Source organism: Magallana gigas, chromosome 2 (genome assembly GCF_963853765.1).
Source record: "Magallana gigas chromosome 2, xbMagGiga1.1, whole genome shotgun sequence".
Lineage (NCBI taxonomy): Eukaryota > Metazoa > Mollusca > Bivalvia > Ostreida > Ostreidae > Magallana > Magallana gigas.
In genome coordinates this window covers 16,907,734-17,163,962 of record NC_088854.1, presented here as the reverse complement: position 1 = coordinate 17,163,962, position 256,229 = coordinate 16,907,734, and the positions used below count along the sequence as shown (strand labels likewise).

Below are 256,229 nucleotides of genomic sequence, written 5' to 3'. Positions count from 1 at the left end.
AAAAAGAAACTCTTTAAAGATATTTTGCAACACATGTACGTTATGTTTGTAAAGACTAATAAGCTGTCTTTTTTCTTTAGATTTTTCCCCTTTAAATTTCAATTCATAAGTTAAATATCAAATATATCTTTTCCCTTCGCTAAAAAAGCTATACAATGGTCTTAATATAATTAAGACATTACAATTCATGATTGCCAAACGGCGTTTTGCATCTGATTTTTTAATGTAAAATCTAAAAAAAGGTCTTATGAGTTTGCAGACGATTGATCATTCCAATGATAGCTGAGCTCAGTGTCCTTTCCTTAACTCACTGATGCAAAAACGATGGTCTCTTACAGGAGACATTTATCCCATTCTCAAGAGACGGTCTTTTGCCGATGTGTTGCAACCTCATATTTCATCGTCTACAGTTTTCCCTCTCAATTTTCACTGTCTGTCGCGTCAAATAAGCTTGCTAATCTTCTTTGGCAGAATAATAATCAGATTGGAATGGTGTGGAACAATGAATTTTGTCCTAAAATGTGAGTTATTTACATATTGTTTGGCGATGTCGTCACTTATACATAAACGAAATCCTAGTCTTGTGAACCGGAAGTAAGGTTTCCCAACTGCAAATGCCAGGTCTTTTATAGGGATCAAGCTACATGCAATGTGGCTTCACTGTAAAACAAGAAAAAATCCATCGCCAAAAGATCTCGACTTTCAATTAGAAGGCCTCCAACTTCCGATACAGATTGTTTGCCTTAGATTTTACATTTCTTTAGAGCATCAATATTACATATTGTAGGTGGTGGTTTCTAAATATAGAAACTATTCATTTCATTCTTTTTATATCTACACAGGTATATTGAATAACCTCTTATGTCATTCTTATGACGATAAAAAAATTAAGACTATTCTAAAAGTGGCATTTGAAATCAATAATATTTAGCGCCCCGCCATGATCAGACGTAACCGTTCTTGTGTCGCGGGGGCACCTGCCTAGTTATTAGGTTTTCCTCTTGATTCAATTAGCCAATTTTCGCATTTGTTGTCATTGGTATCCAAAATAGGACCAATATCGACTTCCTGGGGAGTTCGATCTCAGCGCGGATTTGGATACAAATAGATGCTCATAGTTTTTGTGTCACAAAATGTGCTCACTAGTTTGTCATTAATAACTCCAGGCCCTGCAGTCCCCAATTTTCCTCAAGTCAATACACAACCTCAATCTGAATATTGACATCAAAATGTACTTTTCGTTTCTTTTACTTTTCTTTTGAGAATTTGAGCTGAGGACTGAGTTGAGATATGGAAAATGTTAGTGCTGATGAGGCTAGATCATTATTTCATGTTTTGTTCGAGGTTTTATTTTATACAACAATGTTTCCGCATGAACAGTGGCCATCTAAATTTTCTGTAATTTTCCTTGACAATTCAGAGTAATCATTAAAAGATATATTGTGGTATTGTTCATATAAATGTACTACCGGTAACTGTTGTAGAAAGTTTATATGCTGTATATTTTCATTTCCTACGTATAGTTTATGCACGTTTGAATGAATACTAAGTAACTATTTGAAAACAAAGACTTCTCAAAAGTCATCGTTTTTGAAGAAACACAAATTCTGAAATTGTTGTTATGCAGATGTAAATAAGACCAGTATTAAAAGAAATGCATCATCAAGAAAACCAATTGTAACTATTAATAAATAGCCAAACTTCTCTTTGCTAAACGCAAAGCTTATATTTCTTTGTGATTGGGTTTGGCAATGTCTTCCATCGTTTACCCTTAAGGGAATTAAATAGAACGCGTTTGTGTTACGATAATGTGACAAACCGCATCGGGATCGGAAGAAGTAACACAAATTATGTTTTCTTGTTAGTGGAATAATTTGGTTCCAGGTCCCTTAGGGGTATTGACAGCGTCAACAGATTCTTTAACTGATGATACAAGTGCTCGCCTTGGAAAGGTGATTCAAGACTTGTCCATAATTAGTAAACTTGAGCAATTAATTTTGTTTTCAATTCCAAAAAAAATTAAAAAGTAATTTTTCCCATTGGTCACAAAAGAAAAAAAAATGTTAGGTCCATTCTTGTACTAAGATTGGGGGATAACTTCTATATATCATCATTCTCAATTAGTTTGGTTGCAAACTGTTACTGTATTGGTGTTACCTGCAATATGAGCATAGTGTAAAATATATGTGAAGAACAGATATTCACATGAATGTTAATCCTTAGTGTACCAGATTCCTGGTTAACAGATTAAAATGGATATGATTGGCAAACACCCGATCATATAACCAAATGTTGCCAGTTTTGCCTGAAAACACCATGATTACGTACAACCGATACTGCAAATAATATTGTTATTTTCTTATCAAGATTAGATTAAAGGGTATCATGTGGTTATAATTTGATATAGAATTTCTTTGAAAACCTTCATTCTGAGAGGGGGGGGTGAGATATTTTTAATTAATTAACGAGAGCAGACGAATCAGTCACAGGTTATCGTCGGTGCCGTGTGAGGAAAATTGTATCGTTCCATCAAGCAGACGATAGCCTCGTCACCACGCGGCAGACATCACAGTCAGTTACTATTAAAACGGCATTGACATCAGTCCTCAGCCCGATGAAATCTTATGCCAATAAGGCTCTTCCAAGTCCAGAAGAAACGTGCTTGTTCCATCAAATACTGATTGAAGAGCTATTCATTTCTTTTTGTAGAAGACATTTGGAATAGGATTGTCTAACAATAACAGTGTATAGCCCCCCATTCACTGAAAGGGGGAAAAATGAATTTCTCTCTCATGTTACAAAATATTGATAGGCGGCAGAGATTTGATTTAAATTTTGTTCTAAGGATGAAAGTTTTCATTTTGTTAAGGATTATAATAAACTATCTTTTTCTGAATAAATATATAGATAGAAGGCAGACAACTGATTTTAACTTTGTTTCAAAGATGAAGATTTTCATGTTGTTGAAGATTATAATATACTTTATATATTACTTTTTCCCTGCACTTTAAGCACATATTTTTACCCATTTATGATATACGGAACAAGTTTAGATGAAGCATGGATGTTAGATTTTATCAAGCTCATGATCAGACAATAGGTTGCTCATTTCCTCGATCGAAATTTCCATTGCAATAAACAGACAATAGGAATATAATACCCGGAAAGGATCGTATGAAAATGTGAAATGAGCAAAATTTCACATTGCATTGTGTGGAAAATACATGTAGTTTGAATAATTTACTTTGTACATGAATTGACAGATTTAAGTAAACTACATTATTATTATTATTAGGGTGTCAAAATTGTGCGGATAAGAAGGGAATTGGCAACGCTTTCTTAAGCTTAATAATAGTTCATATGTAATTTGTCCAGATTTATCTGTCTAAGCTACCAAAAGGACACGTGACCTTTACTCATAAAATGTAAATGTATTCTTGTAAAATTTCCAAATAATGCCTTGAGGACTACTTTGGTACCAACACGCAAAGGTCTGGCAGGTGATATTGTAGAATAGTGACTTTATATGCTAAAACACCTACAAAACATTGGCCCAGAACTACGTAATGGTGTTATCGTCATCTTCATACGTATTTGCAAAACGAGTTTTGTCAACGTAAATGTATGACGTCATTGATACCCCTTCAAGAGTATTTTAATGAACAACAGGGCTTTTATTGAGTTTAATTATAAAGAGTTTGACAATAGTGCAAACGTATATTGTCGTTATCTTATACAAGTTTGACAATTCATTAATGTACATTCGCAGAACATAACATATTACGTCACAATCAGATTTGATAAATGGAGAAAATCTTTATCGCCGAACTTGAAAGAGAAATGTCAATACGCATAGTATGTTTTCGTGATAATGCATTATAGTAAATAACATGTATTTTTTTTTCAAGTAGATTCATAATGGAATAAGAAACATTTAAAATGAGTAAGGCATGGCAATCATGAACTACTGAGTAGAAAATATATCAAATGAGCGTATGTCAAAAACATGTCTCCTTAAATTAAGCAAATTAGATTAACAACCTGTTATTTACTAGCACTATATCCGTTTGTGCAATGCTCAAACATAGTCTTGACAGTTTTGAAAGTTGAGGTTTGGCGTTACTAGGGACAGAAATCCGACTTTAAAGGTAAAAATTCGGTACCGAACTACAGGTATAGTCCACTGTACTCTAAACCTATGTTAGACTATATACCCTTTGCCAGGTGCAGAATATGCAATCGAAAATTAACCATTTCCATTTCTTCGCTATAGATCAATCTATTCCAAAAAAGAAAAAAGAAAATTAGGTCATTTCCGTCGAGATTATTTCCTTTTGGTATATCTAAGATGGTCTCTTTGAATTGTAAAGATGAAAGTTCAAACTTTGACGTCATGGGTTCAAGGTCTCGCGACAAGCCAAATGAAACGATTGCCATGCATGAAAAATAACAAGTAAGCTTAGTGTATTGCCTTTTTGGATTTTCTTGAACAGTCACTTAGCGATAAAGAGAAATTGAAGTTGCTTTCAGTACAGTATTTCTATCTTCCTCCCACACTTTGCCTGAAGACAAAGGTTTTCCTCAAATATAGGTTACTTTTAAATTATTCATTAAAAGCGTTCCGTTCTGCCATGAAAGTGAAGGATTTTTCAGCTTTGAAATCATATTACATAGGATTAACTTTGGGCGTTGAAAAACTAGGTTGCAAGAACTAAACGCAGTAGAATATCAACGAGAATGATCTTTTTTGTCTCGAGGAATTCAGTAAGTTTTCACCAAGGCAAATTACATATAAAAGAAAAATAACACAAAACGACCAAGTGAAAGTCCTCTTCCAGATATAAACAAACAGAACACATTTGCGAGCAAATATTTATGTTATATATATATATATATATCTAAGCACGATGGTTAAAATGAGCAATAATCACAATAAGAGATGGTAAGGGTTTTAAGGAAATGCTTTACTGTAAATTGATCAATATGTATTGAAGATATAATTCATAGATAATAAGATATCTGAACATTGAATGTTCTATTTTAAATATTACACGATACCGGAATTAAGAATTGGGTTTCTTTTTTTCCCTTAAACAGTTAAGTGATGTAATCTTTAAAAAAAAACTACTTCATTGTCAGCACCATATTCTGTTAAACCTGTCAGCTAAAAAAGGGCTATCAATAATTTACATTCCTATGAGAACACACAATATGTGGAAGAGTTTGCATGCTCAGTGTATTCTACCGCCTACTTCGACATGCATGAACCCATCTCATAGGTATTCCCTAGTGAAACAAAATTCATAGAGTCAATTCGAAACGCTGAATTAATATTATTTCCATTGGGTTTTTTTCTGGTATAATCCGACAAATTTCTACAAATAAGTTATGTTGCCTTTTTATAGTTTTAAATATAACACGTCTAGATAGTTTAAAATGCCAATGTGCAATTGGATGAAAAGTATATGGCTAACATGACATTGTCCCGAGAGAAGAAATAACTGTTGCATACTGTAATTGAGACTTTTTGCTGAGAACCATTTTGACAAGATCTTGGACTTTTGGTTGGACGTAGCTATCTATTTCTTGTGTCCTAGCAGGTTAAAAATGACGCGGTTTCAAGCGAAATATGAACCGATTACGTAGTCTTATATGGACTTCATTATATGATACTTTATCATTACATGCTGATACTTCAACTTTACATGCTGATACTTTAACATTACATGCTGATATTTCATAAAATGATGGTATTTCAGTATGCGGTGGTTCTTAATTAGCTATAAGCACCAGGATCGTGATTCCGTATTACGAGGAAAGTATAGGACTTAAGTCAAGCTTAAATGAATAAATAAGAATAATAAATGAATAGATAAATGAAGCATGTTTGAATTGTTGTGTAAACAATTCAAACATGCTTCATTTATTACTTCCTTTATTTCCTTTCATAAAAATGGATACTTTTCGAACCCAAGTGGTTATTATTAAATACGTATTGCCAAAACTAGAGCTTGTGCCACTCAGGTGAAACTGGATTCTGGAGGGAAGTGGGGCACGGTCGCCTTCATTATATTTGTAAGAACCACTCAATCACGACAATTAAATTAAAAAATTTATACATATCCTACAGGTCTGCATATGTATAACAAACACTTTAATATAATCATATTCATACAAAAAATCAACAAAGATAATCAACTGGAGTATGTTATGAAAGATATTTTTTTATTCAATTCTGTAAAAAATCTCAAAATGTGCACACAAAAAATGTCATGAGCACTCTTTCCTCATGGACGCAATCATATATGTATTCAACTATTCAACATATAATGATAAAGTATCATAAAATGAAGAAGTATCAGCCTGTAATGTTAAAGTATCAGCACGTAATGTTAAAGTAACATCATGTAATGTTAAAGTATCAGCACGTAATGTTAAAGTACCATCATGTAATGTTGAAGTATCAGCACGTAATGTTAAAGTATCATCATGCAATGTTGAAGTATCAGCATGTAATGTTAAAGTACCATCAAGTAATGTTGAAGTATCAGCACGTAATGTTAAAGTACCATCATGCAATGTTGAAGTATCAGCTGTAATGTTAAAGTACCATCATGTAATGTTGAAGTATCAGCATGTAATGTTAAAGTATCATCATATTATGAAGATTATCTACATAAGGCAGTTGAGGCGTTCCATAGTCTTACCTCAAAAGCCAGACAAATCTTGTTGATTTCAAAAAGCAATGGCTGAGTGGCCAGCAATGAAATAGACAGGCCATCATCACATTGCTGTTTGGCTCAACTACCCAAAGTCTAAGCTCTTGTTAAAATGGTTCTAATAAAGAGATAAGATATAAGATTCTCATATGTTTGGAACCTCGAAATTATTTTCGAATGTTCACATTTTCATTTTTCCAGTTGACTGTACTAAGTTCGATTAATGGACAAACCAATTATTCGTGTAAATGTCAACACTCATATTTCAAGAAATTATATAACACGGATATATTGGTAATGCTTTTAATATTGTCGTTACTATGAAAATTGAAAATCACAGAACTTTGACATGTAAACTTTATTTAGTCACTCAAGCCGGAGAAAACCTAGCAGAGATAATCTATCTGATTTTCATGGGGTCATATTTCAAAGAACAGTTGTCGTCTTTGCAAGCACAATGATTTTTGCGGTTTTCATTGGCAGAATGGTTTTCATTTCAGTACATGTAAATGTACTCTTTGAAATATGTATTTCAACATTACATCTCAACAGTGAATTCTTTTTTATCGTTGAAATCATTAATTGAAATCACAAAAAATGACTATCGCATAATACTGTCGATTTTTATCTGATATCACATCAGATTTTTATCTGATATAACAGAATAGGATTTTGAAAAGTGCACTTTTTTGCTTTTACCAAATAACCTTTGATTTTCCAGCAGCTATTAATTTTACTATGGACTTATAATTTATTCATAGCCTGAATAGCTTTGTTAATATAAATGTGATAATTTTTATGATCGAATTTTACCACGCACGCATATGTGATAAAACCTTTGAGATTATTTCAAATAAATGAAATTTTTATGAAGGTCATGCGTCAGTGCATAAGTATTGTTATACTTATTGTTGAAATTGTAAAAGGAAATGGTTTTTATTTCTATTTTTGATTTTAATTCGATTTTTTGCATTTGTCTGTGTGTGTGTGTGTGTGTGTGTTTTAAATAGTTTTTTAGTTTGTTGTAAAAAAATTTTTTATTGTTTTATTAATTTTACAAAATCACACGTTTATACATGTATTGTTGATGTAAGCTGATAAGGTGATGCCGAGATTCACGTTCATATGTTGCTTTCTAGTCATGTATAAATCACCACAGTGACTTTGCTAATTATTGCCGGAAACTGTTGTGTTTGAGACTGAGCAATCAATAAAGGAATACCTATTGATTGAGGACCATAATTATGTATTATTATAAAGCTTTTGCTAGAAAATCTACGTAAATGTTCCAGACCTTTGGTTTTGAACCCTTAAGTAAAATTAAGCTGGGCGACATTTGCTATGATGTTTCCGTTTGATCTGAAGAAAAACATAATAAAGCGTGTCTTTTCAAGAAATGATTTTGAATTCGCTCAACTGATTTTGGAGATATCGCTGCATTTTCAGCCCCCATACTTAAACTACTGTAACGAAACAAAACGCTTAATATGCCCCAAATAATCACAATACATGTGATATGATTAAAACAAAACAAAACCTTAGATTTTTTCATTTTTTTTTTGGTTTGATTTGTTTTGGCGAGGCGACATTGCTTTGTTTCCATAGCAACGAACACAACAGTAATTATAAGTTAGAAAATCTTGACAGAAATCGATGGTAGGCTGAAGGTAATCCAATTTTCTATTTTGTGTCGAGTGGTTTGGACACATCATCTGCTGTCAATGGTTGATTGGTTCTCTCTGGCCATAAGACATCCGAAATGAGTCTTTTACTCTAGATCTCACTTACACCCTTCTCGCGTCGTGTCTTAGTTAAATACAGTTAGTTCTCCTCCGCCATCAATATCTCGTGACAAAACTTCATCGTTGCTTTGATTTGATAATGCCAAAAGAATCGATTTTTTTATGATAAGATTAGTGATGCACCGTGAAAGTCAATTTTTGGCAGGATAAATGTTTAATGAAAATCTAAATGCTTCCCGTTTAGTTTGTTGTAGATTGGATCTTGTTCTTTACACAAAGATCAACCACCGGGATTCACGATTTCTCTCCTCTACATAATGTAATTCAATTACTTCCGAGCACTCTCGATGTTCCAGGAGTTCAAGATTTAGGCGAAATTTCTATTTTCGCATATCTCACTGATCATTCATGTATAAATCCGCCAAAAACCCTACATCAAGAAGCAGTAAAAAGGGTTTACATAAGTCCTCCCTAATGCTTTTTATTTTATATCCGCTGTGGGGATATGACTTAGCTTTTTATGTATACAGCTAAACTCCTAAGCATCGAGAATTACAAGGGACGAGAGTATTTGAAGACTTCAGTGCATTACAGTTGATTTTCGTGGATTAAGATCATTACTATCTGGTCAATAAAAAGATTCTGTTTTCGTACATTTCTTGAGCCAGGCTTATGGGACCTTTTGGAATCAATATCAATTTTGTCATCGGATGTGGCCTGTTGTCTGTATTGTGTACGCTCACGATTTTGCCTCAGAATTTCATTTCCATTAATACTTGATGCAATTTACACTGAATATAAAGTAAATTAAAGTTTATCAATTTTATTTCAATATCAATATAATCGGATGATTGTGTGACATTTTTTGTTTCATTAAAACTGCAAAGAGTGCCAACGAACAAAGAAAGAATGGTTGAGAGCAAACACTATTATTGAACCCTCCGACAATGTTACAGATTGGTTTTAAAGATTTTATTGACGAAAGTATCCTCTCTTTAGAACCTAGACCATTCATAAAACTTTTAAATATTTAACGGAAATTTTTTATCATCAATGGAAAGGCAACCAATATGAGGTGTGTGAGAATGTCTTGTTATTTAGTTTGATTTTCGTCGGAGACACAATTTCAATTGGGCTCTACACTGTATGTATTGTAGATATGTATGATAATGTCTATATCTTATCTCTATCCCTCATATCAGATAGAGATCAAAGCCTCTGGGGAGACTGGATGGTCAAGAAACTGGTCATCAAATCTATCAGAACAATCTAAGATATGATTCGGTTAGCTACATGTATAAACTATTGTTTAGTTAAAAAAATCCATAAATTTCCCTTTTTATTTTGGTATTTTCCTATATTTTTATAAAGAGATCTCCTTTAAAAGGAGATCAATAAATCCCGAGTTCGAATCAAGCAGAGGCTTTTGTTATTACCTACTGAATTGAATTTTTCAAATCTTCATTTTTTCCCCTTGAACTGCATTTTTTTGCTTATTTGACACACCTACAGTTTATTTATCATTATATCTTTCATATAAAATGATTGAGTGTTGATTTAATTTTGTCGGAAAATATGTAGCGCTGAAGATCATTTATTTCTTATCTACTAATCTACAGTGTAATCGGAGCTTGTAGATCTTGGTCTAAGCGGAAGTTATTTGAATTCTGATTATAGAAAAACCTTTTTTTATACTCGTGGTCGACTGATTAAGAGCATCTTGGCACTCACATAATGCTTATGTTTACTTATGGAGATCATGCGCCGCATTATTCAGCCAAGGTATTTTTCAGATATAATAACCAAAATTGGCCTCTTTCATAGAAGTACAAAACAGCCCCAGATAATTGGATATACATGTAATTAAGTGTGGAAGGGGGGTGTTTGATTGGTTTAAAACGTATTAAGTTTGCATTTTTAAAAAAGACAACTTTTTACAATTTCATTCAAAAATTAAATGCTCAAATATCAGGTCATGGATGTTTTGTATAAAGGTCCCTAGTTTAATGTGTTAAACCTTCAGTTAGCCAGGATGTCACACACAAAGTCTCAAGATCTTACAAAAAACCCTATTTTATCGGGTATCAATGATCTATCAAATGATTTTCACAAAAAATCGGTTACATGAATACACTTCTTTTAAACACAGTCAATCCAAAAAAAAAAATAATAATGAAAATTCTTCAATAGAAGCCGACGACCTTTTCAATTCGTGTAAAAAAGTCAGTTTCATTAAGTATTCGGTTATCACTTAGATTTATCGAATAACCTAATTTCATTTGCCTAATCCAATTCATACCATTAAGATAATTCTGTATATAATGAATTCGAAATAATTTCTCTCGACTTGTCAGTAAATCGAAGTCCTGCTAAATCTACAGGAGCTAGACGGGGCGTTTATCTGGCTCTGTGTTTGTATCTTATTGTGAAGCTTTATCGGATTTTTGTTTCTTTTTCATGGTCGTCATATCTGACGTATGTTTTGTGTTCAATCCTAGATTGGACTATTTTGGGATTCTCTGCTGCCTATTTCTGTCATATAATTTAATCGATGTTCCGGACGATTGTTTCATAGACTTAAATGACGTCATATGGAAATCATATGGAAGTTTTTGAGTTTTATTGAAAATTCATTTATCCAACCGTTAGTGTTTTTTAACACAGCAAACGCAATATGTCCAACATATGAAGTCGATAAAAATGTAAAAATTTGCCCATGCGATAAAAGCTCTGTCTATGTCTGTCTATAATTGTAAGAATGTTTTATGTAAAGCTAGGGCTAAAATTTTGTTTAAGGAGGCTGGATGGTCAATAAATTAACTCTCTACAATAGATTTTTTTTAACAAAGAATAATCAGACAACTTATCGCATGTGCAAAATTTACATTATTTTAAGTTATATTTTCATCTATGGATCCCTTAGCCATATAATTTTATTAAGTAAAGAAAAATTCCAAATATTTTTGGTTTAAATTTGAGTATTTTCTTTTATCTTTATACAGGGCTTTTCTTCTTTTTACCAAAGAGATTGATGTAGTTTTAAAGTTTGTCGGCCACCCAGCCCTGTCCATTAGTTTAAAATTTTCATATCATTGTGAAATGATTAAAGAAAGATAACTCGCACAACTCCTTCTGTTTTAACCGCATTCGAGTAAACATAAGAGTTGACCTAAAGAAAATTTTTATAATAAGAAAAGTTTATTCATAAAGAAATATTCTCATAAAAATGTTATCTTACCTTTCGGAATGAACCAACGAAAGATTGGGCCATCGTAATAATCCGAATAATCTGAAGAAAAAAAAGCAAATTTGATTTACCGTACATGTATTTTGAACAAGAGAGGATAACTCCTCCGACATCTTTCATTAACATAACTTGGCACGTAGCATTTCCCGAGTCTTCAAAATCTTTATTCGGTGGGGAGGGTTAGGAACTTGTGTATTTAAATCTGTTTTGATATGGCTCCTTGAAGAAAGATTATTTGGCAATTGCCGTGTTTGTACATGTTTAGGAGAGGAACACGTAAATTGTAAGAACTTGTTTTCAATCCTCTTGTGTAATTACACACTAAAATATTTTTAAATACATGTATTTCGAATCTTGCATGTTAATGGGTGCGTTCAGTGTACTACTGTACAAGTGGTATCGATAGAGAGCTCCCCATAAACACTTAAACACTCGTCTTATACTAATGAACTCTAAACAGTTGTATATTATCTGCAGTTTTACCAATTTCAAACTAATGGTTATGAAAAAAACTTTTAGAGACAATTAAAAAGATTCTACAATTACAAAAAACCCAAGATTAGCATTAGTTCTGTTTATGCAATGTTTTTTCTGTCCTTGCATCAATGATTATTCAATTTCATTTAAAAGTATACGTGTAGAAAAATATTGAAAGTTTTGCAAGTAAGATCAAGGATGAAACTGTATTGTTATACCCCTGTAAAACAGTTACTATATAACTCTATACGAAAAAAAGTCCAGCATTTTGACTGTTGGACTGGAACTGTTAGATTAGAACTGTTAAAATCGACTGTTAAAAAAGACTGTTGACCGATGACGTCACATTCCGGGAAAACGTGTTATTGATTAGAAGGGATATAACAAAACAGTTGTTGACTGTGTCTCGGGCAACAGTTGATCTGTCGGACCGGCTCGCAAACTGTTGCCCGCGGCCTTCGGCCTTGGGCAACAGTTTGCGAGCTGGTCCGACAGATCAACTGTTGCCCTCGACCCCAGTCAACAACTGTATACTGTTGCAATAAGCACGTATTTCCGTTTGAATGACGTCATAGAAAGTGGATTGCTTGCAGAACATTTTCTTATTGGCAAAAACGTTGGTCAAAAACTACATGTATGTCAAAGAAAAAGGAGTGGTACCTATAAATGTAGAAACTATAAAAGAATAAAATTATACCATTTATTACTATCACTAATTATATATAATTAGGAATATATAGCTATGAAGTAAAGGCTTTGAACGTAAGTTTGTTAAATTGTAATTTTTTTTTGTAAATACATTTTTGATGAATAAAAATATTAGAATTTTTTAAATCAGAATTTGTCTAGAAATTATTTCAAGAACAATAACTCTATCGGGCATAATAATCTAAACGTATTGATTGCTAATTAATGATTGTTGTAATGGAATCGCCCTTCTCAATAGAAATATATTTACAATCACCCTTATTTAAATAGTGTAAAGGGGAGATTGTGTGTGTCTTCCCTATTCTGTGTAAATACTTTTTTATGGTAGAAAGGAGCTTCGTGTGTACATCAATGATTAGATCTATAAAAACGAAGCGATAAAAATCCAATATATTTCTCGGTGATGACATCTGTTGGCGCCATAATTATTATCTTTTGCTCGACCAACGCATCGTAAAATATAAAAAAAAAATCTTCATCGAATATTTTGCTGAGTGTATTTCTCTTACAGGACGCAAAATTAATACAAGTAATAAATCACAAAAATCATATCGCGTTTCGAATCTGAAGGACTTTTTTCATAAGCAACCCTGAGAATTCAGACCTAACGATTTTAGCCTCAATTTTTTTTGCTACAAATTACAGAGGAGATCGAAGTTTCCCTGAAACCATTCCGGGTGCGTGCGTTATAAACGCACTTAATTGGAAATCTGGGTATAGAGTTGAAGAGCTGATAAAAAAAACCCCACCAAAATCGATGTTAACGTGTATCTACTTCATGAACAGAATATGTTGACAGTATTGATTGGATTGCCGTGCCTGTACCCAGGAACTGAAAGAATAACATTAGTAACGTTTCACTGTTTTATTACTTTTTCATGCCCTAGAACTTGGGAGAATGTTATCGATTGAAATCAAATCACAATTAACGATGACGTGAAAAAAAAGATAATCCCGCCATGCATATTTTGTCCAGGTAAGATACGTATTGGCATTTTCCATCCTTAACTTCACTTAACGACCAACCTCTCTTCCTTCAAAATCCCAACAACATATAAAATTAGAAATGGAATTTTATTAGATTGTTTGTTTGAACCTTACTTTCTGCTGATTTTACATATGTAACGCCTCTATTGAAAACAACATAGGGACAAGGTGATAACCAATGCTCTTGTGGGTCTATGTTATATGGTTCATTGTCATCCTTTGACCCTGTCTTACTAATGCCTCGCATGAAACCGTCATGATTCTCATTACCAATATCAGCAGCCAGTCCATCCATTATCTCCCCTGTTTTCATCCTAACAACTCGCGGCAAAGCATGCGACTTCTCCCGTTACCTGTAATTAGAGTAGATAATTGAAAGTACCATAGCATAATAATCATAAACATTCTATTATAAAGACGAAATGTGAGAACAAAAGTGAGTTTTGAACAATAGGGGTTTCTTTTTCCGTTTTCTAATGAAAACGAATGTGTAAAAAGAGCAGCGGATGATCGTATACCTAATTATGAGAAATATCGGGGCATAAAATGAAGGGCGCTATGTCGTCAACCTTTGTAGGGTGGTGTGTTGACAGCATGGCAATGGAGTGAAACGTATTCTTGTATGTCAAGAAACAAATATCTCTCCTTGCTTTAAGATACATAATAAGAGTGTAACAAAACTAAATCAACATTTGTTTTTTACATATTTTCCAATAAAATATTCAAACTTTAAAAAGATAATTACATAATTAAGGTTTTGCTGCTGTGAAAGGGGATGCTACATGTATTCAAAGTGAAAGGATACACCAAAGTCTTATTCAATTTAAGGGACACCCTTTTAGTATAATAAGGTGGTCAAATAGGGTCGGGGTGTTCAAATCTAACAAAGCCCGAAGGGCTTTACGATAAAGAACACGCCCGACCGTATTTGATCACTCATAATATTCAAAAAATGACTCATTATTTAATTTGATATGATTTTCAGCATATGTACGATTAAATATAAGAATAGTTATCATATAATGAAATGTATTGAAATATACATTACAAAATCTATTCGTAGTGTTGTCTTTGACTAATACAATGGAGAATGTAAATATAGATTGTTAAAAAATTTCTTCTGAAATATAATTTCATTGTTAAAAAACAGATATACGCTCTGGAAGTTAATACTTGGTGAAAAGAAGTATGCAACAATTATTGAAATGAAATGGAAATATATTTTTACAATTTCATAGCAACACCAAATTGCTTAATTCTAATATGGTTTGTAAACAGATTTACATGTAACTTATTTAAAAATTTAGCTCTTGCAATTGGTGACAACTGCAGCAATTTTGTTACTTTTGGATATTTTAACGCTTTTGATCGGAATCAATTATGATTCAATCGGAATCGGTTCAATCTTTTGAATTAAATATTTTTCTTAAATTTCGCCATTTCTTTTCGATATTTTAATGCTTTTGATCGTAATCAATTCTGATTCAAATGGGATCGGCTCAATATTCTGAATTAAGATTTTTTCTTATTTAGCCATTTCTTCTCGATGTCCTTTTACGATATGGGTGTTATATACTTCTTTTCTCCAAGTAAAATGTTTTCAATCTTTTGAAAACAGTCAACAAAATATTTTTCCTATTTTATTTTACTTTTTGTTAAAAGGAAGGGGAATACGGCGTGTAAAATGCCTTTATTAGGACAAATAAAATATTGAAAATAAAGTATAAAAAAATCTGATAATTCTTTTTTTTTTTAAATCGTTCAAAGCAATGTATATTTAACATAACATCGACTTGTAACAATAACCCTTAAATTAGGTTCAAAACTTGGAATATGTTGAATTAAACTAGTGTATGCGTATCAAAACCTCCTAAGAGGAACAATTTAAGAACTTCAATGTCCTTTGTTTAACAAAGTGGGTTTGTGCTCCATATTTTTTGTCATTGTCTAATTAAGGTCTAATGGAAAACTAACCTATTTCAATTAACAAAAACATAAAGAGATGATCCACTACACAATGAAAATATTATTTTGCTTCCCAACAATTGAACGTTTTAGGAAAATAATGTAAGTCTGTAAATTCGTGGCAAAAATCGCACACAACATTGAAATAACGCACTTGGTTGTGACTGAAATAGCTCAGTAGTTAGAGCACCAGACCCTAGGCAACCTTACGGAACCATATAGGTTTTTTATAGGTTTAGAGGGTTCAATACCACCAAAATTTGAAGCAATTTTTCTCTTAACGTTTGTTAGAATATTCAAAACTGAATATATTTAGAAATTGTGCTTTTGCAAACTCGCATTATAACATCATGATTTGAATGGAAATCAAAGTACTGAAGTACTGTCGGGAGTTGATTTTATTGATTATTATCAATTTTAAAATAAACGATATGCAAGCAATTTTTTATAATATGAATTCTCGAACTTTTCCGACAAGAATTTCGATAAAACCCCATATGAATCATGTTGTGTAATATTTAAAGATAGAATTAATTCCATCAAACTGTATATCAGAAATCGAAATGTTTCTAAAAATTGTACACGTCTGGATCCAAGCAATATTGAACTCTAGTCTCATTCAACCAGACGCTCGGCTGTCTCCGTTAATCTCCGACTACCAAGAGAGACTCTCTGCTTGTCGGAGATTTACGGAGACAGCCGAGCGTCTGGTTGAACGAGAACATATTGAACTCTAGCGTAGGAATACATGCAACTACAAAAAACAATTGAATTGTTCGTACTATATAAAATCTGACTATTTTCAAGGTATTTATAGATACTTTTCTTCTGAAAAACAATGGTACAGCATACAGTACACTGAATTTATCTATTATTTTCAAGATCTACGTCTTGTCAGCGGTGATGATTTGTGCTTAGGTCCAAACACTGTTTCACTTTCGGTTTGCCAGAGTAACTGCATAGGAGAGTTGATTAAACTCAACTCCCAAAAATTAAACTTAAAAGCGTATTTTACGATTAAACCAATCTGCATTTGCTCAATCGTATTCTTCCGGTTTTAAAAGTTTTTCCTGTTTTTATCTTCACATGTTCTAATAAATATTTTTATATTCAGCAAATTCTAAATTTTAAATTTTTCATATCTTTATATCTTAATCAAACGAATTTTTCCATTTTCTATGGAAATATACAAAATAAAATATAAAATAGATAAGAACTCATGTTTGTCTTTAAACAATGAAATTGTAATTAAAACAAGTGCCTTAACGATACATTAGATAAAGTTTTGGTGTATCAATCCACCTTAGTTCATTAAAAATTTATTCAGAGCCCAGTAAAATCAATAAAAATTGTGGATTTATTACATATATTAATTGTGTTGTTATGAATCAACTCACAAATCTAGCGATCGCAGGTCCCTTTCCCAAATATAAATGAATAAATTACATTGAATTCAGTCTTTTTATTTGTAACTTTTAAAATCAAAGGTTGTTTGCTTACGGTTCTTTTTAATCCGATCGTTTAGACTCAACTCAACTACTAAGCAAGTACCATAACAAAATTGTTCTTTGCAAAAAGGATACTTAAAGGTATATGTGGCGTATTTGGAGTAAAATTTTTGACATGAATTTTAGTAAAAATATACATCATGCTTCTTATAATTAGACGTTTTACAGACTCTAACCCCGTAAAACATGTTCTTTCTTTAGTTATTTGTCTCTAAACTTTGCTACACGTCTGATGAATATTAATGTGATCGGCCATTTGTAACGCCACTGCGCATGAGTGCGGGAAAACCTAGTATTGGAAACATGATGGAAGAACAGTTTGTTTACAAATTAAAATCACGTTTTTCATGTCTTAAATTAGATAATTCTTATATCAGATGATACCCGAAGCATTAGTATTCCCTTATTCATTAATTTAGAACGATATAAATTGCTAATTATGTGTAATAAAGTTGAAACACTATTTTAGCATCAACGACACGGTAAAATGAGTGAATACCCCCCCCCCCCCCCCCTCTCCTGAGGGATGCATGTACCTAGAGTGTTTATTAATTCTTTCAAAAATTTCTCTAAACGAAAATCCACTTGTGGTTCATAACTTATAAAGACATGGAACACGTACGAACCTGACTACCAAAACCTCTACAACTTCATGATAAAAACTTATTAAACTTAAGTTTAATTCGGCTTTAATTCCTATTCCATCAATCTACATGGTCTCCGATGACAATCTTCCCTTTGCTCCTATCCTTGTCGGTCTACAGGTCTTTATTTTCTTTCTTGGCCAAGTCTGTCAAGTTTAACGGTATTACGGGTATACCTATCTTTCTCGTCGTCGCCATATTGTTGTTGTGATAGACTGAGCGTGGTATCACGTGGCCGATTTAAGGCGGGGTTTATTCAAATGCTGCATTTATTGTGGACGCGAAAATAATTATAAAAATTAGTTATTAATTTCTATATCTTTTTAACCCGATTGATATGAACTGCGTAATTTATTGTAAAGATATATCTTTATATAACATATTTAAATAAATCAATCAATCAAATATTTCTTAGCATAAAAAAATACGCCACTTATACCTTTAAGGGGGCTGGATGGTCGTGGCCATTTTTTTTAACCATATCAGCCTTCTAAGAAGAAGAGTTTTGTATACAGAGATAGGAAAATATTCAAATTAGAAATATGAAATATTAGGATTTTTTTCTTTACAAAATAATAATCAATGGCTAAAGAAATAATGTCTAAAAATTTTCAGGTAGATCTGATGGTTGAATTGTTGACCACCCAGCTTCGTTAATCTGGTTTTCTCAAGGATCAATTTTTGGGAGAAAATATTTCATATACGTGAATATGAAGTGATCATTTTTTTGGAATGCATGTGCTTTTAGATAAATGGATATGCCTTTGCTATGATATTAAAATTAACCTCTGACATGTTTTTCTCACATCTTTTATGTATGGCTCACAAACATCTATCTACAGCCATTTTATCAATATATTTGAATAGACCAGCTATTGATAACTATCCTGTTATAAAAGATACCAAAAGGAACAACTGGCTAGATTCTTTTTTATATCTGCTGGGAAATTGATGAAATAAAAATAATAGATTCCTATGCGATTTATTTCACTGAGTACCAATAGATGTATAGACTATTTTGCAAACGAGATAAATCTATTACACTCTCACATTGAGGCATTAGTATAATGAAGAATCTTTTTGGACGAGAGGCCTATTTTATGGCCTTCATTCCATAAAGTGGGCAGAATAATTACTATCTTATAAATCCCTAATGTTAAATCTATAACATGGTCCAAATTCCTGTATAGTAATGGGCAGTTCATAATCTTTTCAGGAAGCAAAATGGTCTCTATATTCGTTGCAATTGCTGGTGTTCTTAAGTTATATGCACAAATAGAAATAATTCAGACAATATTGCATCATCCTTTTACATGTACGTATTATTTCATCCTTAGCATATTCTTAGTCGCTGAACCTTAAAAAGAAATTTGCATAACAAAACATATTTATAAAACAAAAAATCTTTTGTATTGAAAACTAAAATGGCATACAATGGTGCTGTCTTTAAGTTCGATTATAATTTATTTTTTAGAACAAAAAAATAAATTTAGAATAAGCGTATGTTAAATGCCATTTCAATCCCTTTTAATTTGAGAAATAAGGAACAAATTTGACAGTTGTTTGATAAAAATGATTTGTTAAAACTTGAGGTCAACTTTAACAAATAACTGAATATTTGAAATTATTTTTAGTAAGGAATACTAAAAAGGATGTAAAATTCAATGAAACCTCGTTAAGTCAGTTGAAAGGCCCGTTACTTTAATTGTGTAATATTTCATTTTGGAATTGTGTGTGCTGCAACACATCTAAAATCTAAACATTTAAAACATGAGCTACAAACACCGTGTATATAATATAATTTGCACTATTTTGCGAATATTCTAATATCGCAAATTTGAAACACGTTGAAATTATGTCATTTATTGTTTTCTCTACAAAACAAACTTTCAAAATTGCAAAATTATAAATTATAAAATAAGTATTTTTTACAGATTGACTTCATTTTCGCAAATTTATACCACGTAGAAAAGTTTATAGATATACAGTGTTCAGGGTCAGCACACGTGGACATTGACCTTATAAACATGAAAGTTCACAAAAAATGGTTTGCAGCCGTTTCCTTGTCATGAAAGTGTTAGACATAAGATGTGAAAGTCACGTGTTTTTTACTATAAGATCACGTGTTGCGGTAGGTACTGGCACGATAGACCCTTCGTTCTCTATGGGTCCTCGGGTGTCAGACATAGACATATACTATATGTTAAACATTGTTGCAACTGCCTGCTGACACCTTTTTAAGGAAAATGTTTTGAATATAATTAAGATATAACTCATGTAACGGCTGATCAACGTAGAGAAATTTGAAACATAAATTGATACATTTTTTAAAAACTTATTATATATTGAATTAAGATGTACTTAACTTTTCCAAACTATAAACTATAACAGGTGTAAACACGACCAATGAAAGCGGAGACCCTAAATTGACTTTAATGTTCAAAAGTACGGTTACATCATTTTCCTGTTAAGTGTTGGTTTTCAAATTAACTTCATGACTTGGTCTATGTTGAGATAACAGGTACTTGAGTGCTGGCATAGGAAGATGATACCATTGTTCGCTTTTAATATTTAATACACTTGACTGCAAATTAAGATATACCACGAAAACTAGAAACCAATTTTCATATAGAAGTGAAAATGAGAGGACTGTACATTTTACAAAGCACTGAATAATTCAGCTTCAGGGGACCCTTACAGGCAACTAAGGACAGCATGTGGTCTTCATTCCTTTCCTAATATTAGATTTAGACCAGCATGGAATGAAATGTAATGATTGGATTGTATAATTTTTATTTTAACAGCATGATATATTATATACTTTGTTATGTTGCAACTGTGATTTTTTCATGGAATCCAGTACAAATATTTATGGACTTTTTCACTTATTGACATTAAAGTCAATGAAAATTAGCTTAAAAATTTACCACGTGACTACCAATTCCTATGCAAACAATATTATCATTTTTCGAATAAAATCTTTATTGAAAGTACACTAATATACTTTCTAAGCGCAATCAAAGTAAACAATAAACTGATGATGGTATTATGAAATCAATGCTGTCTGAGCACTTATTCGCCAGATAGTTAGATAAAAGAGTATAGCGGGTTTTGTGATTTTCTCCTCTACATTTTATTGTTAATATTTACATCTTTTTTTAATAATATCAGGTACATGAAAGTATCTATTTTTTTGGGGGGGGGGGGTGTTCTCTGTCAATTTTTTTTTTGGTTGGCAAGTCCATTGATTTGTGAAAAAGAGAGATTTCATTATTTCATACATGTAATTAGTAAAACTTAGAAAATAGATGAGAATTTACCCAGTGAAGGTAAATTTACTCATATAATTTATAGCTATAGGAACTGGGGAGCTTCATGTATTAAGATAATTTCTTTATTAAGTTTATGATTGTTTCTGACAGCATTTTGCTATACGCATAGTAACCCAAACGATTTAACCTTCATACAACTAGAACTTATGTAAGGTTTGTTGAATGAATGAATTATTTACCTTTTGTGAACATTCAATTTACAATGAACAAGATATTAATCGTTGAATTTAATTTATTTGCATTCATACCGACATGCTTCAATGTCCTTGTAACGAGTATTATCCCCAACACAACTGCTTTTTGACTATTTTTGGGAGTTGATTTTAATCAACTCTCCAATGCAGTTACTCAGTCAAACTGAAAGTGAAACAGTGTTTGGACCTCAGCAAAAATCATTGCTGCTGACAAGACTTAGTTCTTGAAAATAATTGATAAATTCGATGTAATTTATGCTAAAGCATTGTTTTTCAAGGAAACTTATTTATAAATACCTTGAAAATAGTCAGATTTTAAATGGTACGAACAATTTAAATTTTTTTTGTAGTATGTATTCCTACGCCAGAGTTTCAATATAGTCTCGTTCAACTCGACGCTCGCCTGTCTCCGTAAATCCTTATCGGAGATTTACGGTGTCAGCCGAGCGTTTGGTTGAACGAGACTAGAATTCAATATTGCTTGGATCCATACAATTTTCGAGAAATATTTCTATTACTGATACATAGTTTGATTAAATTAATTTTATCTTCAAATATTATTTAACGTGATTCATATGGGTGTTTCTCGACATTCTTGTCGGAAAAAGTCCAAAAGTTCATATAATAAAAATGTGCGTAATTCAAATAAGAAACTACATGTACTTGTCATGCAAAATAACATATCATTGATTTTAAAATAAATAAACATCGACAAAATCAACTCCCGTCAGTTCTTCAGTACTTTGATTCATACGTGTACATTGGATCCGCTCGTGCGTGTTCTTTTACTGACCGTGGTCCAAGTCATAGAAGTTTTCTCCTAACCATGATTTTTTATTTTTCCCAGACAACCAATAAGAAAGCGAATCGTTATTATTTTTAATAGTTATGAAGTAGAATTGACTCGTTGTGTATAGATGCATGTACAAGCATAAACGCAATGAGTAAGATTTCTTTCGAAAAGTTTGAAGGAACCAATCAGAATAAAGCATGAATTATTCATAGGAAAGAGAAAAAATCAGCGAGTTGGCCCACGGTTAGTTAACGTATGGGAGACTTCCCGTGTGTTTCCGACGATGTGCAGGTATCGGCAAAAGTTGTTGTCATACGTCGTAGTGCGACAGCCGCTTAAGTTGTCGATGAATTGTATTGTGTATCATACACATGTGGCAGAAAAAAACTTAAAAAATGTTTTGAACTGATGGAAATAAAACCTGTGCTATCTAGAAAGTCATTTCGCCAGCAAACACGTTACTGGTCTAAACGTTGCAGATGTTATATATATCCTGCCGATTGTAATTAAATTCACACCAGTCAACATACAGAAACACGAACGCGTGTTCCAAAAACGTCAATTCATCAAACTTGTCTAAAAATTATGGGAATAGTATGACGTGAAATATTTCGAGTTTCCTTTCTCATGAAATTGATAAATGATTTAGGGTTCCTTCATTTATGATACATTGAGCTACAAAGTAGAGTATTCATTTTGTTTTACTTTTCGTTTGTTTTAGTATTTCATTCATTAATTTTTATAGCGTCCAGATTTATACACCCTAATTTAAATTCAACAAAGAGACATTTTCTGGACTGAAGCATAACATAGTTTCGTCATTATGACATCATTATAATTGTAACAACTATATATAGTTCGTTGGCACCTCAACAGGCTTCCTCACATGGAATACCCGATCCCCTGCGGCATTAAAATAAAAGAATTACAAACTACATCACAATTCAGCATGTTGTTAATGATGAGATTTGTACTATTAGATACTGTTAATTCTTCTCACCCCGAGAGCCGAGTTGGCCCCTTGGGCCTCACTAGTTATCTTAATTACATCAAGTCGATGAAGTATGTGTCGTTTTTCCAGGAGCCCCATCCTCGATAATCTATGTTCTAATGGTATCGATCTTCTCAGAATTTACTTTAGTTATGATCAGCCAATTAAAAAGTAATCTCGTCAATAACCGAAAGAAAAATGAAGTTGTCACTCTATAAAACTTTCACAAGGCTGCAGATAGTTTGATGTAACTCTGGTACAGAAATATACATTCTGGTCATCCTCGGGAACCGCCAATTATTGATCTTCCAATATAAGATTTATACTGTGTATTTTATTCGGTGTATGAGATTCCCCTTGAAAATTGGGTAGACAGGAAAGTCTAGGAAATCGCTGTGTTATCCATCAAGATCAATACATATATGTATGCAAGTGTGGGCTACCTGGACGAGCACTTTTTAACGATATATATATATATATATCATGGAAGGCTTTGTCACATCACTGATAATGCGTTTAATGCCAAACTATGTGAAAAATAACATCATGAATATATTGAGTGGCAACGGACTCGATCAGCTTTAGTCGCGGCGTTGATGGCATGCCGTTGAACAACATTCTACGTCAGGTTGTAAGTCTGGAGATTAACACGAATTCCCTCTATGTATTGGTAAGTCTGAATGCTCAAAAATTGGGGAAACCATATAGCGCACCTGTGCATTGATTTCCCAGCAATTTGTAACGTCTATTTTTGATGTTTTTGAAATCTGGGGGTCCGTAGTGATTTGTTGGGAGTGTTAGAGTTGGCAATAGTTCAGAGTGTGTCTCAGAGTCAAAATTAGTCAGACAACCTCCTATTGAACCCCATAAACAGATTCGGGTAATGAGGATTCTAGAAAATGGCAGTCGTGGGTGAAAATGACAATAGAACTTATTGAGGGATATTATCTTAGAATACTTATTATGCCATATATATTTAACATGATGATATGGATTTTTTTTACAACGGGCATGTTGAGCATAAACTCAATTTTGTTTTATACCTAAACGTTTGATTCTAAATTATTTTATTCTTAAGTTATCACACATGTGCTAAAAACTACAGTAAGTTGATAAGGTTGCAAAATTCCTCAAGCGTGTCTGATGCCACTAGGAATGGTTTAGTGCCAACACCACAGTACCAAAGTCGGAGGAATCGCATTGATCTTAGATTAACTTCATACCCTTAATTCTAATCCGAAATCGTTAAATTCAGTAAAAGAGAACCAGAACCCACATATTTGGTTGCAAGTTTGTAGATTGGTCAACACCCAGCCTCAAATAGAGAGAACTGGTGTATTGATTTAAACCACGTCTGATGAGAAAATTAAAAAAAATAATCAATTAGTCTTATAATTCGTAGCAATAGAACGGAAAACTAATCTTGTTCTTTTCTTTTCATCTAAAATACTAAGTCTAAAACCACAGAAAATAATGTATGGGTCAACTGTTACATTTTACAATTCACATTTCATATTTGACTTGAAGCTTCTGAAATCTACATTTTCTTCATACTGAAAAATTATTAGTTTTGTAAAAAGTCAAGAAAGTCAACTAGAAATGTTTAAATTAAAAAAAAATCTAGATTTTATTAAAAGATATATAAGTTCAAAGCAATGGTCAACTAACAAGTTTTCTGGAGAAGTTTTTGTTCACTCCACTCCACTAAATTAGAGAACAAAAACAGTAAAGCCTTAATCCAAGATGAGTAGTAAAAATATGTTTTTTGGGAAATATTGTGTAAAATTTGCATGTTAAAGTCAGTTCTCGAATCATATTTATGTAAGAACAATCATGAATGAAACTTTACATGCAAAGAAACCATGTGTTTCGCTTATTAAATCGCGTAAAATACCAAATAACAGTGCGTGATGGGGCAAAAACGTCTAGACCAAAACACAATGTTAAATTAAGACAGAGTACTACGCTACAGAATATGAATTATAAGAGCGAGGGTTCTATCAATATGAATTATATACAAGGATAATTTGTATGCCATTTACAATACAAAGAAAGAAGATTGATGATGATGATAACGATGACGATGCATTTCATGAGAATGATGCAGAGGCAGGGTTAGACTATTTGGTATTTTCAACAGAATTTCAAAAATATTTTACTCTATAGCGCAACCGACTTGGAATTTTTTTTTTAAATTTAGAATATCACAAGTAAAACTACAGGCAAATCTCTGTTTTTGAGCGTCCTAGAATTTTTTTTAATAAAAATGTCCACGGGTTATTTAGTGTTTGCTTTGACATTAATTCAATAGGCTAGTTCAATAGTAGAAAACGGGGAAAAAAGCTGACTTCACTCTAAATCTATCAATATTTTGCCTTGGTGCCCAATTATCGAATTTTGCCCGAGTCTTTTGTGGCAGAGCTATTCCGATGATGCTGGGGTATAGGTTTTTACCTATCATTAACAAAGCGCGTATTTTATCCAGCGGACCTTTAATGAGGCTTGTGTATACCTAGACTCATCAAGGGTGTTTATTCTTATTCAGTCGACGTGTACAAATCAACAATGGTTATCATTAACATGGACAAACAGACAAAATTTGTCGATATTTTCTTTCTTTCGTTAGCGTTTATATAAGTAAATATCTAATAACATTAACTTGCCATGGAGTACGAATTTTTATCATCTGCCAAATGAAAATGCCTCAGTGCTCAACGAACTCACAAGGGTTTCAATAATTTCATTTACTTGTTCCAAAGAGGTTTTCGTGCCACAGTTTTTGAAGATAAATTTGTGTTTTATGAAACGTTTCACCAGTCTGGATGTTGTTAGCGGAAGACCTTTGTCCAGGAAATGACACGTGCTGAAGAGAGGATATAAAGACTTTCGGATCCTTTCGCTGTTTGCCCTCCTTAGGGGTGTCTGTTTGTGGCCTATTATGCATATATCGGCTATGCACAATTTATGAAAATGTATAAATTAAGTTAGGCAGTAAAAGAAACATCATTTGTGACTTTGATGTCCGGCTAATATTGAGTTTGCGTGTGAGAGTTCCCATTTGGTCACCTTTGGATAGTGTTACCGAGAGTTTGGATATGTAATTGAAAACATTCATCAAATAAGGAATTCAGAGGAGTTCTGTTATAAATATTTAACCACTTTATACCGTCCTCAAGAAAGTTGTTTGTCTTTGTTTGGTGTATTGACTACGCTCTATTCATTGCGATCTACATTTTATATGGGACTATACTCACCGATCGTTCCAATGGAATCGTCTCTTAAAAAGTCGATGAATCCTGTTTTGTCATGCAAAAATACAACCTCGACATGATCGACTCTTGAAAGAAGTGAACCTGATATTATTGACATTTATAGAAAATTGATGGAATGACAGTTATAGCATTCATTCGGTGGTTTTATGGGTGGCAAATCAAAATCAGGAGGATCGAAGGGTTCCAAGGCGTCCAAAGGAAGTAAAGGAAGTAAAAGTGGAGCAAAGACCCGCAAACATCACCATCACCACCACAACCACCACCTTAATCATCATGGCGGGCACCACAAAGATCAAAATGCGCATGCGCCACAAGAGGGATCTCTAAATGCGCCTGGTAGTAGCAATGACGATGAAGAGAATACTGAAGGATTCGAATTATTAACTTCTCTGGGAGAATATGTTCTCCCGGAAGGGTAAGAGCTTTAAATGCAGTGTGATTTGGTTTGATTTGAGTTCGGTTTTCTAGTTGGATAAACAAGAAAGCACGGATAGTGTGATGTAAACTCCACTGTAATTTGGGTTACTCGGATTTCCTTTGTTTTCTGTGTTGAAAAACATAAAATTAATTATTCTCTTTGAGAGTTTACTGTTTCCTTTTATGTTTGACGACTTTCTCGACTGATATGGGGAGATCAGCGTCGTTAATATTTACTATCAGCGATTTTATTGATGGTTGGGTGCAAGATAAAAAAGGAACGGGACCTCATTAATCTCTGGTTGTTTCAGATAACTGAGCTGAAGTTGAAAAAAATTGAACTATTACTTTTTTACTTCATTTATTTTATTTTCCATTTATTTTGTTTGAAATTCAGAAAACTGTGTCCCTATATTCGTCATACATATTTTCACCATTCCGTATAACTGTTGCCTTTTGTTGTAGTATAAATCACTGAATTTTCTCCCCTTCCAATTATGTAAGTGAATTTTATATCACATAGATGTTCTTCTCACATATTCATTTTCTCTGGCCTGCTTGATTGTTTGTGGATCTGAGGCTACACTTAGTTGAAGTAAAATGAGAATATACGGCTCAAGAAAAAATAATAACCTAATGTACTCACGATACCATTACTGACCTAGCAGACCAATATCTTATCATTTGCCATAGTCCTGTTATCCTCGTAGTAACTAATATATTTCAATTTTGGATTAATATCTCAAGTTAGAGCAAGCAAACTAACAACTGTTTTAGTTTGCATGGTATAATAACTCACTTCTTGTACTATACTAATAAGATAAATGTCAATGTCTCAAGCACTAACAAATGTCTAATCAACTTCATAACGAAATTTTAAGATTGCATGAACTCTTAATATACTAGTGTATATATATTAAAATCTTATTCATTCATCAAAATTGTTCAAAATTTAGACATCCTGAAGATTCGCTGATATCGGTATAAATTTTCCACTTCATTGCCCGAAACACTTTGAAGTCAGACTTTTAAAAATAATTCTGCTATCCTTATGAATATTTGATCATTGTAATTTCATTCCTGAAATTCGCACTAAGTTATAAAATCAATTTGGATACTATGAGCGAAATTTGAAGAAAGAAAATGAACTTATCTAATTGCTACGATAATTTAAAACAAGCATAAATCACACAAATATGCAGGAGAATTTGTAAAAAATTGACTTTTCATTTTTATTGCTTAAAACCATATAACTTTGTTGAATTGTTGATGGAAGGAGAGGAAAGTAGGATTGCAGGGGAAAACTTTTTTTTTTATAAAAATCCTTCAAAACATTAGTTCATATGATGAAACTGAAAAATTGATGGCCTGAAGTTCAAAGTCTTCACATAAAATTATAAACGGAAATTTGATGTGACTGACTTAAGATATAATATGCATATTTTGCGAATACACATACTTTCATGTGGGGAATACACCTGGAAAAATCTATATTTTAAATATCTGCGTCCCTATGAAGTTCAGATTTCCGGAAATTGATGAATTAATTATTCATCCACCCTTACTTATCTGATTGAAATTATAGATTTTTATTTTATACACTTTAATTGCTTTCCACCAATAAACGTAATTAAATACAACAATCATATGCTCGGCCAATAAAGAGAACAAATTTTACAAACTCTAATTAAACCATCTCTCTAGTATATTAATTATAATCATTAAATTGAAAGCTTTTAGTAAAAATTCACCTTCACGATTGAAGTCGAGATTGTAACTTAATCCTTTTTAGCGTAAGTTTAAAGAATTTGCAATTAGTTACAATAAAAAGAAAAAATCCCGAACCAATCCTATGTTCTTCAAAGCAAATAAAAAATCCAATTCTTTTACCTTTTGGTCTGAACATTTCGTTAAATTGCGTAAACTAAATAACGTGCGCTGCATTTTCTAGCAGATAAGAACAAAAGAGAATTGTTTTCACCCGAATAAAACTGTTGATAATTACAATCTCATTTGCTAAACAGCTAACCAATACCTGGTTGGTGCGTTATCTCGGACTTTCAAGATGAACTGTTGGTAATTGCTTGTTGAACAGCAAAACAAACTAAAGATTGTGATTATTTCTTCAATCTACCCACAACAAGAGTTTGTTCAGTAGCGGAAGATACCTCCTAAGCCCCATATTTTTCTCTTTACCTTTTTGCCGCTGAAAACACAAAATTTTAGGATGCAGCTGCAGAGAAAATGCAAAGGGTACTTGTTTGGAAAAATTGGGTCAAAGAAGCTTATTGCACCAGTTTAAAATTTGGCTTAGAAACACAGCGCTGGCTATTAAACCTTTATTTGTTAACCTTGTCGGATTAATTTTATGACTTGTCCTAAATTTTACATTACTTAACATCTCATAAAAACAGATTAACACTGATAAGGAATAATTGCTTTTCCAAAATAAGATAGCGGGCCTTTGGTTATTTCCTCCCTGTATTTCCCTTTTAGCCTTGGCAAGAATAATTTCCGTCATTTTGCAAAATAATTTTTGTCAAAACCGACCAAATGTACTGATAACGAATGATATTGAAATAAAGTTTCCTCCAGGTATAATCATTCATCTTACTGAAAGTCTAGAAAAAATGGCAAAACAGAGTATGGTGTCATTGACGTATTGCCGGGGATATGCTAGGCTGGGCAAGTCTCTAAACAACAGTGTACATTGGCAATTAGAAAGCATCCCACATTTCCTACAGCAAAACACAGAAGTCAACATATAAATTGATAGCTTATTATAATTTGCTAGCTAGATTTCATCGCTAACGGAAGCTTCAAATCTGATTAGAATAACACAGACTGTTTCGTGGTAACTGTAACATTAAAAGTTAAAAATTACAGAATTGTAAACTTATTACTATAACAATCAGTTTAAAATCAAAGAACTTTAATCTAAATATGACAATTAAGGTTGTTATGTAAGTTTAAAATTATGTGAGATATAACTTTTAATGTAGAATAACTACACAACTGGCTACTTGACGGGGCATTTTGGATATTAAAGTAGGTTGGTAAATCATGACGAAATTGTTAAAAAAAACTTTCATATACTTCTTGTAATTGTCTAACAAATAGAATTTGGCCAAACTATTTTATTTTTTTTTAAAAAGAGCAAAACCGCAGCAATGGTAAAGGGGTTTATGCACTTAAAAATGTTCTGGTAGCTTTGCCGTATACATAGAGATAAATATATACAATATAATTTATACATGTATAAAAGTCGCTGCTGATTTTGAATATAATTCAAATGTCCTAAATTTTTTAATTTGACATCATATTTAACATTTTCTTACGATTTTTGCAGAAAACTGTAATTGACAATCCATTTTCTTCAAGAAATCAGATAAATGTGATAAACGAATGCAAAAAACATCTATTTTATTCATGAACTCTTTGACATACATGTATATACCTGAAACCAATTTTAAACAATAAGCCACAAGAATGGACCGGGTCGGAGAGTGAGGTTTATCACATATACCGACCACCATGCTTCATCGTCAGTTCTAAAAAAGGTGTTTTTATCGACATTTTCTCTTGAAATTGAATACTTTTGATGAGTTCACGATTTACGTATGATTTTAGTCGATCTTATATGATCCTATATGAAATATAAAGACAACATTTTGTGCACACTTCTTTGTCTTTGGTCAAGTTTGATTTTTTCATGCGACTATTCAATATTATGTCCACTCAATGCTCATCCGATGGCGTTTGGAATGCGATTTTATTATAAATTTATGAATTAAATGTTATACAATATTCAGAAAGAGTACACGTACTAGTTTTTTGTGTCTTTCAACCCTCGATGGAATATAAGGCAAAAACTCTGAAAGGGCCTACAGTTTTTGCTTCAACACACCCATTTTATGAAAAACCACTTAACATCTTATAGCAAATTAATGTACTAGTATTCATGGAAAAGAATTACCGTGACAGGGTTACAGAAATACATGTTGATCAGTTAATCAAAAGGTGCCAAAATATTTCACTGATACTACAATACCTGGTCAGTATACTTAGGAGACCGAGGAAAAGATGTTAAACAAACACACAATCCTGTAAGGAGCATACATATGTGACGATCTAAAGTTCGAATTATTTTTGAAATAATTTTAAGGGATAATACATAGTCAATAAATAACCAATCCATCTATATAAAAATGTTAAACACTGATCTCCAGCCAAAAAAAAAGATTTCATAAGTTGTACGTGTATCATCTCTTTTGAAGTTTATAATTAACCATCTGTTTCAATACCAAATTTCAATATCGTTTTTAAACTGATTCAAAACGCGAAGAAACCGGCTGTCTTCTATATATTGACATATACAAAAGAAAAGTATATTGCCAAATAAGTGGAAGCCACCCTTCTGGCACGACTGTCTCTCAACTACTTTTAAAAGGATTGTAGAAGTTCCTTCCTCTCACTCTTTATTGAATTAGAAATTTTTTTAAAGGATTAAAAATCGAAAAAATACTATTTGTCTATTTATGAGAGTATAGTTTATATTGTTTAAGCCTATCCCCGAGGTTAACAGTCAGAATTATTTCAAAAAGAATATAAATAATAAAATTTGTACAGGATTAAACATGAGATGAATTAATGATGACGATGGAATTAAAAAGGAGAAAGAAAGATAACTCGAACTAAATTTATGATTGCTTAATATACCAGAGGCATGAAGTGGACAATATTTATTTTTTTTTTAGTTTTTGACTATATTGATATCAAGTAAAATGTTACTAATAAAACCAACATTTCGTTAGCCGTTTACTTTGTTTAAATAGTTGTATTGAAACAGTGAGTATTTTTCATCGATTACCATTTCGTCAGTCAAAATAACGTTGGTTAAACAAACTAATCATTAATCTTTCCGATACCACCCACCTATGCTATCCTTTGGGCTGACCAATTAATAGTACGATGAAAGAAAGTGAATGCACACACATAATGCCCCCAGAAACACCAATATATAATGATTTATCTAACTGATATTTCGGTAACATTTTTGAGAGAAAAAAAATCAATTTCTTTATCACATTCAAGTGTTAGGTAATTATATGAGACGTTTGATTAAATACTAGTGTCAAGAAAAGTGTTATACTAGGAGACGGACGCGAATCATAACGCTACTAATCTGCAATCATCAACAGTAAAAATGTAATTGAAAAAAAGAGGGATTTATATGTATTTGTGCATGAAATGATGAATAATGCGTGATTAAATCAACACTTTGAGATGTATATAGAAAATTATTTCATATAAATGTATTATGTACACAATCATCCCCGAGTTATGACTTAAACGAAATCAACTTAGAATAAGCAAGCCTCTATAGATCTTACATGTTTTTATGTCCATTGTTTTAATATTTATGAAACATTATTGATATGCATAAAAATATCCTTCACTGGAGAGCATGTTTCATTTATTTATTCTATTATTATTATTATTTTTTGACAACCCAAATGATGACATTAAAACGCATTATTTACGATCTGATAAGATATTAGTATCAATGTATCACAAAAAGCATGTACAGTTCTGTTGATTATTGCAGTACAGTAACAATGTCACCTATCTAGGAATGATTTAGAATCAAATCCAGTTCTTTTGCATGACAGTGAACACGTAGAGTGATTTGACCTATTTTGCAGTGAATTGGGTTGCAGTGTACACGAACTTGTAGTTAGGAGGGATGGATGGTTGCGTCCATTTTTAGAATATGTTTATCTCCTTGAGAAGAAGAAGAGTTATGTATAAAGATACAACGAGTGTTTTAATTCAAACTTCAGTGAATTTTTCTACATTTTTGGTTAATAGCTTCAAAATTAATATTTGTTGTTCACCCATCTTCCTTATACAATTTTTAAAATCTCTCATTACACTATAATTTTCATCAAGCTGGACCTTAAAATGAATTAAAATCATAGCTGTTAAACCAGAGTTTCTTCTCTTTAGGTTAATTATATTTAGGAGTTAAGTTTTTCTTTAAGCAAAGTCCCTTTTATGGAGTTGTCAAATAAGTGGCAATTCTTTGTTTGAAATTGTTGGAAGCACTGCATTAGTGAAATGTGGACAGCATTATTTAGTCTGCTTTCACGGAATATTATATTCCGATAAAAAAATTAATTTTATGCATGGCGGACATCAGTTGAACGTCACCTTTTAAAGGTACTAAATAACCGTTATAAAAGTATAAGTTTCACGACTTTATCCATATAAAAAAAAGCTTGGTATATTCCAAGTAACACTCTTTCGTAAAAAGTCGTATATAAAAAGAATATTTCAAATCAATAAGCATGGAAATCTGCAAGGGACAATTGTTTTCTTGATATAACATTTTAGAGTAAAGAGGTTTTTGGATTGATTGCCTTTGAGATTGGTTTATTGCACTATTCTGTCAAAAGTTCAAACGACATGTTAAATAGTTCCAAGAAGCTATTCCATCTATTTTGAGAGCTACTTTTGTGTGTGGGCGAGACTCTGTTAGTCTGCCGTCTTGGTCAGCGTTCCTTTATACAAAAACCCTTTGTATAAGTCTCACTCCTTTCTTTGTTTAACAGTCATTTATTTGTCTTTCTATTTAGACGCAATGGATATAAATGACTGATATTTGATTTTGGTGTGAGGAATAGGCAAATTAAATTAACTCCCTATTTGTAATTTGCAATTGAACCTTTTGTAGAATGGTTCCAGGCTAGGAGAGAAGAAATTTATTGACGGTTAAAATTGGTGCTATTTACTTGTTTTTCTCCCTAGATATAGAACTAACGTACTTTTAAAGTCTACACGGTATAGAAAACAATTGTAAATATTTCCCGTGTTAATAACCATTATTTATATCAAATATTTATTTTACGTACACTTTAAAGAGTCGCAAAATCACCTCAATTATTTTCAGTGTGTATTTTAATTTGCATATATGATGGAGAAACTCAATCATATCAAGGATGCAGTTTCCCTTTTGTCTTTGTCATAAATAATGATGAAAATAGATCAGTATACTAGTATGTCTGCTTCAGAATAGTCTCAATATTTGAAATGCTTAAGTTTTGTAGATATAAACGAAGTTGTTCTATCCAACTGTGTATTAATTTTGTCAAGTTGATTGTATTTGGGGTTCTTGATTTCTGTTTTTTGTTGGGATTTTTTTTAAATCAGGAGTTTGAAAATGAATTTGAGTTTCAAAATAAATGTTGTTAACATCATGCAGTTTTTTTCTTGGTTGATATAATCTTTCGACATCTACCCAAAGTACCAAATCGATGCTGACCGTGGTGTTTTGTTGAGATAAATAAAAGTTAGCTTTTGTTGTTGCCGAAACTCTGAAAAACTGGCGCCTCAGTCAAATAAATTGTCCATAAAACAAAAAAAGTCCTTGAAACACTGTTATAATTTGTATTCAGTTTGTCTTAAATTGCCATTAGCCGACAAGTGCAAGTTCTCATGATGAAATTCAAATGAAGATAACACAATATTTGTATTGGTCGGTGTCACTTACACCAAGGACTAAGATTGCTCTGTCGTCATAACTCAGTTATGTCATATTACCGTCTCTTTAGTCGATACTTTAGATAGTACTCACTCCAAGATGTACTTAAGAACCCTAAATAGAAATATCATTTGTATATTAAAAAACCAGAACAGCCAAAACATGACAAACGTGTTAGAAATATATTGTAGCAATGTGACAGTAACTTCTTTGGAAGCTATTATGTCAAGCTTACGCTGTAACTAATTGGGTTGAGCCCAAAGTTAGTTATAACTTGGTTATGTGCATGTGAATATGGCATTCTGAATAATTGATAAATACTTAAAATGAAACCAGTATTAGCATAATAGTAGTCAAACAATTCCCTGTGTTAAGTATACTAGAAGTAAAAAAAGTAGCTTAACTCATTCTGTGAATTATTAGCACGGTTACGACATTTTCTGTCTTGTAAGGGTTATGCCATTTGAACAGTCAGTGTCTATATTGCTGGATAACATTAAAGTCAGTTTTAACCTATTACAATAAAAGACAATATTCGAATGCATTGAAAACAACCTAAAGAAAATAAATACCACCACTTCTATTAGAAGCGCAAGGCTGTCTATACACCCACTTTACAACTTAATCAACTGATAAAAAACGATTCCCTATGCAATAGCAATGAATGTCACTTTTAAAATTACATAGCCGGAATAAAACCCCTTTTGCACACTGCGAATGCACTTGGTAAGCTATTAATATGTTTGTTGCATTGAAAATTGAATTTTACACGAGACGCGCGAAATGAAAATTGTTTTTACCACCCAGATTAAATGGCGTGTCGGGAAAAGAACCATGGCGGAGATGGCCGTATCAATTAGACCTGACGTCGACTGATTTCCGATCCCGACTTATGTAAATTTGATCCGAACAAAGTGATTTAAGTGGCAAGCACCATATTATTAAGCAGGGGACACGATTTATTATGGCCGATGTTTATTTATACCAATTTACTCCCATGAATAATTGCACCGAGCGTGGTTTTAGGGGATTAAAACAGTCCTCTCGATGATGTTAACAAAGTTTCTGATTCGGCTGCAGAAACCTTCAGTGGGAACGAAACAAGTCCTTTGGTAGATATGGAAGTTATCCTTTTGATATCGCCTGTTTAGTCACCATGAGCAGATAATTGCTGGGAATGTGTCGGGGGATGGTGATGTCCCGGTCGGTTTCACTGGTCGATATTATTCATACGACAGAACCTGAAAAGTGTCAATTGACAGATGCATGTGATTTGCGACGAAACAATCACTACACAAGATAGCGCCAGATATACAGTAAATAACAAATGTATTTTACACAACATTATCAAGCCTGGTTCTTCTGCAGTAATTGTAGCTCCCAGAACGCCGTAATCAATACTCATTTCCCCAGCGTTCACCTGAAAGCATCTTGTCGTTTTGGCCGCGCGTCTTTGTTGCTACGAGTTTGAAAACTTGGTCCGTTGCGCAGCTTCCCGACGCGAGGTAGTATATTGCCGGAATAACCTACATTGACATCTTTCTGAGAGAAGCAATCAAAATCTATTTCTTTAATTCATGCGATATGAATCAATGGCCGATCGATGTTTTGCACAGATATGCAAACGCGTTTTCATGAAGTAAGACGTATTGATATTTCACTCATTTAAACATTGCGATACTAAACTGAGCTCGCTTCAGATCCGATACATTAACTGGAGTAATCGAATAAACAATTTATTGACTCTTCCTCTATGGTTTTTACCGATCCAGGACCATCAGCATTCAGCAACGAAGTTTCTGAGCGGTTTTTGTTCAATTTCAATAGACATATGGATCTGACATTGTTTAAGCGAATCGTTAAAGTTTGTCCTGGTGAGAATGTGTAAAATATTGATGTGTTTCGGGTATACATCCACAATTTACTAAGATCCATTGTTGCATTCGCCTGGACGTGTACGACCTATTTGGATATAATTGATTAACTTACCAATGTGACACGTGAGAGATCGAGATGCTGCATTAATACAGCTTTAGTGGTTTTTAGTCATTAGTCATATACCTTTTTCCCTTGGTGCCATAGTCGCAATCTTGACTAGTAAAGGTTATTGTTGATAGTCAGTCCAAGTGATCCCGACATATTCAAACATGTTTCCGAGATTTTAAAACATCGATAGTCGAGGAGTTAGTGTGGATGTGATTCCCTACTGTGTACTTTGTTTTATTGGTGGCTAGTTAAATGCGCCAACAAAACCAATATTTTTCATCAGAATCCATTACGGGAGGCAAAACTTGCAAGATTTTGTTGGACAGTTTTGCAGTGATGTGTAAAAAGTGAATTTAAATGGGCTTTTTTCTTAACACAACGAGAAGAAAGTAGATTCTTTGTGACGGTTTTCATCCAGCCGGATGAGAAATCGCACATGAAAAGCCATCCCATCGGGAGTCTTTGTAGCCAAGGAATTAGCATCTTGTAGGAGAAAATCTTCACCAATTTATTGATCATATTTAGGGATTAAACAGAAAATGTCGAAGAAAAGCTTTAGTGGTTGACCCGAGAAATAGTTTGAATCAAACGTCTTTCCATTCCATTTCCTTCGCCATCACGGGCTCTGTACTTATGTTAAGGACTGACTCTCGGGGCTGAATCAGAATGTGCCCGCTCTCTAGTCAGGCTTTTCCTGTTGTTGATACGGGCCAACGATGAAATGCACCTTCTTTGGAAAGAAATCTGTGTCCAAAGAAGATTTATACGTAAAAAAAGAAGAAATGATGTAAGTAAAATTAGCACAACATTACCAAATGATCACATTTATTAAATTGACGGGCTTTGCAAGAGTCTTGATTTCTTAAAGCATCCAACATTGCCTCGCTCTAGCCATTTGTTCATTAACTACAACGTAGTGCTTGTTTGCATATACACTGCACACATGCAACATGTGTCAGTTTAGTGATTTTAGGTGTGCGCAGTTTTCTTGCATTGTTTGTCAGAAATCCCGTTTAAGGTACAATGAGAAGGAGTAATCCTTTAAAAGAGAGACTGGGGGCAATCGTTCTCCGATCTACCAGCAGGTTTGCGAGGGGGGTCTCACCTTATTATACTTTGTTGAATATTGACTTCACACAGAAAATGATGAAGGAAGTAACCTTCACTGTTTTGTGGTTTTCTACAGTTTTATTTGTTCAGGTCTTTGTATTCAAGATGAAACATTGTGTTTGATCAGTTCTATAGGAAGGATACTTGTGGTTTGGCTTTTAGGAATGCAAAATCAAAATGAATATTCAAGGTGAAAACCTGTATTGTGAATGATAAAGAGTCCCACAATTCAAAGTACACAGAATCGAGACCCGTTTAATTAATCAGCGATGATCATTTGTAGAAAAGAAATGAAACTTCATTCGTTCACATGAAATCGTTGTGCCTGCAGGGTAACAGTATCATAAATGACAAATTAATCAGCAGGCATGTTAATTGATTAATGCCGTTGCCGTTGCCCTTCCCTCAATCGCAAATCCGAAAATAGGGAGTTCATAGGTATCGCTTTTCTTTGAAGCAGCAGGTCTCTGAACGTTACACTTGAAAAATCGGGACATTTCCGTGTCCATATCTTCCATTTTAATCACTATCGGAAGGTCGTTGCAGCTACCCACTCGGAAACATTACTCGAGTCAACGTGGAATTTGGTCTGGCTGCCATGTGTAAATGGACCAATCCCGTAACGCCCATACCTGTCTTGAAATATTGATGTCCCTGTACTTTCTGGTGTGTCATTCTAGGCCATACCACGTGACTACCCTTAAACCAGTGCTCCGGATTTTTTCCCTTTTTATCGGAAAGACATGGAAGCTTTCCCGAATAGGATTATGCTGGTTCAAGTATTAATAGCCTTCTGCATGAAAGGCGAGTATAGTACCATTTGGTGAAAGGGTACAAGGGATGCGTGTACTTAATATTCGACTTTTTACAGAACAGTCTAATTGAAGCTGATTTAGCCATCGCTAGCATTGTGCATGTGCGGGTTGGTGAGGAAAAGTGATTTTGTATAATGTGTCACACTCATCCATTAGCTGATTAAGCCTTAATTTACCTAATTATGAGTCTCTCATGATCAGTAGTGACTTTATTTCCAATTCTTTTCTTCAAATACCTAGGCCTGACATACACTAGGTCCCACGTGGGCTTTTTTTGTCCCTTAGTCTATGGGTTATGTTCCCACCTCTTTTTAATCATTTGTTCTTTACTAGAACAAATATTTTCTTTATAAGGTCATCATCCTAATGAACGAATTATAGAAATCAGAAGTATGGATTTTCTCGCAATATCAATAAATAGCAAAGGAGTGTTATGCACCATATGTAAGGAAAACCTGCAGACAGTTTTTTCATTGTTTCATTAGATCAATGAAAAATAACAAAGTCTTAATGTTTCTAAAAAAAATTGGGACTTCTCTTGAGGCCATGTTCTTTATCAGCAATTGATTTTTGACTACAAGGTGTGGTTCTCTAATTTTTACGAAAAGAAAAGCTGCAAGAGAACAAAAACGATGCGCATTCTAATCCGTCTTTATTTTTTCTTATTCAATTATGCCCACATTTCTCAAGGATTGTATCAAGAAGGACCATTTTTTTGCATTTGTAATTGAAGTTAATTTGATATCATTGAATTAACGCTTTGTTCAATGGAGAGTATAGTTAAATCATACCAGATCAACAACTTATCTTAAATTTATCCAGTAAAGTGTGAACTATATTACAACATCAGCAGATCTTAATATTTTGAAGCTTTTTTGGCCAACACAGAAACGGATTCAAAATTCTGTTCTAAATGTTGTAGTCTAATTTTATTTTTTATGACCTTTTGAATTCTTCCTCAAGCCTCTAAAACCCTGACCATTAGAAGGAACTGTGTTGAGAGACGTCCTCTAATAACCCTCAAAGAAGAAAAACGCCACATACAGAGATGCTACGTAGCCCCTTGATGTAGAAAAAATAAACTTTGAAGGGTTAACATAATGTGATTACTTTCGCTGTGTAGAGCTCTCAGTAGTTTCTGACATCAGCTTTCCCGAGCGCTTAATATCTCAGCCGCGATGAATACACTTTTCTCTAAGTGTTTCATAAATATTCCCTCGTGTTCGATAGGGAATCCTTGGATAGGATTTCGCGTGTATTCTAAACGCAATCTTGATTCCTATTTTCCTTTATTGTTTTTAACATCATAGGATTTCCCTTGGCTTCCAATAATAAATTCATAGGGTAGAATGAATTAATTGGCAAATCTCCACTGTAAATTTCAAAACAGTGAAATATCTCCAAACAATATCGGTTTATTTAACTCTAACTTCATGATGAGTCAACATTTCCTGACGTCACATTTCGAGCCTCGTTAGCTCCATTCTTCTATCGTCTTGGTATAACAGGTTATGTTAAAAAATCTATTATCTTATGTTTGTTTTAAATACCCTTTAAACTGAAGTTATAATTTCTTTAGACCCCAGAACGCTTAATTTCTTCGTTAACAGAAATTATTTGGGATTTTACACTGTCTGATATCTGTACCTGTAACTTTTTTTTCTTTTTCAAAAAGGTGCGAAAAAAATATGAAAGAGTTTGAACGTGACTAGCTTCTTGTCAATATTTTTAGAGTATGTTTTTAGAGCAATTAACGCAACCCGAAACCAAAAATATGTGAATATAGGTGCAAGGTGTTAAATATGCATACATCTAAGTGCTAATTAATATTTCCCTCAAACAAGACAAAGTAATTCGTGTTCTAGTCCAATTCCTTTTCATTGTATGGCAGGCCAATTAATCATTCTAAAATTGGACATATTTTATCATCTATAAATAAAATATAACCTTCTAAAATGAAACCTTTGCAATGTCCATGAAACCGTGTGTCAGTTTCTCTCGGGGCAAAATCTTCATTTCGTTGCGAAAATCAATTTCTTTCTTCTTTGGTCGGGTACTGAATATGGATATCTCGTGGCTGAAATATTCATTACTTACACATATGGCATCTAATACATTTTCGTCATCAAACAATTAAGAGGCGTCTGCTAACTGTTTGGGTGATTTATTGAAGTTGTGAATTATTAATGACTTGATACATTTCTTCCATGATTCCCACCAATTAAAACAAGACGCCCGGTAAAATGTACCCGAGTTTCCATGGTTACATGAGCTACAAAGGAATATACTGAGTGTACCTTGATAAACTTTTTTTGTTTAATTTTGAATTTATTTTCACTTTTGTAATATTTTATCATACATAAGGTAGAAAATACCAAATGCACAAATCTTCAGAATAAATGCTATCACGAATTTTTTACTCTAAATTTTCTTGCATATATGTTAAAAGAAGTAAGATGATAGATGTGTTTCTGACCCAATGCAAACCATTGAGATTTTAACCTATAAAATAAATTATAAATCTTCTCGTTCGGTCAAAAATGACATCAGGGTATTTAAAATGTTTAAGTCATTCTATAAGAGGTTTTGATACTGTATGTAAGACTGATTGAAAATTTTAATATGTTTATTATTTTACTCTTTTCTTTCTCGAATTTATGTCATAATTTAGAAGTCTGAATTTCAAGAATGCAGAAATGTTTCTGTTTATACCGTTCAAACTTATTCACACATATAGTCTGTTACATTGTGCATTCCATAAGTGTCGGACTGGTATTTACGTGGACTATGTTGTAGCTCTATCTGGTTTGAGATTTTTAAATTGTTCAACAACCCCATTAGAGTGTTGACACAAAATCAGAATACCGAGCTTTGGTTTGTTTTTCTCCTAAAACTTTCAAAGTGGTCTTTGGATATTTGCCTAAAAAGGGAAAAAAACGGAGTGCATTTTTATAGTAGTGGAAAGATGAAGGAAAGGAATTGATAATCAATATTATACGCTCACCCCATTTTGTTCGAAGAGGTAAAGAAAGAAAAATGAGTAGGGCTTGGAAAAAGAAATAAATTGATTATCACCCTTGCCTGTTCAAACATGCCATCATCTAAATCATTTGCATATTTATGCACATTTCTCATTTTATCACAATCGAAAACGCAATGTCTTATGCTTCATAATAATAAAATCGGTTGGTAATTATTTGGCAAACCTTTCCCCAATGCAAGTCGGGATTTGCCATTTCTCACGTGTAATACGTCTGCCTCAAACTTTTGGAAAAAAAATTCATTTGAGAAAAATCATATTTTTATACTATTGTTAAGTTACAATCCAAATTTTATTTTTTAAGTTCATTTTGAGGTCCATTATCTAATATGCAGACAATGTAACCATTGGTTCATTTATATATGAACAAGTTCTTACTACATAATAACCTCCATAACAGATATGTCTGGAAAAATCTATACAAGTCAGTGAATTAGCGTCAAAAAAGTATTTCTTTCTTAATTTTGAACAGTACTTTAGATATGATTGAATTGAATAAAGAGAATGAAAAGGAATAAATTATGACATTTAAAGATTTTATTTGCAATAGATTAAATATCTTTTATGCCTTATTGCTCGATAACCTTGCTTCTTATCATTTACTATGCATACCTGTAATTATATTGATTCTGAGAAGATTTTACTTTTTAATGTTTTTAAGAAATACTGATCACAACTATTCAAAGATTATCAAATCATAGATTTTCAAAACATTTCATCCTATAATTATCAACACATTATATTGAAATCAATGTCTTTTAAATACTTGTTAATTAAAATGTCATCTAAATGTTGAGTTATTGGAATAAGTTGTTTTGCTTTGTAAGCAAGCGTATGTTGATGAGAAAAGTTATAACCTACAAAGTTATTACCCTCATTTGTTCCCTTTAATGATTCTCTAGATGTAACGCCTGCCATTGTTAATTATTCTTTCAGGTTTGATTTACGCTATGTTATTGGTTATGGTATACTTTTAAGTCCTTGTTGTTGCACCCCCCCCCCCTTCCTTCTTTTTTCTTTCAACCAAATACAAAAGATATTACAAATGATAAACTTTAAGGGTTCTTGGCATACATTTTGATAGATGTGTTATCAATGATATGTTCAAATAAGATTAAAATAACGAAACAAAAACATGCAGTGATAATTTCTGTAAAATCAGTTCCATTAGAAATCCGAAAGTAAGAAATTTGATGTTAAATAACGAAGGTACAAGTATTTTGATTGAAATTATTTTTTTTTTAAATATCAGTATCAACATTATAGGTGTGAAATGTAAACAATAGTTAAGCGGTGATTACTAAATCAAAAGATCAGTGAAACATGAAGTGATTATCAAAAAGTTTTAAAAGCTACAGCAAACAGATTTCTCGAATCCTATTTATTTCTAGAATATATTATAAAAGCCTACTCGAACACACTTGTCTTTGCTCTAAATTGATTTGCAGTCTGTCTGTTAAGTGGTTTTTGATTGGCTAGTGTGAAAGCAGCGACGTCTTGTTTCGGATTTTAGTTAAATTAACACCCGTGAATTCCTGGGTAGAGAAACAAAACCTAAAAACTGTTTAATTATACTTCGTGTAAACCTCCCTTTTGTGTATTTATCCTGTGGGCGCCAAGTATTCAATTTATAAAACTTGACACTACTTTGAAATACTTTAAAACGGAAAAGAGAATCTGCAGTCTGATTAAATTCAAGACGGATTCCATTATAATTCAAGCGATCGATGGCATTTCTAAATTGATTGGCTGATGGTTAACCAAGCTCAGGTCCGATCGATGCCTACCTGGGTTCTGCAACACAATGCACAAATTTACAACAAAAAAACATGTGCTGAAATGGACCTGGTTTGTTCCATTACACATACTCTATGCTAATGGTACACGTCATATATCGATTTCGTTGGGTAATTTTTGTGTAAAATGAGTTGGAATTTGATGAAATAGAAATATCAATACTACAAAGACTCATAGAAAAATCAAACGCGCCATCATTCAGGTTGAAAAATAACATTATGCAAACAATAATGGGGTCCTGATGAGCCATATTGGTGATGTTAAGATTTTAGTACTTTTAAACACATGACTGATTGCTGATTGATTTTAAAGTCACGAGGAAAAGTGACTAATATTTTGGATAATAATCAAAGAATCCTGGAATTTATTAATATTTTGCATAATTGATGTCGGTTTTGTTTAGCATCCATAGGAATTTGTAAGCGTATTATTACTTTTTTCATTAACTGGTAAACAATGTTGAAATTGTATAACATATCATACCGATTGCGTTTGGAAAAATCAGGTCTAGAAAGCGAAAACACTGCAATAAAATTCACTTATCAGACTTATATTACACACTAATTCTTGTCATCACCTTTGTATAGATCTAAAAAGTCTTCCTGATAACTGGCTCTTAACGCTGGCCACGTAATGCTCTTACAAGAGATGTGCCAGTGCTAACACTAACATCTTTTATAAAACACTTAACTACGCAGAATTAACAAAGCTTGATCCACAAGATTCACTCTAAATAAGAATTTCTGTTAAATTTTAGAAATTAAACAACTTTGTTTTACTTGATTTCCAGAGTGAATTGTGCTTAATAACATGAATCTGTCTGAATTCAGTGATTGTTTTTCAACCTGAGAAACCATAAACCGAGTTAACTCTTTTTCATTGCAGGCTTGATAGTGTCCTAGGAAGCTTCGCCACGTACGCCCGGCTCAAAGGCCGGTATGACGACGATTGGATAGATAGACTTAATCATCTATACACCACCATCATCTTCATTATCTTTACAATCGTCGTCAGCACCAAGCAGTATGTCGGAGAACCAATTCATTGCTGGTGCCCAGCAGAATTCATGGAATCGATGGTGGACTATACGAACAATGTCTGTTGGATCCAAAACACGTACTACGTGCACGTGGATGACGACATTCCGAAGACGCAGCTCGCACGAGAGGATCGCCAAATTAAGTATTACCAGTGGGTACCGATGATACTGCTATTCCAAGCTTTACTGTTTAAAGTCCCTTGTATCTTATGGCGCATCTTGACCGCTTCCGCGGGGGTCAATTTGGATAAGATTGTGACGTTGGCGGCAGAGACCCAGTACATATCACCAGAGGATCGAGAAAAGACGATTAAACACATCGTGCGGTACATGGACCGATGGTTAGAGAACGCTAGAGAGTACCGATCAGGGTGTTTTATACGCTTGCGACAAACGATTTCCAAATACTGTTGTATTGTCTGTGGTAAAAGATATGGGAATTATCTGGTGACTATATATATGATCATCAAATTACTGTATATGACAAATGCAATCGGTCAACTGTTTATCCTGAATGAATTTCTGGGTACAAACTACAATGCATACGGTTTGGAGGTGATGCAGCATTTGGCCGAAGGCATCGAAATGGTGGATTCCATCCGATTTCCTCGAGTAACCCTGTGTGATTTTAAAATTCGAAAACTCGCAACCGTGCAACAGTACACCGTCCAGTGTGTGTTGCCTATTAATCTTTTTAATGAAAAGATATTCATTTTCATTTGGTTTTGGCTAGTGTTTGTTGCTGTATTAAGTTCGGCTAATTTCTTAGTATGGTGTTACACTATGATATTCAGACAGCATCGGGTACGCTACTTAAAGAAATTCTTACGCATTAATGATTGCTATAAGTCAGAACTTGACAAAAAGATGGCTGTTAAGTTTGCTGAGCAATATCTGAGACAGGATGGCATATTTGTTCTCAGACTTGTAGGGAAAAATGCCAATGACGTATTAGTTAGCGAAATAATACTTCAACTATGGACACACTATAGAGGCAAACCTTTGTTTAAACATGCCAACCAAATGAGTGATGACAACAGCAATGTCTGACTAACCGCGCATAAACTGCTTAAATTGGTGAAGAGTCAGTATTTGATGTATCCCTGCCAAGATGGTACTCCGAACTGTGACGTCATAAAGATGGACACGTCATCAAACGGGTACCTGCGAAACGAACAGTTTGAGACAGAAGTCTAAGACTTGTTAAGTTTCATAAAAACGTCCATGATTCCTATTGTAGTCTACAATTGTTTCGATAGGTTGATATATATGCAAAATAATATGCATCTGTATTATATTGTAGCAATAATAATTTTTTTTTCAGATAAATTGCAAATGATTTCGCAGTGGATTTCAAGAATTTTTTTTCTTGAAAATGTAGTTTCTTTAGATTTTTTTTCGAAACTGTCAACAATTTTACGTAAAATTTGTTATATTTTTTTTTAAATCATTCGAAAACCACTAATTTCATAACGTCTGGTAGTCTACAGTTTATAATACATGTACATTCAGATTCATCCAGGCGTTAAAATGCCCATTTTCTGGGCAATTTTATTTGAAAGAAGTAATATTCAGAATAATCATTAGAAAAAAAAATTTACATTTAATATTTTGATCTGAAAATGAGTAAACATATCTGTAAAATGTGGCTATATTGCCTTGTCACTGGACGGAAATGTTTGTGGACTAAATTGCCCGTGTTAAGCCAAATATCTGACAAGTTTGCAATGTTCGATCAGCCATCTACTTTATCACTCATTTAACGATTATCTAATGATAACCATTAACGTTGCAGGCAATCTCAAAAAGAGTCCATACTCAATGATCATTTACAAGTCAAAATATCAAAGTAGCCAGGTCTACTAGATATTGCCAAAATTGCCCCACTGCCAATTGATCTCGAATTACTGTCTCAGAAAACCATGTTATAATAAAATCCAAAGGCAGTCATTTTTATGTTTATTTACATTTTTAACACGACCCTTAATGCCTTAGCTTGCTTTTATTGTTCAAGAAACTGTGATTTAGATATTGCCAAGGCATCTTGACATGCAATATATAGAATTCATGACAGGCAGATTTTACAAAACTTTCAATTAAAAAAAAAAATGCAGAAGATAGAAACGTTTTCAATAAAAAATATTAGCATGGATTGATACGAGATTTTAAGCGAGATGAAATGCACAAAGCAGTTTTTGTTAGTCCGGAGTCGTGAAGTCTCCTATCATCTGTCAAAACGGAAAAATTTTATCGTTAGCTGTTATTAACAGATATCTCTGGTTTGTTCATATAAGGTTTGTCATTTCATGATTTGGGTATAAAATCAATTATTGTAATATATTGCTCTGTTGCTGCAAGGCTTTTTGGTACATTATCACAGTGAATGATTTTACTTCCTTGCAGAAATAATCTTTTCGTTTTGTCTTTTTGCAACAAGTCAAATTGTAATTTTGACGACCTGGCAGGTATAGATTGTTATTTTTTGGACTCCTGAGACTAAAGAGTTCACATCCCAGTTACAGTTCACTTGCCTTTGATCCTGTCTTTCTTCAAATTTGAATTCACTCCTCCTCAGGTTTGCACACGTAAGCAGAGAAATCAATATGCTCCTTAGATATTGATTATGTCTTTTCGACTTATTTAGTTTGCCGATCTATGATGATTAAATGGTTAGAATCAATCGATTATTTTTGTTTTATTGTCAATGCATGCTACATTCTAACACAGCCAATGTTTGTATGATATTTTACGTGGGTTTGATACTTGCATATTTATTGACACACTATGAAAAATACATTGTTAGTCTCCCCTTGAAGTCCATAATACTCTAATTCGCTACCGTATAGCATATCTGTTAAAGTCTTTAAGAGACAATCGGCTTCTATATATAAACATCTTCTTTATTACATAGTTCAATGATTCTTCTGAGAAAATCTATAGAAGAAAACAATTTTCTTGGTTTGGGCTTAAAAAATGTCCATGTACTTAGATGTCGGTGTACTCTTTCTGACAGTTGGTAGCTATTGTATAATTTTCAGCCAAGAGTTAAAAAACAGTTGTATCCAGATACAGTATTAAAAACAGTTTAGACTGATTAGAAATGTAGAAATATTTGTTAAGAGTGTATCATTACTTCTCTTTCTTACATGATCTAGAGACTTCATGATGTATTTATCTAAAATTCCCCAAATCCGGGAAAAGATAAATACAGATATACATCTCTTGTATCATCCGGAGGAGTAGTGGTACCAAATGGAAAGTTTATATCTAGTGTTAATCAAATCAACAGATTAATTTATTGGTTTCCAGGTCTTCGGAGACTTTAGCCACACCGATGTCTGGGTTGCAAACTTCCGTTCGTTGCATAATACTGTATGAAATTGTTAAGATTTTAAAAACTTATGTCTTGTTGTACATATGTGGTTGTGAATACACCATACTTGTTGGGAGTGTTTGAACAAGTTTTCGGGTTTTGATCATTATTTAGATAATAGATTAGACAATATATGTATACCCAGAATTAGCTTGTGATGTTGTATAGTTGAGGGCCAATTGTTACAAAGTCCTCAATTGAAATATGAAAATTATGTTTTGTGAAATAAAAAATTTCAATGTAAAAGTGCAATAATGATTAAGTATAAGGCTTCATCAGTTGTCAATTTCATACAAACGATTTCGATTGCTAAGACGTATATTTTCAAAGTAACGAATTTACGATGATTTATTCGAAAAATATGCTTTTTTTTAACAAACATAATTAATTAGTTACCAAATCACGCATAATCAAAGGACATCAACATTTGAAAAAATTGAAATTATTTATTATTATTATTATATTTATTATTTTAAATTTATTTTGTGAAGATTAAAGAATGACTTATCATAAAGAAACAATGATAGATTAATTAAAATTGAAATTTATTGAACAAAACAAAATCATAATTGATGTGGACTTGAATAATTAATAAGTTTCCTCTTTCATATGCATTAACTCGTCATTTCCCAAGTTTTTTCACTCTTTATTTTGAATTGCAATTTCTTTCAATCTATGCAATATTAGCATATTGCATATTCAGCCATGTGACATGAAAGTTTGCGTTATTTTAGTGATTCATAAGAAATTCATAACTTCTCAGATCTTTTTTTATCGTTGATATCATCATGCTATAGAAATTCTTTGCCCAGCTTTATTCTTCTGTTTCATATACTACCATCAGAGCGTTTTCCATGTAAGAACGAGAAAGTCGTTTGTAGCAGAGTGGTTTGCACAACCATTGATTAAATGTGGCATGACTGTTCTCATTTTTTTGTATCTAAAGAAAATCATTGAAATTAAGATGTACGGCTTGCAACTGTTCCCAGGGGCGTAATGAATTGTTTTCTCCGGACAGGCCATTCCGTTCCACTCTCTGAAGCGATGCTATTTATGTTGATATCCCTCAATCACGTGTACTTCGTGACAATAAATTATTTACTGTATGGGGTAAGCTTACCAGTCATTGGGATAGATAGGCCATGTTGAGAACGCAATTTTCCTCTATCACGTAATGCCTAGTCTTAGTTTTTTTAATGAGCAGACATTTGCCTTTCTTTCTGTGTAGCGTTATGACATTCTGTTGATCATGCTGCCTCAGTTCCACCTGATGATATGTGATGCTTTAGATGAACCCATTAAGTTTGACGTGCAATGTTGAATTTTGTGTACATATAGTGCATTGCAAATATCTTTCTTTGAAGTCATTTGTTCCAGTGTTTTTTTTACCATGAATAAACATGACCAAAAGTGGTACTTTGAGTTTATCATTTACTTTACTCTTTCTAAAGTCAATAACTTTGTTCTTGAACGGGAGTTGCCGTATGTTTTTCCATTCAGCAATCTCAACCAATATAACCTGGCCAAATGAACATCTATCTAATGTGAATACAATTACATTTATACAAGAGAAACTTTCAAGTATTATGGCTTAAAGAATCTGCCTTCAAAACGATTATGATTTTTAATTATAGTATTTTTGTCAATTTGTGCCATCTGTGGGTTACTTTATTGTAAGTCGCAAGTTTTCAACAACAAAAAGAGAGAAATAAATTCTTGTGTCTATTCGGCAAGTAATCATACAAAACAAGAACTTGTATTGACAAATTGCGTATTTATCTTGATTATGTCTAGACAGTACAAAATTGAACCTGGATGTGCGTAAATGAGTTACGGGTACTCTGTCATCATTACGTCATTATACGGATATATCTAAATCAGCTCAATTTAAATTCTCCTGAGATCTATTTTCTACGATCATGTGGAATTTAAAAAAAACCTTCAACTTTTTTTCATTTTCGGGAGGAATAAATATTAGGTAATCGTTTAAGAGGAGACTTTCATGATGTTTGTGAAGAAACATTTTTTAATATGATCTAATAACATTATGTTCGTGAATTAAGAACTGCGTTGCGTTAAGACATAACATCTTGCAAAGAGACAACGCTTATACATCGCGTCCGTATAATCGTGTCTGTGGTATAGAAGATGTCTTAACTACAAACAGACTTAAATGAAACCTTCCAACACCAAAGGCCTCTCAATCCTCTATTTTTCTCTTTACAAGGAGTGGCATACGAAATCCAAAACGGATGGACTAAGGATGCTTCTGTAAGAAAAACAACCAAGGTCATCTTGATTCTAATTGCAGTGCATTTTTAAACTCATTACCAAATCTATAGGCTGTGATTTAGAAACGTTTTTGAACATGCACCGATTAAGTTCGTGTAACATTCGCATGTTTAGTTTATATAACGACGTGTTTTGCTTTGATTGAAGTTAAGATGATATAGTTTTCAATTAAGTCTAGACAGATAAGACTAAAGGTAGGTCTGTAACAAGCACACTTCTGTGAAATTCTTTAATCTGTGAAATGCGTAGAAGACAACGCCGTTTGTCGACAAAAAGGGATTTCACAGCAAATCCCCTCTCAACTCGAGCTTGCAATATCATCACGTCATTTATTAAATACCTGGCAGATTTAAAAAAAATTGGTTTACACTTTATCATATTCTATGTTAAGTACGTATATGATTGCAACACTTTTGTTTGGAAACAATTTCAGACTTTGAGGTAATGCATGGATGTTGCCGATAAGGAAGACAACTTCACATATGGTAATCTTGCTTGTTACTGAAGCCATGCCAAAATCCCATAGTATGTAAAAAGTTAAGATTCTTTCCAATGTTTTTCAAGCTATTTTCGATATAAAAGAACGTTGAACCAATCAGCTATAACTGAAACTTAAAAGGCAGACCAAAATTCCAGAAACCTCTTACATCTCTCGCGAAGCGTCTTTTAACGGTTGCTTAGACCGACTCTACGAGGCAGTGCCCCTCTAAATCATGACCAAACAAACCGAGATTGGCCTATAATTGCGTTTTAAGGGCCGCTGACCGTGTGTAGCCCTCATTTTCTCAGACTACCACAGACTTTACACTTAGCCCGTGGTATATATTACTATTACAGTAAATTCTTAGATAGTCTTCTGCATCTTTCCAACTTTGGTGAGCTCCTGTAATTGATTCCGTCCTCACGGACATGCGATCTATTTCTTTCAAAGATACCGTGCTAATTAGGTCTGTTCGGGCCATTTTGCTTCTTCCAAGACTCCCCTCCATCCAATTGAACTAGTTCTCGGTGTAAAGCAAAACTTCCCTCTTGAATACCTAGAGAATAATTAAATTTTGTGGGCTTGGTGCCGTTTTTGTGGTTGCCTGATGATAAATAGAAGGAAAAAATATTTAATCGCTAAATGGCATTCATGTGCATGTTTTTCATTTCTTCCATATGGGCTTAAGCAATGAAAATTAGAAAACTGAAGGCTTATAATGTACTCTATCATTTTTCAGTACCCACAGGAATCAGCCGAGTGCCGTTTACGTAATTTAGTAATTTAAGGTTCATCACGGAATTATTTTCATGGAAATATCATTAGATTACATGGGGAACCTAGGTTTTCTGTCGCAGACAAAAATGTTCAGCCTACTCTTTTTTCCATTTTCAATTATTCTCAAATTTCATAATTTTATCTCTTTTCTATGTGTTGACCCATTTACACATGCGCATTCGATTCTGGGCGAGTTGGGTTCTCGGCAGATAGAGAAATTACATTCTTGGTAACCTTAGTTTCTATCAATAAATGAAAAAATAATTGACAAAACCATTCACTTATTTTATGACATAAACAATGAAGCCACTCAACCTCCTATATGACACGACGTCTCTCCGAGGTATAGTTATAGATCCGGAAAATGAACAGTGCACGGATCAGTTTTCTTTTCAAGTCACATTCAGAATCGATATCTCTTTGGTTCTTAAAGCTACCTTAATGAATGACATTATAACTAGAACTGCTCATCGTCGAGAGCAACTTTGCCTCAAATCAGCCCATCCTATGAAATGAGTTGATGCATCAAACACAGAAAAACAAAGAACATACATAATTCATCAGTGAACGTGTGTGTTATTGTTCTTAGAACAATAATGGAATATTGATGAGCTGGATACTTTAAGGTAACAAATGGAGTGACCTCTCAACTAACGAGCCAAAATCTTGTGAAGCAAATTAAATCTTCTACATTTAAAAAAAAAATGTATGTACAGAAATTCAATGTTATATACAAAACAGTATTCCTTCTACTTTCCTACCTTTATGCAGATCAAGACCCCATGGACCACATTGCACACCTGAGCAACGATTCAAGTAACTGTATAGCTTAGCTACGTATAGGTATAGTAAAAGTTTGATTAAACTCAAACGATGCCATGACAAGCAATTTTTTTACAGATTAAATATCAATTCTGTGTTAGAATTAAATTTTATACAGGGGTCTATGAGCGCCAAATTCACAAAAATGAGCTAAACATAGTATCACATTTGATAAATTAGGTTTATCGACTGGTAACAATAGTTTACGAACCGGAAACTATAGTTAACGGTTCGTTAACTATAGTTTTCATCTGTAAAACTATATTTAACGGTTGTAAACTATAGTTAACTAATGATATTCTAAGTTTATCTATCTGCAAATAAAGTTATCAATAGATTTTGCTGATAAAAGTAAACTATAATTTACATTCGTTAAATATAGTTAAGTGTTTTTAATCGTGAAACTTTATTTATCAGATAAATCATGTTTTGCAATCGCAAATGGTTGTTTTCAGTGTTAATTATATTTTGTCTTACACTTCTGAAACATACGTAGATGATCGCGTTAACAGATGTGAAATATAGATTATCGTCGTAACTGAAGTTTATTGTCCGTTAACTTTAGTTTACAACCGTTAAACCTAGTTTATCGACTGTGAAGCTATGATTAGCTCATTTTTGTTAATTTGGCGTGTCATAGGGGTCTGGTTATGCATAGACACCAATATTCTTTATATTTTATAAATTGATACATCTAGGAGTAAAAAAAACCGAATACACTTTATAATTGGTTGCAATTACAATTGCAACTAGAACTGTCCTAATGGGACTAATACCCCCGCAAGGCTAATTTCCAATGGGACATCTAATTGAATTGAATAATAAAGGTTTGGAACACATACAAAAAAATTCTAGACTTGTAAAAAAAAAATTAGTTAACAAAGAAAAATTAAGATCAAAATTGTCAGAATTTCACTGTAAATACATATCTATAACAGTAATACATTTACAAATGTATGTATCTGATGATATTTTTTTTAATTTAATTGATTTAAAGAAAAACCAACAAAATGACAATAACCCTCCCTTTGCAGTAAATGGAAATACCGGTAGCCAAGCAATGTTCTTCTGTTGATAAAACTTTCAATATCTTTCTAATAAGAGTCTTGACAGATGCAATTAGTTGTTTCAAATTTTCCTCACTTTCTCCTATGGCACAATGGAACTCCATATCAGAAAATTGATCCCATAGGACTATGATTTTCTTTGATGAGCTTGTTAAATTTAGTTAACTCCCAAAACATTCCCATAATTACCATACTAAGTATAAATATGTAAAAAAGAAAATTTAATATTACAAACAATTTTAAAATTGACAAAACACTACAATCATATCAGTAATTTTGAATTTCATTTAAATTAATGCCCAATAGGGTCACTTCATCAATTTACTTTACTAATAAATTTAAACAACAATAAAAATAGTTTAACTTCTTTATTAATAATGATATTATTTATTTCCTTATAATGATAGAAACTTTTGGTTTACATGAAACAGTTTTAAAATAGCCCCAAAACCATCACCCATTTTACAGATTATCAATTTCCCCTAACACATGCTCTATCTGAACCATGGCTCAGATAATGGCTCCCTTGGGACAAATGAATTCAGTCACATTTGTCTTTGATGTTCTTATTAGCTCCTAAGAATTTATCATTGACAAACAAACACTTTGCATTGTCAGTTGATAGAATACTTATAAAAAATAAAAAAAATTATTAATTAAGACATAAAGACAAAAAACCTCCATCTGGATGTATTCATATAAATATATTTTAGAGTGTTTTAATACTATTAATTAATTAATAAAATCTGTAAGGATTACCTCCTTAACTTTTCAACATTAGTGTACAATATATAGAATAAGGAAAATGAAAACTGTCATAAAATCATTATATCTTGTCTGATCTTAAAAAAAATTGCATGTGCACATCTTCAGATGGTGTTCAACATATGTACAAATTTTCAAACTGTTCCATGCAGTATTAAAAAATTCTCTAGGGAGGACAAAGTTGCGTCTACAGACAGGCGGACAGACAGACAGACGGACAGGGTGAAACCAATATACCCCCCTAAACTTCGTTTGCAGGGGTATAATGATAACCGTGGCTAATGATGGAAAAATTGTCTACTGTGGAGCCATATACATGTACATGTAATAAGGTTTTGACCAATAATATAAGCTGTAAAAGATGTAAACTAGGGTTACTATAAAAATTTCACATCACTGTCAACGTCCACACGACATACATAGAATATGGAAATCGACACCCGTTGCCATGGTAACAAAGCCAAGAAATAGAAAAAATGGAACATTAAAAGCAATTCTTTTCTACCATAGTTATTTTATTAAATCGTGGCAAAATTCAAAATTCTTACTTTTTTTTAAAATCCTAAGCAACGGCATGCAATTAATTAGAAATAAACTAGACCTAAACCTACCTCCATCTCCATTTTGTTTTCATAACGTTCCCGAGTGGCATGATGTGGATGGACATGAAAATTCCGTATACATATGTACTAGTTTGCTTCCATATTAACTTGACAAATAAAAAAGCTTCATTTCTTAAGAATAATTTTTCAACATAACAATAAAACTCGGTTATAGCGAAGTCGTAGGGACCAGTAGATTTACTCTCTGTTTTCGTAATTTGTTATATCTGTATAACGATTAAGTAATATTACGTATGTCAAATGCCATATACAAGTCTTCTTCCACAGTTCTATCATTTGTGCTTATTGAGGCAATATTTAGCAATGACGTCTTTGGAAACGCAAAATAATCGTATTGTAAATTGAAGGATTTATGGGGAAATAAATTGATTCAAATATGTCTTTTATAGTGTTGCAGCCGAAGGGCTTTATAATGTATTTTATCACGCCCCACTGTATTTGATCATTTTATAATATTCAAGGAATGACTTCATTTATATAATTTTCAGCAACTGCACGATTAAATAGTCATTGATGAACTTTATTGGACTATACGTTACAAAACCAATTCATAGTGTTAACACAGACAAAGACGTTGGAAAATGTAAATATAACTTATTACAAATTAAGTAATCATGTATACGTAATTTGTAGAAAAAGATGTAAATTTCGTTATATTTCAACTCCATCGTCTCTCATAATCAATTTGCTATATCTGTAAAATTGTTCTAATCGAGTTTGATATACATGTAAACATAAAATTTTACAAAGATTTGTTGGGAATTTTGCCTGGAACTCTACAAAACTTCACTTTATCCAAGATTTCACTATATCTATGTTCGCTCTAAACGAGTTTTACTGTACTTCTATGTAAATAGGCCCTCCATCCCCATCCCCATTGATTCACCATACATGTATCTTGTGGACTATTTTTGATGAAATTTTGTCTGTCCCTCCTTTTGTTTCTCTTTGTAATGCTTTAAACCATGATACCAATACCAACCTGGTATATATTTTCAAACTACTTTTCACTTCCCCCTAACAAATTTTAATGTAATCAGAAATTTTGGGAACTTGAACTTTTAAATTCACTTAAGCCTGCGTATTGTAAAGCCAAAATCAACTAGATGCACTGATTAATCTTGGCAGGTATGGAGCATCTGCTACCAGTGGTATTAAGACAGATGTCATTTCAGGGTCTTCTGTCATCCCCACTCCAAGGTTTCAGTGTTTGTTAATTCTGCAACAGTGTCTATGATTCAGAGCCCGGCAATCTGGATGAGCCCTATCCATCATCACCTATCTGGCAGCCATACAGGTGAAATAATTGCAAATTACTGGCAAAACAAATATAAATCCAGACATTTATTATCACAAGCTCTACATTTATGGTTTCTGTTACATTATAACTTGTCCAATCAATCTCCCTCTCCAAATTCAATGTTTTCACTCAGTGTTTGGACCGTGTCCTTGTCTTTCAGTCATTGTACAATAAATAATGGAAAAGGTAACAGGGTGATCACAAATAAAAATGTCAAATAATTGACCAAGTTTTTACATGTTCTCTCATTGTAGCTTAGAGATGGTTGCAATAGCTTCAGTGATTTTCTCCACTTCAATATTGATTTCATTCATCTGCAATCAAAAACTCTTAATATAAAATCTGTTATATACATGTAAATTGATTCATAAACTGAATGACCACAGATTTCTTTTATATCTATTTCTGACATGTCATTCTTTAATACCTTCTCTGTGTTTTGTGTGCGGACTTTTTCTGGCACTTTTTCCTCATACCCTGGAACAGCAGTGGAATCTTGAAGTTTGGTCAACTGTGCCACTAACTTTTCTTTTTTACCCTCCAACTTCACCTTCTCTTTTTCAAAATCAATCAATCCCTAATAAAAAAAAATCAGAGTTCATAAAATAAAAAGCAGGATTTGATTACCTATTGTTTATCTGCATCCTTTGTGCATAGTATGATTTAATTTTTTTTAATAAAATTCATTCAGTCTCTGCATATACATAACAATTCCATATCAGGTAATTGCATTTCCCAATATCCAAGTTGTAAAACAACTATTGTTACAACCTCATTTAACAAGAACCTTCTAATATATCTTCAAATGGTAGTGCACTTTATTGAATATCAATGTTGCACTGGTAAAACCCAAGTCAAACTGAAAGAACTATGCATTGTTTACCAGTAATAGGGAAATTAAACCTGATATCTAATACTCTGCAGCTGATGAGGCATTTTGCTGTGTCATGGCTGCATGAATCGGCAGAAATGGAGAATGGTCTCCTACCTTCAGCATGAGATAGGTTTGACAGTTGATGGACACACTCTGAATGGCACAGCCCTCTGGTGGTTCCTGGGTGGTGACTACATGGACAGCACTGGAACTGGTGGTGGCCTGTATCAGAGTCTCGTGGGGCCGTACTATATCTGCTGTCTGGTCATCTGCACACTTGATGTACACTGTAAAAAGATTTATCATTACTATACAATATAGTTTATACCATATTATCTGCAAACAAATTAGTCAATACTGCACCACTGTGATAAACCAAAAACAAATCAATCTTTAAAACACATATTTGAAGCCTGTACAAATTACTATATTATTGACCACAAACAAATCGGTCTATACAATGAGACTGTGATAGACGACAAACAAAAAAATCACACAGTACATGTACCAATGCAATACACTTCAAAAAATTAAATCAGTCCAGTTCCACAGCAATACACCACAAACAAATAAGAAAGTCCCATACCACAGCAATACACCACAAACAAATAAGAAAGTCCCATACCACAGCAATACACCACAAACAAATAAGAAAGTCCCATACCACAGCAATACACCACAAACAAAAAATCAGTCCAGTACCACAACAATACACCGCATAAATGTACCAATCAATGAGTAGTGCACTAATGTAAATAACCACATACATGGAACAATCAAAGAGTAGAGTACCACTGTTATACACCACATACATGTACCAATCAAAGAGTTGAGTACCACTGTTATAAACCACATACATGTACCAATCAATGAGTAGAGAACCACTGTTATACACCACATACATGTACCAATCAATGAGTAGAGGACCAGTGTTATACACCACATACATGTACCAATCAATGAGTAAAGCACAACTGTTATACACCACATACATGTACCAATCAAAAAGTAGATCACCACTGTTATACACTACACCACACCACATTTACAAATACTATCGCTTTGGAGCCCAAAATATGGTAAACACTACTGTAATACACCACATACATGTACCAATCAAAGAATAGAGCACCACTTTTTTACACTATGGTGATACACTGCATACATGTACCAATCAATGATTAGGGCCCCACTGTTAAACACCAAATACATGAACCAATCAAAGAGTAGAGCACCACTGTTATACATCAAATACATGTACCAATCAAGGACTAGAGCACCACTGTTTTACACCACATACATGTACCAATCAACGAGTAGAGCACCACTGTTTTACACCACATACATGAGACAATTAATAAGTAAAGCACAACTGTTATAAACCACATACATGTACCAATCAAGAAGTAGAGGACCACTGTTATAAACCACATACATGTACCAATCAATGAGTAGAGCACCACTATTTTACACTATGGTGATACACTGCATACATGTACCAATCAATGAGTAGGGCCCCACTGTTAAACACCAAATACATGAACCAATCAAAGAGTAGAGCACCACTGTTTTACACCACATACATGTACCAATCAATGAGTAGAGCACCACTGTTTTACACCACATACATGTACCAATCAATGAGTAGAGCACCACTGTTATACACCACATACATATACCAATCAATGAGTAAAGCACAACTGTTATAAATCACATACATGTACCAATCAATGAGTAGAGCACCACTGTTATAAACCACATACATGTACCAATCAATGAGTAGAGCACCACTATTATACACCACAGACATGTACCAATCAATGAGTAGAGCACTACTATTATACACCACATACATGTACCAATCAATGAGTAGAGCACCACTGTTATACACCACATACATGTACCAATCAATGAGTAGAGGACCACTGTTATACACCACATACATGTACCAATCAATGAGTAGAGGACCACTGTTATACACCACATACATGTACCAATCAATGAGTAGAGCACCACTGTTTTACAGTACACTGTACATACATGTACCAATCAATGAGTAGAGAACCACTGTTATACACCACATACATGTACCAATCAATGAGTAGAGCACCACTGTTATACACCACATACATGTACCAATCAATGAGTAGAGGACCACTGTTATACACCACATACATGTACCAATCAATGAGTAGAGGACCACTGTTATACACCACATACATGTACCAATCAATGAGTAGAGCACCACTGTTTTACAGTACACTGTACATACATGTACCAATCAATGAGTAGAGCACCACTGTTTTACACCACATACATGTACCAATCAATGAGTAGAGCACCACTGTTATACACCACATACATGTACCAATCAATGAGTAGAGCACCACTATTATACACCACATACATGTACCAATCAATGAGTAGAGGACCACTGTTATACACCACATACATGTACCAATCAATGAGTAAAGCATCATTGTTATACATTACAAACAATTCAATACTAGTAGTACAACACCACTGTAATAAATCACATATACATGTATATTAATCAGTTCAGTGATACACCTTATTTACAATTCTGTTTACATGGTTATATTTGGTCAGCATTATTTGAATTAGTTTCATGAGTTTAATTGACCATCAGAAATTTACAAATAATATTGCAAAATATGGTAAATAATAGATTATTAATAATTTGTGAATATTGAAACCAATTTTCACATCATTTTGCAAGAAACATTTTAAACAAACTTGAAAACTTCTTTTAAATTTTTGAAGTATGAGCTTATCATACATCTACATAAATGCTTTGTTCAGATAACCATCATAATTTAAAATTTTCTGTCTAGATGCCAAGTTGTCATTTGCAATTATCATTTTCAATAAAAAAAAAATTGAAATGCAAGATATTAAAATTTTATCAATAAAAAGTTAAAACTGTGTTCACGCTGAAAAAGTTTTACTTTGCCACAAGTCATTGAACATGTACTCTACAATTGTGTGTAAACATTACAATCCCATTATTCTCCCCAACAGCATTTATTATTAAACATGTACTGTAAACACGAACTATACAAAGACATAAAAACCTTACAGTACTTCTGTAAGTCATTAAACATGTACATCAACCAACAAATATTACAAACACATTATATCATCCTCAACTGTGCAAACATGAATTTGTAATGCAACTTAACATTTTTCAAAAACATTTTTAACTGGGATTTAACTAGCTCTATAATTCCATAATGATAATAGCTGCAGTAAATTCTTCTCATTTATTTATCTTCTAAACCTGTGAAAATTGTGCAGCATTGTTTGATGAATTTTTAAGACAAGACACAATGGGACTATAAGGCAGGTTGTATATAATTTATGTTATTTATCAATGCTACTCAAACATGTGTTAGTGTTTGTTCATTAGTGTCATCCCCTGGCTGTCAGGATTTTTGTCTAGTCAGTTGACATCAATATTAACAGCACAGGCTTTTAGTGATCATGAAAGATACTGTATACAAGTAACGTAATTCAAAGGCTCTGTTTCATGTAGTCTTACACGTTCCACCCATCCAACAATTGCTTTGTATTGTGTATTGTAGATAAATCAACTGTCTAAAATTCATAGTTTTTATTTGCAGACCTGGAGCATGTAGTTGGAGAGAAATAGATCATTCATAAATGTTAAATAATGAAAGAAAGAGTGAGCAAGCTCACATACCCCACCCTTCCCTGTCACTTGACAATGATACACATAATGAATGGCAGGGTATGCATTAAATACATAAAATAATTTGATAATAGCATAACATGTTCATTACTATATTTCACAGGGCCAAATTCTAAGTTTAAAAGGGCTGTAAAAAGGAATTGTAAATACCTGAAAAATGTACATCTGCACAGTGTGTTCTATGTGCCTTCAAAATTTCTCAAAATTCCTTGCAGCAGTTTAAGAGGAATTGAGCTAATGAAAAACAGGACTGACTGACTGATGAACCAGTCAAAAACATTATACCCTAGGCAACTTCATTGCATGGTGCATAATTAAACTGTACTTTTAGTGCTTCACATCCTATTTCATAAGTTTTATCTGTATTTCATAATTTTTTTATGTTTGTTTGGAGAAATGGTTAAGAACATAAATGATATTGACAAATTATTTGAACAAACCACATATTGCATTTCCAAAGGTTTTTAGAAAGACTTTTACCCCCTGCAGGACCTTTTTTCTAATAAATGCCATTTTGCTTCACCTAAGTCAAAGGATAAGGCTCATGAGCATCATATGTGCCTGGAATGAGTGCATGAAAATTCTTTAGTTTAGTTATGAATTGATAGTTCCATTTCCATAATGATATGATGTGGACCTAGGTCAAGCAACTTTTTGTTAGGATATGGATACACATACAAGTTGTGAGCCGCCTTTGATACAGAGATGCTATATCTTAGTTAAAAATTGGACAAAACAATATCTTCATGATAATGAGGTGACCTTGACCTTTGTCAGACTTACAATCTATATATTTTTAAGGTTATAAGTGATTGAAAATGTACAATATGTTACACATATGTGCATAAAAAAGCATTATCTTACCCTCTGCTTTGTCTTTTCCAGTAAGTAAATAGTCAGATCTAGTAGAACGTAGAGACTTCACAATGTTTTGTACAAACTCCACCTCCCCTTCAACTTTTGTATTTCTGAAGGAGTACTGTAACAAAATGTTCATGAATCTAAATCAAATGCACATTAAAATGAATAATTTTATATTTGGAGAACATATAGACAAGCCATGTGTGGATCTAGAGAGGGTCCCCAGAAAATTTGAACTTAGTGAATTCCCTTATCAAATTATTAACATTACTGAAAATAGGCCTTGGAACACCCGTCCCCCCTGCCCCCCCCCCCCCCCCCCCCCCCCCCCCCCACACACACACCACCACCACCCCCTTGAAAAAATTTCTGGATTTGCACATGCAAGCATTGTTGCCTATTAAATGTACTCACATTCTTCGCCTCAGGGTAGGAGGTTACACACAGGCTGGGTGGGCAGCCCTCTGTTTTCCGTGGTAACCGCTGGTAGAGCTCTTCTGTAATGAAGGGCATGAAAGGATGCAGCAGTCTTAAGCCTCCATCAAGACATGTGTACAAAATATTTCTGGTGACTTTCTTGGCTTCTTCATCTGATCCATAGATCACAGGCTTCATGTACTCCTGTAAAATAAATATATTAGACTGTTATCATGTACTCTCAGCAATATTCAAATCTTCCTAAAAAAATTCTTTGCATCCTTATTGTGTATCACCATCATTACTCGTGTCCCAAATATAAACCATTATTATGAGATATTTTGCTCATATAAATGTAGTGTTTTTTTATATGATTTTTTAAGTATGTTTATATATTATTTATATTGATGATGCATATATTGTATAAATTCTAAATGTAATACATGTACCAGTTATTCAAAGAAAATATATAAAATGTGTTTTTAATTAAGAAATTATTCCCAGTGAGTACTCACCAGATACCAGTCACAGAGTTCATACAACCAGAAGTTATAGCATGCTGTAGTGGCTGATTGGAAGTCATAATTCTCAAATCCTGTGTTTGATAATTCTACAGCAAGGCTGAGACGGCTCACGATCCAAACATCCATTTCCTTCTCTTTGCCACTAAACTGTAACAGAATATAACTACATCTGATATTGTTCTTTAAATTTTAGTGCATTAGCACCTGTATGTACTAAATAATCTATAACTGTATGAACAACTTCATACATTTCCCCATTATGGTTTCCCACAAAAATTGAGATTGAGAAAAAACTGATAAAAAACAATGTTAATGTAAGTCCTCACCTGAAAAGAGCTGTCAGGTTTGAAATCCTGACCTAATGCTGTCAATGCAAACTTTGTTGCATTCCAAAGTTTATTGCAAAAAAATCTGTAACCCTGTACTCGAAGCACATCCAGATTTATATCCCGACCTAAACCAAACAAAAAATATACAATGTACTTCAGTAGATTTAACACTTTGAAATAAACTCATCATGCTTTCCAAATTATAAGTAGTTTGTAAGTTTATACCTTGTGAAGTATAAGCCACCAAGGCAAAGCGGAGGGCATCTGTTCCACATTCTGGTATTCCTTGTGGATAATCTGCTTTCTGGGAAATATACAGTTTCTTCGTTATTTGATAATAAATGTAACATTGAATCAAACTTATATCAATTGTAACATGTAAATTTTATCATAAATAAGAAAATTAGAATTTCAATCAATCTGCCTTACATACTACATTTGTATTATTGAACCGAAAGATTAAAAATAATTCCTAAAATCCTTATCTAAAACTGATTTCTAATCTACAGTTGATTTCCTCAAATCCACACCTTTTCTCCAAATTAATTCTATTCTTTAATTGATTTCTCCCATCTCTCAAAAACTGAGTCTCTTATACTCCTTGTCTTACATCTCAAGTTCCTTTTTCTATAGGTGATTTCATTCCTCAATTTCTCATCTACAACTCTATCTGTTTAGTCCTATCCACAACTCTATTTGTTTAGTCCTATATCCACAACTAATTCCTCTCAACTTTAACTATTTGTTTAGTCCTATCTACAACTGAATTATCCAATTTATCTCTCTATTTTAATCTATAAATTTTACCTGTCCTGCCTTGGCTTTTTCAACCTCCTTTCCTTCCAAATTCCCATCCAGTAAACGCTCATGCAATTCCTTCAATCAAAATTTTTTCTTGCATTTATAAAAACATATTTTTAAACCTAAAAATAAAATTAATTTTTTACAATAAGATTATTGCAATTATAAATTTGTACAAATATTTTGACAATTACATCCAAAAATAATTTCCACTGGTATTCTTTAGCAAATGTAATTAAGTATTCATAAATGTCCACCAATCTCATACCTCCAGTGTTATGCCATAGATGACATCCAGGGGGTCTATAACATTACCAAGGGACTTTGACATCTTCCTTCCATGAGCATCTCTGACCATGGCATGTAAGTACACCTACAACACATTACCAATTTCTCTTATTTCACTCCAAACTTTGATGATTGCAGTTTTCTTATTTGAAACCAGGGTTGTATGCTATGTGAAATGAGACTCACCTCTTGGAATGGGAGTTTTCCCATCAGCTGCTGTCCCATCATCACCATCCTGGCCACCCAGAAGAAGAGAATATCATGCCCCGTCTCCAACAGAGTTCCAGGGTAGAAGGCTTCCAACTCTACTGTCTAAAGAGTGTAGGAATAACAAGTGTGAGAATTATGGGAGAGTACCCTAGAAAAAACATTTATTAACCAGGAGATAGTTTTTTTAAATAGGAGAATTTCAAGAACTTGTACATTGTCAGGCCATCCAAATATGGAGAAAGGAAATATGCCAGAGGAAAACCATGTGTCCAGTACATCCTCGTCTGCAACAAAAAGAGAAATATTCATAGGGGTTTTTTTGTGGGTTTTTTTTTTAAATCAACTTTACATCTTAATATGCATGTAAAGCAATGAATAATACAGATCTTCTTCCAAAGGTTTTCTACTGACCTTGTTTTAGAGATATTTTGTCCTTGGGGACGTTGAATCTGGCTGCAGCTTTTTCCCTTGCTTCCTCTTCATCTCTCCCTGACACCCAATACTTGTCATCTGTATCCTAGCAAATAAGGTAAAAACACACAATATTGCAGCCAAACACTGTCAACAATTGTTGATTATACATGCTTGACATAGTGAAATCTATTAGTAAGGGAGATCACTTTAACATTTAAAATGAAAAATACTGCAATCCATCTCCTAGATCTTTCGGCTACAACACAGTATATACAAAATATTGAAATATTCTAGGATGCTTTTTATTCCTTAATACCTGTACATGGTGATTGTACGTACCTCTCCTGATGGTACAGAGGGATCCTCCACTTTCACAAAATAGGCCGGAATTCTGTGTCCCCACCACAGCTGTCGAGATATACACCAATCTCTATAAGGTAACAAATATTATATCAAAATGTGTTACGGTAAATAAGATACAAGAAGAGGTAAAACAAAACAGCTTACCAAGGTTTTTTTTCCTCTTTCAAATTTATGATTTTCATTTTCATGCAGCATCTCTAATCTTATCTTACCTATTGTTTTCCAACCAGTTGTACCATGTTTTCTTGTGCATCTCTGGTATAATTTTGAGTTCTCCATTTCTCACAACCTACAAGAAATATAAGGGTACTTAAAATTTGTCAAATATAAAAATATATAATCCCTTTATTTGCTTTTATTTAGAATGCTTTAAAGGACTATATATGATAAGGGCCTAAAATGGCCCCCTAAAATGAACATCATCATTTTACTATTATTCTTTGTTTTCTTAGTACAGATATGTATGTGATGTGTTTACATAATATTCATTTTGATTCAAGTGCCCACAATTTAGAAATATGACATTGTAAAAACAACCTTTTCCCGCCATTTTTGCATTTTCAGCGTAAAACAGCTTGTTTTCAAGCAGTTTTTCCTTCCGAAAACATAGAGCGCATTCTTGAACAAATAAAATATTTTAATCAGAGATATATCTAGCCAAGACTAATAAGTGACAAAAACTTTTTCCTTGTTCAAGCATGCGCTCTATATTTTCCATTCGTAAATAGATAAGAAAAATGTCAATTTTTGGCTGATTTTGATTGAATTATAGAAATGGCGTCACTTCTGATGTCATATACTGCCAGTGAGTGCAAATAAATCAATATAAATAGATGAAAAATATATTTTATATCAACTCTTCTAAAAAATTAGTTAACATTTTATTGTACCCGAAACACTTAAAAAATGGTGAATTATGGGGGCCAAATTTAACTCTTATCATATATAGTTCTTTCCTTATGTTTATCATTCAGACTTTCGTCGCATGTTTTTAACTCCCTATCCCCAGAAAAAGATTGTGTCTTTCACCTTTACTGCATCTTCAGACATCTTCTCCATCTTCACATACCACTGGGGCTTCAATAAGGGCTCAATGATGTCTTTAGATCGACTGAAATAAAAAGGGACCAAATCATATCATTTAGTTTTTTTCTCCTGTATATGCAATAATCTTTAAGAAAAAAACCAAAAAACTAATCCTTCTTATAGAGTGTTATGATAAATATAACTTTTTTATAAAGCCTATGAGGATTCTGACCTGCAGGTTGGTACCACCATAGGATTGTCCTTTGTTTCTATGTAGAGACCCTTCTGTTTCAGAGCCTGTAGGACAGCCTTTCTGGCCTGGAACCTCTTCATTCCCTGTAGATAAAACAACAATATTGAATCTTAATGACATCAAGTTCATTTATTTTCTTCCAAAGTTATTAAACCACTATCCTACTTATTAAATAATAAATTTTCACTGTTGTTTAATGATCAGTTACAAGAAATTAGTATTCATTCAAATTTGTTTCTTAATAAAACAACTAAAGATTGCTTCTTAATTCATAATGGAAGAATTTGTTGTTCGTATAATGTGTATTTTTATGACTTAAGCTTACAGAAAATTCTCCACAGTCATTTGTAATGTTTCCATTGTCATCAATAATGGTAATAAATGGCAAGTTATGTCTCACACCGACTTCATAATCATTCACATCATGGGCGGGTGTGATTTTTACAGCACCTTAAAATGAAACATTTATTTGTTAATTTACAAACCCTAAGTCACAGCGATCTGTATTTCAAATTACAAGGTTATGTATTAATGAAGAATACAATGTTCATTATCAAACTTCAAACTTCTTCAGATGAAAGAATCATAAATAATCACTTCAACTGTCTGAAATGATGACTTTCTTTACCTGTTCCGAACGCCATGTCCACAAAGCTATCCGCCACAATCGGGAGAACTCTGTCCACCAGTGGGTGTCGCACTGTCTTTCCGTGTAGATGTTTATAACGATCATCGTCTGGATGTACCGCCACAGCTGTGTCTCCCAACATGGTCTCAATACGAGTGGTGGCTACAATGATCTTCTCATCTGCCAATGAAATAATAACACCAATAATCCACTGCTGTTACTGGTATAAAACTACATGTATCTATAAGCAAAACCATGACATCATGACAGCATTCATAATATAAGGTTTAAAGTCAATTTAACTGTAAAATTTCTGCTTATTTTCAAAACAATGGATATTCTGTATGACATGTATGTATATCATTATGTTGTATCCTACATTTTACTGCATTACCTAATCCTTCCACAGGATAAGCGAAGGACACCAGCACTCCAAACTCTACTTTCTCTTTGTAGCCGGGTACAGCAAGCATGGTTTTGCCATTTAATTCTTTCTTCTCCACCTACACGTACAGATATCAATTGGTTTTCATCAGTAACAAAATAAACATTTCTTCAATATTACATCCACCTATTTTGCAATTCCAAGAAAACATCAAGTTACAAGAATAATGATTATGTTTATGATAATTTTGAATACAGTTTGAGATTTTCTTTAAAATGATTATTATGCATATTTACCTCAATATCAGATATGGCAGAATTCAGAGCACACGACCAGTTGACGAGTCGTACACTTCTGTAGATGAATTCATCATCGTGTAATCGGACAAATGATTCAGTTACAGCACGATACAATTTCTACAATGTGATATAAGTCAAAATTTAAAGTTATTCACCATTAATAATAGGTAAATTTTGAAAAATATACTTGATAAATTCAACACTTACTGGGTCCATTGTAAAGCAAGCTCTATCCCAGTCATAAGATCCTCCCAACTTTTTAAGCTGATGATAAATTCTATCTCCTTTTCTGAAACATTGAAAACACACATTCAGAAAATGCATTGTCAAATTTATAACTTGTAATTATTGACAAAAATTGTTTTTAAACCTATTTCTTTGATTGTGAAACAAAAATCTAATTTGAGTCTTGGGTAAATCTAATTAGAGACATAATCCCTGGGTACGATTTTGTTATCACCCAGCATGGACCTACTCATTTTTCCACTTCCACACATGCTCCACAAATGCCTCCCTCCCGAGGTCATGTCTAGACTTTCCCATCTCTCGCTTCAGCTTTTTCTCCACCACGACTTGTGTGGCAATACCAGCGTGGTCACAACCTGGGTTCCACAAAACAACCTTTCCTTTCATTCTCTGCCTGCAAGGTTATACATATTATCAGGAGTTATTTTAGATCTTAAAATTAAATTTTGAACTTCATAGATGGAAAAAATATCTTGAATTATTACTGTATGACAGTGTTACAACTCTGAATCATTGATTAAGTTTTCATATGATTGAGATTGAGATTATATTAGACAGAAAATGTAAACTTTCAGTCATAGCTAGACTCCTGGGCTGCGTTTTACAAAAGAACTCACGACTTACGACCAAATTAATGAATGTTAATTAATCACAAACTAATCAATGTTTTATTCTCATGGCTGTAAAGTATGATTATGGATATTGGAATGGTTGTTTATAATTGGTTTTGTTTAAGTTTTATTCATTAAAGATTATTCCATGAGACTTAAAATATTTCCGACTTTGTCGCAAGATCTTTTGTAAAACGCAGCCCAGATTGTAACAAGTTACTATTTGGTGGTTTTTTGGTTTGTTTGGGTTTTTTTTTTTTTTTTACCATCGAGCAATACAATCCTCCACAGCATTAGTAAGGGCATGACCTAAATGCAGGGACCCAGTCACATTAGGAGGTGGAATAACCATCATAAACTTCTCTTCAGGCTTCAACTTTGTCAGGTCTCTGCCCTGAATATAAACAACAAAATACCATAATCATACATGTACCAAAACTGTGGCCATATTTACATGTGTACACTATAGAAATCCTTAATATAATTTCAAGGCTAAAGATTGACTGGTTCCTATTTCTGGCTGGTACCTTACCCCATACTCTGGTTTGAAGAACCCAGACTGGACCCACCAGTCATACCAAGCTGCCTCCACATACTGGGGACTGTAGGCGTCTGGCATGGAAGCTTTGACATCTGAAACATAAATCAGAAAATTGCTATTTTAGGAAAGAATAAATATGAAATTATGATTTGTCTTATCGGTAATAAAATCCTTCAAACCAAGATTAAATTTCCTGTTACATGTAACTGCTTTTCTGAGTGATAATTATTGTAACATAGACTTAAGGCAAAAATAGATCTACATGTAATATTTAGATTCTCTATAATAAAATACCTGCACACCACATTATTCATGTATTTTTTAGCTTGAAAGCTTTATGATTTATTTATTTTAGCCCTTAAGTAACATCACATTTGCCTTTTTCATGTACAAATTTACAGTGATGTCCTTAATTAAAACATACCCTTCTTTTCTCCAGGCTTTGTAGGAATATCATAAGTCACTTTTACTTTTTCTTTTCCTGTGTCTTTCTTTTTCTGCTTGATTAAAAAAAATACAATGAATTTAAAAAGACAGTTTTTTTTAAAATCAAATTTGTAAAAAATTAATCAGTACCGGTAAATTGATTAAATGTTATTTTATAAATGTACAATATCATATACAATATTCATCATGTATATGGCATATATGGTTACAAAACTCACCTATAAAACTACAAGTAATTTCATTCAAAAAATAAAATAAGATATTTCTTACAACTAAAAGTATATATAACGTACTGCATTGATAACTATAATAATAAAACAAATTACTTGTAGGTAATTTATATTTAAAGTCCAAGCCCTGATTGACTTTGATATGAAGAGCTATAAAAAGAAACTATGAATTAAAAAAATAAAATTGAACTTACTCATTAGAGAGAAATTACCCCTTATCAAAAATGCTTTAATTATATGTAAATAGCATGCAAGGACATTTATTGTGGTTCATTAGAACCTTACTGTCCCGAATTTTTATCTTTGAGGTGAGCTAATCGCAACTTGAAGACTTTTTAAACACAGGCATGTCACATTTATTTAATAGTTTATTTAGTTTGCTTGATATTCATCTCTTCTAATTCATCATGGAGATACCTTAGTCAAATAATGATGCCAGGCTAGCTGTCTTTAATATATTCTCGTTATCAGTGACAGAAAAAAATCAACCAATTTTTTCTTTAAATCCCACCGATACACAATATATTTTTGTCTTCCTTTTAAAATCTTGCGATGGTGTTTAGCTATACAGGAATTCCTGCATGGTTTGGACTGAGAAATCAATAAATCCAATCATAAAAAGACATTGATTATGTAATAGCAAATCATGTGACATAACCATGCAAATGTATACTGTCTGCAAACAGCTTATTATTTAATTTAACACCAACCCGCCGGGCCTATATGCCACTGTATATACCCATGTACAAAATGAAAGTAGCCATAATTATAATTCTTTGGTGATTATGTTGGCATTATTATCTAACTACAATGTATACCTTACACAGAATCAAAAGGATAGAGAACAAACAATTTAACACATTGGAAATAAATCACATCAATCCTGTGAGATCCTATATATATAATTACGTATATGAAAAACATTTTTATTATTAATAATCCAATATCTATCATGAAATTTGAATAATCTGATATGAATTAAATTCGACATTAGATTTTTAAAGTCTTACCAACTGGATTGATATTAATTTATAGCAAACTTATGTCATGTTTAAAATCCTCCATGTGCACCTACGATATTTAAGCCATCAGAACTCTCCTGTGATTTGCATTGATTAATAATTTTTCACAGGCTGGGGATGTAACTGATTGATTTGATATTATAAATAATGATTGCATTAAGATAACATTTTATAATACATATATAATGTAAATTCTTTAGTAAGAAACACCCACGAAAACCATAAAAATCACAATTTTTATTGATTCTATTCTATTGAACATATCAAGCATACGTATCTTCCAGGTTATGAAATTCTACATGTTAATAGTAATTAATGCATGAGAGGTCATCAATAATCATAAATACCATTTGCCTAAACTACATCTATTCACTAGTAGGAAAAAATCCAGATTATCTGTTCTGAAATGCCCCCTCCCATACCGCTTCAGGTTTCAATACAGAACCAAAAATAGAAAGTCTACGGGGATTTTGCATTTCAAACAATATGAAATACATTAAAAAATTATTCTTAGAACTTCTGAATGCAGAAAAGATGTAAACATTTCCCATTTTGAATCTCTTTACGGTGTTTGTTTTTGTTCTGGTTAAACAAATCATGTTTCAATTAAGAAATGTTGAATTTTTTTCCTTATATTAACGATTTGGATTCTACCTCATTAACAGTTGTGTTTATTTCAATTAAAAATCAACTAAAAGTGATGGAAGCAATAACTTGGAACAGACGATAAATAGCACAATCAATTGAACACTCATCTGTTGACCATTTTACTGTCTTTTAAACAACTTGACAGCTGTCAATTTTTCTTACTGGATTAAATGAAATTAAACAATTTGATTATCGTACTAAGTATACCTCTCCCTCCTTTTTCGTCTGTTGTTTCTGAGCTGCTAGTTTCTCTTGCTTGGCTTGAAACTTTGCCAGCTTTTCTTGCTTTGCTTTCTCTTTCTTCAGTTCCTTCTCACTCTTGACACGTGGTAGCGAGTCACCACCCGCCTCCTGGGGTGAGCTGCTATCCCCGGTCTTGTCACTGTCAGCCATTGGGTTGTAATCAAACTCTAGATATGACAGAAAAATTCACATATAATTATGAGGAATCAAATATCATTACATATGATTGCATCAACCACCCCGGCTTTCCCAGATGCCCGAAAGTATTTTTGGAATGTAGAGCCCGATCAAAAATATAATTTTTTTTTTGGCTCGCCAGGATCACCTTGAAAGGACCCCCCCCCCCCCTTTCCTCTGGGACAAAATAATATATTTTCGATATCAGAAATTCCAATTCTGATTTTAAAAAGAGGCATTTTCCAAGCTAATATCAAAAATAGATTTGATACCGAGAAAATCATTTTCTTATATCAAAAATTCGATTTTCTGATACAATAATTTTTTATATTAGAAATTCAAACTGATTTTTCATATCATAAGATATATTTTCTACAAAAAAAATCTTAAAATGGCGAAGAATCTTCTCATTATTAATTGATACTCCTTAATTAACCCCAAGAATTTTTTCTTAAAGGGCATTTGAGGCATTTTCTGAAATTAAAAAAATAATTTTTAGATATAAGTAATTCAAACCGATTTTTTGTGATCTCAAAATATATTTTTATGAAAACAGGAATTCAAATAAAATATGGCAAATGAATGTCACATAACTAATGAATACTCTCTTGATCCAAAATAGAAACGCTGAACAACAGAGCCCGATTTGAGGTCTAAAGGTAGAATTTTTTATTTGAACTTTGTGATTTATCTAATGTAAGAAAGTTATAAGTGTTCTTTATAATTCTGGTGTTATTCATTGAAAGCATTAACTGTTCCCCTGTTTAATGCCATCATTTTCCTTACGATCATCTCAATTCACAGCGAATTGCAGAGAAAGCAGTGCTAATCATTCTACATGCGGACGAACTTGCCTACGAAAGACGAATAGGGCCACATAAAAAAAATATTTTTATCTCGTAATTACGAAAAAAGATCTCGTTATTACGAGTTAACTATCTCGTAATTACGAGAAAAGATCTCGTTATAACGAGAAAAGATCTCGTAATTACGAGTTAATTATCTCGTTATTAAGAATTAATTATCTCGGTATTACGAGTTGATTATCTCGTAATTACGAGAAAAGATCTCGTAATAACGAGAAAAGATATCGTTATAACGAGTTAAGTATCTTGTTATTACGAGAAAAGATCTCGTTATTACGAGTTAATTATCTCGTAATTACGAGAAAAGATCTCGTTATTACGGGTAAAAAGAAAGTGGGCACTTAAGGATGACGTTTACTCAGAAGGAAAAAAAATTCCACTGATGATAATGAAAAACCAACTACTGTGTGTTATAGACCTTATATGGTAGTGTTATTCTTCACTTTCAAATAAATAGGTCAATGACCTACTTTTTGAGTTAATGGCCATTGAATATTTTGTGAAAATTTAAGAAAAATCCATAAAAAATTTACACTATAATTGAGATTTTCTGAATTGTGAAAATAATACAAATTGCTTAACTCTTTGACAAATGAAATACAGTTTATGAATGGTAGTGACATTAAATAGATACAAAGAATTATGTTTTCATTTACAATTTTTTGGGGTATTCTAGTCCGAATTTCCTCTATCAGTTTTCAAATTACTACCCATTTTGATTCAATATAACAAAAAACTGAATGATGATAATGCCAAAACATTTATAGTATTAAACTAAGTATAATAACCTTTTTCTCCTGGCATAAAATTTATATGAGGCCAATGATCAAAATTTTGAGATGTGTCTTTTATCATTTTTAAGCATTTTCAATATTTTTGTAGTGTGTGCCATACGATTATCTAAACGAAAAAGCAAGATAAAACCAACAGAAAATATGCAAAATTATGTTGACTAACAAATAAAATCTTAACTTTAAATATTATAGTACTATCAAAAATATTTCAGTGGAAAACAAAATCTGAAAAATTTAATCCGAATTTCCTCTGCTTTGCTAAATGTCAAACTTTGTCAGAGCCTAATTCCATAATTTAGTAAAAATATCGATTGTTATGTCAATAATAGTTCATTTCATAAATACTTTTTGTATTTAAAACAAATTTTACTCATTAAATTGAACTTTTTAACAATCCGGATTTGAGAACTTAAACCCTGAGTAATATGGAATGCCATAGCTGCCTTAAGGTCAATTTCATGTTATATGAATTGGTATATTTTTTATATGCAATAGTAATATCATTATATGCAGTGCTAACATCATTATATACTATTATTTCACCATTATATTCAGGGGTACAATCTTTATATGAAGAGGTAACATTATTACGTTATGTCGTAAGATCATTATGTGCAGTAGTTTATTCATTATATGCTATGAATAAATCTTTATATGATATGATAAACTCATTTCACACAGAGCTAAACTCATAATGAACTATTGTTCAATCGTTATGTTATATGGTACACTCTTCATGTGCAGTTGCAAAATCCTTTTATGCAGTGCAACTTCTTGACATTAGGTGATAAGTTCATTATATGCAGTACTAACATCATGTTATGGTGTATTAAAACCATTATGTATGGTGGTAAAACCTTTATGTATTGTGGTGAAAGCTTTACATGCAATTGTAAATCCTTTATATGATGTGACAATTTTATAACATGCCGTTGTTGAGTCATTATATTATGAGGTCAGTTCTTTACATGATGTGATCATTTCATTATATTGAGTGGTAACTTCTTTATATGCAGTCGTAACTCTTTATGATGAGGTTGTAAACTGGTTCTCGCTGAAAAGTTTTAATGGGGAGGAGGTCCAGTTTTATTTTTAAAAAGATGCCGCGTTCGTTGTGACGATGCACATTTCCTGGTCAACTTGTCGTTTGTTTTGAAGAGAGAGAGAGAGAGAGAGAGAGAGAGAGAGAGAGAGAAAGAGAGAGAGAGAGAGATACTCTGTTCTTGATACATCGATGTATGATAAATCGAATGAATTTTTAGAAGAGTACGCGTTTAATTTTAAAAGTAAAATAAATTTCAAAAAATGATTGAATTTTGTAGAAATTTAATACCCCCCTCTGCTTCTAGATCCGCGCATACAGTTAGGAAGATCACTTTATGTATCTTGATATTAGCATAGAACAATTTGATTTCTACTTGCTATCGTGTTTTAAATATAAATAATATATGTAATTCTTTGGAGCTTTTTGAATTAATAAATCTAATTCTGTCTCTTCAAAAACGTTTAAATTGAGGAGTTACTTTGCTCTTGATTGTTATGTAAAATAATTTTAATAGCATCCATATAAATCGTGGTGCTTGGAACAAACTTATCCGTATTTTGCTGATTCATACATTATTGCAGGGCTTGCTTTTAACGATGTCGAACAATGTGTATATATATTTTGAAAACGACATATTTTACCAAAAAAAAAAAATACATTAACTTTATCGATTAATGCGTTACTTCCTCGTTCAGCAGCAAATGTTTTAGCTGCAGACCTGTAGCTCTCTGGTTGAAAAAATTCGGATAGACAATTTGTCTATCCGAATTTTTTCAACCAGAGAGCTACAGATCTGCAGCTAAAAATGTTTATAATGTGAACAAAGTCGGTAACGTTGAAAAAATCAGCACACATATAAAATATTACAATGACAAGCGTTTTTAAAACTTATTTATCCCGATATCATTTATTTTCAAAACCATCGGAATAGGGGTATTACCTTTTCAAAACTTATTTTGAAAAATACCAAGCAGTTAGTCTCAGTGATTATTCGGACATCCTGCGTAACCACTCGGCTATACTAGACACGATGAAGTTTGCTAAGATTAAAAACACCGTTTTTTAACTTCGGAGGTTTTTTTTTCGAAGTTTAATCTTTAAAAACATGCCTCTTTGAAACAAAAATCGGATATGCCATGAAACCAGGCACATTTTTCAGTGAAACCATTTTTACAATTTGTTTAATGCATGGGGGTCTTGAACGGGGGGGGGGGGGGGGGTGGGTCGCGGGGAGGACCCCGCCCCAGAAAAATTAAAATTTCTTAAAATTTCCATGAAATTACCAAAAATTTGCCTCGGACCCACCTCCCCCCACCCCTTCGGCATATTTCAGTATTCATCGCACCCCCCCCCCCCCCGAAAATTTTGTATTGATCCGCGTATAAAATGCTCCTATAAAAATGATATGACGATATCTGCAACAGCTTTATGGAAAATAGCACAGGAACTGCAACACCTTCTTTGTAGGATTTTAAATACAAAAATACATGCCCGGTGAGCTTAAATTTTATACAGTGGATGAAACAACCATAAAAAGAGGTTAAGACTAACCAATTTCTATATTATTTCTTGAAAATCAAATTAATTTTAAGAAAAATGAAAAATAATTTTTATTTATGTCTATGAATAAAAATCTGTCTATTCCATTTGCGTTGGAGGCATTAATCAGCGAGGAGTAGCATCTACCTGGTACATTGGAACAAAGGTCTTTCGACTTTGATTTTGAAACGCTTGCTTCATTTTTTGTAATTTCTTTTACTCTTAAATTAAAAGCATAATCTACTAATAATAAATAAGATTGTTCACACAAAATGGGTTCAATGATTGATATTATGATATCGATGTTAAAGGACAGATAATCTCTCTCTCTCTCTCTCTCTCTCTCTCTCTCTCTCTCTCTCTCTCTCTCTCTCTCTCTCTCTCTCTCTTCAAAACAAACGACAAGTTGACCAGGAAATGTGCATCGTCACAACGAACGCGGCATCTTTTTAAAAATAAAACTGGACCTCTTCTCCATTAAAACTTTTCAGCGAGAACCAGTTTACAACCTCATCATAAAGAGTTACGACTGCATATAAAGAAGTTACCACTCAATATAATGAAATGATCACATCATGTAAAGAACTGACCTCATAATATAATGACTCAACAACGGCATATTATAAAATTGTCACATCATATAAAGGATTTACAATTGCATGTAAAGCTTTCACCACAATACATAAAGGTTTTACCACCATATATGGAACGCCATGGCTGCCTTATGTTAGATGATTTTATTATATGCTGTGGGTCTATTATTATATGCTGTGGTTCTATAATTATATGCTGTGGGTCTATAATTATATGCTGTGGGTCTATTATTATATGCTGTGGGTCTATTATTATATGCTGTGGTTCAATAATTATATGCTGTGGGTCTATTATTATATGCTGTGGTTTTATAATTATATGCTGTGGTTCTATAATTATATGCTGTGGTTCTATAATTATATGCTGTGGGTCTATTATTATATGCTGTGGGTTCAATTATATGCTGTGGGTTCATAATTATATGCTGTGGGTCTATTATTATATGCTGTGGGTCTATTATTATATGCTGTGGGTTCATAATTATATGCTGTGGTTTCATTATCATATGCTGTGGTTTCATAATTATATGATGTGGGTTCATTATTATATGCTGTGGTTTCATTATTATATGCTGTGGTTTCATTATTATATGCTGTGGGTTCATAATTATATGCTGTGGTTTCATTATTATATGCTGTGGTTTCATTATTATATGCTGTGGGTTCATAATTATATGCTGTGGGTTCATTATTATATGCTGTGGGTTCATAATTATATGCTGTGGGTTCATAATTATATATGCTGTCGTGTATTCGAAACTAGCTATTCGAATTCGGATTTCTCGTTTTGGAGTTTACATTTACAAGCACTTTCAGCTGACACCAAGGACAATGGTCGTGTGACCTTGACTGAGACCCATATGCTAAAAATTGCTTTTCAGAACTTTGTTGTCACCGGGCGCATAGTGTTTCACAAACACATCTTGTTTCAATTTATCAATATTATACTTTCAGACAAAGCAGAAAATCTGTTTGTGTTTTAAATCTTTTATACAATAAAAAATGATTAAAATACTGAGTATGCAAAATTGATTTCTTGTTTTATTTACTATTATCAACTATAATAATTTAAGCTTTACTATTAATCGTTGATGTTTTAAAAGATTCTTTAAAGGGAGTGTGCTATTAAAAATCAAGTACAAGCTTGAGAATCTATACTGTCATTTGAGAGTACGTTACTGAAAGTCCAAGTAGCTCAAAAAATTCTATGTCTCGGCATCTCTCTTAGCGCAGCCGTACGTGTTTGCTCACGAATTCTATCAGGACACATTTTTATGCGTCCGAATCGTATATTGTTTTTGTCCTGTTTGTCTGTCTGTTGTCAACTTTAACCTTCGCCATAACTTTTGAACCACAGGAGAAAGAGACTTCGTATTTAGTATGCATACTTCACTAATTAGGTGCTTTTAAATGACACCTAGGATAATGAGTTTGTGACCTTAACTGTGACCTATATGCTAAAAAATTGCTTTTTTGAAATTTGTTGCCGCCGGGCGCATAGTGTTTCACAAACGCATCTGATTTTAATTTGATAATTTGTTTGCCCCCCAAATGCACCGTTACTGTATTTCTTTTATGGACCCGCCATCATAAATTTATTAAGAGAGTGAGAAAATTCTGATCTTAAATTCATGTCATTTAATGAATTATGAGTATTTTTTCAAAGGGAAAAAAGCCAAGTTAACCAAAATAAATACAAGATGTGTTTGTGAAAAACTATGTACCCCCAAATCTTCGATGACAGTGGCATAAAATACCGCAAAATTGAATCTGTGTTGGATTTCCGGGCATTGGGCGAGGCTGAATGCACATCTCTACTTCAGTTCCTCAGACAAATAAAAGATAGTGTTTTCAACATTGCGTACATGTATAGAAAAGGTAACGCACTATAAAAATGTGTCCTGATAGAATTCGTGAGCAAACACGTACGGCTGCGCTAAGAGAGATGCCGAGACATAGAATTTTTTGAGCTACTTGGACTTTCAGTAACGTACTCTCAAATGACAGTATAGATTCTCAAGCTTGTACTTGATTTTTAATAGCACACTCCCTTTAAAGAATCTTTTAAAACATCAACGATTAATAGTAAAGCTTAAATTATTATAGTTGATAATAGTAAATAAAACAAGAAATCAATTTTGCATACTCAGTATTTTAATCATTTTTTATTGTATAAAAGATTTAAAACACAAACAGATTTTCTGCTTTGTCTGAAAGTATAATATTGATAAATTGAAACAAGATGTGTTTGTGAAACACTATGCGCCCGGCGACAACAAAGTTCTGAAAAGCAATTTTTAGCATATGGGTCTCAGTCAAAGTCACACGACCATTGTCCTTGGTGTCAGCTGAAAGTGCTTGTAAATGTAAACTCCAAAACGAGAAATCCGAATTCGAATAGCTAGTTTCGAATAAACGACAGCATATATAATTATGAACCCACAGCATATAATTATGAACCCACAGCATATAATAATGAACCCACAGCATATAATTATGAACCCACAGCATATAATAATGAAACCACAGCATATAATAATGAAACCACAGCATATAATTATGAACCCACAGCATATGATAATGAAACCACAGCATATAATAATGAAACCACAGCATATAATAATGAACCCACAGCATATAATTATGAAACCACAGCATATAATAATGAAACCACAGCATATAATTATGAACCCACAGCATATAATAATAGACCCACAGCATATAATAATAGACCCACAGCATATAATTATGAACCCACAGCATATAATTGAACCCACAGCATATAATAATAGACCCACAGCATATAATTATAGAACCACAGCATATAATTATAGAACCACAGCATATAATTATAAAACCACAGCATATAATAATAGACCCACAGCATATAATTATAGAACCACAGCATATAATAATAGACCCACAGCATATAATTATAGAACCACAGCATATAATAATAGAACCACAGCATATAATTATAGAACCACAGCATATAATTATAAAACCACAGCATATAATAATAGACCCACAGCATATAATTATAGAACCACAGCATATAATAATAGACCCACAGCATATAATAATAGACCCACAGCATATTATTATAGACCCACAGCATATAATTATAGAACCACAGCATATAATAATAGACCCACAGCATATAATAAAATCATCTAACATAAGGCAGCCATGGCGTTCCATAACCATACATAATGGTTTTAATACACCATAACATGATGTTAGTACTGCATATAATGAACTTATCACCTAATGTCAAGAAGTTGCACTGCATAAAAGGATTTTGCAACTGCACATGAAGAGTGTACCATATAACATAACGATTGAACAATAGTTCATTATGAGTTTAGCTCTGTATGAAATGAGTTTATCATATCATATAAAGATTTATTCATAGCATATAATGAATAAACTACTGCACATTATGATCTTACGACATAACGTAATAATGTTACCACTTCATATAAAGATTTTACCCCTGAATATAATGGTGAAATAAAAGTATATAATGATGTTAGCACTGCATATCATGATGTTACCACTGCATATAATGAAGTTACCACTGCATATAATGATATTACTATTGCATATGAATGAAATACCAGTTCATATAATATGAAATTGACCTTAAGGCAGCTATTGCGTTCCATAGAGTAAACAACGTCCTTAAGATGTACATTCGGCAGGAATCTGGGCGCACAAGGAAAGTGAAAATTTCATCAATTAATTTTAAACATTTTTAGAATTATAACCGTTATTTGGTTTCTGTTGGATGTGGAATGAGTGGAAAAATATTTGTAATGCAAAAGGTTTTATCATAATATGGGTCTAAATATAGCAACACGATGCAATTTATGCAAAATCCTACTTATTTACAACTGTTTTTAAATGATTTTGTTGTCTCTGGGTCTTCTCTCCACAAATTTGAAACGTGTAAAGATAACACATTTCAACATTAAAAAGGTCGCTTTTTAAAAAAAGATGGAGAGATGACCCAGAGATGACTAATTATGTACTTTTTAAAATTATTTTTTGAAGGATAGAAAACAAAGTCCATTGATATGACAGTGTTGTTCCAAACAGTACTTTACATTGCATATTGACAAGTCTCGCATGGCTCAGTGGTTTCGTACTGGATTAGTGAATACAAACATGCAGTGTTTTGGGTTCAAATCCAACTGGTGGTCTTTTTTAAATGTTTGTTATTATAACATAATGTTGAAATATAATATACCGGTATATTTTAATTTGTCGTTATTGATTTCTAGATCTGCTGTATGAACACTTTTTTCTTTTCTTATTACTAGTTTTTTAGGATATACATGATATAACTTCATTAAAATATGTTTGAATTAACATTTCCAATATAACTAGTTATCGGTTTACCTCTCATTGTCATTTTTGAAAGCTTGTGAGTTTTTTAATAACCGGAATAGCCATGTACTTCGACTCTCAACATAATATATTATTACATAGCCTTTCGAGGTTATAGACATTTAAATCACAATTGATTCGTGTCGAGAATTCCTGCAAATTTACAATCTTGTGCGCTCACTTTCTTTATATAAAATGATGTGTTTCTGAAAAGACCTCCTAGTCGACTGGATCACCCTTTCAGCTTATCTTTTTCTTTCTAGAAACGTTGATTTAATTTCGATTAATTTTTTAATAACAACGATCATTATTTCTTCAATTTCTACATAAAATGATCGGATTTGACATTTTATGTTATATGATTAAGTGGAAAAAAGTTTTCAACTTATATATTATAATCCCACTCCGAAGTAAATACCAGGTAGTCCCACAGTCGTAAAAACACAATTCTGTTAGTTACAGATGACTTTAATGACTATATACTTTCAATCATGGATATATAGGATTTACCCGAATTGTGTTTTATATGTTCATACACAACCTACATGTATATTGAAAATAATTGATTTTGTATATTATCATTTTGAGTCTAAAAGCAAATTACAAGTATCCTTTTTATTAATAAACAGTTCAATGAATCTATTAATAAATTATGGAGGGTAATCGTGTTCAAAAATCCAGACATGTAAACTTGTAAATCCGAATATGCAATCGTGTTGATGTGTGAGCCTGAGCATGAATATGTGTAATTCTGATCGTGTAACCTATAAAACTCGGGCATAAACACGTGTAAGATTTGACTCAGCTCCTTCGCATGATGCACATTTTGCAACTTTATTGTTTACATTAGTTAATTAAACCTTCAACTTTGCACACTTTCAATCCGTAGTTTCTGCGTTTGTAACTTCAGGCTCGGCAATAGCACATCTGACATGATAAAAATTGACAAAGGTAAAGTCTACAAGTTTGTCGAATTTTGACATGACCTTATATGGCAACTGCCTTGCTGCGGGAAAAGGCATGCCGTAACCGCCGGACCGGAATGAACGAAAAATAACTATAATATTCAGCTAAACTGTTGCAATAAGCTTTTAATGAACGACACCCTTTCTATCGAAAACACCGGTATTATTTTTAGAAAAAAAAATTGAGGTATGATTGAAACTGGACCAAACAGGAATATGGAGGGTAATCGTGTTCAAAAATCCAGACATGTAAACTTGTTAATCCGAATATGTAATCGTGTTGATGTGTGAGCCTGAGCATGAATATGTGTAATTCTGATCGTGTAACCTATAAAACTCGGGCATAAACATGTGTAAGATTTGACTCGTTCCTTCGCATGATGCACATTTTGCAACTTTATTGTTTACATTAGTTAATTAAACCTTCAACTTTGCACACTTTCAATCCGTAGTTTCTGCGTTTGTAACTTCAGGTTCGGCAATAGCACATCTGACATGATACAAATTGACAAATGTAAAGTCTACAAGTTTGTCGAATTTTGACATGACCTTATATGGCAACTGCCTTGCTGAGGGAAAAGGCATGCCGTAACCGCCGGACCGGAATGAACGAAAAATAAACATAATATTCAGCTAAACTGTTGCAATAAGCTTTTAATGAACGACACCTTTTCTATCGAAAACACCGGTATTCTTTTTAGAAAAAAAAAATTGAGGTATGATTGAAAGTGGACCAAACAGGAAGAGGTTCATGTAGAAAAAAAATCGTTGCCGATGTGACGAATGCGCTAATTTCCGTAATATAATTCTTATGGTATTATAAAAGGAAATGCCTATTGCCTAATATCTTATATCTCTAAAAAAAAGTTGACATGTAATTTAAACTGGAATATAAGTAAATGCGTACTCTTTTCTAGAAATGAGACGGATCAAGAAATTTCCTAAGGGGGTAAATATATTTAGAGCGGCATGGGGTTCGAAGACCGCCGTGAGGTCCCATGTAACTCCATTGCTTCTGAATTCTAAGAATTTCGAGAGTGAAATTTTAACCGGGTTTCCGATTATTGAAATAGTAAAAATTGCAGACGGGCGAGTGGCTGTCAAAAAGGTACCCTTATTAATTGTACCGATAACTCCTCGAACAGATCATTTATACATATATTTCAGAAGTATGCAAATTGCTAGGATTTTGATTTCTGATAATTTATAAAAATATCAGCTGTTGAACTTAGTCATTTTTGGGCAAAAACATTGCATATAGAGTACCCTATTTTTACTCTTGTTATTTTTCTGAATTAGTTAGAATAAACGAAGGATTTGGTAATTTTTCGCGGAAAAATTTGTTACTTTACGTGTATTTATACTTTTTGTTGTTGTGTAAGTGAAAGATAAATAATAACACAATCTTCAATAATGATAAAAAAAAAACTAGCGCATAATTTTTGTGCGCCGTAAATTGAAGTTTTACTATGGGAGGCACTGTAGCTCAAAGATCGTCCATCTGTATTTTTAAACGGGGAGCTACAGACCTGCAGCTTGTTCACAAGTGGCTGTAAAGCTGTATTATACTAGCTCTCTAGAAAATTTTTATCAGCCAACTTCACAAAGTGAGTCTGTATTGAACCGACATTCAGGACGTCATACTCAATCCCGTAATAATTGCTTAAAATTTTTTTAAAAATGTCAATTTTTACCTTCATGGTAGGCATGTTTTCCTATATATTGCCGACAATGCAAAGAAACAATTCTTAAAATAATTTATACACATTTTAATTTCACGATAACTTTGCAACTCAGCTGACGGACCCCGTGTAATTTTTCGCGTGGGGGGGGGGGGGGGGGGGGTCTTGTCACAACTTTTTGGTAGCGATAAGGATGCATTTGGAGATATTTTCTTAATTCAGCCGAGGCCTATACTTTAACAATTTGTTGCATGTACTCTAATGACAGTGGCGTCGGAAGCAAATTGAAGTTGGGGGGGGGGGGGGGCTAAACTAATCATGAAAAATATTGACAAGAATTCCCATAATCATGAAAATTCTAATCCGTGGGGGAGGGTATACCAATAACTCCAATCTTACCTGTCCAATTTCCCCCCCCCCCCCCAAATCATGAAATTCCTAATCCGTGGTGGTGGTGGTGGGGGGGGGGGAGGACTAGTATACCTACTATGACTCTAATTTTCAATAAACTATTAATAATTCATTCTCTTTAAGGTCTTTTAAGGAACAATTTTGTTTGTTGCGAGGAAAAAGTAGGGGGGGGGGGGGGGGGGTCTTTTATACATTATCTTGATTAAATGTACACCAATCTCATAATTTAATTTTCCGAAAAATTTTAAAATAATACTCTATTAAATGTTGTTATCCAGAGATAATATGATTATAGGCTTACCTAATATTTTTTTTTTATTTATTCCGTCCCTATTCCGGCGATTACGGCATGCCTTTACCTGCAGCTAGCCTTTTTCTATCAGTGACGTCACTGTTTCCATATAAGGTCATGTCAAAATTCGACAAACTTGTAGACTTTACATTTGTCAATTTGTATCATGTCAGATGTGCTATTGCCGAGCCTGAATTACTAATGCAGAAACTACGGATTGAAAGTGTGCAAAGTTGAAGGTTTAATTAACTAATGTAAACAATAAAGTTGCAAAATGTGCATCATGTGAAGGAACTGAGTCAAATCTTACACGTGTTTATGCCCGAGTTTTATAGGTTACACGATCAGAATTACACATATTCATGCTCAGGCTCACACATCAACACGATTGCATATTCGGATTTACAAGTTTACATGTCTGGATTTTTGAACACGATTACCCTCCATACAGGAAGAGGTTCATGTAGAAAAAAAAATCGTTGCCGATGTGACGAATGCGCTAATTTTTGAAATGCGTACTCTTTTCTAGAAATGAGACGGATCAAGAAATTTCTTAAGGGGGTAAATATATTTTGAGCGGCATGGGGTTCGAAGACCGCCGTGAGGTCCCATGTAACTCCATTGCTTCTGAATTCTAAGAATTTTGAGAGTGAATTTTTAACCGGGTTTCCGATTATTGAAATAGTAAAAATTGCAGACGGCCGAGTGGCTGTCAAAAAGGTACCCTTATTGTACCGATAACTCCTCGAACAGTTTTCAAGATAGGAATTAAGTTGTTCTTTTGCAGATCATTTATACATATATATCAGAAGTATGCAAATTGCTAGGATTTTGATTTCTGATAATTTATAAAAATATCAGCTGTTGAACTTAGTCATTTTTGGGCAAAAAACATTGCATATAGAGTACCCCATTTTTACTCTTGTTATTTTTCTGAATTAGTTAGAATAAACGACCTGCAAGGATTTGGTAATTTTTCGCGGAAAAATTTATGTTAATTTACATGTATCTATACTTTTTGTTGTTGTGTAAGTGAAAGATAAATAATAACACAATCTTCAATAATAATAAAAAAAACTAGCGCATATTTTTTGTGCGCCGTAAATTGAAGTTTTACTATGGGAGGCACTGTAGCTCAAAGATCGTCCATCTGTATTTTTAGACAGGGAGCTACAGACCTGCAGCTAGTTCACAAGTGACTGTAAAGCTGTATTATTCTAGCTCTCCAGAACATTTTTATCAGACAACTTCACAAAGTGAGTCAGTATTGAACCGACATTCAGGACGTCATACTCAATCCCGTAATAATTGCTTAAAATAATTTTTAAAAATGTCAATTTTTACCTGCACGATAGGCTTTTTTCCCTATATATTGCCGACAATACAAAGAAACATTTCTTAAAATAATTTATACACATTTTAATTTCACGACAGTTAACCTTATCTTTGGAATTTTTATTCATTTTTTTTAAAGAGGGTGTCGCTTCTTATGTCTCATATTACCGGGTAATCACAATCTCAAAACCAATGTCTTTAAATAGTTTGTTTTTCTTATCGATAACTTTGCAACTCAGCTGACGGACCCCGTGTAATTTTTCGCGTGGGGGGGGGGGGGGTCTTGTCACAACTTTGTGGTAGCGATAAGGATGCATTTGGAGATATTTTCTTATTTCAGCCGAGGCCTATACTTTAACAATTTGTTGCATGTACTCTAATAACAGTGGCGTCGGAAGCAAATTGAAAGGGTGTGTGGGGGGGCTAAACTAATCATGAAAAATATTGACAAGAATTCCCATAATCATGAAAATTCTAATCCGTGGGGGAGGGTATACCAATAACTCCAATCTTACCTGCCCAATCCCCCCCCCCCCCAAATCATGAAATTCCTAATCCGTGGTGGTGGTGGTGGGGGGGGGGTGCTAGTATACCTACTATGACTCTAATTTTCAATATCACTATTAATATTTCATTCTCTTTAAGGTCTTTTAGGGAACAATTTTGTTTGTTGCGAGGAAAAAGTAGGGGGGGGGGGGGGGGTTAATCCTCCCTGTTGCTATGTTCCTAATGGTTAGGTCTAACTTGGCAAAAAAGTGGGGGGGGGGGGCTAAGTCCCCCCCCCCCAAGCCCCCCCCCCCCCCCGGTTCAGACGCCTATGAATAAAAATGCGTATATATCTTTATACACGTGTATTCAAACAAAGTCATTAAATGTAATTTTTTTTCAGTTCTAAGAGGATATCTGAAGCCGATCGAATTCTTAACTCGCATCTTTTATACATTCTCTTGATAAAATGTACACCAATCTCATAATTTAATTTTCCGAAAAATAATACTCTATGAAATTTTGTTATCCAGAGATAATATGATTATAGGCTTACCTAATATTTTTTTTTTATTTATTCCGTCCCTATTCCGGCGATTACGGCATGCCTTTACCTGCAGCTAGCGTTTTTCTATCAGTGACGTCACTGTTTCCATATAAGGTCATGTCAAAATTCGACAAACTTGTAGACTTTATATTTGTCAATTTGTATCATGTCAGATGTTCTATTGCCGAGCCTGAAGTTACAAATGCAGAAACTACGGATTGAAAGTGTGCAAAGTTGAAGGTTTAATTAACTAATGTAAACAATAAAGTTGCAAAATGTGCATCATGCGAAGGAGCTGAGTCAAATCTTACACGTGTTTATGCCCGAGTTTTATAGGTTACACGATCAGAATTACACATATTCATGCTCAGGCTCACACATCAACACGATTGCATATTCGGATTTACAAGTTTACATGTCTGGATTTTTGAACACGATTACCCTCCATAATAAATATGCCTGGCTTCTTCTTCTGAAATTTCTTTAAAACTGTTTGGTCCGATTTTATATCAAATTATATGTGCACGCTTTTAAACGATGCTAAGGATGTGTATAATAATAAACATTGCAGTAGTTCATACACTTAACATGAAGGGAATAGAACAATGAAACACACCATTTTAAATAGATCTTTTCTCGTAATAACGAGATAATTATCTTGTTATAACGAGATCTTTTCTCGTAATTACAAGATAATTAACTCGTAATAACGAGATCTTTTTCGTAATAACGAGATTTTTTCTCGTAATTACGAGATTTTTTCTCGTAATTACGAGATAATTATATCGTAATAACGAGATCTTTTCTCGTAATAGCGAGATGATTCACTCGTAATAACGAGATCTTTTCTCGTAATTTCGAGATAAAAATATTTGTTTATGTGGCCCTATTCGGTTTTCGTACTTGCCAGAATGAAATCTGATTAAAATCATTAGTGTACTATGTTAGTCTTTATATGCACCTACGGGTTTGAAACACAAAGCCTTGCATGACGTTGTGAAGATGCTTTTGAAATGCCTCCTCCATCTTATTATTTTGTATGCTTCAATGCAAAGCTAAATATATATATGGCATGCATTGCAAAATATATTCAGAGTACCCGTATAATACATGTAACGTTGAAAATTTCGTAGAAGTATTCCGGATGACTTCATATGGAAAGAGATGTCAACGTTTGCGTACGTCAGAAATATGTTTTCGATCCAGAAAAATGACAATGACAAATGATAATTTGTCAATGAAGATATCTTGGATATTTCCTTGCCATCGATTTCAATTGTACTTCTTTTTACAGGTGCGTGTAATTTTATTTAAAATCATCCAAATGTAACAGTACACCCAGTGGGCACACAACGTTGTTTCAACGTTGAGAAATGGTTGAAATCAAGTTGCAACGTTGATCAACCATTATTCAACATTGAATCAACGTTGAGGTTTAAACGTTGAAACCCAAACCATAACTCAACGTTGATTCCACGTTGAAGACCCAACTTATTTTCAACGTTGAAGACATCAACCACTTTTCAACGTTGAAGCAACGTTTTAATATATTAATGAAACTGAACACATATTTTCAAATTTAAACCTCTTTATCATTTGTTTAATTTAGGTTTTACTTATATTTTGAAAAGTGGAAGCATTAAATGACGTGTTTTTACAAATATTAAATGTTAATTTGAATACAATTTTATCTTATATATATTCCAATAAAATTAACATTTTATTGTCTTATCCAATTAAAATATCAATTTTCTTTTAAATGAAAATTTAAATTAATATTTCACATTTCATTTTTAGACGGTGGCTGTTCAACAGACTCCGTATATTGTGATTGTCTTGTCCGTGACGTCAAATAATGAGGATTCCTTAAGCACCATCTAGCGGTGGTCGAAATAATGAATAATTATGAGATTCAATGAATAAACATGGTGTGCTTCTTTGTCTCTGTCGTATATCGTTCGCATATTATCAATTAATCTCCCGCGGAGACGTATCTCTCTTTACAGCTGCCCCCTCCCCGCAAGTGATTTGGGAAGTCGGTGTATTTAAAAAAAAAAATATATATATATATATATATATATATATATATATATATATATATATATATATATATATATATATATATATATATATATATATATATCATTAAAACTGGAACCATACTACTGAACTTGAGTTCTCTGCAAATTCAAAATAAATAGCAAAATTAAGTTCATGTGTTTATTGTGTCCATAGGCTTAATGAGAGAGAGAGAGAGAGAGAGAGAGAGAGAGAGAGAGAGAGAGAGAGATTTCTTTTGAGAAAAAAGAAGTATACGAATTAAACTTCACAAACACTGTCACAGTATATCATTCTTTAAATTAAACATCACAAACAGTGTATAATACTTCATTGTTAAGTATGCTTCCTTTCTCTTTACTTAAAATCACACATCACAAACAGTGTAGAATACATGTACTTCATTGTTAGACATATTTTTTTTCTCTTTACTAGAAATCAAAACATCACAAACAGTGTATAATACTTCATTGTTAAGTATGCTTCCTTTCTCTTTCCTTGAAATCAAACATCACAAACAGTGTAAAATACATGTACTTCTTTGTTAGACATACTTTTTTTCTCTTAGCTAGAAATCAAAACATCACAAACAGTGTAGAATACTTTATTGTTAGGCATAATTCAGTTCTCCTCACTTGAAACGAAACGTTTTTCCTTTATCTTGGAAGGAGCACGTGGTGACCTCGCGCGTTGATTTGATTAACAGGGGTAACACGTGGACTTTGACTGAAAATGCATGCTGGATTCAATCACAATGTACTATATTCTTTTGTGGATACTAATTTTATAAATATATAATATTAGTATATATTTTAAATGAATGTACGGAAAATTACGCCTAAAACGCTCTCTCTCTCTCTCTCTCTCTCTCTCTCTCTCTCTCTCTCTCTCTCTCTCTCTCTCTCTCCGATCGTAATACGAGAATATCTGGATCGACGACACTCATTAATGAAGAAACTCCTTTTGCAAGATAGAAAGGGGGGGGGGGGGGGTGTTGTACAGTTAGACAAAGTAGTTTGCAATTTAGAGGTTATCTTTTGTCTTGAGCAGGTGTGGAAACCTCTAAAATATACCGTTTTCAACCTTTCGTTTGCAAATCACTATACACAGGAAATAATATCAACTTAAACTAAATATACACAAGAAAAGAAATGTGTACATAAATAGTTTGCGTTGTATTTTTTGAGTTCGAGTTGTATGCATTTAATAACATGTACAGTAAAATGAGTTTCCAATGTTGTTTTGTGATGCAAAATAATTTCCTCCTTCCTTTTTTGTAAAGATTAAACACATTTAAGTAGTAATATATTAGCAAGCTTATAAGGTTAAGATAAGAGAACAACACAATTTTTTTTAATATTATCTACCTAACTCTGATGTCAACCTGAAAAATATCCTCGCGACCTTAAAATGCCATAATAATAAACCGCTTTGCGATTATCCTAACATGATAAGGGTAAGCGCGCTGTTTTTCCTTAAATAAAAAAAATCATATATTGTCATTAGTATAATTTCCTCCGAAATGATGCCTCCGTCTATCAGTACTTTCAGTATTTTGAATATAAAAAAGATTGTTTTCATACAAGAAATTTGAGATTGAGCTGTGAGCACTGCAAGTGGCTAATTGCATTTTAACTGGGTCAGTGAGAAGGGGATGCGCGGACCTATCACTACTGCAAGCACTGCTGATCAAGGGAGTTATGCAATTTACCAGGCTGCTCTATGTCAGCTTGACCGCTAAAGACGCTATTGGTGAACAAAGTCAGTTCTTAGGTACACCTCGTGCAGTCACTACACATATTTTATGTACAGTAAAATGCCGGGATTTTAGCTTTTGGACGATTAATTTGTGACTATTTTATATTTTACTCTGGAGTATCTTGGGAGTTATTTTTTAAATCAGTCTGCAGAATGCATATGATGAACTGACTATTGTGGATTCTACGTTTTTGTGTTGACATCCTTTGTTTCATGTCATGGAAAACAAGCATGGCTACCATTTGGCGGAATGTACGTGGTTTCTCCTACAGCCTTATTTAAAACATTTTGAAATGCCAAGTTCAACTTTTTAACGAGGACTTAATACACAAGTTGTTTAGCAAAGGATATACTCAAATACTTCTAGGATTTAAATAAAGGTCGACTTTATACATTTGGATTTTTTAAATAAATTGTCAAAACACATAAAACAGCACAACGTATTAAAAGACGATATGTTTATAAACAACTTTTTACATAAATCACTTAATTTTAACTTTTTTTCATTGTCATATCTATATATTTTAAACCAGATTTCAACACATTTTCTACGTTGAATCAACGTTGAATTTTGACGTTGAAACAACGTTACATTTTCAACGTTGCCTCAACTTTCATATGCAACCTTATTTCAACGTTGATTCAACGTTGATACCTGACGTTGAAACAACGTTGTTTCAACGTTGAAATGCCCGCTGGGCAAGAACTTTGGACGGACTATATGTCTTATTTTATATAGTTATATATACATGTGTATAAAAATCGATTCTCTGATATCGGAAAATATATTTTCGATATCCGAAAAAGAGTTTTTGATATTAATAATTTAATTTTGATATAAAAAATTATTTTCTTAGATCTATATCAAGAATTCAATTTTTTTATATCAATTAATCATTTTTTGTTCCTGATATAAAACTCTCAGAGTACTCAGAATTAATGGCGAGTAGTAGCGAAAGATAGATAAATACTAGTATCAAAAAATAGATTTTCTAACAACGGCATTAAAAAATCATCATTTTTTGGTATAAAAAATTCGAATTTCTGATATCAAAAAATGATTTCCGATTTCAACAAATGATTTTCTGATATCGGAATAGAATTCGAATTATTGATATGTAGAATTTATGTTATGATATTAAGAAACACGGTAGTCCGAAATATCTGACGTTTTCTAGTGCGAAATATCTGACGTTTTCCTGGGTTTTTTTTTTTAACGATTTTGATATTTACTTGCCAGGAAACTGGACTGGCAAGTGAATATCAAAATCGTTAAAAAAGCCAGGAAAACGTCAGATATTTCGCACTAGAAACACGGATGCTTGAGGACAGGATCGACCGACACCCCCCCCCCCCCCCCCCAGGTCTTTCCTTATTTTCCAATAAATTATCCTCTTATGATATATTTCTAAACTAATTTCATAATAGAATATATAGGGACCTTACATATTTGTACTCTCTCCGAGAGGCTCTCTCTCTCTCTCTCTCTCTCTCTCTCTCTGAGTTTATCCTTAGTTGTTGACTGCTAAATGTAGTTCAAAATGCATGATTCATTGATGTATATGCTGCTATCGTTCTCTACTACGTACGTGCATAACCTTCTCTGCACATGTGCTACAATATTGATTCCACTGTAATAAAGTGTGAAAACAGACGTGGAGCGAAAACCCTTGTTACCGATTGCCCCGTTACCTATCTCGCGAGATTACACGCGTGCACCGACTGTATTCACTTCCGGTGAATATACTGGGTGATTGTTTGCTTGTAAATATGTTCCAACAACACCCAAAACGGCAGGTTTTCGGACCTATACACATATTTTTAACGGTAAGAGGAAACTACCTTCTCACCAAGTAGTTTTTGCGTGTTCTTTTGAAAAGGAAACACTCATTTTTTATAAAATTGGTTGATCACATATGTTATGATGACATCTATAGGGACAGAAATGGACTAATGCCTACTCATTTTTATTTTGCATATATCATCGTATAACCATGATAACACGTACCTTATGTATGTTTCCTCAATTGTCTAAAACTCTTTACTTAGAATATGTTACCTTGTTCTTGCTTAAATTGTGATATGATGTACATTTTCCATCTATGAACACTAATGAATTATCAACTTCTCTTGCTAATTCTTTTCTAATTCTCTCTTATTTGACAGTCTTTCTAGCTTTACTAGCATCAATCTAAAGCATACTTGAATTTCGTAGTGAGATATTTTAAAATTAATATCACACAACCTTTTGCTTGCATTAAAAATTCTTGCCCCCAGAAACTGTTCAAACTGCCAAAGTAGGAATGATTTGTATATTGACAGTTGTAGGCTTTGGCATTTAAAGAAACATGCATCAATAGAATATGCATTATAAAATGTTTTACGTAGAGACCATTGGGACAAGTGCAGCAAAAGTCATTAGGATTAAAAAATTTAAATACATTGTACATCGACATGATTCTAACAACAGAAAATTCAGTGCGTCAAAGGGAGCAGTAGTTAAATTTTCTCTTCGCTCCAGCAGGCTTTATTGCAAGAGCTTACAGTGCTTGCTGGCTCTGTCCTCGCTAAAAATTACCAGTACAATATGTACCCTCAAAAATTTTTATTCTTGAATACTAGTAAACAATCATTATTTAAAAATCCAAGTACCAGGTAGATATTAAAAAAATGTGATGTTATGTATGTACAGGTAGATAATTGACTCTCTTTGACTCTCTCTCTCTCTCTGTTTTTATTGACTTTCTTTGTTTTGAAAACATTCCACCAATGAGGGTGACCTGATATTAAAATAATATCTGTCAAAAAGTAACAAAAAATAACCGTGATAAATTGTAATTTTTTGATTTTCATGGAATGTCATATTAGCATATGTTGAGAAGAAAATCTCAGTCAGATAAGAGACTTGCTAACACTACATTTACATGACTGACACAATGCCTTAAGGCTATGGAATAAAGGATTTTATGCTTTCAATAAATATATGCTTTATTACAGCTATCAAAAATTCAGTAGAATAGGAGAATGATTAGCACAAGACAGTGAACAAAGAAGGATACCTGGGTTTTTTTTTAAAATGCACCTTGATTGAGTTTATTAACTGTTGTTGCAACACTGGTATCTACCACAATCATTCATTTGAATATTGATCATACAACATGTCAAGTAGGATGTTAATATGTAGCAATCTGATGAATGGATAATAATAATGACTAATGGAATATGTTTGCTTTTCTCCCTAGATTACCTTATTGATAAAAGGATCATTCAGTGAAGTTATAACTCTTAATGGTGCAAACATTGGAAGTGTTATAGGTAAAACAAAATCATTCAATTATCACTTACATCTTACTGAAAATTAAAAGCTGTTGGTTTTTGTTTAATATTAATGAAAGATGAATGTTACCCAGTATTTGAAAATTGATTGTTATAATGATTTTATGAATTTTCTGGTACAAATTTCAGGTTCCAATGAGGTGCTGTTTATTAATTTTTATGCTGATTGGTAAGTATTTCACTTGTTATAATCAGTAGAAGATATTATTTCATGGGTAGACCATCAACTGCTTTCTTCATGGAATACATTTAGATATTATGCGAAATCAATGAATGTGTTGCAGTTAGCAGATCTATTGATGTAAAGCACATTTTGGAAGGCCTTTTACTAGGATGATACATATCACATCATTGTATTGTCAGTTTGATAAATGTATGATAATATTATCTAGGACAATTTAAGTCAGATATATGTATTACATTCAAATTTTTATTGCGTTGCATTGTAACATCTTATAAATGCAAATAAATAGCTTTTACATGGCTTCTATTTATAAATTAAAACCCTTTAATTCTATTTCAGGTGTAGATTTAGTCAAATTTTAACACCTGTATTTGAAGAAGCATCAAATAAAATTAAAGAAGAATTTCCTGTAAGTATAAATATGGTACATATGTGTGTTTTTCAATACAAATCTATGGTTTCATTATACACAATGAATGCTTTGGGTTTATTGACTTTATTCCATTTCAGGCTCCAGGAAAAATTGCGTTTGGAAAAGTTGATTGTGATTCAGAATGTGAGTAGAAAATTACAAACATTTAAAACTGGGATAAACAATTTTTTTTTCATTTGAATAACTTTTTTGATATATTTTATTATTCTCTGTACTGGTAATTTCAATTCAGATCAATATTGCCAATTTGCCAAAGCTTTAAATGTAACAGCTGTGAAGTAACAGTTGCTATACTGACATTTATTGTTGATTTACTGTACAGAGAATATCATGCGTGCATACTGCATTACATTATAACACATTTGAAAAATTTATTGATATTTTAACTATAAATCATCATGATAAACTGATTGCTTTATTAAAAGAAAAGAAAATTTTTATTGCAATATCATACATTCATCTTTTGCAGCTGACATAGCCAGCCAGTACCATATATCAAAATACCCAACTCTAAAGTTGGTTCGTAATGGACAACTCATCAAAAAAGAATACAGGGGACAAAGATCAGTGGATGCTCTGGTTCAGTTCGTCAAAGATCAAGTCAGAGATTCTGTACAACAGCACAATACACTGGAGTCCATGGATGAATTGAATGTATGTACTGCTGTGAATTAATTTCAATTTAGATCAATTAATTATTTAAAGTTTGTTGTGTTGAGAATAAAATATTTGCAGTCATCAGCCAAACTTTTCCAGTTAGAAGCATATGACGCTAGACTTGAGTTTAGCATTTAATGTATCTTAACTTGTATTAAACCTGTATTTGTAGGAAAAGAAGAGACATATTATCGGATATTTTGCGGATGTAAATTCAGATGCTTACAGATTATTTGCTAAAGCAGCAAGTACACTGAGAGAGGACTGTGAATTCCACTCAGCTGTTGGGTAATGATTTGTTTCTTTTTTTATTAAAGGGGGGGGGGGTGTCTCACAGTGTAATTTTGTGTATGTGATCATATTTGTACAGTAATTACATATAATATGTAATATGATTACAGGCCAGTAGCAGAGCCAGAGAGGTCCATGGGAGACAGAGTTGTCTACAGAGCACCACAGGTAAATAGTCACTGCTGCAGCTGATTGGGAGAAATCTCCCATTATGTTGTTGTTGAGAGTAGGTGTGCGTAGAGTGAATCAATTACAAATATTGGCAAAAGTTATAGTTTGGTATCATCTTTTCATGCATCAAATCACTGCTTTTCAATAGCATTACTTTTAGCCACCTGGTAGGTGTATGTGTGCATTCCTCTGGGGATTTTTGGTATACTTCACAGTGAACTGTTTTTTTTTACACAGACTTCGCATCAGGATGTTGCATACATTGGCAGCCTGACAGACTTTGATGGCCTCTTACGCTGGGCTCAGCAGAGTTGTGTCCCCTTGGTCAGAGAGATCACCTTTGATAATGCTGAGGTTAGTGTATAAGCATACTAAAACTGCAGTGTGTATGTTCTGATGGGTTTTATACAGCTTAATGTTATGGAAATTCAGTAGACATAAACATATAATAGAGAGATGTCATATCTCATCTAATGTCATCAAATAAATGTCTGGTCTGTTTTGTCTCCAGGAACTGACAGAGGAAGGGTTGCCATTTTTGATCCTGTTTCATCATCCAGATGACAAAGATATCACCCAGAGGTTCGCCACTGTAGTACAGCAACAGTTGATGTCAGAAAAATGTAAGCTTTGGCACCCTGTCTAATTCAAGTTTCTGTTTAAAAATATCTATGGCAGTCTATTGAAACTGATGTTAGATCAGCTTGCAGACTTGTTTGTGAAGAGATATCTTTTTGTACTGTCTCATATAATGGATTTCCATTGTACTTTTTCATACACTTAACATTTAATCCCATATACATTTAGTGGATATCAAAATTTCTATTCCGAAATGAGTAAAATTGAAATGCTTCATGCATGTATATTTTGTGTAATTTCAGCTTCTGTGAACTTCCTCACTGCAGATGGGTTGAAGTTCAAGCACCCATTGCACCATCTTGGTAAATCTGAGAACGACCTGCCTGTCTTAGCCATTGACAGTTTCCGTCACATGTATTTGTTTCCTCACAATGTTAAAACAGACTTGGAGTAAGTCTCTAATTCAAAGTTTTATAGATTGAGAATGTACCAGTATTTTAAATTATATGTAATTATCATATCATAGATAACTGTTGCGAGGAGAAGAACTCATAAGTTGTTTGTACTTTTTCTAATCCTTTTGTATATGATGTATACAATAAAATATGTTCAATTTAAAAAAATATGTTTGCTCTTTGTTTAGAATTCTGCTTCGAATTCTGCATACAATGTGTCAGACAAATAATTCAATGTATGAATGAAAGAAAAATTTAAGAATTTTTTTCAAACTTCTTTCAGGACACCTGGATTATTATCTCAGTTCATAGCTGACCTACATTCCGGAAAACTGCACAGAGAATTTCATCATGGGCCTGACCCGACAACCACTCCTCCAGCCCCTGGGGTATGTATCAATTACAGCAATGATTTAACATTAAGATAGTTTGAATTACAAATACAAGACCTTAGTCAGGTTTTCTATATAAAACTATACAAATTTTGCACACATTTTCTAACATCATCACAAAATCTTGCATGTTTGGCTTTTTTCGCAATCACTTTTATATCGTAATTTATTGAATATGTAGAAAGTGTATCCCGTATAACTTTCTATATGAAACTATTTCAATCGCAAAAAATGACTGACACAAATTTAAAATGTTCCTCATTTTCTTCATTTTCACAAATTTTGTGGCATGCGAAAAAACCCCAGATATACGGTATTTACATTCATAAGAACATAAATCTTTGAAACAAAAGCTTATTTTTAGTGTAGAAAGTGCCCATAACATTACTCTTGACCTTTTAGTCTGATAATGCTGATCAAAAACCTGAAGAGAAGACGGACCACATCCCCCATGATGTGAACCAGGACAACGCCCCCAAACAGCCCACCTCACCCCCTGAGTCCACCTTCAGAAAACTGGCCCCCTCCCGAAACAGATACACCATCCTGAGGGACGAGTTATGATGACTCTTAGAGACTCATAGAGAACTGAAATTATTTATTTTTTTAAACATGGGGTCAGTTAGGTAAATACTTGGTTATTTTTATAACTAAACAAGTAATTTGTTCACCAAAGGGAATTCAGATAGAGGATCAGAATGGAGACAAGTCTCTGAACATGCAAAGTTAAGCAAACATGTTTGATGTTTATCGGGAACGGGCAAAATAATGAAGTTTTTTTCCTGCTGTATAGTAGCTAATGCTTTTCATGTTTAATTATAAGTCTGAACATATTTTTTTTTTCAAACTTTTATTTCGGAATTCGTATTTACTCTGCTGTAAGCAGATCAAGAAGTTCTGAGAAATATTTTGTTGATTTTTTTTTATACATGTATAACATATGGAATTTTTGTTAACTGTTAAGAGAGTTATATAAGCACCATTGTTTTGAGGTTTCCAGTTTATTGTATCACAAAACAGTTCTGTTTCATGTTAATGCTGGAACTAAATCCAACATTCTATGTCCAGTTAGTTACATGTGTTCTAACATTTACCAGTAGATTTAGAGGTTTTTAAAAATAATGTTTGAATTTATGTACTTTGATTTATCTGATGCTTGGAAGGATGTTGCTTTGATTTTATTTGTGGATATACCGTGTAAATGTTTTTTCATATAATTCTACTTTATCAGTTAAATTCAAATCGGATGTGACTCAAAATGGTGGTTATTTTTAAGTTGTACTAGTAGCTAGTTGTTTAAATCTCAAAATAATGCACAGGTCATCTTCACAATCACAGGAGCTAGCCTGATTTTGACCACAAACTCACTGTATCGTTAACTATTATACCCCCGCTCCGAAGGAGAGGGGGTATACTGTTTTACCCTTGTGTGTCTGTCTGTCCGTCCGTCTGTCCGTCCGTCTGTCTGTCCGTCTGTCTGTCCGTCCGTAACAAAAATTTCTGTCGCATTTATCTCAGCAACTATTTATCGCAGATGCTTGAAATTTTAACACAGTGTTTGTTAAGGCATGCCATATCGTGGGATATATTTTTGTACCAATCGGACGCCAACTTCCTGTTAAATGACGACTTTGCTTATTTTTTAACCAAAATTTTCAAACAAATTTTCGTCAAAGAATTCTCAGCAACTGTTTATCGCAGATGCTTGAAATTTTAACACAGTGTTTGTTAAGGCATGCCATATCGTGGGATATATTTTTGTACCAATTGGACGACAACTTCCTGTTAAATGACGACTTTGTTTATTTTTAGGAAAAATTTTATAACAAATTTTTGTCAAAGAATTCTAAGCAACTGTTTATCGCAGATGCTTGAAATTTTAACACAGTGTTTGTTAAGGCATGCCATATCGTGGGATATATTTTTGTACCAATCGGACGCCAACTTCCTGTTAAATGACGACTTTGCTTATTTTTTAACCAAAATTTTCAAACAAATTTTCGTCAAAGAATTCTCAGCAACTGTTTATCGCAGATGCTTGAAATTTTTACACAGTATTTGTATAGGCATGCCATATCGTGGGATATATTTTTGTACCAATTGGACGACAACTTCCTGTTAAATGACGACTTTGTTTATTTTTAGGAAAAATTTTATAACAAATTTTTGTCAAAGAATTCTCAGCAACTGTTTATCGCAGATGCTTGAAATTTTTACACAGTATTTGTATAGGCATGCTATATAGTGGGATGTATTTTTGTACCAATCGGACGTCAACTTCCTGTTAAATGACGACTTTGCTTATTTTTTAACCAAAATTTTCAAACAAATTTTTGTCAAAGAATTCTCAGCAACTGTTTTTTGCAGATGCTTGAAATTTTTACACAGTATTTTGTATAGGCATGCTATATAGTTGGATGTATTTTTGTACCAATCGGACGTCAACTTCCTGTTTAATGAGTACTTTGTTTATTTTTAGCCAAAATTTTCAAACAAATTTCCATCAAAGGTTTCTCAGCAACTATTTATCGCAGATGCTTGAAATTTAAACACACTATTTGTATAGGCATGCCATATCATGGGATATATTTTTGTATTAATCGGACGTCAACTTCCTGTTAAATGACGACTTTGCTTATATTTTAACCAAAATTTTCAAACAAATTTTCCTCAAAGATTTCTCAGCAGCTATTTATCGCAGATGCTTGAAATTTTTACACAGTGTTTGTTAAGGCATGCCATATCGTTGAATATATTTTTGTATCAATCGGACGTCAACTTCCTGTTAAATGACAACTTTGTTTATTTTTAGCCAAAATTTTCAAACAAATTTCCGTCAAAGATTTCTCAGCATCTATTTATCGCAGATGCTTGAAATTTTTACACACTATTTGTATAGGCATGCCATATTGTGGGATACATTTTTGTACCAATTGGACGTCAACTTCCTGTTAAATGAGTACTTTGTTTATTTTAGCCAAAATTTTCAAACAAATTTTCCTCAAAGATTTCTCAGCAACTGTTTATCGCAGATGCTTGAAATTTTAACACATTATTTGTTTAGGCATGCCATATTGTGGGATATATTTCTGTACCAATCAGATGCCAGCTTTCTGTTAAATGTCGACTTTGCTTATTTTGCATATTCACATCAGAGCGGGGGTATCACTAGTGAGCATTGGCTCACAGATATCTTGTTGATACACATTAAATTTATTTTCAAAATTGGCCAAGCACCTTTGATCATAGTCAGATTTTGTAAGGTACCAATTTACAAGTATCTTGCTTTAATGACTTCCGTTTCTCATTCATGTTCTTCATATTTTGTTTGGGTTCAGAGTTTAAACATTTTGTTAATTGTTATTTGTATAAAAGGCCATATAAACTGTATGATGGTGAATTGTCCAACTTGGATCAACTTTTTAGCTCACCTGAGCTGAAAGCTCAAGTGAGCTATTCTGATCACATTTTGTCCGTCGTCCGTCTGTCCGTCTGTCCGTCTGTCTGTCTGTCCGTCTGTAAACTTTTTACATTTTGAACTTCTTCTCTAAAACTGCTTATCCAATTTCAACCAAATTTGGCACAAAGCATCCTTATGGGAGGGCAAATATAAATTGCAAAAATAAAAGTCCGATCTGTATTCAAAGCGGAGAAAACCTTGAAACTGTAGAAAAAGGGGGGTGCATTTTTAAAAATCTTCTTCTCAAGAACTACCGAGGCAAATTCAACGTAGTTTGGCATAAATTATCCTTATGGGAAGGAAAATATAAATTGCAAAAATTAAGGGGTAATTTTGTTTCAAATCTAAGTTATTACGAAAATAATAATAAAGGAAAGGCGTGTTTCAATCAGTTTAATAGCATCGGGCTCGGCATCCGATTAAATGGGTAGGCAAGACTTGGCCTGGGCAAAACAAAAGATTGGCAGTTATTAATCTGCCAATCTCATTAAAATTTCAGGATATTTGATGGACTAGTATATTTGTATTCGCTGTAGATATTGCTGCAAAATAATGCGTATTTGGAATTGACGATTGCCGATCTGCCCCGGCATTTATTTTGCCACGGCCCGGGTTTGCATACCCATTTTACCCAGACTCGTATTCCATACTTCTAAAACGAGCTTCTTTGTTTAAAGCAGCCATGACATTATACGAAAAAGGGTCGATCTGACTATGATGAATTTGCTTGTTGTGCAACAGTTCGCGTATGAAGGGAAATTTTGAAACATGAAAAATATATTGGTGCCGATTTTGTGAAGTAAATTGAGGCTAAATATTTCAATGCGTTGACAGTTTTCACACATGACGTTGGTGTTAGCTTGTTCTGATTTTCGTTTCGTTTTCATTATTTATGCTTTGTAACCAGGAAACTATCGTCTGTATTTCGTGATTTTTACGTATCAAATCAAACAGAGACTTCGGTAAATCAAACAGTTACGTTAACTGTTTACCTGCGCAAATTAAGCAAAATCTGATGTAGGGGTACTGAAATACAATTCATTCTATCGGTAATTCGGCATTATCTTTTGCGTAATGGTAGATTAATGCAATAGGTTTTGTTGAGATGCTCGACATTTTCTCTAGTTTATTCAGTTTAAATAGAGTTTGATATCGCTTACGGAAATATGTAGGTATATACATGTATATATATAATTCATTATACATGTAGTGCATGTTTCTTGTGTTTAATTGTTTACATTTTCTATTTACTAACCATATTTGAGTGTTAAGCTTCGAATTATAAGCAAGATACAGAGATTTGCTCACAGTTCTATGTTTGTACACAGATCTTAAAAGCTAAAGATTAAAAAAGTAAAAAAAAAAATTGTCAATATTTATTACGAAAATTTTCAAAATCTGTTCTTCCAGAAACCAACTTATTGAATTGTTAACTTAACCTTTTTAGCTCACCTGAGGATGGGGCCACAATGGGGGGGTCGAAGTTTAACAAGTGAATATATAGATTAAATCTTTAGAAATCTTCTTCTCAGAAACTAATCGGCCAGGAAAGCTGAAACTTGTGTGGAAGCATCCTCAGGTAGTGTAGATTCAAAGATGTGAAAAACATGACCCCTGGGGGTAGGGTGGGGCCACAATGGAGGGTCGAAGTTTAACATATGAATATAAAAAGTAAATCTTTAAAAATCTTCTTCTCAGAAACTAATCGGCCAGGAAAGCTGACACTTGTGTGGATGCATTCTTAGGTAGTGAAGATTCAAATTTGTGAAAATCATGACCCCCAGGGGTAGGGTGGGGCCACAATGGGGGATCGACGTTTTACATAGGAATCCACAGTAAATCTTTAAAAATCTTCTTCTCAGAAACTATTCAGCCAGGAAAGCTGACACTTGTGTGGATGCATCCTCAGGTAGTGTAAATTCAAAGATGTGAAAATCATGACCCCCGGGGGTAGGGTGGGGCCACAATGGGGGATCGAATTTTAACATATGATTATATACAGTAAATCTTTAAAAATCTTCTTCTCAGAAACTAATTAGCCAGGAAAGCTAAAACTTGTGTGGAAGCATCCTCAGGTAGTGTTGATTCAAATTTGTGAAAATCATGACCCCTGGGGGTAAGTTTGGGCCACAATGGGAGGTCGATGTTTTACATAGGAATAAACAGAGTTATTCTTTAAAAATCTTCTTCTCAGAAACTAATCAGCCAGGAAAGCTGAAACTTGTGTGAAAGCATCCTCAGGTAGTGTAGATTCAAAGTTGTGAAAATAATGATCCCCAGGGGTAGGGTGGGGCCACAATGGGGGGGGGGGTGTCAAAGTTTAACAAAGGAATATATAGGGCAAATCTTTAAAAACTAATCAGCCAGATGATTCTTTATAATTGTTAAGATTTTGGCCCCAGGACAATTCTTTGGCCTCACGAGAAGGTTCAGAGTTTGATGTACGTTTATATCCCATATATAAAATATTGTTACTGATCTTTTTTAGAACTGCAATACTCAACATATGATATGGCTATAAAATCATCCTGTTAGAAAAAGGACTAATGATTATAAACATAAGAATATCCAGGGGAAAATGGATTTTATTTATACAGGATTTACATGAATTATTGTACATTGTCCAGATAGTTTGTATTATGACTCCATTGAGCTGATTTTATCATACCTATTGTTCCTCAGGTGAGCGATGTGGCCCATGGGCCTCTTGTTATAAAAGACTTGTACATATGTATAATGTAAAACTTGTAACAGCTGTAAGAACTTTTCTTTGTCTGAAACACCCCATATATTTCATTACCAAAACAATTTCTTTGTTGAGCTCATCAGTCCATGTATCTTTAATCATTAACTTTAAGACTGAGTTTAAAAAAGCCAAATGATATACATACGTACCTGTGTGTATAACAAGTTTCAAAGTGTTCATACGTACTAATTATTAAAGGGTTGTACGTGTATTTCTAATCATTTTCTATACATGGAAGAAAAATCAAACTCAAGTTTTAAATGTATTCTCCGAAGAGATGAAACACCCTGCCATCAGTTGTTAAATATATTTAATTTGACATGGTTAATTTTTTTTAATACACATGTATGTGTATCTATTCATTGCAGTGATGTACAATTTAATCTTAATTCATGCACAAATGTGTCTAAATGCAGCGTGAAAGTTATAGGATGTCTTTGGTAATTAAAAGCATTTATAATGGAAAAAATTGGTTGCTCTTTTTTTTTGTACGAATAAAATAGACAAAAGATTATAGTGAAGTTTGAGTCCTGTAGTGAGATCAAGATCTCTTGCTAGAGCTTGTAAGGAAGGTGTAGCTAGATGTGACTATACATTAAGTAGCTCTTTTCCTTGGATGTTAACTAAGCCCTGTCTTCAAGATTACCTTGATCATCTTTGACAAAAAGAGATGTCAACCCATGATCATAGTGTTAAGTCTGTCACCAACCTTTAAAATATCTTGATGCAAATGAATAATCGCAAAGACAGGATGTAAGATAACTGTATACACAATCTTATATGGCCCCCTTTGACTTTGAAGAGGAGGATGTACTCTTTAGAATGATGATAAGTTGCACAATATATATTACCTAACAGATGTATTTGATACCTGTTTGATAAAGTAACATCAAACTTTAGATTGGTCATTACAAGTAAATGATACATTATGATTTTCATGTCAAAAGGTCTAAGGTCACCATTTTAACAGTCAGACCAATACCTTGTTACATGCTGTACATTGAAAGTATACCCATAGTTCATAGATTACACAGAATAACAATGACATATCCTTATGACATCACCCCTATTGAAATTCAGTTCAGAAAATCAGCAAGTTTACTGGTATGCCTATTTTAAGTACCATTACTGCCTGCTTGAAAAATAACATGACATCCCATAATGACTGACAATGAACTCTATATATTGATTTTAACTGTGAAAGGTCACACCAGGTTTGGTTCAAACATATTTTACTGTACTAGTATACTACATTTTAGTTTATACATGTAATATAAAATGGGTTTGAAACCAAGTTCTAGCAACTTACTAGGTCCTCACCAAGTTTATAGCTACATGTACTTCCTTTTCAAAAATTGTTACGGAAATTTCTTGTGATATCTTTGTCTAAAATCATCTCTCATGTACAGGTTGGCCAATGCATGAATTTTAGGTCAAAAGGTGAAGGATTACTGACTACAGAAAAATAAATTAACAATTCGGTCTTATTAAACTTTGAGATGCCAGTGTCATGTAATATTCTGATACCACGAAGTATTGTATCTGGGTTCAAAATATTATGCAATATTCAATTTGCTTGATGGTGAATATCCATAACTAAATATCAAGGGGAAAATGGCATATACCGGTAAATACTTTCCTTCAAGCATATCAGTTGTAAATGATTAGAATGTAACCACATTATTAAATGTTTTGATGCTGATTTGCAGAGATACAGATGACACATGTATACAATATACATCTGTTCATGATTACAAATAAGCAGTTACATAATCTGCATCTTTTAATACAGTATATACCAGTTACTTCTTCTTCATGTTAAATTAATTAAGACAATATGGAGATGGTGACTATCTCAAAGGATCCCGCTTTAATAATGGACAATAAGATAAAAAGAATTTCAGAGAATTTTGCTTTGACCTTGACCTATATATGTAACTTAGAAATTTTCCAGCTGGCATAGAACTTCTAATTCAATCTCATTACCCCTTACATACAGGCATATTTGTTCAATCTGAGCAAGATTGAGCAAACAGGAAATAATCTACGGTCTAAAACTGATTATAAAGAGATCTGCTATAACCTTCACATTGACTTGGTTCAAGGTCACTGCAAGCCATTAACCAAAAAGCTTTGTTTAAGTAAATTACTAGCCAGAGAGCTAAATAAAGATTATATATATGATAAAAAGAATTTTTGTGTGATCCAATATGACATTGACACTTGACCTATAAACATCATTCAAGGTCACAACATATCCTTTGCTCAAAAACACCATGTGGGTGAAGTATGAGCCCGATTGGAACAAAGGGAGGGAAAGTATGCTCCGGATAAGGATTTTTCATATAAATCTGCATTGACCTTCACAATTGACCTTGAAAATTGGTTCAAGGTCACTACACACCCTTTACTCAAAAGCTCTGTTATTTGAAGTATGAGCCAAATAGGGCTAAGTGGAAAGTATATATGCTCTGAGAAAGGATTTTTGCTTCAACCAATATGGCCTTGACCCTTGACCTACAAACTTCATTCAGGTCACTGCTTATCCTTTGACCATAAACACTCTATAAGTGAAGTATGAGCCAGATTGGACTAAACAGAGAGAAGATATGCCCCAGACAAGGTTTTTATATATAATTCTGATATGACCTTAACCTTAGACCTACAAACATTGTTCAAGGTCACTGTACACCCTTTACCAAAACGCACTCTGTGGGAGACGGATGAGCCAGATTGGGCTAGGGAGAGAGAAAATAAATATGCTCTGGACAATCGATTTTGGAAGGACAGACGAACGGAAGGATGGATGGATGCACAAACAGACAGAATGATCACTTTATGGCTGGTGCAGAGCAGGGTCCTAATAAAAAATAATAATACTTCACTATTATTTGATTATTTATTGCATACTTTTGCTCTACTACTCTACTCTTCAAGACATTGTGTATAAAACTATCAAATTTCTCACTTATGAACAAAAAGGTACATGTACAAATGATTTCTCTTTGTGAAAAACAAAATGGCACCTTCAACCTTTCAATGAGATCTGGTGCCTTCCTGAATTGACAAAGCTCTGCATTCAAAAACTCATAACCTCTCACAGTAACAACGTATATGAAACAAGACAATATGCATAAAGAACATGATGAAAGTCAGATGGACATGTAATCAGATCATAACAATATATTCAATAACAAATAACATTGTTTTCAGTTTGCAAATATCATTACAGTCGTAAAAATATGTTCATCAAATTAATGGCAATTTCTAAGCTCTTCACTGGACATGCTGTGACCCCCCATCCCTAAGGTTATGTCACTGCACTGGACATGCTGTGACCCCCCATCCCTAAGGTTTGGTCACTGCTATCTGTTTGAGGTGGCCAGTCTGTGGGTCAGCCGCTGCTCCTGGAGGTGAATCATTTCCTGGTCGATGTTTTCGTGGGAGGGATGAAACAGCTGATGGATGGCCCTCTGAACAGCAGCCTCATATACAGGGTGGGAGGGGAGGACACTAGGATGGCTCTGTAGAGAAATCAACAAATATTGTTATATGAACATGGATATTGAAACGATATAAGGGATATCATTAATATTTAGGAAACATACACACCAAGATTTTCTAGCATAATTTTTGGGGTAAAGATCCAAAAAGTCTGTTTGCGTGCCTACTATTATTGATAAATGCTGGTAAATGTAATAAAATGTTTAGCAAGATCATTAGGCAGCCCAAAATGAATTTTGCTTTTAACACTTCAAAATAACAAACCTACAAGGGAGGGCAATAAATTTAAAACAAATTTTTTTCGAACAAATGATTTTCATTCATCTACATTAATACAAATACAGTGAGTATTCAAACTACATACAGTTTACCTCTTTTATAGTGATATGTGCTGATAAACCCATTGAGTATCTGATTTATAGTCCATAATGTGCTCTAAAGATTTCAAATTTCTACAGATTACAGTATTTAGTATAATCAAACTGGAAAATATCAAATCAAAATAGGGATTTGGTTTTTTTTCAAAACCCAATTTATCTTACACCTGGGTTACTTTAAACATAGAATTAACTTTTGGCAGCCTTAGAAGAGTTTTATGGTACCCATCCCTAAATCCAAGTTGGCAGCTATCAACTTGTAAGGATATTGTTATTTGCAAGGGATTTAAAGCAACTTATTTGATTGCTATTACAGACCAATGAACACTATGCAAAATGTGAATTGAAATGGCTATTTTTACAGGATCAACCCAAATGTCAAAAGGAAGAAAAACAACATTCCCCTTTTTTTGTGCTACCAAGTATTTGTGCATCCTGTGATGAAATCTCTTTGAGATTGTCATATTCCTTCAGTGTATGGGTAGCCCAATACTGGGGCAATAAAAAATAGAAGAAGGAAATTGTTTTTTAACATCAAATGAAAGTTACATACCTCTACACTACAAGGGCTACTGTAGGAAATCTATGGTTTATTCCCCAAAAATGGCAACCAAAGGACATAGCTTTTGTAAAGAGTGGATTCAAATATTTTAAGCGACTTACTTGTAAGGCATGAAACAGGTCAAACATGGAGACTGGTGGATTGGGGGGGACGGGTTGAGACAAGGCCAGCTGGTACACACCCTCCTCTTCCCCTAGTTCAGTAGTGTGCTTCAGGCAGGGTACATGTGACCCATTGCTAGTTATGGTTGTTGCTTCACTGTGGAATAAAAAATATATATATGAATTCAATTTTTATATTTCAGTTCACTCACATGAAAATTATTCATTTGGCAATAACAAAATCAAAAAGGAACACTATGCATTTATAAGAGTGTAATGCATGATTATCTGACCTTTCAGTTCTGCTGTCATGTTTGATGTACGATTGTCTTTGGTAAGGATTCTTGGTAGAGGACCCCATTGCAAATCTCATTTTCTTTTCACGAAGTTTGTATCCATTTCTTTGTGACAATATAAGGCTCAGCAAATTCTTTAAAACATTCTGCAAAAAGAATTAATACCTTGATGCTGATAAATAGGCTGTCACTAACTATATCAATACACTGTACTGGTCAATCTGATTAAAATCAGATCCTCAATTTGCTCCTTATTTTTTAGAATCGCTACTCAACAATTTTATTGTCGCTCATTTCGCTTACTTAACATACCTGTACTTAACAGCTGGTTGCTGACCGGAAGCTAAATTGTGTCTTATCCAAAAATAATATGTCTCACCTCAACGGTCTGCATGACCAGTTTGACAGCTGAGTCTGCCACCTCTTCCAGTCCCACCTCCCAGGCACACACCAGCATTCTCCCGTGGACCATCGTAATGTCCGGCAGTACCATGTCACGGGACGCAAACTCTGGAAATCACCACATGCTTATTGATACCTTTCTTTGACATTCAATAAATGAAAGTTTAATGTGATTTAATGCAAGAATTATTTATAACACCATAAATGAATTTCTTTTGTACTTGCAATTAAAAGAGCAATAAACACCAAAAATAAAATACAAAATTTATTTTTTGCATTTGCGTTCTTGCATTACAGAAAGTCACTCCCACACAATCTGCAATATTCAACATCAATATTCTGCAATCAACTACATTTGAAAACTTCTGAAGTTTTCATTTGACAAGCAGCTTGTCATATATGCTCAAGAGCACATTACCATTAAACCGGTATACTCAATAAGAACCTTATCAAGTACTGATTACCACAACCATACACTTTAAGCTTTCTCGTGCAAAGTTTGAAAGCCAGAATAAATACATATCGAACACAACTTACCTATAAAACCTTAAGCCCCGACCCTATCTCTTATTGGCGTTTCCACAAAAGAAAATAATTTTATTCTAATTCACCGAGTTCAACCGAAATAAATTATATTGACTATAACGTATAAATATTTCATGCACCACGGTAAATATTCATGTACGTACCTGCATCCTCAGCTCCTTTTAATGAGGCTAATGGGAATTTACTTAGTGGATTGGCTACTAGGAACCTCTGGAAAAAAAAGCAGAGTACAATGTACAAATGTACATCTTGGTGTAAACTTTTCGAGCATTCTTTGATGAAGTTGAATTCAGCTTATATCAGTTTTAAATTTGTGTACTGTAAATTCCTTATTTTATGCGAGTACTTAATTACGCGATTCAATGGTTTTCCATCAAATCGCGAGAACATAAAATTGCAAATGCCGAAATATTATCATAGTGTTTACATATGTCCGAAAATTAAAAGCGAGATTTTAAAATTCGCGAGACAGACTTCTTGCGATTTTACGCGAATATTCATTTCTCACGTTTAATAAGGAATTTACAGTATATAGTGTAATTAGGCTATTTTTAGTATAACTATTTTGGTCACTTTAAGAGAGTCCTGGCGGTGCAGTCACATTGCTGAAATTGTCCTACACATTGGCAAATTCCAGAGGTTAGTCTGGTAAACTGGTAGCCAGAAATACCGTAAATCTGCTTGGGCATTTGTTTTCTCCAGCCGTTAAGTTTTTTGTATATTTTGTAAGTTTCAAGGTACCTATATTTATTGGGTAGTGGCTTGCTATTATTTTCATTGAATCAGTGAATATGTCTATATGTTTTAGACTAGGTATTATTGTTTCGGTGAAGTAAGGGTTATATCTATAAGCTCGGTGTGTACCGGTATACAAGCTACTGTAAACCAACTTTTATTTGCGGCGACTTCGTGATTAACTGGGGATTAATTGGTTTGTGATGACTAATTTTCTTGACTAAGCCTTATCCAGACCCGTGTTGTTATAACAACCAAACAACAAGGACTGGTTTCACAGCAAGAAAAATTGAGACAACGAGGCTCTAGTGGACCTCACGAAAAAATTTTGCACACAATAAAAGTCCCTTTTTAGTACATGTATACAAATGTGCATCAGATCACATAAAAAAGTGAACTAATTGTATATGCAATGAAAACCTAAAATATCATTGCACATTGTTCGCATTACAGCAAACAGAGACTGAATACATGTACAAGCTCAACTCCCAAAATCAAAATAAACTTCTACATTTCAGGTGACACAATCAATTAGTTGTGTGAATTATACCCATTAAATATTGGTGATGGTTACTATGGGTAAATGAATGTATATATGATTCTCACCTGGGGTCCTTTGGATGCTTGTGATTTCCTCCTGAGTTTGTTCAGTTTAGACTTGACATGTTTAGCCAGTTCTCCTGGCTTTGAGTTCTTGGAGAGTTCGGATGACTTGCCAGTAATACTGTTTTCTCTGGGCACTGTTAAATGACAGTATGGTATAACATAGAAAGAATTGTCTGGGTTCTTAAATTTGTAACCCGGTAGATTTTACAGCTCATAGCAATAATAAGTCATTTTATGTACTAGTCAAATTCAAAATTTCAAATTCAAAATTAATCTGTGTTACACCTACTTTTATATGTATATATATTTTATGTGCAATCTAACTTTTTTGTCCCAGATTTTATTTGTAAAAATTGCATTTTTCTTGCAATCTTAGCAGTATCTCTGAACACCCTGAACTGCATAATAATGCAAATTATGCAATGTTCTTTGATAGTGGAGTAATGAGCAGTATTAATACATACCCAATGAAGAGCTAAGTGTCTGACATCTGGATATGATTGCCAAAAGGAATTCATTGTGTAGATTAACTGAAATCAAATTCAAAAGATAGTTGATTTGAACATATTTTATTGTATACATATATATAAGATACATATACAAATGGTTTGGACACAAGTTCTGACAACTTTCTAGGTCTTTACCATTAAATAGAAAAATTATACAAAACTTACAACTGTTATTGCATGATATAGAATTATTATTACAATAAATGAAAATAAGTGATAAATACGAAAATAAGAAACATGCACATAAACTATATTAAAAGATAGTTTAACATGTTTTAAAAAATCAAATCATTCAAATATGTTCATAGAAACTTTTATTTCTAAGTTGACTGAAATTTGGAAAATTGCAAAAGCTTTTACAGAGTGAAAACTATTACGCTCGTTTGTTAGATTCAGTATCTGGTATATGGTTATATCAATATAAGTGTATAGATATATACAAAACAGGTTTAAATTAAATCATTCTTTGGGTGGAAATGGTATCCATTTACCTGAACTTTCTGGTATAAGTTTTCTGGCTTCAATGTCAAATTCTTCCTTAGTAATCTAATAAAACAATAGATGCTTTACTTTCTTTTGTCTATAGATATAAGTATGTGTACTTAGAGTTAAACGAAATTGATGGAAAATTAGGGCTTGCTTTACAGTAATACCTTTTGTTTGAACCAAGATTTTAAGTTCTGTAAATACCTACAAAAAAAAGAGAACTTTTCTGATACTAGCAGACATACCTAATTGGTAGAACATGTATTTGTCCTTGCTTTGAAGTCAAATAGACGAATAAAATCAATACATGCATTGAAGAATATAATGTAGACTACCTCAGATAATGCTGATAAAGTAGTTAGCTTAAATTCATTCAAAGAAATCAATATGATATGTAGCTGATCAATTGATGATGGTAAAAGGTTCGTAAATTGGTCTAAAAGACTGAGTAACGTTTGAATTTTGTTAATAAAGAAAATTCCAACAATTTTGTTACACCTGTTTTAAATTATAGGTCATTACTAAAAGGAAGTGTTTAGAACCACATAGAGACCTCATATATTTCTAAGATTAAACTACCAGTAATATACTGGTATATTAATTATTGATAAATATTAATCTCTGTATAATGGTTTCTCTGCTTCATGTTCAAATGTGATACATAAAAATAGATAAGTAATCCTAAAAATTCAATACAAAAAGAAAAATTTGAGGTGGCCCAAATTTGAACCAAGGACTCCTTTAATTCTAATGAGGAGCTCGATTGATTTTGAAATTCAGACAAATACTGTATACAGGGAAATATTCACCCTGTTTTATTTTCGTCTCCCTTTCGCCCTCGATGTCAGTGGGCGAATTTAAGACTTGGCAAATGTCAAGGTCTTGAATTATCTCTCTTTAAACAAACCTATGTATGGGCGAATTCAAGACAGGGTGAAAGTAAAACCATTTGCAAGTGAAGAAGAACGAAAATAACACGGGGCAAAAATAACCCTATATACAGTATTCACAATCAATATGGCCTTATCTACCACAAATCTCACTCCTCAAACGCTTTCAACCCTCAAGACAACACAATCTAGGTTCTATACCCTAGGCAGGACATTCAAGTGTTATTCTATGGGCTTGCAAAAACCATAAATGTAACAGGAGTGGAAAAGTTAGTGACTGGACTTGAAATCAAACATAGTGCCACTGTTAAATTTGTCAGGAGCTCTACAACTGCAGTAAACATGTGGATATCCACAGTCAATATAGCCTCAATTACAACAGTAAAATTCTGCACTGTTTCCTTAATATAGTCATTTACATACTTTCCAAGCATTTTATTTACATAACTAAGATACATTTGTATATTGGGATAAAGTTAAGTGGTAACTAAAATTGGTTGATGGCAAAACAAAAATTCAGAGACAAAATATATACTTGATGTGAATCCTCTAACATAATCACTGTCGCTCAAACATAAAGGATGACAAATTAAACAGGTAAGAGAGCAGAATTGATAAATACATCACACTTTAGATTTAGCTTCAATTTCATAAATAAGCAATTCAACGTGGATAAATATTGAGAGTGTATGATGATAGCTATTATTAAAGGCAAATGGAAACGACTAAGAGTATTAATTGTCAACAAAACATGGAATGTTTACAACATTTCTTCTACTTGTTCCACTTCAAAAGCTATTTTCAAACTTATTGAACATTTGATTGCAACAATCTTTATTTGGCTGTGTATATGTTTAATCACATAAGATATTGAAATAAGTAAACATTACATACAGTTTCATTTTATCGCCTAAACAGTCCTGTAAATTTTTCTTTGCAACATTCAAGTCTATGGAAGCTGCCATTTTGAATGAGCATAAATGCAAGACTTCGAATAGACGGATATTTTAATTCCGGTTCAGATTCCCGGTTAAGCCTTTGGAAATTTTCTCTAATTCTAAAATCAGAATGATCTTCTTATTTCAAAATGTATTTTTTTTTTGGGTAAGTGTATAAAATTGAAACGAAAAAATTGCAACTTGGAAAAAATAACATTTTGCTTTTATTTTTTGCCCTGTCTTTTGTAAAAAAGTTCCGATCATTATTTTTTAGATGGTGAAATTTATATAAAACATTTACTCAATTAATTTTATTTCATAAAAAGAGATATATTCTGAACGGCAATGTCATTCACAAATACATGGATATTGTCAACCATGCACGAACAATGTCAGAGGATAATCTATTTTAATAATAAATAAGATAGCTAGCTTAAAATAATTAATGTATGACTATTGGAGATTAATAAGTGATCTTGATGAAGCAAAAGAAGCAAATTCTAAATGTTGAAAGAACTGCGTAGTTATTACAAAATTGTCTATTTTACAAATTTAAGCAGCTGTGGTAGCTTTTTATTTACATTTATTTTTCAGTAAATTCGTACAAACACATCCCTTTCACGACTTTCAATTCTACGCAATTTGATATCGTAAAAAAAGCATAACGAAAAAAACCCAAACAAACAAAATGAAAAAAAAAACCCACAAATCAAACAAACAAAAATCAAAAATAGTATACAATTAAATCAGTTGTGAACAGATAGATCGTGCAGAATAATATAAATGATGATAAAATTTGTGTTTTAAAATTTAATGATGAGTTACTTATAAGTGCATTACATAATATGACAATTCATCATGTTAAGTTTCTTGTGTAATAGGGTTTTTGTGGGGTTTTTTTTGTTTTTTTTTTTGGTTTTTTAAAATCATCATTATAACTATTATCTTTTAGGCAATGGTGAGTTTCTTAAAGAACATGATTAACTGCTAACAGATTACACGTTCATTTTTAATATAGAACAAAAAATTGTAAAATTTTCAGATTTATTACATGTTAAAAAAAATTATTTCATGTACATGATTGATATATTTTAAAAAATTATACAGTATATATAGTTATCCCCTTATTTTTGATAGTATTTAGGCAATCAAATCCATGATATTTTCAATCATTTCTGAAGTTATTCTTATCTTATATAAAGGCAATGGTTTCAGGGAATATATGCAAGTTTCACAACTTTTTGGATTTGAAAGCTTAAAAGATCTGTAAAATAAACCAAAAAAAACACATTCTAATTATTTTTTGTAAATTTTGTAAGGACTAACGTCCATTTCATCAAGTAATTCCGACATGTATGTATATACAAATAAAACAATTTTCGTAAAAAAACAAAAAGCATCAGCAGTTCAAGTGCTCGGGTTCGAAATCCCCTGGATTAACGTGGCGGCTGTTCTGTCAATTTTACTTACTCCTTATAAATATTGCATTTAAGCTCGATTTGGCTGCTCTGTTGGCTTAAGATATAATTTTGAGATTTAAAAATTCACTAATAATTGTTATACATTTTTTATTGGTATAACAGTCATATAATTTGACAAATTTCAATGTATATAAAATCTGTACACGTCACAGGATTTTTCAACTTTTGGTTCACACTTTACATTTTTACATTTCCGGTTTCTCATGGGGGTACGTGGCCTGTGAGAGCAGAACACACATTACCAAGATTAAATACCGACAATGGCACAAAGAAATGAACTTATCGATAAAGCGGAGGATATAGCAGACCAGGTATTGTATTTTATGCTATTGTTTACTCCATTTGTTTCTAAACCAACAAAAATAAACTGTAGAACATGTATACAGGTTATCATATGTGATGAAATTAACATCTGTAACTGATCCTTATGTCATATGTAACGGTGTTGATTTCGTATGAGTGACATGAAACAGGAACAGTGAAATTCAGTAAAGATTTTGTTTATCAAATATTATTCTGAGAAGGTAATATACATAGTGATACTAGTCTCAGTTAGGTAATGTGAAAACATCATAATTTGCTAAGTATAAGGCAATTACTGTGCAATTTAAACGAATTATGTACAGTAATATTAAAATCCACTGTAAAGTACTTATATCATAAACAAATTTTTAAAATAAGTAAACAACAAGACAGAAATCCAACAAATTGAAAATTACTCGCTTGACAAATATCAACAAAAGTATGAGCAGATTTATTTGCATATAAAGGTCAATTAATGAATAAATTAAAAACACCATTCTTCATGTTTCTCATAGGTTCTTCGAAAAAGCAAGCATGTTCTGCCACATGTAGCTAGATTCTGTCTGATCAGCACCTTTTTGGAAGATGGACTCCGAATGTGGAATCAGTGGGGGGAGCAGCGAGACTATATGAACCACACCTGGGGGTGTGGCTATTTCCTTGCCACCCTGTTTGTAATTGTCAATCTGATTGGTCAGTTAGGAGGCTGTGTGATGGTTCTTAGCAGATTTAAAGTTACCATTGCATGTGGAGTTTTGGTTGGAATCATAGTTTTACAAGTAAGTACGCTTAGCAATTTTAAAGACTCTTCAAATAGTCTTATCATGTACTTCAATATTCTTATCATGTACTTTAATATGGTTGAGCACTTTATCTAAAACAAATTCTTTTGTGTAAATTGAGTTAAAAAATTTGTATGTACAGGCTCATTATCAAACAAGGGAAATGTGAACAAACAGATGTTCAAATAATGAACTGAACAGATGCTGTTCAGTGTTGACAGCAAAAGTCATAAATATTTTTGACCTCAAGTCATACACACCATGATGGACATTATGGGAGTAATATTTCATATTTCTTCAACAGAATGTTGTACGAAATTGATGACGTGTACAATTTTAATTTTCAGACAGTTGCATACAGCATTTTATGGGATGTGAAGTTTCTCTTAAGGTAAAAGTCACTTGATTTATACTGTACAATGTTTTAAAGACATCCAACTTGAATCTACCAGGAATATCAAATTCAATGTTTTATGCTAACGTAAAATTTCTCTGCAAAATTCATCAAGATCTGTTCCCATAAAAAAAGGCTGCAAGAAGTTAGGGTAGTTATTCGTTAAGAAATGAATGAGAAGTACATGCAACATAGAGAATAATTTTGTAAAAATATGTTTTGTCTGTGAATATGACACTGCATTTAGTTTCTTTGTAAAATTTTAAATGATGGAGAACCCTAACTTTCGATGTAGAATCAATAAATTTTGTAGGGGACCAATTTTCATGGATGGTCAATTTATCCCAGGTTCATGAGGATGTAAAGTTTTTAAATTACTTGTAATTTATGAGTTACAAATTGATACTAAAAATTCGAAATTCGTTGATGATGTAAATTCATTGGTAAAAACCCCCACAAAATCATAGAAAATTGAGCAAGCAACCACAAATTCTAATGGGTCAACAGTTATTTAATGATATAACCAATATTGAATTATAGGTAGATATTGCATGAGCTATATAAGTTTCCACCTGTTATTCCAAAAATCTTTTGACTGTTATGCATAATACTGGTGTATAATTTCTATAATGATATTGTATGAATATCTTGATCTTAACACTAGACCTTTTCCACAGAAATTTGGCATTAGCTGGTGGCGTGTTGCTGCTTTTGGCAGAGGATAGAGCAGAAGGGAAGAGTTTATTTGCCGGACTTCCCTCCCTTGGAGAGAACAACCCCAAACAGTACATGCAGTTGAGCGGCCGAATTCTTCTGGTTTTGATGTTTCTGACCCTGCTTAGATTTGAAATGGACTTTTTCCAGATGGTCCAGAATTTGGTGGGCACAGCACTTATTATTCTTATCGCCATTGGATACAAAACAAAGTTATCAGCATTAGTACTTGTCGTTTGGTTATCCCTTCTCAATGTGTACTTCAACGCTTTCTGGAGTATCCCAGCATACAAGCCGATGAGAGATTTCCTGAAGTATGACTTTTTCCAGACCCTTTCTGTCATTGGTGGGTTGTTGCTTGTTGTAGCTTATGGACCCGGTGGTGTTAGTATGGATGAACACAAAAAGAAATGGTAGTCTAGATTTGTTAAATTTTAGGTATATATATTTTGAACTTGGAGTAGAAAATTGGCTCTACGGCAAATATTTTCCGTATGCATGTACGATTTCTATTGTTCAGAAGGAAGAAAGCTACCCATGTACACATGTATTACAACTGCATTGTATGTTTCATTGTTTGTAATGTGTTATTTATGTGGTTTGGTTTTGTTGAATGATACTTGATAATGCAGGTTGGGTATTGGTTAAATGAATTCATTATTAAAAAATTTCAATTAATTATTAGATATGTATCTTTAAGTTTTAATGTGTCAAAAATGAACTGAGGGGTATTTCTATCCATATGTATATATATATATATAGAAAACATATACAGTGTATATGTTTTTTGTTAGAGCATGTATATTTTATCAAATTATTTCTTGATTATCTTTTGACTTAAATTGTTGATATCTTATGATTTTACAATCTAAAAATATATATTTCTCAATTTCCCAATTGCTAGAGTTTTCGTATACCATGAAATATATGTTTAATTATTGAATAGTAGAGACTATACTAGTCATTAAAACTTGGGGAAAAACTAAGCTACAGTATAATAAAGAATTGCCAGTACATGTATCTAACTTGTATATAAAGGTTGTTATTGATTTTTCATATGTTTATCAGATATATAAATTGATTAGTAAACTGTTTAACAGAATTTATTGCCAAAGATGAGCAGGGATACAAGTAGTAGTTAATGGTGCTTATAGATGTTAAAATGCACTGAAAGTTTAAGAATCATTTTTTGTTTTTCACATTTTTAACAGTGAAATAAGAATGAAATGCACCAACATGCACAGTCATGAACATTTGTACAATTTCTGATTTTCTGCTGAGCAGTAGCATGACTGTGTGTAACATTATACTATTACTCGTGTAAATATAGAATTTAATTGTAATGCAGACATACAATACATGTATATGTATTTGTTTAAATGAACACATGACAGCTTTCTAGAATTTTAGAGACTTAAAGCCGGGAATAATCTGAATACCGAGATGCTTCGCGGTGGTTATAGATTCAAATCTTCAAAAAATGCAGTAACTAGTACAAGCAGTAAAACATGACTAAACATTCAAATGTGAAATTAGAAGTGATGACAAAATTGATTCCACACAAAAAGAAGCTCAAAAACAAATCTACTATGTTGATATTTATTATTTCCGCTGTCCAGAATTTTTGTCTTGCATGAGGACAGTATATGTGCATGTGTAGCATACTACATGTATATGCTACATGTATATTGAATGTGCTAATTATTGTATCTTCCATTAGCGATGACCCTCTTTTGTTAAGCTTTATCATTAGTAGATGCCCGTGAATATGGTAGAGAAGTATGCTAGTGTAAATGTTGTCTTGTTTTACATTGTCATAAACTGCCACAGAAAACATCAATAAAAACAAGTCTGTTTTACCCATTTTTTTCTGTTATTAGTTTAGCATTTATATATAAGAGTACTTGTAGATATTAAAGAGTTTTGTGTTTAATATCTTCCTAACCTGTTACAAGGCAAAAAAAATGTTTGCAATGAATTATCTTAGCATGACTTACCTGGTATGCAATCCCTTTGTTCACTTGAACAAACTTTCCTCATGGAATACGTGGACTTTATCTACCTAACAAGTTTAAAATGTTTGAATATGGACTGGTTAGCTCAGTAGAAGTGATTTTAGAAAACCCATAGCCTTGGTTTTGTTACCATAGTTAAACACAAGTCTCTATACTAATACATTGTACATGTATTTTTGTTCCATTTGCAAGCTGCTCGATAATGGCTGCAGACCTGAAGCTCTAAAGGAAATTCGGTCCGTCGGCCTGAATTTTATGTAAAGCTATATTATTGCAGCTAGCTCAACATGCAGTTGAGAAACAGGCGTAAGAATCACATTTTATTCAATGTTTCTGAATATGCGTTTGAAAGCCCTCTGTTATTGTTGGAATTGATGATCTGTAAACAAATCCACAGCTATACTGGAAAATATTCAACTCCATTGGCAGTGAAGATTCTGTATGATTCCATGATCATTGCCATTATGTGGGGTAACATTGTGATATCAGGAAAATCATGGTCTCATGGAAACAGTAATCAGTCATGGAGTATGATATATTTAAGAAGAATGTGTGGGAAATTTGATATGATGAAACAAAATCAATCTGTCAAGTCTGCATTAGAAAATTTATTTAAAAATCAGAATGTGTAAATAGGGCTTCAGGTTTTATGTGCAGAAAGGCCTTGTGCATGTATTGCCACTTGACAAATGAACATATTGGATACAGGCATACAATGTATATCTTTCTTTTAAAAAGAAACCTCATGTTTCAATCTGAGTTTCTAGCTTTCATTTAGGAAATTGAACATTTGTCCCAGTCATTTGAAATGAACTCTCTAAGAGTTTTCATCCACAATAATGCAGAAATAGCCAAATATACTAGCATTTCACAGTCCCTGTTTCATTTTCTTGATGTCAGAGAGTGCTAAGGTACGACATGTACATTTAGTTCTAATAAGGTTTGAAACAAATCTTAATGGAATAATTAATTTATGGACTACACTTTGTATCGATATCTTTACTGATAGTGAATTGATGATGAATTATAAGCATCACTCTTTCATAGTATATTTGCATACATGTACAACATTATTATTGCAAGGAACATATAACAAATCAAAATGCAATTTCATTCATGTGTATGCAATACATGTATTAGAATAAATGTCAAAATATTAACATGAAAAGGACATGTATAACATCAACTTCATAAATTAATATTAAAACAATCTTTACAAATTTCAAAAAAGTCACTGGAGTACAGTCTAACAAGTCTATGTAAATTACGTAGAGAACCGTTTTGGCAGTGGATTTACAATCATACTCTCAATACATTCAAACACGGTATGAGGATCTTGATCAGCGTTTACGTGTTGGCCTTCGGTATAGTAATCGGCAAGTTCTTCTACATAAGCAGAATATTCTGCTAGTCTTCGGCGGACTGCGTCCTCGCTGTCCTTGGGGTGCTTCTGAAGCCTCTCTTTGATTTCTTGAGTCCGTGGGGGGTTGTATAGCATGTGATATCGCTCGCCTGTGATTGGATCAGTGGCTCGTAATGTTAACCGCTCAATCACAGAATCATTTGGAACGTCCAAGAAGAAGATTCTGCAAAAATTGTGATGTTAGTGTAAATTTGTAAATAAACCCGAAAATTTTTCACTGAATGATTTATTTATGATTTCAAATAGAGCAGCCAAAATAGGCCTTAAAATAATGAAATGACAAGAGACTGATATAATGATAAAGATTTAGACATATGTCTGTAGAGGAGCCAGTATTACCTGTTGGGGACAAAGCCATCTTTAGCGAGGGCCTCCGCTTGTTCTCTGGTACGTGGGTAGCCATGGAGGACCCACCCTCTACTGACACAGTCCAACTGAGCCAGGCGCTCCCTCATAATGTCCAGGATAATGTTGTCAGGCACTGACCAGGAAAATAAATCAAAGGTTATTGCAAAACAAAGTTTGAGTTTATTGGTAGTCTGATAAATATTAAATGTATCAGTGCCATTAAGTTATCCCCCCTTCACCTTTTATTGAAGCCTAATGTATTACAGAGTTTGATGGGAAATTTTTTCACCAAAATGGAAATGAAATCCTGATTGTAAATGTATCTCTTAAACTATAGATAATTAAAATGCTTTTATAAAAAAAAGTGTTATTGTTTTCTTATTATTACAATATTGGAATGAATAAATTAAGAGGGGAGAATAATTAATTGCATATACAGAACAATAGCTTGATCAGGAATTATGGTATTTATATTGCCTATCACTGAGTCACTTCTAAATTGGAAATAGAGGAAAGAGCTGATTGGATATGTATAATTAAGATTTATATTTCATTTAAAGCTGCATGAGAGAAACACTTTCCAATGCAGGCCGGGTCATATGAGGCGCCGTTTTAATATTTTTGAGGTATTTTCTGATATCAAAAAATAAATATTTGATATCAATAATTCGAATTTTTGATATCAAAAAATAATTCTTGATATCAAAAATTAATTCTTGATATCAAAAAATCTATTTTGTGATATCAGAAAATCATTTTTTGATATCACAAATTCGAATTCTTGATATCAAAAAATGATTTTCTGATATCACAAAATAGATTTTTTGATATCAAGAATTAAAGTTAATTTTTTGATATCAAAAAATTGAATTCTTGATATCACAAAATCATTTTTTGATATCAAAAAATCGAATTCTTGATATCACAAAATCATTTTTTGATATCAAAAAATCATTTACATTTTCTGATATCACAAAATCTATTTTTTGATATCAGAAAATAAGACTTACATAAAATTACTATCAACTTAATGAATGCTCCCTGTAATGCAACTTTTGTAATTTGTAAGAAAATGTGTTTCAAGACTGTAGATGTCTCTTAAGAATGATAATGAATGCCTTATTTTAAACCTGGTTTCATTCTGGCAAGTTTTGCCACATATACAATGATCAACACTGCTTTCTTTGCGATTTGCTGTGAATATTGAAAAATGATGGCCTCGCATAATATAAAGAGTTATACAGGCGTCCAGTTAGCGCTTTTAATACATAAGACCAGAATTATCAAGAACACTTATTAAATTTTACATTAAAATAAATAAAAGACAACAAATATTTAAATGCAAATCTGGCTCTGTAGTTCGGCAATTTAATTTTGGGTCAAGGGAGTATTCATTAAATAGGTGAAATTTATTCGCCATTTTCTTTGAATTTCTGATATCAGAAAATATAATTCTTGATATCAAATAATCAGTTTCAATTTCTGATATCAAAAAATCATTTTCTGATATCAAAAAATCGAATTTCTGATATCAGAAAATGATTTTTTGATATCAGAAAATCGATTTTTTGATATCAGAAAATGGATCGTATTTTCTGATATCAAGAATTCGAATTTCTGATATCAAAAAATCATTTCCTGATATCAGAAATTCGAATTCTTGATATCAAAAAATCATTTTCTGATATCAGAAAATACCTCAAAAATATTAAAACGGCGCCCCATAGGGTCAAGCAAGGAAAATGTAATAGATTTAATTATAGAAAAAGCTGAAAGAGAGTTTAAAGATTCAAAGGTTTTCAAATAAAATAATACACAAGTTTTAAATTAACACTCTGTTCACAAGAAGAAGATGACAAACAAAATAAACAAAGTTCACTCCCTTTAAACACAATCACTGCGGGTAAATAAAATGCTAGGGAAACTCTAGAGTCTAAATCTACCTTACAACTGCAATTGAATATGTGGGTTTGCAGATTTTTGCATGTTTATAAATACATATACATATATGTACATTTATACTGTTAGAATATGTGCAATTAATCTCTAAATATGATTAATTTGATTATAAATATAATTGTGAATTAAACTTGCATGCATTTTAATAAATTTATACATTATTTGGCATTTCTTTTCTAATCTCTTCTAATAAAATAATTAATTCTAAAATAGTGTCTAATATTTTTGATTTCAACTAAACATGTTGACCAAGGCATTTTTTTTTTGCCTTTGGTTTAATGGTCTTTTCTTTCTAAAAAATTGTCAGAACATGTGATTCTCATGCACAATTGTTACAATCTTTTGTGAGGTTTAAGACTGTAGAATACAATATTTTGTATATAAAATGTATGTTCTCTGAAACAGTCCGCTAGGTTAGAGGGGTTACTGAGTATAGAGTTACTGATGTTGATGTCATCTAAGAAAGCGGAACTCACTCAGGAGTTGCCTTGTCTAATTACTTACATTTAACCACCTGTTCATTTCCAAACACGCCTTTGAAAAACACATTTGTGCATAGTAATAAAAAAAAAATGTGAGAATATAAGGTTCATGAATTAACTGATGGAATAAATGATATGGTTGGGAGCATGAAATTCTTCAGACAACAGAGTATCGATCTACAACACTGTTACAAAATTTGACTTATAAGCTATATTTATAGCAATCTCAATTTGCTATCATCGAATATTCTACATGAATATCAGTATTTATTACTGTACATTGGGGTATTCACTATTGAAGGTTTTAGATTAAACATCAAACATTAACACTTTTAGTCAAGTCAACACAGAACATGTATTACTAAAGTCAGGAGATAACAGTATTATAATATGATATGTACATGGGTATACCTACAAAGCTAGATATCATGCTGAACAACATTTAGCTATACACAACATTTGGATCCATATGGGCTACATGGGATGGCATTAAATTCATGTAAATAAAAACATGATTAATACAGAGGTATGTTTATGCCTAACTGATTCAGAAACCTTACCCATCATAGATTTCTCAATGTAAGCCTTGGCAGCTTGTCCTGCCTTTGTTTCATCAGCGATGGATTGTTTTACTAACGAACCAGAGGAGACTGTAACAAAGTAAAACAACGCATTGAAAATCAGTTTACAAGTATATAGTCTGTGATTTTTCTAAGGTTGCTGAAGGTTTCGACCAATCAATAAACTGATTAGAACTGGATCATGTAGATTTCAGTCCTGTCAGTTTCTATAGAGCTATGTAAATAAAATCAATTTCAGTAAGAAATAGGGGGAATCATATTTAGTGGGTGTAAATATATATTTGAATATATAAAAACTTTAAAATTATTATTGCTGTCTTGATTTTTCAAAACTGGGAGCAATTGCGTTTACGCAGTTTTTAATGCAACTGAAGGTTGCTTGTATTCATGACGAAAAACCTTCACAAACGTTCACTGTTTCCAGTAATCTGTACACTTTTGGGAAAATCTTGCACATTCATTCTTCTACAATAATACACAGTATATAAATATGGACTCCATACCGTTGACAATGTTGTACTTGTTAGCCAGAAGAGCGGCCTGTACACCTTTCCCTGAGCCTGTGGGTCCCAGAAGTACAATCCTGGGGGTATGGGGAGCATTGGACCTGGGCTGGCCACACAGATAGGAGTACACTATGGAAAAGGATGAAAATGTGAAATAAAAAATCTACTGGGATAGTCAACAATACATCTTATAAAATACTGACTAAAATTCTTCTCAATTTTGTTTATTAATATTACCTTGTGAGAAAACATCTGCCTTTGGCTGATCAGCATTGACCTTCTTGATGACCTTTCTATAGCACTCTTCAATTTCGTCAATATGTCTGTGGTATTCAATCAGTTTGTTGACCATGTCTTCCTCCGTGTAACCTGGAGTCTCCTCCAGACGCGTCTGGATCTCAGCATTTGGAGGCCAGTCAAAAGTTGTGTGGTAAATGTCTGAAAAGAATGTGGATTTTACAGTCTAAAATCATACTGTTTTTATATTCCATCAATTTGCATCAATTACCCAAAAAATTTCTGTGCATGTACATTCACTTCCACTTTGTTTACAAGCACCCAAGTTGCATGAATTAAGTCCAATTAGTCAAATATTAAACTGTGTATACTATAGGTGTATGCTCTTAAGCCATTATCTGCTGTAAAATTATGAAAAGACTCTGACATAAGGAAAAGATGTTTTTCAAATTTTAAGTGCAATGCATATGCATTGATCCAATATGTGAAAAGAATAGCTTCTAATTGATACTCACCTCCAGTTTTCGGATCCACCCTTCTTCCTTGTGCCCTTTCAATAAGAACTGTGTCTGGTGCATCAAGTATAACTAGAAACAAAATATGTTTTCATTAATACCAATAATATATGCATTTACAGTTCTCATATAATCATACCAGATTGACATTTGACAAAATTTTCAGCAGATATTTAAATATTGGTAATTCAAACTTGATTTGATCATTGCAAAAACATTCTCCCTACCACAATGTTTTGGGTGGATTCCCACTGACTGTAATGCAAGTGCTTGTTCTCTGGTCTGGGGGAACCCCTCCAACACATATCCTTTTTTAACACAGTCCATCAACTTCAGTCTCTCTGTCAAGATTTGCACCCATATTTCTGTTGGCACAGTCTGCAATACACACCATACATGTCTAGGTGAACATATCAGAAATTTATATCCATATAAACAATACTGTGAATAAATCATATTTTCGGAATCTGTACAATTAAATAATAAAATCTTATACATTGTATTGATTTTTCTTATATAGATAATTAAAACATGAAATTTATGTACAGGCCTGTATATGTACGGAATTTATACTATATATAAGCACATATTATAGAAAAGAATTTTTGTGCAATTTCTATGAAAATGCGTGCATGTATTACGTATACAAAACTATTGAAGTATCTATTTCTACAGTACCTCTTTTTTCTTGATTAGGTCCATGACTTTCATCTTGATGTCAGTCTCTGACTCCTGAATAAGGTTCTCTGTGGTCAGGTGGGCAGTGCGCAGCTTGTTGGCACACAGTTTACTGATGCTCTTCTTCCCTGAGGCCGGGGGTCCCAGGATAATAACCTGCGGTACTGGAGAGAAAAAGCATCCAATGTACTTTTAAATCATTTGCAGAAACACAATTCAATACTTATATTATAGCACATCATCCATACAGCTGCATGAATGTAGCAGTGACAATTTATCAGGGAGTTTTCTCCTGCTTTATATAATTAGCATCTTCTCCACCCTATACTTGTACATGAACCTGACTTCCATTGTTATATGTTTATTGACAAATATAGCATTCCACTAAATGGAATTAATTTAAAAGCACATATGCAAATACATTTGTGTTTGTTATTGAAATATACAGTACTTACCATCGTCATTTTCTTTTTTCAGCTGTTCCACAAGAAATGCCAAAGGGTCGCTTGGTTTGCTTACAATTAATTGCTCCATCAACCTCTATAAATCAATCATACTTTGAGTTTTAATAAACGTGTACATGTTCAACATTTGTGTAAAAGTTTAAGTCACTTTTCATTATTATATGATTAAATACACTGCTTTCAAGAAGGCAGTGCATATACAAGTATACATGTAATGATTAGTCACTTTATTATTATATACATACTTATATGAAGCTATAGTGAAAAACTGCACCAAAATTATATTACATTAATTTTAAGATTTATGATGTATATATATAATACATACAATATATACTGTAAAACAAAACAATAGATGGACTATTTGCATTTAGCTCATAACATTTGTACACAATAAATACTGGTACGATGATTTGTGTGACATAATAAAACACTTACAACACGTTAGGTGCGTGGTCGGTGCTTGTTTGATTTGTGTGCACGTCGTTTTTACAGATTTTAGTTGTGACAGAGAATGTGACCTACAGACCTTGTACATATCGAAAATTCCATGTTCCTCGGCGTATGTACTGAATTCCGGGGGAATTAGAAGCGGCCTTTTAGTTTGGTCCATTTTTCAATGCAACGGTTCCTTCTTCAAGTTCTTGGTGTTGACAGCGTTGCTATGCCAGTGAATACCGAACCCGATTGAATTATTTTTCTGTTCGCACTAATACATTTACAGTTCTTTTCCTAGTAATATTATTGAATATAATAGAATGGCAAATAATGTATACGCCAGTAAACTACTAAGCATTTATTGCTAATTGGTTTACTAACGTGTGAGCTAACATCAGAGACATAAATAACAGTATCTCTGGCTAACACAATTTGTTCATCAATGTGTGACAATTTTGAATGCATCAGGCCAAGTAGTAGTAGATAATTTCAACTTGCAGTTGCAAAAATTACTTTATGTTTCAAAATAACGGGTTTTAAACCTTTAACAATGTTGGACATTTTTCTTAATGATGGGTTGGTATCTCCCGTAAGATTTACGTCATATGTCAGTTGTAGTTCTGTGCGGAAAGTATTATACTCGAATTTAAATTGCCGATTACACAGTATTTACGCTTTTATAAAATTTTTATACCATGATTGTTTGCTGATTCTCTAATAAATAATTTTTGGGTCGTTTTTTTTAGGGGGCTTGTTGTTGCGTTAAGCCCCTCCTCCTTCCTCCAACACAAAACAAACACGTTTTAAATTATACAGCGATGTACAATACAATAATTAATCATCGGTAACAGTAAAATAACCACACTTATAAATTAAAAAATGCGTCCAAGCTTCGGGATGTATTAAATAATTGATCTCTGTGGGTGATCAATATACCCCCCCCCCCCCACACACTATTTGGGTTTGAAAAAAAGCCACTGCGCCCTAATCCAGTCCTTGGCTTTTGTTTGCAATTCCTTTTATTTTGCCTATACCATTACATTCTTGTGAAACGCAAATCTTTTGATTTTCGTTTGTACTTCCATTCATTCATTGAGATTGAGGTTTTTATAGTTTTACTTTTCAAAAAAAATTTAAAACATTTTCGTCAAATTTTGTAAAGGACTATATATGATAAGGGCCTAAAATGGCCCCCAAAAATGAACATCATCATTTTCCTATCATTCTTTGTTTTCTTAGTACAGATATGTATGTGATGTGTTTACATAATATTCATTTTGGTTCAAGTGCCCACAATTTAGAAATATGACATTGTAAAGACAACCTTTTCCCGCCATTTTGGCATTTTTAGCGTAAAACAGCTTGTTTTCAAGCAGTTTTTCCTTCCGAAAACATAGAGCGCATTCTTGAACAAATAAAATATTTTAATCAGAGATGTATCTAGCCAAGACTAATAAGTGACAAAAATATTTTCCTTGTTCAAGCATGCGCTCTATATTTCCCATTCGTAAATAGATAAGAAAAATGTCAATTTTTGGCTGATTTTGATTGAATTATAGAAATGGCGTCATTTCTGACGTCATATACTACCAGTGAGTGCAAATAAATCAAATAAAAAGATGAAAAATATTTTTTATATCAACTCTTCTAAAAAATTAGTTAACATTTTATTGTACCCGAAACACTTCAAATCAAAGTACTGAAAGTACTGTTAGACGGTGGCGTCGTTTGAAAGTGGCATATTACATGTAACAATGAGTGATGTATGATAATTATTTTTGTAGAAAACCGCGGCCAGTATCGCATTCATGTACTAATACTTAACGCTTACTCGCACAACTAGTCGTGAGTTTCCTACATGGATAACTCTGTGGAAATCGTAGCTGTGATCTCACTCTACACTTTACAAATGCTGTGTCTCTTGGTCGTCATCTTTTGGGAAAGACCCAAAGATTTATCACAGTAGTCTTTGTCGTATAGAAGTTTGTATCTATATTTTGTATCAATATGTTTGTATATATATCAGTTGACATTAAAACCCCGTTTGAATGGTTGCCACCACATATTGAATGAATAAATCAAATCCAAAGCGATTTCATCACAGTACGCCCAAATATTTGATTGTTTGAAGAAGGGGAATTTTGGTTTTTTCCTTTTTGACCTTTGGGTTGACCCCGCAAATGGGAACAACTTTTGAAAAGTGTGGATTGGACTATTGTGCTTTAAATATATTGTGGATTTCTCAAAGTAACGAGAACAAATAAAGCTTTGGTATGATAAAATACTTATTTTTACTAACTATTTGGGCATACATATAGTATGTTAATTGTCCCTCTCGACAGCATTTTCCCTCATTTTTTTCACGGGGAAAAAGTTGCAGTGTTGTGGATCATCACATTTGCTTTTTTTCCCCTCATAGTCAGTTAATACATTAAGGTGTAAAGAAAATGGAATGGGTTTACAAGAACCTGTCTGATAAAACTGGTATTGCTTTTGGAGTGCACGTCATCATGAAACAGAAGAGTAAATCAATATTTTATCTTCGACTTTAGGGGATTATTTCCATTTGCTCACAACGAAAGTGAATGAAAATTTTAAAAAATATCATACAGCATTCGGTCGCGGCAGTTTCATTAATCAACGTTTTAAACATTTGTTCTATTGTATTTAGCTAGAGATTTATTCAAACCATTTGAATGAATTCGGGAAAGTCACATGTATATTTTATCGCTTCTCAGTACACTTTAACACGCATAAATTACTTGCTACATTAAACTTTTCTAGTCAACTTACAACAAATATTGATTAATTATACAAAATAAGTTTTTAAAAACAACAAACAAACAAAATTCAAGCTGAACGCACGTTTTTCTGACCGTACAGCTGTGTATATAAAGAAGATGGGGAGGGGGGGGGGGGTAAGATGGCGCAACTGCCCTTTTGGTTTAGTTGTAAAATACAATTTCAAATTTAGCATTTTTTCAATTAAATATATTTGATATGTTATTATACAAGTTTACAAAATGGTAATTTCTAACTATATTCAGTTTGAAATATTTCAAAAAGATAAGAAAAAAATAATAAATTTTTAAGTTTTGGTGGTATCGAACCCAAGTTCTATAAAGTTTCCTAATGGCTGGTGCTCTAACCACTGAGCCATTTCATTCACAACAAAGTGCGTTGTTTAAATGCTATTTGAGACAATGACCACGAATTTTCGGACTTGTATTATATTTCTAAAACTTTCAATTGTTGAGCTACAAAATGACATTTTTGAACTGTAGTGGGTCATCTCTCCACATTTTTGTTGAGTCCAATCGGTTTATTAAATTTCATTAAACCACATTTAGACTGTAAAAAAAAAAATATTGAGCTCAGACCCACTCTATGAAAGAAAATGAATTGAAGTTAATCTGATCTATCTAATCAGTCCTCATATGGTCATTTTACACGCCTTATTCGCCGGGTTCGCAAATCCCGGCAATATTTTCGGAAAGCTTTATTTCTGTAGCTCAGCAGAATTCTACAGTCATCTATGAAGCACATTTTTTTGCCTTCATGTTTCATTATTTATCGCAAATATAGCATGAATGTATACGCTACGGCCGATGTAGCATTGTGTTAAGTGATGACACTTTCTAACCGGTGTGTATTTCAATTGCGAGTCGCAACAAACTGGCGCATTTATATAGGCCGCCTATTTGTAAATGCATGTTGACAAAATGATGCTAACACTTGGAAACAAATGTCGAAGAAAGTTCATAATAGAGTTGTACTCGCGAATTAAGAATCATTTGAGAACAAACGGGGCGATGTTTACGTACATATGTAAATAATGTTATCTGTTAGTGAAAAAATGCCCCCAAACCAAAGAAAAGATGCTCTCTTACATTACCGTTCATTATGTACCATAAATGTATATGGAATATCGCATGTTTTTTCTCACAAAAAAGCTAGCGTTTGCTGCAAATTAGAGATACATGAGCTGACACGCCGTGAAATCCATTAGACGTTTTACAGCATATGTAAAAAAAAAAATCTGAACTAAAAATCTTTGAAACATCGTAAAATGTAGTTTATAAACATTTAAAATGGCGACTCGATTTGCACGTGAATTTTACAATCCGACGTCGATTAGCGTGTTTGAGAGAAAGTCAGCAGCAAGTAAAGCGTCAACATCTGCAGTAAATATTGTCTGATGAATATTGAGGTGCCTGTAATAAAATTTATGTTTCTACAGACTGAGTGAGGTACAAAATAAGGTACATTGTAAATCACAGGTCAGTCGAAAATTTAACACATTTGTATCGTAAATTTAAAGTTTTTGTGTGTTTGAAAACACATGCACACTTGTAGAAGAAACTGTGCCATTGATCGGTTGAAGTTCAATAAAATGTAATTTATGTAATATTCATTGTCAGTATCTGTTGTGAATTCTTTGGAATAAGCTACAACAACAAAAAATATACTGCTCAACTAAAACTAATGCGTTGAAAATGGCTGAATTTATCGATGAAGCATAATTGCTGAAATATGAAATGGCAAACCAGTTTAAATAGTGTGTTTCTGACAATTATTTATATCATAAAAAACAAGAAGCAATTATTGTGAGATCTCTTGACCAATTATCGCAGTGATATAGTTTATATGCAGTCCTGATACAGAGTTAAACGTCAAAACTGGCAGTTTGAGCCTTATATTATTAATACCGCGTAAGCAGATAGGGTAACGGCTCATTTAAAATAAAACACAATTTCATACATTATTTAAATGTATGTACAAAATAATTAGCAGCTATAATGCTTAAAATATCTGATAAGATTAAAATGAGTTCTCATACTGAAATCGACACGTAGATAACAAACTGGCGCATTTATATAGGCCGCCTATTTGTAAATGCATGTTGACAAAATGATGCTAACACTTGGAAACAAATGTCGAAGAAAGTTCATAATAGAGTTGTACTCGCGAATTAAGAATCATTTGAGAACAAACGGGGCGATGTTTACGTACATATGTAAATAATGTTATCTGTTAGTGAAAAAATGCCCCCAAACCAAAGAAAAGATGCTCTCTTACATTACCGTTCATTATGTACCATAAATGTATATGGAATATCGCATGTTTTTTCTCACAAAAAAGCTAGCGTTTGCTGCAAATTAGAGATACATGAGCTGACACGCCGTGAAATCCATTAGACGTTTTACAGCATATGTAAAAAAAAAAATCTGAACTAAAAATCTTTGAAACATCGTAAAATGTAGTTTATAAACATTTAAAATGGCGACTCGATTTGCACGTGAATTTTACAATCCGACGTCGATTAGCGTGTTTGAGAGAAAGTCAGCAGCAAGTAAAGCGTCAACATCTGCAGTAAATATTGTCTGATGAATATTGAGGTGCCTGTAATAAAATTTATGTTTCTACAGACTGAGTGAGGTACAAAATAAGGTACATTGTAAATCACAGGTCAGTCGAAAATTTAACACATTTGTATCGTAAATTTAAAGTTTTTGTGTGTTTGAAAACACATGCACACTTGTAGAAGAAACTGTGCCATTGATCGGTTGAAGTTCAATAAAATGTAATTTATGTAATATTCATTGTCAGTATCTGTTGTGAATTCTTTGGAATAAGCTACAACAAAAAATATACTGCTCAACTAAAACTAATGCGTTGAAAATGGCTGAATTTATCGATGAAGCATAATTGCTGAAATATGAAATGGCAAACCAGTTTAAATAGTGTGTTTCTGACAATTATTTATATCATAAAAAACAAGAAGCAATTATTGTGAGATCTCTTGACCAATTATCGCAGTGATATAGTTTATATGCAGTCCTGATACAGAGTTAAACGTCAAAACTGGCAGTTTGAGCCTTATATTATTAATACCGCGTAAGCAGATAGGGTAACGGCTCATTTAAAATAAAACACAATTTCATACATTATTTAAATGTATGTACAAAATAATTAGCAGCTATAATGCTTAAAATATCTGATAAGATTAAAATGAGTTCTCATACTGAAATCGACACGTAGATAAAACACTGCATACATGTACCTAACAGAGTTATCGTTCGTTATCCGCTAGGGTCCCCGTGAGAAATACCCTTCCGGTCAGGACCGTAGCAATAGACAGTGGCTATAAATAGCCACCGTCTAAAAATGGCGAATTATGGGGGCCAAATTTAACTCTTATCATATATAGTTCTTTTGAAACTTTTAAAATGGTTAAAGTTTTTAGTTATAATGTACCTCTATCCTTGATAGGTATCCCATACCATCTTAATGATAATTACATTGTCAATATACTGGTACATTTTCTTTATGCTTTATTCCATCTGAACTCTAGTATTCAGAATAGTTGTTGATTACCAAATATTAACACAACTTATTGAATTTACAATATCAACAACGAGACACCACAACTCTTGATCTTGTTTTTATATGCATTTACTTTTTTCTAATAAATTTACAAAAAGTTTCTATTCTAATCGTCTAATAGGTCTAAAAAAAAATAAATACTACAAAGTTCAGAGGACAGAAAAAAAGGAGGAAAAGTGGGTCCACAAACGTGGAAGGAGGTATGACAAAGTGAAAGGATTTCCGAAGTTTTAACGTAACATAAATTCCAAATATAAAATACAATAGCACTTTCGTGTCAGAAAAAAACAAATATAAAACAGATAAAAATATCTCAAAAAGTGTATTAAAAAGTACAACACAAAACTACAAGTAATTAGTTTACTTTTACATGTCTTGTCTTTTAATTGAACACAATTCAAGGAATATCTTCCTCATCAACTCATAAGTACAATCTATTTGAAACACACTCCCATCTCTTGTTTACTATGTTATCCATACTAGTCATACTTCATCTAAAAATACAATCACTACATCCCATTCCATGTAATGTAAAATCCAATAAAATATATCACTGAGAATACAATGGTGGTTAAAAATATCACTGAGTATTGAAATGCTCTGAATAAACATAGTAGCTAAACATTAAGAAACAAATGTTTACATACTGCTATATGGATAAAAACCTACAAATAGTACTGCAAGTCATCTGGACTAATAACTTACTATTTATTTGACTAGCTATGTTTGTTACATAGTTCCTGTACACACAAGAGAATCTGTACTCCCAAAATAATGAATCTAGGTCATTAAAATAACGTAACAAGCAATATTCTGCAATCAACAAATACATAAAAATTTTACAGCTACAGAACAGCTACTGAACACAAAGATTTATTTGATAGTACACTGACAGTGTATAATATCTTTAAAAGGCCATGACATCAAAGTTCTTACAAACTCAACTCAGACTTGAGTCTCCATTACAAATTCACATCAGATTAACTGTTTCGGATTAGAGATGAAGCACTACTATTCAGTCGGTAGCCATTCACGGCTATGACTTCATATGATGACCGCGGACCCCGAGCAGTCACTGAGGCTGTAGTAGTCTGTGGTCGACGTCCCCCGAACGTTGTGTACCTTCTGTTCCAGCAGGGACTTCCATGTGTACTTCAACTCTGTTGTTGGGGCCCGGAAAAGCATCTTGTGGGTAATGGGTATTCCTTGAGGGGTTGTGTTGGAGGCATGGTGAATGACAAGTTCTGTGGCTGAAAGATAAATAAGATTATTTACATAAGCTATATCCAAGCCTTACAATGTCATTTGAACCTAAAGTACAAATTTTTACTATTCTAGTCACAAGTACCACTATACATAAAGTAGAGCTTTTTGTTACTGATATTCTATTTTGTATGTACACTAAGGGAGACAATACATACTGTGATTTCTCTGTCCATCCACCTGTGTGATGTGCTTCAGGTACACAGGTTCATACATCACATGTAACTGGTCACTTCTGTCCTGTTCTGTTTGGACCAGGATGTCAGAGAACAGCAGTACAAACAGCTGTAAAGAGAGGGAAAACAATCAGCAACGTTTTCTATGCACACCAATTCACTACTTTTTACAACTCATATCAGTGGAATACTGAGTAACACTTTACTGGTAATTTTCATATAAATTTTAAGAGAATTCTCACCTTCTTCCAAGTTGTTCCTTCCCATCTGAACATGTCCCCAGCATAGATCAGATGTCTGTCCTCAGTACAAAGCTGGAACTTCTGAAAAGGTACAAAAGACTTCTTCATTAAAGACTACCTATCAAAAATCATTATATCTCATGGTGCTGCTACTCTCATACACACTGATTCGTATAGTTTTGGTAATTACTAGTTTCAATAAAGTTTTGTGCCCTATCAAACTGTATAAGAAAATCTTAAAATCAGGTTTATCTTACCAACACTTTAGATGAGAACACCAGCCTATCCTGTATTCTGGCTACTTCTGAGTCGATGGACCGCACTGTATTCATGGAACAGGACGGGGCCAGGACGCCTTTCCCTGACACAGAGCCCGCCTCTGTCTTGGAGTGACCAGTGCTCCCTGTTGAGGAGGCCAGGGAGGAGATACTGGGAACTCTGTCCACGCAGCTGTAGTTTGAGATGTTCCCCACACACTCATTTAAACCTGTAACAGTAAATTAAACAGTTATTAAAAAATTTATAAGCACAGGGTATCTGATCATAATTAAAGACATGCAACAGCTTTGACTGAATTAATGAGAGGAACATGCATTTCCATGACTGCAAACACTTTGTACATTATGTGAAAATTTTGCTTAAAAACAGTTAAAACATCCATTAATTCATCCCATATTCAATGAATGGTCCTTACTTTCTACAACTTGTTTGAGGCCTCTGAAGTCACCCTCTTCATTCGAGGTGTTCATGAAGATATCTTGTAGTACTTGGTAAAGTTCTCGAATGTGATGAACTGGTCTGGTTAAAAATGTGCTGATGGAGGGTTGCTGAGGCTCCAAAGGGGGTTCCTGTAAATAATTATAAAATTTCAATCAATGTTTTATTAATCATTTATATTTAGTTAAGGTAAGTTTGTCTATATATTTTGAAGATCTTATAAATAACTTACCCGAACAAATTTGACAAATTCTGTTGATCTTCGTAGATCAGATAGGAGGTCATTGGCCTCTCCCAATCCTTTTGAATACAAGTCATAGGCCTGGGAAAGCATATGTACCTACAAGAAACAGTTAAAAATTAAGTAAACTATCAATGGTGAAAAAGTTCTTAAAATATTTTCATGGTTTTTAACTGGTGAAAATATTATGCTTGGGAATTATTGGAGATAATTACCTTTGATTGATAGATCATTCCAATGGAGAAGTTGTGTCCTCCTTCACTGGATGTAAAAGATCCTTCAGTGTCCGAACAGAAGGAGGGCATGTTGTCATTGATCTGCTTGAGATGGTACTCAGAAATGGTAACCAACTGCAAATAATGAAAAAGATCTGATTAAACTTTGTGTAACAATTAATGTGCTTGCATTCCCCATCAAGTTATGTCTTTAAAGCATTTTTATGATAACTGGTAATGACTAAAATACATGTAGCAAAAGAATTTCAAAACTACCTTTTCAATGTTTTGGAAGAGTGTAAAATGTTGTCTTGGGTTTAAAATGCAATGACGAAGTGGTCTGGAGTAGCGCTGCATTCCAGCATGCATGACATCAATGAAATCCATCTCTATGCTCATCAACCTGTGGATGGCTTCTTGTTTCCTCTTGTCAGGAGTTGGCACAGTCTTTAAGAAAAAAATCAGTGTTATTAAATTTATCAAATTATCAGCAAGTTTTGTATGTACAAGTTATCAACCAGTATTGCAAGGATAAATTATCATATATGTCATTCTGTGATTAAACAAGCACCTGGTGTCCATTCAAGAAGAGAGGGAGTGGGGTGCTGGTGATGAGATGGCTGGGCAGGGAGAAGATGCCCTCATCCACGGATCCGTCAGTCCTGTGACTGTCATCAGAAAGCTCTCCCGAGTTGTTGTCATCCTGGCCTCGCCTCAGCTCCATCTGTTCTATGGAGGAGTTGGGAGGGAGCACCTGCTGCCATGATGCGGAGTCCAGGATCTCGTAAGCCTTGGAACGCTGGATGTCAATTGTCAAGGTTGGACCAGCACTCCTACAACACAAAGCAAAGACATATAAATAAAAACCTCAACTCTCAATTAAGCCAACTGGAGGAAAATACACTTTATATGTCTTAGTTTCTAAAAATTTAGACATTTGACTTACTTGACTAGCTTGGCTACACTTGCTGACTGGGATCGTGACACGTTCTGATTGTTGACTCTGATGATACAGTCTCCTGGACAAAGCCCAGCATGGTCTGCAGGGGACCCTGAAAAATAATCATAAAACGTAAGAATTTGACTTGTCTTTAAGATATTTCTTTATCTTAACAAAACAAAGCAAGTCTTTAGTATCTGTTGTTGTTGTTTATAAAAAGCATACCTCTATCAACTCGGCCAACTTTGACAGGACAGCTCTCTACCACAGAGAATCCATAACCATGCTCTCCCCTGTGTACTGTCACTGTGAGCGACTCCATTCCCCAAATGTCCTTGTTAATGGGGGGCACATTTTCTCTCTGATCTGCAATAAAAGAAGGATAATGAATATTTTAATTAACCTATGTTTTCATCACTTATTTTCTTCCGCATTATTATGTGTATCGGTAGTTGTATTAAAGGCAGGTTCTTGCAATAAATAGTCCATGTCATCAACAAGTATCAAATAAGATACAATCTTTTGCTACAATATTTTTACAGTCTTTTACTACAATGTATATCTTGCTGATTTAAACTTTTTGGTTCTATCTTATCAGTAATATCCCAGTAACTCTTAACTACAAATGCTTTTCAAATAAAATCCCTCATGACAGAATAAATATAAACTTAAATCTGGTTTCCTGTTAAACATTATTGAACAATAAAAGGAAGAGTAAAGAAGAGACTTACTTCTGACTTGCAGTTTGGGTTGGTTTTTACTGGACAACTTCAAGTGCTTCTTACGACCTACTTCCTCGGTCAGCAGATAGTACCATCCATCTGTGTCCTTCCTGGGGTTAATCAGGTGACGAATGCCAAAAGAGGTACATCCCAAAAACTCACTGGAATTAAATAACATCTTATGTACTGTTGTCCAACTTGGGTCCTATCATTTACAGTAATGAATTTGATCTGGTCTGATCAAGTCCAAGCTACATGCCAGAATGATTGAATTACCAACAACAGGGAATTTGTAATTTGCTTTTTTCCTCAAAATATAGAAATATCTTAACTATCTTAAGTAGAAGAAGCCCCCCACTTAATGATAGGTAATTATCAAATCAAGAACATAACACTATTGTTAGGTCAACCTGTAGATCACAAATCAATCAGTAATGGAAACCCCACTGAGTTAAAGTCTGGTTCTACTATCAGTAAACAAACAACTATTTTAATGGGTAATTAGTTTGACTATAAACATCAAATTATTGTCTTTATTACATAATGAAAATATTTACTACTAGAGTAATACAACTACTGAATTCAAATACTTTTACTTTATTTACTTAAAAGATTAATCAAATATAATAAAATAAAAAAATATATCAACAGAAGATATATTAAAAAAAAAATGAATAAAAATATGTTTATCATACTGATTTTAAAAATATATATATTTTCATCAAATGAAAAATATCAATTTTTACCTGTTTCCAGATTCTTTGTTCCAAACAGAAATTAGCAGCCGTTTGTTGTTGTCTTCTTCTAGAAGCTCACTGCGGAAACATACATCCATATTTATATTCTCATTTATCAACATCCTGTATTTTCAAACTTATCAATATTGATAATTCATGCATTCCAATAAAGAAATATAGTTTAACTTGTAGAGACAAGTCTTGATATCCTAACACATGCTGGGGATGAAACAATAAGACTTGACAGTGAGAACAGTGGGAGAAATCTGGGATTTATTGGTTGACAATAGCAGATTACAGCAGGGGGACTGCTAATAATTCAGGGGAGTGACAGATAAGAGACTACCATCCCAGGAAACATGGAGAGATCCTTTAATCTTTTGTCTAGACCTGCTTAATTAAGGGAGTTTCCTGCATTCTTAGCAATGATCCTATTTTTCCTAAGAATTTATTTTTTTATTATATTGGCCTGCAGAAGTTTTGTTAATTTAGTTTCCACAGCTCCTGGTCAAGGATGCACAGTGGTTGCTATACACAGATGACACCTTCACAATAGTTGTCAGGAAAATTCTTGCAAATAGCAATTACACAATGACACTATGCAAGGGGAGGAGTGATATTATCTGAACAGTATCTTGACATGTCAGATAGAGGGGCACTTGCCACATGTTAGTTGGAACATATCTCCAGATCACATGTCTAAAAGGGCCCCCAAGGCATGAAAGATGCAGTCTAATTAACAAACCACCAAACAATTTCCAAATGAACAATGCTTGTTAGGCAAGACTGATCAAGTTATGGGAAAACAAAATTAAAAGTCACAAACTGAGAGTTTTGATTTAATAAGTGTCAAAAATTAATATTTTAAATGTTTTATTCAAATGTCAATTTAAGAGTGTTAGGTTTTAAAAACTAATTAATTAGAAGACTAAAAGGAATTACATTACTAACACTCCAATGTATTAAGTGAGATTTTAATTTGATAGTAAAAAAAATTCTCATATACACACATAAAATTGTGTACTCACAAGGAGAATTTCTCATCAAAAAGTGGGTTATTGGATCCATTCACAACTTCTGTTCTGCATCTTGATTTTCTTGTTTCATCCGGCACTAGTGACATCTGGAGAAAAAAAACAACACAACATTAAATCACTAATTTCAAAATAAGTTGTCTATATCTAGAAAGGAATTTATAAAATACATGTAAAACTAAACACATTAAAAATTTTTTTATTTGTAGTTCAAAATGAAAAGAGAGCTACTAACTGACAAATGAAACAACTTTTAATTAATAAATATGAAAAACCTAAAGTAGATTCATCGAAATGCACTGAATTTAATTTTTATTTTTATAGTAAATATTTACCTTTACAATTGCATTACATAATGGTGAGAACTTTGAAGTTAGGTGTCTGGCTTGAATAACTAAAAAGAGACAAGATTTTAAATATTAGTTACTGTAATTCACATAATAATTCAAAATTTCAAAATAGGTGAATAGAAAAGAAGTTCAATATAACATTCTTACCATGAACTGTCAGTAATCCAAAATTCATATAAGCTGACAATCTTATTTGACCTGAAAGAGAACAAGAAATATTTATGATTCAGTCTGAAATAGCCTATTTTTCAACTCAAAATAGTAATATATATTTTTTTTTCCTTAAGGAAAATTCATTTTTAGATTTATACCTCTGGTACCCATTATTTTCCGTTCGTAATTCCCACCAGAATCTAAGTGTTGAAACACCATGGTGAACAATTCAATATTCAATTCACAACAGTTTGTAAGGACACACAGATGTATTAAATTATTCCCAAATCCAATAAACCTCCACTTGAACACAAGAAATATGACAAATTCACATGCTACAGACAAAACCAGTCTGGTTGGTAATTTTGACACTATATCTAAAGGCACCCAGGAAAACAAGGCTGTGATTGGCTGATTGTGGTCAATTTGGTGGTTAGACTCAATGTCTACAGAAGCAGGTGTGAAAGTTTACCTGGGTAACTGAATGGCTTCTAAGCAGACAGGGAACCCAAGCTGTGAAAAGTACAGTTTACTCTCCACACCATATTCCAAATTCATAGACCACTGAATAGAAGCTTATTTGGACTGAACAAACAAAACTATATTGTAAAATATATCCAGGTCTAATCCTGATAAATATTCAAAAGTTGCAAAAACTTATAACTGATAGGAGACTGTCACTCATTTCTGATATATCATTACCTCTTGCTGTGCTGAGAAAAATCTTTCACTTTAATGTACCCAAGACCTTCAACATTACTTATTCCAAATGACCTGTTACATTTTATGTAAATAATGTAATGCTTTCTAACATTGATCAAAGGAGCAGGAGTAAAGAAGTTCATTATATAATGGACTATAATCTAAGAATAATGCACATACATTATATAAGAAATAACACATTAGGTTACAAACTAAACACTCAATATTACACAACCCTTGACTTTGAAGATGTTTGCTCATAGTCAATGATCTTCTAAGCTACTATCCCTTAGGACAAGAAATTTGATACTCATTAAACATTCAACACTACAAATACCCACTCATCAGAAACACCATTCAAATCAAGAAAGGGAAACAATAGATCTTATATATCATTTTTTTTCAGACTTCTTAAAAAGTATATTAAAAACGAAACATATTTAATCTTTTTTCAAAATATCATTACTTCAAAAGCCGAACTGCAAATCATGAAAGCACATCTAACACCTGCTTATCTTTCTTTGCATTCAAGAAATTGAGAACCAGCATAGAATTTTTTTTATTGCTTGTGACAAAACAATTTTCCACCAAGATGATCACCTAATACTGACGGTGGACAATAAAAGGGTGTACTTCAAGATGACATACATCATATCAGATTAATGTTCACGGTCTGAAGCAGCAGGTGTAGAGCGGGGGTGACCAATAAGATACAGGTAGAAATCTGTCACATTGCTGTGTATCACCTGCTGAAAGCACGCCTCACCACGTGCCAAATTAATTTTAAAATTTCAAATGACAAGTTTAACTCTATAATTTGTCATTCCCAAGTGAAGACACTTGATATTCAGAATACCATTAAGCTAATTCAATACTGTCCCGATTCAGGTTTAATGAAGTCTCTTCAAATCAATACAACCCCAAAAGGCAATACTAGTATCAAATTTTCAATGTCATAGTTCTTACAATTAGATTTGATTAATCTTGAAGATGGAAAAATGAATTTCCATAATATCTGTTGCTGGATTATTTAAACATAAACAACAATTAAGGACCAATATATTTCTTACCCAGTACTTGTCCTAGTGGATCCATCAACATCCTCTTTAAACTGCTGTATTTTTATCAGCACGTGTATATTGGTTACACTGGAACCACAGGGGGTCAGAACCACTCACCATGCGGCCAATTACACAGAAAATCTTTGGACATAAACACAGGACCTTTTCACATTAATCTTTAGCAGCATGTGGAGCGCATCAACCCCAAACTGACTGAACCACTTACAGAAGGGCGAGAGTCTCCCATAGAGGGTGTCCTATGAGACCATCAATCCCCTATTCATCTGATTAAAACTTTCTTTTGTGGGAAAACAATTTTGCCTAACTAAAATGATTAATTAGGGAATTCAGTAAATCATGTGGCTCCAATAACAAGCCCATGAAAACCAACCGTAATTAACTAAGGAAAATATTCACTAAATTTCATTCTGTCTTTGGGTCATACACATTGTTTTCTTTAGATTACACTTGCTGGTATTTAAAGTCAACTCAATTTCTTATCCCTAAATAGATGATCTCTAATTATACAGGATCATGATTAAAAACTTCTAAAAATCTGCAAATTTTCTATTGCCTGTGAAACCAATTACAAGTAGTTGCAACCAAAAAAATTCAAACTTTCAAAGTTTGGACTACTATGTTTAGACTACATTAAGTGGTAGCCCTGTCGCAGACATCTTACAGATAACTGATTTCTATTGATCTATACAGCTATGGTATCTCCAGATATGAGAGCAAGTGATTCTCCAAACAATGACCTAACACAGGCCTTATCTAGAAGCACCTCAATCTGGGTAAGGGAGGAAATAAACCTGTGGTGATCTAGTCATTAGATGACATCACAATGGATCCTCCTACCCATGGACAATACCCTCCCTGTGAGAGCCTGGCAATAAACAGCCATGTGTCAATCAGAATGGTCATTACAAAGTTAAAGTTCCTTACAACCACCTTGGAAATTATCACACTGCTGGTGATGATGAAGTATCCATAAAAACGACATTAAAAGGTCATTCAAATTTAGGCAGGCCCTATCAATGGGGACAGTATTATGATGCCATGCCATTGCTAACTGATAAAAAAGAAAACTGAAACCATTTTTTGAAAGAAAATTCAAAACCAAGGGCACAAGCTACTAAAGGTCATTCATAAACTACTTCAAAAATGAATCTTCCTTTTCTGTCTTCAGAATTTGTATTTCAAACAGCCAAACATCAGAGAAAGGGGCGTCAGAATGCAACACGAATTAGACATACCTGTGGATTCAATCCACTTGTAAATGGAGGCATTCTTCATTTACCATTCTTTTCAAGTATGAACTGATACAAAGTCAAAAGGATCAGACACAAGTTCTAAGACTTAAATAATCTTCTCCTTATACAAAAGAATAGTAGAAATATACTGACCTTCATTCTGTAGGACTTTGAGAGGTCGGGTTTTCTTGTCTTCAGAGGACATGACTGATGGAGGGGGAGCATGGTAACCCTTCAGTGGGGGGTTGGGATGATGAAGACCATCTGGTAGCACATTGCTGGACACTTTCAATCTCTTACATGGGCTCAAGATTTCTTCATAGATATGTTCCATTGCAGCAGTGTTAGCACGTTTTAAAAGATACTCTGGAAACAAAATTAATAGAGAACGTATAATACACTTTACACATTCAGTGTAATAGTAATAAAGTACTTTAAATGTGAAATTCAATGCTGCAGCAGTATTAAGCATACAGTACCAGTGCATTATGTACTTTTAGACCACATTTCAGTGTTGTTGTTTGACTTAGTTTAGCGAGTACATGCATGACTATTAGCACCTCCTCAATCACTTTAATAACTTCTTACACAGATACATGCCTCACAGTGTAAATTGGAACATAAAACTGAGATTGAAACATGTTCCCCTCTAACATGTGTTATGTCTAACTGGTAAGAGTCAAAAACATGCAAAATCTAGTTCTTTGTTTTTTTATGATCCTGTACAAAGAGTATTAAGGGGCCATAAATTTGTTCATAACAGTTTACTTATGCAAAATACACTATAAATACACTAAAAGTAAAATATTGTCAACCAAATTTAATTGTTGCTTTACATGTAACATACAGAATACACAGATAGTTAGGCATTGTAGCAATCATAACCTTACCAACCCACTTTATCGTATAAATAAAAAATATTACCGTAGATAAATGAACATACACCCACACTATATATACCAGTGCACACAAATAATTAAAAACAAAACTGAACAAACTCTTGACACTCACTTGAATAAAAATATGGGTCATCCTCAGCCTCACTATGAGGTGGTATGTCAAATTTTTCATATAAGTTGCTCATATCAACTTTTCAAACACTTAATTTAAGTCCAAGAGATATATTAGATAAACTTGTTCATTCCCAACACACAGGATAAAACTAAGGAAATGTCATAAACACAATTCAAGATTCCATTTCCTTCTCTGTAATCTAAATGTCCAGTGAAAATGAAGATAATCCTTTGAGCTTTCTACCACTTCCTTCCACTTACACTCTGGACATAATGATTTCTAGAAACAATGCACTCATGCAATGATATTGTCAAATAAAACAGTCTTGCTGCTTCACTGGATTTTTAGAGTTAAGAAATAACTTGATGACATTTTATGACCACAGGTTAAACACTCTAACAATATTTGTACTAATGGCATTAGGAGATAAGCATCATGAGATTTGATTTTTTAAATATTTGCTTAAAGTTTTAACTTCTGTTCATTAATGTTTTATTATAGAATTAACAGAAGTACATAATCTCTTACCCTAATCTTATTTACATTTAGAATATCCAACTACAGAAGTTTTATTCATATAATTTATCCCATTCAATAAGATTAAAATATATAACTTTAGCATTTATAGTTTCAGGCTATTTTGTTTATCTTTTAAATCTGGTCTGTCATTTGTAAAAACTGCAAAAGTATCCAACAGTAATTAGTACAGGAACATGTAGCTACCAGTGTTATGTGTCAGGGGGACAAGACAGGTGTAAAGATAATCCCTGTATATTTCTCTGGAAGGCAAACCTTAAACATGTTAAACTACTGACAGCAGTAGGCATCAAAACTTAGAACGTTCATATTTGAGCTCTATGTCATCAAGCTAACGTGCACTTGTTTGATATTTAGATGAAGGCTTTACTTCTACAGAATGAATTAAAATAGAGTCTATAGAAAGCTGTGATCACACAACGCCAAACAAAATACAACATCACTACTCGAATAAATAAGCTACATTACGATACAGTGATGATATTTAGCATGCACTTTGAGTGAACAAGAAATCAAGCTCGATAACATAATATATATCTTTTTTTTATCCGATTTACAAAATAAACAAACCCCATTGCGTACCCCACGGCTAACATCTGCCACTTCTCTCGCGAAACAAAAGACGATTTAGTCTGCAAGATTTATATGAAATAGATATGCTTTTACATACTTATTGCAATTACTTACCAAAATGAACAGTTTACACATGCTGCCAAGGTAATATCACACAATAAAAGCTGAAGTCGACTTTAAAAACGGGTTTGTTTATGTTCTTTTCATCCTCTTCTGTGTTGAATCTCGTGCCTTTCCGTGACGTATATGAAAGCGCCACCTATCGGAATAGGCTATTAATACGGAGGATAAATCTAGACAACGTTCGATGAAATAAAAATTATTAGACAAACGGCAGATTTTTTACACTCTCCCATAAGAAATCCGTTTTTACATAATAGGTCCGTAGACATTTATAAAACAAATTATATTAAAAAAACCCGAATCGATTAATGAAGTAACTAACGATTTTTTTTAATTTCTTTATATTTATTTATTTTTATTTATTTCGTACTTTTGAAGTAACTTTTTTTCTTTATCTTATTTGAATTTACACAATTCGGAAAAACACAACAATCATGTCCATTTAATTAAGCCAAATTAGGCAGACCCCCATGAAGCCCCCCCCCCCCAAAAAAAACAAAAAAACAAAAACAAAATAATAAAGTAAAGGAAAAAAAACAGAAGGAAAGAAGAAAGTCGATTAAACAATAATTGAAGCCAACACCACTGAAAATGAATAACAAAACAAATAACAAAACTAAAATAAATCGATGAACAAAATGAAAAAATGATTAAATGATGTAAATAAATAAAATACAAGACAACTCGTTCAAAACAATGAAAATTAAAATAATATAAAAACTATAACACACCATTTTTGTAAAAGACATTGTTGTTAGCTTGGTCGCTATATATTTATTCAGTATTGTTTGTTACAAGTTATAATTCACTACCAAGACTGGGCCAAGAGAAATAGATTATCCAAAAAAAGTTCAAGAATAAAACCATGAAATTCGATGAATGAGATTCTACTTCATATGAACTATACTTAACAAAAATTAATTTTTCTTTGCAACTGAATACTTTCAATAAATCTGGGCTCTTTTTCTAAACATCTTCATCGTTTTATAAGCATCCCATTAAAAGCTTTGCATCTTACTGAGCTCTAGTTTGTTGGATAAGTATAAAAAAAAAATTAGAGGAAGATACTATATCGCGATTGTTTTTAATTTTCGTATCTTTATTTTGTTTTATAAACAGACCAAATAAAACATTAAAAACTGACACAAAGCAAATGAAGTTTTTAAAATGGACAACACCAACTTCCAACATGGCTAAGATCAAATGTTTGTCCATTAATATTTATTGTACTTCCGCTGGTACCAGAACTGAGCGTTTTGCTAAGTGACGTCATATAATGAAGTAGTTCCGATGGAGACATGGTCGATAGACGGCGCTCCTCTCGCTGATAAATTTGGTCTAGGGACTCTTTGTTGGTTACATTAAGATATTCTGCATATCCTAAGAACTGCATCAAGTACTCTTTCGTTTCATTTCTCAAATATTCTTGGGCTATGACTTCAAAATCTATGGGTGGTTTTAGGTCCCTTTTCTCCCGTCGACTATCTTTTTCAGAATCTTCGTCAACATCGTTTATGACATTATTGGTGAATTTGGCAAACCATTCCCGCAGAAAACTCTTAACTTCTCCTGAAAAACATGAAGAATTTAATGCTGTCACAATAATATGAAATTTCATAGACAGCCAACTGTCAGCTGCATTCCAGGTTCTGCCTGCTTTCTACCAGCTAGCTGCTTAATAGAACCATTTTAACAAGAGCTTGGACTTTAGGTCAAACGACAATGTGACGTAGGTCTGTCTGTTTCATTGTAGGCCACTCAGCCATGGCTCTTTGAAATATACAGGATTTGTCTGGCTGAAGACTATTTGATTTCAATGAGCTTTCACTGAGTGGGAAGCAATGAAATAGACAGGCATACGTCACATTGCTGTTTGACACAACTACCTAAAGTCCAAGCTCCTGTTATAATGGTTCTACTAGTATTGCTTAATGCTAACTGCTTACCGCGCTCTTGCTTCTGCGAGTATGCATGTGCAAAGGCGATATAAGCAGTGATATTGTGCATTCAAAACGCTATTGAAGTTATTGTGATGTACCGAAGATATTTCAGCCTTCTTGGCATATTTTATTTTTGAGCTGCCTGTTACGGAACATTTCAAAATAAGCGTTTAGTGAAAATGTTTTCACTATATAGAATGCAACGACATGCAGAAAAAATGAAACTGTTTATTGATGAGCAAAAAACCAAGGAGAATAGAGGTTGATTCGGTTATTATCTATACATAACTTAGAATGATGTTTGGATAACACTATACCGTTTATTTGAGTAAAGAAACGGATGTGGATTAGAAATATCTATTGAATATTTTGTTTCACTTTCATACGGGTTAGGACCCGAAAATGGATGCTCCAGGAATGTTCAGTAAACACAACAGTGTTGTCCAGCTCAAAAAATGTAACCTTTCCCAAAATATATTAAATATTTAAGTATGACATCTTTTTAGTCATATTTGCCCGCGTGCAGAACAAATCAAAAGGCAATGCGGTAATCTGTAAACAATAACAAAAAGCAGTTGACACCGACATTTGACTGTCGTACATGCATATGAAATTCAATGTCAGTGTTAAATACGGGGGACTATTTGAAAAATAAATGTTGATTAATTCGGGTACTAATTATTACAATGTTTTCTATATAACCTTTATTTTCTTTCCAAATCGAAGGCACTTGATGATAAAATAGTATCATTATATCACTTAATCACATTTTCACTAGAAATTAAGAATGATAAAAACGAACAGAAATCGTTTAACTTTTTATATAACATACGCAGTTTAATTAATCTCTTGAATAGCTGTAACTATAACTTTTCGGAAGAATCTTTTTAGAAGAAATTAATGTTCTCTCCGGACAGCTATACAGTTCTCCAATATTACCTACAAACAACACCTTATTCACAATATGATCTGTATAGGATCGGCCAAGTTCTGCAACTGATAAGCCAGGTAGTATGAACGCAATAACGAAATATCCATAATTAATATACGGCATATATTACAAGCGTACTATGTAAACAGAATCATGTAAAAAAAGACTCGATTAAAAATAAGAATTTCAGAAATTATAAAGATTGTTGTGTATATCAATACTTTAGGGCATGTAAGATTAAAACGAATCATAAAACCAATAAAACAATGTTACCAAAGGAGCTGAAGACCGACTCCTGCAGTCGCAGCCTTTGATCGGTGGGGCTGGCACCACTAGTGGTCAGCGACAGAGTGAGGGCCACCAGGAACGAGAGCCACGCACGATTCATGATCGTTGTTTGTTTTGGGTTTCTCTGTGTCATTCGGTAGCACTGACATTGATAACCCGTATCTCGGTTGATATAATACTAAGTATACTTCATTGTATATATGTGGGTATATAGGACAGTGTTAAAACTATTATGATATAGAGTTTTATCGAACACTGTACTTATTTACATACACATTTATAAATAAACAACAATTAACAACTAAATTGTCGGGAATTAAGAAATCTATAACGCTTAACAATACATATAATGTGTATACATATTCTTAAAGGGGTATGTTCACGATTTTGGTCAAATTCTATTTATCTCTTTTTATTATTTACAATGCTTTAGGAATGCATATCTATAAATGATCTATAAATGATCAAATAAGATTTGAGACTCAGTCGTAGAGGTATTTAAGCGAGATACAAAGCTCATAAATCTTTGTCATGTAAACAAGGGTCGTGTCCTGTTTTGGTTTACGTAGGTTCAATATACCAGTAAAAAATCTTTTTCAAGCTGATAGGTCTATCTTCCCATTCGTTTAAGCATCAAAAAATATTCTAACGTTTAGGGCAGGCAGTTATTTTAGGTCTAAAACTGGAATGTTCACTTCAACATTCTTTGTTTACGTAGCCAATAATTGTAAGCTATGTGACTCGCTTATAACTCAACGTATGACACTCAAATATTGGTTGCCTATTAAAAATGCTCTTCTAAAGCATTGTAAACATTAAATAATTTTTGACCAAAATCGTGGCCATGCCCCTTTAAACGTAACTTGGATGTTAAAGGGGCATGGTCACGATTTTGGTCAAAAATTATTTTTTCGATTTTAATTTTTACAATGCTTCAGAAAGACAATTTTAAAAGGCAACAGAATTTTGAGTGTCATTTGTTGAGTTATAAGCGAGTTACAGGGCTTGAAATTCTTCGCTGTGTATACAAAGCGTTTGTTTAAATTTTGAACGTTGAAGTAAGAATTCTAGTTTTAAACCTAAAACGAATGTTTTAAATGTTAAGAACTGTTTATCTATGATTAAAATAAATAATAGGATGAACAAATAAGCTGGAAAAAAGATTTTTTACTGGTATATTGAACCTATGTAAACAAAAACAGGGCACGAGCCTTGTTTACATGACAAAGAATTGTGAGCCCTCTATCTTGCTTATATAACTCTACGAATGACTCTCAATTTTATTTGATCATTAGAAATGCATTTCACAAGCATTGTAAATAATAAAAACATAAAAATAGAATTTGACCAAAATCGTGACCATGACCTTTTAAGAATATATATATATATATATATATATATATATATATATATATATATATATATATATACACACACACACACACACACACCCACACACACACACACACACACACACACACACACCCACACACACACACACACACACACACACACACTCACTTGGCTCAGTTAAAAATAGATCTATTAAAATATGAAAATTTCAACAACAACAAATTACCGTTGCAGTTATTGACCAATCTGTATTACCACAAAGATAATTCAAACCTTTATATACAGTGATCTCAAAATCAATTTCAATTAAATTGACAGAATGCAAAAATTAAGCACGTTTTGCTTGGCCCTAATTGGTCAAGAGTTCACGGAAGGTCGAAGTTAAGGATCACGAACCTGTCGACATTTTTAGCCGGTCTATGTATTTATAAATCCGTGAGATGAATGATCCGGTGTAGGATTTATCCTAATCTAGCTATAGTTTAGGATTTTATCCCGGAAACTGGCATATAATTTCCCAGCACGGAATTTTCATTTCTCCAAAGCCGGTACACCCATTAACAGTCATTTTACATGACGTATGAAGAATCAATGAACACATCCTCCCTTATGCGAAAGACTCATGGTGAAATCGGAACATGAAATGTTCACAGAATTTAAAACAAAAGAAATATTACTTCACATAATGTATGTGTACTCCGTTATCAAATCCTATACTCACGTGATTAAATTCGTTATATAAGTTATTTTATTTTTTGAAGTTATTCAATGACATATAAAGTTAGCATGAAAATATCAAATTTGGTTCTGTTAGTTCTATATACAATAATAATTTTCCTATAAAGGAAATAAACTACTATAGTCTACTTACTAGTACTTCGCAAGATTGTCAATTGATTATATGGTGTTTTTTTTTCTGCTCTCTTTGGTTTGAAAATAGGAAAAAAGTTACACTGGTCAATGTGGGTCATTTAAATCATAATATCATAATGACATAGTTGAGCCCCCCCCCCCCCACCCTCAATATCTTACCATTGACCATTTCATCAGATGAAATCAGCATCTACCCCTTGGCTACATCTGTTAAATATTTGAATAATCAAAAATTCCTTAATTTGTGCCCAATCTACATTCATCCACTAAAATGACAAAATTCCAGTTTTTTATTTTAAAATGCGCCCTCTATCGCACAACAAACAACAATCAACAACCAAAAATAATTTAAGGTTTATAAGAAAAGAATTTCTGAATGGATTAAAGCTGGTAGATTTTCCCTAATATGAATCATGCATTTTCGTTCCTGTGTATTTCTCCAGGTATAAAGAGGGCAATCTTACAATGTTTGACATATTATATTTGATTCAATTCTTTTTTACGTACAGGTATGTGTATTTATTAAGAAAATCAGCAAAAACGGTAACCTTGGACAGACTATAATAATAATACTGCTAAGTCTAGTTTTACGCCCTTTATTGTAAAACCGATATATGTGAATATAATTTTTGTATTCTATTAAATTGATACATATATACTAATAATTATTTCAAGAGGTCGTTTTCTCTATAGTTGATGTGACGTGATGTTCAGCTAATCGCACTCACCATTGACATATTTCTGGTATATTTTATGTATTTCATAGTCTCTTTATACCATTGTAAAGTGGTTTTGAGACTGAAATAGAACCATTTTAACAAGACCTTGGACTTTCAGTAGGACGTAGCTACCTATTTCTTGCGTCAAAACAAGTTTAAAATGACGGTTTCAACGAAATATGCACCGATTGCGTAGTCTTATCTCAAAAGCCAGACAAATCTTGTTGATTTCAGAGAACCATGGCTGAGTGGCTGACAAAAAAAAAAACAGACAGGCCTACGTCACATTGCTGTTTAACACAACTACCCAAAGTCCAAGCTCTTGTTAAAATGGTTCTAAATGAATCTGAATCTGAATATGGTACTACTGGAGTTGCAAAGCGTTGAGTTTCATATCAATTTAAATTTTCAACCATTGAATACATTAACTCGTAATTTACGGAGCCTTGAGGTTTGAATACACGTTTTGATTACCACACTAGCTGCAGGTCTGTAGCTCCCGGTCTGAAAAAATTCGGATGGACGACCTGGGAGCTACAGTGCCTCCCATAGTAAAAAACTGCAATTTACGGCGCACAAAAAATTGCGCTAGTTTTGGACTGATTAACCTTATTTTCACACAAATTCTGTGAAAACAATTAGTACCATTAAATTCTTCAGTCAATTTACTACTGATATTGTTACTTTATTTGCGTCAGACTTTCTTTGAAACATGCTAACCGACCTCGGAAATAAAGTATATTAATTCACGTCGAGATCGAGAGTCGCCATTTTTTACATGTAAACAAACTGCACCACTTCGCTTTACAGGGCTGGTGATCGTGTCTAAAAGAATATCAGGGGCAAGTAAAGTGACGATATCTGTAGTAAATTGTCCGACGAATTTTTTGGAATCAAATATTTGTACAGAATATGTTCGGAAATGATATTAATCAGTCCAAAACTAGCGCAATTTTTTGTGCGCCGTAAATTGCAGTTTTTTACTATGGGAGGCACTGTAGCTCCCAGGTCGTCCATCCGAATTTTTTCAGACCGGGAGCTACAGACCTGCAGCTATTACCACACAAGCTTTGGTGAGACCCGAGATTTATTTTTTTTCACGTTTCCATTCCATATATATCAAATATGTTAAAAACAGTTGTCAGTGGAAATCATTCCTACCCAATACATGTATATTTGTACTGCTCAAGTCGAGATGTGTTGAACATGCCTGGCAGTTATATGGCCCTGGTTATCCCCACCTTTTCTTCTAATCTTATAATTGGTCAAATACCTTAACAATGATTGAAACCGTCATCCCTACAGCATGTACAATGTACATGCATATATTTGTTGCTCATTTCCGGCTGCATTGACTATTATGACGGGCAAGTTTACATAAAGGCGTGTTTTTATTCAATCGAGGAGGGGGGGGGGGTCTTTAACAAAAGAAAAAAAAACCCAGCAACGACCCACCGTAAAGTGTATCTCAGGTAACTGGCCTCGTGTATTTTTTCCAAACCAAATGCAAAAGTTCTTTTTTGCTTAATTTATCCAAGCTTTTATTGTTAATTTGCATATCTAGCTTTGGGAACATACTCAGGTGAGCAGAAAGGCCCATGAGTCATTATTTTGGATGTGACAATTTATTGACGTATAAAGCGATTACCTGATTTTTCGCATCACTTTGCCAATTTTATTCTAATCTACACGACTTTAATTTTTGAATCACCGTGACCTTGAAATTGTATATTACAACTATTATTATAGACACAACACGACTGATGGCGAACTTTCTTCTCAAAGACTCGGATAATTATGATTTTATTAGATTTTAGACCTACTTCTATGTGTACAATCAATGTCAACTGAATCAGGTGATGCTGCAATTATGACCATACGTCATAAAGATCGGTTTTATATTCTAAAAATAACTTAAAATTCGACATTCTGGCAATGAAATTTGACTATAATATCTGGATCACGAATTTTTGTTGCCGTTTCATTTTGCAATACAAGAAAGTTTTATGAAAGATGAATTCCAGATATAAAAAAGCCGTCACATATATAATTCATCATTTAATTTGCTAGTGTCCATAACGATAAAAACAGTTTAATATGTTTATATTTTTATTAAACATCTGAAAATGACACTTTATCAAACAAAATATAAACCACCACTCTCTTAAAGCATTTCTAGTATTCTTTTCGAAGTTTCAGTGTATACAGATGCAAAAAAAAATAGAGTTACTTTTTTCTCTTTTTAATAAACAAAGAGATAAAATAAATCTCTACACCACTCTATTCTGTCTATGGACGTCCTCAGCCAAATCGCAGACTGGGCATTCTGACCTGGGGGCTCTTTGTTGGCCTCATCTTGATTCTCAGCAAAGCGGCTACCTTGTCCACCAAGGAATCTCCATAACGAAATGAGTCGGGGACTCTCTTAACTAAAAAAAAAAAAATAAATATGAATATGAACAATAATTATTTTTTAAGTGGATTTTATTTTTGGACACTACTACAATAGGGATTTCAAAGCTCAATAAATAATTTCGCCTGATTAACCTTATAAAACATGGAAGCTATAAACTTGCAGAGACTGAATGGCCATCAATTTCTAAACCATCAGATCTACCTCAAAAATTAAATTCGATATTGTTGGACCTACGGTTAATGTATTACATTTGAATGTTCAGCGTTCTTGGAGTGGAGCAGTTTCAGCTAAAGTACGCCGCTTACAGTGCTTAAATATTGCCTTGCATTCATGTATACGAATAGGTACTTTCAGATTTTTATAACTCAAATCCACGCTTACTTTATTGCCATACATCGTGCACCTAAAAGTGATAAACATATACAGAAAAAACCCTTCATAGTTTAGCCTAGATTTTAAAATAACTTTATTTCTTTATATATAGCCCTTTGTTTCATGAAGATTAATACATGCATACAGTAATCTAAAAATGCGCACGACCATCAACCCCTGAGCTCTTAATGTTCAATAAGTTATGCAAATATTTTAATAACTATTCCTATCATATTCAAAGTAAGAACTTAAACGTTTACAGTTAGCAATATTTCATGCATAAATTTACCAAAAGCAAGATTCTAAAATGCTGGAATACAACACACCGGTAATGTTGTATTCGAAGACGCCGAATTGATTCAAAATTTTCAGAACTGGAATCATATATTTTAGCCTCACAACTTATACGATATACCACATGCCATCGACTGCATATATTTATGCTACATTAGATATACATGTACCATTTTTGCGGCATTGTGCGTAAATTCATTATTTGAATTTAGAAAAATTCTCGTATCATTGAGCAATATTCATAACATATTTTTATATTCACGTATAACAATCTATGTTAAAGAAGGATTCAAGGAAAGTAAACGTTGACTTGCTTTCAGTTTTTATAACGCAAATAAACATACCTAAACTGTTGAGCACCTCGGATGAAGAATCATTTGGTAGTTCTCGAAATCGTAGCTTCTTTAAAATAAGCTTCTTCAGGTCTGAAAATATAATATAACACAAAAATTAGAATTAATCACGAGCAATATGGCAACAACTTACTTGTTTAATATTTAAATTACCTTTTGCTATCTCCCATTATCAATTTCATCTATTTAATAAACAGCGAATTCAATATACAAAAAACTGCAATTATATTTTCAAAAATTGTTCAAGATTGACGCTTTTTTTTAACTTTGTAAAACTGAATAAAGTTTACGTTCCAAATAAATAAACATAACACTTTGACAATAATCGTTAAAGATGTAGCTCCAAATCAAAAACAAAACACAACACAATTCTATACAGTATATCAAGTCTGTCGGCAAATGGTAATTTCATATATGGGGAATTTAATAGTATAACCTTTTAAAAGTCCTGAAAAAGTACAAATTCAAAACTGATTTCCTTCTATGCTGGTAGTGTATTTGTATCAATGAAAGTCATCAGTTTCAACACTTTTCCTGATGAAAATGTAAGAACACACACACACAGAAACAATAACTATAATAACCTAACTATCCCCTACTTATTAGGTAAACAAAATTCTCGAAGCGATTTTTAACAGTACACGTACTTTTGTGGGAGCTTTGATGCTAAGTGAGTAAGTTTTCATTAAGATTTTTTCCACTACGATTTACAATATCATTTTCGGAATAATTCAGCCAGAAACCATAATTGGACAGATTTTGAACATGCTGAAAAGACCATTAAGCTTTGTATATATAGACAGAACGAATTAAGATTGGAGTAATATTAAACATTAGTTCCCACCTTCTTCCCTTGTTCTCTGGTCCAAGACGGAATCATCATCGACATCCCTCAAATAATCGTCTTTGGTTTCCTCTGCTAGAATGTTTTCTAGTGCAGTTAGTCCGTTTGTATTTTGACACAGGATTGCTATTGCCCAGAGGGCGACCACGAAAACACGCAGCATGGCGGCGCTACAAGCGAAACAGTAATCGTATATACCTATTAGTGTAGGAAATGGCGTAACTGATGTTTAAATGCAATTAATCTAACATATAAAATTAGTTATAAGAATTAATATCATCAGATTTATTTAATATAGATCGATTTATGGGGTAACTTTCTCAGTATGTCATAATTTAGTTCTGCACAGTTTGAAACGCTGCTACCATATGAGTTTAGCATCCGAAATAATATCATATTTCTTTCATGATTTTTATGAAAAATACATGCTTTAAAAGGCATATTTATGAAAATGATAAATTTAAAAATTCTGATAAAAAAAAGGTTGCCTAATATTAGTAAATATATGAATTTCTTCTAAAAATTAACATAAATTTTGCTAGAAGTAGTTAAAACAGTCTAGATTATTATTTTATCATAACCATAAAATGAAACATTTCAAGTTTAACATGTACATTTCTTGCATCACCATGATGCAATTTTTGTCAAGTTTAAGAAAAAAAATATGATAAACTTACCTGGAAATATTCATCTTAATTCTAGTCGAATTTCAAATTCAAAATGGACAGGTCTATCCGGGAAGAATAGTTTTATAGACGCTCAGCCAATCAGATAGCAGTGGGAGTTAGTTTGTCAAGAAGAAGATGACGTGTTGGAGAGATGTGTCTTGTGTCCGACAAATAGGAAATTTACAGATTATAATATTGTAAAAACGAATACAACAAAAGATTATCGGAACATCGTCAGACAGCTAACACGCTCGCTTGTTTCCGCCAGCAACCATTAGTGTTGGTGCGAAATTCGACCTCGCAGCTTCTATTCAAATGGTGCGCTGAATCTGTGAAGGAAGTACTGTAAATTGCTAATTACCAATGAGCATTAGTTGTCCAGTCTTTCACGACTTTTTGACAGCAATTAACAGAGTGGATTCATACCGCAATATGTTATTTTTTTCGACGATTCTTTTCTGATTTTCGTGGGCGCTGGAAAATGTGACACGCGCAATCTCCTCCGTGAACCAGGGTCATTAATTATGAAGATGGTCCATATTGAATTTCAGTTTATCTTGCGCATCTTAATGACGACCTTTAGTTCAAATGTTTGGGTTTTAATCAGAAAGTAAACAAACGTTTCGGATTGTCATACAATGCAATAGAGTATAAATATGAAGAATTTAAGCATATTGCTTTGTTGAGTCAAAAAATGGAAATTGGACTCAAACAATTCCACAATGAAACCGTTAATGGCGCCTTTCTCGTTACAATTAAAAGAACGTAGAATTGCGCCACTAGTCATTAGGGGTAATAGGTAGGTGAGTCGACAAGCCTTGCACTTCTAGATTTTACAAATGGTTTTTCTACGCAAATTTACGTAAATAAGTTATTGGTATGAGAATGCATTCCCTTTGTTGAATGAGAATTCGTGAGAGATCTACAGTCAGTAGAAAATAATAGTATTACAGTCAACAGATATATGAAGTATAAACATGATCATTCTCAAGTTCAAAGAGAACTTCTAAAACAATGAAGTCATGATAAGAATGGGTTTATCATGTCAACTATAATATCAAATGAACAGCTTGGTCACTCAAAGGGACCTGATTATATATGTAACTTTCTGATTTTTATTTCCAATTATGTCGATCTTACCTGTTTTAAGTCTGTTTTATTGATTTTTGTTTGGGTTTTGTAAGCCTTTTGCTTTTTGCATTTACTTACGAAATATAATATAAAGTGTTTGTTTGATCTTTTTCAGTTCTCATAATCTAGTCTTCTAGCACTTCTTCTATTGTCGCCCTAGGACAAACCTATATAACTTGGAATTATGTAAACCTTTCAGGTTACCCTTTTGGGAGTTGATTTTTTCTCTCTCAGTCCTTTAGTCTACACCTGGAAGGTATATCAAACAGATTTGATGTCGTCGTTCCCAAGGTACCCGATAACAACTATATAATTTAGTATTTGATAAATTGCTTCATTGACTAATTAATAGTATCACAATCATTTGGGAAAGGAAAATAAGACTAAATCAACTAATCAACTAAGACTAGATAATGTCCTTTCCGATATATTTCATTTTATCAAATAAAATATACAACACGACTATTTCATTTTATCAAATAAAATATGCAACATGACTACGTCATGTTGTATATTTTATTTGATAAAATGAAATATATCGGAAAGGACAATAAGAGTACTAAACCAACGGGATACGTTTTGTATTTTCAATATACATGTACTGAGTATATATACAAACTCATCTGACCCAGTTTACAAATTCAACGTTTTCCATTTTTAGTCGGATATTATAAATGAAGATGAACAAGCTCAACTGTACAGATGAAAATGTTTGGCACATTGAATATTAGTTAGAATAGAACTAGTTTATTTGCTATGACATTATGAATTATAAATGACAACAAATGATAAATATGCATATTGGTAAAAGCAACTAATGATAAATGTGCTCTTAAAATGCATGCTACATAGTAGTGCATTAGATAGGTTTATTTATACAAACGATATTGCATTATACAGTTTTAAACGAAGAAACACAATCTAAATTGCAAACATCCTAAAATATATAATCGAATTATTTGTTATCCTCAGAAATTGAGCAACAAAATGTTTTACACGCATTTTATCTGCTTCGCGAAGATTATGAGGAAACATAAGTTACATCGCTTTGAACATTGAAGGTTTGGAACAGAAATAATTGTTTATATATATATATATATATATATATATATATATATATATATATATATATATATATATATATATATATATATATATATATATATATATATATATATATATATATATATATATATATATATATATATATCTGAGCAAGGGACATATAAGGATAAAATGGTATACTCGTCTTCAAATTCAATTCTTCAAAATCTACAAATGCATCCAACATTGACAATTGCTCTATCACTAACTCGTAGAATGATAGTGTATACTTGACAGGAAACATGTTATCGAGAATGTCAGGTTAGCGAGAAGGAAATAGTCTATAAGAATTTGTACAATAAATATTTTGATGAAGTTTCTTAATCCGTTAGCTTTAGGTGACGTCACAGTAATTTTTGTACATGCCTTCATTTTTAAGTTAACGATTAAACTTGGGTCCACAACGAAGACAAAATTGTATAACTATTCAAGGTTTCAAGTTATACTGTTTTATACCAATCAAATTTCAACATGTGTATTGGAAGTGCGTGAAAACGTCCAATTTCAATAATTCATAACACAATCTGTTAAAGCAGCAGTCGTGGAATTCGGATCAGTGATCGCTTCAAACACCAAGGAAGAACTCAATCTGTGAAGTGCGGTATTACTGCAATGACAGCCATCGTGCATGGGGGATGTATATTATAAGGCTAGCATCCGCGGGATTAGGACCAGCATATTAAGTAGCGATCAGTTTTTAGCTTTCAAGACCTGTGTCTCTTGGTAGTCAATGCGAGATGACAACTCATACATGCCTCCAACATGATGTTTCAGAGATCGGATGCATTGCTAATAAATCACAGGTTTATAGGAGGAATATACAAAAAGTTTTTTGATAAAAATCAGTTCATATGCATGGTTTAAAATTGTAAAAATTTCACAGAGAATGCACGCCACAGTCAAATTCTTTGTAAACTTAACTGAGATACAATAATTCTAATAATTTTTGTGGATTTGCTAAATTTGTATTTTGGCAAAATAGGGGATAAGGACAGAATTTCATAAATCAAGTGCAATTCGAGAGAAAATTTTCTGATATAATCATATATTCAATGCAACTTGTTATACTAGTACCTTGATAAGTTCTACCAACATCATTATATAAGAACCCATAGCTACATGTATAACCTTGATAAATCAAATTGAATGGATGTTTATATCTTATAAGACCGCGGAATATTAATTGGCAAGATTGGAAATTGGAAGTATACAGCGTACGTCAATTTCACTTGCATTTGAAATGGGCGGGAACGAATTGACACGGACGTCTGAGAAAACATCGGATTGAAACTGTACATGTAGTTATGTAGGAAATGTATTTTGAATCCAACTCGGCATTTCTAACTTGCTATATACATGTCAGCAAAGTGATTGAAAATAAAAATTATTCCACCAAATAAGTATATAATCAGCAAATATAATACGCAAGGCAAGGCATTGTCCGATGACTTCAGAGAATCAGTCGTCACAAGTCTGAAATCAAGTGGGGCCATACTGGCCATAGTTGAAACGGGGTTTATTCACAGAGAACAATCAAAGTTCCCATTTATAAGATTAAAATTATATCCAATAATAGAATATATAAAATGTTTCATATAAGAAGTCATCGGACAATGCTTTGACCTTCGATCGTATAATATCTCCAAATTGGTATATTTTCACATTTGCTGATTATTTACTTACTGATGAAATAAAATGTTTTTCAACCGCTTTTCTGATACTAATTAAAATGTTTTTCGATCGCTTTAAATTATTTAGCAAGTTAGAAATGCTGAGGTGGATTGAAAATACATTTCCTATAACTACAGTATCGATGCTATGTTTTCTCAGACGTCCGTGTCAATTTGTTCCCGCCCATTTCAAATGTTTTGTCTGTAACAAGTGAAAATGACGTAAGCTGTATATTTCCAATCTTGCCAGTTAATGTTCCGCGGTCTTATCGGGGCGGCCAGTTTATTTTTATTATGATAGAGCAGAAGAGTTTATAAAGATTCAAGCAGAGGCGGCATACAGGTTCTTTGCAATGTCCTTTATATTAATTGGCCTGTTGATATATAATTCACCAAACTTTTTTGGTAGAATTGTTCGTAAACTTACTGAATAATAAATGCTGTGCCATTTTCGAATAATATTCTCGCATATCAAATATTCAATTAGTAAATGACAGTGATGTATGATGCCATTTATTTAAAAAAAACATTTTTCATTTTCATCTTCATCAATTTAACATTTTCCTTGAAATGGTGTAAATGAAATGAAGTTCAGTCGATCTCAAAGCACTCTCTTGAGGCTCAAGCCTTCGCTTGCTTGAATTTGTACCTTAAGGATATGGACTTTGGCAAATGCCTGCATGAGAGAGAGAGAGAGAGAGAGAGAGAGAGAGAGAGAGAGATTTTTTACTTTTTAAAAAAGTTGAGTAAAAAATCCACATAAGCTTAGCGCAATCAACCCCTCCTATAACCACCTGCCGTATTTTGATACCCTTTAACTGATATTATACATTACGGAGAGTACAGATGTATTGATTATTTCTTGAAACTCAAAACCATTAATTTTAACTTTTGTTGTTGTTAAGAAGTACTGATCGACTTTAATTCATGGCACGTTTTGACGTAATTTATAAAGAAAAAAAAAAACAAGCGGTGGTGTTATACCTTTGAAACTGCGATCCTGTCAGAGATACATGCAAGCTTCCTTTTACGTCAGTATTTATTATGATTGCTGATACTTTTCAAAGATGAATTCAAACAATTGTAAACTTTATAACCATTGTTGTGGTGTGACATCGCGTGCGGTACCTGTTTTTTTTTTCTTTTCTTTTCTTTTTTTTTCTTTTTCTTTTTCTTTTTTTTTTGACACAAGAAAGTTCCATTTACATGTACGTTCACTAATAACCGTTTGAATTTGCTCGTAACTTTTTTTTATTTTATTCACAATCTATGCATGTACAAGTTTGTATTTCTTCCATTAATTTCTTTTACATAATATAAAAAAAATGAAACTTATCAGGTAAACTATATATTTGAGATGATCTGCGAGCTCTCTTTTATATCATTTTCTTTTCGCATGCCCAATGAATGGGAGGAGTAGATGTCAATATGTCTAAAACATTTAGTTATGAGTATTCAAACGCTTATTCGTTTTTGTGGATATCAAAATATATCGAATCTGTGAATATAAATAAAAACTTTTGCTATGTATATCACAGAATATAATGATATCATCCAAGGTTAGTAATATCCCTTTTTTGATCCAGTATAATCTACAAACACGTTCGATTGCATTGTTTATTAAAAATTAATATTTCAAATATATTTAATATATTTTAAATTTATTTTGCAATAATACTTATTGAAATTTTTTTTTGATTCGTCCGAACTTTCCTAAGAGATTGGTTTTAATACAAGATATTTAAGGGTTTGGTTTTTTTTTTAAGCCATTTTATCCAGGAATACCACCCTTCGTTTACAAAATGACACGGAACACACACAAGTCAGACTGAATTTATGGATAGCTTATTTAAAATCTTTTCAATGATATAATCATATATCCCTTTTATCTTGATCGCACTTGTTCAATATGATAATCAAGAAGTTGTTTTTAATTTATGTCAATGATGTTGCACAAAATATGTTGTCCTTTTTTAGATTATACGCAGATGATAATTCTATCCAGTATGCGAATAAAAACTTAAGAAATTTAGAAAATGTGTTAAATCATGACCTTAGAATATTATAGGAAAATGGGACAATGATTGGTTACTTAAATTTAATCCTAATAAAACCAAAGTTGTATTTTTTAGCAAATCAAAACGTAATGTAACCCAAGAACTGTTTTTTCAAGATTGTCAGTTAGATATTGTTTCTTGTCATAAACATCTAGGCCTAACGCTCTCTGATGATTTGAAGTGGTCTCTGTACATCAATGATATAGTGAACATCGCTTGTAAAAAAAAAAAAAATAGGACTACTTAAGAAACTTAAATTTACTTTAGCCAGAGACAAACTATCAAAATTATATATAACTTTTGTAAGGCCAATATTAGAATATGCTTCTGTTGTATGGGATGGTTGTTCTTCCGCAGAAATTGAAAAGTTAGAAAAAGTACAACTACACGCTGCAAGAATTGTCACGGGACTTCCAATTTTGGCCTCAAGGAATTCATTGTACTTCGAAACGAGTTGGGACTCTCTATCTAAAAGAAGGGAAATAGCTAAGCTAACGATTATGTACAAAATTCATTACAATCTTGTACCACAATATCTTGGTGATATTGCTAACATTTAAAGGAAAGACAATTCTCGCTACAATACTCGTTATGAAGACAATTATATACCTCCTAGAGTTAAGTATGATACATATAAAATATCATTTATTCCAGATGCTATAGGCAAATGGAATTCACTAAATTCGGATATTGAAACATCAACATCCATCCGCCAGTTTCAAAGAAGCATCTCTAAAAATAGCAGTGATTCAAAAGTTCCTAAATATTTTCTTCATGGTAAAAGAGTAGCTAACATTATTCATACAAAATTAAGACACAATTGTTTACTAAATTATGATTTACACAGAAGAAATATTGTTGATTCTCCAAATTGCATATGTGGAAAGAAAGAAGATGTATATCATTTTTTATTTGTTTGCCGAAACTATTTTCTAATGCAAGGAATACCTTATTTAATGAACTATTCCAAATACAAAATTTAGGTATTATAGATTCGCATACTTTACTATGGGGTAATGGCAACCTAGATTATAAAACTAATGTTAGAATTTTCGCAGCTGTGCAGAACTTTATAATCAATTCTCGCAGATTTTTATAAGTAAACTATATTGTTCTTTACCATTTTTTCAATAAATGTGTATATACTTGTACCATGTTTTATGACAATTGCAAATTACTTGTAATTGGGTGAGAACCTAGTAAGTTGCAAGAACTTGTGTTCGAACCCTTTGTATTTTATATATACAATAAAATATGTTCAAACCAGAAATTTCTTAACCCGGAAAATAATTCTTTCAGTTCTCATTTCATTTTCTCTGTTATTGTTGACATTGTTGTTCCGGTGACTTGTTTTGCCTTGACTTTGGAGTGTAAATAATGAAATTCTCATTATTCTGTGTATATTTCTGCTCTACATAAACGTTAACAATGTCACCGGTATACTTACAATGATGAGGAATTTGCAGTTATTTAAGATTTTTGTTTATCAAACATAAGGATGTCGCTATGCGAAGTCACGGAACTACGTGGTGAATAACAAGTCGTCAATGTCCTTTTAGGTATTTATATTTGTAATAAAGATAAAATGAATTCTAAATCTCTTTTGGTAATTCTTGGTTGAAATTCTTTGATGAAGTGATATATACATATATCATAAATTGAATGCATTATAGTCATCAATATTATAATTATAAACAGTGAAGATGATATAAAAATTTACCATAAGTAACACTGATTGAGATAATGTAGGGCTATATTTTGAATTACATTTTATCCAGAGACATAAAATAATGTTACTTATGTCTCAGATTTTATCTAAATTTTGAAATTTATATGATTGTATTTTAAAAGTAATGGTCATGTGTTAAGAAGAAATTTGTGATTACACTGTATCATATTGCTAAGTGTCACATATTAATTTTGTAAATTCAAGAGATTCAGTTATATTATTACAGGTGAAAAAAATTATAGGGCACAATGTCATATGCAAATTGGAAAATACCACCAATTCCCAAACTGAAGGTAATATGGCCATCTAGAATAACAACATTAAGTGTAACCCTGGGAATGGCCATAATGGGGATGTTGACATTTTACTTCCGTTATCAAAGAAAGATGAAGAAGAAAGAATTAAAAGCACGTTCAGAACAATCATCCAGAAGAAACAACTTACAATTGCCAAATGGAGGTTTGTATTCAAACACTATCGAAGTATATGTTTGGTGACTTTTACTTGCACAACTTTTTTAAAATGTGTGCTTAAAAAATTATTTTTGCTGAAATTTTAGATATTCATGGACAACCTGTTGGTAGATACACAGAGAGTCCATCATCTCTTTTGAATTCCTTGAAACAGAAATCTTTATCAGGGTCTGTTTCAAGTTTTGGTGGGGTCTCCTCAGCCTCTACAATTACTCATCAACTTATGGACACAAGTCACATGTCACCTACCCAGCTGTGCAAGCTAGGTAACTTTGTGCACTTAAATAACATTATCTCTTGAAAAGTTGTAAAAATTATTCTTTTGCAAATGATACTTCCTTAAAAATTATTTTAAAAACCTTTTTTTGCAGGCTATGAAACTCTACAACAAGCTGTGATATACTGGGAAGATGGTTTAATGAAGTTGTCTTTCAATGAGGATAGATCAAAACCAGCAATACTGGTCAGTTAACTGATAAAAATTCAAGATATGAAACACTCTCAAAAGATTTTTTATTAATATTTGAAATATTTAACTTATCATTCAAGTTATCTAAAACAAAAAATAATATTAGTTTAAAGACTGCGATTGGAATGTGTTTATCAAATTATTTCTTCAGGACCCCGAGACGGCAGAACTGCAGCACCAGATGGACCAACTTCTAGATGCAGCATACAGAATGATTGACACTTATGAAAGACAGGCAGAGAGACAGGCTGACCATATAGCCCTGGAATCTGCCATGGCTGCCTTCACTGAGACTGATCTTCAGTCCGAGAGAACTCGGAGCTTTGACGCTGGCTCCCTGAGTGACCAGGATTCCTTTGTCTCCGCTACTGATGTAGGCATAGTTCGCTTTATTTATGGAATATAAAATCCGCATTTACCATTATAATTAAAGAAGTATTCAATTTTATCTGAGCAAATGTATAGAAATGATTTAACAGCAGGGGATACACTTATATAATTCTCTTTTAGAAAATTTACACACATTTTATTGGTACATTTACATGTGATTGTTAGCTATTATGATTTTAATATGTATTACTATGTGCTATAAACTGTTTAATACCTTTGTATTCTCTGAGATTCTTGACCACCCAATGTAAAAATTATCACCTTAATACTAAAATAATGTTGCTCCTCATGCAAGCTTTGATAAGACATACAGAGAAATATTTGCTTAGTCTTTTCTTTCTTCATTTCAGATGGCTAACTTATCAGATTTAGATACCCATAGAGAAATGTTTCAGCATCTTCCTCTGTATGAAGCAGGCCTCTTAGAATTAAAACATGGCCATGTACCTTGCAGAACACTAAGGTTGTATTTCAATCTGTATGACTATCAGCTGTAGTAAATATTTTTCGAACACATAATATTTTTTTTCTATTCTTATACATTTATTGACAAAATAATTATATAAAAGCTTTGTAGAAATGAATCCATAAATACATGTACATCCAACAAACAGCTTTTGTATATATGATTTATACTTTGAAATGCTTATTAAGTAAATAATAAGCTTTTATTTTCAGGACTGAGATGACTCAATGTATTTCTGATACAGAATTCTTGGCAAAATTGCATTGTATACGGCTAGCTTTTAATGTACGTACTATTACCATTTTATATTGCAATTGATTTAACTGTGTAGTGTAGTTAATGAATGTTTAAAGTCCACTGAACATTGACAATTATATTTAAGAACCATTTTAACAAAACCTTGGACTATTGGTAGAATGTAATTATCCGTTTCTTGCATTAAAACAAATTAAAAAATGCTCTGGTTTCAAGTGAAATTTGCACAGATTGCGCAGTCATAGCTAAAAAGCCAGACAAATCTTGTCGACTTCAAAGAGCCATGGCCAGCAATAAATTAGACAGGCCTACGTCACATTGCTGTTTGATACAACTACGCAAAGTCTGCAGAGCTGTAAAAATGATTCTATGTATTATTGTAGGTAATATTTCAACAACCAAGTCAAAGAGACTACTTTAAAACCATGGGTAAACAGCTGATTGGTGATCTAATGATCAGAGCTGATAGGGTAAGAGTAAGCATCATAGTACACTGGTTTCAAAGAGTTTAAAAATCTTAAAACATGTGTACCTGTTTATATGTTTGAACTAATACATAAAAGGTCAAAATGGTCTCTACATTTTGAAATGATATTTCATTTGCTTGATCAAAAAATGTTTATGTACCTCCCTATATAAAGGCTTAATTTTGGTTTTGTGTGATGTCATTGACATTTCATTACAATTCCACAACACAATTGTTAAATATTTTATATGATATGGTGAATGATAAGCAGAAGCAAGTTTCCATAAAAAAATCTAAGTAATAATAAGTAAATCAACATGCAAGTAATGATAAGTAAATAATATTTTTTTATGTTTTATCAAGGATCCAGAGGAATTCTACACAACATACAATGCAATGCTGGATTTTGTTGAAATTGAAGACAGCTGGCATAAAATTGAAGAGGAACTTAAGGGTCGTGGAGTAAGTACCGGTAGCTTCCGTTCTAATGAGTAAATTGTTCTTCTATCACTTCTATCAAATACATGTTTTTTCCCCCATATTTTGGATACAGTAATTCAATCAGGCACCAGATATTGATTTATTATACATGTAAACATAATTTGACAATAACATAAGCATGACTTTGTCATAGGTTTGTTCATTTCAACCATGTTTTACTTTAGAAAAAAAATAGTTTTTCTAAGAATTAGAAATTTTTTTTTTACAAAAAAGTTAGCATTTTGAAGAATTTTTGCACTGTGTAAGGGTTACTTGCTACACACCTATGTACATCACCTTTTCCAGGTAAAATGTATGACATTTTATGATATCGTGCTGGACTTTATATTAATGGACGCTTTTGATGATTTGGAAAACCCACCCTCCTCAGTCATAGCAGTCATCCAAAACAGATGGCTATCTAATAGCTTTAAAGAAACTGTGAGTATTCATGCCTTTTCATCTCAAGAGGGCTAAAATGAATGGTCAATGTGAATAAGTTTGACGATGAATGTATTGTCCAATTTTTGACCACCCAGCCTCCTTTAAATGTATTTTACATTTTGATTGACAGGCTCTTTCCACAGCTGTTTGGTCTGTTCTAAAGGCCAAGAGACGCATGTTGAAGGTGAGTGAGGCATCACGTTAGCAGTAAACATTCGATTTTATGAATAGAATAAAAAACTTTTAAAATCATAAGAGAACTTTTTTTTATGATTGACTGAATATTTAGTTTTCAGATGGCTTTATCGCCAAGTTCTATGCTATTTCTGAGCACACAAGTCCAGTATTAGCCTGGGGATTCATGGGACCAGAATCACAGCTTAAACAATTGTGTCTGCTCTTCAAGGCGAGTTGTTTTAAATATATATACACCCCTATCCTCGAAAAAAATTAGGGCAATTCCTTCCTGCACTTTTTTGTTTGTTAAAACATCCATCTCTTATTTTAATTTAAACAATGCTCATTTGATTTTTTATTATTTATCTCCAGGAGTGTAATACTTAATTTAGAATTTACGCTGATTAATAAAACAAAAAATAATTTCTGATTTACCTTTACATTACACATATTAAATGACAAAAATAATTTATCTACTGAAAAAGATAATAATTCTTGCGATATTCTTTATTCTTAACAGGAATCGGTGTTGAAATTTCTCAGAGACATGTTTAGTTTTGAATATGTACGATACACAACCGTCGAAGAATTAGCAGACGATGTTGCTAAATTGTTACGCAACAGAATCGAGGAAGCGGCAGAAAAAATATCTCCGGAAAAATTAGAGATTTAAAACAAAGTAGATAGGACCACTAGAGCGTTAATTATATTTTTATCAGTTTTAATTTATATGTTTATAGTGACCATACTTAATTGGGTTTTTTTTTTTAATTTTCCAATCATGGAAGATGAACATACTGTGTGTCTTGACTTGAGCATTACATGTAGGTGTGATTGTACATTAAATTCTGATTTGTGTAATTTTATACCATTATTTCATTTTAACTTGCTTATTGATATATTTTAACATGGCAACAATGCTCACGTTTCGTTACGTTTCTTTAATAAAATCAAAGATTTTAGCTAGAAGTGTGTTGTTATTAATCATAAATTATTAAATTAAATGCAAGATCTTTCGTATTTGTAGCTCAATGCAATAATAGAAAATAAAGAAAATGTATTGTTATTTCTACACAACATTGCAATCCATTTGAATATGTAAGCGCTTGCATTAAACTTGTTAAAGGAAAATCACAATTTTCAGAGCAAACAACGCAATTAGATGTTGGATCCCCTCTTCCACACACATTCATTCTTTTCGAATTTATTATATCTAAATTTTTGTTTTTAACATAAAGAACAGCTTTAATCTGTCAGGTGTTGTTGGAGGGTGCTTCCTCGATTATAACCCTGGAAGCCTTTCTGGCACCATTGGAATTGCCGTTGGAATTAGCCCCGTAGTGAATGGTGCCGGAGTCGGGGGTAGGGGAATCGCTGGCCCTGAGTGTAGAATGGATAGTTATTACACATGACACCTATTGAGTAACTTAACCAATTCTCGATATTTGTTCGGGAATTGCAAGATTTTGGGATAATGATTAAATGAGTTAAGTCCGCATGGGCATACCTTCGACAGAGAAAAATGATGATGAGGACCAGTACAAGGGTCACCGCCAGACTGGCTGCCACAATCCCCCCAGCAATGGCTCCATCATTGGTCGGATCCGTCATTGCACGCTCGGTGACCACTGCCACGCCTACATAAAATAACGTTTCTATCATTCCCTTTTAAGAGGAGTGCCTAGATTTGAGATTAAATCTAAGATTTGAGAGTAAGGAGAGTTTGCGACGGCGGGTTATCAAACCTGGTCACGCCGTTACCAAAATCACACAACTCTGTTCTCAACTCAAATCCTCTAAAAAAAAATGCATATATCTGAGGTCGATACTCAAGATTTGAATTTAAGTATTGAATTGAAAAGAGGTGACGGCGGGTCTAGATTTTTTTAATCTAGCCCCGACAATTCCAAGACAAATCTTACAAAGAGATGAAACGTTCCAAGTTCCCTGACACAGAACTTCGGCGGTCTGCGTTGTATAGCCCGGGTTACACGTAAATGTACATTTGTTTCCAAAGTAGGGAGCACAGTCGGGACTCAGTCGACCATTTGGAATATCCTCTGGACATTTAATTACTAAAATAGCGAAAGGAGACTTATTAGAATAATGGGTATCAGATAATTTGCGTTTTTTATTTAAATTCGTACAATGTCGGTCCATCTTTCACACTTTTTAAATTGTCTTAAATAAGGAACCATTTTCTTTTCTTTAAAAAAAAATATATTCTGTTGTGTTCATGCAGAGTGAATTCTACTATTTACCCCCGTCACATGTTTTTCTGTCCGATAGTAGTTTCACTCCGTCAGGACATGCGCACTTGCGACTGTTGGCAGTAGGTAGACAAAAAGTGCTGCAACCACCATTAGCTTTCGAACAAACATCATTTACTAAAATAGAAAAAATGTATTGTCAGTCAGCAGTGATACTCTTTGTATGGTGAATAACACGGCCATACAATACAATTAAAAGGCCAGTTGAACGACTTTACATGAACTGTTTTTTCGTACCCGGTATATCCTTGACGCCATAGACTTGCAGCGAATGAAGCTTCCCAAAGTTCGCTGTATAGTTCATCCACGCGATCTCGCTCGCATTTGAAATTGAGGCCTTTGTTATTTTTCTAAAGAAATACATGTACAAAATTAGATTTTAAAAGATTTTCAAATTTGAGCTGTACATAAAATTGACCATGTAAGGACTTACTGGTCATCAAGGGCCGTGAAATAGAAATAGTCTCCACTGATGTCAAACAGCATAAACTTCTTTGTGTTGTCGTTTAACAGGACTCCTCGGTTCTCTCCGTTCAGATCGCAGTAGTTTATTGTTCGTAACTCGCCATCCGTCCAATATAACAGTTCATCTGAAATTGATGTTCATTGTGCATATACATATTTTTTAAACATCGACTTACGTTATGATATAAAAACGAAGGCTTTAAGGCTTAATATATGTGATATGAGCGTTAAACGTAACAGAATTGAACTTTGGGTATCATACATTTACTTGTTTATTGTCTATCTAACTTCTGTATAGATACGGAATTTAAAATTTTGTAAAAAAAACCCAAAAAAAACAAAAACAAAAAAAAAAACACCAAACAAACAAACAAACAAACACCCCCCCCCCCAAAAAAAAACAAACTACTTTTATAATCCAACGTCAGGCTGTTTGGTTGTAAGATGTCCTTAAATATCAGATTGCTCATCGCCGAGCCATCCATATAGGAACGGCCGATATAGGAGGCAGAGTACACGAGGTCCGACCAAAACAAAAACCTGAAACATGCAATGGAGAAAAGCCAGCCTGTAATAATGTACTAGAAAATCCACTTGTTCTCAGTTGTATTTTTTAAAACCTAGGCGTGATTTGCATGACGAAGGTAGGATACAGACTTAGAGTTTTAGGTAAGTAATGCTAAACTTAAGAGATGTAATGCTAAACTTAAGAGATGTAATGCTAAACTTAAGAGATGTAACTTTGTTTTAGAATCAGCACCCTATAGTTATGTTGTAGATTTGATGCTAGTACCTTTACAATGTCAATAACCAAAACTGATCAATACGATTATCTTTTCTTTGGATATAAAGTCATGTTATAGATCCATGTTCACGAGTGAATGTTGTCGACGGAATTAATTTTCGTTGGGTTTATAACTAATACGGATTTATAGCTATGTTGTAGATGACATAAAGTACATTTTCTTTGGATATATAGCTATGTTGTAGATGACAATAAGTACATTTTCTTTGGATTTATAGCTATGTTGTAGATTACATTATGTACTTTCTTTGGATTTATAGCTTTATTGTAATAAAATACAATTTCTGTGTTGTAGATGTAATTAATTACCCTTTCTTTGGATATATAGCTATATTGTAGACAGACGTTAGTCCGGGAACCACCGTTTTCCTATCCTTGGTTTCCATATTCAGTATTCCTATGTAGGACTTGCTACTTACAGCAGAGTAGATCAGATGTCCAGTGGTTGGATCAACAACCAAGGCCTGTGGTTCGAATGAACCTGTTCCAAAGTACAAATGTATTATCGCAAGATCAATTATCTGAATCTATCTGACTATTTTGTAAGCTATCAGTTTGTCTATTCATTGCAACAAAATTAACCAACATTGAAATTACAATTTTTAGGACACTTTTAATTAGAAGATTACTATCATACTGAGCATGATCTCGGTTAAAAATTGATTGAGCAAACACCCACTTAGCAATGAACAGATAGCCTCATATCTTGATTTGATAACGTCATGAATTGTTATGCCTAGCATTTCCCAGAATTTTCCTGCTTTAGGTACCTGTGTTAGTCAGAGAAACAGAACTGTGTCCTGACAATGATAATTGTCTGATCTCGCGGTACATCGCATCTGAGTAGATCAGATTACGGTGGAGGGGGTGGAATATGGCGTTAACTGGATGCATTGTTTCGTTGACATCAATTGCCACTACTTCAGCATCGGTCATTGACACTTGGAAAATGGCGGCGTGTGTAAAATCAACAGTCAACACAAACTCGTGTTTTAATGGAGCTAAATGTTCAAACGAATGAATAAATTGTAATGCATTCTATAGACAAGGTTTGTACTGCTTTTGCAGCAAAAGGTATGCAGAAAAAGAGAGTACTTACAAGATATACACGCTTTCTTGTCACTCTTTAACTTAAATCCTAAGCGACATTGGCATGTTCGGGTACCCTCTGCTTTAGGAATGCAGATATGCTCACAATCACCATTTCGAACACGACAAAGGTCTGGGTTAAAAAGATATTAAGGAACATAAAGTTTCATAACAATATATATTATCACGTTGTTACATTGTTAAACCGACTCAATTTCTTCTTTACAAGATGTCTACCAGGCCCAGTGTTTTATGGTTTTACCTTTTGTTGCTGGTTGTTCAGATCTATCGTAAACAATAACATGTCCAAATCCCGGAGAGTCTAAATGTTGGTGTAGACTGTTAGATTCCGTGTCTATTACCAGAGCTTCGTTGTTGTTTTTCAATATCATGATGAATCCCTATAAATTGAATTAATATTTTTACTTCATTTTTGTTTTATCTTATGAACATTTCCATTTCAATAGACAAAATACCCTGGTTTTACATAAAATGGAGAAATGGAGTTCTACTTTATATTTTGTAAATGACTTGATATTGCTGGAAGGAAATGATTGTATCTCGGAGGTTTCCATGTCCAAAGAAGAAACACCATCCACATCACTCCAAAATAACCTACCGACAAAAAAACCCAAACTTTTTATAAAAGGACATTGTTTTTGTTCAAATTGAGAGAGAGAGAGAGAGAGAGAGAGAGAGAGAGAGAGAGAGAGAGAGAGAGAGAGAGAGAGAGAGAGAGAGAGTACCTATTATCTGTGGTAGTATATAAGAGTTGTGTTGGATATTTCAGGTGCTGACTGTCGACCACGACCCACCGCTTCGTGCCGTCCGAGGACCCCGCCTCTATCTTGTAGGTCCCCACGCCACCGCTCAGCCAGTACAGGGTTCTGTTCATAATTCAGTGATGTAACAACAAATCGACAGCAATAACAAAAATCTTCATACATAGTTAATAAACATGTATACATGGTTATAAAATTTGATAAGCCTTATGTCATCTTCGTTGCAGAATACAAATTACTTTTGTTTCAGAAATAAAAGAAAACATATTTACATGTACATGTATATGTTTTTGCAAAACAGATATGAAGGCGTGTGTCAAATGCATTACTGGTAGAAAAGTTTTTATTAATCAAACCTTTACCTGTTATGGGGATTAATTGTGAGAGAGAATGGATTGTCAACATTTTGGAATAAAGGCATCTCCATCGGAAACCTTTCGTTGATAAATATGATTAACCCCGACGTTCTTTCTGCCCAGTAGACATCACTGGCCAACCAGTCTACGCAAATACCTGAAAACAGTTTGTATGTAAACCACAAAAATTGTGTTTTTCACAAAAAATCAGATCACTATTGGAAAACATAGAATATTAGGTTTTATAACAAGGAATAATGGATTTACGTGATAAAATACAAAAGACAAGGAGAATGGACTTTGGCTAATTGGCATTGATACTCACCCGAAACACCAGAAATTGAAAAGAATTCTGTTTTTTGACCGGTTCGTACGTCCAGTATCATTAGTTTTTTGCTGTCAGTGTCCTCGAAATAGATCTTATCTTGACGACTATCAACCGCAACGTTAGATATGGATCTCTCCCAGTGCAGAATACAATTCAGCGCTATTGGCATCCCAGTTAGAGATAGAATATCCACAAAACATATTGATGACGTGTTTGACAGCAAAAGAGATTTTTGAGGTAAAACATTATTTCCTAAAAATAAAGAAATGATTATTTTCTAAATATTTTGTCCGAATTTTTTTAACATTAGTGTAGGAGAAGGTAGTTATGTTATAAAGATAATTGTGTGTGTCAACAATTCGGCCTTTGAAAACGTGTACTATCTAAAATTATTACAAGGCTATTTAAACAGGGTCTGATTTATGACGTCATATTTACGTGTACAGTTGCGTCCGTTGACATCCAATATGAATCCATCTGGACAATAACATTTGGCGATGCTTTCTCTAGTAATTATACACAAATACTCGCAGTACTGTTCTTCACATGGCTCTAGAACCGAAAAATAGATATTTTATAAACTTTTTTTTAATACACATTGCAACATTTCTGTAGAAGAATACGCTGACAAGTCATTATATACCAGCGTGGTATCCATATCAACATCATAATTCAAGCATGTTTAAGAAATTGATTACAAGTTTCAGATTCCATTATGATAGTCACTGGTTCAATTAACTCATGTAAAATAATTTATGTCAAGATGCATGTACATTTATATAATGTTGGTAGAATGTATCTCACGTGTTATGTTTTCGAGTGTCATGGCTGGGATAAATTTGAGGGTCTTGGGAATCTTGTATTCGTATTTGCCGTCTTTGAGCCACTGAAACAGGTGCTGCCATTTTGTCTGTCCGGTTTCCTTGTCAATGCACTCAACAAGGTAAGCAGCTTGTATAGCAACACAAATAAGGTCCTGAAAATACATAATACTGGTATTTTTATTTGAATTTTATAAAGGTATTACGGTATAATTTTTTCATCACTGACTATTAAACAATTTTTTTTACCTAATATGTATTGAATACCTAATATTTTCTGATTTCTGAGATAAAATATTCTTTGCGTTACTTTAAGCTTTTGATTATGGCATCTGATGTAACATATTCAACTGTATTGTATACCTTGTGCAAAGTAAGACCACTCATTAACATAAGCAAAGAGTCGGATCGCTTTAATACTCTTCTATCTGTTCCATCATATGTGCATGTTTCCAGAGTTTCTCTTCCGATATCCAACCAATAGACCCGTTTCTCTACATCACTGATGGTGATATCACTGACCAATAGGAGGCTGTGTACCAACAGCGTTTGATCACTGCCTGAGAGGGATGACCTAAAGATGGCAAATCGTCCACTGTGTCCCGCAGACCAAAACAAATATCTGTAGAATTTTTGCAAGAAATGAGGCTGAGTAAGGGAAATGCGAAGAATAAAAAAAAAACAACCGACCATTCTTCCCCCAAAAACAATTCTTCCTCAAAGCAAAGCAGACTTTGCACAGATTTTCGATTGAAAAAAATTTGGAGCAATGATTTTTTAACATTAACATCCATAATTTTTTTTCATGAGCAAAAATGAAATCTAGAGTACTCATCATACATACTAAAATACATTTACATAACAACCGAATGGCTTTGAGGTTAGAGTGTATGAGACATCTTTGGGTAAGAATTTTTACTTAGGTGGATAAAAGTGGAATAATATTTAGTTTTTGGACATGCTTAAAAATTTAATAGCATTTTATAAATTGACGTTAATACGAAATCCTTTTTTTTTTTTGCCTGCTTTTTTCAAAGCAATTTTTTAAAAATCTTAATATGGTAACACGCGTCAATAAAATTACAAAGGCTTGTAATGACATTTGGTCTATAACCGCATATTTTCGATAAACATATTTTCAATCAGCTTTTGAGAAACTTGATTTTTTGATCAAATAATTTTATCAAACTTAAGGTTTTTTTATTTTGACAAAATGATTATGAATTGGGGGAGTCTTATTCAACATTTCGTACGCCATCTTGATTATATATCCATGACAACTAAAGGCATTTAATATTCCTATTACTAGCAATAAAACAATTCGATGATATTATTGTGGTCACATAACTGTCTAATGAACAACTCGCCAGGTTTTCCCGATCACTCACCCATTTAATGGGTCAACAGCAATGGCTTTTGGTGATATCAGTCCTTCGATCAGCGTTTTCCTGCCCGAGCGACCAACGGCGTAGAGAGGTTGTACAATGATCCATCGGAATGATGGGTCTATGTAATAGAGGTTCTTTGATACCCAGTCTATGGCTATTTTTGAAGATGAAGAAGAAAACGTATCAATCACGTTACTTGTAAGTTCATCAGGCTTGATGCTGTGGGAGATGTTTTCCGTTCTGAATAAATTGGATAGAATATCTGTCATATATAGGGTCCTTTCCAGGGGATCGTAAAGCAACTCTTTGATGTTCGTTGCATTTGAAAAAGCAAGAGGTACTGGGTCATCTTTTGAAGAATGGGTTAAAGAGTTGGTTTTAAAGAACACAAGATGGCCGTTATCTGATCTATCTGGTGCCAGCGAAACGATGAGAGCATCTTCACACTCAACTGAAAGGCAATGCATTCCATGATAGAACATATACTAGTAATGTATACACATATTTCCTTACGTTTCTTGTGTCTTATTTGCAACATAAAAAACGTTTTTGTAAGTTTTGTTTCTCTGTTCCTCGATCCTCGGCTCAAGATAGTGTTATTTCAAGTTTTTTGTGCGATATATATAGCTATAGATTGAAATCTAAAGAAAATCGAAAAATATCCAGGCGTTTTCAAAAGATATAACATGTTGGTCCTCCCGAATTGTAATAGAAAATATATGAAAATGTAGAATTTGAATGTAAAATGTAATCTGAAATGTAGAAATTGGTAAAATTCCCATGAATCGAAGTATTTTCGTCACACAGTCAGGAGACTGGATGGTCAACACACTACCCATCAGATCTTCTATAAAATTTTGATATGATTTTTTAGTTATTAACTATAGTTTAGTCAAGAAAATTGCAAATATTTTAACGTCAAGGTTTGAATACCCCCCCCCCCCCTATCTTGATATGGAGGGAGATTGTTACGGTCTGAAATTGCCACGACCACCTAGCGCTCCTAAGCATATATTTGTTCTCCGTGGTACCACCAAACCTGAATGGTTTTTTTTTACCAGTGTGTAATATAAAACGGTACATGTTTTTACACGTCTAACATTAAATAAAACCAGTAATAATTTCCAAATATGTCAGAACATTGCTGAGGATCGGATACCTCATCATCCTCACAATGTCAGGGGTCCCGAGTCCTCACGTGGCCGTGGCACCGCCACGAGTGGACTCAGGACCCCTGACATTGTAAGGATGATACCTTATATAAAACAAGAAATTACAAACAGCGTCAGACTTGCTCTACAAGGCAAATTGTTTTACGAATTCTATATAGGTTTTTAAGTGAAATTAGTTTGGTTTTATTATAAATGAAATTCGTATCAAGTGAATATTTCAATAGAGACACCTACTGGATTTTATATGTAACACAATGAAAAATACACAAACAATTTGCACAATTATGTAAAAATATGGTATGGTTAACTAATCTATGACTTCCCCAAAGAACCCAACAATTTGCAATATATGTGATAATACCAATGATAATACATAAAAAGAATAATTGCGTTAATGTTAATATATTAATCTTGAACATGATGATATTAGCATGCACGTCTAACGTGTAGAGATTGCAAGATTTGCAAGGCAATATAATAATGATAAATAAAGAAAATCTTACCATGTGTCAATGAAAAGAGAAAAAGGAAGTTGACAAACATGTCTACATAAGAATATATAAACACACAATGTATGTATGACAAACGAATAACTCTCTCCGTCGGCAGCTGACCACCGGAATCTGAGATAGCATCAGATCTAGGTAATTGTTTCTTTGACTCAATCTTAATGGTTTGATGCTGATAATGTCAATTTTCGCTAAAAGCAAGACATAAAATTTACTGTTACCTGAATATTTGAGAACTTCATTTAACTTGGACAATCGATGAAAGTTTTATTGAGATCAGTGAAGTGGAACTTTTGATTGCGTGAAAAATACTAGTAACCTATTGATTTACATATATGTAGGATATAATGATACAAGGGCACTTTTATTTTAAACAATTGTTTCCGAACTACAATTGAGTTAATCATATAAATTCTGTAGATACATTTAACAGTATTTAGAATAAAAAACAATCGTTATACAATTTGTCTTGCGTTATTTTATCTTATAGAGAGTGAATTTATACTGATGTATCTAGTTTAATAGATTTCTCTTTTTCTCCTATTTAACCTTTTTTTATCAATCACACAAAATTGTTAAGAAGAAGAAAAAAAAGAATACAGGTCGGAATAAACTGTTATGTTTTATTAAAGTAGATGAAGTAGAGATCGCTTATGACGAAAACAAGTCCTGGGAAAATAAATAATCCTAGAGCTGGTTGATAGCACCAACTCCTTAAATCTGTTCAAATTGAAATACGGCCTCCAATCTAACGATAGCAGGGAAAATCTGTCACTTTATTCTGTTTTTTCTCTCACAGTGAAAATGGGGATACCAAAGACATGGTGGCCAAAAGGTAATGAAATTAAATTTTATCTCTTTCTAAAGGATTTTTCAATCGATATATTAATTCTTAAAATGTTTCAGTTCAAAGAAAATAGCATTAAAAAATTCACCGATTTATCTGTCATATTTATTTAATGGTTTACCCACAGTACTCGAATTTCACCCCCCCCCCCCTTTTTTTTATATTGTTCAATATTTATAAGTAATTTTGATATATGTTTATCCTATTCGCATGACGCTGTTTGAAAGGTTATAATGGAGATGTATTAAAAAATACCGTTTGATCTGATTGGCGATTACAATAATCTAAAGCAGCAAAAAAATAATAACGTAATATTTGCTTCATATTTTACGAATTACTTCGAATGCCATTGAAAAATGTAAATTTGGGATATTTTATTTGCTTCGAAATTTTATCTCTACATTAACGTTTGTCCATGCAGGCTTCTTGTCCATGTTGATGCTGCTAATGGCGGGAACGTCCACGGGACTTCTGGTGGACACAACAGACATGTGTGACATTCTGAGAGTCATAGACTGCAACCACCATTACCACTCCAATGGCGACGAAACGGTGTGTTGTACGGACGGGAAAACATACAAAAACAAGTACGGTTTTTATTTTAAAAAAAAATAAATAGTTCCAATCAATTGACGAGTACATTTTATGTACCAAAGCTCAGAAAATTAAAACAAAAAGACTGTTTAGAAAAGCTCAAAAAGTCCTAAAACTCTCTAAACCACACTATTTATTAAAAAAAAACCAGCAAATTGAAAATAACTTATGTATAGTAGGAGAATGGACTTGAACAAAAGAGACCCAAGTTCTTTCTTAAGAGCATTATCTATTTGCTCGTTCGGGCCATGTCTTCCAGTAGAAAAAGGTCGAAATATTGCGGCCTCGTTTTTTATCAGAAAATGAAAGCGTAAATTAAAATCTAAGATAGTTCTAATTCTGTGACACTCCAGCTACAAAATTTTTAAATCCCTCCCCACTCGGTAACTGTACTGGGTACCTTCTGTTTTATGATGCCCCAGCCTGAGATCAAGTGTTCTAGAGAAGGGCTGAGATTGATTTAGGAGGGGTCACTGTCAGCATATATACTTTTACTAGTACATTGTATTATCTTATGTATTAACTATCTGTGACCTTAACCCCCAATAACCCAGTTCACTGCGTGAAACCTCGATATTTGAACTGTTTGTAGAAAAGAACAGGTTTTTCCTTATTTGGTACACTTCTTTTAATTGCAATAAGTATATTAACATAGTAATTTTAGGTACACAACATAGAGATTATTTGCCACAATGAAAGTGCGTGTGTACATACGTCACAAATAACAAAACGGTTATCATATAATGGCATTGAGATTGACTTTAGACAATTTATGTCCGATTGAAAAAAAGAATTAGCACATGCACTGACGTCAGACTTTTGAACTTCTGCACAGCGAGTAAGTGTTGACACGGAGCCCTGTCTTTGCTCTCACATCACTGTTGCACACTGACTGATATAGGTCGAAAGAACTATCGGTATATATGATGGCCCCAATAATTCGCCATTTTTTAAGTGTTTCCGGTACAATAAAATGTTAACTAATTTTTTAGAAGAGTTGATATAAAATATATTTTTCATCTATTTATTTGATTTATTTGCACTCACTGGCAGTATATGACGTCAGAAGTGACGCCATTTCTATAATTCAATCAAAATCGGCCAAAAATTGACATTTTTCTTATATATTTACGAATGGGAAATATAGAGCGCATGCTTGAACAAGAAATTTTTTTTGTCACTTATTAGTCTTGGCTAGATACATTTCTGATTAAAATATTTAATTTGTTCAAGAATGCGCTCTATGTTTTCGGAAGGAAAAACTGCTTGAAAACAAGCTGTTTTACGCTAAAAATGCAAAAATGGCGGGAAAAGTTTGTCGTTACAATGTCATCTAAATTGTGGGCACTTGAACCAAAATGAATATTATGTAAACACATCACATACATATCTGTATTAAGAAAACAAAGAATGATAGTAAATGATGATGTTCATTTTAGGGGGCCATTTTAAGCCCATATCATATATAGTCCTTAAACAAACGTAAAATGAAGATTTAAAAATTAAAGTGAAACGTTCAATGTTGTTTTATACCAGATGTAACGGTTGCGACACTTAATCAAATAACACGTTTTCAAACGCATCATTTGTTCTTTCTGCCAACCATTACGTATATCGCATGAAACAACAAAGTTACATTTTATTTTTTTAATGGATACAATAGTTGGGTGTAATATCATGCGGTATACTTAGTGTAAGCGGGGTGCAGTAGGTTGAAAAAGATTAGTATGCTAGTATATCTCAATATCGTATGTAGATCGATATAAAATAAGGTTACGGGTACACAGTATATGGTTTTACACAAATAACACGTGTACACATTTCAGGTGCTGGTACGTGCAGGCCAAATGTGATAACATACGACTAGAACCCATGCACGCCGGCGCTTGCACAGAGGAGGATAAGAACCCCCGTAGCAACATGACCAGTACCAATTTCACCACGGACATTCCCGAGGCCGCACAGACCATTGACAACTTTACTCTGACCCAGGAGTTCTGTGCCGACCCTCGACCCTGCCCGTCAGATCTCAACCCTATCTGTGGAAACAACCGGATATTCTACGTCAACTTGTAAGTTTGTTGTTATATTTTTGTATGAATATCATTGCCAAACAATGAAAAGCAGTTCTAGCGCTTTGCGATTAAAGTGTTAGATTTTGCTTGTTAATCTATCTAATGTTTTAATTACTAATCCTACGTTTTAATGCAAATGCAATTGCCCTTTATAATTTGATGAACAAAAGCAATTATGACCACAGGCAGTTGATGCAAAATACATTGTCCGAAAATTACACTAAATTGTAATCTTTTATTTTCCATTGACAGATGCGATTTTAATAAAGCCAAATGTAAAGTACCAGACTTGGAGAAGATTGGATTGAGCGACTGTAAAAGCACCGGCGTCACTCGGGCTTTTATTGAAAAATTCAAACGCAGGCGCAATCGTACAAAAGGAAGTGGAAAGTAGTTACTTGTTACTTAGATTATTATCGCCGCTTATCTGATTATTTTTTAGTTTACATGAATGTGGGTGTCCCTGAGGGGAAAAATACATAGTGATGTTGAAGTACCATGTATCATTTCATGGTTTGAGCGAATAAACTGAATTGAAAGTAAGTCACACAACTATAGTAATGACTAAACTTCACATAAGGGGATGTATTTAATTTCTTAAAATATTTATTTCATCAAGGACGAATATGTTAGTCGGACGTCCCTATTATATGAAATGACGATTAATGTTGTGATGATGTATGTAAATATTTCTTGAATTGTGTACTCGCTGTAAACTCATTCCACGTTCTCTTACAAATTCAAATAAACGCTGTTAACTGTGATTGCTTTGAAATTTACTTTTCAAATAAAATTGGTCGATGATTTAAGTATATAATCTCTGAAGAATTTCATTTGTTTGTTTTTTATTTGTTTGTTTTTCCTTGACTGCATGCGCATTGTGAGTTTTCATAGGGGTTTACTTAAAATGTCCCAAGTGTCTATATGGTGAAAAATCTACCTAGCAAAGGTATGACACATATATGTAGTTTACTTTCCTGTTTTAAATGGTTTACATGGAATCGTCTTTAATCTGGAATGAAGATATATTTATCTACCTGGAGGGGTCACGTTCGCTGGTCTTACATATCATGTTTGACGTAGTCAGCTGCCCCCGAAGTTAATAGTCACCATGCCAATTGTTATTATTCCAAGGAGTTAGTAGTCAACAGAATGTTTTTTACTCAGTTTTTAAAGACATTTTTCGTTTTACAAGGTAAGAGTTTGATTTTGAATGAAAGGAGAAAAATAATCCTTACGTTAATACATATACTTACTAACCCTGTATATTTCCCTCAATGTACTACATGTAAATTAATAAATAAGATAAAATTTTAACAAGAAATAACAGTTTAAGAGTGATTAACGCCAGAAGATTAATAAATAACAGCTATTCAAAACTTCACGAGCGCAACAAGCATCAAATGTTTCATATATGTACTAGGATAATAAAATCCTCGTACACAAGCACGTGACATCCACTATCGAATTCAAAAAATAACACGCACTTTAGTTTGTATTATTAATACACCTTCCCTTTCATATGCAATCATGTTAATAATTATAGTCTGGTGTATTATTCCGTAATTCTATTTCACGAATATCTATCAAAATAGTAACTGATATACATCATGCGATTGAACCAGATGCTACACATACCTACACATTTTGTTGACGTTTGCTTTGTTTTAAACATACATGTAAAGGTAACGTACTAAAAGTTTGCAAAAAGTTCTCGCATCTCACAAAAAATTCGCCTTTTATATATATATAATATATATATATATATATATATATATGATGTAGCAGTGTGAACTTTTTCGACAGCTACACTGCTTGCCCAGGATTTCCCAATCACATGGGAGGTCCTGTCCTCTCTCTGTAACCAGGTCCTGATGCTGCGGTGTAATGACGGGTACGTTGCCGACGGAGACGAGAGATTGTGTGGATCAGACGGGGAGACCTACCTTAACTTGTAGGTATACCGAGGTACAACTATATATCATCATTGAATGTCTGTATAGCGAGATAGAATAATCTTTTTTAGGCTTAAGGTATTTTGATATCGATATCCTGAATCGATATTACGGATATCTGTACTAGAAATTACATTATTGAATTAGGTACCAGACATGGAAACCTACATAAACTTGTAGGTATACCGAGGTACAACTATATATATATATATATATATATATATATATATATATATATATATATATATATATATATATATATATATATATATATATATATATATATATATATATATATATATCATCATTAAATGTCTTTATAGCGAGATAGAATAATCTTTTTTAGGCTTAAGGTACATTGATATCAATATCCTGATTCGATATTAAGGATATCTGTACTATGTGTGACAATAGTGAATTAGGTACCGGACAGGGAGACCCACCTTAACATGTAAATATACAGAAGTACTACTATAAAACATCGTTTGTATATACACCAAAGATTTGTTCATATGACCCTTGATATCCATACAAAGCACTGTGTACCAGGTGTAACATTATTGAATGGGGTACCGGTGCTTTTTTCTCCTTTTTGTATTACCATAGTTAAACAATGTAGGTATATTATATATACAGCAAAACAGATTTATCGGTGTTGTTAATCTTTATAGAAGTCCAAATTCCTTTAGTACGAGGAATAACTCTCACAAGAATAAATTGCTCGGTGTGTTCCCGTTTTGCACACATTTGATAATTGGGTATAGAACAATAGGTGTTAATTGTGTTGTGATAGCAATTATAGTCAGACTCTGCTTTCAGTCAAAGATTTTACCTGGATTTTTACTTGTGTTTTATCATTCATTCATCAGCGCCATGAAACAAGAAGAATATAGATATTTTGTTGTGTTTTAGACTAATAACTATCACAATTTGTTTTTTCATTTGATAAAATAAAGATCAACATAAAATGTTTAGTCTTAAATTTCCGCTCACTGATAAGAAAAATAAGGATTAGATGATTTGACTTTTACATTTTTGCCCATTTACTTTAAATATAAACTCGATGAATTGAGGAAAAATTGCTGGTCCCGGGCCAATTGGAAGCTGATTCAGTGGATAATTATATGATAAAGGGGAAAACTACACGGCCAGTCATATGGGGTAGTCCGTGTCTCTTTTTACAACTTACATTGTAGATGCAAATATGTAAATCGCATGTTTATAATTGGTTGTTTGGTATCAACAGAAAGATTATTATGAAAAGAAACAGACCTTTATCACAAAATATTTCAATCTTCGAAGTAGCAGCCTTGACAGTAGATCTTATGATCGACATCACCGCTTTTGTATATTGCTGGTCACTTTTCTGGATTTTCAAATCAGAAGCTCAATAAATTCCGACAAAAATAATAATTTAAATATTGATTCGATATACCTCAAACTGAAGAAGGTTGAAAATGTATGAATTAGGTCTACATTTGATAGGTTTTGTGAAAAAATATTTTCAGTTTTTTAAGCATATAAAATTGCCTACTTATCATCATATCGTCATACATTAATTTGTCTAATAGTATTCTCTTCGATTATTCAAGCCACAGCATAAATGAGAAATAATTAGCAGCGTTTTCACTAGACACATTTCCTCCATTTATGTAAGCAAAAGCAATAAATAAATACTAATATATGATATTTTCTCTTCAAACTTGTAGCGTGTAAATGTACTTCCTAAAGGCAGGAAGTTAAACAAAAGCACTACATACACAACATTTTTGCAATAATCTTTTTTGTTTAAAGAAATTACTGAAATTGTTGATGACCAAATCGATGTTTAAAATTAAATTCCAGAACATGGATGTCAATTATAATGTAAATGTGCTTCTATGCAAGTTATATTGTAACATAAAATAAATGTAAATATCAATTGCGAGTAGATATGTTTTATTTATTTCATTGTCAATTGCCCTTGCTGGAACTGTGATATAGACTATAGCAATTAAGCAATTATGACACCTGGTCAAACTCCCGTTTCGCACACATTTTTTCGATACCTAATTTTCAAATGTGTGCAAAACGGGAACAAACAAAATTGCTCACTTCATTTTAAATAAAGTTTTTCATTGGAAATACCGGTATATATCCATCACTTTGTAAATTTCGAATTTACAGGGTGGATATAAATGCAAAATTTACATCATGACATCATGACATTACCTGTCAACCTCTGCTGATAAATGTCATTTTTTTTTCTAATTTTTTCACCCTCAAATATATACAATAGTCATCACATTAGCATAGTCTTATATAATACTAGTGTATAAAATTTTTGCATCTTATGATGGGTTTTCCTCAAATTACAATCAATGGCAAATCGACAGATAGTATACATGAACATTTAATCGAAAGGGATGGTTTACACATATATATCTTTATTTCATCTAAACTACTCTTACGATCTCTTGAAAACTGTAAAAATGCATGAGTCATGCAAATATTTTACAGTTGTTTCTATGCCCAGGGCCGATGTCGGAAGCCGGACATTACGATGGAATACTTTGGGCCCTGTTTAAATTCGTCCACGGTGGAACTGCCTGACCCCGTGTCCTCTACCTCTCCCCCGCGTACCACCACACAAGACATCATCGTCCAAGTCTTCTGTTCTCAGGCCACCATTGATACGTGCCCTATAACTTTGGACCCTCTGTGTGGCACAGATGGCAAGTTCTACAGAAATGAGTACGTATCACAAAATACAACTATTTTCCATATATACTACTGGTGCGTCGTGTTTTAGAAGGAGAAAAGAAAATCACTTTAACCGCTGAGCTATGACGATATACATCTGAATCGATTGATACAAACAGTTTAACAAACCATTTTAATCGCCATCTTGTGACGAAGTGTCTCAAAAAGTATAAGTCTCGGTGTAGTGAAGTACCTTAAAGAAGTCAAACTAAGAGAGGCGTTTCCAAAGAACTATAGATGCGGTTATTTTTTTTAACTTTATACATCCAAGAGACATTGGTTAACAATTTTTGTAGCAAAATATATAGGTGCTTTTAAACAACTATATACGTTTATGGACTTATTACTCAAGTCTGCATATAAATGCAACTATATATATAGTTTATCAAAACTTCTCCGTTTCAGATGTTTTTTCGCAATTGAGAAATGTACGCAGACAGCATTACAAACACAGGAATTGGAGAAATGTAGCTCAGAGAAAGTGGATACAACGCCTATTTCAAATATATTTGGAAAATGAAAATAAACAATTCAATTAATACATAACAACCATATTATTGAAAAGACTTAAAACTCATTGAGACACATTCTTTCATCTAAAAAATGATTATTATGCAAAACCTGTACATGTATTTCAAATCATAAAGATTAGTTTGAATCCCGTCTTTTTCATTTTATCTGGATGAAAGTTACACTTTAATAATATGGTCAAAAATTTGTCGGCGAAGTATGAGCCAGAATGAGTAAAGGAAATATACGCTCCAGAGAAGTGATGTCGAACAAACGGACAGACAGACAGACTGATAGCTTTAGGGCACCACAGACCGATAGCTATAGGGCGCCACAAACCGATTGCTATAGGGCGCCACAGACCGATAGCTATAGGGCGCCACAGTGTGGGGTCGTAATCAGGCTATTACTACAGAAATTATAACAACAGTAAATTAACGTACACTGTCAAACCAAAATTAAAGCCCCTTCACTTTGAAAGAAATGAAAATGATGCAGCGTGTCTGTAATACTTACTGCGACTAGATTTCATCGATGGTAAATATATCTTGTACATGGAAAGGTTTCTTGTTTTGTTTTCTTAGATTGGTTTAATGTTTTCCCCATTACATCTTGTTTCCCCTTCATTTAGTATAAAACAGTCACTACGTAGTGAATTTTTTTTAACAATATTTCTTAACAAAGAAACCCTGTACAAGGTCACCGCACGCCCTTAACCATGTTAACCAATATGCATTCATTATTTAGAGAGAGGGCTAATATAGGCTGTACCTGCTTCCCAATCCCATTCAATATACATGTATTTTATTGAATAAATTATTGTTTAAATAATAAAATTGAACTCTATCTCTCACCAGAGGGCGTATTACGATTTGCTCCAACAAAATAAAGCTTGCGAAACGCGCTCTGCTGTGATTGCCATTAAGCCGAAGACATCTCTGGACAAATGGTTTCTGAGAAGATTTTTCAAAAATGCCATCAATAATTCCAAAGTATCTAACCTTGAAAGATACTGTTGTCCTTCATTGTAACAAACTTGAATCCCCTAACCTAAGGATGCTTTGACCTAAATTTGTTAATTTAAAAACTGGCCAAGTGGTTCGGGAGTGTGAACAGTTTATGATAATGACAACATTCAACTTTTGATCAGGAAAGCCAAAAGCTCAGGTGAGCACAAGATGGGCTAAGGAGGAAGAAAACATGCTCTCCAACAAGAGGCACATGGGGCAACATCGCTCACCTGAGCAACAATGACTTTATATGGGCGTTCAAATGATATTGTACCATATGGCCCCTCGGTAGAATAACAAAAAATATATATTGTAAAGCATTCGAATTTTACACTTATATTTTCATACACGTAATCTTTGACACTGTACCGTTATGGAATACGATTTTGACCGAAAATAAGAAAATCCTATGCAAAATATAAAACTAAACATTTGGTAGGGGCACACTATTAACTTGTAATTCCCTATATTTTCGTTCTGCCCCCTCCTTCCCCCACTTTATAAAGCGGATCAAAATATTTGAGAGCATATAGGTACATTTCCTTCCTCAACTTCTTACTAGTTATTGTATTTAAATTTATATATATTATAATTAATAGTTATTGTATTAGAAGAATAAAACTGAGCTTTCAGCCCAGGTGAGCTAAAAAGGATTTTACCCAGATATCTGATGACTGGTCAAGAAGCAACAGTGAGGATTAAGTAAGACTAAACTACGGGTTCTGGACAAGTCAATGATTAACTGACTTGTTTCTTAAATGTCTTTCTTACCCATGTCTATGAAGAAAAATAATTAACAGCCTCCATGATGCAAGAAGCATTAAAACTGGTACTTAAGTAGGGTCTTAAAGAGTGAAAAAGAACTCATTTTTAGCCTGACAGTTTATTTTCCTGTTCACAGAAAGCACAGTAAATAGTTTATCGGTTGGACTTGGCAACACGTTCCAATTCATCCTTCTTCTTGATAGCATGGGAGTTTGAAGATCCCTAAAAAGCAAAGAAAATATTAAAATCTTTTCATAGTTAATTTTTAATATCCCAATACATAATACATGTATAATATCCCAATATTGATAAAAATAGCTGAATCCAAAATGAAAATTTCTCTCTTTTCTAATTTTGTCTTAACACATAATTGTACTTAAAGAGAAGTAACTTGTAATTTTGATTTGCCCCGTTTAAATTTGCCCACTTTCAATGAAGGTGAATGGGGTAAAATAAAATGGTTTATACTAAATTTTTTTGTATAAAATCTGAATTCTAAATGTTGCCATGTTCTGGCTACTGAAAGTCATGATTTAAACAAATTGGTTATTTAAGAAAGCATTTCTATGCATCTTTGAGTTTAAAAATCAAAGTTTACAAAGCACTGTTTAATATGGATGCTTGCACTGAATAACACACACAACATTGAAGTTCTTCTGCAGAAGAGTTGTGAGGTCCCCCCCCCCCCCATTAGTCCAGGCATCAGTATTCAACCTATCTACATCATAAAAAGAATCTTTCTTTTCACTATTAGAAACTTTTTTCACAAGAGCTTGAACTTTGGGCAGTATTTCGCATACTCCGATTTGATGAAGACAGGGGTCTACTCATGGTTTGTCCTGTCATTGGCTAATACAATAACATCGAAGCAATGACACTTGTCATACTTTATCCAGGAATGTATATTACATTGAAACAGCGTCAATTTCACACAACAGAGCAGGCCTTGGTTAAAAACCTTTCTGTTTTTTATGGTAATGAGACCTCTTGGTGAATTAGAAGAGATGAGGTTAATATTTGACAGCTTGTCTTGGTAAGCAAAACATCCCAACGAAAATCCAAGCTCTTGTTAAAATGGTTCTAAAATAACTCCATTTTCTAGTGCAGTAACTTCCAAAAGACTTTTAAACAAATCTTTTCAGCAGATTTGTTAAAATCATGTTTTTCCACTATAGGCATGCCCTATTAATTGAAACAAACTTTATTCCAAATTTAATTGGTATCAGAGAAAATCAGAAAAGATCATATTCTAAACAACAACCAAAAAATTTTAATCAAAATGGCCACTTGCACATTAAGCTCAAATGAGCTAAAAATAAGTCGCTATACCTTGGCAGCATTGATCAGCTCATCAGCCAAACACTCAGCAATAGTCTTGATATTCCTGAAGGAGGCTTCACGTGCCCCGGTACACAGGAGCCAGATGGCCTGGTTGACACGCCTCAGTGGAGAGACGTCCACAGCCTGACGCCTGACGGTACCAGCACGACCAATACGAGTGGAGTCCTCACGGGGGCCACTGTTGATGATGGCATTCACCAAAACTTGGAGAGGGTTCTAAAAAGATTAAATATCTTATCATTAGTTGGAATTCAAAGTAAGAACAATGTACAAGATCAACAAAATTTTCCCCTCATAATCTGCAATTTTTCCTTACATATTCGTTATACAGATATGTGTTATACAGTACCCTTTACTTTATTTTTGTGTTGTGTGATCCTAACCTATTGTTTATCAATCCTATCATAATGTGTATCAATCCTATCATAATGTGTATCAATCCTATCATACTGTGTATCGATCCTATTACATTGTGTCTGTATCCTGTTGTATTGTGTTAATCTTACCATAATGAGCATGAACCCTATCCTACCATTTATCTTGTTAAAAAATAATGTTGCAGACACTGTATGTCAACTTTTCATAGAATTTTACTTGAAACAGAAAAAATTTCAAAACTATGCACATTAAACAGTAAAACACTTCTTTTATGTGGCAATTTTGACTGATTTGAATGTCTTAGTAAATTCTTATTCAAATTATCTATCCATCTTAAATACTTCAGAATTCAATAATTTAGAAATAATTCATTTCTTAAAGTTGATTTTTTGTTTCCAATTTTCTCAGATTTCAATGATATACAACATTCAGCTACTAGTATAAAAAGAGTTAAAAGTGATATCGTTCCAAAAAGAGTTTGAAATGGCCAATGTTTTTCTCAACAGGAATGAATGTTCTAAAACATAACATCAAAATCACTATTTTAAAGCATTTGACAATCGAACTTTTTTGCCTGATTCTATACACTTAATTTGATGTTTGATTGAAATAAGTTAAATAACAATATCACTTTGTTTTCCAAAGATAACATATAAACCTTTTCTGTTCAAAGTTTAAATAACTACATCAAAATTATTTACCTCTCCTGTGAGCAAGTGAATGATTTCAAAGGCATGTTTCACAATGCGGGTTGTTAAGAGTTTCTTTCCATTGTTCCTTCCATGCATCATAAGTGAACATGTCAGGCGTTCAACAATTGGGCACTGTGATTTTCTAAATCTCTTTACTTGGTATCTGCCTGAGGAGTGTGGCAAATATTTTGCATACTTCTCTTTGACAGCAATGTAATCCTGCAAAATTGCAAAAGTTATGAACATTTTTTATTTTTCCCAGGCCAATTGAATTTTACATGCAAGAATTAAATATATACATGCTTTTTTAGATCTTTTAAACAAGCATTTCAAGTAAAAGGTTTCATAAGCTGCATATCAGTAGCTCTATGGGAAATTTGGGTCGACATTTGACGACTTCAAGAAATTTTGTAATTTACCACATAGGGTGATTTTACCATGCATCGGACACCTTTGGATTTTTCCCTTTGTTCATGCATCGAATATCATCCAAATATAAATAAAACTTGTTTTAAAAGTTACAGGTTTTATCCTTGCTTAATTATTGGAGAAAATATTGTGAAATTGTTAAAAATGTAGAAAATAAAGCAAATTATTGAAGTGTTGACCTATTTCACCATGGATCGGAAATATCTACCAAACTTCTGACAGGTATACAGTAGAAGCAAATAGCAACATTTTCTGGTTTTAATGCAAAAATTCAAAGGTTCAGGAAAATAAATCTATTCAATTGCTATTCAAATTTCTTTTAATATAAATCCTCAAATCTACATATAGAAATTAAGATTAGTGCTTCTTGAGTATTTATCATGAGGGGTTCTTTATCATGCCAGCTCCTACAGGAACTTTGGACTAAAAAGGCTGTTTCTGTAAAACTCTTTGAACTGGTCTGAGGAAAATGTTAGTATCAATTATTTTTTAAATCTTTATTTTACTTCATATTTAAAGTATATCACAAGGAATGGGCACATAATCTCCTTATTATTAGAAGAAATCATGCACTGAAAACTGTCAGATGCATGATTAATTTGTGTCCAATCCATGGTGAAATGAACGTATGGAGCAAAAATTACCTTGACATCAATTGTTCAATTAAATTTCTTGGACTTGTTTTAATCAAATTTTGTTTCAAAACCTATACTCTGTCTCGAGTTTTTGCTTCCACCACTTTTTGCTTGATATTTCAATAATAGTAAATACCTTTGTGCTTAAACTACGTTCATCCACTAATATGAAAAATGTCCAGATTATCTGTTTTTAAACACCTCCTCTACCGCTTCAGGTTTCAATACACATCCAAAAATTGAAAGTCTACGGAGATTTTGCATTGCATCAGCCATTAATAAGCCCAGATGATAATGTTAAAAAATTGAGAGATGTATTCCGAGTGTATTCCGAATGGAGAAAAGATGTAAACATTTCCCATTACAAATCTTCGTAAGAAAATTGTTTTCGTTCCTGTGAAATTTTTTGAGTGAATAGGGATAATTGTTCAATGAAGATATCTTGGATATATTCCCTTTTATCGATTTCAATTGTATTTCTTTCACAGGTATGTGTATTTTTATTAAAAATCATCAAAAATTGATGGAAGCAATAACTTGAGACAGACTATTCTTTCTAATTATTTTACACAGGGAGTGCATTTTCACTAATTCACAATCAAATGCACAACATTCAAATAATGCTTTAGTGTAAAATCTTTGTAACTAAATTATCAATGATGGCGTATTTGACGTCATTTTACAATGCCTATATTGCTATTTTTTTCACAATGTGACTGTCAAATTCTTAATAATGATAAAGTTCATTAGTTCATATTCAGGAATATACGAAACAAAACACGAGCGCATGCACATTTATTTGTATATTTATAACCAAAGTTGTCCGATCCAAGGTATGTGTCCGATGCATGATTAAATCACCCTATATTTAAATTTTTATATTTTGAATTGATTAACTTTGTTTTCTAACATTTCCATGCAAAACTTTGATACCATACTATGGACTTTTTACCAATATCAAACAGAGATTAACTACAGACGTTGACCAAACTGTAGAAAGATTCAAACAAAATTTCTGTCACACCGAGGTACTGTAGACGTACTTTTTTCCACGGGGTCATAATTCCGCGGAATCACAATATCAGTTTAATCCGCGGGTAAAAATTTACGCGGATTCTTTGAATGAAAAAAAAAATCATTTAAATACTATAACTATTATTAAATTTAGTTCTGAGCGATTTTCATTACCGAGAATTTGTCCAACTTTGGACTCAAATTGTAAGAACTGTTCACAGTGAACAGTAATTATCGGTTGTACACTGGTCGGTAGTCATTAGTTAGCCGTCAAGATGTTACGACGCTGGCTAAAATCGTCTTGTGAAACACCACATGATGAATATTTACCCAACCCATGTCTAACACCTGAAAAATCTGTGGAAATTTCAGCAGCAAATGGGGCTGTGATACAAGCAGTGTCCAAATCCCTTAAGAGAAAACGAGGCGAATACAATCATTATTCCGCGGAGCAGAGATATAAAATGGCAAAGTACGCTGTGGAAAATGGGATAATGAAAGCTTCTAAACATTTTAGTAAAGTGTTGGGAAAGCCAGTAAATGAGAGTAGCATCAGAACAATGAAAAAATCTTACATTTTGAAAAAAGTTACGACAGAATCGGATGAATTTCAGGACGGACTCCCGTGCGACAAACGCGGAAGACCAACTTTGTTGGGCACGTTTGAGGAAGATGTAATCGACTACATAAAAAATCTTCGACTTTCAGGAGGTATTGTCAATAGACCAATTGTTATCGCTGCTGCTCGTGGTATTATTATGGCTAAAAATCGTCAACATCTGGTTGAATTCGGCGGATCTATTGATTTAAACAATTCCTGGGCTCAATCATTTCTCCGACGGTTAAATTTTGTCCAACGCAAGGGTACGAAAGCTGCAAGAAAATTACCCGAAAATTTTCCAGCACAAAAAGAATTGTTTTTGTCAAAAATTGAAGAAATCGTTACAGAAAACCGTATTCCCGATGACCTGATCATCAATTTCGATCAGACAAATGTTTACATTGTGCCTGTAGGTGATTACACATTAGAGGAAAAAGGATCAAAACAGGTGCCTATTATTGGACTTGAAGATAAAAGACAGATAACAGTCCTCCTTGGATGTACCATGTCGGGCTACTTACTCCCCCCTCAAGTTATCTACGCAGGCGGAACGAATCAGGTTCACCCGAAATTTCCATTCCCCGATGATTGGCATATTACCCATACGGCAAATCACTGGTCCAACTCAGAGAGCATGTGTGATTATGTTGAAAAAATTATAGTACCGTATATTGAAAACGTGAGAGAAAAATTGCCATTGTGTCGCTCTAATGTACCTGCTTTGTGCATATTTGACGTTTTCAAAGCACATCAAGTAAACGAGTTCAAAGATCAGCTGACTCGCAACAACGTCAGGATGCGCTATGTTCCCGCTAGCTGCACATCAGAGTTACAACCGTTAGATCTTGCTGGAAATGACGAATTCAAAAAATGCATAAAAAATCAGTTTTCTGAGTGGTACGCGGATCAAATTCAAAAAGAACTGAAAAGGGGAAAAACAATGCAGTCTTTAAACGTAGATCTACGATTGTCAACATTGAAACCCATTCATGCGGGGTGGCTGGTCAAGGCACATCAGACAGTTAGAAGCGAAACCATTCAGCAAGGGTGGGAAAAAACGGGAATTCTCCCGCGATTGAAAAAGTGAACATATTCTGAATATGTTGTCATGTGTCCATGTAATTTTACAGGTTTTTAAAACTGGTTTCAATGAACTGTTTCTTTTTTATCTGTTTATATGCATGTCGTATTTTTAAAGCCAAATAAATATTTTAATCTTTATTAACTGTCAATTTATGGGTTCACATGTCGTTTAAATTATGAGTTGATCAGTCTTATCAATTAAAAGTCAGAGCACAAAGGGATCTAAAAATTGCAGTAAAAGCACGGGTCTTAGCGTGTAGTTAATTGGGTCATTGAAAGACAGACCCGCTTGGGGCTATTATAGGCTGTCGTCTGTCGTCTGACATGTGCCGTTATCTCAAGCTGGGTTTACAGAAAATTCAAATCTTTAGGAGATTAAATTATTTATTATGTGAATTCTCAATACAAATTTGTTTGACAGTTTGCATAGATAAAAACGATATACATTGGGTACACGTATATGCAAGTGTTATATAATGTAGGAACTTCCGATTATCCTTATTCATGTAATGCAATTTCAAAATTTCATTCCAAAATGCACTTTAAGTACACTGGGAAAAAATTCCGCGGAAAATTTGTGCCCGCGTTCATAGCGTAAATTAATACCACGCGGACAAAAGTACGTCTACAGTATGTTTTTACCCATCAAGACTTACAGTTAAACTGATGTCGCTGACTTGGACATCATCTGATGACCATTTGCCAAAGAGCTTGATTTCTGGCAATTCTACTGCCGGAGCAGGCTCATCCCAGTTCTCAGTCATAGTGCCTACAAATAAACCTTGATTCAGTAATGTTTATACCAAAGCCAATCCTATTCTAAAAACAGGTAAATTTCAGTCAACATAACGTGTATTTTGAAATGGGGGGGGGGGGGGGTTCTGTGAATCTTTCTCATGCTTCTTCTTAGGCAATTAAATTTTTGTAAATAATAATCACAAAAATGTTTAATTTCATCTTAACTACTTAATTTGAGTAATTCATGACAAATTAATCCGTTTTCGATAACTTTTTATTAACGTTGCTTGTGTACTTCATACCGTTAACGTGCCGGAAGTCAAAAGAAAGCACATGGGGTCTACATTTCCGGTAATGGTTCACCGTGGATTCTAAATGCCAAAATCTAGCTCGAATAGTCGATCCGGTAAAAAATATATACATATTCGATAAGCTGCTGTCTGTCTGTACCCTGTTATGTGTATAACTAAAAATAAAATGATGGAATAAATTTGAGATTTGTTTGGCATACCAGTAAAAAATTGTTTTTTTTAATCTTATCGGTACTCAATTTTTATTCAGTTGTCAAGTGTAAAAAAAACTGAGGAAAAAATAAAATAAAACGCAAGCTATCACATATCCTGGTAAAAATGAACGATTTTTTAAAGGTTGATAAATAGCTGCTAAACCGACACACGATTAATCGTAATGAGAGCGACATTTGATATAACAAACGATCTGCGTGTTTGATAAAACAATTCCATAAAAAATCGAAAATTTAAATGAAGGAGAAATGATTTAATATAGAGAGTAAATGTATTCCTTTGGTGGTGAGCTATATAATGTGTAGCGGGATATCAAATGTCGGTGTTTCCCGGCGGTATACGTGCAAGCTTCGTTGTTTATCGAGAAACAAGTACCGTACCTGGCTGTATATTTTTATATGTACAAAAATCTGAAATTTAATGGGACCTCGTTTGTAACCATATGACGGTGGTCAGTTGTTCAAGGACCAGAGAGGGAAATAAAAGCATAGACGGAGGAATTCGGCATGCGTTGTTATTTAAATTCATGCTAAACATGATAAATTCTAGTCTTGTTTTGTAAAGTGACAATTTCGGAGCTATATTTAATGTAACTTGTTATGTCATTCCTTTAAAATTTCTATAACCAAAGACGATCATAAACGGGAAATATCCGGGTTAATGTTAAAGTGGGGCTTGTAGGATTCATTTACGGTTGGGAGATGTTTCAGAACATATGTACTGAAATTGTGAAGAAGTTTAATTTCAATTTTTTTAAAGACAGAGGGAAAATTTATAGAACAATGGAAAGGGCGAAGCTCAGTCATATCTCTCTCTCTCTCTCTCTCTCTCTCTCTCTCTCTCTCTCTCTCTCTCCCTTTCTCTCCCTCTCTCTCTCTCTCTCGTTGTAGATTTTATCAGTTAAATCACTTACAAAAACATACGAAATGACAAACTGTCAGAGAAATGATATTCATAATATATGTACACTGTAACTGATATTTTCCTTCCCCGCCTTGGAATCGAGTGCAAAATAACAGTCATACTCCTTCTCCATAAAAGAAATGTTTTCTTTGTACTAAAAAGTCACCCGTATTTGACGTCTGTTAATAAAAATAAAATTCAAGATTGAATTACGCTTTAAAACTTGAAACGTTTATATATAATTGTATAAAATTGGTCACAATCCAAGATTCAAATGCATCATCATAGAAGAAAAGGAAATTTTTACGCTGTAATGTTGTGAATCAAACAAAGCGAAGACGGAAGTTTTGCTAAAAAGAAATTGTACACAATGTGATGTGTTAATAGACAATATTATTTATGAAAAGAATACACGAATTACGGAATATCAAGATAGAAATACTGCGTAATTAACTTTTTTCTGAGTAACAAATACATGCATATCAATTTTTTTTTATAGCATTCTAGAATTAAAATTGACTCTGAATTAAACTAAATTGAAAAATATTGAATTGGAATTCCAGTATAAACTTTTCAAATCTAAACCTGACACCTTGTAAAATCCTTAATGTTATTAAATAAATCATAAGCGCATGTACAGCACTTGTCTAGACCAAGCTACACAACACCCAGCCTACAAATATAGATTTAAGGGGCATGATCACGACTTTGCTCTCTATTTTTCTGTTTTTATTATTTACAGTGCTTTAGGAATGTATTTCTAATGATTAAATGGAATTTGAGAGTCAGTAATAGAGTTATAAGCAAGAAACACTTACAGGGCTCAAAATTCTTTGTCATGTAAACAAGGCTCGTGCCCTGTTTTTGTTTACATAGATGTAAGTTCAATATACCAGTAAAATATGTTTTTCAAGCTGATTTGTCTATCTATTTATTTATTTTAAGCATAAATAAACAGTTCCTTACGTTTAACACATTCATTTTAGGTCTAAAACTGGAATTTTTACTTCAACATTCAAAATGTAAACAAAAGCTTTGTTTACATAGCAAAGAATTGTAAGCTCTGTAACTTGCTTATAACTAAACAAATGACACTCAAATTTTGGTTGCCTATTAAAAATGACTTACTGAATGATTGTAAACATTAAAATCGGAAAATAAATTTTGATTAAAATCGTGATCATGCCCCTTTCAAACTATTTTCTGTCAACATTTCCAAGTGTCTCATTTTTTTCCTCAAAAAAGCTATTGGAGCCTCTAAAGTGGAAGAAAAACCCACACGTGTGAATGGATGGATGGTGCATTAGTGCAGGGACCTCTTCTCTGCTGTGAAGGTTAGCCTTCAAAAGGGGCTTAAGAAGACAGATATGAGCAGTAAAGATTAATACTCGTTGATATGGTGTCCGGATAGGGCCATTTGCGTTAGCGCGACATCGCGTTCAGATAAACGAGACATCGCGCTAACACACAACACGCCGTCTCGCTAACGCAACTTTGCACAACACGCCGTCGCGCTAACACACAGCACGCCGTCGCGCTAACACATAATACATTATCGCGCTAACACACAACACGCCGTCGCGCTAACACAACTTTGCACAACACGCCGTCGCGCCAACGCAACTTTGCAAGTTTCACAGTCTAGTAGGAAGTCGTGTCCGGAAATATTAGACTGCGCATGCTGAAATTTGTAGGCCTATAAATTATTAATAAATCTACCAATTGATAAATTTACCTTAAATATTTGATGTAATTAATTAATTCAGCAATGATATATCTATAACTTGTACATGTCACAAATTCATATTAGGTGCTCTGTATATTACCAAAGCAAAGAAATTTTAAAATGTAAAATTACAGGTATATAACATGTCACACTGGCGTCGGGAGCAAATTGAAAGTGGGGGCTAGACTGATCCTCAGAAATATTGAGAGAAAAAAACCTAATTCCCAAAATCATGAAAATCCTAATCCGTGGGAGGGTGGGGGGTTATGCCTTTTACTCAAACTTCTAAATCTTTCAAACGTACATTACGGAACAATTATGTTTCCTGCGAAAAAAAGTGTGTGTGGGGGGGGGGGGGGGGGGGGGGCTGTACCCTCTATTCTGCTATGTTCCTAATGGTTAGGTATAACTTAGCCCCGGTTGCGACGCCTATGTGTCATGAATATATTATTGTTGATTTAATGAATTTTATTAAATATTTAAGGTAAATGTATCAATTGGTAGATTTTATAATAATTCATATCCTTATACAGTGACACACTAGTAACTATATTTTTATTCATATGCATTGATGATAAATGAAAATAATATATATATTTCAAAGTACATTTTATTTATTTTTCATCCATGCTTGCGTGCATGCCTACATATTTAAGCATGCGCAGTCTGATATTTCCGGACACGACTTCCTACTAAACTGTGAAACTTGCAAAGTTGTGTTAGCGCGATGGCGTGTTGTGCAAAGTTGTGTTAGCGCGACGGCGTGTTGTGTGTTAGCGCGACGGCGTGTTGTGTGTTAGCGCGACGGCGTGTTATGCAAAGTTGTGTTAGCGCGACGGCGTGTTGTGTGTTAGCGCGACGGCGTGTTGTGCAAAGTTGCGTTAGCGCGACGGCGTGTTGTGTGTTAGCGCGACGACGTGTTGTGTGTTAGCGCGACGGCGTGTTATGCAAAGTTGTGTTAGCGCGACGGCGTGTTGTGTGTTAGCGCGACGGCGTGTTGTGCAAAGTTGCGTTAGCGCGACGGCGTGTTGTGTGTTAGCGCGACGGCGTGTTGTGCAAAGTTGCGTTAGCGCGACGGCGTGTTGTGCAAAGTTGCGTTAGCGCGACGGCGTGTTGTGTGTTAGCGCGATGTCTCGTTTATCTGAACGCGATGTCGCGCTAACGCAAATGGCCCTATCAGGACACCATACGTTGATAATCTCTTGACAAAAGATAAAAGAAAACTCTAAAGACGAAAACAAACAACTCGTGAACAAATTAGTTTGAACGCTTTTAAACAAGTTACACAACTGTAAACAAGAGGGATTTACAAAAGAATACCTTTATTCTTTGTTTGGCTCATATTTGGAAAGATACTTGATCTCTAAAACAAATTTTATGATAAACCAAGGAGAAAAACAGAGAATAACAGATAAATTATAGACTAAGGAAATGTGTTCAAGGGATCTGAATGCTCCGTCTAATGTTACATTTGTAAACACAATATGAAACGAATGAACATGTACTACGTACTGCAGGTACATGTATATTGCATCTTCGAATTGATCTTAATCAACTGTAAAAGATGAAGATAAGAATGAATTTTTTGAAGTATTTTTTCTCTCCAGTTTGTAACAGAAAATAAAAATTGGTGAACAGACATTGGACAGTTTATATGAAAATAATGAAAATTCGGAAATAAGGAAAATTCTTTATTTTTAGATAAATTAAGGTCATAGGGAGATTAAGGTAAAAAAAAATAATGAAATTGGTCGACTGTTTTCTTTGTATGAGATTCTAAGAAGATCATTAGAATAAGCAAGACGCAGAAACTGAGCTAGGGTGCATGAAAACAGGGGCGGAATAAGGACCTACATATTCTATATAGCGCGGTCATACATGGCTGGACATAAGTACATTTCACAGGAAGAAAATTCCACGGTTCAACAACCACAACTACATATATTTCCTTGTATTGTACATTAGAAAGAATCTGTTGAGTTCGTTTAGAGACGCGAGTTGAACTCTACGATTTCCATCCATAGTTTTTTTTTCTCCCCTACAGTCTTGAACACTAGAAAATAATTGTAGATGTATTTCTTTATTCCTGCATTATGCTTTTTTAAAAGACAATAAATAAGAAATTTTCTTATTTTTACGATCACGAACAATCACATCTTTGTTACATTGTTTTCTTTGCACCAAAACAATTGCAGTGGTGTGAGGTGAGTTTGAAATAAAGAATGAACCAATGATTTGCAGCAGTTACTATTTTTGTTTTCGTGACCGAAGCGGGCATAAGATAATTCCTAAGTTACGAATCAAATTAATGACAACGATTCATGTCTTTATTTTTTACAGTATGCCTGTTTTACCGCGCCACAGTATCAATATCAATTCATTGCTGAAATAAACTTTCCATACATTAATTCAATTCAAACAGTACAAACATATATTTATATGCAAGTAACAAATGCACTTTATACTAAAAGTAATATTATCAATATCATATTTTATATATTGAATTTGATATGAAGCAGAACAAACTCGTGAACGTATATCCTATCTATAGTTCTTTAATTTTCCAAAGAGTTATATACATGTAATACCCCATAGCATTTTCATGGCGGCATAACGCTAAAATGATAAAAAGAAATCGGTTGATTGTGTGGTGTACATTCTTATCCTATATAATAACGTCTTTTAAAAAATATGTACACACATATGAATATTTAAATTTCATGATTTATCAGAATGATAAATCTAGCGCAAGTTTTTTTCATAAAATATCATGATAAGGGATGAATTGCTGGTGAATGATATATTTTTCCGATTTTGGAGGTTATGAGCCGTGTTAAGTGACTTAAAAGTAATTACAAACCTTAATGAAGTTGTTTTTTTAAATTTTAGTTTCCATGAGACAATGGTCCTGCGTATCTGACGCTTTCTCTAAAAAATGATGGAGGGATTATTGTACGTGTTCGTTGGGTGAAGGGGGGGGGGGTTGCATGGGTTGAGTGGGGGTGAAGTGGACAATAAGAATAACATTAGTAGATCCTCAGTAAAAAGGGTTACTCCTCCTTTTCGTGTAAAATAACTAAATAGTGTTGTGATAAAAGAAACATGTTCGCGTTATGAAAACACTTTTCTACCACGACTCTACATAGCATAGGCTGGTGAGATGTCGGCAATAAACCTATTTCTTTTTTTGGGTAATATTAAAATCCCTTCAGGCTTATGTCAACATTTCCAACCATTTCGTGAAAAGGAGCAATTACCTCAATGCTTTGTATAGAAAAGCTTTAAAGGCATCACCGTTGCGACCGATCTGAACGTAAAAGAATTTAAAGTTTGGTCCACGAGTCCATTGTATGACCGTGTAATGAATCAAAGTAGGTTTTATTAAATAAGTACATGTATATGCTTCCTTCTTGTATCTATTGATTTTTCCAATGTGTTCCTTTCACAAATCAAAGTGCCGTGTGTGTTAAATTCATATAGAGAAGTATTTTTTATCGAATTTTTACAACATATGACCACTTGCAAAATAAAATGGAGTGGAAAACTCTGAAGCCTTATTTATAGTTTTATATAAACACGAGTATTCTCTCTCCAGCTGTTGGTAAACGTGGGTATACAGTCTGTAAGTGAGTCTTTTGACATTTTTTACCTAGACCATACAGTACCCGGTGATTGACCTTTTAAATTTATTCCGATATATTTAAAAACATAAAATCGACCATCTTTTCATTTGACTGGAACCTTTAATGCAAAGTTTAAAGTATGTAAATATAGATGTATTTTCCTTGATTTTATATACCCATATTTGCCCTAAGACAAACTGTGTTCGATTTCTAAAGATAAAGAGTAACACTTAAAAACATTTTTTAAGCATATCTTACGAGTTAAAAGTAACAAAGATCTTTCGGCACGATAATTCAAGCGCAAGTGTATATTTTGATCATCACCTATTGCCCTGAAGCGTTTGCATTTCGTACTGTTATGCAAGACAAACGCTCTCAAAACTAAACAAAAGGACCTTTTTACCACAATTTGCAAATACCATTATAGATCAGGTCCACGGTCCAATGCGGATGCATTCACCCGGCATAACGCCAATAACCCTGTATTTGTGTTGACTCTGTGATTCAATTAGACCGTGTATCAATAGCTGAGTCGGTGCGTATGCTAGGAAAGATCACATTTACCTAAATACCTGGCGAGGATGGTTTTACTATGGGGGACCTTAGGAGGGGTCTGTATGTTGCTGGTCCAAATCAGCACAGCACAAAATACAGGTAGGATAACACTGTCCTTTTCTATTATTTCGCTTATGCACATGAACAAACCCCTGTCCACAAGGCCAATCTGAAATATATTACGCGTGTGTCAATCTATATGGTTGGGGAGGGGGCAATAATTAGTTAATTCGGCAAATGATCGATTTTTCAAAACTATTGACAGCAAGGCTATCGTTGTCTGTATATGATGTTGCGCCAACATGGAGATTCGTTGCTATCGGGTGGTAAGACGCATATATACTCGTAGGAACCCCACTGGTCTTACACAACCAGCCATTGTTATTTTTGTCTTTATCTGAATGGGCAAGTAATTGCGCTCAAATATAACACCTTTAATTAAACACTCCAAACTAGTTCAACTGTAAGATGTCGAGTAACAGTAGGTTTGAGATCCCTTAAAAGATGGCACCCCCGTTTACATAATTTATTGATAGTATCTTTATCAAGTTACTAACCCATATAAAACATTTTTTAAACATTGTTTTAAAATGCTGTGCGAGATTTGTTTTGATACAAGTACCTTAAGAAAACCCTTCTAAGTAGAGCAGATCAATATTTTAACCGTTGCTTATTCTTGGCTTTGGGCTCAGTTCAAGACAAAATATATCGATTGATGTATTGAGTTTACTCAAAGACGATCATATCGCTATTTGTAAGCTTGCTGACTTCATCAAGGTTTGTAGGTTAGAGAAACCCGACAGTGAACTCTCAAAGTAAATATTGTAATGAAATTTGAATGCATTGTCCCGGGTTGTTTACAAAACCACATTACATGTACATGCACTGAAAACAACAAACAACAAGATAAACAACAATAATCATAGCACAAACATTTACTATATAACAACAAAAACAATTGGTTTTAATAGAGTTCTGAGTTTATCCAACAAAACATTTATTGCATGCTGTGTCATTTTACATAACATACATATAAACAACCCCTATTTTTCGATTACATTCACTGTGCGTTGACTGGTTAGGAAACATTGCAACTCGATTCGGATGAATTTGATATTTAAATAAAAAAAAACCCAGCTATATCCTTTTAAAGTAGATGCATTTTTTTTAAAATCAATTTCATACGTTGAATTTTTTTATAACAATATAACGCCACAAACAGGTTGTTGTAACTATGTATGTACATATATGTCGGCGTATGAATCGCCATTCCTGATTCTATTTTAAAGTTTGTCTCCTCATGCCCTTCCAGCTGCTTGTCAATACAGATTTATTCATTGTCTTGTGCTGGTTCGTGATTATTATTGTTGAAAGGTAGAATTTAAATGCACATGTATATCGATCCACTTCAAGGAATGTTGTAAACATTTCAATTTTGTAACCAGAAACTGTGCACGGCTGTTCTGTATCTTGTTATAAGTGAATGTCTGTTACCAGTGCAATGGGATCCACAAAACACACTCCATTTCCTTAACATATTGCCTTTCCAGTTGGTCAATATAATCGCATATCGAACACGTTGAAATGTTTCTTTCTTTTTAATATGAGATTCGTTCAAGCATGTTGAATACATGTATTGAAGTAGAGTTTGCATAATTGATTTAAAATATGACTGAATAATTATTTTAAAAATATATATTTTTGGTTTATTTAACATGTATATGTTATTTTTGCTGTCACAATATTGTATAAAAAATATGCGCATTTTACCCCAGAAAACAATATTTTTTTTTGAGGGGGGGGGGGGTGGGGGAATATATTAAATAATTTCCGGTACTTTTAGTCACATTTTGAAAGAGATCTTCCCCTTACCACGCATCACAAGATACTTTTGAATGGATCAGTCGCTTACCAAAATGAATAATATATAGCAATTATATATATATAGCCACAACAAACTGCGTAATAAGTAAAGTGGCCTTGGCTCCAGTTTTGCAATGGGGTTATATTTGAGACTGAACTGCGGAGTTCGTGTGGAAACGTCTTTATTTGGGTGGCGAGGACTGGGTTTAAATCCACTGTCCCAATTCTCCTTATTTCTGTATTCTTCTCGGTCACATTAAAGCATTCAAATACGTCATAAGGGAGATATTATAAACATAATGTAAACATTATATATATATATATATATATATATATATATATATATATATATATATATATATATATATATATATATATATATATATATATATATGAGAGACACAGTTCGTCAATTTCACAATTGACGTATAAAATTTAACCTCACATGCTTTTAGATCTACTACTATAATGTAATAATACAGTTATTAATACTTTTAACTCTTTGCTAGAAATTGACATGTATATTATCTTTCGAATTACATAATATCTTTATCTGATACCTGAGAATCATTATTTTATATAACCCCCCCCCCCCCCCCCCCCAATTTTCATCACCCCGAAACACCATCACATCAGCTTTTAGATTTAGAATTTGTGTTACATTTTACCCAAGATAATTTTCATGTGTCCATGTTTTACACAAAATCCATTGAAACTCCGTGCAGTACTTTTAAAAAACTGTGAAGTCAATCTGGTTTGGTGGTTGGGTGGTGGTTGGGTGGTGCAAGGTTTAGAATTCACCCGCTTTCTGCTGATTGTATTGTTTTGTATTTGTAGAGCGTGTGTGTGTATATGTGTGTGTGTGTGTGTATATATATATATATATATATATATATATATATATATATATATATATATATATATATATATATATATATATATATATATATATATATATATATATATATATTTTGTGTGTGTGTGTGTATGTTATTATTTATGAATTCCATGCTCTGTTCAATTTTGTCTGTGATACAGTATATTTTACAAATAACACATAATAGCATAGTCTGGCAGAGAACTCTAACGAAACAGTTTTGTTTCATGTACATATTTTTATACATATATGTGGATAAGTATGTTGGGAAATTACCATCTCTAAATTGGCACAGCGTCAGTTAGATTTTTATATTTTGGCACCAAACTGACATTGTCCGTTTTCGTGCTTATAGTAAGTGGGTACCACCACCCCCACACCCCCTCGCCTCCCATACGCCCTAAAATTCAGGTTCTTATTGCATAGCACATTTCATAAAAGTAATAATTATGTATACCTTTTTGAATTTACATTTGCGCACACAAATATCATTTCGATCTAGAGCGCAAGTCATTTTAAGCTGCAGTTGTGCGGAAGATCAGATTCTAAGCAAAGAAATGGAACAAGGTAAAAAATGAAGGTGACAACGCCTGGACTCAATAATTTGTAGGTATCCTCTGCCAGTAACACATGGGATAAACACTTAAATTACTCGTGTGACAGTGTATAAGTGGCGGTAATGATAGAAGATTATGGCTTACATGTACCTCTCGCATCTTTATTCAATGAGGCAAACATGTTCTGTTTAAAGATATCCAAACAGATATATTTACATTCTACTGTGTTTTCCCATTAAACTCTGTGATCTTCAAATGCCTCTAAATGCAACAAGTAGTCAAAGGTCAAATTGATGAGTTTTATTATGACGTCACAAAACGTTGAACGCTGTAAACTGCAACGTCACAAGCGAAAATCAAAGTTCACGCTTGTGGCTGTTACTGTGGCTCTTCCATTAATATTAACTTACCCTTAGGATAAGATAGGAATTTTAAGGTATGAATCACATTTGCAGACAAGGCAAGAAGTTAAGAAATGTAAATATAAGCATTAAATCATGATTTTTTGAAGTATACACTCTCATAACTGCAGCGGTGTGTGCATACAAATTTTCATAACGCGCTAACGCGCGTTTCTCAATTTGTATGCACACACCGCTGCAGTTATGAGAGTGTATACTTCAAAAAATCATGATTCAATGCTATATTATCTTAATGAAGTAATTGAAATGTATCCTAGTTAATTTGATTTTATATAAGAAAAAATCTTTGTTTGATTTGTTTTTGTAATTATTCCTTTTCGGTTATAAACTTTATCTATCGAAACTACATGACAACTTGATTTGTATCATTTTGCATCTTTATTTTTTATGCATATATCATACAAAAATTACATGCAGTTTATGGTCGATAAAAGATATCTTAATGGCATAAAATACAATGTCTACAAAAGATGCTCGTACATTTAAGCAAACACGAGTTGCCGGTGTAACGAAGAATATTGACCCGGGTTGAAAATTGACCCGGGGGTCATTTTTCAACATTGAATATTGACCCGGGGGGTCAATTTTCAACGTTGAAAATTGAGACCAAAATCATGAAATTTATACCCGGGGTCATTTTTCAACGGTATGAGAAAGATTTTTCTAAACTCTGATGACATCGACCCGTTGAAAATTGATCCTGTTGAGAATTGACCCAAACCTCAGAGTTTTGATCTGAACTGGAGCTTACTCTACACGGTTTAAATGTACAGTAATGCACATATTTGAAAGTTTCAGTTTTAAAATGTACAAACTGTCCGATACATATGCGGACGTGGCTAATTTCGTTTAGGCTGATATGTCCAATTAAACATTTAGTTTTTAGATTGAAAATATGATATCCATTTATTATTACAATACTATGTATAAAAGCTAAGAAGATGGCCGTTTGCTTCGGAATGGAGCAGGCAAGTAGGACTAGAATACTTTTTGTCATAGATGACATGGTTTTCATTCCCTCATGTGACAAAAATTTAAAGTTTAAACTTGTCACAATCTCTGATAAATATATCTAACAAACATATTGCCCGTTATCGTCACTTTTAAGGCAATTCAACAGAGCTCTATTCGACAGGCACCTGTATATTTTTCTAATAATTGAAAATATATAACCTCTATACTGCTTTATTGGGTAAAGGGTATATATATATTTATATCAAGACAAAAGGATATAATGTCAGATACATATGCTTAATTTGAAGAAGTCAGAATATTTCACTGACAAAATAATAAATGATTGGTTGTCATATTTTTATCCTTTTTCATATATACCTGGGTTTTTTTTTATACGTATATATATAGCATATACATATTTACACATGTTTTTAATTTTTTACGACTTAAAAATAATTTTTCATAAACTTGTCTGATTAACTTTATTGAAGCACCATCCAATTTTCTGCATATACAGTCATAGTTCTTCTTAAAAATGCAATTTGTTTCTATTATTTTGAGTTTTCAATTCTATTATTTACCTGTAAATTAGAAACACAGGCAACTGACGTAATATATTTTCTCAAAATTAAAAACATATATCCTCTACAGCAAAAATGTTATCAATTTAAAAAAAAAGTAGGTTTGCATCTAAATATACAGTCGGAGGATTGTTGATCTAATTATATTAATGGTATATACATGAAAAGGTATGCAAAAAGCATACAACTGATAGATATGTTGTTTGGAGCAACTGTATCAAGGAAAAATCCGAATTTCTTAAACATGTACAAATTGAAGTAACCAGGACAGTTACAGAGATCAGAGTTAATTCTTCTAAAATAATTTTATATAGTGAGCTTAATTTGGAAACCTTGCAATCTCGAAGGGATAACCATAAACTAATTATATTCTACAAGAATATAAATGGTTTAGCACCACAAGATATGTTAGATTGAATTCAATCATATTTTCTTACTGAACATGCATATAATCATAGATCGAATTAGCTTTTTTACTATCTACCACTATATACTTATTACAATAGTTTTGCTCCGTCTACATGTAAATTATGGAATAATCTTCATGCACAAAAGAAAATTTCATCAACTTTATCTTTCTTTTAAGTCGAAACTTAAAAAACAAAATATACCTAGAGCTTACAAACCTTTCAGTTAAGACAATAAGAAATATTATTTTACGTCAATTTCGGAATAAAGCTAGTAAAGCTTACTTATTTAAGGATTTTTTTTATCTGATGTGAGTCGATGTTTATACTGTGGGTCTGAATCTGAAGGAAATGTGATTTCCCCCTGGATATCCAAGATACACTCAACAAAGAGACGAACTTTTTAAACAACTTTTTGACATTAGTGTACCATTTTATATGAACTATATACTTTATGGTAGTTCTGATTTTTCATATAGATAAAATTGTATAATTCTTTCCCATGTTTATACTTATATAGATCTCCAAGGCGTTTTTGATTCTCTTAAGATACACTGTCTAAACCTATTTAAGTATTATACCTGTATATTTACTTAACATACAGTTCATTTTTATTTACTGTTCTTTTCAAATGGGCTGGATCATGAACATCTCATTCTTATGTTTGTATCTCTGCAGGTATAAATGAAGGTGATATGTTTGTTAATATAGGTGTGAGTGAACATGTCTACCAACAATATGTCATACAATCATATATGATAAATATTCAGATAATTATTTAATATTCAAGTACCTCATGTCTTATATACACATAATATTCACATTTAACACGTTTAAATTAAATTAATAATGTAGGTGGCTGTGATAGGAAGGTCAATCATCTACTCCAACGCTGCTGTATGATCTTCTACTACTTATTTCTATTCAAAAAATGCAATTTACCAATTTATTGACGAAAACAATTACTGTTAGTAAATTTATGATAAATTTTTGTGATCAAAGCAATTTAGAAACTTTAAAGCAGAATTCTATTGTCATCCTGTACAAAAATTAGGTTGCTAACTTGCTACAGATTCCATGAAGCAGAATTGTTAATGCCTAGAAAAATTAACGATTTGATGATATTTAGTTACATCAAAAGTTATTCTAACGGAACAAATAAAACACCAAAAATCGGCTTTCAAGATATAGTTACTGCAGCATTGTTCATGAAAGAATACAATCATGTTAGCATATCATCATTTTGTAAACTGTTATTGGCTGGATGGGTGTGAATGCAAAATTCAGATAGTCACAGTTTTAACAAACTGAGTGGGTGCAAACACAAAAATCTCAATATGACATACTGTAATTTTTTTAATTTACACCCACTCAGACAATTTACAATGAACAATATCAAAGTTTCAATTTACTGGGTGAACGTAAAACCAAAATTAAATAATATGTCATTGACGTATTGTAATTTTTAAAAATTATTTAAATTTGTACACTTCTCCAGCAAATTTAAAAAAAGTGTTTTACTGAATTGAATATTTTAACGTGTAACCATGTATACTAATATTATTAAAAAACATATATTTCTTTAAAAATATATAGATATCACACACACCAATTATACGCAAGAAGTTTATTATGAATAAAAAAGTTATTACATGTACATATTTAAAAGGATACTATGTAAATTCAAAAAATAATTATTTAAGTCTCATTTTAATCCCCCCCCCCCCCCCCGTTGAAAAATGTAAACATGTAAATCTAAAGAATAAATATATAAAAATTGATAATTTTTAATTAAATAAACTCAAGTTATAATATTGATTCGTTAATTTGTGCTTCTTTGCTGTTGAATTTTGAACCGGTTTCATGATCAAAATTCCACGATGCGGGTCAATTTTCAACGGATTAGGGTCTTTATTCAACACCTTTGGTCTCAATATTCAACGTGGAAAAATGACCCCCGGGTCAATTTTCAACCCGGGTCAAAATTCTTCGTTACACCGGCATCAGATATAGAAGTGTTATCGACAGATTACGATCTAACTCTTCTGTATTATTTGATATATGTAGATGATAACAGACTATTATAATTGTCACGAGTAACATGAATCGCCATCATACCTGTTCCCCACCTGGCATCTCTTTTCAAAGACATGCATTGATAAAGCACGGCTTAAAATAGTAAAATATTGAAATGAATGCCGATATTTCCGTATTTAATGATCATATTAGATATCAAACTCCTTAAAAACCTACACATATAAAACATGTGCCAGTTACGTTATGTAATAAAATGTGAAAATGCATGTACATGTACTGTCATTGGGGAATCTCATAGGTCTGCTTTCAGTAAACAAATAAAGCAAAATGGGTATATCTTCAAAGAATAATACATTGAAATGCATTAATAACTTTTGAGAGAGAGAGAGAGAGAGAGAGAGAGAGAGAGAGAGAGAGAGAGAGAGAGAGAGAGAGAGTAATGTTACGCACACCACTATAATACAGCAATTGTCCAAATTGGCATTCTTTCGTCAAAAGATCTTTAAGTCAAAATATGATCAGCTTGCACAGGGCGTCGTGTCGTCTCATTTAATTAATTGAATTAGGGAAATTCATTTGAAATGAGCACAAAGGCCTTGCCTTGTAAATTCTTTATATAAACGCATTTTTCCCGTGTATAAAAAAAATCTTAGCAGATTGTTTTTCCCCGAAAACTAAAGCTCCTGCCTTAAATTGCAAAAACAGCTAAATAGTTGCGAAACACTGTCTAGAACAGTTTACATTTACATTGTCCAGTGGCTTTGCCTGTGATAACACTACGTATCGATTTCGTACTATAAAACACATAACAAATAGAGGCACCTGCGGGGCTTGCTGATTTATATTTCAATATTTAATCGTACGATGGTTTAAAATTATATAAATATATGTAATAAGGAATCATTCTTTGAATATTATGAGGTGATAATTTCGGTCGGGGCGTGATCAAATCTATCATGAAGCCCTTCGGGCTTTATTGGATTTGATCCCGCCCTGACCAAAATTATCACCTCATAATACTCAAAGAATGATTCCCTATTCCTTATATAATACCTCTTATTCATCATGCCAAATATGGTTCATTTGTGTGTGGTTTGCACTGATTTTTTATTTTACTCTTTTATAAACTTAGTCAAAAGTACCCGAGTTTGATGATATCCAAATGGTATCTTCCTTCAATGGAACTTATGATATTGTATTGTATAGTTTATTTTCATTTAAAATTTCAATAGAAATACAAGCTTTCTTATAGATTGAAATCGTATAGAAAATAATGGTTACATTTTATTATAATCATGTGTAACTACAAGGCATATCATTTTCAGAAAGTCAATAGTTAGAACACTTTTTATAACATCTTCCTCGGCGCATGCGTTCAAGTGAAAATAAGTCAGTCTCGACCAAATATAATGAGGAAGATAAGATATAAGAAATATATCAAAAAATAGATTATTTATTCCACAAACAAAAAACTCCAAAACTTGTGGACTCAAACAAACTCAAATATCAAATAGATTCCGTTACAGTTTAGGTTATTTGAGCATAACAATGTGAAATACAGACCGTAAACATGCTTTAAAAATAGTCTGGCTGTGTCACGACTTAGATCATATTTAACATACGTGATCTTCAGCATGAAGTTTCAAATTTGTTTAAAAAAGATACCATCCTCTGAATGAGTCATATATATATATATATATATATATATATATATATATATATATATATATATATATATATATATATATATATATATATATATCTCCTTTTTCTGATGCTTTCATTTATGAATGCTAGAAGTAACGTTAAATGTGGATTTTTCAAGTGCAGATTTCACATGTATGTTACAAAACAAGACGCAGTAACCGAATTTAGAGTATAGTAAGATTAATCAGCCACGAAATCAAAAGAACGAATTTAAATTTCTATATTAAGTGCAAGAGTGAGGACCATAGCCGTTATTTCATCTTCAAAAAGTTGATTAAATATTTTGCAAAATACTTTTTACATAAATTGGCCGTTCCAATGTTTTAAGGAGTTTTTTTAGCGAATAAACAAAAGAAATGGCTTATTTATGTGTAAAAAGTATCAATTACTTGATAACAGAATAAACGTTGACTAAACATAAACATATATTTGAATTATTTTCATTGTAACTTATTAAACTTTATATCTTAATTTTAAAGCTTCCAAAGTAAAAGTTAGAACCCGGATTCATTAAGAAGTGGGCGATGGTATTGTATATACGAACGCCTACTAGTATATCCTGACACAGGTCATTAGGGTTTTTGATTCTTTCTTCTGTTTTTAGATAAATTCTCAAAATCATTATTTCAAAACACGGATCTAGGAGACTTAATGCTATATAGGTTATATTTATGAAGTATCTGAGTCAATGACCTCAATCACCAAGAATTCAGATAAATAATAATATTATTACCACAAGATCTGGGTTGAATGTTTGATAACTTTCAATTCATCAAAATAAGTAAACTCTACATTTTGTAACCTTTTGTGCTCTGTTTAAAGTAGATTTATTTTATTTGGACTTGTTGATTCTAAGATTATAATTGTAAACCCTCATTAAAATTTACTACACGGTGTGTCGATTTTTTTCTATTATAAAAAACCTCAACCTTTTCCTCCGATGCTTACAGAATACAGGACCTTTTTATCATCAAAATTACAACCGGTAGAAAGCCAAGTGACGAATACTCTCATTAACAGGGTTCAAAAGTGTCTTAAAATATGTAGATTCGAACCTAGCTACTTAAAATTTTTAATTCAGTTCTCTTGTGCTCAATAAGGTGGTTATGGCATAACATACGTTTTTAGAATACATGGTAATTAAATGTTAAAGATTGATATATTTTCTATATACCGAATTATACCAAAGATATTTGTTGTAGAATATAACTTGAATATAACAATCCAGACAATACACAAGGTATATATATTTTGATTTGATTTTATATTTTATTTTGAATTGACTTCTTTTTTTTTATTTGATAGGTCTCATTGTGTCAGACTTGCCCAATTCTTTTTTCAATGGCGGAGGAATAACCACATTTGAAGGATATGCAAACCAGTTCTCGGAAGACGAAGCTTCCTATAAAATGCATGTTGCAGGATTTTACCCATATGATTTTGACATCATGAGCATGCAGTGGGATGGCAATAGCACCCTTTACATCATGGATGGTTTATCAAAATCCATATTAAAAATGGAAGCTTTTGATATATGGATGAACCATACCGAGTTCGGATACATATATATGGTTCACAGGGGTCTTTCTTACACCATATCCAGCAGAATTGCCTATGATCACCTGACTGGCAATATGTACTGGACAGATGCCTTGTACAACTGGATTGCCGTGCAACCAGTCCATGCTAACGATCAGTCCAACTATAAAATACTGATCAGTGACCAGCTGTCAACGCCCGGTGCTATAGCAGTGGATCCAAATAACGAGTAAGAGCCAATAGCTCGAATGCTTTGTAGTGTTTAAGAAAATAATTCAGCGATTATTGAAAAATTGAATAAAAAAGTAGCAATTTGTCTGAAAACAAAAATACAAATAGTGGCTGTGTATAAAGTGTTGATCATCATACGCTACTGGCCATTGATAAAGTGGCATAAAGTCGATATAAAAAGCCGTTTCCTATGATTGAATATTGTAATGAATTATTTAAAGTGAAAATAGTCAAACAGCGTGCACAAGTCAGAATGTCAAAGGATGTTCCCCAGTAATCAATATAATGTATCTCACATCAGATTACATGTTGTATTGTCTGTTGCTCATCTCCAAGCTACTAGTTCTGAAGCAAATATCTTCTGTAACTGACCCGTTAATGATTCTATTACAAAAATAAATATTCTCAATTTTTTTTTTAAAAATACAACATAGCCAAATAAACTTGCCTTATATATATTGTCTTCATTTCTTTCAGCCGTTTGTTTTGGTCAAACCATGGAGATTCCGTGTTCATTGAGAGATCAGATTTATCTGGAAAGAAGAGAAAAATAATAGTGAAAAATTTACTCTGGGTTCCAGATATAAAATGTGATCCGGATCCCAGCAAACAGATGATTTACTGGGCAGACAATTACAGAAACACCCTGGAGATGAGTGACTATGACGGAATGAATAGGAAGGTTGTCTACCGCTCACCCAACATTTACCTGCAAGTCTCAAACATCGCAGTATACAAGGTAAGATTATCTGATTCTAACGTTATAAAGCTCAGTAGTTTTGGTATCTATAATTAGTTTATCACAATTCAACTTTGTATAGTTTTATTCGTCCAAAGATTATTTTGTCCCATTTTAATCATTAATCAAACTTAACACATTTACCGAATAAAAAATATTTTTCGTGATGAATTTAGCTCCTTAGTGGAGTGCATAAATAATTTTGATAAGGAAAATATTTCTCATATACATGTATCAATGTTCATTTTTTTTCAAACCGAATTAGTATCTCATTTGGTAAATATTCGATGAAAATAAGAAATTTTAGTAGAATTTGTCATCTTGAGATGATCCAGACGACTGTTTCTTTATAAATCTTTGTAGGAAAACAAAGATCCGGTTAAAATGATTAAAAAATAATAATAAGTTATTATATTGTGTTTAATAAGAAAACAAAACCCAAGTTACTCCACCCTCATGAACGGTCAAAATAAAAGCCATATAAACAGTTGCGAAACATCTTTATATTCTTTATTCAATTTGTTAATTTTTGGCATTTTCATCCGTATGAATCAATGTAAATAAATTAAGAATCCACAAAGATACCACAAAATATGAAGTTAACCTAACGATACGGTATCGTTGAGGTATAGAATATATAAATAGTGCCTGTTTGGGAGGGTAACAGTTGAAATTGACACCCGAGGAAACCATTGTCAACCGACGCGAAGCAGAGGTTGACAATGGTTTTCGAGGGGTGTCAATTTCAACTGTTATCCTCCCAAACAGGCACTATTTATTTTATTATGCTGAATGTCTTGATTTTTGAGATTTTTCTACTGCTTTTATTATAGCATTGAATGATTCATTTTTGACGTCGTCGTGTCAATAACTGCCGTCATGTGGGCAGACAAATTGAATAACGCGCGTTAGCGCGTTATGATAATTTGTCTGCTCACCTGACGGCAGTTGCTGACACGACGACGTCAAAAATAAATCATTTAATGCTTATATTTACATTCCATTACTGAAAAATTTAATTATTTACTTAAACAAATTGATATAAAGTGCAGATCACGGAGGGAGTGAATTAGTAACAGCAAGAACAGCTGTTTCTTAAAACCGGTTTAAACTGGTTTTCACATAGACTGTTGAGATGAGATCGACGAGCATGAAAATATAATCCATGAAAAAAGCTCTTGAAATGTTGCTTTTAACAAACTTTTTTCTTGAATAATTATAAAACACGGTGTTTTGACAATATTCATGAAATACATTTTTTAACCGACAACATAGAATCACTGTTTGAGAATTACTTATGTAAATTACTCGTCAATTCATACGCAGTGATTAGGTGTTGCATTTAGAGGCATTTAAACTGAATTTAATGGAAAAACGCATTAGAATGTAAATATATAGAAATGACGTGAATACCACGGCGAACCGTACGCGCATAATTTACACGCATGTTACAATTCGTTTTATTATACTTTCATATTAAATACTTTTACGTCATTTCTATATAAAAGCAGTAAAAACTTCTCTAAAATTAAGACATTCAGTATAATAAAATAAATAGTGCCTGTTTGGGAGGATAACAGTTGAAATCGACACCCCTCGAAAACCATTGTCAACCTCCGCTTCGCGTCGGTTGACAATGTTTTTCTCGGGGTGTCAATTTCAATTGTTATACCCCTGTAAAACAGTTACAATATAACTCTATACGAAAAAAAGTCCAGCATTTTGACTATTGGACTGGAACTGTTGGATTGGAACTGTTAAAATCGACTGTTCAAAAAGACTGTTGACCGGTGACGTCACATTCCGCGAAAACGTGTTATTGATTAGAAGGGGTATAACAAAACAGTTGTTGACTGGGGTCGAGGGCAACAGTTGATCTGTCGGACCGGCTCGCAAACTGTTGCCCAAGGCCGAGGGCAACAGTTGATCTGTCGGACCGGCTTGCAAACTGTTGCCCAAGGCCGAAGGCCGCGGGCAACAGTTTGCGAGCCGGTCCGACAGATCAACTGTTGCCCTAGACCCCAGTCAACAACTGCATATTATCAACTGCTTCTAAACCAATCAGATTTCAGTATTTAACATGAAAGTATAATAGTAGATTGTTCGTTGTGGTATAATGAGGCTCACTTTGGTGAAAAACCTTTTTAAAACTTAACCTTTTTAAAACTTAACTTAAACCAAACTTAAATCTAAAAAAGAATATGTCACCGAAAATGACTTCTTTGAAAAAGATACACAAACCTCCCTGTTTCAGGACGTTCTGTGTGGCAGCGATTACGACGAGAAGTTTGTGTTCTGTGTGGGAATCGGCACCGGCCAAGAGTCATGGCGACATGAATTCAGTTTCGAAGATCCATGGGGAATGACTCTTTTGGATAGCAAAGTTACAACCATCTCAAGTATGATTAAGTCTGAACTGGTCATCAGTTCTTCGGAAAAGTCTGTAAACTCAAGAAATCTTTGAACCGTGCCATTTTTTGATATGTTTTTAAAATAACTCGGGTATCAAGTCTGTTCTTTTGAAGTTTGTTTTTTATAGGCATTAATGGTGTCCACTGCTCAGTAATGTGCGATGCCTCCTGAATACTAGTATCCACGAGTTATTTGTTTACATTAAAGATTTTTTTATGTTGGAACTTTTTGGCTTTATGAAATAAGTTAACACCATTGGTAAAGGTTCAGTGATGTCCTGTAGACTATCACAGTTCATATATGTGTGTGAAGAAAATGTACGACGCTTATAATTGCAATACAAATGTTAAAAAACAATTCACCATATTTCATATATAGCCTAGTTCATTACAACCACGCTGGAAAAAAATTGCGTAATTGTTTTAATCTAACATATAATTTCAGAAAAACCTACCGGATTTTTATATGTCCTATAGGAAACTATTTACTCCCAGGAATTATTATTTTCCAAATTGATAATGAATTTTAAAGGTTAATTTCTTGCCTGGGAAGTAAGACACACTAAAAATCAAAAGTGTTTGCTACTAGAAACTCTCAATAAAATAAAAATTGTTGTAATATGAAAAACAGACCGTAGCTTCAAAAGAACAGTCCATATTCTTTATTTATCATTTCCTTTTTTCTATTTATTCTATTCCGTATGTTCTTTATTTTTTTTCAGATCCTTGTAAAGATAATGGTTGCGAGCACATTTGTACTAATTCTGAAGACGGCGCTGTATGTCACTGCAAAGAGGGTTACACCCTTAACGAAGACAAAAAAACATGCAATGGTAATTGTATTTTATGTGGTGTGTCATGAAACGATATCCTCTAATGTATCAACTAACATGGTATATAATGCATTGTTTAAAGTGCACCGAAAAGTATACTTGTGTCATCTTCAGAATACTTATGTAATATATCATGCTATTTGAATTTGTCTAGCCTCCCATTCTGCACATGGCCGCGGGATAATATTGTCCAGTGGGAACAATCTCTGCACCGTAGACATCCGGGTTATTACTGGAGTACGACCAAACGCCACTTGTCTCCTAGCCTGGACATCAAACATCACGCACATCGCGGTGGCAGCTAATGACTCCAAAGTTATATTTGCCGCAGGGGACGAACTAATATTGTATGACCTAGTAACTAAGCAAAATACATCTTTGGTCTCAACAGGAAAAGTATCTGGTAATATTAAAAGTTATACTTTCTGATATGATATCGATTAGCAAAATGAGTAAAAGAGATATAAAAATGTTTATATTTTTCTGATCCCAAAGTCACTGCGTTTTATGACATCGGAGACAAACCGAAAGATCTTTTTAAACAACTCATAGGCCTGTGAACTTTCTATTACAACAATTAACCTTCTGGTACATCTAATTAACAATAAACTTATCATACAAGAGTTCTTGAAAATGATGGTGCAGTAAATTATGTAATATAGAGCATATACGATAAAATGCAATTGAAAGTCTAGATGTAATCTAAAATGTCTTTAAATATTCAATTAAATATTATACTATACCATGGAACTAGGGATATAGTGAAAAACCTTAACATTATTTAAAAAAGAAATCAACTAAATTTATACAATATAAAGTCAAAGCTTAGATTTAACCTGGCTGTTTACACGATTAAAATTGTTTTAGATTCAAAGTTAAAACGTATGAAATCTACACATACCAAGGCACCATTTTTTAAAATCTTTAAAGCAATAAACCTTTTCAGTACTTTGATTATTCTTAGTATTCTTACTCGAATGACATAAATTTATGACCCTTTGATTCATTTGGCTTCATAGGTTTGGTGTACTCTTGGATCGGGGGAGATGTATTTTGGTCAGAGTCGGACACTGGTAAAATAAAACTCCTTTCACTGGATAGCGCTACTAAAACCGATTACACAATTTACTCTAACCTGAACAACCCCCGGGATTTAGCCATCGACCCACACAACGAGTGAGTAAATTATTGTTAATTGTTAGATTAGGATATTCGCCAAAAATCTACAGAATATGTAACAAAAATTCGGTTAAAACTACATTAACAATATGTAATAAAAAAGAAGCATGTTACATTCAAACTGTTTGGACGAAAACATAAACAAATTGTAAAGTTTATTATAGAATGGAAGTGTGCACTATTCTTATACTTCTGATATTAGCTATAAAAAAAACAATATTGATCAAAAGGACGACGAGGTATTTTTTCGTTGGCTGTTGAATTTCTATATTTTGCTCTTATTTATCTCTAAGCATGTACATGTATACAACATACGCATGACAGTATACAATTAAAACGAAACAAGAAAATGCACAGTTCCAATATGCATTGTGGAACTCTTTTTTTTTTTCATTTTTCTTTTATTATTATTTGACTGTGTGATGTAACTTTTCATCTTTTCAGAAAGCTGTTTTGGATTAATACATCACCACAAAGTGGTGCTTTACAAATTGAGACTGGAAGCTTTACAGGGAGTGACAAGAAAATATTCCAAAGCCAACTGTTCATTAACCCTTCCGGACTCTTCTTTGATGGTGGTCTCAAACTGTAAGTAAAGGTAGTTTTTGAGTACTTTTGAGTACTAGTGGGTAAAGCAGACAATTTGACTTCCTGGGTAAAAAATATACTCATACTGGGCTTCTCTGGACTTAAATTGTATGTTGGCTTTTTAATTGTTGGCATTGTCTTTGTCGTTATAAACTTTGAAATCACATTTTGACTTCTTCTCCAGAACAACTCGAGAATAGGGCTAGGCCATAATATGGCCTAGCCCTAAATAGGAATAAGTAGAGAAGTATCTTTGAATCCGTCTTAGACTGAAATTTATGTGGAAACATTCTCTAGTAGTGTAGATTCAAGTTAATTCAAAACAATTGATCTCCGGGAATAGGACACGGCTACATTGGGAATTTTTATATAAGAATAACTAGAGAAAAAAATCTTCTCAAATTTAAACTGAAGCAACAAAAGAGTCTTGTTGTTTAAGAAATTTGAAAATCTTTTAAAACAAGATATACTCTCCTACTTTATCAAGATATTTCGTACATGAATATGACACCATAGAGCTGATTTGATTAGATGCTCAGATGAGCAATGTGGTTCTTGGGCCCCTTGTTGATGATTTAGAATTAAATGTATTTTGCACGGCCTTCGCTTCACAATGTAAAGAATTTTGTTTTTCGTTAGAGAGCTGCAATAGCATCAGTATGTGTAATAAACAATGAAAAATAAAGGTTCAGTGGTTTACTGCTATACGAACAGGTTAAAAAGGTTTTTGTACCGTAATAAGATATTTTTAAGGCTTATTGTTCATTTAGATGTAAACGCACCAGTCTGAAAATATTCTCTCAGTATCGATTTAAATTAAAAAATGTCAACAATTAATCATTGATAACACTTTGTTGATTAACCTAGACAAAGAATTAACATAATAAAATTTGCAATATCCGAATTCTTTTTAATAATTTGCACAGAAAACCTAAACTATTCGAGTATGGAATAATTTTTTGTGATATTTATGGCATGCCAGTGTAAAACTTGGTGTTCATGTAAAACACATTTTAATTCATTATGATCCTACTTCTTGTCTTAGATAAATCTCTGTAAAGTTACAATTTTCATAATACAACATTCAAATATCAGATGTGATTTGATTTCATTTTAGTTCGATGTTATTTGCATGACCATGATTATTATTATTTTTTTTTTTTTGCCAACAGACTTTTTTGGATCAGTCAGCAAAAGTTAACGTATTTCAGCAAGAGTGCTAACTTTCACCTAAATACCGATCATTTATTAAATACAGATACAAAGTTATTGATATACAAAGTAAGTATGCTGTAAATTGTGCAATTTAATTTATTTGATTACAAAGACATATCTTCTTCTGACTTTCAGTTTGCAGGTCAACAACATTTTATCATATAAAATTAACATTACTGACTCATAACTATTAACAAGTTTTAACAGAAGGACGAATCTAAACTGTCTTGCAAACAGAATTTACTTGCATGTGTGTTCATGTTGTGCAGTTTGATTTGAATGTTATCAAGCATTTACATCAAGACACATTCAAAGAGAATCTTTTAATGAGTATTTATCTCTGGTAACAGAATTGTGAAACTTCTTTAGAACATTTTTGGGTTTTATACAGTATTTTATTTTCATTTAAAGTATCACAACTGAATAGGTATTATCTTCGTTAGCAATTAACGTTTTAATTCTGACATTCTTTGTATTGTAGGATTACTCGATCAGCACGAAGGGAGATAATCAGTTAACAGTATACAGTTTATATGATGAAAATGACAAACATCAATATACCGTTGATAAGATTTCTGACATCACCGCCTTTGCTTTATTTGACCCGGATATTCAGCCAAAAGAGAACAGTAAGAATTTCTTTTTAGATCAAAGGATTTTCAAATTTTTATATTGGATATACATGTATACGTCTAAATTAAAAAAAAAGTCTAAAAAAAACATGAAAAAAATAATCTTTTGATACAGTTACGTACGTTTTCGCTCCTATCAATATTTATTGGTATGATATACATTAAAATATATTATATATATGATATGTGTTGGTATGAAAACAAAACTATAGTAGCATAAAGTTATCATACCGAATTTTATTAGCATCCTTAATATTAAAACTTCTTGTGTTTTTCTTTAAAAGTATCAAATAATCTATGCATAAACACATGTATATGATACAGACTATAGCAATTGAATAATTATCTTACCTTGACATGTTCCCGTTATGCACACATTTTTTCTTTTCCAACATTTCAAATGTGTGCAAAATGGGAACAAATTAAACCCCTTAATGAGACTGTTTCGAAAATATGTCTGCCATTTTATTCAGTGTGTGAAGATTCCGTCTAATGAGTTGTCTTATTATGATGTTTTCATTAACAGACAAATGTGATATAGACAATGGAGGTTGTGAACAGATATGTATACCCGACGGTACCCAAGGAGTCTGCGAGTGCGGACTGGGATATGTTTTGGAAAGGGATGCACACAACTGCACCACAGGTGAGTGATAGAAAGAAAACTTTCTTATCATTTTCTAACATTAATAATATTGATATTAAAATGAGTTCTCTCTCTCTCTCTCTCTCTTTCTCTCTCTCTCTCTCTCTCTCTCTCTCTCTCTCTCTCTCTCTCTCTCTCTCTCTCTCTCTCTCTCTCTCTCTTTCTCTCATATGTTCAATGAGTTTTGTTTTTTTTCTCTTCAGTCGCACAGTCAGATATGTTTGCGCTTGCGGTCGACTTCAACCATGGACTGATTTACCAAATATCAATGAATGACAACCCGAAGGATAAGAAAGTGTCGGCGGTGGATATCCCCCAGCCGGCGGACCCGCTGGCCACCGCCTACATCCCGTCGACCCAGAGTGTTATCTGGGCAGACTACATGGATGACCACATCCTGAACACAACCTTGAACACCAACATTACAGAGATTCTGTACAGTCCAGGTATGTCTTGTATTCTGTACAGTCCAGGTATGTCTAGTATTGTGTACAGTCCAGGTATGTCTAGTATTGTGTACAGTCCGGGTATGTCTAGTATTGTGTACAGTCCAGGTATGTCTAGTATTGTGTACAGTCCAGGTATGTCTAGTATTGTGTACAGTCCAGGTATGTCTAGTATTGTGTACAGTCCAGGTATGTCTAGTATTGTGTACAGTCCAGGTATGTCTAGTATTGTGTACAGTCCGGGTATGTCTAGTATTGTTTACAGTCCAGGTATGTCTTGTATTCTGTACAGTCCAGGTATGTCTAGTATTGTGTACAGTCCAGGTTTGTCTAATATTGTGTACAGTCCAGGTATGTCTAGTATTGTGTACAGTCCGGGTATGTCTAGTATTGTGTACAGTCCAGGTATGTCTAGTATTGTGTACAGTCCGGGTATGTCTAGTATTGTGTACAGTCCAGGTTTGTCTAGTATTGTGTACAGTCCAGGTATGTCTTGTATTGTGTACAGTCCAGGTATGTCTAGTATTCTGTACAGTCCAGGTATGTCTAGTATTGTGTACAGTCCAGGTTTGTCTAGTATTGTGTACAGTCCAGGTATGTCTAGTATTGTGTACAGTCCAGGTATGTCTTGTATTCTGTACAGTCCAGGTTTGTCTAGTATTCTGTACAGTCCAGGTATGTCTAGTATTGTGTACAGCCCAGGTTTGTCTAGTATTGTGTACAGTCCAGGTTTGTCTAGTATTCTGTACAATCCTGGTATGTCTAGTATTTGGAAGGGGGGTTTTTTTTGGGGGGGGGAATAAATTTTCGAAAGAAGTGTAGCCAAAAATACGATTACTAGTATTTATTATTTCCAGTTCAATTATCAGTAATGGTTTTATTGAAAGAAAAGTTTATCAGCATTATCATCTTCATAGCCAGTACATAGGAATACAATGTTTTACAAGATATACTTATTGTAAGTTAATTACGAATATAATGTTTCACAAGATATATTTATTGTAAGTTAACAGGAATATAACGTTTTACAATATATACTTATTGTAAGTTGATAAGAATATAATGTTTTACAAGATATACTTATTGTAAGTTAATAGGAATATAATGTTTTACGAGATATACTTATTGTAAGAAAATAGGAATGCAACGTTTTACAAGATATACTTATTGTAAGTTTATAGGAATATAATGTTTTACAAGATATACTTATTGTAAGTTAATACTAAATTTACGTACCTTCTTGATATAAAAAAATGGCTCTTTGTATTTATTTGACAGCACGTTGCACAGACTAATTTTACATTCTTATGTACAGAAGTGCCTGTAATTAAAAAAACAGAAATCTTCATTTGACACAGCATAAGGGTACATGAATGTCTATACATTTTTATATTTCCAGTAAATTACATTGTGGCTAGCATCGCTGTCGATTATTCCACGGGAAACATATACTACACCGGTCTTCCTTACTCATACTATATCCAATACTCAATGATTGGAGTGATCCATTACAATTCACATCAACATAAAACCCTGATGGATAACATCCAGTATGCCTACAGTGTGGCTCTACATCCACCCAAAGGGTAACCTTTATCTTAATTTTGTCCAAAAAAATCTTAATATTATCCAATACTAGATTTTCTGGCACACATAAGATATTGAATGAAAGCACCCAAACATGTTTGAACGTTAATTTTATTTTCACACATATATAAAAACAAACTCTTGAATGGTGAACGATGTTAACTGTTAACCCCCTTTCGTTTGACAGGTATATGTTCTGGATAGACGGTGCCGGAATGGTGGGAAGGGCGAATATGGACGGAACTGACCCCCTGTTTCTGGTCGCTTATGGGATGACGTCAGCATTAGCAATCGCCGTTGATTACAAAAGTAAAATTAGTTCGAAATACATAGCACACCCAATAAACATAAATAAGCTGAACCTAGTTTCACAGTTGATGAAGCATAATTAATGATTCGTTAACTATCATAATAGTTGTATCTGTAAAACCATATTTAACGGTTGTAAACTATAGTTTACAAATGCTAATCTAAGTTTATCTGTAAATAAAATTTAGCAATAGATTTTGCTGATAAATATGGATTCACATATGTAAACTAAAAGTTATATTCGTTAACTATAGGTAAGAGTTGTAAATCATGGTTTCACAAATGGTGAAACTATAATTTTCAGATAAACTATGTTTTGCAATCCCAAATGATTGTTGGCTTCTTTTTTCAACGTATGATATACTACAGTATTTTCAGTGATTATTTATTTCCATTTTTCAGGTGACAAGGTGTACTACATCGATGGTGAGAGAATTGACTACATGAATCTGGATGGAGGAAACAGACAGACTCTTCATATGAACCAGGTGGCTGGGTTATCACACCTAGGGGTCGCCGGAGAATATGTCTACTGCACAGCCGCTTATAAACAGTAAGCCGTCCGTTTCCACCGAAGTTTTCACTTTAATCCCTGGAAAATTGACTTGTTTTTAAATGTTCATAGTAAGATTACCCCCAAAATACCTCAGACCCCCTCCACCTGGATTTTTTTTAATCCGCGTATGAATTGTTTCGGAGTTACTATGTTTCAATCGTAACGTTATCTCGCATATATCTGATCGCTGGCGATAATGAACGGCTATAAAAAGAATATTAAAGGTTGTGTATAATTCCGAGATATTTGAAATAACCAAATTAGTCACACCTGTCTCAAATGTTAACGCAAACAAATTAATTAAAAGTCATTAAATAAATGGTCTTATATTTATTAAATTGATAAAGGGTAAAGTGTACTGGAGGATAGAACTTGAAAATTAATTGTATGATAAAGTGTAACATGTATTTGTAATTCATTAGGAAAAAGTCACTAGGTATCAGAAATTTCAAGCAGGTATACAAGTTTATGTTGAAAAAAAAATCCCCAGCTCTTTCATATAATATTTGGTGAGATTCTTTGAACGCACTGTTTCCAGGGAGATTTTAAAGATACACAAAACGACCGGACTCCTGGTCACTGAATGGATGTCTCCCGTCACGGAGTTGGGGCGACTGGAGACCATCACCTTGTACGACAAAAGTGTAGCTCTTCCAGGTAAAATCCTCCCACCTTTTTCTTAACTATTGTTCTTTTTTTTTTATTGATTGCCTTTTAGCTGCATAATGTCACCATTGTGCTCTGCTAAAAACTAAAAAAAGAAAGAACTTAAACACTTTTTGATGTGAAAGATTTTTTTTTCCAAATCCATTTTATTTGATGTTTTTTTTTAATTCCAATCTATTTTATCATAAGAATATACCATTAACCGTTTTTATCTTGTTATGCAAATACATGTAGTGTATTTTCTTCTAAGTTACACCTTGCATTCTAATATTTGCACGGTGCCAAAGATGCTATTCTTTACATATTCTTTACATATTATGTTACATATTCTTGACATATTATGTTACACGCGAAAATTCAGATGTCATCGTAAAATGTCAATCCTTTGGTTAGCTCATTCAACCGAACAAATTGCTTGTTTGAAAAAAAAAACCCAACTACAACAACCCCATTCCCTTTTTAACCAACACAATTGTTTTTAAAAAATTAAAAATAATATAAAGACATTCATGTGTTATTTACTTATTCTCTATAGTTCATCAAAAGTGCTCCGTTAACAACGGGCTCTGTAGCACGTTCTGTTTCCCCCGCCCCAACAACCAGCGCTCCTGTGGATGCCCAGAGGGTGTGTCCCTTATGGCGGACCAGAGGACATGTAGCGGAGGTAACTCTTGTGTTACTGCTGTATAAATCTCTTTCCTTAGACTTAATCACAAGAAAATCCGACTTATATAATATCAAATTTTGATAAAGTTTATTATTAGTTAATTTTTTTTCAACAAATTAGTTAAAAGATAGGTATGGTACAGAAGTGCCTTTTTATGAGTGTTGATATATATATATATATATATATATATATATATATATATATATATATATATATATATATATATATATATATATATATATTTCTAGTACCAAAGTGCTCAATGGCAATCAAACACGGCAAGTTGTCGGACCTGTGCAGTGGATATGTCAACAGTACATGTGACTATGAATGCTATTCTGGATATCTGAAAACACTTACTGGAAAACTCACGTGCAACGATCATCTCAACTGGGTACAGCAGACGTCGGTGGACGTAAATATGTTATGTAAGTAGGATGCGAATTTTAGGATTAACTTTCTTTTGACTCTCCATTTTTAAATCGTCAATGATAAAAAAAATCTAAATTGACATAGAAATCGTAAAAAGTCACGATATGTTTTTAGGTATTAATGAACAAATTAAGTTATTTATTGACACGTATTTATTAATTAATTGCTCTCATGAATTGTACGATCTCCGTGTACATATATAATGAATGGGTAGCATATAGATTGATTCTCGGACATAGATAATTTGCACTTGTGGTTGTTGTTGTTGTTGTTTTGTTGTGTGAAAATAAAACATTGAAAAACAAAACTCCAAACCCACTAGAATTTAATTCAATTTATTCCATTCCATATTTCACATTAAATTAATCTAACATTTTCAAAAAAAAAAATCCTTAATACGCACCTCTTCTCACTTTCTTGTATCAAAAACTAACCGAGCACTTCCTCTGTTTTATTTTTAAGAATTTTTAAAAACTTCCAAATTTTATTATTTAGAATTTTTGTGTTTTTAAGATTAATGACTCAAAGCTTTTTCTTTTGTTAAAACAATATAATAAAATAACGATAACAATTGTACTTATATGTCATTAACCAAAATTATAGATTAAGTACTCTTTTCGGAGATGGAAAACAGGATACATGTATTAGCATAAATGATAAATAAAATTAATGCCAACTCTCAAATATGCAAAAAGTTCAAATGAGAAGCCAATGCCTATAGTAAGAATAGTAAAGAAGTAATAAAATAAAAAAGTATCCATGAATAACATTGGTGTTCATTAAAACATATTTATAACTATTAGCCATCATAGAGATTTGAGGGAAACATCCAATTTTTTTTCTTTAAGAAATTTTATAACCTATGGCATATCTATGTCATCAAATTAATTAATAAAACACGTCAGCTGGTTTGTTTTAATAAGTAATAATAAATTCAAAATTTAAAAAAAAAAAACAATTTTGTTAAAATGATGATATCTTTATGTAAAAGTCAACTTATTTGATAAAGATATGATATAAATTTGAAAAAATCCTCATTTACTACAATAGATGTTTTATTCGTTGTCAAGTTGAAACAAGGTTCAAGCCATATGTTTAAAATTTAATCGACAAGTACTTTAAATATCCACAGACTATAATAGATCTTCAAAGATTTTATTTTCTTAAAATTAACAATCATAAGAACCCATTTTCTAACTTTAGAAAGTTGCGACTTTCCTATAAATCTTTGTTTCGTCTAAAAAAAAAATTAGCACATTTTTCATACTTTATTATTTAAAGACACTTTCCTTCTACTAAAATCCTGTTATTTTTCAGTATCCTTTTTTTCTAGCGCAAAATCTCAATGAACAATTCGATATTGTCCCCTAAATATTTTTCTTATTATACATGTATAGGCAAAGAGCAAATAACAACGACTCCATCCCCTCCACCCACAACAACAACAAAAACAACAACAACAACAACAAAAGTACCACCACCGACAGCAACTACTACTACAACAACAACAAGTATGTTTGGTGATAATGATTGACAACACAAATGAGTTTTATTTTGTTGTGGGGTTTTTTGGCGTGTGCATTCATTATATTGTTTGGGTCGATGCCGCAATTTTTAATCGACCTGCGAATGAAGAATATAAAGTCTTCAATAATAAAAAAAAATTCGCATGAAAACGGTTAAAATGTTTTGTAGTTCAGTAAAGTAAAACGAACGGACATCGAAAAAGACTAGATTATAAATGACAGACATGAATAATTTAATATTCTAAGTTTTTTGCCAGTAAAAAAACCCACGCAGATGTTATACACTCTATATATATTTGCCTCCAAATTCGAAAGCATAAAGACCAAATCAACGACAGTCCAATGATTTTTCTAATTTATATTTCAAGGTACACCATCGCCGAACGTTAATCCCCTGCACCGAAAGGCTGAACCTCAGCAAAGTGACGGCTCCATTAGTTCCGGGACGTTTGCTGCAACCATTATTGTTATCATCATTGTTTTCATCGTAATCATCGTTATTCTTGTCTATGTTATGTATAAAAGGTAAGAATCATTGCCCTGTATGCGTATAGAATAGGTCGACACTCTCCAATTTTCTCACTCCAAAAAGTCATACGATGACTCTCTTTTTTCTCCTTTAATAGTTATCACATTCGAACTATTTTTGAGTACATGTTTATCCTAAACTAAATGATAGTAAATATATGTAATTATTAGAGCTAACGATTTCGTTTACATTTTTAGGAGAATTGTAACAAATATGTTCAGCCATGCAAAGTTTGTGAATTCTCCCAATGTCCCGGATGAGAGCGGCCCGGTGGATGACCGCTACACGTCCATTACGGACATCAACCAGCCCACTGCTTCCGCCAATGCGGCTGGGATGGAAAATCCGCTGTATGAAGTCAGAAATAAAACTGCTGTGCCAGATAACAAGGACAACACGCTGCCAGAGCAGGAATTCAGATCGGTTGATATGACAGCATATAAATATTAACTCATCAATTCAGATCAAATACCACATAGCTCTAGGGAGTCTAAAGGTTTGGGACTCAACCATTAAAGAAAATAGGTTCGTAACTAAGTATCTTAATAAACTGAGGTACATGTATATGGATTTGTACAAATATATGTTTTATACCCTTTATACCAATAATTATTTTGACTTTTAAATTCAACTTACCTGTATGATAATATTGTTTAACTTCTTTTTTACTTCTCAAACGAATGAGACCTTTGGTCTATATGATGATGATGTTGAAGATGATGATAACGCTCTCTTTCTGAAGGTTTTAATGAGCGGAAATCCACATACATGTCTTTATTTTATGTTCATCTTTTTTGTTATAATTAGTTATAACTATGTACTTTGGTTATATAGGAGCATATTGTTTGTAGCAAAAGGTAAATACCTTTATCCTAAGACCTTGGCTGATTTTTCAGTGTTTTTGTCATTGTTATACCGGTATCATCTCTTTTTTAACCGCCTTTATAGCTAGTATATTTAACAATGTGATCAACTATTATGTACGATGGACTTTTCGATATAGTACATACTGCTGCTTTGGTGCTATATAACAGTTGATAATTTCATCGAGTATAGTTATTCCATTCTAGTTATGAGATATAAACACATTTAGTACCAACAGTAATATTGGTTGGTTAGCATTATATAGGACATCAAAATGTGATATAATCTACTTTGTTTAGCGAAAATGTTTATACTGTTATGTTTTTGATGATTTTATTATTGTATTCAGACTTATGCATAATATCTTCATGAAACGCGTTGAATTATTTTTTTAAACAATGAAATATTGAAATCCAAACGTTCAGCTGTGTTGTATGTGTATTCCTGAATGACCATATTCATGGTATGGCGTATTCTGATTTGTATCGAGATTATTTGAAACCCAATTGATAATTTCATCTCATAGTTTTACAAGGGTACATAACATTGTTCATGAACACCGCATGTTCAATATATTTTTAATGAAGGATTCCTTTCCATCTTCTGGAACTTTGAAACCCAATTGATAATTTCATCTCATAGTTTTACAAGGGTACATAACATTGTTCATGAACACCACATGTTCAATATATTTTTAACGAAGGATTCCTTTCCATCTTCTGGAACCTTAATGTTGTGATCGGTGTAAATTGAAGAACTGAATGGTTTTTATTGACAAAGTGTTCTATACGATTTTAGATATATACCGTTTTTACAAGAATCGTTTATCATTAACGTTTTTCCATCGTTTCAAACTAAATCAAACTTTTAACTTATGACGAAGATAGAAAAAATCAATATTCAATTACTTGTAATATTTTAATTGTCTTCGTAAACTTTCATTTGTTCTTGAGGCATCGATTCTCATTGTAAGTGTTATTAAAAAAACACACAAAAATAAAAAATAAAAATTGTTTAATCTCGCAGATAAAAAGAAAACATGAAAAATATGTATACTGGCAAATAAATAATAAGTATTGAAACATCACAGGGACGGACTAGGCGCGCCCGGGCACGTGTGTGGCGCGATACATTTCCCGTTGTGAAGGACCCGCTTTCCCGGACAGATACATGCTGGCTGACACTTGTCTCGACAATAGCCCGTCTTCTTGGGTTCGTCGCATGTCTTGGAACAACGCCTGGTGCAGCGTCTGTAGATAGCCCCTCTTGGACACTGACCTAGAGTATGGACATAATGAGTTCTCCAAATGATCATCCCATTTTAAAAACCATTGATTAAATAGTACATGTATTTTTGTTTTAGGAGGGCCATTTTGATCTTCTTAAGAAGAATAGCTCTGTATAAAGACATAGGAAAGTATTCAAACTTTTAAGCTAAAATATATGAATAATTTTCTTATCTAAATATGAATAAGCTCAAAATTAATGGCTAAAATTTGAAGTAGAAGTAATGGCTGATTTGAGGACCAAGCAGCCTCGTGATTTATCTTGTTGCAAGCGAACATGATAAGGTATTGATGATTTAGAGATTTGTGAAATGAAATTACTCTATGTTAAGGTTGTTATTTTAAAACAACTCCAAATTTTTACTCCTATCACAACACAACAACAAACAAATTTTCTAAAATTCCAACGTTAAAGTCTGGAGAACATTGGTCTTTTTGGTCAAACTTACTTGGACAGAGGATGTGCTTCTCCCACCGGATGCTGACGTTCTCCCGAGAGCAAGCTTGTGCGTAGGCCTTAAAAGATTCACAGGCGCACATTTTGTTTCTAGGACAATCGCACATATCCGATATACAAGAACTGCAAAAGAAAATGTTTTACAACTTTTTGGAAATTCGCTCACTGCTTCACGACATACCAAATTGGTAATTGTTAAATTATTCTTCTTACCTGTAATATGTCCTCACGTCTACCCGTCGACGACATTTAGAAAACACACTCCCAAGAAGAAAACTACAAGCAGCAATCGCCCGTTTTCTTCTCCTCTTGTCTCCATCACAGAGGGAAGAGTGTTCCGACTCGTTGTGACTAAGAACACAAGCGGCCTTGCTGCCCACTCGCCAGGTGTTGCCGAATTCCTCACTGTCGGTGTAGAGTTTGTGGTCCCTGCCCTGGAGGTCGTCGGAACCAAACCCGTTATAGTTACCACAGAGACCCGCCATCCGACGTTTGTACTGACTAGAGACTGTCAGCTCCACATAGCTGTCGCCATCCCAGACGATTTGCAGTCCAAACTCTGCTTTGAATATCACTGAATTCCCTTCTCGATGAACGGAGAAAGTTGGATTCTTATTCTTGTAAGGCAATTTTATTCTCTTTCTGTTAACCTTAACTGTGAGTTTCTGATGAAGTCCTATTTTGGTTTTTCCTATGAATATTGTTAACATACGTGTCCACGTGAACCATGGCGACGAACGCGCGTCATTGCGTACAGTTACTGAAAACTTTTTGCTCACTTCGTCCTCTGCTAATAAATATTTACAAGCTCCCTGAAAATTGTAAATCCTGCCGTCAAAAGTCCTATAATGAGGATCTCCAAAAACTGTACATATTCCACTAGCTGAAAACGAGAATATATTTCTTAAAAAACCTTTGTCCTTTGTATTTGTGAAATACTTCCAAATCATGAATGCATAATTATGTATTGCATTAAAACGAAAAATTCCCAATATAGACTGACCTTCAACACACCGGGGACAGCATTCACCGTCAATATATTTCAGTACATATCCCTGGAATTAAAGTTTTACATTTTATTCATGTTAGAATGTCCTGTCTCATTGAACCTTTTGGGGTTTTTTAACATCAATTCTATACGTTTGATTCAAAAATTTTACAATTTGCGGACAGAGCAAATATACAGCAAGAACTGTAGACTTGACCTACCGCCGGACACCAGCTGGATACTTTGCATTGTTGGACCCTACACCGGGTCGTTCCGTCGTCACAGGAACACCTGGTACACAGGTTAGGTTGCCACACTTCAGAGTCCTGTAACACAACCAAAAGGTGTACGGTAAATACAAGGAAAGCGCCCATTTACCGAACAATCACAAATGGGGATGATGGGATTATAAATTCCAACACACAATCTATGTAAATATACAACTTGCTTTTCTATGTTCTATTTAGTATTTTGTTTAAAACAATAATAATAATGAATAGTAAAATCAAAGCATATATAGCTTGCATATTGCTGAGAGTTTGCTACAAAGAAAATACTAGTAGTGTATATATCTTACCTGATAAGTTGTGCCCTCGTAGATACACACATCCTTCTGTGGACACACGCGACAACAAGAGTCTTCACTTTTGACTGTCATATTATAGCTACACGTGATAGGTGGACAGGTTTCTCGGTCACAGACAATGGTCCCTGACTGAAATGGATATAATAGAATTCATAGAAACTATTTTGAATTATCTTTCTTAACATAGCAATGAAATACACCGATCTTGAGGCATAAATTTCAATTCATAATTTCTTTTTTGTTTTAACCCTTTTTCATTCGGGACTTTTACTAATTTTTAGCGAAATGATTTTTATACAATAACTCAATGTACAACACATGAAAACCTTAAGTTTATAATTAGTATTATGCATGGATGTCAAGTTTCTGTGAATCATGTTTATCTTGACCCTTCTTAGGATACGTAAAGTACAAAGGATGCTTTATCAAAGGGGGGATGGCTTAACGGTCAAATTTGACCTAAACGAATGTTTAAAAGAAAATTAATAACTTATATATTAATTTAAAAACTGCAACATAACATGCTACAAATTTTATTAAATATAAAATACCTATTTATAGCGACCTATGGCCCTCACATCCATGTTTGTTCCAGAAAATAGTTCTGGGTTAATGTTCTAAGCTCTAACAAATACTTTTAGTGTTTTCCTTTACCATTTACACTGCCAATGCCATCTTAACCATTTATAACGAAGACTGGTTTGGCAAGTCCTGATATTCAACATATTGAAAAATCTTTCGTATAACTCGTTTTGAATACATATTGTTATATCTTATTGTTATTTTATTAACAAAGTTTTGCTTTATTGAATTAAAGTTTCTAAAATTATATAAAATAAAAATTATGAGAAACGATGACAAAACAACCACACAATAGATTTCCATTGGTTTTACACTTGTAAACTTGTAACACTTGTTATGATATATGACACCTAAATTTAGAATTTTTAATTATTTTTGCTAATAATGAATGCAAAATGCATAAAAGAAAAAAGAACCATACCAAACATTTGCATTCTGTACAGTCTTCAGGTCGAAAAATGTCATTGGTTTTGTAGATTTTCTTTTGGAAGAAACAAAATCCATTTGGCAAATTAAAAATTTTACGCTGGCCTACAAAAGACAATGGGATAGAGTCTGCCCATATGTTTGATATTTAATGAGTACAAGCAATGGCGTAGTATCAATGTTAAAAAAAGTTAATTCTGACAAATTTACAATTTACATTTTCATGATATTTTATCGTGAAATAGTGAAAACTAAAGTTATTAAAAATAAATGGCTTTATGAATATGTTACCTTCACAAGAAGGACAGCATTCATTTTCTTTATGTATAATTGTAGATTCTGGGCAATTTAATACCGGGCATACTTCTTTTGCACAGGATACATTTCCATTCTGAAAAAAAAATTGCAAATTACTAGATAAAAATATATTATTTAAAATTATTTAAAGTTTATGATGTTGTTAATATTGTTGATTATATGCTTTTAAAATTCTCTTACCTAGAAATGATCAAGGTTTGTTTCAATATAGTAAAAGAATATGATGAATAATTTTAGGTTAAAATTAATTTCCTGTTTTAGGAAAGGTGTCACGTTTTAATTAACAGTTATGCAGTCTTCATATTAATATACCTGACATGTACATTTTGTGCATGCGTCTGTACTGAGGGTGAATTCCTCTCCATTCTGATACGTTCTGCCGCTGTTTTCACAACCTAAAATACGCAAAATTACTGGCTGAGAAAGGAAAAGTGCAAGAGTGTCATTAATTTTCATCAAAACCGCTCTCTTTTATTTACTGGATTTGCCATGTAGGTAATGAAGAAAGTCATTTTGAAAGCCACACAAAACAGGAGTTTACAATAATTAATTAATGGAGTGTACCTTGGCAAATAGGACAGCATTTTCCGGGCACTTGGATAGGGTTCTTGCAATTTGAGTAGCATTTCGTTTTGGCTTTTGTGATTACCCCTGCCTGAAATGAAAAAGTTTTTAAGTGTAGGGAGTTTATTCATAATCTACCTCAAAGATATCAGACTATTTATGACATATAACAATCAATTACACCATAAATTTTATATCCCACGCGTCCTCAGGTAAAAAGTGTCTCAGCTATGCATGGAATGAAAAGTATGAATGAAAACGAATATTCAGAAATTTAAACGACATCACGGATTGTACACGACAGGACAGGAAAAAACTTCAATCATGAAGCTTGATGTACTAATGTGTCTTGGTATCTATTTCTCATCGACATTAAAATAATATCAAAGTCTAAAGTATCAAGTTTAGTGGTAATTATTCGATTTTATGCAACAGGTATTTGAATTAAAGATAGGAATGTAGCATTTTCATATCCTTGTTCGATTTTATTTCTACTACTTTGATACTCCTCTTCGTACTTGTCTACATTGATTTTTTTCATATATATTCGACTTTAATACAGTTCCATGTTTAATCAAACTTTACGGCATATTAATAGAAATGACAATCTACAGAAAGCGGCTTGATGATAAGAAGAAGAAATAAGATACAAGTAGGTCAAGTCAAGTAAAAGGCCAATGAAACTGTAGATACCATTGATACATGTACATTGTGTGGGTAAATATATACATGACGTACATGTATATTGCCAACATTTTTCCAAACGAGAAATATGTTTACAGAATATTTTTATAAAAAAATAATAACTATGATATTTTATATGTTTTCTTGTTTACGACAATACACTCAGTACCGGGTAAAAACTAAAAAGAAACACAGTTTATTCAAAAAAAAAATGTTGATGCAGTTTGTGTTCTTTCCAGTAAAACCAATGAGTACAAAATGGTTAGTGCATACCGGATATTAAGTTTTGAAATGTTTCAAAGAACATTTTGTTCAGGGTGTCCAATTTGGAAGAAGAAGAAGACAAAAAAAAAGATAACATGGAAAACGATATTCTGCGACAGAACCAATTTTTTAATTCAGACCCGAAAAAACAATATGAAATGGTTAATGAACACTTTTCTAATTTACGAACCCAACTTCGTTATCATCGAAATTGTAAGAAGAAAGACGAGCATAAAATAACTATTAGTTCACTATCTCTACTAACTGTTTATATCTAAATATATATACTGGTACTCTATTTATTGTACTTGTTCTTCTACAATTGTAACTGATAATTCAGTGTAACTTACTCTGCAGGACAACTGAACACACGGGTCGTCGGGACTACTCCATTGGTCTCCGCTGGCATACTCTTTGTTCTGGTATGTACAACCTTTACACATCTCGCAACACTTCCTGTTGTCTTGTATGTTCTCGTACAGAATCATATGGCATCCATCTAAGCTAGGACATTGTGTTCGTCGACAAGTGACTTCTTTATTCTGAAATATAAAACGTAATTTTAGTCAAAATTGGTTTATTGCAACTGTGGACAAATTAACGTTAATTGTGGACCAATAGTTCTGTGTTGACGAGTTTTCTGATATTGTTGTTTTAAAGAGGAAGGACTTTAAGAGACACTAGAGACTTGAGTAGATATCTTCAGAGAGGTGATTCGGTTCTTGTTTTATGACAGAGTTCGTGGCCACTGTACGAGTCCCGTCTCTGACGTCATAGAAGAGGTCTGACCCTAGTGGACAGTGACTTCTCCTCAAAAACTGATGAGTGTGAAACATATTGAATTTAGAGTTGCCATAAATCTATAGTGGACTAGATTAGATCTCCATAGAATAGCTGAATAAATCAACATATCTTAAGAGTGTAAGAAAGACATATGGGATCAAAGATCAAAGACTGGATCCAAGAAACATAAACGTATATAGTCTGTCTTGAAATTTATAACCAGCTGAACAGTTTCAAAGGCAAAAATTTTATATATACATTCTAAGGTATTAAGATTTAAACACCTCATTATCATCAATCGTCCATTAAAGGAATAAAGCAAAAGATATCGGTTGCTTATGTCATACCAATGTTTAGTATGTTTGTTTCTGGAGTCGACATAATTTTATCGGGGGCTTATCGGTGCTGGATAATGTTTAAGTCAATTTGTAGAAAACAAACACTTGTTGTACATCAAACAGCTTAGTGATTGGACTGATAGCGACTGTCACAACAGTACTGCTAACATGTAACGATTCACCGTATACCTCTTCCATACAAACCGATTACTCTGATAAAGAACAAGACTTTTATTAAGTGGCGCGTTAAACGACCAGGGTTGGTTCGTTTTGGACTATACAATACGCATACAAAAAAAGTCTGAAGTAGTCTTAAGTGCAAAAATATTTATCCTAATTAAAGGGATTTCTTGAAAAAATCTTTTAAAGTAACCCTTTTTTTGACCATACAAATGTTTGCATAAGTTAATCATAACATATCTGTTAAATACATTCAGAAATATAATATATATGTATGGTTGGCGCGTAGTTTGTTTGCCCAGCGCGCCGGATAGTTAAATAGACACATTATACCACCCTGGTCTTAAATAAGACTTAAAAGAGATGAGTTGACTCTAGCTGTAGAGCTACTCAAATTTACATTCAGCCAGAAACCATTGATATAAATGAAGTATAAATATCCAAGGTAAACAAAATCATTTCAACAAACGATCACTGGTATGAAAATCATTTGGTAAATTCAATTGCAATTTCTTTCTGCTTTGTTTGCATGTTTAAGGTCCCCGGCGTTCTAATAAAGTTCTCCATTTATAAATTTTCAACTGCAGACATTGTCATTTGGCGATGTCTTGTGATATTTTGTGTCAACACCATGCAGCACGAATACCAATATTGTTAGCATCGATGAACTATTGGAATGGAGGAATGCAGTGGTTATAGATGTTCACTGCAACGAGACGATGAAAATGTCACTCAGCAAGGAGACTCTTTGCTGATGCCGTTATGATGTCGACATCACTCTTCCTTCATAAAAGGTTTAGAGACATCGGTTGTGTGGTCTAGTATTGAGTAGGTTGTGATCAGACAAAATATTACACATTCTCTTCGTCTCCGATTTTGTCATATGAAAAACCACTTGTTTGCCTTAGAGGGTGCTTAAGAATCACTTAAATCAAGTCAAGGACCCCGCGTCTCGACGATAGCTAATAAGCAATGGCCTGACTTTTTTGTTCTGCAAGATTCTTGAAGAAAATAGAAGGAGGAGGGTATATCCTCTCTAATTCTATGTATATCTGAAAAGTACTTTTTTTAGGCAGGAGTGGTACTTCATTCCTTCTGTAGCACTACTCTAGGCTGTGCTTACCGACTTGAGATGGGTACTCAGGTAGATGGTCTGTCTAGGTAACATCCATCTTCTTGCACGTTGATTTATCTATTATCATGTTTTTTTTTACTGTTACAGAGAAAAAATTAAATAAATCTAATATATCGGCTCTGCGCAACGTATTGTCTAATATTTGATCATGAAACGTGCAATTTTGTGTGTACTCATATCGGATACACTCTGTCACATGTGTGTTTCGCTTCTGTACATGTTTCCCATTCATATTTTGAATACTACTGTTAAAACCTTTAGAAGTGTCTAATTTGCTTTATCTGTTTCTTTAACAACCAGAGAAAGTTATCTTAATGGTTTGATGACGACACCGACTGTCTCTGAGAAGAAGTGAACACCCTTCTTTATACCTCAAACACAGGAGAGTTACAACAGGCCGCCTTAACATCATTGGCGCTCTTTTGTCCTCAAAGTCGCTACATCGATAATTTAACAGTTGAATAAGCAATGATTAAATGATATCAGGTGTTTTCATAAAGACGTTTTATACAAATTCATTTACAGGTCGCAAAACTGATATTTTATAAGGTCTTCGACGCCCGCCGCATTCATTACTCTACGCGATATTCTCAATAAATCTTCATTTCTTTGCAGGGCGACGTCTAACCGTGATAAATCCATGATCAAGAAGGTTGTATGTAGTATGTCAAAACGTTTATCTCTTTTCACTGAAATGATTATATAACTATTTAAAGGTATTTTAATGAGATAAAAGTTCATCGCAGACTAGTGGTCGACGTTATATACACTTAAAAAAGTCTGGCCCAGACATCGCGTGCTTGGATCTCTCGACCCGCTTAATTTCAGGAGGCGAAACAATCGACTTTCGGAGTTTAAAGATGTAATATGGTGAAAGTAATAATGTATGAACATAAAAAAGAGGATCTGAAACCTTCTGAAAAAAAAGGAATTTACATAACATTTAAAGCGATGTTTAGATGTCGTTCCGTTGTCTACTTCTGAATTAACTCGAGTACCTAGGTACATTTCCTGTAAACGCTACTTTTACAAAGTATCTTAGTATGTTGGCCTTCAATCCATGAAAGAATTCTTTTAACAACAAAAGGTTTGATTGATTGTTTAAAACAAATCTTAAAAGGATACTGCATTTAATTGTTTCAGATCAAGTAAGGGTATGTACTTTGCAATATATATCTTTCTGAAATAGCATATAAACCCCACTTGTATATCGATAGTTGAAAGGTTGATATGCTGTTGTTTTTTTTCTTTTGTAGATCACCTCTTAAACACCTGTACAAGAGCGGGGTTAAAATAGTGACTTTTTAAGCAAAAACATTATCTACCCGAATTGAGGTCTCTTTATTCTCGCCGAATAAAAGCATTTAGGTTGTGATTACACGAGAAGGCGGACAGCAAAACAAACATAGATGATAGCAAATTCAATTCGCACAAACTGTACAAGTACTGTGTAGATATGATAGATGTGAAACGTATTAAGACATGCTGGCTTACAATCTCTTGTTAAGGGTAGCCACATGACTCTATCGCCGAATGGATGAATGGGACGTTGTTCATTCATAATTCATACCAATCCCTAGTAAAGCAATCGCTCACCATTGTTTGTATATCATCAAATGTCTATGTACATGTAGTGTTAGGGTATATATCACAGACAAGCACCCAGACAAGATTAAGACTGCTTAGTATATCGTTTCTAAAGAAGACGTTGAAATACAGAAAAATACCCCCTGCGTACATTTTATATTCGTTCGTATGAAAAAAACCCTTGTAAAATGAACAATTATTGATGATAAATTATGAAATATTTTCAGTCGTCAAAACTGCTATGTTCCTTTAATACATAGATAACAAAGAATGCCAGTGCATGTCTCGCCAAGATGTACTTATATATTTGGTGCAAGATGTTTTCTTAAGTCTAAACCACATCCGATGTTTCACTGCGGTAAGGTTGATGTTGCTCCGGTCTTCGGGCTAAAGGCCATGATTAACACATCTATAGATGTTGACCACCAACAAAGTCCCTTTATATAAAAAAATACTACCGCGAAGCCTTTAATGAATTAGAACACCAGACCGGTGTCTCAAAGGTCGGCGGATCGAGCCCAGGTCGAGGTCTGGCTTGTGTTTAATGTTAATGAACCGTTAGTGAACCTAAGCAAGACTTTTTTTTTATAAAAGGGGTGTTAACATGAAAAGTATATGTAATTTTGTTTTTAATTTCATTGAGACTTCAGTAAAGCGCTTCAATATTGTAGAATGTTTGAGCTAATATCAACCACTTTTGTACAATATTTAGACAAGTTGGAAGTTTTACACTTCAAGCACAGTGCAGAAGTTGAGTTTGTACACTTTTAACACAGTACAAAGGTTGTGATTTTACACAGTACAGAAATTGAGATCGTACACTTCTAGCACAGGACAGAAGTTGAAATTTTACACTTCCAGCACAATAGGGAATATAATATTACACACTTTTATTACGTACAAACGTTGAGATTGCACACTTATGACACAGAGAAGACGTTTAGACTGTACATTTCTAGCACAGGACAGAAGCTGATACTATACACTTCTGACAGTACAGACATGAGATTGTAGACACAGACAATACAAATGTACGTGTATGATCATTAATTAATGTTTTAAATCATAAAGGAATTATTTATGTAATAGATTTAATGTTTCATGAGGAAAGGAAAGGATAGCATATTTTCTTTGATAGCAAAGTGTTGTGTGTAATGAGATATGTATCTTTTAGCGTGAAATGGATTATTGATTTAATTACAATTCTACCTACCTTGCAAAAGCAATATATACAGGGATTGTCTGATATATTTGGGATGAATATTTCTTCACCTTCCTTTTCGCATCTTCTGATACTTCCTATCAAAAAGGAAAATAATTTTGTCATGGTAACAATTATCTATGTATTGACATTAACACCTTATATACCTATATTTTAATAAACTGCATTCCTGAAGTTAGTGACAGTGATATTTATTAAAACTCCTTTGAAAAGAATTTCTGAACAAATTTCGTTCTTTTAGAAATCACTTAAAACGAATTAACAACCAAATTGTAGCAATGCTTCAAAACGTTCATTTGTGTTGACGGTTATGGTGCCGGATCACAGGATACGCCTGCTGTGTTGCAATTTTAAGAAATCTTTTTTGCAATGAAACCACCCCGGAAATATGGTGTTTCGTGAAGCAACGCTTCACAAGCATCGGTGGGTACATTTAGGGCTGGGCGACACCTATTTATATAGGGGGATTTAGGAGTCCTAATAGAGATGCAACCATCTGAGTGAAAATTCATAAATCAGTTATAAAGCAGACGATAGGGTAATGAATAGATCAACAGTAAAAACTTCCCGCCTAAAACATACGGTTTCCGGTCGCCAAAGAAGACTTGAATTTAATTCAGTGACAAAGAATTCTTCTTTATCATGACATCGATTAGAACAACATTGAATCATTTTCTCAATATTTATACAGGCAATCAACACAAACCGGGAGCTCCTGCAGCAGCCGACAAATGGCAAAGATATTCATTACTGAAGGAAAAAGAGACATTTCGCCAATTATAAATGGAAAATTCCTCTGTTAACCGTCTAACGTTTCATTGATAATAGAGACATAGTTGTCGTCTGCAACTGGCAATTTGAAAGTTTTATTCTATGTTTGTCTGGCGGTCATAAATTAAAATCCCTTTTTGTGTAATGTGAAAGTTTGCTATGGGTAGTCACTGCTCCAAATATTCCAGAGTGTAACATTTTTCCGCACTTTTTGCAATTAATTTCACCACAAAGAAAAGAAATGCATGCAAGTTTTAAATCTGATAGATTTATCTATAGATTTTTCTGATTTTGTTCTGGGAAAAAAATCAAAATCTTGGTGAGATTGGGAAATAAGTTTCTCGAGTCTACTGAATACATAGAAACGCAGATCTGCGTTGCTGGTCTAAGAAACAGATCGGCATAAAATGGGGTTTGGTTTGGTTGATTTATTCCGTTAATTCAGAGCTTTCATGAATTGAATTATCCATTTTACTTTCACTAGTCTGGTTTCCGTGTGTGGCCATATAACCCTGTCTCGTGCGTGATCTCAAAATGTTTGTTTTCTTTAAAAGATAAACTGAAACTGTAACAACATGTAAAACGCATATCGTTTAACAGCGCATAACGAGCGCACATTTCACTTGAGAAGGCTATAAATGAAAATTCTCCAGTTTGAAACCTGATAGTCATTATACTTAGTACGAATTAATTAAACTTGCCATCAATATGTTAATTGAAATGATAAATATATATTTCTTAAAGACTTAATTATTTCACACTGAATTTGTTACAGAAAGACTGTTTTTGTTTAAAAATTAATTTTCTAAAGAAGGACTGAGATGTGCAAATTGTGGTTGTGCAAATAAGCCCCATGTTAAATGGCATTACGTGAAGTTACCAAATGCAGACTAATTAAACTACACTCTTTTTTCTTTTTCATGGTTCGGCATATATACACGTTTTCATTCATGTATTTACAGCTCTGACATCTATGATTCAACGAAAATGAATTCTTGTATTTCTAGAGGAAAATTGTTCTAAATGGTTGAAATTTTACAGAAGAATCAAATGGATTTTCTCCAATGTGTAATAGCCTTTAGTTTTCTTGAAAGAAAGGAAATAATGAGGAAATTTGAGGGTCTTTCGTGTGTTTTACAAGAAGGATATAGACTGTGTCGCTATCACCGCATACTTTACACAGATCATCGTCTCCAAAAGACTAGTGTACTTGTTCTTAATGGCAACAAATTGAGGTATTATTCAGAACCTTTATATTTGCCCAAAAAAAAAATATTCTAATAAAATGAATTGAGTCTGTTCATCAACAATTTTTAATTTATTTTAAAAATATGATTTCTTTTTAAGTTCTTACATCTCATTTTTTTATATTATTTTTCAATAAATTCAAATTACTGATAATAAGATACGGTGCAACTCAAATTGCTACTTCTGTGGTTGCTGCAAAATATATTTAAATCTGTAGTTGTATTGCAGATGGTTGTGTTTATTTTGCTGAGAAAAAAATCGGAATTGTTTCTTGAATTTGTATCTCAAGAAGCCTAACGTTAGCATAGACAACATGCTAATTAATCTTTTCTCTCTGCATTTGAAATAGTTTAACTGAAAATTATGATCCTAACACCTGCGTAAAAAATACCTGTCATAAGAATTGGAATAAATGGCTCTCGGTGAACCTTTTTGCATGGATGTATTTCTTTTTCGCTCCTATATATCAAATATCACAACTGTCACTTGTAAAATGTCTTTGAAATCATAAAGAATTATGATGATTTTATTTTCATATAACGGTGTTTTTTGAATGAATATTCTAACCTAGGAATTTATTCAAGGATATCAAAATAAAATTAACATATATTTCTTTTAACAAGCTTCTCCCTCGTGGTAGGCATTTTATAAGAAACATATGTTGAATGAGTTGAAAACTTCTTTTTTCAAACGGTATGAAAATCAGAAGTGTTTAAAGTGAATTGAGTGCAAGTTTTATTTTTCAAATAAGGCAATTATGGCAAATAATTTATGTTTACTCCCCCAAAAAAGCCTTTGAAGAAAAACCAATTCACAATCACTGGCCTTGACGTGGAGATAAGAAATAGAATAGATTTTAACAATGTCAAAATCTCAACAGAACTGATAGTTATGAGATTTTCTGAATAAAATTGCTATAACCCAGTTGCAAATTTTCAACGGTTAAAATTTTATTTACATTTTATTATGATATGTTTAGACAGGTTTTATGTTCGGATATGATTTTCGTTTATGATGATAAGCAAAGAAATTATTCTGCACCTGCTAACTAAACAGAGAGAGAGAGAGAGAGAGAGAGAGAGAGAGAGAGAGAGAGAGAGAGAGAGAGAGAGAGATATTTATATGGGACAAGCTTAAGCAATAAAAAGACCCTCATTTGGTAAGTTCCATATTTCACTTTTTTTTCGAAAACCACAAGAATTTTCGCATTTATTTGTTTCTTAATTGATTTATTGGTAATAACTTGCTTACTTTTTCAAATTATTTTTGGCCGAATATAATGTTCGGTATAACAATTAATTAATAAAAAAATGTTCAATCTTTAATTAGGTCTAGGTAATATGTCCTTGAGTGGTTTTGAATACAATTAGTGCCTTTACGTTTTACTCATAAATCCTTATGATTTGCATACATTAACACCTGTCGGCCTATTTACGTCCAGTATGGAAAATACACGATATTTAAAGTTAGTGGTTTAACAAATAAATCAAATAAACTGATTAATATCATAAATCGGTGCTTGCAGGTCGATTGGGGGAGTTATAAATTCCCAGGTTAAAAATGTATTAATGTATGATGTGCAAAAAAAATCATTTAATTTGACATCATGTTCGTACAAAACGAGAAAAAAAAACCACCGGTCTTGTTTGAATTTTTGGGGGTATGAATTAATATAATCGATAAAAATTCGCTGTGCTATATATATTTTTGGTGCCACTGAATCGGATCAGTCTTTGCCTGTCTTTTGTTCCTGACACGGTAACACGTATTATGACAATGCCGTAATGGTTAATTCAAATCTTGTCATCTGCATTGCGATTTGATTTAAGAATTAAAAAAAAGCAGCTCATCTCAGACGGAACAAATTCAACGTGGTCTAATTCTCTCACACCAGACATAGATACCACGAGATTGGAATCAAATTAATTGCCCTAGAAATTAGATATAGATATTTGAAATACTTGCCTATTAATTGGGTCTTAGTTTGGTCCACGAAGAATAGGATGAAAAGTACTCCGAGTAAAATTTCATGACATGTTGGTACGTTCAAATGCCTCAATCCTTTCATAGTATTGTCTCATCCCGTTTTCTTCTGAAGGCACACGCTACTAATCACATTCAGCGGTTTAATGTGTTGATCCTTTTTTGCAAATTAGTTTTTTCCCCTCGTTTATCAATGAAAAAAGTATGGTATATGTTTTTGATTGCTAAATGGATGTGGTCCTCTTGAGAAACTTTCTCTCGTTTGAATCTGGTTGAGATAATCATTCATGAATGATGTAGAATCCTCCTGTCCAATACCACTTATTACAACGTCTAGCCCTTAATTTGGGTTTTTATTAGTTCACGAGATAAACTCTTCAGGATGCGAATCAATTAGTCAGTTTCTGGAAAATTTCTTTCACGACTATAAATTCATAAAAATTGAATCTGTGATAAATAGACTAGATAAAACACCAAATATTATCGCTAAATTTCCTCAGAATTGTTTCGTTGTGATAAAAAAAAAATTATCGCCGGAGAACGCCTTTCTCGATATTTTGTCAGAGGGTGCTATGGTCCCTGGTCCTTATTAACAAACATAATGGTAATTACAGTTTTATTGGTGTCCGGGGTTTGTACACCATAATTAAGTGGTTCACCAACAATCACTAAACGACACACGGCTTTTGGTAGAAGTAAAGACAGTTATGCAAGTCGTTCGAAGATTTATGTCCAATACGAGAATAGAACAAGAAACATCCCCGTTTATCCGAAGCACTGTCGTTTAATGGACTTCGCTGGAAGATTTTTTTATCTGATTAAGCCTCAGCTCAGGGTAACATCCAATCTGTAAAATAAGAAATATTACAATCATGAAACATGATATAGTACTTCAATAATGTAAATACTTCGCTAAAAGTACAAAAAATCAGATAAGCTTGTAATGCAATTATGAAGTTTAATTTGTCATTTTTTTTCTTAACCATGGATTATCTTTAAGGAGAATCAAATCGAGATTATCGGCCTTGTTCCTCGGTGGACATGATTTACTTGATGATTCCAATCTACTGAGCGAATCTGAGATTATCATCTCCGGCGATAATGTGCTCGCATGTAAAATATTTTAATTAAGTATTTTACACAATGTGTGTCCCGCCGCAGAAGAAGGGCCGTCACTAATCCAGCGGACTCTTTTTGCCTTCCCGATTATTTCCTCGTGTCGCCAATTCCCCGTCTTACGACACTTTCTCAGACAGTGTGTGTCGCGCACCCGAATGGGGGGAGATCCGTATCTCTACACTGCCGTAACATCGATAGAATCATTATCCCCCGGTAGCCATGAAAGAAATGCTCCCCATTTTTTCGCAAGCGGACATTAATTAGCCATAGACAAGAGTTATGTAGGTTTTTTATGACAGTTTTATCTGTGGAACACTTATCGAGCAATTATTTTTCAATTCGAAATGAATGGGTTTTCCCCCTCTGGGTTAAGAAACTAAATGAAGTAAAGACTGTTGCGTCGGTGATACCAGCGATTTTTATGTTTGTTAAAATTTTCGGAAATCTCGAATTGTATATATATAAAATAACACAAATTTTGTAAGCACTTGATCGATTTACGGCTCTGAAAGATAAATAGACTAAAAAATAAATTAGTTTCTCTTTTTATTCCGCGATGTTGACACGCAAGGAATGTTTCCCTGTATCAGATATGAAATTTACAGGAGACCTTAAACGATAAATAAATAAAGTCGCATTTGGCATAAAGTCACATTTGGCAGCTAAAATGCTAGAGAATATGATAAATTCGCTTTAGAAATTCATTACTGACACCCCTAAGAATAGAGAAAAGAAAACCATGGGAATTCTTCTTCCTAGTAAAAGTCTAATTTCTTCGATCTTGTCACTGATTAAGGTTGAATTCTATGGCGATACATCTCCCCGATCCCAAGTTATCTGCAGGTTCATCACTTACCGGAGAAACGAAACCTTCAGCTCTGCTGAGACTTGGAACCTCATTATTCCGTCTTCTTATACCATTCAGAATTCGCCTGCTACTGATTACCAAGATGACACCTAGAAATTTGAAACTATAATGCAAACACAACTTGAACATCCCGAAAAAAGTTAATCATATGCATTTTATAGCAGTAAATCAAATGTTAATTCAAGATCGAAATACATACTAAGCGACGCAGTCTCGACATCTGGTACTTTCTCAAACGGCCACTTTCTGTCTTTGTGGTCTTCTAAACTATCGGGGTCTTCTTTTGATAGTACACTCCATGTTAATAGAAGCACATCATTATTGGCTCTCATAAACAACCTAAGCCATGCTCATTTTACAGTCGGCCTGAGACACGGTAATTCTCCCGACTGTCAATTCAACCTAGTTGACACAAAAGGGGCCCAGAGATTGGGCCATCATTTACTTGTGGGAGGTCCCATGTGCGTGGAAGCCTACCTACCTGGAGAGAACGGATTCTAGCCAGCAATTTATGTTTGTTTACATTTCAGGTATTACCCTTCAGAAATGCAAGTTTCTCTATACAGAATGAACGTGTGTGTTTTCTTTGCCAGAACCAAATCATGTTTGCAAACCCAAGTTAAAATATTGTATATACAAACTCTTGTTTGTTCAGTCCAGAGATATCGCTATATCGGGCGAAACTAAGTACATTAAAATTTACAATGAAAATTCCCTTCCCTACCTATTCTCCATTTACTTACTCTATTAGCTGATCAGAAAACAAGGGCGCCGAAAATGGGTTTTTATTAAACAGGTTAATTTATATTATAAACAAAACCCCGTCCAAGGATCTTTATAAAACCGTTCATCGTGACAACTAATGTATTTCTAGTAAGTAGATATACTTGTGGTAAATAAAGATGACAAATTATGATAAAGATTTTTTTCTCTATCTCTCTCCACTGAATTGTGATTTATTTGTACTGTTTGTTTTAGGAATTTTATCGTCTGTGCCTTTGTGAATTAATACAGAAGACAAGATAAAGCTCAGCTTTTTAAATTGAGAGCTTTAAAAAAATGTTTAAAAAAAAATAGTTTCTCTGTGAGAACTAAAAGGAAAAGAAGACCAACCAATAGTCATCAATTTGTTTATAGAAGGAAATCTTAACCATTAAATAGTTGAAACATAATTGTTGTGAATTACTTTCAGGAAATCACATAAAAAAATTGGGGAATCATGTTTATTTAAAAAAAAAACTTATGTCATTTTTAAATGTATCGATTTTACGAGATAAAAATTAATTAAATCTTTTCCTTCTGATATTATGTTACCAATTAAAATAAAATTCACAATTCCTCAATATGTCAAAAAGTCCTACTTTTTCTCTCACGATAAACGCCTTTTTTGACGATTTTCAATTAGTGATATATATAAAATGGACTCGTGCAGAGTTTCAATGAAATATTATTTCTTTTTCTAAAAAATGGAAAAGGAATTGAATTACTTAAAATTCAACATACAGCTCCTAGTGGAGCCATTTGGCGACTGGTATTTGGCGGACTGAACAACAAGAGATTAATATGGGTATTTGTGAGGAGCTCAGTAAATGAGTTATGTTTTTTTTTCTCTTTTAACTCTTTTCAAAGTTTGATTTCACATAATTGAATAAGGTGTAAAATATCGTGTGTGGCCATCAAGTTCGAGTTTTTTGTTTGATTTTTTTTATGTTATGTGAAATTTATATTTCACGATTTTGAAATTTTGTAACGTAATTTGATACTTTGCATTGTCCTGCTCCTATCTCGTGAATTCTACGTTCTATTGAATCGCAGTTCATTCAGAAAATCCCCGGCTCTTAACAAGAAACTCGATACTTTGCTGTATTTTCTTAAAGTCATGTTATGTATTAACAATAAACATTTTCATTTCTGTTAACAAAGTTATCTACATCGGTTTTAAAAAAGATGTTTTCATTTTTTAATCCCTCTTTTAAATATATACAGCCTTAAAATTCATTAACTTGTTGGTTTTTGTTTTACAAATATTTTAACAAACTACTGTCCAAAAATTTACGGCTTGATTTTTAATCAGCGTATTGTCAATGGAATATTTTAGCCGAATTAATAGCTGATAACCTCCCCCCCCCCCCCCCCAAAAAAAAAGAGCCGTATGCATGAAATTTTTGGTCTGTTATAGAACAAAATAAACATCTTTCTATACCTTTGTTAATTCTTTTTCCCTGTTTTTAGGTTGTTAGCCCTTTTTTCAAAAGTTACAAATGATATTAATGCAGAAACACGGAGCTGAAAGCACGTCCCTTCGTTCTCTATCCCCGTTATCAAACGCTTAAAAGACTACATTATCAGTATTCTACATCAATAAATCTTTATTCTTATGGAAAAAATAATCATCGAATTAAACTCTGATAACAGGCAGAAAATTGAACGGGGTGCGCGGACGACATGTAGCGTTGTAGTCTTAATCGGATCGTCCACCCCGGGCCGAAAAGACCGACTGACGCCTCTCTGGCCACCGAAAACTGGCTCGACAAAAATGAAAGGATGTTAAATTTGATTTATGACTAAATTGAATCTTTTCAGTTTGTTTCGTCAATCAAATTTATCCTTTTTCATTGACTTTTTATGATTTTGTGTTCTTTTAAAGTCAGATTAAAGCTCTTAAATTTTTTTCTTTTTAATGGAATTTCTATTTAATCACTTATTTTATTTTGGCGAACAAGAAAGGATTTTTTTAACTATGTAGAAAAGATATATCACATCAATTTTTAAATTCATTTAAAAAGGGACAATCAATCTTGATTTTCGATGAGTGCACTTCTCATAAAAAGTAAGAAGTGCAGTTTGTTTGTTTTTTCTTTTATTAAACTTTATCCTTCATGTTTTCAATTTTTACCGATTTAATGTTTGCATTGAACTTAAGTTTTTAATCACATATACATTATACTATATCTAATTATATATTATTATATGATCTTCGAAATAAGTACATGTATATATTTTATAACAATACAAGAAATATTCGCTTTATACATGTATATATATTTTTTATACTGATCCAAACCTAAAGTTTTTTAAAAGAAGTAAATCATTATCATCTTCCTAAAAATAATTAAAATTAGGATCATGAAAATTACGGCATACCGGTATGCTTGCAACTTAAAAATAATTATCATAAGAATAAGCGTTAATTAGATTAGATGAAGATTGTCTTGAGACCATCAAATGAGAATAGATAAAGAAACTAGTCCAACTTATAGAGTAATACCACTTGAAGAATAATATCAAAATATAGATAAATGTTTTACTGTAGGTTCGTCTGCCTGAAACAAAGGGAGGAAATATTTGAGCTGTATTAAAAAAATGGTTACTAAAGTATATTTTATGTATGTTTAGTGTATATTCAGTGTATACTAGTAGTAATGGGGCCAGTTTAAAAAGGTAAAAAAAAAATGTCAAATGCGTTCGCGTTTTGGGTATTTCTTGGTTTAATGAACTTAGGAGGTGGTGTAATTTTTCCCCTCCTGATTTTTGTTTGTTAGAGATTTTTGTTTTACACGTGATAGAATGTCAATGCCGGTGTATCCACTTTCAACAACTATTTCCAAACTCTAATATATACATGTAAATATTAAAATCATTCTGGGCACCAACCTTAAAGGTCAAATCACTATTCGGCTATAAATGTTATATGCCAATCGTTTTCTTTGAAATGACTAATCACCTTAATTAAATGTCTATATCAATATACCGTCTGTAGTCTTTCACTTTGACACAAAAAAGGACTGCTCGATACCTCTGTGGTCGCCCCGCGGGGTCACACAGTGCCCGTGTGGTTTGTTTGGGAGTCAAATGAACATACAATCAATCAGCAGGCTGTCAGGTCCTCCCCTCCCCCTGACTTTTTACCTACATAAAAAACTATCATTATCGAAATGAGATAAATTCCACCGATTTTCAACTATCTTCTAAAGTCAATAATTTAGTTTTAAAAATGCAAAAATAGTTACAGAAATTTTCTCTATTTGCCTGCACCTAGGGAAACTCCAAATGTTGTAAAATTTGAAAACGGTGTGTTAGTGCGTCCCTATAATGTTCTTTGCTTTGTATATTTGTAGCCACCTTTTTCTATTTATTTAAGTTTTCGGCAATTTCTTTGGTAATCTTAAATATTAGCGTACCCTTTTTACAACTTTGTAATATTGTATTTATCCATCTTTATGCGTTTTGGATCCAATTAAAGTTGAGAAGGATTTCTTTTCTTTTTTAAAAGGCAATGTGACTAGAGCTGACGTTGTAAATATTGTAATACACTTTGTACAATCTCAATAATGTAAAGATGAACCCAACAGAAGATTCCGATGGTACAGGGTAATATTTGGATGGCACAATGTGATCGCTCATTTACTTTCGACAATTTACAACTGGCGGCATTCTTATTCTTTGTGTGCAATCCAAATTTATTTTGCATTTTTGCCTTGTATTAGTGTCTGTTGAAGTGTTACCAAGTACATAAAATTTTGTTCCTTTTTACCCTTTTTTCATTTATAATAAATAACACATTTCTACCACATATCAGAGTTCATATAATAAAATCAATGATTTTTAAAGCATGTATTATTTTAAATACTAGTAATTTGATACATCATAATACAGATGATTTCCTTCTTGTTTGCTGCAAAATTAGTAAGTAATACTAAAGCAATTGAAGACACAACAGCGAACAAGAACACAATTTTGTTTTATTCATGATTAAAAAATTTCAACATGAAAAGTTATCATGTTTTAAATTTTGTATTCACACCCACCAAATAAATTAACCAAACACACAAACACCCAATGGTTGCATGGGCGAAGACAACAAAGGAATATTATAAAGTGTTAATTAATATAAATAGAAAAAAGCACATTAAAAGGTTTTGTGCATAACAAATATTATTTATTGTTCTCACAGATTATCAACTTTGCTGGCATTGCAGTGAATAGTTTTTGTTTACTGTAGACGACAGTAAACATACATGCCTTCCAACCGTGTTATTCATTTATCTGTGTGCCAAAAACTTCGTTAATACGCTGAAAACGAGTGTAAAGTTAAGATACAATCTTCTCCAAAATTAAGGACTTATTTCAATTAAATCTAACTGAGAAAAATAAGAATGTAAAAAAAAAAAACGTATGTTTCTTCAAACATCTGAAAACAAGAATGTTCAGCCCTGGCACTGGCTTTCTTCCTATTTGTATAGAAACTAAAGTTATAGAAATGAACATTAAAGTGAACGTGTATTTTCTGTTCAATCTCTTCTGTCGAAGATGAAAAACACTTCATATTAGACTATCAAACTTATTATAAATTAAGGAGAAAATATTTTGATAGATTATATAATGACCACCCGAATAATAATGATACTGGATATTTGTTCAGTGTTAAATCAGGATTACCAACTAAAAGTAGCCGAATTTGTACATACAGCGTTTAATCATAGAAAAAATCGTTTGCATGTGTAAATTTATACATTGTGATTTAATGGAAAAAGGGACTTAAAGGTCTAATGGGTCGGGTGCAGTTAGTTTAACTGTCTACAGTGCAAATTACTATGTTTATAATGCATAATGTTACCATGATAAAATATAACTTACTTACTTTCTAACTCACATAATAAGATATTTTATAAAAATGATATAAAACCCGTTTAGCTTATCACTCATACTAAGCAGGGAAAAATACACCCCAATATATACCTTTAGGTTGTCAATACTAATATCTTTCCACTGAGCGCTTTTAAAAAAAAAAAAAACCAACAAACTTTAACGATAATGTCTAGAGCCTTCATATTTTTTCATGATTAAAATGATTGTTTGAAAAGTCAAATTAAAAATTCAAAAAAATATTATGATTGTCTGACCCATACTCGAAATTTACAGTTAAGTACTTAAAATGAATGAATCCCAATATTACTAAACTACGACTTCTTTATCTATATTGTTTACAAAACCAGAGAATAAAATTGATTTGTCTCTGAAGAAACTTTGGTTAAAACCATATTTTTCGACCAAATTAAGGCCTTTCTGGGGGTATACTAGTACATGTATTTAAAAAAGCATCATCTTCATTGCTGTAATAGGAAGAATTTTAATCGTCGATGTTCTTTAAAGTAATAGATAAATGCTAAATTGTTATTATAAAATTCTCAAAACTTATGAATCCCCTAGCCATTGTCGGTAAATACTTTTATCTCCAGATAGTGAAAGAGAAATCAAAGTTTGCATAAACACAGTGAATGTGATGTTTTCAGTATTTACTGATTTTGAAATACATACGGAAGGAATATCGTTTTTTATTAATCTGTAAACACAAAAATAAACATAAATCTACATATCTTCACTTATTAACAATAGGCCGAGTTCTGTCAGTGTGGCACTCAATATACCGGAAGTCGTAATGCTTCACGGGTTTAACCACTGTGTTTTGCCAACACTGACAAATCGTCTCCAAAGAAGTAAAGTTTTTGCGATATTTAATAGAGGAAACAAAAATCAATCAATGTTGTTTACTGAACATTAAATGCTTTATTTTTTGAAAACGAAAAAGTACCTTTTTTCAGTGTTAACGAGGCTTATGAAGTGGAAATAGCCGGTACATTTCTCCAAGGTCCAAATGACCTAGCTTTTGTTAGTTGGGTCATTCATATTTGATATGAAATAAATACTTATAGAATACTTGGAGGCTCATTCTAATCAATGAGTAGGTACGTAAGCAATTTAAAACAAAATGCACGGATATGAGGTTATGGTTACAAATCCGTTTGACATTTTTTTTTTTACATCATCTAATGCAAGTTTGTAGATTTTTATATGAAAAGTAAAAATGCTGTACTTGATAGATTGTACCATTTTTGAACAAAACATTCTAAACAATGGATGGAACACTCCTTTTTTTTTTGATATCGCGAGTAGTCGTACTAATGAGTAAACACTTTCATTACTGAACGCACCATCTTCGAGCTCATCTTGATATAAATTAATTCTTTTAGTGTATTCATGTTAGGAAAACCTGTTGCGCGTTTCTTCAAAATATCAAGTGATTGATTACAATCGAAATATTGGCATCAGACCCCCCCCCCCAACAACAACAACCCCCCCCCCCCCAACTATGTTATTCTTTTAATATATTTCAAACTAATTGGCGAGAGTGGTTGGTGATAAAAAAAAATCACCACAAACCGGAAAACTAGACAGTGATTCCTAAATGTATTCAAACTAATTCAATATAGATTTTGGTGATATCATCACCCCCAGCTCTCTCCCAATAAAAAAATTAAATTAAAATTTAAAATATTACCAATTACCAGTATTCATTATAAAAAAAAATCTATCCCGAGTTTTTGCTTCCATCACTTTTCGCTTGATATTTTGATAGTAATAAATACCTTTGTGCTCAAACTACATTCATCCACTAACATAAAAAATGTCCAGATTATCTGTTTTGAAACGCCCCCTCTACCGCTTCATGTTTCAATACACATCCCAAAATAGAAAGTCTACGGGGATATTGCATTGCATCAGCCATTAATAAGCCCGGATGATAACGTTGAAAAATTGCGCCAGGTGTCCCGAGTACTTCCGATTGTAGAAAAGATGTAAACTTTTCCCTTTATACATGTCAGGCTTGGGGCGAATTACATTGTAAAGTAATGCATTACTTTACCATTACTTCATGAATTTGGGCATTAAATTACCATTACCATTACTTGATTTTCTTGAAGTAATGCATTACATTACCATTACATGAGTAAAGTAATGCATTACCATTACCATTACTTTGTTTTAAAAAAGCAAAGCTAATAAAGAGTTTTTGCAAATGTTTCAAACATAAAACACTCTTTAACATATCTACAGGTTCATGCTCAGTATCAGGTTCAAATTCAATGACTATACAAGAGTCATTCTTTATTTGCTCAATATATAATCATCTTGTGGCATTATGAACAACATGCGTATCAAATAAGTAAAATGATATTTATTGACATTTGGCTTGATACAATGTAGGATACAAAATAGAGACACAGAATTACATGCATAATAAAAAAAACAATTTATGGAATAATGTTGCGGTTATTAAAAACTAAATAGAGATATTTCCCCAGATTACACAAATCTCTATAATTTTGGACACTTAATTGTATTAATTCATAAACAGATGGTTTTTCCCAGTTATATTTCTTAAGATACGGTGTTTTAATCGTATTTCTTTCTACTGAGGACACTTTAAGACAAAAGATTGCTGTTGCACTTTATGATCGAAGTTTCAAAGGGTTCATCTTTTAAATGCATCCTGTTAGTTTGAAAATCTTCCGAGCTATACTAAATAAAGATGACACAAATATCGAGACAGAATGGGAGCATATCAAGTAAATGTGGTAAGAAATATGCGAGAAAATCCTTGGCAGAAGAAATGCTCACCACAAAGAGTGGATCTCTGTTGATACCATGGGGAAACTGGATGTGGGAAGGAAAAGAAAGCAGCAGAGAGAAAGAGAGAGAGAGAGAGAGAGAGAGAGAGAGGAAAGAGAGAGAGAGAGAGAGAGAATAAGTAAGTAAAATTATTTTCAAATGGGTTATAATATTGGAAGTGATATTTATTTTCATCATGGATGGACATTGCATTCATTTTGCTTTTAAAGGTGCATGTGTCTCCTATTCTATTGGGACATAGCAAAGGGAAGGGGATTGGGGTGTTAAGCACTTCTTATAACAATAGATTGTTTTGATACTTAGATTATCCTGGGGGTATAGTGTTTTGTTGACTCATTTCTTATTGAAGTGCAAACTAATTGGAGTAAATTGTTTAAATGATTAAAAACTCTTAATAACAACACTCTTAAAAATGTTATGAAATTGTGCTGTTATATTTATAGTAATATTAACAATTCAAATATGAAGTTTTAAAAAATCTTTTTTAATAATACAATTAAAACATTTTTATCTCAAGAATTATTTCTTTCTTCTTTATAAATAAATTTAATCAAATATAATTTCAAATATTCATTTTTTCATCACATTTTTAAAAGTGAACATGCATAAATAAGCATAGTAATGCAAAGTAATGCCATGTAATGCCAGAATTACATTAGATTTTGGAAAGTAATTAATTACATTACCATTACTTGTAATGCTAATTTTGTGGCATTACACATTACTAGCATTACTTTGAAAACATGTAATGCATTGCAATGCATTACCATTACATTTAGCATTACCCCAAGCCTGATACATGTAAATCTCCGCAAGAAATTTGTTTTCGTCCCTGTAAACTTTTATGAGTGAAAAGGGATAATTTGTCGATGAAGATATCTTGAATATTTTCCATTTCATCGATTTCAACTGTACTTCTTTCACGTGTATGTGTATTTTTATTTAAAATCATCAAAAAGTGATGGAAGCAATAACTTGGGACAAACTATAAATAAGTGGTTGACGAAATTTTTGCTCTATATAACGGACAAACCATGTCTCATTAAACTTTTAAATGATGGCATGTTATCTCAAATACCTTGTAGAATATTCGAAAGAGGTTTTTTTTGTGACATTGTCATGCGTAAAATAATGATGGTGTACTATATCAAACTTCCATCTTGTTTGGCTTGAAGTGTAATATAATAACGGATGATTTAGGCCTTAATGTTCTCGATTCTGTTACATCTTGTAGATCATTCCCATTAAAATATACAACAAAGCATAAGTCACGAGAGACAGAAGTGCTTCCCTGGTAATAGAGCGTGTGATAGATTTATGATATTAGTGGCTGAAAAATCCACCGTGAAACAAAATGCTCCTACACGATCTACATTCTGTAAGCCGAGTTCGTAATCATGGGGTATTTAGACTGCCGTTGATTTTTTTTAAAGTTGCCAGCACTTTTGTGCTTTTGAGCGATGACATTGTGAATATCCAATCATAAATTAACGATTGCTGATCTGTCAGGGGACGACAATATAATGACCGGTCCGATAAAACAAGAATGCTAAACATTTCAAACGGCTAGACTGGGTATTCACTCATCCAGTAGTGCGCTGATCATGTGAAGTCGTAATCTTGTCATCAGATTTGTTTTCTGATCAAGTTTCCGTTCAAATCATTACTAAATCTCGATAATCACACTCCGATGACAGACCAACAAA

At 33.1% G+C, this 256,229-nt stretch overlaps 15 protein-coding genes across 32 annotated transcripts in view; 7 read left to right on the top strand and 8 right to left on the bottom strand.

Moving 5' to 3' along the window:
- LOC105347812 (innexin unc-9) overlaps positions 1 to 49,115 on the top strand; it is a 58,518-nt gene extending 9,403 nt beyond the window's left edge. For 3 of the 8 annotated variants that reach the window (XM_066075292.1, XM_011457039.4, XM_011457043.4), the window contains one exon: positions 44,173 to 49,115. In XM_066075292.1, the coding sequence (XP_065931364.1) occupies positions 44,173 to 45,376 (1,204 nt within the window). In that variant the 3' untranslated portion in view covers positions 45,377 to 49,115. Of the gene's footprint in view, positions 1 to 13,837; positions 13,870 to 23,628; positions 23,978 to 25,795; positions 26,995 to 27,461; positions 27,496 to 35,916; positions 37,313 to 44,172 lie in introns of those variants that run through there. The other 5 variants (XM_011457044.4, XM_066075293.1, XM_011457042.4 and 2 more) reach the window with 5 other exon arrangements.
- A 6,740-nt stretch (positions 49,116 to 55,855) lies between these two features.
- LOC105347814 (valine--tRNA ligase) lies at positions 55,856 to 71,491 on the bottom strand. Of its 2 annotated transcripts, none has more exons than XM_011457048.3 (27): positions 71,184 to 71,491; positions 69,054 to 69,129; positions 68,621 to 68,721; positions 68,355 to 68,482; positions 67,707 to 67,871; positions 67,439 to 67,520; positions 67,229 to 67,348; positions 66,942 to 67,050; positions 66,548 to 66,727; positions 66,245 to 66,369; positions 65,899 to 66,002; positions 65,670 to 65,751; positions 64,853 to 64,929; positions 64,617 to 64,707; positions 64,275 to 64,380; positions 64,077 to 64,147; positions 63,840 to 63,965; positions 63,634 to 63,738; positions 63,372 to 63,440; positions 62,790 to 62,868; positions 62,562 to 62,689; positions 62,227 to 62,382; positions 61,709 to 61,915; positions 61,298 to 61,412; positions 56,815 to 56,987; positions 56,254 to 56,403; positions 55,856 to 56,140 (listed from the first exon to the last, which is right to left on the bottom strand). In XM_011457048.3, exons 1-27 carry the CDS (start codon positions 71,367 to 71,369, stop codon positions 56,072 to 56,074), a joined length of 3,180 nt encoding a protein of 1,059 aa, XP_011455350.3. In that variant the 5' UTR covers positions 71,370 to 71,491; the 3' UTR covers positions 55,856 to 56,071. The 2 variants fall into 2 exon arrangements, with proteins under 2 accessions (XP_011455350.3, XP_034302447.2); XM_034446556.2 differs by having other exon boundaries at positions 69,054 to 69,126.
- Positions 71,492 to 91,829: 20,338 nt separating this feature from the next.
- Positions 91,830 to 98,011, top strand: LOC105347815 (endoplasmic reticulum resident protein 44). The gene is made up of 13 exons (XM_011457049.4): positions 91,830 to 91,986; positions 93,402 to 93,474; positions 93,625 to 93,664; positions 94,019 to 94,088; positions 94,190 to 94,235; positions 94,582 to 94,766; positions 94,942 to 95,057; positions 95,171 to 95,228; positions 95,469 to 95,585; positions 95,743 to 95,854; positions 96,113 to 96,260; positions 96,549 to 96,654; positions 97,060 to 98,011. The coding sequence occupies exons 1-13, from the start codon at positions 91,930 to 91,932 to the stop codon at positions 97,219 to 97,221; spliced, it is 1,290 nt and encodes a 429-aa protein (XP_011455351.1). The 5' UTR covers positions 91,830 to 91,929; the 3' UTR covers positions 97,222 to 98,011.
- A 7,737-nt stretch (positions 98,012 to 105,748) lies between these two features.
- On the bottom strand, positions 105,749 to 112,860 carry LOC105347817 (transcriptional adapter 1). 2 transcript variants are annotated; one of them, XM_066075295.1, is made up of 11 exons: positions 112,772 to 112,860; positions 111,155 to 111,191; positions 110,993 to 111,047; positions 110,457 to 110,522; positions 109,993 to 110,126; positions 108,795 to 108,861; positions 108,083 to 108,213; positions 107,701 to 107,849; positions 107,408 to 107,564; positions 106,217 to 106,387; positions 105,749 to 106,172 (listed from the first exon to the last, which is right to left on the bottom strand). In XM_066075295.1, the coding sequence occupies exons 1-10, from the start codon at positions 112,840 to 112,842 to the stop codon at positions 106,229 to 106,231; spliced, it is 1,026 nt and encodes a 341-aa protein (XP_065931367.1). In that variant the 5' UTR covers positions 112,843 to 112,860; the 3' UTR covers positions 105,749 to 106,172; positions 106,217 to 106,228. The 2 variants fall into 2 exon arrangements, with proteins under 2 accessions (XP_065931367.1, XP_011455352.3); XM_011457050.4 differs by having other exon boundaries at positions 105,749 to 106,387.
- A 1,542-nt stretch (positions 112,861 to 114,402) lies between these two features.
- LOC105347818 (surfeit locus protein 4) lies at positions 114,403 to 118,348 on the top strand. The gene is made up of 4 exons (XM_011457051.4): positions 114,403 to 114,607; positions 115,115 to 115,378; positions 115,729 to 115,772; positions 116,453 to 118,348. Exons 1-4 carry the CDS (start codon positions 114,557 to 114,559, stop codon positions 116,904 to 116,906), a joined length of 813 nt encoding a protein of 270 aa, XP_011455353.1. The 5' UTR covers positions 114,403 to 114,556; the 3' UTR covers positions 116,907 to 118,348.
- Positions 118,349 to 119,536: 1,188 nt separating this feature from the next.
- Positions 119,537 to 126,387, bottom strand: LOC105347819 (adenylate kinase 8). Of its 2 annotated transcripts, XM_066075290.1 has the most exons (11): positions 126,227 to 126,387; positions 125,689 to 125,773; positions 125,234 to 125,397; positions 124,783 to 124,933; positions 124,556 to 124,627; positions 124,041 to 124,241; positions 123,801 to 123,932; positions 123,277 to 123,366; positions 122,739 to 122,768; positions 120,267 to 120,408; positions 119,537 to 120,090 (listed from the first exon to the last, which is right to left on the bottom strand). In XM_066075290.1, exons 1-11 carry the CDS (start codon positions 126,308 to 126,310, stop codon positions 119,769 to 119,771), a joined length of 1,473 nt encoding a protein of 490 aa, XP_065931362.1. In that variant the 5' UTR covers positions 126,311 to 126,387; the 3' UTR covers positions 119,537 to 119,768. The 2 variants fall into 2 exon arrangements, with proteins under 2 accessions (XP_065931362.1, XP_065931363.1); XM_066075291.1 differs by lacking the exon at positions 122,739 to 122,768.
- A 6,188-nt stretch (positions 126,388 to 132,575) lies between these two features.
- Positions 132,576 to 144,725, bottom strand: LOC105347820 (uncharacterized). Of its 4 annotated transcripts, none has more exons than XM_011457055.4 (18): positions 144,567 to 144,725; positions 142,482 to 142,694; positions 139,307 to 139,357; positions 139,145 to 139,203; positions 138,804 to 138,898; positions 137,785 to 137,853; positions 137,048 to 137,199; positions 136,542 to 136,682; positions 136,323 to 136,428; positions 135,948 to 136,209; positions 135,653 to 135,823; positions 135,377 to 135,511; positions 135,153 to 135,260; positions 134,898 to 135,051; positions 134,461 to 134,690; positions 134,204 to 134,284; positions 133,944 to 134,070; positions 132,576 to 133,772 (listed from the first exon to the last, which is right to left on the bottom strand). In XM_011457055.4, the coding sequence occupies exons 2-18, from the start codon at positions 142,660 to 142,662 to the stop codon at positions 133,567 to 133,569; spliced, it is 2,328 nt and encodes a 775-aa protein (XP_011455357.2). In that variant the 5' UTR covers positions 142,663 to 142,694; positions 144,567 to 144,725; the 3' UTR covers positions 132,576 to 133,566. The 4 variants fall into 4 exon arrangements, with proteins under 4 accessions (XP_011455357.2, XP_034302443.2, XP_011455359.2 ...); XM_034446552.2 differs by lacking the exon at positions 144,567 to 144,725 and adding an exon at positions 143,340 to 143,720; XM_011457057.4 differs by lacking the exons at positions 142,482 to 142,694; positions 144,567 to 144,725 and adding an exon at positions 141,085 to 141,691.
- Positions 144,726 to 152,872: 8,147 nt separating this feature from the next.
- LOC105347822 (uncharacterized) lies at positions 152,873 to 155,899 on the bottom strand. Its single transcript, XM_011457059.4, has 4 exons — positions 155,636 to 155,899; positions 154,959 to 155,128; positions 154,106 to 154,186; positions 152,873 to 153,108 (listed from the first exon to the last, which is right to left on the bottom strand). Exons 1-4 carry the CDS (start codon positions 155,647 to 155,649, stop codon positions 152,981 to 152,983), a joined length of 393 nt encoding a protein of 130 aa, XP_011455361.1. The 5' UTR covers positions 155,650 to 155,899; the 3' UTR covers positions 152,873 to 152,980.
- Positions 155,900 to 162,907: 7,008 nt separating this feature from the next.
- Positions 162,908 to 167,899, top strand: LOC105347823 (mitoguardin). The gene is made up of 13 exons (XM_011457060.4): positions 162,908 to 163,147; positions 163,544 to 163,776; positions 163,877 to 164,056; positions 164,162 to 164,253; positions 164,411 to 164,632; positions 165,000 to 165,112; positions 165,328 to 165,400; positions 165,754 to 165,840; positions 166,200 to 166,298; positions 166,623 to 166,757; positions 166,891 to 166,944; positions 167,050 to 167,166; positions 167,458 to 167,899. The coding sequence occupies exons 2-13, from the start codon at positions 163,566 to 163,568 to the stop codon at positions 167,608 to 167,610; spliced, it is 1,536 nt and encodes a 511-aa protein (XP_011455362.3). The 5' UTR covers positions 162,908 to 163,147; positions 163,544 to 163,565; the 3' UTR covers positions 167,611 to 167,899.
- A 55-nt stretch (positions 167,900 to 167,954) lies between these two features.
- LOC105347826 (low-density lipoprotein receptor-related protein 4) lies at positions 167,955 to 177,294 on the bottom strand. The gene is made up of 20 exons (XM_020075138.3): positions 176,917 to 177,294; positions 175,242 to 175,692; positions 174,217 to 174,475; positions 173,837 to 174,008; positions 173,471 to 173,584; positions 173,030 to 173,284; positions 172,711 to 172,861; positions 172,313 to 172,453; positions 172,079 to 172,181; positions 171,829 to 171,967; positions 171,577 to 171,699; positions 171,248 to 171,478; positions 170,787 to 170,958; positions 170,082 to 170,212; positions 169,641 to 169,797; positions 169,445 to 169,557; positions 169,199 to 169,324; positions 168,860 to 169,012; positions 168,445 to 168,574; positions 167,955 to 168,317 (listed from the first exon to the last, which is right to left on the bottom strand). The coding sequence occupies exons 1-20, from the start codon at positions 176,954 to 176,956 to the stop codon at positions 168,191 to 168,193; spliced, it is 3,288 nt and encodes a 1,095-aa protein (XP_019930697.3). The 5' UTR covers positions 176,957 to 177,294; the 3' UTR covers positions 167,955 to 168,190.
- A 261-nt stretch (positions 177,295 to 177,555) lies between these two features.
- LOC136269498 (serine protease inhibitor Kazal-type 10-like) lies at positions 177,556 to 181,266 on the top strand. Its single transcript, XM_020075141.3, has 4 exons — positions 177,556 to 177,757; positions 178,191 to 178,356; positions 180,190 to 180,435; positions 180,691 to 181,266. The coding sequence occupies exons 1-4, from the start codon at positions 177,727 to 177,729 to the stop codon at positions 180,830 to 180,832; spliced, it is 585 nt and encodes a 194-aa protein (XP_019930700.3). The 5' UTR covers positions 177,556 to 177,726; the 3' UTR covers positions 180,833 to 181,266.
- Positions 181,267 to 181,474: 208 nt separating this feature from the next.
- LOC105347824 (tomoregulin-2) lies at positions 181,475 to 185,791 on the top strand. The gene is made up of 4 exons (XM_011457063.4): positions 181,475 to 181,633; positions 182,245 to 182,392; positions 184,893 to 185,126; positions 185,541 to 185,791. Exons 1-4 carry the CDS (start codon positions 181,591 to 181,593, stop codon positions 185,653 to 185,655), a joined length of 540 nt encoding a protein of 179 aa, XP_011455365.2. The 5' UTR covers positions 181,475 to 181,590; the 3' UTR covers positions 185,656 to 185,791.
- A 1,728-nt stretch (positions 185,792 to 187,519) lies between these two features.
- Positions 187,520 to 194,665, bottom strand: Rps5 (ribosomal protein S5). 2 transcript variants are annotated; one of them, XM_034443547.2, is made up of 5 exons: positions 194,634 to 194,665; positions 194,250 to 194,362; positions 189,841 to 190,050; positions 188,750 to 188,977; positions 187,520 to 187,642 (listed from the first exon to the last, which is right to left on the bottom strand). In XM_034443547.2, the coding sequence occupies exons 2-5, from the start codon at positions 194,355 to 194,357 to the stop codon at positions 187,574 to 187,576; spliced, it is 615 nt and encodes a 204-aa protein (XP_034299438.2). In that variant the 5' UTR covers positions 194,358 to 194,362; positions 194,634 to 194,665; the 3' UTR covers positions 187,520 to 187,573.
- A 6,904-nt stretch (positions 194,666 to 201,569) lies between these two features.
- Positions 201,570 to 229,084, top strand: LOC105348721 (low-density lipoprotein receptor-related protein 4). Of its 2 annotated transcripts, XM_034446550.2 has the most exons (21): positions 201,570 to 201,761; positions 212,373 to 212,835; positions 213,315 to 213,576; positions 215,831 to 215,975; positions 216,710 to 216,820; positions 216,975 to 217,223; positions 217,840 to 217,996; positions 218,444 to 218,587; positions 219,760 to 219,868; positions 220,284 to 220,431; positions 220,961 to 221,080; positions 221,284 to 221,526; positions 222,926 to 223,112; positions 223,301 to 223,422; positions 223,825 to 223,975; positions 224,517 to 224,635; positions 225,180 to 225,308; positions 225,560 to 225,739; positions 227,141 to 227,254; positions 227,638 to 227,794; positions 227,996 to 229,084. In XM_034446550.2, the coding sequence occupies exons 1-21, from the start codon at positions 201,689 to 201,691 to the stop codon at positions 228,246 to 228,248; spliced, it is 3,636 nt and encodes a 1,211-aa protein (XP_034302441.2). In that variant the 5' UTR covers positions 201,570 to 201,688; the 3' UTR covers positions 228,249 to 229,084. The 2 variants fall into 2 exon arrangements, with proteins under 2 accessions (XP_034302441.2, XP_011456571.3); XM_011458269.4 differs by lacking the exon at positions 227,141 to 227,254 and having other exon boundaries at positions 201,571 to 201,761.
- A 575-nt stretch (positions 229,085 to 229,659) lies between these two features.
- On the bottom strand, positions 229,660 to 246,506 carry LOC117681553 (BMP-binding endothelial regulator protein). 3 transcript variants are annotated; one of them, XM_066075278.1, is made up of 15 exons: positions 246,251 to 246,506; positions 246,040 to 246,154; positions 244,043 to 244,911; positions 240,054 to 240,135; positions 235,168 to 235,359; positions 233,870 to 233,960; positions 233,618 to 233,700; positions 233,279 to 233,378; positions 232,983 to 233,092; positions 231,971 to 232,108; positions 231,615 to 231,719; positions 231,409 to 231,460; positions 230,619 to 231,288; positions 230,398 to 230,528; positions 229,660 to 229,940 (listed from the first exon to the last, which is right to left on the bottom strand). In XM_066075278.1, the coding sequence occupies exons 3-15, from the start codon at positions 244,147 to 244,149 to the stop codon at positions 229,747 to 229,749; spliced, it is 2,055 nt and encodes a 684-aa protein (XP_065931350.1). In that variant the 5' UTR covers positions 244,150 to 244,911; positions 246,040 to 246,154; positions 246,251 to 246,506; the 3' UTR covers positions 229,660 to 229,746. The 3 variants fall into 3 exon arrangements, with proteins under 3 accessions (XP_065931350.1, XP_065931349.1, XP_065931351.1); XM_066075277.1 differs by having other exon boundaries at positions 246,040 to 246,140; XM_066075279.1 differs by lacking the exons at positions 246,040 to 246,154; positions 246,251 to 246,506 and adding an exon at positions 245,048 to 245,170.
- Between the last annotated feature and the right edge of the window lie 9,723 nt (positions 246,507 to 256,229).

Bases quoted from the DNA above. Each gene is read 5' to 3' on its own strand.
- LOC105347814 (XM_011457048.3), bottom strand. From the start codon at position 71,369: ATGGCTGACAGTGACAAGACCGGGGATAGCAGCTCACCCCAGGAGGCG. The intron at 66,728-66,941 runs GTAATGCAGTAA...TTTCATTGGCAG, and splicing joins TTATCCTGTGGAAGGATTAG to ATGAGAAGATCATTGTAGCC. The intron at 61,916-62,226 runs GTGAGTACTCAC...TTTATTTTACAG, and splicing joins AACTCTGTGACTGGTATCTG to GAGTACATGAAGCCTGTGAT.
- LOC105347815 (XM_011457049.4), top strand. From the start codon at position 91,930: ATGTTCCAACAACACCCAAAACGGCAGGTTTTCGGACCTATACACATA. The intron at 93,665-94,018 runs GTAAGTATTTCA...ATTCTATTTCAG, and splicing joins ATTAATTTTTATGCTGATTG to GTGTAGATTTAGTCAAATTT. The intron at 96,261-96,548 runs GTAAGTCTCTAA...AACTTCTTTCAG, and splicing joins AATGTTAAAACAGACTTGGA to GACACCTGGATTATTATCTC.
- LOC105347817 (XM_011457050.4), bottom strand. From the start codon at position 112,842: ATGGCAGCTTCCATAGACTTGAATGTTGCAAAGAAAAATTTACAGGAC. The intron at 110,523-110,992 runs GTAAATGGATAC...ATTTGATTTCAG, and splicing joins ACTTATACCAGAAAGTTCAG to TTAATCTACACAATGAATTC. The intron at 110,127-110,456 runs GTATGTATTAAT...GTCATTTAACAG, and splicing joins GACACTTAGCTCTTCATTGG to TGCCCAGAGAAAACAGTATT.
- LOC105347818 (XM_011457051.4), top strand. From the start codon at position 114,557: ATGGCACAAAGAAATGAACTTATCGATAAAGCGGAGGATATAGCAGAC. The intron at 114,608-115,114 runs GTATTGTATTTT...TGTTTCTCATAG, and splicing joins CGGAGGATATAGCAGACCAG to GTTCTTCGAAAAAGCAAGCA. The intron at 115,379-115,728 runs GTAAGTACGCTT...TTTAATTTTCAG, and splicing joins TTGGAATCATAGTTTTACAA to ACAGTTGCATACAGCATTTT.
- LOC105347819 (XM_066075290.1), bottom strand. From the start codon at position 126,310: ATGGACCAAACTAAAAGGCCGCTTCTAATTCCCCCGGAATTCAGTACA. The intron at 124,242-124,555 runs GTGAGTATCAAT...CATTCTTTTCAG, and splicing joins GGTGGATCCGAAAACTGGAG to ACATTTACCACACAACTTTT. The intron at 123,367-123,800 runs GTATGGAGTCCA...ACTTTGTTACAG, and splicing joins CAAGTACAACATTGTCAACG to TCTCCTCTGGTTCGTTAGTA.
- LOC105347820 (XM_034446552.2), bottom strand. From the start codon at position 143,412: ATGAGCAACTTATATGAAAAATTTGACATACCACCTCATAGTGAGGCT. The intron at 135,512-135,652 runs GTAGTTTTGAAA...CATTATTTGCAG, and splicing joins TCTTCCAAAACATTGAAAAG to TTGGTTACCATTTCTGAGTA. The intron at 134,071-134,203 runs GTGAGAATTCTC...CTCTCTTTACAG, and splicing joins AAGGAACAACTTGGAAGAAG to CTGTTTGTACTGCTGTTCTC.
- LOC105347822 (XM_011457059.4), bottom strand. The intron at 154,187-154,958 runs GTGGGAACTAAT...TTATATTTTCAG, and splicing joins CCAGAGAACAAGGGAAGAAG to ACCTGAAGAAGCTTATTTTA. The intron at 153,109-154,105 runs GTATGTTTATTT...TTTTTTTTTTAG, and splicing joins CGAGGTGCTCAACAGTTTAG to TTAAGAGAGTCCCCGACTCA.
- LOC105347823 (XM_011457060.4), top strand. From the start codon at position 163,566: ATGTCATATGCAAATTGGAAAATACCACCAATTCCCAAACTGAAGGTA. The intron at 165,113-165,327 runs GTTGTATTTCAA...TTTTATTTTCAG, and splicing joins GTACCTTGCAGAACACTAAG to GACTGAGATGACTCAATGTA. The intron at 165,841-166,199 runs GTAAGAGTAAGC...TGTTTTATCAAG, and splicing joins TAATGATCAGAGCTGATAGG to GATCCAGAGGAATTCTACAC.
- LOC105347826 (XM_020075138.3), bottom strand. From the start codon at position 176,956: ATGTTTGTCAACTTCCTTTTTCTCTTTTCATTGACACATG. The intron at 173,585-173,836 runs GTGAGATACATT...TTTCGGTTCTAG, and splicing joins GACACTCGAAAACATAACAC to AGCCATGTGAAGAACAGTAC. The intron at 172,182-172,312 runs GTACTCTCTCTC...TTTTGTCGGTAG, and splicing joins TATACTACCACAGATAATAG to GTTATTTTGGAGTGATGTGG.
- LOC136269498 (XM_020075141.3), top strand. From the start codon at position 177,727: ATGGGGATACCAAAGACATGGTGGCCAAAAG. The intron at 177,758-178,190 runs GTAATGAAATTA...TTGTCCATGCAG, and splicing joins AAAGACATGGTGGCCAAAAG to GCTTCTTGTCCATGTTGATG. The intron at 180,436-180,690 runs GTAAGTTTGTTG...TTCCATTGACAG, and splicing joins CGGATATTCTACGTCAACTT to ATGCGATTTTAATAAAGCCA.
- LOC105347824 (XM_011457063.4), top strand. From the start codon at position 181,591: ATGTTTTTTACTCAGTTTTTAAAGACATTTTTCGTTTTACAAG. The intron at 181,634-182,244 runs GTAAGAGTTTGA...CTTTTTCGACAG, and splicing joins GACATTTTTCGTTTTACAAG to CTACACTGCTTGCCCAGGAT. The intron at 185,127-185,540 runs GTACGTATCACA...TCTCCGTTTCAG, and splicing joins GGCAAGTTCTACAGAAATGA to ATGTTTTTTCGCAATTGAGA.
- Rps5 (XM_034443547.2), bottom strand. From the start codon at position 194,357: ATGACTGAGAACTGGGATGAGCCTGCTCCGGCAGTAGAATTGCCAGAA. The intron at 190,051-194,249 runs GTAAGTCTTGAT...GCAATTTTGCAG, and splicing joins TCAGCGACATCAGTTTAACT to GATTACATTGCTGTCAAAGA. The intron at 188,978-189,840 runs GTAAATAATTTT...TAATCTTTTTAG, and splicing joins TTCACTTGCTCACAGGAGAG to AACCCTCTCCAAGTTTTGGT.
- LOC105348721 (XM_034446550.2), top strand. From the start codon at position 201,689: ATGGTTTTACTATGGGGGACCTTAGGAGGGGTCTGTATGTTGCTGGTC. The intron at 223,423-223,824 runs GTAAAATTAGTT...TCCATTTTTCAG, and splicing joins AATCGCCGTTGATTACAAAA to GTGACAAGGTGTACTACATC. The intron at 225,309-225,559 runs GTAACTCTTGTG...ATATATTTCTAG, and splicing joins CCAGAGGACATGTAGCGGAG to TACCAAAGTGCTCAATGGCA.
- LOC117681553 (XM_066075278.1), bottom strand. From the start codon at position 244,149: ATGAAAGGATTGAGGCATTTGAACGTACCAACATGTCATGAAATTTTA. The intron at 235,360-240,053 runs GTAGGTAGAATT...TTTATATTTCAG, and splicing joins GTATATATTGCTTTTGCAAG to AATAAAGAAGTCACTTGTCG. The intron at 229,941-230,397 runs GTAAGTTTGACC...TCCATACTCTAG, and splicing joins GAAGCACATCCTCTGTCCAA to GTCAGTGTCCAAGAGGGGCT.